We start from the raw sequence: 248,962 nt of genomic DNA, 5'->3' as shown, positions 1-248,962 counted from the left end.
ATTCTCATCTCGACTACTTTCATCTTTTGGACGTGAGAGACCTTAATTAGTCAATACTCCGCCCCATATAACATAGCCTATCTAACAACCACTTTGTAGAACTTGCCCTTAAGTTGTGGTGGCACCTTCTTATCATAGAGCACCCTGGAAGCGAGCCTCCATTTCATCCACCCTGCCCCAATATGATGTGTGACATCATCGTCAATCTCCCCGTTGCCTTGCATGATAGATCTAAGGTACTTGAAACTACCTTTCTTTTGGATGGCCTGGTCACCAAGCATAACTTCCGCGCCAACCTCATGGGGTGTCTCATTGAACTTGCACTCTAAGTACTCTGTCTTGGTCCTACTCAGCTTAAACCCTTTAGATTCTAGGGTATGTCTCCAATTCTCCAGCTTAGCGTTAACTCCGCTACGAGTCTCATCGATCAGGACTATGTCATCGGCAAAAAGCATACACTATGGCACCTCACCTTGAATTTGTCGCGTCAATCCATCCATCACCAAGGCAAATAAAAATGGACTAAGGGCTAATCCTTGATGTAACCCCATCACAACTGGGAAGTGCTCTGAGTCCCCTCCTACTGTCCTTATCCTGGTTTTGGCACCCTCATACATGTCATTGATTACTCTAATGTATGCCACCAGTACACCTTTAGCCTCCAAACATCTCCATAGTATTTCTCGTGGAACTTTATCGTAAGCCTTTTCTAGATCAATGAATACCATATGCAAGTCCCTCTTTCTCTCCCTATGCTGCTCCACCAGTCTTCTCATAAGATGGATAGCTTCAATAGTTGAGCGTCCCGGCATAAATCCAAACTAGTTCTCTGAAATAGACACGCCTTTCCTAACCCTCATCTCCACCACTCTTTCCCACACTTTCATAGTATGACTTAGAAGCTTGATACCCCTATAGTTGTTGCAACTCTGGATATCCCCCTTGTTTTTGTATAGAGGGATTAGTACGCTCGACCTCCATTCTTCGGGCATTATTGCTGTCCTAAAGATGACATTGAATAACCTAGTCAGCCACTCCAAACCTACCGGGCTCGTGCTCTTCCAAAATTCACTAGGGATCTCGTCAGGTCCGATCGCTCTTCCCCAGCGCATCCTACGCATAGCACCCTTAAGCTCTTCGACCGAAATACTCCTGCAACACTCACCAACGTGAAGCCTCCCTATATGTTCCAAATCTCCCAACATAATCTCTCTGTCTCCTTCTTCGTTCAAGAGTTTATGGAAGTATGACTGTCATCTCTGTTTAATGAGGGTCTCTTCTACCAATACTTTTTCATGTTCGTCCTTAATGTACTTCACTTGATCCACATCGCGTGCCCTTCGCTCCCGCATCCTAGCTAACTTGAACAATTTCCTATCCCCGACTTTTTCTTCTAGTTCAGCATAAAGGCGTTCAAAAGCTGTCATTTTTGCCATCAAAACCGCCGACTTCGCCTCCTTCCTTGCTATCTTATAAAGTTCCCTATTCGTCCACTTCTCCACCTCATCCTTGCTTTCTATTAGCTTCGCATACGCTATCTTCTTCGCTTCCACCTTCCCTTGCACTTCTCCATTCCACCATCAGTCCCCTCGGTGCCAGCCATGCCTACTTGTCGAGACTCCCAACACTTCCCTTGCTATAACCCTAATACAGCTAGCCGTCCTATCCCATATAGTGTTCGCATCCCCACTACTATCCCAGGCCCTCATATCCTTCAATTTCTCCCCAATCTCCAGGGCGCTAGTCGTGGTCAAACTTCCCCATCTAATCCTAGGTCGGTCATCCCCGATCTTCTTCTTCCTCGTCATCGTGATCCCTAAATCCATCACTAAGAGCTTATGTCGGGTCGTAAGGTTGTCGATCAGAATGACCTTACAGTCTTTACATAGACCTTTATCATCCTTCCTAAGGAGTAAAAAGTCTATCTGGGTCTTAGCCACCGCACTCTGGAAGGTTATCAAGTGATCTTCCTTTTTAGGAAAACTCGAATTGGCTATCACCAACCCAAAAGCTCTTGCAAAATCCAACAGTGAGACTCTTCCTCCATTTCTGACCCCGAAGCCGAAGCCTCCATGCACATCATCATACCTTCCCGAAGTAGACCCGATGTGCCCATTGAAATCCCCTCCCACGAAAAGCTTCTCAATAGACGGTATGCCTCCCACTAACTCGTCTAAATCCTCCCAAAAACACCTCTTATCCTCCTCGTTTAAGCCTGCTTGCGGCGCATAAGCGCTAATAATGTTCAACGTGGTCCCTTCAATGACCACCTTAATCGACATCATCCTATCATTGGATCTCCTAACCTCTACCACCTGATCCCTTAAGTTACTGTCTACTAAAATGCCTACCCCATTCCTATTCTTCGATCTACCAGAGAACCAAAGCTTATACCCGTCTACCTCCTTAGCTTTAGAACCTACCCATTTGGTTTCTTGTATACACGCTATATTAATCTTTCTCTTCTTTAAGATCTTAACTAGCTCTATGGATTTTCCCATCAACGTCCCAATGTTCCAAGAGCCTATTCTCATTCTAGACGCTTCTTTAACCCACTTACCCCTCTTAACCCTCGTTCCCATCCCCGTCCTCGTCCTTGAGTGAGAACATGACCTTAGTCTACCATCACTATCCAAAGCCACAAAAACGTGAATGAACTAATAAATTATTTGAAGGTTTAAAGTTAGCAAAATGTAACTACAATTGTATGAGTAATGAATAAATAGGGGAAGATATGGGAACCGGAGGTACCAACTCCAGTTGAAATGAACCTGATTTTCAAGGTGATGTTCACAATGACTTTTGAGTTGTGCGGGTAGCAGATCTTGGGTTGAACAAATTCTTGGGCCAAGCACCCAAAAATAATTGCATTTAATAAAGCAGTATTTCATTGAAGAATTTCGTCGAACACCTTCAAGGCACCAATAAGGCAACCCTGCAAAGAAGATAAGAAAATAAGAGAAAAGAGAAATACCTACAAAATATTTTTCTAATGAAACAATATATATGTAAAAGATAATTTTGCTAAACAATAGATAGGAACTAAACAGAAAAGATAAATACAGCAAGCATTTGAATATTTGTCTGATTAGAGAAAAACTCAGATATGGATGCACAATTAAGTCGATCTCGTGAGCTTCAGTTCTGAGTTCAGAGCTTCAACCATGAAATCGTCACTGAGCAGTGAGGCGTGAGGCATTGAGCAGTCTCGAACTCTCCAACAGTGAAGTTGAAGTCGTCGTCAGATGATTTATACTAAAATACGACTTATACCAACTTGGATGGCTGGAATCATACATATGAGTCAATACATAACGATATAAATTCTGAAAATTAAGAACATTCGCCATCCTAGTATATCTAAGAATAAGAGCTTCGTTGGAATTTTATACATTCGTCGTCCATTTATTTCATAAGATCATGCCAAAAGAAAGAAAGGTTAGCTTTACATACCTTTAGCGTTTATACGAATATGTTGCCCAATATTTTCTCAACCTATATTAAAACATTAAGCACTATGGTTAAGCTATGGACATGAATAAAACGTACTCTACCGTTAGTAAGTTATTTCTATAAAAAATTGGACAGCACCTCCCCAATACCTGTTATAACCCGTATTTTGCACATTAGGGCATTTCAGGATAACGGTAATAAGTCAAGGGCAAGGCTATGATTGATCTTGTTGGATACAAAATTCTTATGACTAAATTGGAATTTCAACTTGGAAATATTTGAAAAGGTAAGGGGCAAAAATTGGAATTTCTCATGGAGGATGTTATATCCCGTATTTTATACGGTTGGATGTTTTAAGGTAGTCATGGTAAAGTTAAGGAAATGAACATCTTCCAAAATTTATTTAATATACAAGTTGGATACGAATATTATTTATGATAATTAATAGTGTGGAAATATTGGAAAAGGCAAAGGGCAAAAAGGAAAAATTTGCAAAGTGGCCTATGGTAATATTGTGGAAGGCTAGGGGTAAAATGGGAATTTCACAAAGCTTAAAGAAGACTCATGTGGGTCCCACATGCCACATCGCAGCCCATGATTGAATAAAAGGGGTGTGTTGGACCAATGAAACCTTAACATGTGTCACCACTTAGATCTTGACATTTGTCACCACTTAGGGCTTGACACGTGTCACCACTTAGGGGATGACACGTGTCACCCCTAAAGTTGTATATATATATATGAGTCTTATGACTCATTAATTTCCACACTCATCTAGAGAATTCAATACAAGAAAAACGAAATGACAAGAGAAAGAAAGAAGAGAAGAGAAGAGAAACTTAAGGTAGAAAGAAGGAAAGAGCTACGGTTTTGGAAGGAGAAAAAGGCAAGTTCTCCAATTCCGTTCCAATAATTAATTATATGAGTTATACCATGATGTTATGAAGATATTAGTAATGAAATTCTGTGGTTTGAAGCAGCCCAAAACATTACCAAACAGCCAATAAGTTTTAGCTGCGCTAAAGCAAATTCTGAGGCAAGTTTTGGCGAGTTTTGGTGAATTTCGGGAAAGGTAAAGTTTTCTATTTTGAACTAGACTTTATGATGATTTTATGAAGTATATTACATGTCTTAAAATATGCTGGAAGTGGAAAAAAATGTATAAGGATGTTTGACGTTGGAAACAAACTAAATGGAAGTCGTAGTAGTTAAATCGAAGTCGCGTAGTGTGTTGTTGTTGTGGTGCTGCAGTTTGGTGGTGGTTTAATTGCATGTTTCAGGGCTGTAAAGTACTCAAAAATGGATGTGGGTGCTGCTGGTTGCAGCCACACAACCCTCCATTTGGTATGACTACATATTTTACGAAATAAAGGTTAAAAAACTCTATTTTGGTATCGTAGTTTGGAATGAGTTGTATAGAGCTTGTATTGTGTAAAGTTGAGGTGATTTACTTGTATACATACTTTTGGCTGTTGTTGTTGGTATGGTTGTTGACATGGTGGCCGAGTTGAAAACTCAGGGATGTTCAAGTTACAGGGGAGATGTTGCCCGATTTTCGGTAGATTCGGAGCTAGTAATAAACTAGGCGAGAGACATAGATAAGGAAATGATTCTTATGGTTACTTGGGTGTAGAGTTGGAAATTGGAAAGTGAAATTTTATTAACCTTAGTATTAATTTCATGATAAATAGGTTCAAGAGACGACGAGACGAGCATAGTTAAGAGTAATCCGTAAGAGGTACGTAAAGCGAACCTTTCTTTCTTTTGGCATGTCTTTGTCATAAGTACGTAAAGCTTATACTTTCTCTTCTTTTGGCATGTATTTGTTATAAGTATGTAAAACCTTTCTTTCTTTTGGCATGTTTTTGACATAAGTATGTAAAACATATTCTTTCGATTTTCATGTTTTGACATAAGTATGTAAAGCTAATCTTTGTTTTGGTATGGTATTTATGAAACAAAAATATGACTTTTATATAATTTCAAAGAGGTTCCTATTCCTAGAGCCATTAGGATGGCCAATTCCTTGATTTTCAAAAGGTATTTTATTATGCTTCGATACGTCTATATGATTCCAGAAGATTTATTCTGATATAATCCAGGGTAACTTTCGAAAGGTACTTGACATGAGTCTCATCTCGATTTTTAAATGATAGCTCATTCTGATTATTCCATTGAGTCTTAAATATGATTTAAATTGCATATAGTTTCTCACTACTCCACTCGTGGATGCCTCAATGCTTTCTTCACTGAGCCTGGGCCAGGATATGTTATCGTGCATACTTCTCTGCATTATTCGCCGTGTCCCGACGTGAGGGGGCAAGTATGACATGTACATGGGGTGGTAAATGTTATGCCACAGAGTTATGCTGTGCCATGTACATATATGTTTGTGATATGATATGATATGATATGATATGATTTGATATGGCCATCTGATATGATATGATTTATTACGGAGATATTCCCTACTCTGGTGTTATGCTGTGTCGTGGCGCCGATGATGGGAGGGTGACCACACTTTGTTCACCGAGTTCCATAATGGGGCCGGATATGGCATATGTTTTTCTGCATACGTTATCTGAGGTTTTGATCAGCATTTGATATCTCCGGACATTTTGCTCAGTTTTGTACATTCTATTGCGGTAATGACTTTACTTATTACAACCCATTATATGTGGTTTGATAAGCATTTGATATTTCTGGATATTTTGCTCTTTTTTGCACTTTCTGCTCTGGAAATAACTTTACTTATTACATTTCATGCTCTACATACTCGGTACATTTTTCGTACTGACCCCCTTTGTTCGGGGGCTGCGTTACATGCCCGCAGGTACATATAATTAGTTTGCTGATCCGCTCGCTTAGGACATCCACCATATTGGTCGACAGTGCTCCTTTGTTCGAAGTCCTATTTTGGTACTGACACTTTCTGTTGTATATATATATATATATGTTGTTCAGGGTACGGCGGGGCCCTGTCCCTTCATATGACTAGGATATCATTCTGTAGAGGTCTGTAGACATGAGATGTGGGTTTTGTATATATGTTTTGGGTTTTTTGTGTTTCGTGATGGCCTATCAACCCTCGTGCATTATATTTGTTTAGAGATCCCTTCTGATCATTACCTATGTTTATTCGATTAATGTACTAAGTGGGGCTAAGGGTAAGTATGGGTGCCCAACTCGGGCACCAGTTATGGCCTAAGGAGTTGGGTCGTGACAATACCGCTCACTTTTCCCACTTTCAAATCAGTCATATAATCATCAAGTAATATCAACAATCCAAAATATTGACATAAAACAAGATTTATTATTGACAATAAGCCTAGAATGTTGCCACCCGAATTATGTTACCCAAAACAGTAAGTTTGGAAAAAACTGAGTACCTCAAGTTGTATCCACATTTTGAAAATGAAAACGGCAAAACTAGACTTAATGACCTTCATTAAAATTTTAGAGATATGTCTTAAGTTTTCAACCCAAAAGAAATCAATTCAAACTCATTTTGTACAAAAAGATATCATCAAAACACTAATAGTTATACATGATGGATTTTTCAATCAAGAATCTGGACAGAACTTGTCTTATGATTCATCCTCTTTTTTGACATAATTACAGCAGATATAGGCTCCAACATAAACATAAGAGTTGTAGGTACGTGTATTAGCTTTCCAAAACATATTTATTTTCTAAAATCAAATGTCTACATAATGAGATATTCAAGAATTACTACAAGCTACGCAATTCCAAAAATGGATTTGAACACTTACAATCTCCACACACCTTATTCTTCCAAATTCAAGAACAACAAATCATCAAAACATCAAAATAATATCAACCATTATTATACATCATCACTAAGCTAATTTCATTCATTTAATCCACCTAAAGCAGTCCCTTAACCCATAAATCTCAACAAATCACCAAACGAGTTTATAACGGTATTTTCTCCATTCTAATCGGTTAAAACTCTAAATAAACTTGTTAATAATGAAAAATGGACTTTAATATTACCTCAAGTTTGCAGTAACCACATTAAAGTTTCTCCTTATTGGCTGATATTTAGCTCAAATTGAAGCCAACGCGATGTATAACAATTTTTTCTTCATGAGCTTCGGATTTCGAGACTCGAATTTTGGTCGAATTTGGTATTTTTCTCAAGATCTTCCTCTCTCTCTCTGGAAATTTCTGGATATTTTCTTATTTGAGGATGAAGATGGAAGTTTAAAATATTCCTTAATAATGTGGTTATTGGGCCTGACCCGAGTTGGAATTGGGTTGTGCCGAATACACTATCCAGGTTGACCCCTCTGTCTTAAAACACACATATCTTCTTATTCCGATGTCACCTCCAGGCCCACAACCTATGGTTGAAAAGTTATTTCAATTGTATACAACTTTTATTTTGAGGGTTTTCCCAAATTACCAAATTATAAAAGGGTTATGGCTTTCCGAAGTTAACTTACCTGAAAACGTGACTTTAAGAGAAAAAAAATTGATGGCTTCTATTTTGATTTGGCTTAAGGGTCCTTCTTGAGATGTTTTTTTTACTTCACATAAATTATCCATATAACTTGTCATTTACAACAAATCATGTCATTTGAAAATTCAAAATTAAAAGTCCTTGAATTTATATCTGTTAGCTTATGAATAGTCCAAGAAGTAAAAATACGGAATATAACATTATTATTTGTATCCATGTAATATTTTAAATCTACAAATTAAAGTATGTAAATTAACTCTCCCTATAACCTATCTCTAAAAAGATGAAATTGTGCACATTCAAAGTTTGAACACATCAGATTAAGCATTCTCATTTGAATACAAAACATCATGATTATTATGTGAATCTGAAACATAAATGACGTGTAAAAAGAGAAAATAATTAAAATATTATGTAAAATTTACAAAAACTACATAAAACACACTTATTTATTGTGCTAACTAAACTTCATTAACGGACCAGCCTAGACGATCGTTACGGTCCATAAATATCATGCATCACTCTAAACAAGTGCACTAGATGTAGATAATTTTAGGGCTCGGTCCTCCTGTTACGTGTCTATTCAACTGTAAAAATAGTAAGACACATAGGTAGCGTTTGGCCCCAAAGTAATTTTTGAAAAAAATTTGAAAAAAATTTGGGAACTTGTGTTTGTACATACAATTTGTCAATTACTTGGCAAATATTTTTGGCAAAATCCTCAAGTTCCCAAATTCTAAAAAGAAAGTAGAACTTGGGAACTTGGAAAGTTTTAAAAATTTAAAAATAACCCTAAACTTTATATTTTATAAAAACACCAATCATTTATTAATTTCAACTAAATATTTTTCTACCAATTTATTCCATTAATATGATCAATCAAGATTTTATAAAAGAATATTGGTATTACCTCCTCTGAAAAAGAATAGTTTGTGTGACAAGATTTGAAAAAAAAACAATTTGTTTTTAATTTGATTAATGTATTGCTCTTGCCTATAATATTTTTTTGTTGTTGTTGATTGTTATCAATTATGTTATAACCTTTTTTTAACTGAACATGTTCATTATAAAATGATAACACAAACTTATGGTATTTTTAATAATTTTTAGAACTTGGGCAGCCCGGTGCACTAAGGCTCCCGCTATGTGCACGTGTACAAAATAATATATTTTAAAATTTCACTAAAATTTGAAAAAACTTGGGTCAAACGCATAGTGCAATTTCATCAAAATTTCTCCCCAAAATAATTTATCAAAAATATTTGAAAATTTGGGGCCAAACGGAGCCATAGCTTATACATATCCACTTTAAATAGACTTAAATGACCAACATGCCATAAACTTATAAACTAAAAAGACATGTTGAAATTAGAGCTTTTTTTTAACCAAAAAAAAAAGAAATTAGAGCTTTTCTAATATAGTAATAATAATAAAAATAAAATAAAAAGCTCCTCCAATACTCTTTTCTTTTTTTAAAGTTTAGGTTTATAAACTCATGTTATTATTTTGTAAGTTAGGCTTAAATGTGTTATAGGAATTATTCGTCCATCATATTTTGTGTTGACTATGTGACTCAATAATTTTTGGCAGTGCTTTTATTATTTTTCTTTGTTTAATTATTATTTCATAATTATTTATTATTTTGTGATGGGGTTACATCAACGATCAGCTCTTAGTCCGTTTTTATTTGTCTTGATGATGGATGGATTGACGCGACAAATTCAAGGTGAGGTGCCATGGTGTATGCTTTTCGCGGATGACATAGTCTTGATCGATGAGACTCGCAGCGGAGTTAACACTAAGCTGGAGGAGTGGAGACAGACCTTGGAGTCTAAAGGGTTTAACCTGAGTAGGACCAAAACACATTACTTAGAGTGCAAGTTCAGTGAGACACCTCAGGAGGTTGATACGGAAGTTAGGCTTGGTGACCAAGCCATCCAAAAGAAGAGTAGTTTCAAGTACTTTGGGTCTATTATGCAAGGCTGCGGGAAGATTGACGATGATGTCACACATCATATTGGGACAGGGTGAATGAAATGGAGGCTCGCTTCCGATGTGCTATGTGACAAGAAGGTGTCACCACAACTTAAGGGCAAGTTCTACAAAGTGGTGGTTAGACCGGCTATGCTATACGGGGCAGAGTGTTGGTCAATTAAGGTATCTCACATTCAAAAGATGAAAGTCGCTGAAATGGGAATGTTGAGATGGATGTGTGGCCACACCAAGAGTGAAAGGATTATAAATGGGGCTATTCAGAATAAGGTAGGAGTGGCCTCGATGAAAGACAAGATGCGGAAAATGCGACTGAGATGATTTGGACATGTGAAGAGGAGAGACACAGATGCCCTAGTGCGGAGGTGTGAGAGGTTAGCCATGGATGGTTTCAGAAGAGGTAGGGGTAGGCCGAAGAAATATTGGGGAGAGGTGATTAGACAGGACATGACGCAATTACAACTTACCGAAGACATGACCTTAGATAGGAGGGTGTGGAAGAGCCATATTAGGGTAGAAGGCTAGTTCATAGTATCGTTATTCTTTCCTAGAAGTAAGCGTATTAGCGCACTATGATTTCCTGTGGTCTGATGTCTAGTATTATTTATTGCTTTCATTACTTTCCGTACTTTGATTTGTTCTATTTTTATCTGGGTTGCTTTTGCTTTCGTACTTGCTGCTTTCCATCAAGCTTTGAACTTCGTAGTCTTATTTGACTTCTTCTTTTTGGATTTTATTTTGATTTTTCTGAGTCGAGGGTCTTTCGGAAATAACTGTCCTACCTTGATAGGAGTCAAGTTTGTGTACACTTTACCCTCCCCAGACCCACGTTGTGGGATCCCACTGGGTCACTGTTGTTGTAATTACTTATTATTTTATAAATTAATGTTTTAAGTTTGATGTTCATTTTGTTGTTATTTCAGATCATGAAGTTACAAGACTTAAACCCTAATTTCATTAGTAAGTACATTTTCTCGATACCTAAATTGTAAAGTTCATTTTATTTTTATTTTAGGTCATGAAATTACAAGACCAAAATCCTAATTTTATTAGTACGTACATTTTTTAAGACATAAACCGTAATTTAATTGGTACGTATATTTTTTCAAGTTCACTTTTGTTTTTGTTATAGGTCGTGAAGTTACCAGACCTAAATTCTAAATTTATTAGTACACACAGTTTTTTCAATACATAAATCATAATTTATTAATACGTATTTTTTTTCAAGTTCATTTTATTGATATTTTAGGTCTAATTACAAGACCTAAACCCTAATTAATAGTATGTAGCATGTACATTCAACTAATAACAATTAATAAATTGATAACAATTAATAAGCTAATAATAATTGCTAAATTAATAGCATTTAACGATTAGCAAATTAATAAATAGCTAAACAACATATTAAAATTACTCCTTTTATCTTTATTCGAGATGGCAATTAATTGAGGGTGTAAGAACACTACTGAACTTAGGGTTGTTTAGTTTGAATAAAAGTTATGATGTGATTAGTTATTATGTATAAGTTATGTTGAAATTATTTATTATTGAGTGTTTGATTTGTTGTATTTAAAATAATATACATTGCATAAAGTTTAAGAATAGATTATTTGTTTACAAAAATACCCTTCACTTTATTTAGTTTTTTATATTTTCTTTACAAACTTTAGTTATTCAATATTCATTATTAAAATAAATATTTCATCTTCTTTAGCTTAAATATTTTTATGTGTACACTTTCATGATGTGCATATGCATTTAAAAATGAAAAAAGGCTCAAATGTGTCATCGAACTTTGAGAAAATGTTCATTTATGCATCAGTTAAAACTTTGACTCATTGTCGTTTGATAAAAGGTTCATCTATGCCATTATTTTTAACTCCAATTTTGCAAAACGACCTAAACAACTTTTAACACTTTTCAATTAGAGTTTTGAATTAAATGTACTATTTTTGCTCCTTCTTCTTCAATGAAAAAGTATCACTGAGAGTTCAAAATATAAGTGTGAATCGCAGCATTGCAAAAAAAATACAATAACCTTTTTAATAGAATTTGAAAAACATCATAACTCGTTCAAAACATATAAATATAATAGGTATAATAAAAATCAATACATATTCTACTCGTATATAGGATAACAACTTTCATTACTCAAGTACGGAAGCAAATGTTATAATTTTGAAAGGAGGATAAAAAACGTCAAGTATACTTCATCAAACAAGCAACAAGATATCAAGAACCTAAGAAAGTCAAATAGGGAAAGAGACGCTTTTAGTGATGTAAGAGCCCGTTTGGATTGGCTTTAAGTTGGTCAAAATCAACTTAAAGCCCCTTTTTAACTTTTGGACGTTTTGCCTAATGCTAACTTTAAGCCCATAAAGTTCTTAAAGTCAGTCAAAAATGAAAAGTTAGGATTTCTAACTTTTTTTTCTAAGTGTTTAAAGACATTTTGTTTGACCATGGAAATTACTTTTATATCCCTTATATTTTAACTAAATTCCCAAACTACCCTTTTTATTCTTTTAACCCTAAAATTCAAATACTTATTTTCAATATAAGCACTTTTATCCAAACACTCAACTGCTTATTTATAAAAATAACTTTCAGCACTTCAAAATTCTAAAAACACTTCATACATAAAAGTTATTTTTTTAAGCACATCCAAACGGGCTCTAAGAAAGATATATAATGCATTGTACATCTAGAAAATTGCTCGAATCAAACAAAAATAATGCCATAAATATTTGCTATAAATAGCAACACAATTAGGACAGTAGAATATGATATTTGATCCTGGGAAAGTACAAGGTAACTAAGAGTAGATGATTCTTAAAAAATTATACTTTATTTTTATCATTTTCCTTAGTTCTAATTATTGGCGATGATAATTCACTTGTGAATAGATTCATAGGTTGTTAGATTTCCTACTTATGATGGTAACAAAATTATTATTTTGTTATTAGTTTATAATAATTACCAATTATTTGTATAATCTCATCTTGAATCGTATCGATTAGTTATGAGTTATCAATAATTGATCTTATGATATTTCAATTTAAATCAAGAAAGAAAGAATATAATTTTTCAAGCTTATATTCGACGTTGCTTTCTGATTTCAAAATTATCATCTTAAACTTTGTATTACAATGTCCCCGTGCCTTTTAGTTAAGAAATTGTAATTATTGGTTGCTCTTTCGTTTGTTTTGGTATTGTCAAGTCTCGAACATTACTATAGATTCTTTATTTGCCTTCTTCATTCATTTTACCTTATTTGTCTTCATCATTCTTTCCTCTTGATTTTATGACATGCATTATATTTTCATTCGTTTAATCTCAATTCATATAAATTATAATTCAACTTTTAAAATTCCACATTATTTGTTATTACGATCTTGTTGAGTCGTATTATTCTTTTATTTATGATCTATCGAATACTTATCGATGCAACAAACAATACAAAATTTATCTCATGCTAAGAGGCCCCTCGATGTGAAGGGAATGATGGTGATATTCCATCTACTAAGCAATGGAAGATGTTTTTTTTTCATATATAAACAATATTGTAATAACATATTTAATGGCATGTGAAAAAAGCGATAATTTATGAACACTTGTAGATAGAATTAAAGGATAAAGTCTAGAATAAGAAGTTGTACATGCTAGTCAAGGCATGAGAAAGAAGAGCTCGAGACTTGGACCAATTGAAGTATATTAAGGATGAGAACGACAAAGTATTGATAGACGAGACACTCATTAGATGGAGTTGATAAACATACTTCCATAATTCTTAAACGAAAATGGGACTTAAACATTATGCTATGAGATTTGGAGCACTTTGAGCGGCATCGTAGTTTTAGGTATTATAGGTATATAAATGTGAAGGAAGTTGAGAGTGTTATTTGTAGGATACGCATGGGAGAGCAAATAGGTCGGATTAGATCCGGTGAAATTTTGAAAGAGTGCAAGCAAGGCAAGTTTGGAATGACTGTTTGGGTTGCTTAATGTCGTTTTTAAAACGGCCTAAATGCTGGAGAATAGAGGTAGAGCACAGTAGCTCAATTGAACAAATTCAAGGATGACATTCAGAATTGCAACAACTATAGGGGTGGGTATCAAGATGCTAAGCCACACTATGTAATTAAGTTTGGGAGAGAGTGGTGGAGACGAAGGTGAGGAGGGGCATGTCTATTTTCAAGAATCAATTTCGACTCATGTTGCATATTCAACTATAGAAGTCATTATTCTTGTAAGGATGTTGGTGGAGCGGTATAGAAAAAAAAAGAGGTTTATACATGATATTCATCGACCTAAAAAAGGCAACGACAAAGTTTTAATAGAGGTTCTATGGATATATTTGGACATTGGAGGTGTACATGTAGATAACATTAGGCAATTAAATACATGTATAATGGAGTCAGGATCCGAGTAAATACAGTGGAAGGAGACTTAGAGCACTTCCTAGTTGTGATGGATTGCATTGTGAAATAACTCTTAATCCATTTTTATTTGTCTTAGTGATGGATATTTTGACACAAGAGATTCAACGTAAGATAGCATAGTATATGTTATTTGTAGATGACATAGTTCCAAATGATGAGACTCACAATGTAGTCAACACTAAACTTGGGGTTTGGAGATAAACTTTAGAGTCTAAAGGATTCAAGTTAAACATGACCAAGATAAAATACTTAGAGTGCAATTTCAATGACAAAAAGCATGAGCCTAGCGTGGAAGTGAGGCTTGATACTGATATCATCCAAAAGAGAGAAAGTTTTGAGTATCTTAGGTCTATTATTCACGGTAATGGGTAGATTGATGATGATGCCACACATTGTATTGGTGTGGAGTGGATGGAATGAAAGCTCGCTTCCGGAGTATTATGTAATAAGAAGGTGCCACCAAAATTCAAAGGCAAGTTTTAGAGAGTGATAATTAGACCCACTATATTACATGCGATGGAGTGTTGGTCAGTCAAAAACTCTTATATTCAGAAGATAAAAGTTACGAAAATGAAAATGTTGAGGTAGATGTTTGAACTTACTATAAGAGATATGATTAAGAATTAAGATATTCGTAACAAGGTAGGAGTGGTATTAGTGAAGGACAAAATGTAAAAGACGATACAAAGATGCATTGGATATGTAAAAATGAGATGCACCGAAGCCTAGTGTAGAGGTGTGAGTTTGATGATGAATGATTCCATACGATATAGAGGTAAGGCGAAGATATATTGTGGAGAAGTGATTAGACATGATATTACACAATTTTAACTTATTGATGACATGACCTTAGACAAGAAGTTATGGATGACACATATTAGGGTGACATGCTAGGTTGTAATTGAGAGTTTTCTCACTTATCCTTCCATATTAGTAATCGTAGTATTACTCTTGTAGTTGTTTGTTCTTTATTTCTATGTGTTACTTCTTGTACTTCGATTATAGTGTTATTATGTTGTAATAATGTTCTCTCTTTTTTTTTCAAAATATTTTGTCATGCTATGTTAGTATTTTTTCGTGGTCTCTTTTCTTCTATTATTTCTTTTACCGAATTGTTTTGATATACTTATTATTGAGTTGAGGGTTTATTGAAAAGACAAAAATGACCTCTTTACTTCCCAAGGTAAGGGTAAGGTCTACGTCACTTTAGAGAGAGAGAGAGAGAGGATGGGGGGAGAGAGAGAGAAAGGGAGAGATATATGAATGATGAGTTACTAAAGTCGGACATATCCATATGATGAGTGTTGAGGATATGTAAAAGCTCAGATGTATATGCAATTACATAAGATTAGATAAAATAAAATATGACCATGATTTTCAGAAGTTGCAAATAGCACACATTGAAGATAAAATATATGAAGGTCGTTTGAGATGGATTGGACACGTCTTCCTTATACCTACATATGTGACAACCCATGTATGTGAAATTATTGTTAGTGAGTGTGTTAAAATACGACGGGGTATATCCAAACTCGCATGGAATGAAGTTATCTTTAAAAACCTACAATTCTTTGTATTACTGAAAACTTAGCTAAAGACAAAACACAATAAAGAAAAAGTCCATATAAGTAATATTTCCTAGTTGTAAGTAGGTTTTAGACTTATTAAAGAGCCTTTGTTACTATTATTGTAATTATAATTAGTATATATAAAATATTTTTTAGAAGTCTTATTTATTGATATCAATGATACAAGTTAAATAATCAAATTAAATATAAGATATAAAAAAGGTAGAACGTTCTAACATGATTTTTTTTAGTTCAGGCACGAGAACGGATTTGATACTCATTATAATTTACTTAGAAATCTTGAACATGATTGTTGCATTTTTGGCATGACTTAAAAATAATGACTTTATTTAGCTTAATTAATAGTCGGTTGTCAATTATTGTATAATATCATCTAATTAGTTTTGGAATACGACTAATTGATGTTATCGTTTTCCATTTAATTTGAGGAGGAAAGATTGACATTAAATTGTGATTTTGTAATTAATTTATAGTTGATTACTCATTATTTGTATAATCTCACCCTAAATTGTGTCGACTAGTTATGAATTATAAATACTTAATGTTATCGGACTACAATTTAATTCGAAAAGCATTGACATTAAAAAAGAGTCTAGACAACCCTAATATTTTTATGATCTTTTCAAATTTGAGTAAATTATTTGTTCCTTTCCTTATTTTACTAAATAGACAGCGGATAGTGTATTTTGTGTATGATATTGGATTATCTCATCTAGATTTGTGTCAATTAGTTACGGAACATAACTAATTAATGATATCATATTTTAATTTAGTTCGATAAAGAATACCTTACATTGAAAATAAGGTTAGTGAGGACGTCTGAATTCACCTCTTAAAGTGAAAAAATGTATACAATCATAACAATATAACTCAATTATAAATCAGAGTCGACTCCCATAAAAAACAATATCTAAGGCAATCAAACTAGCTAGGAATTTTCACCACTTAAGCTAAATTACATAATTATTAATAGTTGATTTTTGATTTAAAAATATAAAGATAAAACTTAGTAGAAAGAGGGTAAGGTGATCAATGACCTTCACATGCAAGGAAAATCAATGCTATGAAAAACAGAAAAAGGATTAACATCTAGAATGATCCATTACAAGTAATTATATACCACTAGTTAATTACAGATAGAGCAATTAGCTCCAAATTATAATTTTATATTAACTCCTCCTCGGAGAATAAGAAGACTATTTAATTTATTATTTACAATTCAATTAAAAGCATTAAAAAATAAGAACACGAGAATATGGCTACAAGTAGTTTTCTCTATTTCTCACTTGAATCTGTTAGATAAGGACAAACTCCTCAAATTATTATTAATTAATCTTCTCAATTTGCCCTTCTTAAGTTTAGATCAAAGTAAATTGGAGAGTCCTAAGGTTAGCTAACTCCTCAGAAAGCATTAAAAAACAAAAATAATTAAAAAAAATAACGAATCTATATACTCTATTAAAAAAAACATGAAGGTCCTTAATTATGTTGTTTGAACTTTTTGTCATTCATTAAACTACCTTCCTTTACACAAAATTGTCATTTACTATTTTTCCTAATATTTAGAAGTTTGAAATCATTAAAATTTTAACAACTAATTATTTTACTTTGGTAATAATATCACGTAGGAATCATATTAGGGGGACAGTCCTAATTTACTATGGGTTCTAAGTGATGAAACTATTAAAACTTTCATATTAAATTACTATATAGGAAGTCCTAATCATACATGAAACCAAATATAATAACTAATTATTCTACTTTGGTAATAAATGCACATAGGAATCACATTAGAAGGAGAATCCTAATTTACCATGAGTTCTAAGTGATAGAGTCTATATATATAGTCCTTATAAAAAGAAAAAGAAAAGGTTGAATAGGGTTCATTGTTTTTTGACTTGAATAGGGTTTATTGTTTTTGTATTTATTTATCTAGATCATTTATTTTCTAATCTCGATTCGTTAATTTTTTTGCATTTGGGTTTTATTTTTATCTATCTAGATCACTTATTTTTTAATAATGTGATTTTGATTTATGTTGGAATGTATTTATAGTATAATTCATGAATTTTATTTTTTCAGAATTTTTTGGAAAAGAGATAATTGTGACATCAATGATATAACAAAAGTTGCAATAAATCTCTAATATTTTACTGGTGAATATATCATTCATCTTTTTATATTTAATTTGGATAAGTCTTATTTATTATTGAAATATCCAGCTAACTATAAGTAATTTGATTTTTTAATAACTATGCTTGAATTTTTTCAATAATTAAATTCATGTATCTAATTCAAAGATCATAAGAAAGTAGCACACACAAAAAAAATAAAAAAAAATCATTAGGAGTAGCACTCAGGCTTGGAGAAAGTAAGCAACATCCCCTAAGAACCAATCTACGGTGCACAACAAAATTGTGGCATCCGACAATTCTTTGAAAATAAAATTTTATTCCTAATATTAGACTCTTAGAAATAACAATAAGTTGGTAATTATATGTAAGTGTATCATATATAACCTATTTATTCTTTTAAAATTTTGTATTTAATATTATAACATATACATAATAATTTGTTCTTTTATATATATTTATTATTAAATAAATAAGGCAATACATGTGCAAAATACGTACACTTAATTAATTAATCATCAATAATAAGCATTTAATTAATACAAAATACAAGATATTAATCTAAAACTCTGATGTTATTTCATTTCTAAATACAATATTCAAATAAAAACAAACCAAGAAATATTCAAAACAAAACAAAAAAATTAAGGATTTGAGTTAAAGAAATAAAAAATTCTTATTAAAGTGCTTACCCCCAAAGCTTGAAAATGAACCAAAGATGCACAAAAAATCGTCAAAAGATGTGTGTTTATACTTTTCCAAAACAAAATATTAACTCTATCTAGATTTTATGTCCAATCGTTCTTCCGATCGCATCTCAGACCCTCGACTCAGTAGGTCACATACAAAGCTTCACAATCAAGCAAGTTTTTGACCATGCCGACTTTCTTGATCGCATAGGCCCACATCACGATTGCAAAGATTATTTTCTCGCATCTAATTTTTCTCTTTTCATGTTTAGCTCTCTTATGCAATTTTGTAATTGGAAAAGGGTCAAATATAATATTCTTGTACTATTAGAAATAGTTTATATATATCCTTCGTTATATTTTCAGTTCAAATATATACCCTTTCTGTTATATATACTTTGGGTCTGAATATACCATTCTTATTATGTTTTAGCACAAATTGTTGGTGAAATTACAAGATTTACAAAATTACAAACTACAATTGAAAAATAAAATGAAGAAAATAAATTCACTTATTGGCTGAGGTGTAGATATCTCGCTCTCTTTAAGGAAATTTAAACCCACTGCAACAAATCTTTTCACCGGCCGGTAGTATTCCTTTTGACTTGTCCCCTCCAAGATACAACAACCTTATCACAAAGTGTAACTCAACAAATTCTGAACAAGAGTTGAGTTTAAAGCTCCACAAAAAAGAACACTTCCCTTCAACTAATAAGAATTCTCTTTTTTGACAAACTTAATGTACTCAATGTTTTCTTGCATTTCAAAATAAAGAAGATTTTTCTATTTATAGGAGATGAAAACATTCAAAAGCTGAAAAAATAATGAAATGACATCATTAACATTTAGTGCACCACTTACTAGTGATAATTATGTTAAAAAAAATTACCATTTAGTGCACCACTTAATAGAGATAATTATGTTTAAAAAAACACACAATGAATTGAGTAATATATGCACTAATGCAAAATAGAATAAAGATGACATTACATGTCATCAATGGACAATTGCTAATGCAATTACTTCCACTGGCAATGGCCAAAAACAAAAGAAAATGCAACAATATAAAATTATAATTTAATAAAATATTAAAATGCCACACTAACACAAATTTATTCTTAATTTCGACAAATGAACACATATCAAACTTGGAATCAAATAACTCACATTCAATATTAAATTTCCCATTTCATTATAAACTCACACATTTAGTTCAGACCCAACCCAAATTATTCCCACAGAAAAGGCCTTACTAACTAATAAAGTTAAGTTATACTCCACTAATGTTAAGGTTCAATCCTCATGGTAACCAATCAAAAGAACCAAAACCCAACTCAATGTTTTCAATTACGAACAAATCTAACATCTAAATATTAGCATATTGTTTCAACAAAGAGAATTGTAATGGCTTCAGCTAGCAAACACAAAGATTGTTGTCTTTGAAAGACCCATAAGTCAAATCTTTTTATACAATTTCTTAAGAATAGACAAAATCCTCCAATTTTATTAATATATATAAGCAAATAATCAATTAATAGAACAATCAATATCTAAAATCAACAATCACAAAGCGGAATCGGCCATACTTCAGCCGCTTAAGCGTTACTATTCAAAAAGAAAGAATAAGACGATGAAAAGAAAAGATTTCAAAGAGAAGGGAATGAATTAGATACGGGTTAAATGGATTTACGTTAAAATTAAGGGCACATTTGTTCTAAAATATAACGAAAGAGATATCTTTGGACTGAAAGCATAATGGAAGAATATATTTAGATAAAAAATATAACGCAGGATATATTTAGACTATTTCTTATACTAAAGCGGTACATTTGATCCTTTCCGTTTTGCAATTTGTGATGCTAAAAATAGAATATGATTAGACATGGATCCAATATTTAAAGTTTAATCCGAAATGGTTTATGCTAAACTTGGGTGAACCGAAATTAATTATGGAGGAACGTTAGTTGAGTTTCGATTAGTTAGACGATGATTACTGTGACTTATAAAATATAAAAAATTAGGGGAAAAAAATCAAAAAATGTTCTTAAACTATTTGAAATGAAGAAAAATGTATTCCATTTATAGTTTGGTCCAAAAATGCCCCTGAAGTCAATATTTAGGTCCAAAAATGCCCTTATTGTTATTTAATGGCTCAAAAATGTCCCTTTTTGAATAAATAAATATATATTTTTAAAAATAATCTAGTTCCTTATAAAAATATTACTTTTAATGAATTTTATTTTTGTTTTCTTTCTTTTTAAACCACTTTAACTAATAAAAATGTAGGAAATTATTTTATTCTTCGTAATCTCATTTTATCAATTAAAAAGGAATAATTTCATGTATTCTAAGTTTTAACGGATAATATATGTCATATATATAAGATTATAATAAATCCATCATTAATTTTTATTCAAAAAAGACAAAAAATAATTATAATAAAAGAAGAAATATTTTTAATTTTTTAATTTTTTTCTAATTGAAGTTGGATAAATATTTTCTAATAAAAGAATTATTATTAGAAAAAAAATGTGTTAAAATAATAATAATAATAATATATTTATTTTAAAAAGAGGTATTTTTGACACATTAAATAATAAAAGTATTTCTGGATCAAAATATTAACAAGCAAGATATTTTTAGATCAAATTATAGAGAAAAATTTTTTTATTTATAAAATTAAATTGGTCTGCAAACACCCCCACCCCCACTCAAAAAAAGTTCCTTTGCGTCAACTCCAACTAACGAAATCTTCTAAGGTTGGCGATACGGCATTGCATTTTCCAACTTTATTGTTACTAATTCTCACCTCAATCGCCGATCTCAAAAATTTCTTCATTCAATACGTTGCTGTTGTATATGAAGCCTAAAGAGTAATCATTTGAGGTAAATTACTCCTCTTTGTTGTGATTTATACAGAAACTCGGGGGATCTATATGGTATGGAGATGTTTAGACTATGCCGTCTATTACTACTTGTTATAATCGGAAGTTTCTCTCATTTGATTCGATTTTCCCATTCTGATCCGGGTTCGGGTTGTCCCAAAACCCGGAGTGCATCTCTCATGAACTTCACATACCAATTTTCTATGGCACAGCATCAATTACGAGGTGTGCTTAATGTAATAGATGATTGTTCGTTTAAGGTTAGTCAATTTGATATGCTGGAAGGGTCTGATGTGCGTTGGTGGGGTGCGGTTGGTGACAATTTGGAAAACCTCACAAAGGGTTTTGTAGTTTCTGAGCAGAAGTTGAATAAAACTTATAAAAGTGATGGATTTGTTGTGAAATTGATGAAGGATGTGACGTGGGATGATATAAATGTTTTAGCTGTTTGGGATCTTCCCATGGCTTCGGATTTTGGGCATGTTGTTTTGAGGAATTTGACGAATGGGACTGAGTTTTTAGAACCTTTGCCAAGTTCGGTTAATGGGACAGTAATTAAGGGAAATGGGATGCCTACAATGTTCAATAACTGTAAGGTGTTAGCAGATAATTATAGAGTTAGGTGGACGCTGAATGAGGAAGAGGATGTGATTGAAATTGGATTAGAGGCAGCTATAGGTTTTTTGAGTTACATGGCATTTGGATGGGCGAATCCGAATGCTTCGAGTAGTTTTATGATGGGTGGTGATGTTACCGTCACGGGGTTTAAGGAAGATTTATCTCCATTTGCTGATGATTATTTCATAACCAAGTATAGTGAGTGTATGATTAGCAAGGATGGGAGAGTAGAGGGTGTTTGTCCTGATACTATATATGAAGGATCTGATCCGGTTGGGTTAGTGAATAACACGAGGTTGGTTTATGGGCATAGGAAGGATGGTGTATCCTTTATTAGGTTTAGGAAGCCATTGAAGTCTATTGATACTAAGTATGATTTGCCATTGAATCAAAATACTACAATGAGAGTGATATGGGCTTTAGGTTTGATAAAACCTCCAGATAGTCTTCGCCCTTTTTATCTTCCACAAAACCATGGAGGTAGTTATGGGCACTTGACTCTTAATGTCTCAGAACATGTTGATGATTGCTTGGGGCCGCTGGATGCGGAAGATAAACAAGATCAAGACCTTGTCATTGCAGATAAAAAAGGACCACTTGTTGTTTCAACAGGTCCAGCTGTGTTTTACCCAAATCCTCCAAACCCTTCAAAAGTTCTTTACATCAACAAGAAAGAGGCACCTCTTCTCAGGGTAGAGAGGGGTGTTCAGGTAAAGTTTTCAATTCAGGCTGGGCATGATGTTGCCTTCTATATAACCTCAGATCCACTTGGTGGAAATGCTACATTGAGGAATATGTCAGAGACTATCTACTTTGGGGGCCCTGAAGCACAAGGAGTTCAAGCCACTCCCACAGAATTAGTTTGGGCTCCTGATCGGAACACGCCAGATTTAGTTTACTATCAGTCTCTGTATGCTCAGAAAATGGGGTGGAAAGTTCAAGTGGTTGATGCAGGCTTACCTGATATGTATAACAGCAGCGTAGTTCTGGATGATCAGCAGGTTACTTTCTTTTGGACGTTGGCTGAAAATTCAATCTCCATTGCAGCTCGAGGGGAGAAAAAGAGTGGTTATTTGGCAATTGGTTTTGGTCGTGGTATGGTGAATAGTTATGCATACGTGGGCTGGGTTGATGACACTGGTAAAGGGAAGGTAAGCACATACTGGATAGATGGAAGAGATGCTTCTAATATTCACCCAACTAATGAGAATCTGACACATGCAAGATGCAAGTCAGAGAATGGCATTATTACTATGGAATTCACCCGTCCACTACGTCCATCTTGTGATCTAGATGATAAGCCGGAGTGCAAAAATATTGTTGATCCTACGACACCACTCAAAGTCATCTGGGCCATGGGTGCTCAATGGTCAGATGACCATCTTAGTGTGAGAAATATGCACTCCGTCACAAGCAGCAGGCCTATCAGAGTGCTGCTCATGCGTGGTTCAGCAGAGGCAGAGGAGGATTTAAGGCCAGTGTTAGCTGTACATGGGTTTATGATGTTTCTGGCTTGGGGGATATTGCTTCCAGGTGGTATTTTAGCTGCTAGATATTTGAAACATATCAAGGGAGATGGGTGGTTTCAGATTCATGTTTATCTCCAGTATTCTGGATTATCAATTGTCTTCCTTGGCTTTCTCTTTGCTGTAGCCGAACTTCGCGGTTTGAGTTTCAGTTCTCTTCACGTTAAGTTTGGAATGCTGGCCATAGTTCTTGCTATTGCACAACCTATCAATGCATACCTACGACCTAAGAAACCTGGAGCAGAGGAGGAGGTTTCTTCAAAACGGCGTGTTTGGGAGTATATCCATGTCATTGTGGGCAGGGGTGCCATTGTTGTTGGGATTGCAGCTCTTATAACTGGAATGAAGCATTTAGGAGAGAGGTATGATGACGAAGATGTTCATAGGCTGATGTGGGCTTTAATTCTGTGGATTCTTGTCGGCGTCTTGACTGTGATATATCTGGAGTATCGTGAGAGGAAGAAAAGGCGAGATAGAATATCCGGCAGAAGCAATTGGGTTCTGGGTAGTGGTGAAGAGGAGGACATTGACCTCCTCAGTCCAAGCCAGGCAATGTCAGAGAAAGACTCAGGTTCCTCTGATCGCATGGAAGTTCAGCTAGAACCAATGAGCAGATAAAGATTCACATATAGGCATGTTCTGTAAATCTGTTATCACAAATTTTGGGGTTGTTTCTAGTCCAACAGTAGCCTGTTTTGATACAAGGATTATTGATGATAAAGATCTATATATTACTATATGCCAAGAGACGGGCTCTGTTCCCACTTTTGGGTCCTGCAGAGGAGATACTCAGCTGCCTGTATTAGAGACCAGCAACATTTATTGAGGTAGTCCTAACTAGGAGACAGGAAAATTGTTGCATTTGTGTACATTAGCGATGTACGGTTAAGTTCATAGGATGGATTTGAACCATGTTCCCCCTACTGTTCGTCTAAATCCGAAAAGGGGGAACATCGAGAAGAAAAAGATAAAAAGATTTATGCGGGAAGGTACAAAACAATTTTCTATTGCAGCTAAGTTTTTCTTCATGCATTATACTTGATTGTTCCGGCATTTTTTTAGCAATTTAAATGATCTTTGAATCCATGCGCACTTGACTAGAGCTTCCTCTCCTTTCATGCACGATTTCCCTATATCTGGATAAGTATTTCTGCATGAATTATTGTATGATTCATATTTTTGTTCAGTAAAATGTCAACTTTTCTGGAACATGAAACACATTAATGGCCCAAAAATCTCATGTCAACTCTCACTTTTAATACAAGAAGTGTGTATTTGCTGTGTTCTTGTTGTAAAGAAGTGTAGTAGTATTGATAAACTTTCCTTGAGTAGAAACTATTGTAGCAGATACACATATATAGGTCCGTCCTTTGCAGGTTGATTTTAGATATCTTTTATTTGTTTGAGAAAATTAAACTTTCTTTATATATAGTTTTAGCATTTGATGCATGCATTTAAATTTCACCTCTTTGAACTTTCATGTAGCAAGCTATAATATATTATTTTTAATGAATAACTGCAAAATTATGGCCGCTATTTTAATTAGTCTTATATAATAAAAAACTATATTCTCTATTTTAAATAATAATAATGAATCTAACTCTATCATCCTTCATTTAAGTTTATAAATAATATTTGACTCTTAAAAAGATTTTTTTAAAAAACAAAAGAATACACAGACAAATGTTGTAAATTATATATAAAAGACAGTTTAATATGGAATAGAGGATTATCCTTTTCAATTTTCTTTTTGAGGTCTCTCGGAAACAGCCGTCCTACCTTGGTAGGAGTCAGGTCTGCGTACACTTTACCCTCCCCAGACCTTATGTTGTGGGATTTCACTTGATTGTTGTTGTTGTTGTTGTTGTGAATACGATTTTGAAACTATCTGGATGAACAAATTAATGCATGCATTTATTGATAGAAAAATATTAAAGTAACATGAACTGTTTTTGTTGCATGAAATATAAGTAAACATAAAATTAAAATATAAGGGGCAAATTTGTCCACTTGATATTACGAAGTACTTTTTCCGTTTAATTTAAATGTCTTAATTTACTTAGATATGGAGTATATAAAAATAAGGATTTTTTTTTTGGAATTTTACAATAACAACAACATGTTCAATATTTTTTAAAATTTTATAATCTTAATGCACGGTTAAAAAGAGGTAATTTTTTTAAAATAACAATAGGAAAGTAACATTTAGATTAAGCATGTGATTGATAATAAGATTTGGGGTTCAAAATTTAAGTTCTAATTTGAAATCATTTTTTTGTTAATGAAATGTAAATAAAATTTGAGTCTCAATTTCCAATAAATTTAAGATGTATGATAGAAAGAGGTAATCTTTTCAAAATAACTAACAAGAAAAGTAACATTTAGATTAAGTAGATGTTTAATCCTAAAATTTGGGGCCAAAATTTAATTTCTAATTTGAAATCAATTTTTGTATATGAATTTAAAACAAAACTTCATCCTAGATTTCAAAATATGATGCAATCCCAAACTTTTTTCAAAAAGCATGATTTCAAATTTTAAGTGGTGATTTTATTTTTAAAAAATTATAAAAACTTGACTCACTAGTTTATTGCAAACAAATCCATCATTTAAAAATTTGCACAAAAAAAAGACTCATATCCAATATAAAAAGATTAGTAGATTTTTTAGGAATACCATTTTTCCTTATCCTTTTTAAATTTACAGAAATCCATTAAAAGCACGGTAATCCGAATACATTAATTCAGTAATTCGGATACATTAATTTAGTAATCCGGATATATTAATTAGAGGTTTTATGTATCAACAGGTAACATTTAAAGCATGATACATTGAACATAGAGATAATTTATGAATCAGAATTAATGTATCCGGATAACTGAATTAATGTATTCGGATGGAAAGAAGAGATTTTTAAATTTTTTTGAAATGGATAGGAATAATGGAAAATATGGTAAATAAAGGAGTGTAATTGGGTAATTTTCCCAAAAGATTATGCATATCATGTTAGAAGATTATATTAAAGAATAACTAGTTAATATTGGTGTTAATTTATCATGCTAATAAAATCTTTAAAAAATCATGTCTATTTGAAAGCTTGCAGTAACATATAATTGAAACATTAATTTATCAAATAAACATAAAAATATATATTTTATTAATGCGGTGCATGATATTCCATCACCTTGTTTATAAATTATGAACTATAACTTACTAATTTGGTAAGATTATAAAAGAGTTGAATTTTTGTTGATAATTTTAAAAAAATTATGGAACTTTTATATTAATGAAAAAAAATATAACTTTTGAAATTCAAATCTCATGTACAAATATAGTTGCAACTCAAATCAACATCTATCCAAATCAACCATTTCAAATTCATGGTCAAATGCTTAGTAAAATGGATGGTCAAATCTAAAAACAAAGGGTCAAAGTCAAAAGTTGGGGTGTTTCATACTAATTTTTAACTTGTAAGTCACTTAAAAAAGCGAATTCAAACACCCTTTAAGCCTATTTGGATTGGCTTATTGCTTTTGGTTTATTATATTTGTTACTTTTACTTAAAAATAAGTGTTTGTTATGTCGAAAAAAGACAGTTTAAAATTAATTTTAACTTTATAGAGAAAAAATTAAATTTAAAAAAGAAGAGTCGTCACTTAATATTTTTAAAAAATTAAGAAAATTCAATTTAAAATACCCTAACAAATTTAAGTCTTAAAAATTTAGAGAAAATGGTATGAGGTTCTTATTTCCACTTTAAGAAGGTGTTAAGCATTCAAAGTGACCCTAACGTGCCGTTATCCGGCGATTTGAAAAATTATTTGTCTAACTTTTGAAAATATTAATTTAAAAAGAAACAAAGACTTTAAAATTATTTTTTAGAAAAAATGATCAAACTTAAACATTGAAAATAAAATACATTTATATAAAAAAAAGTAAAAGTCTATCAAATGACTAAGTAAAGGTAGAAAATCATTTAAAGAGTAAATTAACATGAATTGGTTTATCTTTAGAGAAATTTAAATTAAGTTAAAACAAATTAAAATTAATATCTAAGCAAGCATAAATAACATAAGTAAATTAATTATTACAATCCGAATCAATATAAATAAACAATAAATAACACATGAGAATATGACCCGACATTTAATTTTTGTACACCTGGACTAAGTTGTTGTGTCATCTTCGTTTTGAGCCTTAAGCACAATTCCACTATATATTTCAATTGTATATACACTGTATATTGTACTCTATATACATTGTATACAATATTATTTATGTATCCACACTATATACCACCTATTTGTTCCCTGTAACAGACTGTATATCACTGTATATCGGAATGTATATACACTATATATTAGTGTATATAATATTATTTTCTTGCATATTAGATTGTATCGATATTGTATATCAGTGTATACGATACTGTTTTCCACCTGTATTCCATGTATATAATCCAATATCAATATTCAAACTATGAATATTACCTTCTTTTCCATTTATCAACTTTTCAGCAATTCGAGCAAGATGATGGGAGAATCAAAACTCAATGATATACAAGAATGGGTCCAAAGATGGACTCGAATTGATAGCATATGCACCAAAATAAAATTACATAAACATTACTCATTTTTAGCTAAACCAAGGAATATATCATGATATTTTAAGTTATTAAATTGATGAGCATCTTAGAAGTGACTAACAACATGCATATATGTAGATGAAGGAAAGAAAATAAGAAATATATTGAACGAAAGAAAATAAGAAATATATTGAAGGAAAGAAAATAAGAAATATATTAAATCAATTAGGCCATGAAAGTTCTAATTAAATAACAACTTTAAAGCTTATTTTTGTTATCTAAATCATGTTAAAAGAAGAAATTGAAAACATGAAAATCTATATTATCAAAGAAAACTACTTGAAAAAAATAATAAACAAAATTAAGAGCTTTCATGAAATAATTCTAATACATGATAACTAATTAATACTAACACATGCTAACTATAAGAAATCTATATCATTAATCTAATTATTCTTAATACATGCTAACTAAAAAAATAAGACTACGAATCAACTAAATATAAAACATGAAATAATTAAATAAAATAAAGCTGAGAAAAGATTTTACCTCTTTCCGGGCAGCCAGATTGAAGACGACGAGCGGAAGACAACTTCACCACCACTCAAAAGCTTGATGGAATTCCAATCCACAAAAAGAAAAATTAAAAATTTAGACTCGAGCCTTCATGTGTTCGATGTTATAAGAACATTGTTTTTAACTTAAATTTCCTATTTTTCTTGAAAAAAAATATAGATTGAAAGCTAGAAATTTTCACAACTTTTAGGCTGGGGACAAGAGTCCAAAATTCTAGTCAAGTTAAGAAAATTTCTAATTTTGGGGGGCTAAAAAACCTCCCACTTCATCTCTCTTCTTAATGAGAATACAACAACAACCCAGTAAAATCCACAACGTGGGGTCTGGCTCTTTTTAATGAGAATATTAGCCTTTATATAGGCTCCAAAAACTCCAAATTCTTCATTAATTTTCGATATGGAGAATGTTTTTTTTAGAAAAAACTAAAAAATTCAAAAATACAAACTATACTTAAACTAACCTAACTAACATTGTATTTAGTAAAAAATAAATTTTTTTGAGATGATTTTCGAATAACTATATAAATAGTAATCAAAGACATAGTTATATAAAAATATGTATATTATACTAAAATTTATAAAAAGATAAAAATAGTTAAAAATAATATGAAAATATTTTTATTTTTTATAAAAGCTAATTATTTCAAAAATGTTCGAAATTTAAAAAACTTGATAGCTAATTTGCGTTGTGGAGGGTCAAAATTTTGTATCAACAGTTGTCTCTTTCTTTGGATAGTATCGATAAAAGAGATCATGAACAAAGAAAATTGACAAATCTAATTTTGAGTGACTCCATCTTCATCTTTTTGAAAAGGGGTTGGTACAGATTTTAGAATTATGGCTGGACCCCGAAATAACCACACGCCTTCCAATAAGTATGTTGTTTACTATGGTGGAAGTCGTTCCTTAGCTCGTGTCCTATTAGTTTGATATTCCTCTTCGGATTGTGTCCCAGTTCGCTGCTAAGAAAAGGTTCCACGTTGTGCTGCATCCTCTTTGATGTAGTTCGCACTTTCTTTTATCCTTTTGGCATGTTAAAAATCTCCATGGATCCATTAGTAGGATAATGTTGCTCTATCGATATGATGGTAATCGATTGATAGGATACGTGACAAATTAAATGTATGTTCATCGGTAGAACGAATAAATATGTTCCATCTGTAGGATAATGTTGCTCTATCGGTAGGATAGTGATCCATTGATAGGATACTTGGCAAAATAACTATATATCCATCGGTAGGATGATGATCTATTGCTAGGATACTTGGCAAAATAATTGTATGTCTATCGGTATGATGGTGATCCATTGATAAAATACTTGACAAAATAATTGTATGTCCATCGATAGGACGAATGAAGATCTATTGGTAGGATATAAATGTTGCTTCATCGATAGAAGGGTGATCCATTAATAGGATACTCGACAAAATAACTGTACATCTATCGGTAGGACGAATGAAGATCATTTGGTAGGAAATAAATGCATGTTTATCGATAGGACGAATGAAGATCCATTGGTAGGATATGTTGGTCCATCGATAGGACGAATGATGATCCATTGGAAGGATGATGTTACATGTTCATCGATAGGATGAAGAAGGTGATCTATTGGCAAGATATGATACATGTCCATTGGTAGGACGAATGAATGTGATCCATCAGTAGGATATTTTGGCAAAATAACTGTTTGTCCATTGGTAGGACGAATGAAGATCCATTGGTAGGATATAAATGTGTGTCCATCGATAAGAAGAATGAAGATCCATTGGTAGGATATAAATGTGTGTCCATCGATAAGAAGAATGAAGATCCATTGGTAGGATATGTTGGTCCACCGATAGGACGAATGATGATCCATTGGTAGGATGATGTTGAATGCCCATAAATAGGACGAATGAAGGTGATCCATCAATAGGATATATGTTGCTCCATCGGTAGAATAATGATCCATTGGCAAGTTGCACTTCAAATCTTCTCTGATATTCGATGCGTCTTACGTATGCCTTTCAAGCATTTATAACACTTGAAAATGCTGATATTTCTCTTCAATGAGATCGATATACAATGGCCCTCCCGGCAAATAATTATGCAAATGTCATCCTCTTGGATGATTTGAATGATGCATGATTCTCTTGGCAATGCAATGGCCCCCTCAGCAAATAAATATGCAAATGTCATCCTCTTGGATGATTTGAATGATGCACGACCCTCTTGGCAATGTAATGTAATAAAATGACTCTCTCGACAAATAAATATGCAAATTCCATCTTTTTGGATGATTTGAATGATGCATGACTCTCTTGGTAATGCAATGTAATGAAATGGACCTCTCCGTGATGCAATGTAATGAAATGGCCCTCTCGATAATGATATGATAATGATGATGGCCCTTTCGATAATGCTATGATAATGGCCCTCTTGGAAATGATATAATAATGATGATGGCCCTCTCGACAATGATAAGATAATGATGATGACCCTTTCGGCAATGATATAATAATGGCCCTCTTGGCAATGATATGATAATGGTGATGGTTCTCTCGGCAATAATATGCAATGTCATCCTCTTGGATGATTTGAATGATGCATGACCTTCTTGGTAATGCAATGAAAATGAAATGGCCCTCTCGGCAATGCAATGTAGTGAAATGGCCCTCTCGACAATAAGTATGATAATCATCCTCTTGGATGATTTGAATGATGCATGACCATCTTGGTAATGCAATGAAAATAAAATGGCCCTCTTGACAATGATATGATAATGGATGACCCTCTCGTCAATAATATGCAATGTCATCTTCTTGGATGATTTGAATGATGCATGACTCTCTTGGTAATGCAATGAAAATAAAATGGGCCTCTCAGCAATGCAACATTGTGAAATGGCCCTCTCGGCAATAAGTATGATAATGTCATCCTCTTGGATGATTCGAATGATGCATGACCCTCTTGCAAATGCAATGAAAATGAAATGACCCACTTGGCAAATGAATATGCAATGCTATCCTCTTGGATGATTTGAATGATGCATGACCCCTTAGTAATGCAATGAAAATAAAATGACCCTTTCGGCAATGATATGATAATGGTCCTATTGGCAATGAATATGATAATAGCCCCCTTGGTAATGCAATGAAAACGAAATGGCCCTTTCGACAATGCAATGTAGTGAAATGGCCCTCTCGGCAATAAGTATGATAATGTCATCCTCTTGGATGATTCAAATGATGCATGAACCTCTTGGTAATGCAATGAAAATGAAATGGCCCTCTTGGCAATGATATGATAATAATGATGGCCCTCTCGAAAATAATATGCAATGTCATCCTCTTGAATGATTTGAATGATGCATGACCCTCTTGGTAATGTAATAAAATGAAATGACCCTCTCAGCAATGCAATGTAGTGAAATGGACCTCTTGGCAATAAGTATAATAATGTCATCCTCTTGGATGATTCGAATGATGCATGACCCGCTTGATAATACAATGAAAATGAAAGGCCCTCTGGGCAAATGAATATGCTAATGTCATCCTCTTGGATAAGTTGAATAATTGTCCAATATAATAAGGTATATGGCTCGATGTTTGTCCACTGTAACGATGTGGATGGATCGATGATTGTGAAAGTGTCGTCCTCTCGATGCTTTCACATCTTCATTTATTTTTTCTCTTGAATAATTTGTGTTCGTTGGAACTCATGTCTTTGATGAAAGTTTATACGAGACATCGGTGGCTCGCATGTTGAATCTGTGTATGCTCCATTCTAGCAATGTTGGAGATTATTTAAAGTTGACATCGAACTTCTAACAATTTTTGATGGAATTTTTGAGATCTTCCTAAAAAAATTGTCCCAGTTAGATCTCTCGACAAATCTTGAGCTACTCAAAAAAGAATTTTGATATTCTTGTGGAATTTTTGATATCTTCTCAAAAATTCTATCCAATTGCATATACTAACATGATCTTCAATCTTGACTTGATACAGATAGTACCTTCTTGTGAATTTTTGAGATCTTCTCAAAAAATTTATCCAGTTTTCATTGTAAGGGATAAATAAAAATCTTACGGAGAACATGACTAGCTATTGTGGCGCCTATATATCCTGTTGGTGCAGGAATCAGGTCAAATGTAGTTCCAATCATGTGGATGATGAATATTGCAAATTTTGAGACAAGACCATCAGTAGACACATGTGTAATATGAGCATAATGAATTGGAAAAATGTATTTCTTGTAATATTTGCAGCTTAAAAACACGAGATATGTCACCCTTTTGATATGGATAATCCAATGAAGTAAAATAGGTATCTCACGCTGATGGAATTAACCTAATTTCACATTATTTAGAGCAAATCATCCAATTTCAAAAAAAATGTAATTTTAAAAGGAAATGATTACGAACTTGCTTTATAATGTATTAAAAACATGGGTTCTTGTATGTTTTTTTAAATGTAAGGAGATAGTCAAATCTTGACTATAATTGGTATCCACAATTAGGATTGCATAGAAAATTTTCTCATTTCCTTTCTTATAATTGAGATTGACTTCGAGGTAATTCTTATAGCTTTAAGTAGTACCTCAAATATACTTAAGTGTCGACAAGATTTTTTCATCTTGCTTCAAATAAAGGTTTAGAATTATACCAATCCTCATGTTTCAAGTGCCCTCACAATAAAGAAAGTCTCAGTTCATACATATCTGAAGTATTTGATTTAATGACATTTTCCAAAGTGCACTCATACTCTCAAGAATGTTCAACGCATGTAACTATGATACCATATGTTTGGCCTGCACGTAAGTTTCTACTAATATGAGAATATTTAGAATGAGATAATGTAGGGCTTGTCATTGTCATTGACTTGTAATGTGGTTTTAGAGACAGGTAGGATATTTATTTAGGATAAAAGGGACTTAATTTCTCCTTAAGCGTTACACTGAATTTGTGCTTTATATGATTGATACGCCTTTTGGCGCCCGATCCTTTTTGTTATCTCCTTCTTAGATTGTCTTTTTTGACTCTTTATTTTTGGAGCATTTTCTCTTTTCACCCTTCCTTTTGAGGTTTCTCCTCTTTTATTGGAGTATTTTCCCTTTTGTCTTACATCGACCTTGTAGGAATATTTTTTTAATCTCTATCACCCCTTTTTTTGAAAGTTGTCTTTGCTTTCGTGGGTTCAATATTATAAAAACATTGTTCTTAGACTAAAATTTGACTTTAATCTCCTATTTTTCTTGAAGAAAAATATAAATTGAAAGCTAGAAATTTTCACAATTTTTAAGCCGGGGACAAGAGTCCAAAATTCTAGCCAAGTTAAGAAAATTTTTAATTTTGAGGTGCCTAAAAAATGTCTCACTTCTTCTCTCTTCTTAATGAGAATATGGGCTTTTATATAGTCTCCAAAAATCTCAAATTGTTCATGAATTTTCGTTGTGGAAGAATGATTTTTTTTTAGAAAAAACTAAAAATTTCAAAAATACAAACTATAATTAAACTAACCTAACTAACATTGTATTTAGTAAAAAATAAAATCTTTTGAGATGATTTTTGAATAACCACATAAACAGTAATCAAAGATATAATTTTATAAAAATATGTATATTATAGTAAAATTTATAAAAAGATAAAAATAGTTAAAAATAACATGAAAATATTTTTGTTTTTTTATAAAAGCTAATTATTTCAAAAATATTCAAAATTTAAAAAAACTTGATAGCTAATTTGCGCTGTGGAAGGTCAAAATTATATGTCAACAATGCTTAAAAATATTTTTCACAAAATCTATATTTGTACTACCTTAAAAGCATGAACTCTAAAACTAAAATATTGAATTATCAAAATACCCCCAACTAAAAAACACCTCCTTTAGTTAAAATTTAATCGTTGTTTCTTTTCCTGCTCTATAGCCTTGCGCTGCATACTTCTTCATGAAGAGTCGTTGCATCAAACTTGTTGACACCTAATTTTGAACATTCACAACGCAAATTAGTTATCGAGTTTCTTTGAATTTCGAACATTTTTTAAATAATCGGCTTTTATATAAACAAAGTTATTTTAATGTTATTCTTAATTATTTTTATCTTTTTATAAATTTTAGTATAATATACATATTTCTATATAATTATATCTTTCATTACTATTTATGTAGTTATTCGAAAATAATCTCAAAAAGATTTTATTTTTAACTAAATACAATGTTAGTTAGATTAGTTTATTATAGTTTGCAATTTTGAAATTTTTAGTTTTTTCTAAAAAAAATAAATTTTAAAAATAAATTTCTCAATCTCCCACATCGAAAATTGATAAAGAATTTGAGATTCTTTTAGCCTATATAAAGGCTCATATTCTCATTAAGAAGAAGAAGAAGTGGAGGTTTTTTAGCCACCCAAAGTTAGAAATTTTCTTAACTTGACTACGATTTTAAACTCTTGTCCCCAGCCTAAAAGTTGTGAAATTTTTTAGCTTTCAAACTATATTTTTCTTCAAGGAAAATAAGAAATTAAAGTTGAAATTTAGATTTAGTACAATGTTCTTATAACATCGAACTCATGAAGGTTCGAGTCTAAATTTTCAATTTTTCTTTTGTGGATTGGAGTCTAAATTTGGGTGGTGGTGAAGTTGTCTTCCGTTCGTCGTCTTCAGTCTTGCTGCCCGAAAAGAGGTAAAATCTTTTCTCAGTTTTATTTTATTTAATTACTTCATATTTTATATTTAGTTGATTCGTAGTCTTTTTTTTAATTAGCATGTATTAAGAATAATTAGATTAATGATAGAAATTTCCTATAGTTAGCATGTGTTAGGATTAATTAGCTATCATGTGTTAGAATTATTTCATGAAAGCTCTTAGTTTTGTTCATTATTTTTCCAAGTAGCTTTCTTTGACAATATAGATTTTCATGTTTTCAATTTCTTCTTTTAACATGATTTATACAACAAAAATATGTTTAAAGTTGTTATTTAATTAGAACTTTCATGGCCTAATTGATTTAATACTTTTTTTAAAATTCGAGATAGTATAACGTATATATTAAATCCATGTTTTTAGTTATTTGAATATATTTCTTCTTTTCTTTCCTTTGTCTACATATATGCATATTGCTGGTCACTTCTAGGATGTCCATCAATTTGATAATTTAAAATATCATGATATATTACTTGGCTTAGCTTAAAATGAGCAAATGGTTATGTATTTTTTTGGGGTGCACGTGATATCAATTAGAGTCCATCTTTGAACTTCATCGTTGCATATCATTGAGTTTTGAGTTTTCCATCATCTTCCTCGAATTGCTGAAAAGTTGATACATGGAAAGGAAGTTAATATAAATGGTTTGAATATTGATATTGGATTGTATACATGGAATAGAGGTGGAAAACAATATTGTATACACTGATATACAGTATCTATACGGTCTGATATGTAAGAAAATAATGTTGTATACACTCATATATAGTGTATATACAATCTGATATACAGTGATATACAGCAGATATAGGGAACAAATAGGTGGTATACTATGTGTATATAGTTCGATAAATAAAAAATAATATTGTATACACTGTATGCAGCGTATATACAGTTCGATACACAGTGTATATACAATTGCAATATATAGTGGAATTGTGTTTAAGACCCAAAACGCAGATGACCCAACAATTTAGTCCAGACATACAGAAACTAAGTGTCGGGCCATATTTTCATGTGTTATTTATTGTTTATTTATATTGATTCAGGTTGTAATAATTTATTTACTTATGTTATTTATGGTTACTTAGATATTAATTTTAATTTGTTTTAACTTAATTAGATTCCCCCTAAAGATAAATCAATTAATGTTAATTTACTCTTTAAATGATATTCTACTTTTACTTAGTCATTTGATAAACTTTTACTTTTTTTTATATACATGTATATTATTTTCAATGTTTAAGTTTCATCATTTTTTTAAAAAAAATAATTTTAAAGTCTTCATTTCCTCTTAAATTAATATTTTCCAAAGTTAGTCAAATAATTTTTAAATCATTGGACAACCGCATATTAGCAGCTAATTTAAGTGCTAAAACCTTCTTAAAATAGTAATATGAATCTCGTACCTTTTTATCTGAATTTTTAAGACTTAAATCTGTTAGGGTCTTTTAAATTAAGTTTTATTAATTTCTTTAAAAAAACAAGTGGTGACTCTTCTTTTACTAAAAATTAATTTTTTTCTCTATAAAATTTAAATTAATTTTTAAACCGTCTATTACCGAAATAACAAAACTCTCAAAACTCTGACTATACGCCAACATCCACTCTTTAAAATTATCCAATGAATATATCATTGTCACGTCCAACATTCAACTTATGCAAAAGAAGAACAAATAGGCCATATTGCATTAGATTTGCCAAATGTTACGCTTTGTCATCAAGAAGTCTGCCACCATTGATTAAGATGCCACCATTGATTAAGATTTTTCTTGCTAAAGCATTTATGTTCATCGTGTCAAGAAAAATGAGGAAGGAAAGGCTTCTGAATGGGGTGAAGCACACTTTGTTGCCTATTTGTTGCAATCATATATGGCTCGATCACTGCGTATGTATTTAACTTGGCAAGATATAAATAAAATGTTTTAGCTTACTACAATTTGACAACATACTGGAGTTACAAAACTTTTTGGATTTATTTTACCAATAACTGATGAGTTGATGCACGTCTAAATCAGTCATTGCTGCATATACTTTGTCTAACTGCGAAATTAAACCTCAACACCTTTATCAGAAGGTGTAAACACTTTGCTAACAACGCCAAATTGATCTCCATCTGGATGTGGCAAGCTTAGTTCAATCGCTATGTTTGTGTGCAAATTACTCACATTAACTTTGATCCTTCTGCAATAAAACACGCCTCAAGATTGTTTTAATCTTCATGAAATTGTTCATCATCATTATCGATTTATAAGTCCTTACCTAATTACTTCATGCTCCTGTTTACGCATAATTTATAATTGTTTTTTGTGTTGTATCTATGTTGCACTTGTAGTGAAATACAAGTATGTTATGAGATGCATGAACGAGTATAGTATATATAAGCACCATTTACATATTGCTTTGAAGGTAGTTTCAAAGTTAATGATTACTATATTTTCTTTTAAGATAAATTTGGTTACTTCATTTATTAAATAAATTTAGTTACTTGATTTATTACTTATCTCCACATTAGTTTGGAAAGATGAGCTAACAGTGCTCTCAGAAATGGAAGATGACTCGTTTTCTGTAACAAATGTTATGATCTTTTCTTTCTGCTCACACTTTGTCATTTCTCTCATGTTTCTAGGTGATCCCTTTGCATCATTATGCTCCAAATTGTTTCTCCTCGAACTAAGTTTGGACAATTGTATTGAAGAAATTCTTCTATTCTCACCTGGCTTTTTTGCTCTTCTACGACTATCAACATTTAGATTCTTAGGTTGACCACAAAATTAGGAAGCCTCACACTATTTTTTTTTTGAGTTAGTGAGCTAGAATCACTAGGTCTTAAAGGACAAGTGGAGGAATATGAGTGTGACGGCTAATGGTTGTGGTCCTAGAGAGAAATTAAGGTTGGCTCTCAACAAAATGAATCAGATTCGTAAATAGGATGAGAGGTCTTTTGTTCGAAAGACGACTATCTCTAAGTGTTGTTGCTTTACTACTATTATAGATTGCAAGATGTTGAGGTTTCAAGTCATTACGATCAAGAAAAATATTAAGAGTGTTAAGTCCTCACGTTCTCGCTGACCGACGATAAACAACACTTTCACGAGGAATATTAATGGCCACAACGAAAGTATTGATTATGACAGAACAATTAAATCAGAAAACAAGGACCTATACAAAAAATATAGTATATAAGGAAGTATTGGGTGAGAAACAATAAGAAACATACTTGAAAATAATTAAATTGGAAAAAATATATACATTACATGAAGCTAATGAAATTTTCATGGAATGTATCCATCGGTTCGAGTGAATAGGAGGTGATATGACCATCATCAAGTATCTTTCAAAGGAGGCGCTACTATTGTGTGGAATTAATTATTTAAAATTCAGGCTATGATTATTCTACTATATTAACAAATTTGCTAATACTTACACAATAATTTTTTTAAAACTGCTACAAGATATAATTATGTAGAATTATTTGATCGAAGGGTAAAATTGACACTTAACATTGGACACAAACACCTTTTATGAAAAATTTAAAACTGAAAAATTAAATGACACAAATTATTGAATATTAGTTGATGTAAATATTGTGTGTGTTAGTTGGATTAGTATCATGTATATGTAGTGTTTGTTAGATGTGGGGCCCACACTAATTAAAAGGTAGTTAGTTGAGATTAGAGAATATACTTAGCTGCTAAGTATATGTAGTTAGTGAAGGTAGATATTTTGTACATTCTGATAACTTCTCCATCTCTCTAAAACTTTACCTTTCTCTCAACCTTCTCTCTAAGTTTCTCCAAAGATGCATCATTCACGTTGGCTGCAATGGTGATTTCTACATGGTATCAGAGCAGGATTGAAGAACCATTCAACCACTCAACCTCGAATTGAAGAACTACGGTAAGGAATCGGAGCCAAAGAGAGCTGAAAGCATTGAGAGGTAAACTGAAATGGTGGAAGGTCAATAATGGTCAGTTCCACCACAATCGCACCCTTCGCGTGAAAGGATAGTCGTAGAACATGGCCACCCCTTGTATGTGCACCCATCGGACACATCGGGGTGCGTGCTTGCGCTAGTGAAACTCACCGGATCGGAAAACTATGGAGTTTGGAGCAGGGCTATGAGAATTGCACTTTTGGCCAATAAGAAGTTGGGCTTTGTAACTGGGACATGCATCAAAGACTCATTTAATGAATCTCTTCACGAACAGTGGGAGACGGTGAATGCAATCGTCCTCTCATGGATCATGAACACGGTGTCAGAGAATTTGCTTAGTGGTATCGTCTATGCATCAAATGCACACCTAGTTTGGGAAGACTTGAAGGAGAGTTTTGATAAGGTGAATCGTGTGAGGATTTTTCAAATACACACAGCAACCGCGAATCACAAGCAGGGAACTGATCCAGTGTCCATGTATTTCTCTAAGTTGAAGGAGCTGTGGAATGAATCTGATGTGATAGCCCCTTCCCCAAATTGTGGCTATCCAAAGTCAAAGAACTACATTGAGTACTTACAACAGCAAAGGCTGATGCAGTTTCTAAGCGGTTTGAACGAGTCATATGATCAGGCCAGGAGGCAAATTTTGATGAAATCCACCACACCAACTATGAATCAGGCATATGCCTTAATAGTGCAGGATGAAAGTCAGCAGGCAAGCACTGAGAGGTTTAATCCAATTGCGATGCAAGCTAAGAGAAGAGACAACTACAAGGGAAACTCCATGTACTGTGAGAACTGTCACATGAAAAACCACACAAAGAGTGACTGCTATAAAATCATTGGATATCCTACAGAAAGAGACAATAAGTTTAACAGAAGAATGAGAGGCAACTATGAAGGGCATAACAACCATCGAGAGGGTTGGAGGAAAGACACATACAAAGATAAGTACAAAAGAGATAATAATGAAGGATGGAGAAGAAACACACATACTGCAGTTGCCAACCGTGCAGGTATTTCTCAAGAAAAACACTCAGGCACAACTGACAGTCGAAGTCAATATACTGATAATAACAGGAGAGATGATGGCAAGAGTGTACATTATGCTTCAGATGGCACGGATTCTGCATAATATCAAGCTCATATGACAGGTACTATAACTTGTCTGTTGTCTAAGCTAGCAAAGTGTGAGTGGATAGTTGATTCTGGTGCCTCCCACCATGTCACTGCAAATGAGAAGCTGTTGAAAGGCATACATAGCACACACACTGGTGGAAATTTGAAAATGCATTTGCCAAATGGAGACACAGTACCAATCACACACACAGGGTATACTGAACTATTTGGAAGGGAGAAAATATCAAATGTGCTGTTTGTGCCAGATTTTAAATATAATCTTCTGTCAGTGTCAAAGTTAACTAAAGAGTTATGTTGTTTAGTCAATTTCTTCCGTGATCACTGTATTTTCCAGGATCTGTACAGTGGTAAGGTGAAGGGGATTGGTAGATTGCAAGGAGGTCTATACATCTTTCAAGGATCAGATGAAGATACAGACTAGAAAAAAAGTGTGAAGCAAGTCCACCTAGCAGCTGTCAATGAAAGATGCAACTTATGGCATATGAGACTGGGCCATCCTTCCATCTCTACTATGAAGAACATACCAGAATTCAGAAATAAGATTGATGTCAATACCTATAACCATTGTAAGATTTGCCCTATGGCAAAACAAACTAGATTGCAATTTCCTTTAAGTAATTCTAGAACTGGTAAGCCTTTTGAGTTAATTCATTTGAACCTATGGGGTCCCTATAGAACTCCTACATTTGACAGAAAGAACTATTTCCTCACCATTGTTGATGATCACACAAGGTACACTTGGGTTTATCTGTTGCAGTTGAAGACTGAAGTGATTGTTGTTCTAAGACAATTTGTTGCTTATGTTAATACTCAGTTCAATTGTAAAATCAAAGCTATTAGATCTGATAATGGGACTGAATTTTTTAAGTCACAATGCTCTGAGCTGCTGTATAGCTTAGGCATAGTTCATCAAAGCAGTTGTCCTTACACTCCTTACACTCCCCAGCAGAATGGGGTGGTTGAAAGGAAGCACGAACATATTTTGGAAATGGCGAGGGCAGTTAAATTCCAAGCTCATTTTCCTACTAAATACTGGGGCTTTTGTGTCAAGGCTGCAGTTTATCTGATGAACAGGTTGCCATCAACTACTCTGCAAGATAAAACTCCATATGAATTGTTGTTTCACAAGAGGGCTATTATTGATCATCTCAGAGTCATTGGCTGCCTATGTTATGTCATTACACTGCCCAGAGCTGACAAGTTTGCCTCCATAGCCACAACAACTGTCTTAATGGGATTTTCAGAAACACAAAAGGGCTACATTGTCCTTGATCTATCTACCAACAAGTTCCTTGTTAGCAGGGATGTGGTATTTAGAGAAACTGAATTCCCATTTCTTACCACCTCAGATTCAGATTCTGATTTTTTCTTTCCACCAGGCCCAAATATCACTTATTCTAATTCATCAGTCTAACCTAATCATCTCAAGTCCACACTAGTAGGAGCAAGGGGGCCACTACCACCACCTGACAATAGGGATAGCAACAGTAATCCTTCACATGTTCCTGCTGCTATGGATCCTGCTGCCACTCCTGTTGAACAAGGCGAACAAATTCTATTGCAGGTTAATACTTCTCCTGTTGTGAATGCAAGACCAACGAGGACTACTAGGAGGCCTGGATGGTTGAATGACTACATTTCCAACAATAGCCATGATGGAACTAACACTTATCCTATTAACAAATATGTGTCATATGCAGCAACATCAAGCAAGTACAAGAGTTATTTAGCAAAATTCTCAAGTCAGTTTGAACCCAAAACCTTCAAAGAAGCCTCAAGAGATAGTAAATGGGTGGAAGCCATGAAGCAAGAAGTCAAGGCTTTGGAAGAAAATCACACTTGGAATGTTGTTGACCTTCCAAATGGGAAGAATGCAGTAGGTTCAAAATGGATCTACAAGATCAAATATAAAGCTAATGGAGAAGTTGAAAGATTCAAGGCAAGATTAGTGGCAAAGGGGTACAACCAAAAAGAGGGCCTCGACTATCATGAAACCTTCTCTCTAGTGGCCAAAATGATCATTGTGAGGTCTGTAATTACATTAGCAGCATCAAATGGTTGGAATCTTTATCAGATGGATATGTACAATGCATTCTTGCAAGGAGACTTGTATGAAGAGTGTATATGGAGCTGCCAGAGGGCTTCAAGAAATAGGGGGAGACCAAGGTGTGCAAGCTACTGAAATCATTATATGGCCTGAAGCAGGCATCAAGGCAATGGAACATAAAGCTGACTGATGCCTTAGTAGCTGCAGGATTCAAATAAAGTGCACATGATTACTCCCTTTTCACAAGGAGATCAGGTACTGATATTGTAATAATTTTAGAATATGTTGATGACCTACTCATCACTGGAAACAACAACACTCTTATAGAAGAGGCAAAAAGGATTCTGCATCATGACTTCAAGGTCAAGGATCTGGGGGAGCTTAAATATTTCCTTGGAATTGAAGTCCTGAGATCACAGTCTGGCATTGTCCTCAATCAAAGGAAGTACATACTAGAACTCATATCAGAAATGGGCCTAGCAGGAACAAGATCAACTGCCACACCATTAGAAGCTGGAAGCAAGCTGACCACTGTGGAGTATGACAGAATTATTGGAGTGAAGGGTGATGAAGTCCTTGAGGATACTTCAAAATATCAAAGGTTGATAGGTAAACTCCTTTATGTCACTATCACAAGGCCTGATATCAGCTTTGCAGTTCAAACACTGAGCCAATTTATGCAAGTGCCAAAGGTGTCACATTGGGAGGCAACCATTAGAGTGGTCAAATACCTCAAGAATGCACCAGGATAGGGTCTCATCTTCAGATCACAACAGACACAGGAGTTGACATGCTGGTGTGATTCAGATTGGGCGGCATGTCCAAACACAAGGAGGTCCATCACAGGATATGCAGTGAAGTTTGGAGAATCCTTGATATCTTGAAAATCAAAGAAACAACAAACAGTGTCAAAAAGCTCAGCTGAAGCTGAGTATAGGAGCATGGCAGCAGTGGCAGCAGAGGTCACTTGGCTGCTGGGACTGTTCAAGGAGCTGGGAGTACAAATACATCAACCAGTGAAAGTTTGGAGTGATAGTAAGGCAGCCATCCAGTTGGCTGCAAATCCAGTGTACCACGAACGTACTAAACACATAGAAATTGATTGCCATTTCATAAGAGATAAAATAAAGGAAGGAACTATCCAAACTGAGTTCGTAGGCACAAGTGATCAACAAGCGGACCTATTGACGAAGGGGCTAACCAGGCAACAACATTCGTATTTGATGACCAAGTTGGGAGTGCTGGACATTATGCAGCCTCCAACTTGAGGGGGAGTATTGAATATTAGTTGATGTAAATATTATGTGTGTTAGTTGGATTAGTATCATGTATATGTAGTGTTTGTTAGATGTGGGGCCCACGCTAATTAAAAGGTAGTTAGTTGAGATTAGAGAATATACTTAGCTGCTAAGTATATGTAGTTAGTGAAGGTAGATATTTTGTACATTCTGATAACTTCTCCATCTCTCTAAAACTTTACCTTTCTCTCAACCTTCTTTCTAAGTTTCTCCAAAGATGCATCATTCACGTTGGCTGTAATGGTGATTTCTACACAAATTATATTGACGTTTACAATAATAACTGGGATGTCAAACTAATCAGAAACTTTGAATACAACATTTTTCAATTAATGCCCTACAATCACAAAACAAAGTAGTTGTAAAGTCGTCAATTAATCGGACATAATGAAGTATTATTTACAAATCTAGATTCAGTGATCCTTAATTATCCGTTGTAATTATTTATTCAGATTTTTAAGAATCAGTATTTAAATTATACATTTATTGCATATCATATAGTTTGATAAAATATAGTATAAATATTATTTCTTAGTAATATGAATTTTGAGATTAGGCGTACACGTGCAACAAATGTACGATAAGCCTAATTATTATAAAAGCATTAGAACGTGATAATCCATTTTTTTAGGGGGTGTTTGCATTAACTTATTTTAAGTGACTTTTGATTTTTAACCCTTTTTTTTAGTTTGGAAAGTATTTGGGTAACACAAACGTGCTTTTAAATTCTTTTTTAAAGTCGAAAAAAGTACCCAAAATCTAAAATTGGGTATTCGTGACTTTTAACTTTTTAACTTATAAGTCACTTAAAAAAGGTCAATCCAAACACTCTCATTTGAATTACTATTTTTAGTGCCTTTTGACTGTTAATTTTTTAAATTTTAAAAATGTTTGGATAACACAATTTTTTTTTTTTTTTTTTTTTTTTTGGGGGGGGGGGGGGGGGCTGAAAAAGGAAAAAAAAAGAGAGAGAAATAAAAAAAGAAGAAGCCGTAAGTCGAAACTTGTTGAGGGGGATGTTTAGTGAAATTATCCCCAAAAGAAACAACAGATAAAAGAAGAGAAACAAAACTCCGAAAGAAGGGGACACTCCTCTGTTGTTGAAAGAACAAGTCGGTAGTTGTCTGGTACAATACAAACCTCAAAACTTAACAAATTCCTTTCTCTATCGCTCCTACATCGATAAATTTCAGCAAATCTGAGTTCGCAAGCGATAATTTCTCTTGGGCAAATTGACGAACAGGTAGCAGTCGATTCAGTTCTTCTTACTCATTTCTAGTTTCATTTTTTCTAAATTTCTGTATTAGTAATTTTATGTTACTTGATTTTGAACTCGGAGTGGCGGATCCAAGGTCTTAAGTTTTTGATTATGAGTGTAGAATTAAAAGAAAATTGTGACAAAAATGTACTAGTTCAAGTGAAGGGTTTTGGGGTGTGGTTGTAGCTATTTCGAGATTAGAAAGTGATCAGCCATTTCTTTAGTAGGTTTTTGTCCATAAATTCCAAATAATTTTCACTATATTTAAAATTTATGGAGTTGGAGTTGAAGATGGAGTTGTTTTTGGTTATACTTTTAGCAAAGAATATTTGGAATAATGTTCATGCTTGAATGTACTTAAATACAATTTCAAAAGTTAAAAGTGAGTTGGAAAGCATGTTATAAGCTTATTTCCAAATTTGAAATACAACTTCAAGTTGGATTTTGAAATTCTTAATGACCAATCCTTGTTTTCAAATAAAGAAAAAAGTTATTCCAGAAAAAAAGTGATTTTTTTAATGTCCAAATGGGTCTTGGTAACTCGCTGTTTTCAGCTTTGAAACTGGGTGGACCTTCTCTGCTTATACAAAGATTTCTGACATGTGCTTATCATACATCTTGTACTGTACTAACTTCTGCAGGATTATGTTCACTCTGCTTCATCTCAAAAGTTAGGTTCTCCCCCCCCCCCCCCCCCTTTTTTTTTTGATTTCGTGGACTTGAACTTTAATGGTTTCAATTGGGTTCAACTGATTTTATGATGTTCTTAGTTTTTGGGTTTTGTGGAATATTTAACCTACATGCCTAGTTTTCTCCCTTTGTTTAATGCAGAAAATGTCTAGCCTAGTGGAGAGGCTTCGTGTGCGAACAGATCGAAGACCAATTTACAGTTTGTTTGATGACTCTGATGATGAAGTTGATAAGAAGTCTGAGCCTAGACAGGAAAACTTTGAGAAAATTTTCCGTCCTGATGCGGTAAATTCCCCTTGATATTACTTTTCTGCGCTAATTCTTTTGCCCATTCTTTGCTTGACTAGTCTGTAACAGGGTACGTTCTCCATACTTAGTTGCAACTTCAAGATATGACTTAGATCCTATAGATGAATTGGGCATAACATTGGTCATCACTGGGAAAGGCAGATTCTTATTTTGGTTTACTACATATACGAGTGTGCATTGTCTGTGTAAACTGAATTGCAGCTTTATGATATGACTTAGAACCTAGAGATGAATTCGGTTTTGGCTCGATCATCACGAGGAAAGACGATTATTTTTGGTTTACTTAGTTTTTCATTGAAAACTTAATCCAACAGAGAGTCAAGTTTAGAGGGGAGAACTTAGCCATTCAATTTACCTTGTAATGAGATCCTTGCTTACTTGAACATAATTTCTTCCCATGAAAGAAGAATATGGAAGATTGTTGCCTTTTTTGCGGTTTCTAATGTTCTTTTTTTGATAACCATGGTGTTTGGTCAGCTCGTGCACCTCGACTAATTCTACAGAGTATATGCTATCTCCCACCAACACAGGTTCAACACAAGTATTGGGTAACTCTATCCATTAAGGCTTGGACAAATGAAAACAAATTACCTAATATTTTTGCCTTCATTAGGATTTGAACCTAAGATCTCATGGTTATCAAATTATTGACCACTAAGCCACACCTTTGGGGTGCTCTATTGCAGACCTCAAAACTGCTACCAAGTGAAAATAAAATTTGCTAGAAGCTTTTATATTAATAATTGCGAAAAGTCAAATGAAAGTAATTCTAGAACAATGAAATATTCAATCTGAAAACGCAGGGTGTAGTTAAGACACTACCCCGAATATACTATCGAATGCAGCTGAACTTTTTAAGCAACTTTCTTTCATTCATATACAGGCTAAAAGAGTGAAGTCCTAAATGTTTTATTCAAAGACTCCAATAAGTTATACCGTCTTTCTACTTGTGTAGATGTTTCTGGATTTTGCAAAGCAGATATGAGCCTCACTTTTACAAGCTATCCTTCTGTATACTTGTTGACAGCCTCTTAACTTTATAATGGTGTTGTTCCCTTTTGATTGAAATTTGAATTCTCTCCCCTGTTGGATGAAACTGAAAGTTTGGTTTTCTCCATTCAGAAAATACCTTTCCGCTCTAGCTCATTGAGGTGACACATTATATTTCTTCTGAGCTTTAGCACCTTTGTCCCCATGGTATTCGTGAAGTGCATCATATTTTTACTATTTAACTATTTATCGTTCTCATTTGGTTGACCTGTCAAAAACAAGATGTCTCTGGTCTGGTATGGTAGATAGCAGGCTGCTGAAAAGTAGTAATGAGTGGTATGTACTAACTTCCTCATCTAGAGTCGAGCGTTCCTTTTGTCTTTGAATAAAATTACATTATCTCTATGCTACTTTATGGAATTCATTGATCTAAAGGGAAACAAAAATCAAGTTCACAGTTTGTAACTGCATTGCTATACTTTTTTTTTTTTTTTGCAACAACAATAACATACCAGTGTAATCCCACAAGTGAGGTCTGGGGAGGGTGATGTGTATGCAGCCTTACCCCTATCATATGAAGGTGGAGAGGTTTTGTTTTCTTTGCATGCACTTTTTTTGTTTCATGGTAATGATCTTCAATACTTTTACTTGCATCGGAGAGCTGATGAAAGTTCACTTATAGAAAGATGAATCCTGTCAAGCTTGTGGAGGAGCGGGCGATCTTTTGTACTGTGAATCGTGCACTTATGCTTACCATCCCAAGTGCTTACTTCCACCACTAAAAGCTCCCTTTCCTAGCAGTTGGAGGTGCCCTGAGTGTGTAGGTTCCCTTCCTCTTGAAAATTTGTCTGTACTGTCAGAGTTTTCTTTGTCACTATGATTAACCATGTTTTTGCAGGTAAGCCCCCTAAATGATATTGACAAGATATTGGATTGTGAAATGCGCCCAACTGTTGCTGATGATAGTGATGCTTCTAAGATGGGGTCGAAGCAAGTATTCGTTAAACAATATCTTGTTAAGTGGAAAGGATTATCATATCTTCATTGCATATGGTATCTCTTTGCAACAACTCTTTCTTTGCTGCTTCTTTATTTGCTCTGGGCTATGGTTTCACTTTTGACAACTTACTATCATATGAGAGTTGCTTTTAGTCGGCGTTATCAAACGCGAAAAGTGCAAAAAAGCTCTAAGGTCCGTTGGGGCTTTAATTGCAAATAAAGCATGGGGTTTAATGAAAAAGGGACGGAAAAAAAGAATACAAATATGTATGTGTAATCCAAGACTAATAAGTATAAGTATGAATAACTAATATACCGTCAATAATTTGAAAAAAAATAGGATAATGCGAAATATCAGTTGTTTAGCATCGATTCTTTAGGATTACGCTCACTGACAAGGTTTTATTTTATCATGCTTAATTGATTTTATTGCTCCTTGTTAGCAATTGTTTCTTGCGCGTAGTATGGTTTCCTCCCGTAAACCTCTTGAAAACTGCAGTTTTATGTTGGTGAAGTTATATTCTCCTATCAATTTGCAGGGTGCCTGAAAAAGAGTTTCTGAAAGCTTACAAGTTGCATCCACGTCTTAAGACGAAAGTGAACAATTTTCATCGTCAAATGTCGTCAATGACCAACTCCGAAGAGGACTATGTTGCTATTCGATCTGAGTGGACTACAGTTGACCGAATTCTTGCTTGCAGGTTATTGTTTTAGAGTAGATTAATAGATTTTAAGTGAGCTATGGATCAGTCTAAGCATTTTCTTTCAAAGCTTACATTATCTGCCTTGTCATGTCAATTTTTAGTCATTTCTAGGAGGGTAGGACTTTTTCCTTGTGCGAAAATTTTCTCTCAGCTAGTTTGCCAATTTTTTTTCCTCTCAGCTAGATATTTAATCTGTAAATGGAAAAATGAATGTGATCGTAGAGAGAAATTTTTTGGGAACACATAAAAATTCCATGAGCCTTGGATCATAAGAGTCCATAGATAAGACTTGAGCTTTGGTCCTGCTAGTGGAGTTGCTGAAGATGAGCAGTTTTACTTGAGACTTCATAGTGTCTGGTATATGTTTACCTTGATGTTGTTGTGGCCATAGGTTTGAGGGTTAAAATGATGCTTAGTCTATAGTTTTTTTGATACGGTAAATAATTGTATTAATATTGGGGAAATCCCGGTTTACAGCAAGAAGGATGCTTAGTGGAGATATATTTTTCTTATTCTGGATGTGATTCGTGGGACTGTTAACTATAACAGGAAAAAAATGTTTGTTCGATTAACTGAATATAATTCTTTTTTAGGAACATTACAATTTTTTTCGCAAAATAACAAACAAAGAAAAGGTTGCTTCTGCATCGACTTAACTAAAATGAAACCGAATTTACTATTACAATAGCTTATAAACTTATAAATGTCACACTGACCCTTCCCTTTTTAGTACGTTCCTATTAGTCTTATTCATCTTGCTTTAGGAATATTGTCATAATGTTTGCAAAATACAGGTGTAATTGTTAATCTATAGTTCTGATTGATAGTTTTGCAAAGTAGAAGTCGCTAATAGTTTTCTGGTTTTGCAAAAAAATCAAATGAAATTATAATTGTTTGTAAAAACTTGTATCCAAAAATAATTATCCAAACAGAATATTTTTATGAAGACTCTTTTTTTTTTGTGAAAGGTAACATTTACTTCTATATATCCACAGGTATACTACATCAATGTGTAGTCCCCCTCCGAAAAGTTTTACTTACATCATTCCTACGATCTCCTAGTTACAGCCAATCAATAACATTAAACATATCTTCAGTGTCTCCTATCACTACTTGCTTACACCAAAAATAGTAAAGCCCTAGGCAGTTTGTCTTTATCTTCTGAATGTTGTTCTGCTTTCCTTCAAAACATCTTTGATTCCTTTCCTTCCAAATTGTCCACCAAATGCAAGCTGGGACAATCCTCCATCTCTTCTCCTTTTTTCATGCATTTCCATCCCTGTTCCAGCATTGTAGGACTTTTATAATTCTCCCAGGTTTTGTCCACTTGATCTTCCACTTGTGGATGAACATCTGCCACAATTGATCTGTCCATTTGTAGTGTAGAAAGAGATGGTTGACTGTCTCCACCTGTTCTTCACATAGATAGCATCTAGAACATAGATTGGATTCCCTCTCGTTCAAGTTCTCATGTGTCAAGACTGCCTCCTTTGCCAAAAGCCATGTGAAATAATTCACCTTGTATGGAATTTCTGTTCTCCAGATCATCCTTCAGGGCCATCCTGCTTGCTGCACCTCAGTAAACCTGAGTTCTCTGTATGCTGATTTTACAGTGAATTTTCCCCTTCTCTCCCCCTTCCATACTAGTCTATCTTCCTCTCCTGTCAGATTGGTAGCCATGTTCATTGTGTCATGAAATCTTGCTATGGTTGTCATTTTCCAATCATTTAGGTTCCTTCTCAGAAACAGATTCCACCCTTGTCCTGCCCATAATTCTGCCACTGTTGCTTCTTGTGCTTGGCTCAGACTATGTAGTACAGGGAAAGCATGTTTGAGTGTCTCTTGTCCACACCAAATGTCATTCCAGAATGCTACTTTTTTTCCATTGCCCACCTTACAACTTGTTCTCTCTCAGACCAGTTGCCATAGGTTCCTGGTAGATCTCCATACACTACAATTATAAGGGTTGGTCACCTCCTCTGTCATCCATTTGTCCTCCATGCCATATTTTTCTATTATTACTTCTTTCCATAGAGATACTTCTGGTGAGACAAATTTCCACAGCCATTTCATCATCAAACTCTTATTTTGGGTACTCATCTCTCTGATATTGAGTCCACCCCCCCTCTTGCTTACCAGCAGTTCCTCCCATTTGACCAAATGGTAGTTTTTCTTCACTGCCCTGGCATAAAAAGTTCCTCCTAATTGCATCCAACCTCTTGGTAACCTTGGCTGGTATAGGAAACAATGACATCATATATGAGGGAAGGGCATCCAGGACACTATTAACTAGAGTTAGTCTGCCACCTGAAGATAAATATTGACACTTCCAGTTTGCAAGCTTCCTTTCACACTTTTCAATTACTCTACTCCATATTTCTTTTGACTTGCTCTTAGCTCCCATAAGCATTCCCAAGTAGATTGTTGGTAATTCACCCACTTTCCCTCCTAGTTTGTCAGCTAAGTCTTCAATATTTATCACTGTGTTGACTGGATAGATGAAACTCCTGCTCCAGTTTATGTGCAAACCTGAAACAGCCTCGAAAATATTGAAGATGAACTCAAAATCAGCATCTGCTCCTCTACTGCATCACAAAATCCTAGAGTGTCATCTGCATACCGTAGATGAGTAATCTCTAGGTTGTTTCTTGTATTATTCCCCACTTGGAAACCTCTGATCCAGCCTTTGGCTTTTGCAGTCTGAAATAGGGTGCTCAGACCTTCCATGGCCAAGATAAAGAGAAAAGGGGATAAAGGGTCCTCTTGTCTCAGATCTCTGTATGATGAGAAGAAGCCACATGGGCTTCTATTGATCAAAATAGAGAATTTCACTGAGCTTATGCACTGTCTAATCCAGTTTTGACCTTGTAATGCTATAAAGCTGATGTATCTCCCACTTTCATTGTATTTAAGAGTGCAATAAAACTCTGCAAAATGGTCCTTCATATTCCACCTCTTAACTGTCCTCCCTTGTACCTTTGAAGCTTTAATAAATACTTCAACTAACCATTTCAGGACTTTAATGCTAACTTTCACTCTTCTTATCAGGTTTCGGCTGCGCTCTACCCATTCAAACCAACTTCCGACCTCATCTTTGCATCTCGTAATGTCGTAGGATTTGAACCATGCGTTGTAAAAGATGATGTCCTCCCCTATTGGATGTATTCCGGCAGCCTTGCCGGATCCACCCATCTGAAATCTAGAATTTGGATAATTTAATCTAAAAGTTGACAGACCTCGATTAATGTGCCTGAGAACTTTCACTCTTCTTATCAGGTTTCGGCTGCGCTCTACCCATTCAAACCAACTTCCGACCTCATCTTTGCATCTCGTAATGTCGTAGGATTTGAACCATGCGTTGTAAAAGATGATGTCCTCCCCTATAATGCTAACTTTCACTCTTCTTATCAGGTTTCGGCTGCGCTCTACCCATTCAAGCCAACTTCCGACCTCATCTTTGCATCTCGTGATGTCGTAGGATTTGAACCATGCGTTGTAAAAGATGATGTCCTCCCCTATTGGATGTGTTCCGGCAGCCTTGCCGGATCCACCCATCTGAAATCTAGAATTTGGATAATTTAATCTAAAAGTTGACAGACCTCGATTAATGTGCCTGAGAACATTCTGATTTAACTCAACTTGTAACATGATGACTTTTTTGAAAGAACTCTTTTAGGAAATATGTCAAAAAGGAAAATAGACCGCATACCTAAATCAACCCAAAAGTTAGTTCTTTAGGCCATATTTTATTTACCCAAGACCATATAAGGAGGCAACAACCAATTTTCTCAACTAATGTGGGACATTCTAACACCATTGCATGGCAGGGTTGGATATTTGGAGCCTGAACTATATATCATGAGAGTCAAACATTGGGCTAACCTAGAGTGAGCATGGGTCTGACCATGCAAAGAATTAGGCCTAATTCAACCCCAAAAGATAGCTCATGGGATGAGGATTATCCAAAAACGTATAGGGAGACAACAGTTTATTTTCTCATCAAAAGTGAGACACAAAACAGTTCAAGGCCCCCAGTACTCCGGTTGTTGGACATATTGAATTTGGGAAACATAACACCTAGCCTAACAATGAGTAAGTCAAGAATGGACATGAGTCTGACTCTGATACCATGTAAAGTAAAATGGACGTTGAACGTGACTCAACCTAAAGACAATTTATGAGGTGAAGATTGTCTTTTTTTGGATCAAGTAAAAGATTCCATTGATAATAACAAGGCCAACATGACTGTATACAAGAGATATACCAAAAAGGAGAAACCTACAAAATTTGGTTTTCTCCAAAAGACACTCAATCCTCTATACAAACAAGAATTACATGGGTGTACCAAAAAGAAAACAAGGATCGAAAACTACTTCTCAATTGAGCAAAGCTCATCTCCACACCCTCAAATTCTCTCCTATTCCTCTCTTTCCAAATGACCCACATTAGCGCAAAAGGAGTAACATTCCTCGCCTTTTGCCTTCTTCTTCTAGCTCCACTCTTCCAGCGGATCATCAACTCCTTCACAGGTCTTGACATTACCCAAGAAATGCCAAACCATCTGAGTATATCTCCCCATAACCTCGTGGCTCCAAGATCATATAAGGAGACAATGTCCAGTTCTTCAACCCATGTGGGACATTTGAATAACTATGGCCAAAAATTGAAGTTTATAATTGTTTTAATAATGGTTGACACTTTCTTATTGGTCTTTTTTATGGTTATGCCGGCGTTGATAGGTGGATCTTGTGTTAGAGGTTGTGAAAGTCTGACATAATGCTTCCTTTCCATCGGTTCTTGAAAGTTATCAATCCACTTCTTCCTCTTGTCTCGGTTTGACCTTCAATGAAGAGCCCATGAAAAAACTCTCCTTTGTTAGAGCCGGATCGGTAGGCTGTTAGATTGAGTTGAATGAATCAGTGCCTATACCTTTTAAGGCTCCTAGTGCTAGCTGTATCCGTCGGAGGTGAGGGCTCTACCAAAGAGCATGTGGTGGCACAATCAACAGGTGAGCCGGTGCCCTCACTCTCTTTTTTGTGCTCTCTCTCTTCTGTCACTCTGTGCCCCGATTTCTTTTTCGCCAGTCCTATATGGCAATGATAATGTTTTAAGAAGTGAATGTTAAAGCTCTAAGTTTGTAAAAGTCATATTGTTAAATTGTTTTTTGATTAGTGGAAAGTTTTATTAAGAAACATCAAGTCAGTGCCAAAAAAATATCTACAGATTGTGTATATTACTTAACCCGAGTTATTCAAGCTTGTAGCTATCAACAGAACACAGTATTCTCTCCTACATGAAAAATACAAGTGAAATGAAAAGGATCTTTTAATGCTTTCTGTTGAGCTTAGACACTTTCTACCTGGTTCTTACTATTTATTTCTCTCATTCCATATACTCCAAAAGAGATGCCAATAAAATCTTTACCAGGTTGCCATTCTTTCATTTTCAATCCTTTGTAATCTCCTACAGTCGTACTCGTGTTTTTTTCTCGGCTGTCCTTGGTAACAATCATGATATGTTAAATATAACTAGAATAAAAGGATAAGCAGCTGCAAAGCCAACCTGCGATTCTAAGGAGAGGTCATATTGTTAAATTATGGTGATGTCCATAACGGAAATAGCAAACTACAAAGTAATCTCATTTGAGAAAGTTAGAGTTCTATGAACAATGTGCTCCTATGTGAATCACCTTCTTTTACATTGTCGGGTGGTTTCTTGTTTATGGTGGAAAATTCTGAGATGGTTCAGATTTGAGTGGGTGATCCCGAGCACTGTAAAAGAAACAATGTTTCGTTGGGCTTTTAAAAGAAGGAAGAGAAGATGTAGGGCATGTGATGTTGCTCCTCTGCATTTATGTGGATCATATGGGGAGAGAGGAATAAGAGAGCTTTTGAGGTAGTAGTAAAAGACTTTACACTTGAGGAATAGCCTATTTCCTTATTTCTTTTTGGTGCACCCCCAAGATTCCTACATGTATAGATGATTGTTGCTATTTGTAGAAAATCATTTCTTGTAAGGTTTTCTATTTTTTTGGTATATTTCTTGTATATGGGCACTCTTTTACCCTTTTCATAAAATTTATTTCTTCATCAAAGAAAAGATGACAGTGTGCTCCTATCAAGAAATAATGTAAGCCTTGAGAATGAAGATTCATCTTATTGAAATTTATTTTTGCAGATCTGTATATCATACCGAGTATGTTATTTGTGATAATTGTTCTTATTGCATTTTGCTATGTATTGAAAATCTTGGTGTATTGTCAATTCTAAGAATGATTTAGAGAGTTGTAGACTACTTCACTCATTGCATTAATGATTTTGGTGCTAATGGAATATTGTGATGAGTGATGACTTTTGTGGAAATATAAGATACCAAGTGGCCAAAATGTGCTAGAATCAGTTCTGGGAACAGAGATGGTGTAGTGATGTTTACCTATGTGAAGTTTTTCTGACCATATAACATATCTAGCCTAGGTTTCTTTTAGAAAGTTTATCTCTGTAAGTAAGTTAGATTATTTTTGATGCTCGTGGTTATTTTGTGCTAATACAAAAGTTTCTCCCATCTTTTGTGGTTCTGAAAGAACAAGTGAGCAATGTATAAATTTTAGCAGAAACTGTTTTGCTTATAACACCTATTTTCTTTAGTTTTTTTCTTCTTAAATAGTTCATTTGCGTATTATTTGGAATTTAGTCGAAGTTTCAGGTTAAATTGCACTAAGTAATTGCTATTGTACTTACAGGGGAGAAGGTGAAGAGAAAGAGTATCTTGTTAAGTGGAAGGAGCTCTCTTATGATGAGTGCTACTGGGAATTTGAATCGGACATTTCTTCTTTTCAGCAGGAAATTGAACGATATCATAGAGTTCAGTCTCGAGTTGACAAAGCTTCTTTAAGTAAACAAAAGAGTGTGCCTAGAGAGACTACTGAATCAAAACCGAAACCCAGAGAATTTCAACAATATGAAAGGAGTCCCGAATTTCTTTCTGGAGGTGTCCTCGATTTTCCTTTTTTAAAATCATTCTATTCATCTGAAAGAGTTCTATTAATCTTCATTTTTGGTTGAAATAAAGGCTCACTGCATCCATATCAGCTTGAAGGGCTGAATTTCCTACGTTTTGCTTGGTCTAAACAAACACATGTGATACTTGCAGATGAGATGGGGCTTGGTGAGTTTATTTTTTTTCTTTCCCCCTTTCTAGTCTTTTTTTCATATCATTTTCTTATATAATTACTTCTATGTGACTTCTAGGTGAATTAGTGTTACTACTCGTGTCGTTGCATATAGTTTCTTCTATAACTCTGCGGTGTGGTTCTTTTCTGATGCATTATAAGGTTTGCAGGCAAAACGATACAGAGTATTGCATTTCTAGCCTCTCTTTTTGAAGAGGATATCTCTCCACATTTAGTAGTTGCTCCTCTTTCTACATTGAGAAATTGGGAGCGGGAGTTTGCCACTTGGGCTCCTCAAATGAATGTGGTAAGTTGGGATTCTTTTTGATTTCTATCATGAATATTTGATATACTTTTTCTAAGGAGAAGTGATGCTGTAGGTTATGTACGTTGGTTCTGCACAAGCTCGTGCTGTTATTAGGGAATATGAATTTTTCTTTCCCAAAAATTCTAACAAGATCAAGAAAAAGAAATCTGGTCAGACAGTTGGTGAAAGTAAGAAAGATAGAACAAAATTTGATGTCCTTCTGACATCATACGAAATGATCAACATGGACTCGACCTCTTTGAAGCCTATAAAGTGGGAGTGCATGGTAATTGCTTTAATTCTGAAGTGTGTTGTTTCTTGTTTTATGTTTTTTTCTTAAGGATGCTGACATTCGTATTTAGATTGTTGATGAAGGTCACCGTCTCAAAAACAAGGATTCAAAGTTGTTTTCTTCATTGAAGCAGTACTCTAGTAGACATCGTGTCCTTTTGACTGGAACTCCTCTTCAGGTTTGTCTGTAATTTGTTCTTAGATATCTCGTTACTCGTACTATTTGAAGTCTTATATTGCATCAACCAAACAAAGCAAACTTTCTCTGCATTGTCACTCTTCAGCTGTCTTTCACATTTTTGACTTGTCATTCTATTGCTACGATCATATTCTCCTAGCACTTCTATAGAAGGAACACTAATGGTGAAGGGAGGGGGGGGGGTTAAGTTCACCAATGTTCGAATAGTGAAGTTTACTAGTTCTATAATAGGAAAGATGATCATATGTTAGTTGTTACATAGTTATGGAAATGGATCAAATCTTATTAATTCCAACTGTTCAGAAATTGCTTCCTTTTAAGTATTCTCTCAAGGAAAAATGCTCCTAGACGATTTCCAAGATGTTTCTCTCTCCTACTTCTTAGGACTGGGGATTACTCTTTTCCGGCTTGTTTTCACCGGATTTAGATCTTTTCTTTCTCAACCAACAGTTATCACCCACTGTGATTACTGAAAAATACGATTTTCCAAGGACCTTTTGTAACCTGACGGGGGAAAATAGAATTTACTTCACTGCTGGGTTCAAATCTTTTGATATCACCCGATGGACCTCTAGCAAGGAAGTTTGGTTCGACTGGGTAGAGAGAAGCAGAAACATGATGGCAAGAATAACACTTAGGGGTCGTTTGGTAGGGTGTATACGAATAATACTAAATAGAGTGTATTAGTAATGCTTGTATTAGTAATGCTTGTATCAGTTATGCTTGCATTAGTTATGCAAAGAGTATTTTTTATGCATTGTTTGGTTTGATGTATTAAAAATAGCATGCATTGCATAATTTATTTAAAATATATTTATTTACAAAGATATCCTCCACAAATATGGTGGAAAAGATGTAAAAAAGGTTTTGAGGAGCAATTAGGTCTTTATCCATGTTAATGCATTCATTAAATCCCCTTACAGTACTAATACCTAGAAATCCATGGCATTAAATACTCACCTTAATACACAATAGAGTGTATAAATAATGCAAGTATTAGTTATACATACCATGAAAAAGTATACCAAACAAGGTACTACTAATACACAAAGTAAATGCATACATTATTTTTGCTAATACATTCTACCAAACGACCCCTTAGTAAGAAAGGGATGGAGTGGATATGTTTTATCCTTATAAAGCTTCCAATGACAACAAGAACCTTGCGAGAAGATGGAGGACAAAGGACGAGGTGGCTGAATATTTTGGTACTAGGAAGTACAATGCCCATGGAAAGTACATTTCTTGTCTCTCAAGGGGAAGATAGGTCAGTTATCATTTTGCCAGAGTCAGCCTTCAATGCATGATGAAGAGACATTTAACTCACCTCCAGCACTTCTCATATTAATATTATTATAACAACAATAACAACAATACGATTAGAATTAAAGTAATAATAATATTAGTGTCAATGATAGTAATCGTAGTAGTACTGATAATGATAATACTAGTACTACAAGTAGAACTAATTGTTATATATTAATAATAATTGTTATTATCATGAGTATCGCCTATCGTCATCGTCATCTCATCTCATCTCATCACAATCATCTGTTATCTGCCACTAACAGTTGAAATGCAAAACTAACTTGTATTAGTTATGACACTCCTTTTCTCCTGTCTTTCAGAACAATCTGGATGAACTTTTCATGCTTATGCACTTCCTTGATGCTGGGAAGGTTAGTGCTACCATAGATTTTTAGAAGTATTTGTATCTAACAAATTTACGTGTTGATTTATTATGATGTGAAATTTATATGGACTTGATTGTAGTTTGGAAGCTTGGAGGAATTCCAACAGGAATTTGAGGATATTAGTCAGGAAGAACAGATTTCAAGACTTCATAAAATGCTGGCACCCCATCTGCTGAGAAGTATAAATCTCAAGCTTTTTTTTGTGATTTGTCATTAGATGTATACGTAGTTTATGGTTTACATTGATTTGTGGAAGTAGGCATTATCAGGGTGTTCCAACGTGCTACTCATAAATCTTTGCTTGATTCCTGAATTGTCAGTCTATGTAGTAAGCTGTCAAGCCTTCGCAAACTGCAATACAAATGCCATCGTTATATCATATTAAACTTATTTGTATTGTGTGTCTTTCCATTAAATATGCTGTATCTTATACACCTTTGAGGATGGGTGGTCAAACAACCAAGAATTAGATGCCAAGTTTTCCTAACTATCATTTGTCGTTGGAAATTCTTTCTTGTTGGCCTCCTCTCAAATCAACCACAACATATTAGATGACTGTAGTCTGCTGTTCTCCTGAAGCCCCATATGCATGCTTACTCCTGTGTAACTCATAGGTACAGAGTACAATGCTGTACTGGGTCAAGCGGATTAAGTTTCTGAAGATTATGTACATCTTTCTTATTACATGTACTTACAGTTGCAGAGTGAAGCTTATAGTTAAGTTCAAAAAGGTTCATGGGCTGGGACAGTGCTTCAAGAAACATGATTCTGTTCAACTTTATGCAGAACTTTTGAGCTATGGTGTAAGTGTGTTTGGTTGGCTGCAGGGGTCAAGAAAGATGTCATGAAGGAGCTGCCTCCAAAAAAGGAGCTCATTTTGCGAGTGGAATTGAGTAGCAAGCAGAAAGAATATTACAAAGCAATTCTGACACGTAACTTCCAGATACTGGCTCGCAAGGGAGGTGCTCAGGTGCTCCAGCTTCTTCTTGTTTGATATATCCTTATTTTTCTGTTAACAGGAGTTCTGACCTTGGTTGATACTTGTCTATCAGATTTCCCTCATAAATGTGGTTATGGAACTGCGCAAGCTCTGCTGTCATCCATTTATGTTAGAAGGTGTTGAACCAGAGGATACTAACGAGTTTACCAAGTACACTTCTTATCTTATAATCAATTTCATTGATTTCTCACCCGCAGAAAATCAAGTTTGTTACAATTTTATAGAGGATATTGTGGCCCCTCTGGTTATTAGCTAAACTGTAAGCGGCCCCATTATTCTGGTCATAGTTACAACCTTTGAAGTTCTCAGAAACCGCGCTTTATGGTCAGTTGTTAATGAAAATCTAGGAAAAATGTTACAAATCGGAACTCTATATTTACCTTATAAAAAGAATAAAATAAAAAATAATTAAGAAGGTAAGTTGGAAGTCTTTATCTTTTTTCTTTTTTTAACGGAGGAATATAGCATGCAGAGGGTGAGGGGGCAACCGTCTCTGGTAGGGGTAGAGTAGGAGATACGTGATTTATGAAGGGAATCTGGGGTTCAATTCGGGCGGGGGTTGTTGTTTCCTGTGATCGGTATGAGGTAGAGAAAGGTGGGTGGTTTCCCATCTTTTTACTAATAAAATCCGGAAACATTATCAGCAACTAGAGAAGGTAGAAAAACAGCATATTGTGGGTCAAAGAGATGTGGTAGTGAGGGCTATGACCAAGCCGATGGGAAGGGGAAAAGTTGTACAGGGGAAATGATTGGGGATGGCGGTTATGAGGAGATAATAAGGGCTGTGAGGCTAAGGCAAGGTGGTAGTGGTGGCTGGTCTGAGCAGGGACATTGATGTTGGATGGAGGGGCAATAGGTTAAGAGAGAGTGGTTCTCTTCTCCCTTTACTGATTGTGTCAGAGCGGTGTCTTGTTATATAAGTAGCGTTTTGCTATGTTGCTCGGATTCCCCGAATTGTTGCTCCAGTGTTGGATCCTGAAGAAATGCACTACTTTGGGAGGATCTGACACTCACTGAACAATATTTTTGAAGAGTCCACAATATCGGCATTTCGCTCCCTTTTCAACTTTTCTTCTAATGTCTCCATGTCAAATTTCCCTAGAAGAAAATGTTTAGCGCAATTCTTCTATTTTTTTAATGATACCATTTAATTTGGACAAAATCTATTGTGTAAATCTGGAAAATATTGTGTGGTCAAAGGAGTTTCATATGATCATTAGGGCCTAAAGTACGAAAGTTCTTCTTCCTGCCTGCAAAAGGGGTGTGCTTAGAGCTTTTTTTAGTAGAAAAATGTTCATTTTTGAGTTCTTTCAACCAATCTATCTTATCTGCACTGTGGATCGTTTTGATTTGGCAGACAACTGCTGGAATCTTCTGGCAAATTACAACTTCTTGACAAGATGATGGTTAAGCTTAATGACCAAGGTCACAGAGTTCTTATATATTCACAATTTCAGCATATGCTCGACTTGCTAGAAGACTACTGTACCTATAAGGTAAAGATACCAGTTCGTTGTATTATTTTACCCTGATTTGGCACTCATCTTTATTATCTCAAAATTTGATGCATTTACCTGTTAATGTTTGTAGAAATGGCACTACGAACGGATTGATGGAAAAGTTCCTGGGGCAGAAAGACAAATCCGAATTGACAGATTTAATGCAAAGAATTCTTCAAGATTCTGTTTCCTGCTATCCACTAGGGCTGGAGGTTTAGGAATTAATCTTGCAACTGCTGACACAGTAATTATTTATGACAGGTAATATTATATTCAAGAATACCTTATCAAAAAATAAATGATACTTATTATATTAGAGAATCCTCTCTTTCTCTCTCTCTCTCTCTCCACATGGCTTCTGGTCTCAACTTTCATAACACTTGGGGAGATTTCTGTAATTTTCGGATCAATATACTACCTTGCTGTTTCAAAATGGAAGCATGGCATTGATCAATCACCTCAGCCACAATGTTGTAAAGACTTCCATCAAAGCCTAATAATTCAAATCCACATTACTTGAGTCAATACCCTAATTGCCCTTTGAAAACATCGAGAATTTCCTCCTTGACTGAAAGCATTTTGTGTTATAGGTCATTGATCACCTTGGCAACATGTTTATAAAAGCATATATCAAAGCTAATAGGTCACACTCCTTGATATTTACAACTCTTCCATTTTCAGGACTAAAGCAATAAAAACTGCCTTTTGGCTTTTATCCTTGTCTCATAGACTTCCTCATCCGTATGATAACTTAATTTACACCTTTAATATTCTGGAATCTACTAAAACTGCACTGTTGAGAGTAGGTATCTGTATCATCCTCCACATGTACAATTTCTTGTTGCAAGTGAAAATACCTCATCGTTCAGCTTTTTGCTATCTATCATATTTCCATCAACTATAATTTTTTCAATTTCTTTTTTTATGGTATATTTTTTGTTTTGATAAAGTAAGAGAATCTCATAAATGGTATCAAATTCTCTTACTTCGTCAAAACAAAAAATAAATAAATTCATAAATGGTATCCAAAATTTCGTAGATGATATCAAGAAGATGCATCTACTTCCCAAGGTAGGGGGTAAGGTCCGCGTTTACTCTACCCTCCCCAGATGTCACTTGTGAGATTACACTGGGTATTTTGTTGTTGGTATCAAGAAGATGCAGTAATTTTTTTTATTTTTTTAAAATGGTAATATTCTATGAAGTAACAGGTATACTATACAAAACTGTATACTCCCCCAAAACAGACAATTACAAAAATATAACAGACTTCCTTCCTATGTTGCTTCTCACAAAAGTAGGAGGAGCACAAAAGGTTATCAGCCATAGCTACAAAAGCTAAGCTAATGCTGAAGAGCTGATAAAGTCCAAAAAATTAATGGGACAATTAACATGGGAGGGATTCTGCCAATTATACAGCCATAAAAGACATATAGCCTTGAGTGTATTAAGTGGGAGTTGAAATCCCATCAAAACATCTTCAATTCCTTTCTGTCCAGGCACATCAAAGATACAGGCAGGAATCATCTGCCAGATTTTCCTGATGGACTTATCAACTTTCCATGAGACCAGCATTCATATGCATCTTTTATACTTTGTAGCATGACCCATTGGAGACCAAAAATAGAGAGAAACATTCCCCAGATATCTGTAACAACTAGACAATAATTTTCTGTTGGAAAATACCTTCTTCATTCACCATCTTTTCAAAGTTATCCTCTACTTTTGTTTATTATCAAGACAAAGGTTACACACTAAACTAGGCATTTTCTTGGTCCTTTAAGCGTTGCTTGTTGCTGTGTGTTAACTTAATAGAGCAACAAAACCTTCTCAATTCGTTCTATGTTTGCTCTTTCACGATAGAGTTGTGATTTTAGATTATCTGAGCTATTTCAACAATATTTGTTAGTCTTAGGTGTATTTGGTAAGTTTCTAGCATTGAATACGTGATAATAAATGGACATTGGACCTAAATCAACCATAAAAACTATCTCATGAGGTGTGGATTGCTCAAGACCATATAAGGAGACCAAGTCCTCCATTCGCTACCGGTGTGGAATCTAACACTCTTTGCACGCTCAGGCTTGCCAATTAGAATGTGTACAATATATATGAGGGCCAACCTTGGTTACCCCAAGAACTAGGATGAGTATGTTTGTTAGATTCTTGCATCGGTAGTGGATGGGGGACTTGGTATCCTTATATGGTCGTCTCCTTATATGGTCTTGACAATCCTCACTTCATGAGCAAACTTTTGGTGTTGAGTTGTATTCAGTGTCCATTTTTATCATGGTATCAGAGCCAACAGAGGTCTTGAATTCGAGTCTCACCACCTCCAATTATCAAAATGAATTTCCACGTGCTTGATTATGAAAAAGAATTAGACCGACACGTGAGGATGTATCTGAAGACATAATTAAGTTAGCCTTGTCAAAGACGCTTAAGCGCAGAAGCTTAGAAAAGCTCAAGGGATGCCTTCGGCTTGCTTCAGTGTAATTCGGGACGGAGCTAGAGACCAAGGCATGGGTTCGGCCGAACCCAATAATAATGGTTCAAACACCATATTTATCTTAAAAAATTCATTTCATATGTACAAATTATTAGTTTTTAGAGCCCATTAACTTAAAAGGGCTATAATCCTGAACCCATAAGCTTCAAACGCTGGCTCCGCCTCTGTTAAGGTAAGGCATGAAGGTGTGCACAAGTTCTATCTTGAATAGAGCAGTACTAAACAACAAATATAATTGAAAAAAGTGTATTATCTGTTAAAAATAGTATTATGTATGAACTTGTTACTTTTTTCTTGAATTACATATGTACTTATATTTTTTCCCTTCATTGCCCTTTTTTTAGCTAAGACCATTGTTTAATTGTTTTTTGTGTTTAAAGCCCTAGTAGACTCCGAGGTTTTTTTTCCCGAGTTTTTTGCCTTTGACAACACTGTATAAGTAAATAAAAATGTGTTTTCTCAAATAGTGTAAGCTTTTAAATGAGATGGTCACACACTTCAACAATACGGGATGAAATGTAAAAATGCATTATCCAATTCTGATTCCCCTTTTAGGAGTTCCGTCCCAAATCTAGAGAAGAGGGAAGGAAAGAAACTTCTTTGCAATTTTCTTTTCTATGTGCTGCGGTTCCTCTTGCTTATCTTTTAAGTCTCTATCTTTCAGTGATTGGAATCCCCATGCTGACCTACAAGCAATGGCTAGAGCTCATCGGCTTGGACAAACAAACAAGGTTACAATTTCCTCCTTTCTGGTGTTGACCCTAAGGAGAAATATTGATACTCATTATCCTTGCTTCTATGGCAAAAGAAGAGGTGGTTTTGTTGACATTGATTTCTTTGCCTGTATCTAAGGTTTTGATAGTTTTTTTTTTATATTTGATATTGCAGGTAATGATTTTTCGACTCATATTAAGAGGAACCATCGAGGAAAGAATGATGCAAATGACTAAGAAGAAAATGGTTTTGGAGCATTTAGTTGTTGGAAGGCTTAAAGCACAAAATATCAACCAGGTAACTTGTTCACAATCTTTGAGCTAAGACTAAATGTGAGCTACTAGATTTTATACAGGTAAAAATAGCTAATAGCTAGAGAGATCTAAATTCTAAGGTCATTTTCCTTAAGCTAATGGTTAGATATCCATAACTTTGAGTTCACTTTTTTTTAATGTGTCGATGCATACTGAAATGTCTCGGGATGGGGGACAGTGAGACTTGATTAGGACCTGTTCTTGCTCTCATACTATGTTAAGTTCGGTTACTTCTTTGTCTAAAAGTTAGAAGATATACTTATTTTTGCACCAGTCTTTAATAAATTCTCCATGTGTGAGACTTTTATTTTCTGGGAGAAGTAGTTGCATTTTTTTTTTAGAAGTAGTGGTGCGACTCGAACTTAGGGTTCGTAGTTGCTTAATAGAGAACACTTTTGTTTACTCATATTAGTCTGCAGTACTTGTCACCTTTCCAACTTAACTATTGTGATTCTTTATGTTCTTTTTGTACTATACTGTGTTTTCTGCATCACCTGGTTGGCACAAGGCGACCACATTGTTCCGACTCTGAGGATACTGGGAATCCAATAGATAATGAACTGCTATACATTAAATGATTAAATTATTGTAGCATTGAGTGTGTACAAGTCATTGAAGACTTACTTCAAACAAAGATCAGCATTATTTACAGGGATTAGGTTACTCCAACCAAACGGATTAGTAGACATCTAGCCTTCAAGGAGTGGTTTTGGAGTTGAAATTTCGTCAGAACATCTGCGATTTCTTGATGTTTTTATCTGCTTTCCACAAAGTCCAACTCTCATAAGCTTCTTTAATATTCTGAGGCATGACCCACCCAACACCCAGTCATAATTATTGAAGTAACAACTGTAATTGTTATTCGGTTTGCAACCCCCCCCCCCCCCCCCCCCAAAAAAAAAAAAAAGGAAAAAGAAAATATTTTGGCCTTACAATTGATTAACACTGAAAGCATTCTGTGGACAGTCATCATTATTGACGTTGTACGATGAAAAGGTGGCTAATTACAATCTTAATTCAGGAAGAACTGGATGATATTATAAGGTATGGGTCAAAAGAGTTATTTGCTGATGAGAATGATGAGGCTGGAAAATTGCGACAAATACATTACGATGATGCTGCAATAGATAGGTGAGTTTTCTTTATGTCAGGGTCACTTTCTCCCCCTTTTCTTTAGTTCTCTTCAGTGTTGGTATCAGTTTATGTCACGTGAATGTAATGATCTTTCTGTTATTTTGTTTTCTCAGATTGCTCAATCGCGATCAAGTTGTAGATGAGGATGCTGTTGTGGACGATGAAGAAGAGGATTCATTTTTGAAGGCCTTCAAGGTTTATATATCCTGTATAACATTTTTATAATTGGAAGGTGATTTTGCAGTGCCAATGGCTTGTGTTACCTATCTTCCCCCAACATCTATCTATTAAGTAGTTGTGGATAATCGCTATAAACTTCCATTCCTTAGGATATACTTTGTCCCTCCAGACCTTCGGTTGGGGCAGATAGAGCTATTTATGGTGCAGGAGGATGCACGGCACCCACATGGCGCGGGCCCATCACGTGTGCTATCAGTTAGGCAAATCTCCCCTTCTCGTGGCGCAGGGCTTTCTTGCAGAACCCCTGGGGACTGGGGCTGGTCTCCTCGCAATGCGGGAGTAATGCTGGCACCTTTTACAGTTGGTTATGCATTGCTTAACAACATTTCACCACTTTTAAGCCTCAACACCAATTCGCTGCAACTTCCAACTCATGTCAAACTTCTAGATTCATGTCTTAAGCACCTCACCTATGTCATGTGCCCTTGTCGACACATTTAAGATCATTTAGACATGTCACTAGGCTCAAGCTTAACCATAATTAGGTTTTGAAATATACATGGCTTTACACTTTCTCTGTGCTTAAGTTGAATCTGTTCAAATATCAAGCTATACTTGCACTTGACGTAAAAATGGAGGAAAAGAATACATATATTTGGTTCTTCTGCAGTGTATACTTACTAAGTTTAATAAAATTCCCTTAAATTAGCAGAGGTACTGTTTGATGTGGAATACACTTGTACTGTAGTATGATTGCTCATCTCTTAAGTTAATGTACTTAATTCTACTCGTGACTTTGCCACATGCATTTGTGGAGTATTATTTATTCAATTTAAAGTTGCATACAAGAAATATCATATCCATTTATGTACTACGACATATTATGAACATGTCACCTTGCATATCCATTTAAAATTGCATACAAGTAATTTTATAATTTAATGAAATTTCTCTCACTTCATAAAAAAATAAATTGTAAAAGACTAATTTAATGATAAGGTTGAAGGAAGAGATGTTATATAAAAATTTATCGCAAGATACCAATACTAATAAGAGGAAGAACTTTATGAATACAATAGGAGTGGATGAGGTGGAATATGAAGGTCTTTTGTCAATAACCATATTAACCATGTGTACCTCTAAGTTGTTTGCACCTTCGATACTATTTTGTTTCCTTTTTATTTCCCCTGTAATCAGTACTAAATATATGAATGACCATAAAAAAATTATTCAACAATAACACCTGGACAGTGTGAGCTTGATATTTCTGTACTTAGAATCCAGAGCTTCATACTAGAAATGTTCTCAGGTGTAAATGTATCGCCAGTTATCTTGATATGCTTGATTCTTGCCATTACCCTGTATAATTGATTAAGTACCTCTTAAGCAAGAAATGCTTTGACTGGTCTTCTCGAAGGTTTTCCAGCAAGAATAAGAAAATCATATGCTGCATAGCCTTTTAGTTGCAACTTGCATTTGTTCTGCAGGCCTTGTATAGTCGAAGTTGTTTCCAAGTTTTTTTCCCAATGAAGAAAAGGGGATATGTGAAGAAAGCTTTTATGACAATATATTGGTTTGATTGTGAAAGTATTGTCCTCCTAAAGTTTATTCACATTTTAGCTTTTCTTTGGGTGCATTTGAGCTTTGTATTTGGTTAGCTGATCTAGGACAAGCTAAAAGCTTCTGAATTTTTCAGGTAGCTAATTTTGAGTATATAGAAGAAGCAGAAGCAACACCAGAAGAAGATATCCCAACTCCTCCCTTCGAGAACAAAGCAACAGTACTCAATTCTGAGAGAGCAACCTACTGGGAAGAATTGTTACGAGATAGATATGAAATGCATAAAGTCGAAGAATTCAATGGTATGGGCAAGGGAAAGAGAAGTCGTAAACAGGTTTGGAATGCCATTCACATGGGTCTTTCATGTATTCATTTTTCTTCTGTTGAATGAATTGACAGGGCATTAAACTCTACATTTTTTGTACATTTATCTAGCCGTTCTTTCAAATTGCCATCTATACTTATTGTCACGCCCCGGGAGGGTACCCTAGACGTGGCCGGCACTCGAAAACCATTTCTGGCCTTCAAGCGAACCACTTGGTTCAATCACACTTTCATTCAGTTACACTCTATTAGCGGAAGACTCAAATCATAAGAATACTATTCATAATAAAGCCAAAGGCCAACCACATCTCCATTCAACAACTAGAAAAAATAAAACTAGTCACAACGAAACAATTCAACATCATCCACACTCTAGTCTATGAAGCCTCTATCAACAATATAAGAGGTGCCAATGACAAATTCATGGCTACCACAAATCAAAATAAAGAAAAACTAACTCAAAGCTGAAAAGATAATTGCGGTATCCTCCGAAAACAAGGAGGACTCACCAACTAGCTGGAAGTGAATAGATCTTCAACGATGCGCCTGTTGATGATCTCTAGTACCTGTCTCCGCATCATGAAACGATGCAGGCCAAATGGCGTCAGTACGTGGAATGTACGAGTATGTAAAATGGCCGAATGAAACATACATCAAGGTGGGATCAAATCAACTCAGAATCTCAACTCAGAAGAAGGTACAACTCAATCAAGATGTTCTGAGTCTAAACAAAATATAATTTAGACAGGACCAATCACATACAATCCAGCCCAATCCATCCCAATCCGACTTAGAGTACTATCAAGACCTCTATGGGAGTTTCTCTTATCCGACAACCATCACTTATGAGCCAGTGATAGTACAACAAGCCGACGTTGTTGCCACGTCCGTTCATACCTTGCCAGGGTACGAACGAATCAACAAATCATAAATTCACAACCAATCAAGTCCTATTATATCAGGACAGTAATTTGGAAAACATCCGACTTTAACGGTCCAATTCCTTCCTACGTTTGGCGACGTAGTTATTAGATTCGAGTTATTACTTACTCTTACCCAATTCGGTGCTCGATACTCCTCCCAAGACTCAATGCTCATAAAACTCTATCCAATCAATTCAATTTAATCATATCGACCAGTCTCGTTTGGACCTCTGTCAATTCATCAATTCTATCCCAAATCAAGCCTCTTGACCAATCATATTATCCAATCAACCCCAATCTTATATATTTTTTTTTTAAAGGCATGTAAAAGACAATGGCCTAGTCTATATCTCTTTTTTTTAATTTTTAGGAAATCTCAAGAATATTGCTTACTTTACTTTCTGTCATCACCTTTGACTAGAAAGAATGTCTTTCCATAGTGTTCTTTTGCCAAACATTATTATTTAATAACTATCCAAGTTGTCCCAAACCAAACCAAACACTTCACGTGAAATTAGGAAATAAATGATAAAGTTTAGCTTTTTCTATATTATTAGAATATATCAAAGTGGAAGTATTATATGAATATACTAATAGGAATATAACTTTTTCTTAAATATAATTTAATTTCATGATACTAATGGAATTTCATTGAGGCATCAACTCACAGAAATTGGATTCATGCTAACTAAAAGGTTAATCAAATATTGTCCCCATCTTATTTCTAGCAATTTGGATCTGTGAAGGTGTTAAACTAATGAAAACATCCTAACCAACATTTTAGTATTCTTTCTATGTTCCATCATTTGGTAATTGAATTAAACTGTAACGTACCAACGGATTCCAAGTTACTGCAAGTTAATTATCTATTGCTAATATAACAAAAAATATGTTTAACAACTCATATCAATCAACTCTTAGACATAATAAAATATGTATAACAACTCATATCAATCAACTCTTAGACATAACAAAATATGTATAACAACTCATATCAATCAACTCTTAGACATAACAAAATATGTATAACAACTCATATCAATCAACTCTTAGACATAACAAAATATGTATAACAACTCATATCAATCAACTCTTAGACATAACAAAATATGTATAACAACTCATATCAATCAACTCATATCAAACATGAAACATTTATCAATTTCTCAACTTATCAATATCAACATAACAAAATCAAGTTAATAGATGTATGAACTCATTAGGACATAAATCTATCAAGAAAACCCAATTCTTATGAAAATTCAATCTCAAAGAAGATGTAGGACACATAGTGAATTTAATCCATGTTTTTAGTAGCCTTACATACCTTAGTGTAGATTTTGAAGAAACCTTGATGTTAGGTCTTCAAAGGGAAACTTGAATCCTTGAGTTTGAGAGGATTTTATTGGAGATAATTTGAGAGAGAAGGGGATGAAGATTAGGGTTGTTTGGAGAGGCAAAAGACTGAAATTATGATCCAAAACGCGTCCAGTTATGTATATAGATATTAGGTAATTTTACCAAAATATCCCTACAAAATCTGGAAAATCGGCCAAAATTCACTGCAGGTCCTCTCTGTTCGATCAAGCATAACTTTTGACTCCGAACTCGGAAAAATACAATCTTGGTGGCGTTGGAAAGAAGACTCAAAGACTTTTAATTTGATAGGTTATGGGACACCCAGTTCGTTATATTTTAGGAGATATAGTCGTTTGAAGTTGACCCTTATACTAACTCATTCGGAAACTTAGCCGAAAGGAATTCTTTGGACTTGGCTTGATTTTTTTGGGATTCCTTATGACCCTAAATCACATCTAATATATTTTAAATACTTATGAATCAATCACAGATCATATATACAATTTGAAGCCTTCGAGTTCGATCTTATACGTACATGAAGAATGGTCCGAATCTTAGTGAAAAAAAAGTTGGGGTGTTACACTTATCCCCTCCGTCCCAATTTATGTGACACCGTTTCGAATTTCAAGAGTCAATTTTCTTAATTTTGACTATGAATTTGGATATAGAATCTTTAAGTTTTTTTTTGTTTTAATTTACATATTTGGAAACTACATAAAAAGTACTATAAGTCATAATAATTAACAATTCAAAATATTTAAAAGGCATATAAAAATTTGGCGGTCAAAGAAAAACATGTTTAACTCTCGAAATCCGAAGGTGCCACATAATTTGGGATGGAGTACATTTTTAGTATTTACTTTATGTGGTCAACTCTCACAAGTAGTTACTGTTTTGACTATCTCTTCATTCTCCTCTCAGATGGTGTCTGTTGAAGATGATGATCTTGCTGGTTTGGAAGAGGTGACCTCTGATGGCGAGGATGATAACTATGAAGCGGATTTGACTGATGGTGAGACAGCTTTACCTGGAGCGCCAGTTGTGAGAAGGCCTTACAGAAAGAGAGCCCGTGGTAAAATATGTACTCTCGATTTAATTTCACATTTCAACTAGACTTACTAAAAATATATCAACAAGGATACTTGATAGTATCTAAGGAAAAGTTCTTTCCTCTGGCAGTGGACTCTTCTGTACCACTTCCTTTGATGGAAGGAGAAGGAAAATCATTCAGAGTAATGGGGTTTAATCAAAGCCAGAGGGCCGCATTTGTCAAAATTTTAATGAGGTATCATCTGTCTATCTGCCTTTCCATTCTGTCTTATTTCTCTGTGTTTTTTTCCTGTGTTATTTCTCTGTTGTGCACACTAAAGCATGAGAGTGTTGAAACAATGTATCTTCTTTACAGGTTTGGAGTTGGAGACTATGACTGGGCAGAATTCACACCACGACTGAAGCAGAAAACTTATGAAGAAATAAAAGAGTACGTAAAGTTATCTACTTTGAGCTCTGTATATTCCTTATTTCCCTTTCATAGACTGCTCCTGATGAAAGAAATGGACCACCTTAATGTGTTAACTAAATTGTTTCTGTATCTATCTCTCTATCTCTCCGGTAAAGGGATTCTTTAGTGAAGAATGCATTACATGCCTTACAACAACACAATAACAGCAAACCCAGTGTAATTCCACCAGGTGGGGCTTGGGGAGGTAGGGTAGGGTGTACGCAAACCTTACCCCTACCTCATGGAGGTAGATAGATTGTTTTCGAAAGACCCTCGACTAAAATAACTCATAGCAAAGCAATCTAAAAAATAACATACAGACACAAGGCATAGCAAATAATAACGAAATCATTACATAACATTCAGAAAAGAAACAGTAACAACAACAAAATAATGCGATAACCGAAGCAAAGTACAACTGGTATTAACAGAAATCGCAGGGAAAGAAACTACAGGATTAGTATATATATTACTGGAATGCAAGGAGACAACATTTGACCACCTACTAACCTTCTATCCCCCTCGACCTCCATAATCCCCTATCTAAGGTCATGTCCTCGATAAGATGAAGGTGCACAATGTCACATCTAATCAACTCATCCCAATACTTCTTTGGCCTACCTCTACATCTCCTTAAACCCGTCACTGCCAACCTCACATAACTCCTTATTAGGGCATTTGCGCATCTCCTCTTCACATGCCTGAACAATCTAAGTTTCGCTTCCTTCATCTTGTCCACCACAAAAGCCATTTTTACCTTGTTTCGGATATCTTCATTCCTAATCTTGTCTCTCTTTGTACACCAACACATCCTCTTCAACATCCTTATTTATGCAACTCTCATCTTCTGAACATGAGTGTTCTTAATTGACCAACACTCTACCCCATATAAAATAGTTGATTTAACCACTACTTTGTAGAACTTGCCTTTAAGTTTTGGTGACACCTTATTGAATGCATCACATGCCTTGTAATCATGATTGCAGTTTTTATATAAATGAAAGAGGAGATCTCTTGGTGTTCTTTAAAGTGGCTATTCATTGATCTTCCTGGCCTCTCTCTTGTATTGTCCGTGCCTACTGAATATCGAGGTGTTGTGCTCAGAACAACATGCCTACTGAATATCGAGGTGTTGTGCACATTAACAGCATGCCTACTGAATATTGAGGTGTTGTGCACAATAACAACTTTAATGTGGATAGTTGTTATATATTGTTTCATAATATATCGTATTTTATTGTATTGTGTTGTATTGTATTGTATCGTTTTGATGAATACAATGTTTGGATAGATTTTACCCTTTTTCTCGTTACATAATGTCACACTACAACAATTTGGAGGATAAACCTATCAGAGAAGTAGGGTACAGGGTAAAACTATAATAAAAAAGTAAGATAGGGGATTAAATAGGATTATTAGATAATAACCAAAGCCAAAATGAGAGGGAAAAAAAGGTAACCATGTGATCACATCAAATCGGTCGTTACATAAAATGAGACTTTTTCGTCGTTACATAACGATGAATTTAATGATACAATACAACAAAATTCAAGTAAAAGTCAAAACAAAGTTGTATTTAAAGTAACAACACAATTTAAATAGCTTGCTTTTGTCTTCTTACAAAAGAAGCTGTACTTAGCCGGGAAAACTTGATGAGAAAAGGGACCTCTCTTTGTCCCATATGTTATTTATGTGGTGAAAGAGCAGAGACAGCCGTCTTTTTCTTCATTGCAAGCTAACAGAACAATTGTGAAGGATTTTCATTAGTCTTATTAATTTTCTTAGAGGCATCTCTTGGATAATGCCATGCAAGATTTCTGAAACATTTTTGAGTTGGGAGGAAGCAGGATTTGGGCAAAGGATAGAGAAAGATGAAGAATTCTCCCAGCTAGCATTTGGTGGACAATCTTGAAAGAAAGAAATTCCAGATGTTTTGCGAATTTGGACAGTTCTGTGCAAAAGATCAAATTGAACTGTATTTTGCTCTTTTAACTTTGGGGTAAACAGTCCTACTCAGGAGAAACTGTAGAATTTCTTGATGTGCTAGATTCCATTTTGATGGTCAGAATAGCTTCAGTGTCCTAGAGTCACATTGTAAATATGGTTTCAGACAGTACAGTCTATGTACTGTTTTGCATATTTAAGAAAACACAAGAAGTTACCAGTTTCAAAAAAACAAACAAACCATCCCACAAGCTGTAATGCTACTTTGGTTATTGCAGAAGTTGGTGTCAAATGTACTTAAGTTTGATTTCTCTGTTCAGTTGTAGCTGACAACTTGATGGCTTCTCATATATTTTGATTTATCATATGGTATTATTTTGACAACCCCCCTCCTCCCCCTCTCCGCTTTGATTGTTTTAGTAGCTACATTTGATTTGTCTGAAAGGGAAAATAATTTTCTTACTTCTCATCTGTCATACAGTTATGGATTTCTGTTTTTGTCTCATATCGCTGAAGATATTACTGAATCACCAACATTTACAGGTGAAGGACTTATATTTATTCTTTATGTCTTTCTCGTGAAACTCTTATTTGTCCACTTTTTACTGCTTTAATTTCTCTCCCCTCCCCCTTCTCTCTGCGCATCAATTGGGTCAAAGCATTTAAAATTTTGGTTTGCAGATGGGGTTCCAAAAGAAGGATTAAGAATACCCGATGTGCTACTGCGGATTGCAGTCTTGCTTCTTATAAGAGACAAGGTAAGTTTTTAAATTAGATAACTTGCTGGACTCCAAGGTTGGTGGCTATTGTTCAATGGTGTTTTAGTTGTGAACAACTTTTATTGCAGTGGGACTTTGTAAACTGTCCCTACTTTCCTGGTTCTTCTTTTGATCTGTGATATGACTATGTAGCCTAATGTGGATATACGGGCTTACTTGTGCAGTCAATTTTTAAGATACGGCATACATTTGAGAGAAGGGGTTAATAGGTAAGCAAATCCTTTGCTACAACGAAGTGCAGTGCCACTGTAGCAACCCGTATACTAATGAGGTATGCGTAGATCGAACTAAAAATTGAAGGACCTCAGAAAGAACGCTTAACTCAGACTAATATACTAAGTATAAAAGAACATCAAAATCAGATTCGTAGCATATCCCTGTGACGTAGAATGGCAGATTTCTTTGGCTTTTATGCTTTTATTACTGAAGAATATAGGTAGATTTGTGGAAGTAGGAAAACAAAGTTATCAATGTTCAAGAGTAAGCATAGGTCTTTTTTTCATTGTTAACATGAAGTTACATAAAACACCTTATACAAAACATTTCTACTTGGTCTGAACTGAAGCTACTCTTCTGCACCAACCAAAATCACTTGAAAGGTTGACACAACTTCATTAAGTGAGATAAGATCTAGTGTCATTTGGAATGGGGCCAGATTTGGTTTTCCAAGTTATGAAGCTGTGTTTGTTTGATGGTTTTTTCATTTCAAAACTTTGAAATCTTTTCAAGTTTTAGGGTTTTTTCTTGAAGAAAACATTCTCAGTTCTGAAAAAAGTGTTCTTCACCTTGTTTACCTTCCAAACAGGAAGTAGCTTGAAGTACTCAATATATCAGCATATACTGTAGCTCTTTATAGATACTTCCAAACTGGTAAATGAGATGATGCACTATGTAAAGGAACATCAACTGACATATTGATTACTGGCAGTTTAAGATTAAGTTTTCTTCTGAATTGCTTCTTTTTTCTGTGCCCATCTCTTTAATTTATTAAGGGCTTTACCCTGGAAATGAATTTATTATTCCATTTTCAGAAAATATAAATTGGAAAATCTCAAATTACAAGGCTAATTAATTTGATTGTTAAGTTTACTAAACCATATCAAAGGTCTTCAATGTTTTGGACGACCAAATCAACTCATCACATGTTAGTGGATTATTGTTTTATAATAATGATGGTCTGGCCTCCTGAAGACACTATTCACGGGGACATATTGCACGTCTATCTTCATTTGTTATGTAAATAGGACATAGCTTAAGGACTTAATTGTACTTTTTCATTCTCTCGTTATCTTTAATACACAACTCTGGAGCTACTATATTAGATGTGGAGAAGCTAATGAGAATACATTTTTCTCACCATTCTCTCTTTATCTCAAGAGTTCAATTTTTAGATATAGTCAATGTTTGATCTCATACTTCTTTTTCTTCAATTCATTGAGATATCTAGTACCAAGTATGATCGTTTTGAGTCAAGGTGATTGTTATTTCATTACTTCCAATGAAGACTATTCCTGAATGAAACTCGTTCTAATTTATATTGTACCTTCGTTTCTTTTTGCACTGAGATTCAAACACAATTTGGTGTTTTATTTACATCATATAGAATGATAGTGCCCGGGTATATTTTTTCGCACCATTTTAGTCATTGACGTCTTCTCAGGATAAGTTACATCAGTCTTTTTGGATGCTTAAACGTACCTTCTTGGAAATGAAGTACCCAATCTAAGGCCTCAGTTGTTTCCATTAAGATTAAGACGCATGAATCTGAATAAGCATTTGAATATTAAGATGTGCATTAAGATTTAGATGTCTAGTCATGAATACACATCTGAGTATTAAGATGTGGTCTCTAGATCTGATTTATGAATGATTAAGAGGGTTTGTTTTCAATATTTGAATGTGCATATGAAATTATATATTATATCAATAAAATATTATAAAAAAATTATTTGAACAAAAAAGTTAAAAAATAATATTAATATTTTAAATGTTTACATTTGATTAAAAACATTAAATTGTATGATATGCAACTAAAAATTATATATAAATATAAAAATTATTGTAACATGATTTTTTCTTAAGAATTCAACATAAACATCTTTTCATAAGAAAATCTATCAAGAAAAAATAATATTTCATAGGCATAATATAATATCCAAAAGTCAAATAAGTATGATAGATACTAGTCGAAAAATAATAAAGAAGGTTTCACGTCATCAACGCCGAACATATATTTTAGCTAATCAGAAAAATTAAAGAATTTCTATTTTATTTTCGATTCTCTAACTTGTGAACCTCTAGTGTCATCCATGTTTTTTTGTAGCTGTCACTTTCCCATCCAAGTACATCTAATTTCTCCTTACATTCTTTAAAGTTAGGTCCACTATTTTTTTAATCAATAACTTAAAAGTAGTAGTCATCTTCTCATCAATTTCCAATTGAGACGAAGAGGATTTTCTTTTCTTCTCCAAAACTTTTCTTTCAGCCAAAATTGAAAATTGGGATGGAGAATTATTAGAAGCTCCATCATTTTTATCACCAACTAGATCTCTATTCCATCAGGTGTATTTATATCAATAGTAGTAGATACAGACGAGACACCAGGACGGGGATAGGTACAACTTGGATTCCAACCATGAACTCCTGTTGTAGAATCTTAAAAAAAGTCTTAAACACAGAGCTGAAAAAGGTAGAGGTGAAGTCTTCAATGTACTCGTTCTACTCAGTATTGATTTTGGATCATAAATTTTGCCAGTATTTTTAGTTATTAGCAATCAAGCTTGATATTTTTCTATTAGATAATCATAACGGTTCTTCATATGTTTTTGGATAACAATAAAGCCATGAGAGGTCTCCAAAGCTATTTTAACCTTATTCCATGAGTCTCAATAAAATTAACAACATTAAACAAAATTTTAATAAGAGACCTCATAGTTATTGTTTTTAATCATGGCTACCATTTTTTCACTCAGAAACTCTGAGTTCTTGATAAACATCAATACACCCAAAAATATTATTGGAACAAGAGTTCTTGAATAAATCAACACACCCATTTTTTTTTGTTAATATAAGAAAATACTTGTAAAGATTATGAAAACTTATTAGTTCAAGAGGAAAAAAATGGTGTTTGATTGAGAAAAGAGAGGAAGAAAGTTTGCATAGAGAGAGCAAGTCGTGCAACAAGAGAGAGAGGCGACGTGATTTTTTTATAGTGTCTGAATGTTGTTAAGACTTTCCTACAGATCTGATTCGTTCAGATCTTTTCAGATCCATTAAGAGGCTTTTTAAAAAAAGAAACAAATAGACTTAGTGAGCTGAATCTGAATGATTAAGATTTAGACCTAAAACCAAACACACTTAATGGGTTGAATCTGAATGATTAAGATTCAAACCTTCATTAAGTGTAAACAAATGAGGCCTAAATGAGACATCCTACATATCGTATCATGAAGAAAATATGTGATAGACATTTGGGACTGTAAGCCAGTAGGAACATCAATGGATCTTAATGTCAAGCTATAATAGGGAGATGGGAAACTCTTGCCAAATGTTGGAAGACATCGTTGATTGGCTGGCAAACTTAACTGCCTAATTGTTACTACCTCCATTTCAATGTAAGTGTCTTAGTTTGACTAAGCACGGAGTTTAAGAAAATGAGACTTTTCAATCTTGTGGTCTTAAACTAAAGATGTGTAATGTAGCAAAGTGCTCTTTAGATTTTGTTGTCTTAAACAAGCCATGTAGAACGTCGAAATTATAGAATTACCAAATATAGAAAGAGACATTTTTGAAATGGACTTAAAAAGAAAAGATTGAAGATTAGGGAGTGCTACATTTTTTTCTTTCTGGGGGAGTATTACATTGGTTGCATCTTTCCCAATAACTGTTCTAAGTCAGTTTTTGGACTCGCCATCAGTTTTTGGACTCGCTAACGGATATCCATTAGAATGTTTTAATTAGAATAGTGAGGTATCTTCAGAGAAGTCTGGGAGAGGACTACTATATTAGGATAGAAGTCATATATGGCCGATTCAACGTTATAAAAAAGGTTTACAATAGTTTATTGTGTATTTTTGGAGGAAGCATGATTTCCTGGAAGAGTAAGAAACATAATATTGTTGCCTGATTGAGCACTGAAGCAGAGTATAGAGCCATGATTTAGCCATGCATGAGTTGTTGTAACCTAAGCAATTACTTGAAGAGTTTGGAGTATGATAATGTCAGCCTATGAAGTTATATTGTTTTAATTGAACAGCCCTATATATTACATCAAATCCAGTGTTCCATTAGATATGAAATATATAGAAGTTGATTGTCATTTTGTTCAAAGTTGCAAAGTGAGGATATTGTGACTCTGTTTTAGTTGGGATAGTCAACTGGTTTGTATCTTAATTAAAGCTCTTAGAAATTCTAGAATACTGTATATCGCGACAAGTTGGGAATACACGATTTGTATACTTCAGTTTGAGTGGGAGAGTTAATTGTAAATAGGAGATAGCTTAGGAATTTGATTTTACTGTCATTTCTTTTAATTATTTTTTTGTAAGTAACTGTAAATATATTAGATGTTGTGAAGTTAGAACACCCACAATTCTGTATTTTGTTACAGTTTTGCTGCCTGCAGCTTGACTTCAGGTAAATACATAAAGAGTTACAAGATCATCAGACCCAGATTATAAGCTTTCATATGTTGGAGTTTGACAATTCATGTTTTTCATAATATATTTTCAATGATAGATAATTCAAACAAAGATGAGTTCATTTATACACCTGTGTTTGGAAATTATAATCCTAATTTATAAAGTTCAAGGGAGGGTGGTTTATAAATGCGTTCGGTTCATCATTTCCTAATGCAGTCACCTTTTGACCTTGAATGTTTCTCTGCTCTTTTTAATACTTGGGCATAGAAGTAAGTACAAGTTGCTCTTTTTGCACGAGTAGGGAATTATGATCTCACATTTGAGACGAAGGGGACATTCACTTTTTTCCCTTAAATTGCTACTTTCCAATGTATCCTTGTATAATCTGATGGAATGCAATGTTACTTCTTATTCCTATGTCGATAGTTTCTGGTATTAGCAAGACATTCATATATGCACGGCTTTTATGTAGAGTTTTTGCTGCTACTAAAGTTTTCAAGTGATCTCTGATATCCTCATCAACGACACGAGCATGTTAAGCTACAGTTCTTAATGTAGATTAATTATTAGAAGTTCACAAAGTGTTAGTTATTTCAGGTCAAGGCTTTCTCGGAAGAGACAACTAGTCCTCTTTTTGCCAAGGATATTGTGTCTTGGTTTCCTGGATTAAAAGGTGGACGTGTTTGGAAGGAAGATCATGATTTGCTGCTGCTACGAGCAGTACTAAAGTATGCAATCTTTTCTTTTCATTTCTTTTTCTTTTTTTTCCCTCTGATCTGTCAAGAAGTTAGGAAGTGATGAGCCATTTTGAGTTACTTCTTAGATGTGCACTTGTCCATGTTCTATATTTAGAGACAATTGCATGATAAATTTTTCATTTTACTCTTAATGAGGTGTTTTATAGCCAAAAAATATCCATGACTTATCTTATACCATAAGTTTCACTAGTCCTTTATTTCTTAAACTCTATGTCCAGTCAAACAACATCCCATGAGATGGGACAGAGGGAGTACTTAATATCTCCCTAGAGATTAGTAGTGTTTTACTAAGATGTGGTAGGATGCCCAACTAGTAGAGAAATAATACCCTGATTCCAATTTTTATAAACGAAGGAGATACTTAAAATTGTGCCCAACTATCATGACATTTAATTTATGAGCCGCACAATGGAACTCTGGGAATGTGTGATAGAAGATACACTTAAGGACATTAAAGAGACTCAATCTGGATTTATGTCCAGTACCTCTGCAACAGAGGCTATATTCTTTCTAAGTAAATTGATGAAGAAAGATCTACACATTGGTGTTCATTGACCCAGAGAAAGCATGTGATAGAGTACCAAGAAAGATCCTTCAGTGGGTATTGGAGAAGCAAAAAGTTCATATTTGAAAATATAAATTCCATGAAGGACATGTACGAAGGAATGTAACAGGAGAACACGAGTAAGAAGTACAAAAGAGTTTCTGTTATTGTGGGTTTACAAGATGAGATACATATGCTATTTGTTGATGATATTGTGCTAATTGATCAAATCAACAAGGATGTCAACCAACAACTTGACTATGGAGAAGCATTCTAGTTCTAGTGAATAAAGGTTTTAGGATAAGTAGAGGTTAGATTGAATATATGTATTGTAAGTTTAGACAGCATAAGAAGAATGAAGTTGATATCAATTAGACAGAATTTTTGTGCCTAAATGAACATATATTTAAGCTTTTTATTCCATGAGAATAGAATGATAGATAAAGATTAATCACATAGAATCAAAATAAAATGGTTAAAATGGAGAAGTACTTAGGTGTTGTTTGGTAAAAGGATAATGCCAATGAAGGTAAGTTCTTTTTGATAAAGATTTTTTTTTGATAAAGAAATGAAAGGTAAGTTCTAGAGAACAATTATATGACCATCAATACTACATGGGAGGGAATGTTGTCTTGCTAAAGTCCAAAACATCTACAAGATGACTGTCAAGCAAAAATTAGGTAAGATTACAAATGACCATATTCTCCAGAATGAGCAAGTAGTATACATTGATCATGTCTTATGTGGACCTCCTGATAAATTGTTCTGTAGATGTGAAACCTTGGGAAATGAAGGTGTCAAAAAGTGGATGATGTAGATCTAAAATTACACTGAAGGAAGTTATCTCAAAATAGTAATGATCTCTTGAAATCCACATAGGCATAATGAAAAATAGGACATAATTGACAAAATATATCTATTGGTCTAATATTAAAAGCACGAGACCTTTAGCAAAATATCATTTTCCTTTTTTATCATTTAAAAATTGATTTCACATCAAATAAAATTGTAATTTAATTATTTTCCTAATATTTAAGACTTTGAAATCAACTAAAATCTTGATTATTAAATATTTTCTTTTTTGAACTAGGTAGAAACTTCAAATATTTTAGGCTATATGAATATGTTCCTTATTTTAATTATGTAAATTAATATAGCTTCTTTCCAATATATATTAGGTAAGAGAACTCATTATTTTGAGTACATATACACTTCCATTAGATATTTACCAATGCAAATTTAGATATAATTTTAGGTCTTTAAAGTTTACTATACAATGTAAACCAAACTTATAAGCACATTAACACGAGTAAGAAAATATCTATAATAAGTTTACAAACGACATGCCTACGTTTAAAAATAATAATAATAATAATAATAATAATAATAATAATAATAATATAATAATAAATACTACAATATATTTTAAGTTTTATTAACATGTAATATATGCCAATATTAAATCACAAACACAATTATAATATTCCATAAGTGAAAGATTGATAAGATGATATTCAAATTGACATGTTGGAATAAATAGCAATAAATCATGCTGTAATTTATAATAAATTTAAGGTAGTTTCAAGTATAACTTCTTTCATATTTCTTTAAAATCTATCCTTATTTGAACAATATAGAAAGTCCTATTATATTGGATTTTAAGATCAAAGATCTTATTTTATATAAATTTGTTACTTATTTGAACTATGTAACACAATTATAATACCTTACATGTTATTTTTTAGGACATTGAAATCAATTCAAATTTTGTTTGTTAAACCTAACAATTAACTTTTAGCTCAAGCATAAACGAAATATTGCAGATAAACACACAAACTAAGCGGAAAAGTAAAAAATCATACCTAAAATTTAATAGAGCCTGTTTGCTTGTGGGCTGGTCAGTAATGAGCAATAAGTGTAACCTAAAAGTGAGAAATACATGTATTTAACCCAAGAAATGCAAGAAAAGTAGCAAATTATCATCACAAATGTTTAAGACTGAAATATTTAATTAAAGAATAGAAAAAGAAAGTTATAAAGGCTGAGGCATATCCAGGATTTTAGAAGCTTGGGTGCACTATTATGCTTGATTTTTAAAATTTTTTTATTCAATGTTCGATACCTGCTCGAAGCCTGACTATTTTGATTGGATTCGTCGTTTAATTTTTTTTAATGCCATGACAATAACTTGATGAATAAACTATGATCAATATTATTGTCATAATTAAACGTTATTCCGTTTGCAACCATTTTGAATAGTTTTCCACTTAAAAAATTATCAACAGTAGCATCATTGTTTATAATTATATTACTATTCTATGGAGAATAGTAAAACTAATTTATAATTTACTTTTTAAGGACTTTTGAAACTCCAGAATGAATCCTAAAAAGAAAAAAAGAAAAACAGAAAGAAAGAGGAGACAAGAAAATAGAAAACTTTAATGAAAGATAACTTAAAGAGTTAGAGTGAAAAGAAAAAACAGAATGGAAAAAAACAGAAAAGAAGAAAAAGAATGAATTGGGAAAAAGAATCATCAGAAAGGAAAGAAAGGAAATAGAAAACAACCATCATCCTCTCCTTCTTCCTGGAGCCTAATGTAGGGATGATCTATGTTTATTCATCTAGTTATGCCAGAGTTTTTTGTGGTCATTCAACTATGTCTCTACTTCTTCCTCTGAAATGCAGGTTGTCTGTGTACACAGTGTCGCTTCATTTTTTCATTGTGCCTTTCTTTTTGAATGCATCATTGGCCATTTCAACTGTGAAAATTCCAGGGCATTAGTCCAAATGTTTAGTTCAATTATTGTGCACAATATGCTAATTGTTCTATATTTTTTGCAGGCATGGTTATGGAAGATGGCAAGCTATTATCGATGACAAAGAGTTGAGAATCCAAGAAGTTGTCTGTAAAGAGCTGAATCTTCCTTCTATAAGTTTACCAGTGCCTGGAGCTTCTCAGCCACAAGTTCCTCCTGCTCCTGGAGCTTCCCAGGCGCTTCCCGCTTCAGGGGTTTCACAAGCACAAGTTTCTGCTCCAGGAGTCTGTGAAGCACCAAATGGTGTGAATCCAGCTAATGCTGGAACTACTGGAAATCAGGTGAAGGCTGCTGATGAGACTAACCATGAAGTCTCACATGGCACAAGTGATCCTTCAAATAGAACCCAACTTCATCAAGATTCTTCTTTGTTATATCATTTTAGAGAGATGCAGAGAAGGCAAGTTGAATTTATAAGGAAAAGGGTGATGCTTCTTGAGAATGCAATTAATGCTGAATATCAGAGAGAAGTTGTTGTAAGTCATCATAAATTTTCAAAAACATCTAATGTTGGAGTTCATTAGATTATACTTGGAAGTCTATCAGTTATTGCTCTGTACCCAAAGAGGGTAATCACAATCCTGGCTTCGTCTTCTTTCCTTCTTTTTTTCTCTCCTGATGCCAACGTCATCTGAGAAGAAAAACTAAGACTTGTAGATCTAGTGTTATGCTTGCTCCTTAAGAGCCATAGAACTACGAACCTGGTTTGATTGGGGTCCTGTAATCTCTAGGTATATTTCTGTTGCGATTCCATGTTAGCAGACTAGCCTTGTGTGGAACTTCATGTTCCTGCTAGTTCTTAATCATTGAATATGTACCCTTGTGGTGTCCCCAACTGTATAAAGGCTACATTTCTCTATGATTAATAGAGCCTGCAAATTTGATGCTCTCTCGAGAAAGAACCTTTGGGTGTGTTAGAAATTACATTCTACGGACTTTCTCAGTAAAGCTTAAAGGAATAGAATTTCATGTGTTCCTTGGTCTTTGTTTTCTCGTTGTCAAAGGACCAGTCTTTGTTCCTTCTACCTGTCTTGGTATATAACTTGTGTGGTCCTGCTAGTTCTTAATCATTGAATATGTACCCTTGTGGTGTCCCCAACTGTATAAAGGCTACATTTCTCTATGATTAATAGAGCCTGCAAAATTTGATGCTCTCTCGAGAAAGAACCTTTTGTGTAAGAAATTACATTCTACGGACTTTCTCAGTAAAGCTTAAAGGAATAGAATTTCATGTGTTCCTTGGTCTTTGTTTTCTCGTTGTCAAAGGACCAGTCTTTGTTCCTTCTACCTGTCTTGGTATATAACTTGTGTGGTCCTGCTAGTTCTTAATCATTGAATATGTACCCTTGTGGTGTCCCCAACTGTATAAAGGCTACATTTCTCTATGATTAATAGAGCCTGCAAAATTTGATGCTCTCTCGAGAAAGAACCTTTTGTGTTAGAAATTACATTCTACGGACTTTCTCAGTAAAGCGTAAAGGAATAGAATTTCATGTGTTACTTGGTCTTTGTTTTCTCGTTGTCAAAGGACCAGTCTTTGTTCCTTCTACCTGTCTTGGTATATAAATCATGACTTGTCCCAAATATATTGCTGTTCTATTTGTTGTTGAGAACCGCTTTTGACCTTTGTAATTTGACTTGCTCATTTTCATGTTTTGTGATTGTTGTTTCTCATTTTGTTCCTATATGATTTATGGTTTAATAGTTGGGATTTGCACCTGCATTGATTGATATGATCATTTGAGGACAGTTAAACCTGTATTCATGTGGTTTATTTGTATCCATGTGCTACCTTCAGGGTTACGGAAAACCGCATGAACTGCCTGGGAAAGAGATGGAGTACGACACCAAAATTGTAGACGAACTAAGTCGAAGTGTTGAGGCAGCTGGCACTGAAATGGTTAATAATTTCCCAAAACTTATTGCAATTTGTAAGTATAGTCATTCATTGCTTGAAGCTTCTCTAGTGCGTCAAGAAGCTACTGACTAGCATCCCATCATGTACTTTTGAATGCAGCCCCACAGGAAAAATCTGAAGTTGCTTGTGATGCTGAAGTGGATCGTTTGACTGTTGCTCAGCTTTACAATAAGGTGAATATTCTGTTCCCAGACATATTTCAGGATTTCAGCTTATGTGCATAACTAGTAAAGAATAGCCCGTGCAGTGCACTGCCCCATTCCCAATTAAAAGAATATTGAATGAAATTGAAGAAAGAGTAATTTTTCCTAAAATTGACAATGTTCCAACCAAAAGGTATTCTGTTTTTCCTCACAATAGAGAAACAAAATAAAGAAGAAGCTGACATTATGAAATTGCGAGCGATAGCCAACCTAAGGTCAAAGATTAAATGAACTTCCCATATCTGATTTCTAATTTAAGACAACATGTATATTAGTCATTTATTATAATTTATGATGTAAAAAACATCATTTTACCATTGCATCGACAGATTTATCTCTTTTGTGCAATAAATGAATTAGGGTTACGTAGCTAAAACCAGTGGAAGAAAGTGAAAGCATGTTGAGCTTATATAGACATCAAAGTAACAACAATCAATTTTAAAATTCAGTTGAAAGCAAGCCAAATTTACAGTGATATCAAAGATTGAATGTTTAGAAGACAATGAAAATGTGAGACTAAAATAGTTTAATAATTTGAAGTGCAATTTTCTTTTAACACTTGGAAATGAAATGTCTGGAATAATTGAATTTAAAAAAATTGGCAATATTTGAACACCTAATTTAATGATCTCATAAGCTAGAAAATTTTAAAACATTATATGAATAAATTACATGTACTTCTAATGAAACAGTGCTTTCTTGTGTATTATTTCCCTATGATATTTCATTCATATTTATTTAATCGGAACACTATTATGACTTCAAATACGTAAGTTTTATTATTACTCATGGCAAAACTAAAAATTGAGCGTCAAAATAATGCAGTAAATGATCAAAATCTATGGGCAAAAAGAAACCTGCAAAAAGTTTACCTAATAAAGCTAGCCTATAGACTGAAACACAGAAAAATTACATGGCAGTAGATATTCAAGGTATCACCACGTATAAAGTCTAAGACGCACAACACTAGGTGGAAGCATGTCCGTACATGTATTTTTAAATTGCACAAGGGACAAAATAGTCAATACATGTAGAACTGTAAGGTGCAGCTACAGTAACACATATCTTGCAACCAATTAGAGCAAATAGTTCTGTCCAAATCACCTAAATACCCCTATCATCAAGCAAGCATGTTGACGGAAAGGAGCCTGCTAATTCCCTCCTATAGAATAAAAAAAACAGAATTTGATGCATATTTGCCTGAATACGAAACAAAACATATTTTGACAGCAAGGGTTGTGAAGTAGGTGTTTTGTGCTATATTTTTTTTTGGTTTTGCAGATGTGCAAGGTACTTTCTGACTATGGTGAAGATTCATTTAATGCAGTAGCAAGTCAGCCAGCTAGTCTGGCGATAAAAAGGAACCTCCTTCCACTGGAGGCCTTTTTCCAAGAGATGAAACAAGTACTTTCTTCCGCGCATCAGAATCCTGGTAATGTTCCAAGGAGAGAACTTCAAGAAGATTGGAAGCCCCAAGGTGGAAAACCCTTTCCAGGGCCATCATTTCTAAGGGATGGTGGGCTTCATAGTGCTGAGGAAAAACATGACAATTTTCCAACAGGTACAGCATCTGGGTCCGCCAGTACTAGCAATTTAACAGCTCCGATGACAACAGAAAGCAATATGCCCCACAATATTAGACCTTCGGAGATTCCTGGAGTGGAGATGAAACGCTGCAGTTTAAATGGAGATACTGATATAGAGATGGTGGAAAAGCAAGATGATACTGATGTTAGCACCACCAATGTTGCGATGGATATAACAGAATGAAACCGGTTTTAAGGGCGTTCCATTTGTTGACTGAGTAAAATATGTAGAGAAATAGACAAATCTCCTAGGAAGCCATTATAGAATGACTACAAGAGAGCTACTGTTTTCCTTTTTCTTATTTTTGTTTCCCACTCGTCAAATACTCCCTTTGAAATGCGAAAACATACTTTACTTACCTGCATAAGCAGAAGAGATTAGTGTCTTGATCGATTGTTTGAATCAAAGCACAAGTCTGTAGGATAGATGCAGGGCAAGTGTGCATTTGTGCTGGAGTCTATTTTCCTTTCAACATCCCATCTATATATATAAAGGGACCATGCTGTAAAATTGTAACTTCAATATATTGACAGCATACTATATATAAATGGACAAGTTGTAAAATTATAACTCTAGTATTTTTCAATTGTGTAAACGAGTCACTTTCTAATTCCTTTCACATATTTTACTATATTTTTTATCACTATGAACTTTCGTACTTCTTGAAAAAAAAAAAACTCCACTTTGCATTTCTTGATTTTTAACATCATGAGTGAAGTCTACCGCATATTAATTTCAGCGTATCCTATCAAAAACTAATACAATTTAACCAATAATTTCCTTAGATAACCATCTCTTTTATTGAATTTTCCATCCTTTTTATAATAAAAATTTGGTGGGTGGAAATTACATGAAAGTATACTAATAGAGTATTTAGTTAAAATACTTTTAAATATGGTCCGCTTTGAGTTTTGTCAATGGGAGTAGGATCTATAAATATAAAATCTTGAGCATCTTTAGTCTCTTAAGTTTGCTAAAGTGGAGAACCTTTAGTCCAATTAACATAATTGACTTAAATACTAACGGTGATTATTAAAAAAATATTGCTAAAAACATGGTAAAAATGGATAAAAAGACAAATTGAACGGCTTGGTAAGTTTGTTTTGCTCCAAAAATCGAGATAATTAAAGAATGATAAATCAAATGACAGTCAAATTGATCCCCCTTTTTACTTACTATTATTTATTTTTAAAAATTAGAATCAAATCAATCAGGTCTGTCAAATTTTTCGATTATTTTTTTGGGAATTTACAAAACAAATCTCACTAGTCTAAGAGCTAATTACTTAGATACATTGTAGTTTACAATATTATGAATCTTATCAGATTTTGATGCACCCAGATATGTCCAGATACGTCTAAATACATTTATTTTGAAATAAAAAAGGTCAAAATTAAGTGTAATTTATTTTTGATACACAATATCTAAGTGAATGCGCATATATTTGAGATACATAAACAAATCCCATTCACCTCCTCGTCTTCTTTTATCTCGCTCGCCACTTTTCTATGTATCTAATATTTCGGATACATGTGAATCATACCAAATACATATAGATACATGTATCTAGTGTGTATCCAGTGCGATTCACATGTATCTGAGATACATGACTATTGTCACGACCTAGCCCCGTGACTAGTGTCCAAATTGGACCCTCGTATACACACATATTATCTATAGTCAATCGGCAATTAAGCATGATAAAGGATTTATATGGGTAGCACGTTGTCTCAAACTGTTACTTATATATATACTAAAATCACCTATTTCTTGGGGAGTCTTAATTGTCAAAAATAAGATAACATAATATGTAAGCCGACAAGGCTTCCATTCTGAATGTAAACGTCCAAAAACATAAGTCATACTAGTACACCGGACAACATCTATATACAACCCACTCATATGTCTACAGACCTCTAAGAGAATTAACAATAGCATATGACGGGACAGGGCCCCGTCGTACCCCTAAATACACAAATATATACATTATAAGGATTAGTACCCAAAGTTTGGGCTCCGAGACAATGGAGCACTTCAAACTCGTTGAGTAGAATCCTAAGTTGGCGGCTCTCCAAAATGAGTATTTGTACCTGCAGGCATGAAATGCAGCCCCCCGAACAAAAGGGGGTCAGTACGAACTATGTACTGAGTATATAAAGCATAAAATACCGTAAAGGAGATCACATCTGAAATAAAGATTCAGGAGTCAAGTATCATAATCAATAAATCACTGTACCTGTGTCTTATAAAATGAAGACATGCATATCATCATATATCGTACCTAGCCCGTTATGGGACTCGGTGTCACAATTATATCAATATATCGTCATATGTATATATATACCATACCCGGCCCTCTAGCAAGGGACTCGGTGAATAGAGTAGTGTACACTGATACCGTACCCGGCCTATTATGGGACTCGGTGCCATAATCATATCGTCATATCATCATAATATCATATTATCATATCACGTACCCGGCCCTCTAGGAAGGGACTCGGTGAATAATGTAGTGGAATCCATACATGATAACATACCCGGCCTATCGTAGGACTCGGTGAATAATACCATAACAATATGCACGAATAAGGTATCATTAGCAACCTTGCGAAATTTGATCATTATCGGAGACTTAATAGAATAAGCAAAATAGTCCATCATTTGAAAACCAAGACAATAGTCATTATGAATCACATCAATTATGGATTATACTAAAATATGAATTATACCACAACATGAGTTATACCAACTAGGATGGCTGGAATCATACACATGAGTCAAGACATAACAATATAAATTTTGAAAATCAAGAACGGTAGCCATCCGAGTATATCTACGAATACGAGTTTCTTTGGAATTTAAGCATACGTCATTCGTTCGTTTCATATGGATCATGCCAAAAGAAGAAGATGTTAACTTTACATACCTTTAGCGTTTATACGTATATGTTGTCCAATATTGTCTCAACCTATATTAAAACGTTAAGCACTATGATTAAGCTATGGACAAGAATAAAACGTAGTCTATCGTTAGTAGGTTATTTCTAAAAAAACTTGGACAGCACCTCCCCTATACCGCTCACTTTTCCCACTTTCAAACCAGCCATATAATCATCAACCAACATCAACAATCCAAAATATTGACACAAAATAAGATTTATTATTCATGTTACCAAAGCAGTAAATTCGGAAAGTCAAGTACCTCACGTTGTATCTAAATTTTGAAAATGAAAACGGCAAAACTGGACTTTATAACCTTCATGAAACATTTATATCTCTGTCTTAAGTTTCCAATGCAAAAGAAATCAACTCAAAATTCATTTTTTACAAAGAGTTATCATCAAAATACGAACAGCTATACATGAAGGAATTTTCAATCCAGAATCTGGACAGAATTTGTCTTATGATTCATGCTCAGTTTTCGACATAATAACAGCAGATATAGACTAAGACATAAACATAAGAGTTGTAGGTACGTGTATTAGCTTTCCAAAACATGTTTAATATCTAAAATCGAAGGTCTACACAATGAGATATTCCAGAATTACTACCAGCTACTCAATTCCAAAAACGGGTTTGAACATTCACAATCTTCATACACCTTTTTCCTCCAAATTCAAGAACAACAACTCATCAACAACATCAAAACAATATCAACCATTATTATACATCATCACTAAGATAATTCCATCTATTTAATCTACCTAAAACAACCCTTTAACCCATAACTCTCAACAAATCACCAAACTAGTTTATAACACTATTTTCTCCGTTCTAATCCGTTAAAACTCTAACTAAACTTGTTAACAATGAAAAGGAGACTTTAATATTACCTTAAATTTGCAGCACCACATAAAATCTTCTCCTTATTGGCTGATTTCTAGCTTAAATTGAAGCCAACGCGACGTACAACAATTTTCTCTTCATGAGCTTCGGATTTCGGGACTTGAATTTTGGTCGGATTTGGGATTTCTCTCAAGAACTCCCTTTCTCTCTCTCTCTGGAAATTTCCAGAATTATGTTGGTCTAAAGTTTGAAGGAATAGTTACAAAAAATCAGATCTAATTTCGTAGGTATTGGGCCTGACCCGAATTAGAATTGGGTTGGGCCGAATTCACTATTTAGTTTGGCCTGTCAGACTTAAAACGTCTATATCTTATTACTCCGATATCACATTTCGTCCCACGACCTATGGTTGGAAAGATATTTCAATTATCTACAACTTTCATGTTGAGAGTTTTCCCAAATTCTCAAATTATAAAGAGGTTATGGCCTCCCGAAGTCAGCTTACCCGAAACGTGGCTTTAAGAAAAACATATTTGATGGCTTCTATTTTGATTTGGCTTAAGGGTCCTTCTTGAGATGTATTTTACTACACATAAATTATTCATATAACTTGGCATCTACAACGAATCAAGTCATTTTAAAATTCAAAATTAAAAGTCCTTGAATTTATAATCGTTAGCTTACGAATAATCCAAAATGCAAAAATACGGAATGTAACATTCTTCCCCCCTTTAGAACATTCGTCCTCGAATGTTAAACCCGCCTCATAAAGTCTTATAAGAGATTTGGGGGAATAGTCTTTTTTTTTTCTTTTTTTTTTTGCAACAACAAATAGTTTCATATGTCAATCAATATAATTAATTGAGAGGTTTAGATTACCTGTAGGCGTAGAAAACAAGTGAGGATACTTATCCTTCATCTCTTCCTCGGCTTCCCAGGTCATCTCTTCTCTATTGTTATTTTGCCATAATACTTTGACGGAATCCACATCCTTAGTACGTAACCTTCTGACTTGGCGATCAAGTATAGCTATAGGGTTTTCCTCATAAGAAAGCTCCTCCGTCACCTGGATATCATCCATGGGGAATACTTTAGAAGGATCACCAATGCATTTGCGAAGCATCGACACATGAAAAAAAGGGTGCACTGCTTCCAAATCAGATGGTAGGTCCAACTCATATGCAACCTTGCCTATTCTACGAGTAACCTGATAAGGGCCAATGTAGCGCGGGCTAAGCTTTCCTTTCTTACCGAATCTCATTACCCCCTTCATGGGTGACACCTTCAAAAACACCCAATCACTAACCTGAAACTCTAAGGGTCGACGTCGATTATCTGCATATGATTTCTGTCGACTCTGGGCTGCTAATAACCTTTCCCGAATAAGCTTGACCTTATCAACAGCTTGTTGAATCATATCAGGTCCGATTAACTTAACCTTACCAACATCAAACCAACCAATAGGTGACCTGCACTTCCTGCCATATAAAGCCTCATACGGTGCCATCTGAATGCTAGAATGGTAGCTGTTATTATAGGCAAACTCAATAAGTGGCAAATGGTCATCCCAAGTACCTCTAAAGTCAATAATACAGGCCCGTAACATATTTTCTAGCGTCTGAATAGTGCGTTCAGCTTGCCCATTAGTCTGAGGGTGAAATGTTGTACTAAGATTTATTTGTGTTCCCAATCCCTTCTGAAATGATCTCCAGAAGCTAGCTATAAATTAAGCCCCTCTGTCTAAGATAATAGATATGGGAATCCCATGAAGTCTTACTATCTCTTTGATAAATAACCTCGCATAGTCCTCTATTGAATATATAGTTCTAACTGAAAGAAAGTGGGTTGATTTTGTCAGCCTATCTACAATCACCCATATGGAATCATACTTCTGTGGAGTGCTAGGTAAGCCTGTAAAAAAATCACATTAATTGCTTCCCAATATTTTCTCAAGTGTTCTCTTAGTTAATTATGCCGTTCATAGACCTCCTCCGTTTGTCGACTCGCTTTAGTTCATTATAACGCACTCCAAGTTCTACTAGTAAATCGAAATTTCACCAGGGTAATATTTTGGTACTCCAATATTCTTTCTTTACCCTACTATGACAATCCGTATTCTGGAATCCTCGGCATCATGTGTAACTTTCTGACTTTGACTTGAAGGTCTTTAACTATCATTTGTTTTTACCTCTTGATCTTGATCTTTTGGGTTGGTTATCAATTAGTGTTAAGGTTCCTTCATCTTATAACCTTACCGTCATCCAGTAACCAGTAACCCGCCTATTCTGATTGTCTCGGTTAAGTCATTTCATAATTTCCTTTACCCTAACTGGCAATATTTTAGGCATAATATCTTGAGTCATTTCTCTATTTTTGACTCAAACTTTTCTATTGCCCCTTTACTCTAATTTTCTCTTACTTCTCTTACCACACATACTATTGCAATCTTTATACGAATATGTGTAGGTGCTTAAATCAGCCCAGAAAATACCTAAATGTCTCCACGTTAGTCTTTATGCAGTCCCTATATTTTCTCTTACCTCTTTCAGTTGATATCAGGACTCACCTATGGCTTTTGCCCCCAATACTAATTATATCTCTATAGTTTTTCCTCAAACCATCTTATACTTTTCTTTGATGTATCCGGAATATTGCAATCGCATTGTGGTTACTAAATTCTTATTCTGCTTATCAAGTAATCACTTGATATCACCCTTAGCATACCAATATTCATAGGCTGCATAACCAATCTTGTAGAATTTGTACAACGTGTATTCAATTCTAATCATAGTCTTTCCTTCTCTTGGCTTATTCTGCTATAAATTTCTTATTGTACTAACACTCACTTGCTGTCTATTTTGTCATACTTGCATCCCTTCCTTTACTTACTATTAAGTTTTCTCATATTCTACCATATGAGAGATTTCTCTCCTTTGCTACTTGTATATCCCAATCTTATTAGCCGATAATTACGTTGCCAACATCTCAACCTCTAATCCAGTATAACCTTGCTATCATTTATAATATCTTCGAGCTACTTGTTACTATTCTCATGTTGTATTCGTCATTTTTATAAGCATCCATCTTTTGATGTCACACTATCCAAGATCTTTACCAATAATTCTGAGCACCGTCTCAAATATCATCTTGGTTTTATTTTTCCATTTATTGCTGACTTTCAAATTTTTCTAACTTGTTCCAGCATGGGATCTCATATGAAGTTTAGGTGTTCACCTTAACGTGTTGCAGTGTCAGTTAATTTCATCTTACAGTTATATTTTTCTCATCCACTTCCCCCCTTTAGGGTGTACTCATATCATTATCTATTTATATTCTACTCTATGTCCCCATTTCAAATTTTCAAATTCATGCGATTCTTTTCCAATACATTATCTCTGTCTTTCTTTATATCATCAATAACTTAGATTACCCATGTACGAAACATTAACACAATCACAAGGTGATGAGAATTCCCGATATATAGTACAAAATCTCGTCTGATAAATGGTACTCAAATGATATAATTAATGTAGCAATTCATTCAAAGCCACATTCCATTTATTCTAATCAGTAATTAGCTAGTGTTTATAATCTTTTTAAATTCTCTATTCGGTAGCACTTATATTCTAGTGATCAGTGTTCCAAGCTTTCTTATAACGCTATCTTTATCTCAATAGATATCACATGTTCCTCTAGTAAACTCACAATACATCCGTTATTTTTGCAAATCTACATTTCCTATCATTTAAGGATTTCACTATTTTTCGAGGTGAAGTCACATATACACAATACTCCTTTATGCCTTATACGCTTTCACCCTTGTCGTGTACCCAATACTAACTTTTAATCTTACTCAAAATCATATCCATTAGCCACTTTTCCGCTAGACTTTACTTATTTTCATAACGATTCTCATCATACTCACATTATATTCTGTTCTTACTCAATCCCATAGTGTAACACTTTTTAACCTTATTCACGATTCTTACTAAGGGTCAATTATACTCGGTGGAGTAAGCGTACTTAACCTTTTTGTAAATTATCCCTTAGTATCAAAACCCCTTTCGAATCATCCTAGCATTTCATGAACAACACATGAAATACATGATCCTGAATATTCCACAAGTTTATGTTTTCCATTCACCAGTTCCATCTCCAATTAATTGGTTAAGGACTAATAAAATGTTATCATAAGGCATTCTTCAACCACCACCAAAAGGAAGCTAGAATCCAACGAGCACCACCGGACCTCTTAGTGCTTGATGCACCTGGTTTACCTCCAAGGTTATTCTTAAATTTTGAATGAATTATTTAATTCACAAACTAATTGTTGAGTGCCTTGTACTTCTCAATGGAAGTAAAACTTAATTATGAGACGTATTTTTTTTTCCTTCAACAAAAGCTTCTTTTAAGGAAAACATGCGATTGGAAGTTATCTTGGTTCGTTTAAATCAATTCTAAATAGGCTTTTTCCGAAATAAAATTTCCCAAATAAAAATGGTGTCCCTTAATGATGACATTGGGGTATTTCTTAACTCTTTACTACAACACAATAAATTTACCTCATGGTTATCGACCTTCAAAATATATTATGAACTTATGTCCCACTTTCTCTTCTTTTTTTTTTTCTGAAAAAAAAAATGGGCAGAGTTTCCTCTGTATTTCTTACTATCTCAAAATCTGCATGCAGAAAATACCAACAATGCCTCACAGGTTCAACATATATATATTCATATCATATCGCAGCCACACAGGGCACCCAATATCAACAACAGTATGAAAATGATGGACTTACCTCTTATGTCCGACTCGAACTGCACCTGTTACACTTTCATGTCTACTTTTTCTTTCAATTTTCAACTTTACATTTCAATCATACTTCAATATGCTTACCTTATCCACCATACCTCTTTCGCATCATTACTTACCCGTATATTGTGTAGCTTCCAATATCATCAATCATTTTCTTCTATCGATGTCGTTCTTCAGCTGAAATCAAAAGATAGAAAAAAAGAATTTCATGTCCTACGGCTGGGCTCTATCGCACGATCTTAGATATGAAAGAAAGGCAACGTCCTAAATGTCCTGTAGCCTCCTGTTTATAGATGTGGTGCACAACACACCGATAAACAAGACTCTACTAGACACGGTCTGTAGACACTCCGAGGATGAACTGCTCTGATACCACTTTTGTCACGACCTAGCCCCGTGACTAGTATCCAAATTGGACCCTCGTATACACACATATTATCTATAGTCAATCGGCAATTAAGCATGATAAAGGATTTATATGGGTAGCACGTTGTCTCAAACTGTTACTTATATATATACTAAAATCACCTATTTCTTGGGGAGTCTTAATTGTCAAAAATAAGATAACATAATATGTAAGCCGACAAGGCTTCCATTCTGAATGTAAACGTCTAAAAACATAAGTCATACTAGTACACCGGACAACATCTATATACAACCCACTCATATGTCTACAGACCTCTAAGAGAATTAACAATAGCATATGACGGGACAGGGCCCCGTCGTACCCCTAAATACACAAATATATACATTATAAGGATTAGTACCCAAAGTTTGGGCTCCGAGACAATGGAGCACTTCAAACTCGTTGAGTAGAATCCTAAGTTGGCGGCTCTCCAAAATGAGTATTTGTACCTGCAGGCATGAAATGCAGCCCCCCGAACAAAAGGGGGTCAGTACGAACTATGTACTGAGTATATAAAGCATAAAATACCGTAAAGGAGATCACATCTGAAATAAAGATTCAGGAGTCAAGTATCATAATCAATAAATCACTGTACCTGTGTCTTATAAAATGAAGACATGCATATCATCATATATCGTACCTAGCCCGTTATGGGACTCGGTGTCACAATTATATCAATATATCGTCATATGTATATATATACCATACCCGGCCCTCTAGCAAGGGACTCGGTGAATAGAGTAGTGTACACTGATACCGTACCCGGCCTATTATGGGACTCGGTGCCATAATCATATCGTCATATCATCATAATATCATATTATCATATCACGTACCCGGCCCTCTAGGAAGGGACTCGGTGAATAATGTAGTGGAATCCATACATGATAACATACCCGGCCTATCGTAGGACTCGGTGAATAATACCATAACAATATGCACGAATAAGGTATCATTAGCAACCTTGCGAAATTTGATCATTATCGGAGACTTAATAGAATAAGCAAAATAGTCCATCATTTGAAAACCAAGACAATAGTCATTATGAATCACATCAATTATGGATTATACTAAAATATGAATTATACCACAACATGAGTTATACCAACTAGGATGGCTGGAATCATACACATGAGTCAAGACATAACAATATAAATTTTGAAAATCAAGAACGGTAGCCATCCGAGTATATCTACGAATACGAGTTTCTTTGGAATTTAAGCATACGTCATTCGTTCGTTTCATATGGATCATGCCAAAAGAAGAAGATGTTAACTTTACATACCTTTAGCGTTTATACGTATATGTTGTCCAATATTGTCTCAACCTATATTAAAACGTTAAGCACTATGATTAAGCTATGGACAAGAATAAAACGTAGTCTATCGTTAGTAGGTTATTTCTAAAAAAACTTGGACAGCACCTCCCCTATACCGCTCACTTTTCCCACTTTCAAACCAGCCATATAATCATCAACCAACATCAACAATCCAAAATATTGACACAAAATAAGATTTATTATTCATGTTACCAAAGCAGTAAATTCGGAAAGTCAAGTACCTCACGTTGTATCTAAATTTTGAAAATGAAAACGGCAAAACTGGACTTTATAACCTTCATGAAACATTTATATCTCTGTCTTAAGTTTCCAATGCAAAAGAAATCAACTCAAAATTCATTTTTTACAAAGAGTTATCATCAAAATACGAACAGCTATACATGAAGGAATTTTCAATCCAGAATCTGGACAGAATTTGTCTTATGATTCATGCTCAGTTTTCGACATAATAACAGCAGATATAGACTAAGACATAAACATAAGAGTTGTAGGTACGTGTATTAGCTTTCCAAAACATGTTTAATATCTAAAATCGAAGGTCTACACAATGAGATATTCCAGAATTACTACCAGCTACTCAATTCCAAAAACGGGTTTGAACATTCACAATCTTCATACACCTTTTTCCTCCAAATTCAAGAACAACAACTCATCAACAACATCAAAACAATATCAACCATTATTATACATCATCACTAAGATAATTCCATCTATTTAATCTACCTAAAACAACCCTTTAACCCATAACTCTCAACAAATCACCAAACTAGTTTATAACACTATTTTCTCCGTTCTAATCCGTTAAAACTCTAACTAAACTTGTTAACAATGAAAAGGAGACTTTAATATTACCTTAAATTTGCAGCACCACATAAAATCTTCTCCTTATTGGCTGATTTCTAGCTTAAATTGAAGCCAACGCGACGTACAACAATTTTCTCTTCATGAGCTTCGGATTTCGGGACTTGAATTTTGGTCGGATTTGGGATTTCTCTCAAGAACTCCCTTTCTCTCTCTCTCTGGAAATTTCCAGAATTATGTTGGTCTAAAGTTTGAAGGAATAGTTACAAAAAATCAGATCTAATTTCGTAGGTATTGGGCCTGACCCGAATTAGAATTGGGTTGGGCCGAATTCACTATTTAGTTTGGCCTGTCAGACTTAAAACGTCTATATCTTATTACTCCGATATCACATTTCGTCCCACGACCTATGGTTGGAAAGATATTTCAATTATCTACAACTTTCATGTTGAGAGTTTTCCCAAATTCTCAAATTATAAAGAGGTTATGGCCTCCCGAAGTCAGCTTACCCGAAACGTGGCTTTAAGAAAAACATATTTGATGGCTTCTATTTTGATTTGGCTTAAGGGTCCTTCTTGAGATGTATTTTACTACACATAAATTATTCATATAACTTGGCATCTACAACGAATCAAGTCATTTTAAAATTCAAAATTAAAAGTCCTTGAATTTATAATCGTTAGCTTACGAATAATCCAAAATGCAAAAATACGGAATGTAACAACTATCTCGCTCGTCTCCCTCCCCATCCCGCTTGCCTCTCTTCATATATATTTGGTGTAACTGATGGCAAAAATGTATGTATTTAGGTGTATCTTTTTCAATACGTAATTATTTGAAAGTATAGGTAGAATTAGTATATATGGTATGGATTAGGAGTGTACATGTACCGCATTGGTTCAGATTTTTCAAATACCAAACCAAAACATTTTTGTCAGATTTTAAATTTATAAACCAAACCAAATGAATAAAATTTGAATTTTTCAACCATTGTTTTTTTTTTTAGATTTTTCGCGTTTTTTTCGATTTTTCATATTTTCAAATTTTTTTGGGTAAAGTATTCATACAAACATATAATTAACTTGTGTTTCAAATATTTTTTTAGTCCTATCAAAATATAACTATCTAAGGTCTTTGTTAAGAAAATAACACAAAATACGAGATGTGTCATGACACAATATTTAACAAAAAATAAGAATAAAATCGCATAAAATAAATATTGTAAATTAATAAGCCTTAATGAAAATAATCATAATTTAAAAGTACTAAATCATACAATAATATGTCTAATAAGTACAATATTAATTACATTAATAAACATTAAAGAAAAACTAAAATTAGGTTATGTATTTTAATTATCTAAATCAATGTAAAACTAAAGAACAAATATTCAACTTTATTGTCATTTTTAGTGTTGAATGGACTTTTTTTGTTTTGTTAGCATTAATATTGATTTGATTTTGATTTGACATTTATTAGAGTTACTAATATATATGAATTATAACATTTATTGGAACACTCAAAATTCTATATCTCAAACTTGAAATAATATATTGAAAGATAAAAATTATAAAAAAGTATAAGAAATATTTATATATTATATCAAAGTAAATACTTTTAGGAATAAAATAAATTTTAAAAGTTATATATATAATGTTGGATTGACTTGGTTTTGGGTCGACTTTTTTTAGTGTAAACCAAAACAACCTAAGTATAATCGAGTTTTTTTTCCAATACTAAATTAAGTCAAACCAATTCACTAACCATTTTTTTTTCATTTTTTTTGATTCGATTTTGTACCCTCCTAATCTGAATGTATGTCTTAGTTTCTCCAATTTTTTAATAGTCATCCTTAAGGGCTGTTTAGTAGAGTGTGTTAGCAAAAATAATGCATGCATTAATTAGGTATGTTAGTAGTACCTTGTTTGGTATACTTTTTCATGGCATGTATAACTAATGTTTGCATTAGCGATATACTTTATTGTGTATTAAGGCTTGCATTACTAATACTATGAATTTCTAGGTATTAGTAATACAAGAAGATTTAATGCTTGCATTATTATGGTTAAAGACTCAATTACCCTTCAAAATCTCTTTTACATCATAATTATTGAAGATATTTTTGTAAATAAATATTTTATGCAATACATATTATTTTTTAATACATTAAATTAAACAATGCATAAAAAATATTTTATGTATAATTAATGCAAGCACAACTAATACTATAAATATTATTAATATATTTTATTTAATATTATTTTAATACGCTCTATCACGGCTTAATTTTTAAATCCATTAGGCATAGTCTGCACTCTCCACTAAAAGTGCTCCATTTAATATTTTATACATATACATAAAATATTTATAAAGGACAAATTGGGGACAATTTGGCTACAAACTCGGTTTGTTTTGACGGCTCCATCTCCACTCGCCCCCAAATTTCTTCTTCTTCTTCTTCTTTATCATCTCAATTTTGCAGAGAAAGGGATTCTAGAATCTTCCATTGGGCAAAGTCTTCTTCGATCCTCCTTGCTCTCTTTCTCATGGATCCTCCTACCTCTTGGGATTCCTTGCGAAAGCAGGTAACCACATTCATTCATCATTTCAGATCGAATTTCTATTTTTTTTATTTTATACGCAACCAATAATTTAGACGAGTTCGTTATTTCTGCTTATCGGCTATGTTAATTTTCTCTGTATCGCTCCAATTTGTTTTGTGGGTGTGCAATATTCCAAAATTTTGGATGCTGATTCATGAATTTGAGTGATGAAATTGAATAGATCTATGGGGATTGGGATATATTTTGTGATCCTGTAGTTACGGAGGGACATTTAAAGGTAGACCTGCTCAGAATTATTGATCTGGATCTGACTGTACCAGTACAATGACCCCAGCAACCAGAATTACCGTAAACATAGACCCTGAAACCATTCTACAAAGCAGCATTGATAGGATTAGATTTTAGTTTTAAGTTGTTGGATTTCATTGGATTGCTTTTTAGGATATGCCAATTAATTGTGCTGGTTAGCTGGATTGATTCTGTTATTGCTTATCATGACGTAATGCTGCCCTCTCTTATAGGGAAGCATGGGCTTATTGGTCCAGCTCGTGTATTAATTTCCCCATAGATAAAGTTTTTTTTTTATTGCATAAGTTTTGCAAGAGAAGCATAGGGAGGATAGTTTGGTGTGATGCAACTATTACAGATCATATTTCTTTTTACCCTTGAGGGTAAATCTTAGAAGATATCCATAATACACACAATGGTGTGCCTTCTTGCTTGCCATTCGAGTAGAACCGAAAAAGAGTGATGCAAATTGTTCTATTTTTTTGTTGACAATCTGGACTATAACTAATTGCATTGGCGCTTAGTGATATGATTGTACAGGACTGTATCAATTGTTATGTAACTTTTAAGTGGTTTTGACTAAAACTTGATTGATTTTCTTCAAATCCATGCTATTGAAGACATGAAAAATTGCATATGAAAAACGAATGAGAATGTTAGAACTCAAGTATTTGGATTCTAGACAAATTAGCTTTGTCAATGATCTACACAAGAAGTTGTCCCCCATGTTCTACTTTTAAGACCTTATCACAGAAAACATGATCATTTTTGCACGATCCCAAGTATACATTTTAATATATGCTTCCATGCCATAGCCTACAATGTTGTTACAGCCAAAATCAAATATTCAAATGTTGAGTCTCTCATTGTGAAGCTTCGTTGTATCATACTCTGACACTCATTGTTATTTTCAAACTTGAAACTAATAAAATCTGCACTGAGATATCCCTAGGCATAAGGAGTAGCATTTGATTTTAAAAAGAAATAGGGATAAGGAGTAATAAGCTCCAACAGATGAAATATTTGACAAAATTATACGCCAAAGGGAAAATAATCTATCAGGCAGCTACCATTCATTTCTTGAAAATGAATTCTTTAATCTTTTTATTCAGACATTTTATTTCTCTTTTCTCCTCTCCTCCCCTCCCTTTTTTTTAAAGCAGTCAATATCCCTTTTTGACCCACAGTGCATGTGGTCCTTTTTAGCATTGTATACTATACATATTTGATAGGACTACATGAAATAGGATGACTTACTTGAAGCCATGCAAAGTTGGATTCTTCTATCTGCTAAAATGGTTCCGGCTTAACCACAGGTTTATTTAGTTATGAGGGCCATGGTAAATTAAAGGACTTGTCAAGGGATAGGTTAACTTGTTTTTGGAGGTCCCGGGATGTCCTAACTTTGCCAACTTATATTAGCTATTAAGCCATTAGGAGACGATATCACTTAAAGGAAACTGAATATGAGCAGTTCTGATTGGGAACTTATAGCATGTGTAAAGATGAGTTTCTCACTTTTCATTTGGGGAGTTTGGAATTTAGATTGTGAGTTTCTTGGATGCAATTTGAAGAGAACATTTTATGAGTATTCAAAAGTTTGTGCTAGGTTGAAGCAATCTCACTTTAGAATTTAGTGCTGAATGTAGGAGCCCTGGAAAAAACATTTTACTCGCTTAGTCTAAGCATAGCATGAAGAGTTCTCTAATGGTGTGGAAATGGCTAGAATCATGACAAACAGTTTGCATGTGGTTGGGATAACTTTTAGTTGATCCTCTTTTCTTTTGCTTGATTCAGATTAGGTTCACATTGGAAAATTGATCTGGTTGGTCATGTGGTGAAGCTTTTGTTGAAATATCATGTTAATTGCTTCTTTTTTCCCCTCTATATATTAAAAAATTCTTATGCCGGTTTTACATATCCAACTAGGCAAGGAAGCTTGAAGCTCAGCTGGATGAGCAGATGCATTTGTATCGTAGATTTGTTTCAAACAAAAGTGGTAATGCTAATGATAACGATCTTGAATCCAGTATAGATCAGCTGCTCAAGCAACTTCAACAAGTAAATTCACAAATGCAAGCATGGGTTTCATCGGGAGGATCTGAGATCTTCTCTCATACACTGACACGCCATCAAGAAATTCTTCAAGATCTTTTTCAGGTACTTCAAATTCTTTTTTCCAGTGGATGTTGATGCAACTCTATTATACACAGATTCTGCAACGACAAGCCATGGATATTTTGTGGTAAAGGAATTACGTGCCAAGCAAAATGCTAATGCCTTGTTGCATAGGCCTTTGGTTCAAAGGCAATGGTAGTACAACATAAAATGTATGATAGAGTTACACATGAGTTTGAAACCTTGCTCTTGCATCAAGTCTGGTATTTAAGTGGAGAAGGGTTTAAGGGCTGGCCCACTATCCAGAGTTTCATAGCTGAAATACCTAATTTCTTAGTCATCACAAAAAAAAATGCCTTACTTAGAAGCTCAGCATTGGCTGTGAAGCTAGACTTTTTTTATGGTATGTTGGGAAGCTCGATATTCGGAGTTCCTTAGACAAACATGCCCTTAAAAATTAGTTTAATATATAACGGGGTCTATGACAGAGGTCCTTGTCACTTGTCAGTATTGTCATGTCTATCAGCATTGCTTACAACCATCTGACTAATAAAGAGTATGGGCTCTACGGTGTATTGCCATAAAGCAATCTGAAGGGCCAAATAAGTTCAAGATGAACTTTGATAAGTGGAAGAATTTGCTGAACATGGTAAGTTTGATGAGATCCAAAATTTAAAGGAAGGCCTACGTTGAGAAGCAGTTTTATCCACAGTGATAACTAAGGGGAAGTTATGCTTTTAGAATCGTCTTTTGACAATTTCTTGTTCTAGCAAATTGACTGAGTATGGAGTAAATTCTTTAGTTGTGTTGCTGAAGAACAGTTAAAGGGCAGCCCGGTGCACTAAAGCTCCCGCTATGCGCAGGGTTCGGGGAAGGGCCCGACCACAAGGGTCTATTGTACGCAGCCTTACCTTGCATTTCTGCCAGAGGCTGTTTCCAAGGCTTGAACCCGTGACCTCCTGGTCACATGGCAGCAACTTTACCAGTTACCAGTTGCTGAAGAACAGTTGAAACTAACAAACAAGTCTGTGGGTAAATGATGAGTTGGAATGGAGTAACTTCTTTAATTGAGTTGCTGAGAACAGTTGGAATTAACAGACATCAGTGATTTCATTGCCAAAGTAAGCCAGGGTAGCCTGAACAGTGAAAATTTTCAAGTATGATATGCAACTTTGGTAATGAGAATCAGTGAATATCTGATCATGGACAACTCCCAAATATTTAATAGCAGCTTGTTTGCATTTCCCAATGGACAATTTCTGATATCTAATAGCATGATTGGTAAAACATCCTCTTAACAAATAAGGTAATGATACTTAAAAAACTTTCTTGTTGAACTGTAGGAGTTTAATCGGATCCGTTCAAGTTACAGAGCTAAGAAAGAGCATGCTTCATTGCTTGAAGATTTTAGGGAGTTCGACCGGACCAGGTTAGATCTGGAAGATGGTAGTGGGTCTCATGACCAAGCACTCCTTAATGAACGTGCTACCCTCCATAGGAATACTGGACAGGTAAAATTACAAAGTTCCTTTGATATGTCGATGGTGGTTAACTTTCCTTCTCATGTGAAGAAAATTCCACCACTAATTATGATGTTGGATCCGTCTTTTCATATGTGAAATTATTTCTCAAACTCTTGGAGCTGCCTTAAAACCTTACTTTTGTTTCTTGCTTCTCTTTCAGTGTGGATCTCTTGCTTTCCTCATATTATAGTTGGGGTGATGCGCGAAACATGAGATATAGACATTCAAATAAAGTAAAAATTAAAGACTTAATCAGTGTAATATATGTTAATCTTAAAATGAATATGGAGGCCAAAATGGACTTTAAACCAAAACAATATGCAACTATATATATAGCTTCAAAACATTGCACCCAAATTATTACTCTTAATTTTTTTTGAATATCAGCTGTAAAGGAAGGAAAAACTAGAAGAGTACAAAGCCTGTCTAGATGGCTTCAGATTTTTCATGGACATTGTAATTTCTAAAAGTACTTATTTTGTTGTAGTAATCAGGTTCTGTTCTTTCTGTTAATTTTGTATCTGTGTGTATTGTTGTCAATTGCCGACTCTTGATAATATGTCAAAAGAAATTACTGACTTCTTGATATAGATAGATGGTGTGATTTCTCAAGCCCAAGAAACAATAAAGACACTTATGTTTCAAAGATCAACATTTGGTGGCATTAATTCAAAACTCAGCAATGTCAGCAGTCGTCTCCCAACGGTAAGTAAACTATGTTTTAAGCACCCTGTTTATGCTTTTATTGAATATCTAGAGCTGAGCTGAAGCAGGAGAGCTTAAATTTTCATTCTAAATAGTGATGGCATTTGCCACGAGCTGCTTCATTGATCTGATCAAGATGATTCATCTCTTTTGTGGTTGTCTGAGTATGTTATCCTTCTAAGTGTCCTCAAGGGATTGCTTGGTATTGAGGCTTAGGAGCACCAACCTGGAGATTCCAGTTTGGATCCCAGGCAGAATACCAAATACATTTTGGTGAACAGATTTACTAGATGGGCTGTAAGAGTAACAGGTCCCCCACTTATTAATTGGTGTACCTACAAGTTAATCCAGACATCACTGCCATAAAGAAAAAAGGGAAAAGGTTCAAAGTTGTCCCTGCACTACCCGTAATTTCTTAATTTTGCCCTTCGTTACACTTTTGTTCCATTTATACCCTTCTCGTTTAGCTTATCGTTTCTTATTTTCCCTCAACATTGATGTAGCTCCAACATGAATTTTATGCACTCTAATACGTGTTCTACATGTCTAAATTTGAGAAAAAGCATGTCCAAATTTTGCCCTCAACTTTTGACTATGGTTGAAAACTCACCCCTCAGGTTGGAGCTCCGGTAGAGGTCAAGAACAAAATAAGACTTTTTCCTCTGGGGGTAATATAAGACAGTTTAATAGAGGACACATTTGCTCAATTTTGGTTATTACATGGGCAAATTTGACCATTTTCCCAAGGTAAAATAAAATTAGATAATAAAAGAGGAATATGATCGTCAAAGTAAAGTACTTTTAGATCTTGTATTGTTAGTGCCATAGTGGTGTTTGTAGACTTCTGCAAGTTCTAGATTACTTGAGAGAAAAGTGATCCTGTAAGCGGGATAATTTTTTGCCTTTTCTTTTAGAAACACTTCTTTAGAGCTTTTTTTATTATTATTATTATTATTAGTATAGAAGTAGCTTCTTTTTTATCATAGAAGATCTAGTGAAGTACCAAAGCTGAATGGTGCCTGCTCCCAGGCCGGGACACCTGCCCCCCCCCCCCCCCCCCCCCGGCTCCTTAAAGAGTGCCAGTGAGATCATATTGTCAAATATCTGCGGAAACTTCTGTTACAGATGGGATTTGTATCCTTTTTTCTTATTTGCTCTCTCTCAATTTTGCAGGTTAACCATATTCTTTCAGCAATAAAGAAGAAAAAGTCTATGGATACTATCATTCTTTCATTAGTTGCCTCTGTATGCATGTTTCTCATTTTGGTTTACTGGATGACGAAATGAGATAGTAATTAATCGGACTCTTGATGGAGCTTTGAGCACCAACTTTGCTCATTTGTATCTTTTTGTATATTCTCTAGTGAATTTTGTGACACTTCATTTTTATACATGTAAGAAGGTATCTTGAATTGGTTTTGATGCACGTGGTTGCTCGTGTATGCTTTGCCAATTCCAAGTATCAACATGATTCAGAGTCTGTCGTTTTTGGGGCGTGAAAGTGAGAATAACAGAGTAATTCGTGTAAACTATTATGAAAACCAGTTTATTTGCAAATTTCTGTGTCATTTTATGAGGATCAAAATCACCAAATCACCGGAATTTCTGTGTCATAAGCCATGTGGCACACCATCCGCAAGCATTCCAAAGTCTTCATTACATAAACATTCACGTATCAAATTCCGTCATTTCTTACAAAAGCCATTCATTGGTTTGGCGATTACTACAAAAGACGATTTCTTTATGCCCATTAAAAGACTTAGAGATGCTTTGATTAATCCGAGTTACCTAGTCAGTAGAAAGTCTATCAACTTAACTCTTAAGGTTGCATAGTACCTAATGACTTGAGAAACAATATTATGATGTCGTTGTTTAACATCTACGCATCAACAGTTTTCTGATTGATGCGTAGGCAAACACTGAGGTAAGAAGAAGAGTAGAAATCTCATGCAAAAAATCACAGCAAAGCTAAGCATAAGTTACAATTGATCAATTTTACAGAGAAATTGATAGACCAGAGACGTGTCTCTAATTTTCGATAAAAGACTGGATTTTTCTCAATCATCCAATTGCTTCAATTCTATCCTTATTCATCATAAACTCATGAAGGAATGCAGAAAATTCATCATTTATCCTTCTTGCCTTTTGGAATTCATTTAGGTCATTCTGGAAACCATTGTTCAAATCCCTGAAAGTAACCACACAAAAGAAGTATCAAAAAGTTAGCAGCAGCAACAACAACAACAATATTTCTACAAATGGATTTTAAGAAGAGTAGAGTGTATGCAAACTTTATCCCTACCTTGGGAGGTCGAGAGGTTGTTTTCGATAGACCCTCGACTCAAGTAAAAGCATTTCAAAGCAGGTTGAAAAAGGAAACAACGGGAGGGAAGAAATCATGGCAAAATACTATAGAAAGTATTTCTAAGCATTCTGGAAAAAAAAATGTAACTATAACAAAATAATAAGATAATCAAAGTGCAAAAAAACAGATAGTTCCAGACATCAAATGACAAGAAACTACAACAGTAATATTACAACTACTAATATGGAACAACAAAAACAGCAATGAAATAATCAACAGAGGGACAATTTATCAGAATGTTCTACTATTAATTTCACTAGACTATAGATAGATGATATCCAGAGGAAAGTGTTAACATTATGATGTTCAGCATATTTTTCAAATGGAGCATATATTAGTAGTTTGATGTGTTGCAAGGTGATGATCCTACAGATTTTATAGGGGTGGCTTCTCAAGAGTTGATTGTCAATAATTAAACCCCCTTATCTCATAATAAATGATTGTCTTCATGACATTTAAGTATAATGATAACTTAAATCTCCCCTGAACAGTTTCAAAATTATAGATATGAGTTTCTCTCGATGTTTTGAATGTTTGATATATTATTCACTTGAAACGATTCACATTTGATTATGTCAAGTTTTAAAATCGAGCTTTGAAAACGCCTTAATGGATGAACATGGAGTTTTCCAATCCGACCAACTCAGAATTTCCTCTAAAATTTTAGATTCTGAAATATTAGATTTAAGCTCCTTTAGATATTTCAAGTCTTCCAATATATTATTCACTTGAAATATTCACGTTTGCGGCACATCAAATTGTGAAGAAGCTTAATGGCTAGCTAGACATGAAAGAAGAAGAAGAGCGAAGAAGATGAAGGAAGAGAAGAAGATCATCGAGTAAAGAGGAAGAAACTAATAATTTCAGGAAGAAGAAGGAAGAGGAGGAAAAAAAGGCAGCCAAAATTGTACTTGCTGGCAACAAATAGGGCCAAATGTCCATTTTGAGTTATATATGACAACTAGTATACATATTCGGGCGCGCAGATAATATTAAAATATTATTTTTAATTATTTTAAATTTAGATGTTTTTTTTGAGTTGTTAAATCATATTACATTATAAAAATTAAATTATTATATTGTTCCACAATGAAATGTACTCTCTAGCCCTCTCCCCCAAATAGTTTTATATGAATAGATACAACGAATATATGATTATCAAATAAATTTTAGATCTCATATATTTCTTTATTATATTGTTCAATGTTCATTATTTTAAATAATTAAATTATTAATATTGATTTTTATTATCTTATCACTTTATTATATTGTTCAATGTTCATTATTTTAAATAATCAGATTGCTAATATTGATTTTTATTAGCTTATCACTTGACTTATTATAATTATTAAATGCTTTTCATATTAATATAAAACCGATATATTTATTTTGTTTATTCTTGAGTTTTTAATTTTAATTTTTAATTTTATTGTTCACATTTCTTCAATTTATGGACAATTATATATATAGTATCTAACTACATTTTCAAAACAATCTCCCCCACCCCCTCCCCCCTTCTTTGTATTTATTGATATTTTGAGTTATGTGGTATACACAATTTAAGATTTTGCTCGTTATAATTAAAAAACACTTTCTCATGTAAAGAAAGTCGTTTTTTTAAATTTTTTTACACTATAATTTATAACTTATTTTCTAGTTTTATCTTGACGTAATAGTTGTTGCATTATTCATTAATTAGTAATTATGTATATATAATTTACTGTTTTAAAATTAGTAATTATGTATATATTATTGTCTTGACGTAATAGTTGTTGCATTATTCAATACTTAGCCAAAAAACTTTCAAAAAACAAGTTATGTTTCATGGGCAAGAGTTGACATTATTTTATTGTGTCTTGATTTGTGAGATGCTCCTCTATAACTTTTGCCTTAGAGGCAAGACTTAGATCAAGAACTTCACAAGTTACGTCCATAGGCAAGACTTGACACTACTAAATTGTGTCTTGATTTATCATATACGTTGTAACTCTTTTCTCTTAGCCCAAGGACTCTGAAACAACAAGTTAAGCCCCATGGGCAAGATTTAAACTAAGAACTTCACAAGTTAAGATCCAAATTAATCTATATTCTATAAATGAACACAAATTAATATATGAAATAATAAAGTGGTTGAGAATTCTGAGGTAGGTCTCAGGTTCAAAACTCAACGGAGACAAAAAATACTAGGTGATTATTTTCATCTGTTCTAGCCTTGGTGGACAAAGTTACCTGGTCCCTCTTGCTGGTGGGAGGTGGCAGGTATCCCTTGAAATTAGTCGAGGTGCGCAAAAGTTGGTCCGGACACTACGATCATAAAACAAATGGAAATTAAAGGGTTGTAGATTTTAGTACCTGATTAATTAATATTGATTCCGAAACATGTATTGTACCTGTACAAAGAGTATTTATTGCAGCACTGACAAAAATAGCTCCTTATTACTAAAAGCTTGAAACTGATACTACTAAAAGGCAAAAAATATACATGAAAAAGCTATCATATCCGGAAAAACACTAAAGATAATCCATACTGACGGTGACCATTAGAATTGAAAGCATAACAACTTAAATTATTTGTTTCACAGGGGATGAAAAATGAGGATCAAAACTGAAGTCCCTACATAAGCTTATTATCGAATTTGGTTGTAAATCATTGTTTCAAAAATGAAAGAATGTTTTGTAGCTACAATCCCTAGCGAAGTGTTTGTCATAATTATATTGAGCGAGTGACTCTTCACACTTTAAACAACCGCCTAGTGGTCGATGAAGTAGTTGAGAGTCATGAGGTCTCAGGTTCGAATTCCAGCGGAGACAAAAATACTAGGTGATTCTTTCCATCTGTCCTAGTTTTGATGGTCTGAGTTACCTGGTACCTGTTGTTTGTGGTAGGTAGCAAGTATCCCGTGAAATTAGTTGACGTGCGTGAAATCTCTCCTGGACACCACGGTCATAAAAATAAAAATAAAAATCACTGCCTCCGCTTGTGCTAATTACAGCCTCTTCCACCATAAATGATTAAAAAAGAGTGTTTCCATTTTCTTTTAAGTTCTTACATAAAAGAAATAACTTTTGCTTCTTCATTCCAGGATACGATTTTGTTTCTAAAATAAGGACATGAAAATGTTAGCTGACCACCGAGATATTACATTATACTATTTTATTTTAGAGTACCACTGCCTTTTTTTGTCCTTCTATATTTTTGTGGTAAAATTTTAAAGAAGCAACTAAAGAACAAGAAAATACTTCACCATATATGTAAGAAGCTAACATAGTAAAAATAAAAATGAGAACAAGATTATGCCGCCTTTCCTATTGCATAACAGATCTGATACGACCATTTACCTCCGGTATGGTCTTATCCCTTTCTTTTTATCCATTCAATTTTGATGCAATTTTTACTTCAACCTTCTCTTGTAAGCTTCAAGTTATGATAGATGCTTTTTGATCCAACAACTCCAGTCTCCATAGGCGATCGTTATTTATAGATTGGTTAAGTCATAAGAATTAGGAGGTATGCTATTTAAGTAGAGAACACAAATAGATGAAATATTTTTGTAACTCATGAGATATAATTAGATGCAATAAATATGGTAGTGTTATAAAATTTAAACAAATGAACAATTTGAGAAAGAGTAAATAAGGGAACAGGAGGAAGAACAGAATAGAAGGAAAAATAGGTGTGTATATTTCTTCTCCGTGTATGGCTATTTATAGCCTGAATGAATAGATGAGATAAGGATGAAGGAGTAAATTTTCTTATAGTGGGTCCCATAATGTGGACAGCCACTACTCCTAACACTCCCCCTTGGATGTCCATGCGTAAAAAAAAATCTACTGAAAAAAATATACAAAGTTATTCTGAACATCTATATCTGGTAATACGCTTTGATTGCTGCCTCATTAAAAACCTTACCAGGAAAACCCAGTGGGACAAAACCTTGGTTAAGGAAAAAAGAGTGCAACGCGTATTTTACTCCCCCTGATGAAAACTTCATTTGATATTTTGGAGACGGCGCATTCCAACCTTATGCCTTAGCTTCTCAAAAGTTGATATTGGTAATGTCTTTGTGAATAAATCTGCAAGATTATCACTTGAACGAACTTGTTGTACATCAATTTCACTGTTCTTCTGAAGATCATGTGTGAAGAATAATTTTGGTGAAATATATTTCGTTCTGTCTCCTTTTATGAAACCACATTTCAATTGAGCTATGCATGCGGCATTGTCTTCGAATATAATTGTGGGTACTTTAACATTATTTTCCAGACCACATCTTTCTTTGATGAACTGTATGATCGATCTCAACCACACACATTCTCTACTTGCTTCATGAATTGCTATTATTTCAGCATGATTTGAAGAAGTAGCAACAATGGACTGTTTTGTAGATCGCCATGATATAGCAGTCCCTCCGTGTGTAAACAGATAACCTGTCTGAGATCGAGCTTTATGTGGGTCTGATAAATAACCTGCATCTGCATAACCAATAAGGTCTGCGCAACCTTTGTTAGTATAAAACAAACCCATATCAATAATACCCTTCAGGTATCGCAAAATATGTTTGATACCGTTCCAATGCCTTCGCGTTGGGGATGAACTATACCTTGCTAGCAAATTGACATAAAATGTTATATCAGGCCTAGTTGCGTTAGCAAGGTACATAAGTGCGCCAATAGCACTGAGATATGGTACTTTAGGACCAAGAATTTCTTCATCCTCTTCTGGAGGTCGAAACTGATCCTTTTCCACTTCAAGTGATCGAACAAGCATTGGAGTACTTAATGGATGTGCTTTGTCCATGTAAAATCTTTTTAAGATTTTCTCAGTGTAGGCAGATTGATGGACAAAAACTCCGTCTGCTAAATGTTCAATTTGCAGACCTAGACAAAGTTGTCTTTCCAAGGTCTTTCATTTCAAATTCTTTCTTTAGATATTCAATTGCCTTTTGGACCTCTTCACGGGTTCCAATGAGATTTATGTCATCAACATAAACGGCGAGTATAACAAACTCTGATTCTGTTTTCTTAATAAAAACACATGGGCAAATAACATCATTAATATAGCCTTCATTTATTAAGTACTCACTTAGGCGATTATACCACATGCGCCCTGATTGTTTCAGACCATATAATGATCTTTGTAATTTTATTGAGTATACTTCCCGAGACTTTTTACATGCTTCAGGCAATTTTAATCCTTCTGGATTTTCATGTAAATTTCATTATCAAGTGAACCATAAAGGTAAGCTGTAACCACATCCATTAGGTGTATTTCAAGATTTTTATGTACAGCTAAACTGATGAGATATCGAAATGTTATTCCATCCATAACCGGTGAATATGTTTCTTCATAGTTGACTCCGGGTCTTTGAGAGAATCCTTGTGCAACAAGGCGTGCCTTATATCTTACAATTTCATTTCTCTCATTTCGTTTTCTAACAAAAACCCATTTATAGCCAACTGGTTTTACACCTTCAGGGGTTTGGACTACAGGTCCAAAAACCTCACGTTTAGCAAGTGAGTCTAATTCTGATTGAATTGCCTTTTGCCATTCTGGCCAATCACATCTACGTCGACAATCTTCGACGGATTTAGGTTCAAGACTTTCACTATCTTGCATGAGGTTAATTGCAACATTATATGCAAAAATATTATCCACCGTAATTTTTGATCGATCTAAATTTATCTCATCACCGGTAGAACTTATTGAAAGTTCTTCATTCACTTGAGTCTCGGGTTCACTGATTTCTTCAGGAATATCAGGATTACTCAAACCTTGATCTTCTTTAGGAAGTTCGTGTGTAGTATCATCTTTATTATTTCTTACGCTTCTTTTTCTAGGATTTTTATCCTTTGAACCCAACGGTCTACCACGCTTCTGGCGTGTTTGGGATTCAAAAGCTATGATACTTGTAGATGGTCCTTTTGGGACATCAATTCGGATAGGTACATTCACTGCAGGGATATGTGACTTAGTTATCCATTTCAAATCAGTAAATGCATCTGGCATTTGATTTGCTATTTTCTGTAAGTGGATGATCTTCTGGACCTCCTGCTCACATGTGCGGGTGCGTGGATCAAAATGTGATAGTGATGAAACTTTCCACGCAATTTTTTTTTCTTTTTCGGGTTCCTTTTTCTCTCCCCCTAATGGCGGGAAAATTGTTTCATCAAACCGACAATCTGCAAATCGAGCAGTGAATAAATCTCCGGTCAACGGTTCAAGGTATCGAATTATGGAGGGTGAGTCAAACCCAACATATATGCCCAACCTTCGTTGATGGCCCATTTTTGTACGTTGTGGTGGTGCTACAGGCACATATACCGCACAACCAAAAATTCTTAAATGGGCTTTATTTGGTTCATGACCAAATACTAATTGCGATGGAGAGTATTTATTATAATGTGTCGGTCTGAGACGGACAAGTGCTGCTGCATGTAAGATAGCATGACCCCAAACAGTAATTGGCAATTTTATTTTCATTAGTAGAGGTCTTGCTATCAATTGTAGGCGCTTAATAAATGACTCTGCAAGGCCATTTTGAGTATGAACATGAGCAACAGGATGTTCAATTTTTATCCCAATTGATAAGCAATAATCATTAAATGCTTGGGATGTAAATTCTCCAGCATTATCAAGGCGAATGGCCTTAATTGGATAATCTGGAAATTGCGTTCTCAATCTGATTATTTGTGCTAACAACTTCACAAACGCCAGGTTGCGAGATGATAACAGGCACACATGAGACCATCTAGATGATGCATCTATTAGGACCATAAAATATCTAAACAATCCACTAGGTGGATGAATAGGTCCACATATATCTCCATGTATACGCTCTAAAAAGCTAGGAGATTCGATGCCAACCTTCAGGGTCGATGGTCTGGCAATTAATTTGCCTTGATAACAAGCAACACATGAAAATTCATCATTTGTAAGAATCTTCTGGTTCTTTAAAGGATGTCCAGTTGAATTTTCAAGAATTCGTCTCATCATTATTGATCCAGGATGACCTATTCGATCATGCCATAACACAAATATATTTGGATCAGTAAAATTCTGGTTTACGATCATATTTGCTTCAATTGCACTAATATTTGCATAATATAGGCCAGATGACAGAGTTGGTAATTTTTCCAAAATATATTTCTGGCCTGAGATACTCTTGGTTATACCAAGATATTCAATATTCATTTCATTTAATGTCTCAACATGATATCCATTTCTGCGGATATCTTTAAAACTTAACAAGTTTCTTGGGGATTTAGAAGAAAATAGTGCATCTTCTATAATAATTTTTGTCCCCTTAGGTAGAATTATAGTAGCTCTTCCGGAGCCTTCTATCATTTTTGAATTACCAGAAATTGTAGTAACATTAGCTTTTCTTCTAAGTAAATTGGAAAAATATTTCTCGTCTTTAAATATAGCATGGGTTGTTCCACTATCAATTACACAAATATCCTCGTGATTTATCATTGATCCAAACAAGATTTGAGGCATTTCCATATTTTCTTCACAAAGAAAGAAAGTAAATATTATAATTAATACATAATTTATTATACAAAATTTTATTTTATTACATGGATCTAGAAAAATACAAACATAATATTTAATACATACAACAACAAAGAGAATTGTTTAAATATTATCGGGCTTATCAACATTCATATTTACTTCTGGAAAATTAAAGAAATTAGCTACATCCAAATGCATGGGCTCAATATTGTCCTCAGAGATAAAATTTGTCTCTGGATTATTTTCTGCCCTCTTTAACGATGCTTGATATAGCTGAACCAGACGTTTTGACGACCGGCAAATCCGCGACCAGTGCCCACACCTCCACATCTATGACATATTGTTTCTGAATTATTCTTCGGTAAAGCTTCTGGCTTTTTACCCTGCCTTTTATATTGCTGGTTATTTCTCGGTGCCAGCCGAGCATCATGATTAAAATTTCTATTTTGACTACGACCACGACCACGACTGGGGCCATGGCCTCTTTTTCGTTGGTTAGAATTTGTCTGATTCACTTCAGGGAGTGGCAAAGAACCAACTGGCCGACTATCATGATTTTTCATTAATAGTTCATTATGTCTTTCAGCAATAAGAAGGTGAGAAAGTAATTCAGAATATTTTTAAAGCCTTTTTCGCGATATTGCTGCTGCAGGAGCATATTCGCGGGTGGAAATGTGGAGTATGTTTTTTCAAGTTTATCTTGTTCCGTGATTTCATCTCCGCATAAAGTTAACTGAGCTATAATTCTAAATAAAGCAGAATTATATTCAGTTATATTTTTAAAGTCCATCAGTCTCAGATTTAATCAGTCATAACGTGCTTGTGGAAGCATGACCAACTTCAGGTGGTCATACCTTTCTTTTAAATTTTTCCACAATTTCAAGGGATCTTTTAATGTAAGATATTGTAATTTAAGACCCTCGTCAAGATGGTGACGGAGGAAAATCATAGCTTTTGCACGGTCTTGACTAGATGCCGTGTTATCATCTTTGATGGTGTCTGCCAGACCCATCGATTCAAGATGAATTTCGGCATCTAGTTCCCATGAGGAGTAATCTTTTCCAGAGATATCCAAAGCAACAAATTCAATTTTTGAAATATTTGCCATTTTATGAAAAGAAAATTAAATAAAATTCTTACCGCTTTTTGTTACCTTCAAAAATAAATAGCCGGAGCCTCGTGCTGATAACATGTTATAAAATTTAAACAAATGAACAATTTGAGAAAGAGTAAATAAGGGAACAGGAGGAAGAACAGAATAGAAGGAAAAATAGGTGTGTATATTTCTTCTCCGTGTATGGCTATTTATAGCTTGAATGAATAGATGAGATAAGGATGAAGGAGTAAATTTTCTTATAGTGGGTCCCATAATGTGGACAGCCACTACTCCTAACAGGCAGATTTTTTTAATTATTAAACAAATTGATTAATGAAAAGAATGAAGGAAAATATTCAAAAAAGGAAATAAAAGATAAATAATTTTCTAGGCCATAGAGAGGTGCCACATCACCTTGTCTATGCCTAGCTTTGCTATATATATAGATTTTCATCCATAGCTCCTACCTATGGTCATTTAATCTCTACAGTCATTTTCTTAGAAGGCATTCGTTGTGAATTCTGAGATCTTGTATCCCCAGTCCTCCTCCTTTTATAAACAAGAACACCATTGTTTCTAGTTAAACGTTTTAAATCATCAAAACACAAGGTGTCTTTTTCTTTGACTTTATAATATTATCTAGTATTCTCACAGGGACAAACACTTGCTTTATTTTCATTTTCACATTAAGATTGTCTTATTTCATTACTTTATTTTCATTTTCACATTTAGATTGTGTTATTTCTTTTTTAAGATAGGTATTATTGGCTAAGAAGTTCCCTGAAAAAATACAAACATCCTTATACTATACTTGTACAGAGCTCTATTGAAGATTTATGATATAATGTACTAGTTTCACTCCACACTTTGTCATCCATGCATGGATTCAGGAGAAATTCTACCATAGGCCAGCAAATCCAAATTGAATTCTCTTTAGTTGGAAAAGAAAAAAAGAGTCCAAGTTTAAAACTGTTATTTATTTTGATGGTGCTATTTACAGGTTCTCTCTTCAGTGAGCTTGATATACCTGAGTATAGTATATAATGCGTACACGATCACTTCTTGCTCAATGCTTGCCTGGTTTCATATCGCAAGACCGAGGGTGTCACATGTCAGTCATATCTGACAAAGATGTCCATCTTCCCTCACCGGCTGTGGAGATAGTTCCATCAAAGGTATACCTTCTTTAGCTGATTTCAAAAAGTTTCCTTTTAGTTTTTCAGTTTTCTCGAGTCTCACATGTGCATTAAATTGTGCAGGCTACTCATCCCTACAAATATGCTGGGGAGACTGTAGATTTGGATGTCTTCAAGGTACAAATAGTTCACTTATTTTGCTATTGATACAAATTATTTCAAGTGAAGTTGCTGGTCATATGTCTCAAGGATGGGTGGCTACTCATAACTCTTTCCTTATTTTAATTTTTGATACGGACTCATAACTCTTTCCTTATTTGAATTCCGGGAGCTGTACTTAGTCTTTGAGGAGGTGGCTGACACAGTGACATGTCAGGAAACAACCTAGGACCGATATTTCTAGTTCTAAAAATTATTTAGGACTGTTCACAGTTTTGGTTAAACACAAAACTAAACCGAAAATTTAACCAAACCGAATAAAAAAACCGACATTTGGTTTGGTTTGGGTTGGTTTGGTTTTAAATTTGAATAACCGATAATATTTGGTTTGGTTATGGTTATAGAAAAAAATAACCGAATAAATAACCGAACCAAACCGATAATTATATACATAAAATTTATAATAATTTATATGTATAATATTAGTTTTTCATAAATAATTAAAGATATTTTATACCTTTTAATTTTTAATTTAATATTAATCTACTTATTTTTAAGGCCTAACAATCCAAGCCCAACTGTCAAGCCCAATTATAAATTCTAATAAACACTAAACAGCAGTCCAAGTCCAACAATCCAAGCCTATTAGCCCAACTTTCAAGCCCAATTCTAAATCCTCAATTCTAAATCCTAAATTCCTAATAAGCACTTAAGCAGCAGACAGCAACATAAGGTAAAAGTTAAAATTTTAAAACCCTAGTATCTGCTTTTCTTTTACATTTCTGTTCCTCTCACGTTGGTTTCTCACAAAGTCACAGACTCACAGTCATAGACTAACAGCGAAGGCTCAAGAGCAACCTCAACTCCTCAACCCCAAGTACAAGATTGTCAAATTTTGAGAAGGTTTGTAAGAAGTTTTTCAAATTTTAAATTGATTTTAAGTTGTTTCCTTTTCTGTTTCGAACCTCTGTGGGCCGTGAGGAAAAAAGAGCTTTGTAAGAATTTGAAGAATGTAGAGAGAGAATATTTGAATTGTCTCGGTTAGTCATAAACCGAATAACCGAACCAAACCAAACCAAACCGACAATAACCAAACCCGTGGTTATTATTTTACTTGGTTTGGTTATGGTTTTAGACATTTAACAACTGATTAAATTGGTTTGGTTATACATGTATGTTTCCTAAATATATAAAAACAATTTATAAAAAAGATTTAACAATGTCCAAGAATCCCAAATGTAGTCAATTTGACCCGCATATTACAAAATGGGCCATGTCCCTTGAAATAGAGAGTATAGTTTTACAGTCGGATTTGTGTCTTTCACTTGAAAATCATGCATGCTCTATTGCACTATCCTGAGCTTAAATATATGTATGCACAATTTTTTCCAAGCGTTAAGCTGCTAAAAGATTTTAATATGTAACTTGAAATGCACTTGTTTCTATGTTATGCAGGGTAGAGTCAGTGTCACTGATATAATTGGATTCACTGTTTCAGAAACAATATCCTCAAAGTCAGATGGTAGGTACAGTTGCTGGTTTCTGCATAGGCCAAATGTTATAAATAATTCATAGCAGGTTTTGGTGTCAGAAATTGTAAAAGGGCATTGAATAATCAGTTTTAACACCGAAAGTTGATCTGTTGCACTTCAGGGCATCTTAAATCTTGGGACATCTCAATTGATCTTGTTAATGTTCTCAAGCATGAGATTCGGGATGGACAACTGAGCTTAAGAGGCAAAAGGGTGCTTGAGGTACTTCATCTGAAATCATTCGTGTGATTTATATGCAGTTTAACCATTTATTACCTCATCTTCACTATTGTTGGATAACAATGAATTAACATGCATATTTGGAAGAATCTAGATCAATCTATTATACAAATTTCTACAATGATCTGTTCAAACGCCAGGGAGCTTTGTTTCTAAGCAGAGAAGTATGTGATAAATGTAATACCTGTTTAGTAGCATGTTTTTGGACTTGGTATCAACAGATTCTACGAAACATGTGTTAGATGGTAGAAGCAAATTATCTTTATGGTTCCTTTTGAACACCACCAACTTAACTGTAGTGCAAAACTGGATCTTTTGGAACTTGGTATAAACATTTTAAATTACCTTAGAGGACCTTGATGATGGGATAGGCTGAGAGCAAGCAGAAGAAATAAAGCTTGGTTAAAGAGTAACCTTTTTGTGCCATTGGACCTTAGCATAAGTCTTTTTAGAAAGATAACTATTTGCCTCCAAGAGAATAGGGCTCCTAAGATGCATCATTAGTTGGTGCCTTTTGAATTGTAGTTTATTTCATCAAAAGATTTATGCACGTGTTATACTGCACATAACCACCCATAATGTGGCTTGCCAAACATAACATTTTTGAAACTTTTCCATTAAGCCCCAAAGCACGCTTAATTCACTTGTGATTATTGTTGGTTAATGGTGGTAATGCTGGCACTGAATAGAGTCTTAGTCCATCATATATTTTGGTACTGTTATTATTGTTGCTTGATATCTTTATCTTTGATCTTGTGATGCATTTCTTGGTGATTTGATGCTTAAATGGCATGTCTGTGCCTTTAGCATTTGCTTAGATTGCAGCTTTGCTTGTCATTCGGTCTATCATCTCTCCTCAAATCTATTGGAGATGAAGTAACCGTACCTAGTTGTATTCCCAATATTCCTCACTTTAAATAGTGGAAGTTAATTCTGTTTTCTGTTATGGACTTTTTCCTTTCAGCTTGGTTGCAGTTATGGGCTTCCTGGAATTTTCGCTTGTTTAAAGGTTACAGCTTTAATGTAGTCTGTGTGCAGAAATATATGACAAATATAATTTTAAATGTCATTGGTGTAAAGTGTTCAGGAAGTATTTTTAGAACTGAATCTAGGCACACAAAGGGTGTCAACTGCTGGAAATAAACTAGTTGATTCCTGAGAAGTCGTGCCTTGATTATCGTATTTGTCACTAATCATCACCGATCTATGTGCATTGCATATTTCATTGCTTCAAACCAGGATTTTCATAGCTCAATATAAGTCATTTAATCCCACATTTGTCAGTATCCAGCGATCCTTCTTATTATTCCTTTCTTGTTCCCTTTGTAACGGTCTTTTCTTGGGTGAAATTTGGCTATACATTCAAAAACTAGCTTATCATAATTCTCAATCTCAAGCTAATTGGAGTCTGCTATAAGAATCATCACTATCCATTATACTCTATTTGTGCCCCCGTTTCATTCTAATAATCATTAATTTAGGTTCTCTTGATACTACAACTTTTCCACTTTGTCTACTTAGACACGAATCTCTAACAAGATTAGAAGACTCATAGCAATTAATGGACCTAATTTAACCAAACCAAATGGCAACTCTCCTCTCTCCTCAGTCAGGAAATTTAAGAACTCACAAACAATAGAATGAATTAATTGTAACATTAAATCCAAGAAGATCTTTTTTTATTTCTCTTCCAGACCGCAATTCAACTGCCACGTGATTTGAGCGGCACGTGATTGAGCTGACGTGTCCAATTTCTGAACATAGCCGAAATTGGGGATGTGTTTAAGTTTGGCTGACGCACCGTATAAGACGCGGTTCGCTCACTCGTTGGACGGCATAAATAGAGGGAGCGACCTTCGTGAATAGGTATCGATCAACTCAGCACATTAGTCTTAGATTTTGTCTGGCTGCCTTATCCATTATTCTCTGTTCACATCTCTAGAGTAGTCCCGGATAACACCATGGATCTCACGACGCATCTTTCGTCAGGCGACCCAGCATCCCTTAAGAGCGCTGAGCTTATATTTCCTTCCGAAGCGGTTTACCGGAACCGCGTCTCACACGCCCAAGATGCGATGTAGAAGGGAGGATTCGATGTTGTTGTGCTACAGGGCCGCGCCAATCACCGTTTCTTTGCCGGACTGGATGGCCTCCCCGACGGCAGACCCGTCTTCTTCGTCTTGCTTCCAGACACCGAATCGGTTTTCGTGTCGCCCCGCATCGAAGCGCCAATCATAAGTAGAAAATGTCACGATAAGGTGGTCGTAGAATGGGGCGATTCAGAGAAGTCGTGGGACGTGCTAGCTGAGCACATCCGAAGGGTATCTCCTCATGCCAGCATGATCGGCGATGACTATGATGCGTTCACGACTCTCAATCTTGATCACCTCGTAAAAAGCTTTTGCCGTGCACGCATCTTGGACATCTCGGTCATTGTCGGCGATGTGCTTCGGGCCAACGATGAAGCAACGATCAATCTCCTGGCAGCCCGTGCCGATATCGCCACCCACAAATTTCTGGGTATCCGGAAAACGATCACTCCAGGTGTCCCTGAATGGCAAGCTACGCTTCAGGGCTACTTGGCTGTAACGGAACGCGCGGCGAAATACTTGAGGGGTGATGAGGATCACTCGCCACTTGGTTCTAGCTTCACCGTCATGGGTAGCGGCCCCATTCGCTCAACAAATGCCCATTCCGTAGCCGCGGGCCGCATAATAGAGAATGGATACCTCGTGCAGATCTGTTGCTGCACCCCTACTTTGCTTGGGCACGACATCTGTTTTGATAGGCCGGTCTTGGTGGGATCCGTGAAATTGCCGTCGGATTCCCAAATAATCGTGGAACTCGCTCGCACGGCCTCTGCGGCGGTGTGGGCAACGGTTCATCCGGGCGTAACGACCGTCGAGGTGCACGCTGCAGTGGTGGATGTCATCAAATATCACAGGTGTGAGGCGGGCATGCAGCATGGGACCTGTCGTTTTATCGGTTGTGGCAGCATCAGGTTTCAAATTATGGCCGACGATCCCACTGTTAGTAAACTGTATTGTAAATATTAAAACCAGTAACAACAAGTAAAGGTAATAAAACACAGAATTTGAAAAATTAATGCAGAAACAGAATCGAGCCCACTGAATGCACAGTGTGTCCTTAAGGAAATTATTCCCCTCAAAGTATCCGAGGTTTTGGAATCTTTCCTCCCAGGATAGAACGATTTACTCACCAAAGTAGAGGTACTGAAAATCTTTGATGACTGCGAACCACTTGAAGGATGTATATCATACGATTTTAGGAAGTGCAGAAAGAAAAAGAAGAAGATGGTATGTTCAGAATTTCGTATGGAACATTCTGAAGATTAATAGATATATATAGACTGTTTACACCTTTTCAGAAAAGGCACCTGTTGGGAAAAAGTTTGCCTGTTGAGAAGGTTTGCAACTTTTCGGACAAGGTTGCAACCTTTCAAAAATCCGTTGGAAAAAACGGAGGGAAATTTTAAATTAATCCGGGAAAGAAACGGGTCGCGGGTCAGGATTTTTTTTTTCCACTTAATTAATTAAATAAATAAATAATATTAATTAATTAAAAATTTAAAGAAAATTTGGTCCAAAAAGATTATCAATCAATTATATCAATTGACCAAATCCAAATCCAAAGCTGAATCCGAAGCCGAAGCCGAAGCCGTAGCCGAAGCCGAGCCGAGCCGAGCCGAGCCGAGCGAGCGACGACGACGACGGCGCGAGGGGAGACTCTCTTCTTGACCCTTTAGAAACATGAAGGAGTGCTTCTACTTTTAAGTAGGAGACTTTTCATTTCCACCACCTATGTGGGACCAAAGCTTATTTAATAAAGCAAGAGAGAACATATCATTTCCTCTCCACCTCTTTTTCCCTCAATTTCCCATTCAACCTATCAATTAAACTCAACAATCCCCCACATGAATGGGGAATGTCTACAAGATAAAGAAATGCACGGATAAGTTTGTGATATACAAGCGAAGATTAATTGCATCTGGATAAGTAGGTTTCCCTTTGAACTTTCCATAGTGAACTTATATAGGATATACTCGATCAATCGGTATATGCGATATCTTTGAACCGTCGAACTTTGTTGTATAACTAGACAACATAAGTCACACAATCAATCATCAACCATCTATGGTTCTCACGGTTGTGTTCGTTTCAGCCATGAACACCGCCTGGTTTCGTGAATGCATAGAGAATGAGCCTTTACTGTCATTCCCCTTGAAGCGGCTTATACTTCACATTCACATAGGTGATTTCTAAACGTGTAATCCTATAGACACACTATCTAGTTATTTTCCATCAGATTTAGATAATCATTAAAAAACCTTTAAAGCTTTATTAACTCATTAAAAGCCTTAAGGTTTTATCCTTTGTTTCTGAACATTGTCATCATCACGAGAATGGGTTGAGTTATTTGACAATGTTGAACCGTCAATCAGAACTTTGTTTGATCTCTTTGAACCTAGTTCTTGGGATCTCCAGTCTACTAGGTAGAGTTACCGTCATGTTAACTTGTCCTAGGCCTTAACCCCATTCCCTTCGATGATCTTTCAACAACCTCTCTAGATAAGCCTTTTGTTAGTGGATCCGATATATTATCTCTTGACTTTACGTAGTCAGTAGTGATAACACCACTAGAGAGTAGTTGTCTAACAGTATTGTGTCGCCGTCGAATGTGACGCGATTTTCCATTATACATAACATTTCCTGCCCTTCCTATTGCCGCTTGGCTATCACAATGTATACATATGGGTGCCAAAGGTTTGGGCCAAAATGGAATATCTTCCAAAAAATTTCGAAGCCATTCAGCTTCTTCACCAGCCTTGTCTAAAGCTATAAATTCAGACTCCATTGTAGAGCGGGCGATGCATGTCTGTTTTGATGATTTCCAAGACACTGCTCCTCCACCAACGGTGAAAACATATCCACTTGTGGATTTAACTTCAGATGATCCTGTTATATCCCGCATTTTGGCATTTTTAGATAATTCGAGAAAAATCGCGGAAAGTTTAAAACAAGGCCATATTTTATTTTGTTTAGCACACAAGTTGGTTATGAATATTATTTATGAACATTAATAGTTTGGAAATATTGGGAAAGGCAAAGGGCAAAAAGGAAAATTCGCTAAGTGGCCTATAATAATATTGTGGAAGGCTAGGGGTAAAATGGGAATTTAGCAAAGCGTTCAAGAATGTTCTTGAAGGAACCAAAGTGTACTTGGCAAGATAATTAAGTTATCTTTATTTTGAAAGAAAATTCCAGGAAAATGGAGAAAGGGGTCATAAGAATCCGAAAGGAATTGGAGGCCAAGTAGTGAGTCGTAGGACTCGCCTTACTTGCGTAAGTTATTACCTTGGATACGTCACATACGTAAGCTAACAACTTGGAAATCTCACATACTTAAACTACTTGAGTACGTACCAAGCTTACGTAGTAAGGATTACATAGGTTTGTAAAATAAGACGAGACTACGAACCCACGAGGGGGAAAAGGAAGTGACACGTGGCAGCATGGTAGAGTGCCACGTGGCAGCAGCTGGAGCAAGAGGTGGTGGGCCCCACATGCCACATGGCAGCCCGTGATTGGAGGAAGGGAGGTGTTGGACCAATGAAGGCTTGACATGTGTCACCACTTAGGGATTGACATGTGTCACCACTTAGGGATTGACACATGTCACCCCTAAAAGTAGCCTATATATATATGTGTTCCTTGACTCATCAAGTCCATACTATTCTAGAAATTTCAAGACAAGAAGAGAGAAAATTCTAGAGCAAGAAAAAGAAAAGAAACTCTAGGAAAGTAGAGAAACTAGTGGCGGCCAAGAGGAAAAAAATTGAGTTTTCCGATTTCGTTCCGTGAATTAATTATCTAGGGTGTACCATGATGTTATGAAGGTATTGGTAATGAAATTTTATGGTTTGGAGCACTTAGGGATTGACATGTGTCACCACTTAGGGATTGACACATGTCACCCCTAAAAGTAGCCTATATATATGTGTTCCTTGACTCATCAAGTCCATACTATTCTAGAAATTTCAAGACAAGAAGAGAGAAAATTCTAGAGCAAGAAAAAGAAAAGAAACTCTAGGAAAGTAGAGAAACTAGTGGCGGCCAAGAGGAAAAAAATTGAGTTTTTCGATTTCGTTCCGTGAATTAATTATCTAGGGTGTACCATGATGTTATGAAGGTATTGGTAATGAAATTTTATGGTTTGGAGCAGCCCAAAACGTCACCAAACAGCCCCAAAGTTTTAGCCGCGCTAGGAGAGCTTCCGAGGCAAGTTTTGGAGAGTTTCGGTAAAGGTAAGGTCTCTCCTTTAAAATTGGAGTTTATGATGTTGTTATGAGGTGTATTACGTGTCCTAAATATGGCTGGAAGCAGGGAAAATGTATAAGGAGGCATGATGTTGGAAACTACTAAATTAAAGTCGTAGTAGCTAAATCGAAGTCGCGTAGTGTATGGTCGTTGAGGCGCTGCGGGTGCAACTGGTTGGATTGTATGTTGCAGGGCTTTAAAGTATTTTAAAAAGGGTGTGGTTGCTGCTGGTTGCAGCCACCCCCCGTTTGGTATGGTTAAAGATTTTACGAAATAAAGGTTAAAAACTCTATTTTGGTATCGTAGTTTTATGCTAGTTGTTTGGAGCTTGTGTTGTGTAAAGTTGAGGTGATTTGATTGTATATATACTGCTGGTTGTTGTTGTTGATATGGTTGTTGACATGGTGGCCGAGTTGAAATCTCGGGGATGGTGTATTTATAAGGGAGATGCTGCCGAAATTTCGGCAGATTGGAAATTAATTTGTTTGAAGGATTGAGACAAGTATATGGTGATGAATCTAATGACTATGTCAACTCTCTTGAATGTAGAAAAACAAGTTGGACATAAGCGTAGCTAGTAAGGCGCGGTACAGGTATGTAAAGCGAACCTTTCTTTCTTTTGGCATGTCTTTGTCATAGGTATGTAAAGCTAACCGTTCCTTCTTTTGGCATGTCTTTGGCATAAGTATGTAAAGCTAACCGTTCCTTCTTTTGTCATGTCTTTGGTATAAGTATGTAAGGCTTACCCTTCTTTTTCAAGGCATGATTCCGATGTTATGGTTTCATAAGTGCTTCCATATTTTCCTTGTTTCCAAAAGTTAGGTGTCAATGGTCCCAAGGGAATGACTATTTGTTTTTTTATAACCCGTCAATGTTTTCCAAAATGTCTATAGTTTCCCAAAATAAAGGTTTACCCTTCTTTTTCTTGGCATGTTTTGACATAAATATAAAGAGCTACTCTTTCTTTTTGGCATGATTTTTATGAAACAAGTATATGGCATTTTATACAATTTCAAGGAAGTCTTATTCGTAGAGCCACTAGGATGGACAATTTTCTTGAGTTTCCAAAGGATATTTTCTTGTGCTTAGATACGCGTATATGATTTCAAAAGTTTTATTTTTATATAATCCATGGTAATTTTTGAAAGGTACTTGACATGACTCTTATCTTGATTTGTGAATCATAGCTCATTCCGATTATTCTACGAGTCTTGAAAATTGGTCCTATGTGCATATGTATATGATTTGGCGTCTTATGAGATTGTGACCTTATTCTACGTTCTCTTAATATTATCTTTCGTTGATAGTCTCATCCTATAATAATTGTTCCTTCAAGGTGAGACAAGGCGACCGTGATTAATTCATAATATAATCGGAGGTTACCGACCTTCCGTCACTCCGATAAATACACAACTTTCGTTGAGCTCTCCTGCATGCTGTCTATATGTATATGTATATGTATATGTATATGTATATGTATATGTGGGATATGGGGAGGTTTATATGTGGCGCTATAGACGCATTCCCATCTGATCAGTTGGAGTAATCTTTATCCTGGACGCGAGATGCCCGGACGCGGGACATATGTGGGCACGCCGACGTTGTTCGGTGATATGACTTCTATTTTCTATGAATATGAAAAAGAAATGTTTTTTATGATAAGACAAGCATGCATGGCTTCCGGCCTAAAAGGGCACTTATATGTACAGGTTACTCTTTTATCTCACTATATGTCTATGATTCTACGATATGGTTGTTCATACCTTATGTTCTTTATTATGCTGATTTTCATGCCTTACATACTCGGTACATTACTCGTACTGACCCCCTTTTCATTGGGGGCTGCGTTTCATGCCACGCAGGTACACCTAGACAAGTAGAAGCTATTATAGAAGATGTTCCAGCGGGGTTAGCAACTCCACTTGTTTCTGGGGTGCTGCCGAGTCAGATTATAAACGCTATGATGTTTCATTCTAAGTTAGAGACTTTGCAGACAGAGTCGTGGGTATAGAGTGTCAGCTTTGTAAGCGGCGTCACCAGCCGATATGTTATTATGTCGTATGTTATGAGTTTTATGGGATGATAGATTTTGGAAAAAAATAATTCACGAAGCTTAGTTATGTTTTTCATTTCTTGTTGATGTAAAAGTCTAAGAGATTAAGTATGTACTATGAAGCAGCGGGTTCGCTCGGCTCCAAGCATGGGGTCGGGTGCCCATCACACCCTGTTGAGATCGGGGTGTGACAGATTCGGTGATCCAGTTTGCATAACTATATCCCTCAATTACTGCGGGATATTTATTATAATGCAAAGCATAGTTTTGGGTGTGTTTCAAATACCCCAAGACTCGTTTCATTGCCATCCAATGAGTTTGATTAGGATTATTCGTGAATCGACTCAACTTGCTAATAGCACATGCTATATCTGGTCGTGTACAATTCATAATATACATCAAACTTCCCAAAACTCGTGCATAGTCCAATTGTGAGTCACTTTTACCTTCATTCTTTTGAAGTGCAAAACTTACATCAATTGGAGTTTTTGCAACATTGAAATTTAAATATTTAAACTTATCAAGTATATTTTCAATATAATGTGATTGTGATAATGCTAGACCTTGTGGAGTTTTATGGATCCTAATTCCTAAGATTAAGTCAGCAACCCCTAAGTCTTTCATGTCAAATTTGCTAACAAGCATACGCTTCGTAGCATTTATATTGGCAATGTCTTTACTCATTATCAACATGTCATCAACATATAAACAAACAATGACTTCATGATTTGGAGTATTTTTAATGTAAACACATTTGTCACACTCATTAATCTTAAATCCATTTGCCAACATTGTTTGGTCAAATTTTGCATGCCATTGTTTAGGTGATTGTTTAAGTCCATAAAGTGACTTAACGAGTTTGCACACTTTCCTTTCTTTACCTGGAACTATGAAACCCTCAGGTTGTTCCATGTAAATTTCTTCCTCCAATTCTCCATTTAAGAAAGCCGTCTTAACATCCATTTGATGAATTTCAAAACCATATACAGCTGCAAGTGCCACTAACACCCGAATAGATGTTATTCTTGTTATCGGTGAGTATGTGTCAAAGTAATCAAGACCTTTTTTTTGTCTATAACCTTTGACCACAAGTCTTGCCTTATATTTATCAATAGTGCCATCAGCTTTCATTTTCCTTTTAAATATCCATTTTGATCCTAAAGGTTTATTTTCAGGAGGAAGATCAACCAATTCCCATGTATGGTTATTCAAAATTGATTGAATCTCACTATTGATTGCCTCTTTCCAAAATGTTGAATCAGAAGAAGACATTGCAACTTTAAATGTTTGAGGCTCATTTTCAAGCAAGAATGTCACAAAATCTGGTCCAAAGGAAGTAGATATCTTTTGACGTTTGCTACGCCTTGGATCCTCTTCGGATGGTTTACTTTCCTTTTGAACTTCTCTTGGTCGTTTAGATCTTTCACTTGAGGATTCACTTTTCGTTTTATACGGATAAATATTTTCAAAAAATTCAGCATTATCTGATTCAATTATCGTATTAACATTAATTTCAGGATTGTCCGATTTGTGAACCAAAAATCGACAAGCTTTGTTGTTTGTAGCATAGCCAATAAAAACATAATCCACGGTCTTTGATTCGATTTTTACCCTTTTGAGCAAAGGAACTTGGACCTTTGTTAAACACCCCCACACTTTGAAGTATTTCAAGTTGGGTTTTCTTCTTTTCCATAATTCATATGGAATAGTTTGTGTTTTGTTGTGGGGTACTCTGTTGAGTATTTGATTAGCTGTAAGGATAGCTTCCCCCCACAAGTTCTGCGGTAAATCGGAACTTATTAATAAAGCATTCATCATTTCTTTTAATGTTCGGTTTTTCCTTTCCGCAACTCCATTTGATTGAGGTGTGTAGGGGGCAGTAGTTTGATGAATAATTCCATATTCTAAACATATCTTTACAAAAGGAGATTCGTATTCTCCACCCCTATCACTTCTAATCATTTTTATCTTTTTATTCAATTGATTTTCTACTTCGTTCTTGTATTGCTTAAATGCATCAATTGCTTCATCCTTACTATTAAGCAAATATACATAACAATATCGAGTGCAATCGTCAATAAAAGTTATAAAATACTTCTTTCCACCACGAGTTGGTGTAGACTTCATATCACAAATGTCTGTGTGAATCAATTCTAAGGGACTAGAATTCCGTTCAATAGATTTATAAGGATGCTTAGCATACTTAGATTCAACACATACTTGGCATTTTGATTTATTGCAATCAAAGTTAGGCAATATATTTAAATTAATCAGTTTTCGCAAGGTTTTATGATTGACATGTCCTAAACGTGAATGCCATAAATTATTTGACTCAAGTAAGTAAGAAGAAGCTTGAACTTTATTATCATCAACAACCATTACATTTAGTTTGAAAAGACCCTCAGTGAGGTAGCCTTTTCCTAGATACATTTCATTCTTACTGACAACTACTTTGTCTGAAACTAGAACACACTTGAATCCATTCCTGATAAGAAGGCCGGCAGACACCAAATTCTTTCGCATTTCTGGAACATGATACACTTTGTTCAGCGTCACCACCTTGCCGGATGTCATTTTCAGAAATACTCTCCCATATCCTTCAATCTTTGCAGTTGCAGAATTTCCCATATAGATCGTCGCATCAGGTGCTGCAGGGGAATAAGTAGAGAAGGCTTCTCGGACTGCACACACATGCGAAGTAGCTCCCGAATCAAGCCACCATTCTTTGGGATTACCTACTAGGTTGCATTCTGATAGCATTGCACACAGATCATCAATACCTTCTTTATTTTCCACTATATTGGCTTGTCCCTTTCTCTTGTCCTTTTTCGGAAGACGACAATCTGGAGCTTTGTGTCCAACTTTCCCACAATTATAACAATTGCCCTAGAACTTTTTCTTGTTCTGCTCCTGATTCTTTCCAAAAGGTTGTTTCCTTTTCTTATTCTTTGGAGCAGCATCTTCAACGATGTTCGCTCCCATAATTGCTGAATTTCCACGCAACTTCTTTTCTGCTGTTTTGTTATCTTCCTCAATCTTGAGACGAATCACAAGATCTTCCAACTTCATTTCCTTACGCTTGTGCTTTAGATAATTTTTGAAATCTCTCCACGAAGGAGGCAATTTTTCTATCATCGCAGCCACTTGAAATGCTTCATTAACTACCATGCCTTCAGCAATAAGGTCATGAAAAATAAGTTGTAGTTCTTGAACTTGGGTGCCAACAGTTCTGCTATCTATCATTTTATAGTCTAGGAACTTAGCAACTACAAATTTTTTCAAGCATGCGTATTCAGTCTTGTACTTCTTCTCAAGTGCATCCCATAATTCTTTAGAAGTTTTCACAGCACTATAGACATTATACAAATCATCATCCAAAGCACTTAGGATGTAGCCCTTGCATAGAAAATCTGCCTGTGTCCATGCCTCAGTAATCATAAATTTTTCATTGGCCGGCATATCAGTAGCGGGCACAGGAGGATCTTCGTTAGTGAACTTCTGCATACCAAGAGTCGTAAGCCAAAAGAACACCCTTTGCTGCCATCCTTTGAAGTTGGCTCCAGAAAATTTTCCTGGTTTTTCTGCCGGTGGCACAGAAGTGCGGCTTGTTGCAGCAACAGTCGCAGAAGTAGTAGCAGTATCACTTGTTATTTCTTTTCACTGTCAAAATAGACAAACTGTCTTAATATTTCAGAATATCAGACCTTTTACAAAAACAACGACGAAGTTTTTATACTCTTCAAATCGTTGTACAAGTATGAACTTTAATATTCCAATGAAGTTTTTATACTCTTCAAATCAGAATATTTATTTCATACGGAGTAGAAAACCACATAGGTTTTAGTCTCCAAATACAGAATACAGTTTGGTTAGAAAACAATAATAATAATAATTTCCTTAAGATTGTTAGTAAACTGTATTGTAAATATTAAAACCAGTAACAACAAGTAAAGGTAATAAAACACAGAATCTGAAAAATTAATGCAGAAACAGAATCGAGCCCATTGAATGCACAGTGTGTCCTTAAGGAAATTATTCCCCTTAAAGTACCCGAGGTTTTGGAATCTTTCCTCCCATGATAGAACGATTTACTCACCAAAGTAGAGGTACTGCAAATCTTTGATGACTGCGAACCACTTGAAGGATGTATATCACACGATTTTAGGAACTGCAGAAAGAAGAAGAAGAAGATGGTATGTTCAGAATTTCGTATGGAACATTCTGAAGATTAATAGATATATATAGACTGTTTACACCTTTTCAGAAAAGGCACCTGTTGGGAAAAGGTTTGCCTGTTGAGAAGGTTTGCAATTTTTCGGACAAGGTTGCAACTTTTCAAAAATCCGTTGGAAAAACGGAGGGAAATTTTAAATTAATCCAGGAAAGAAGCGGGTCGCGGGTCAGGATTTTTTTTTCCACTTAATTAATTAAATAAATAAATAATATTAATTAATTAAAAATTTAAAGAAAATTTGGTCCAAAAAGATTATCAATCATATCATCCGAAGCCGAAGCCGTAGCCGAGCCGAGCCGAGCGAGCGACGACGACGACGGCGCGAGGGGAGACCCTCTTCTTGACCCTTTAGCAACATGAAGGAGTGCTTCTACTTTTAAGTAGGAGACTTTTCATTTCCACCACCTATGTGGGACCAAAGCTTATTTAATAAAGCAAGAGAGAACATATCATTTCCTCTCCACCTCTTTTTCCCTCAATTTCCCATTCAACCTATCAATTAAACCCAACACCCACTTGGCTTAAATAAGACGATGTTATCGGCATCGAGCCAGGTGTTTACAAATATGGCATCGGAGGAGCCCGCTACGGTGACACGGGCCGTGTGGTCGCAATCGAATACGAGGTTCTCACGCCGTTCGAGTTGGCAGAGATCTTTCTGGTGAGATAAGTGACCCTTTTTGCAATATATCTGGAAAATGAGAGATGAGCCACCGGAGCTGTTTCGTCGTGTGCACAACGAGTGGCGAGCATTTTTGCAAGATGACTATCTTCATGATAGAGTCATGTTGGCGTTACCGTTAGCAATTGGTGACGCCTTGAAGTTAGGGCATCTACAGCAGGCACATGGCTTTTGGCAATGTTGGCTCACAAATTTCGAGCGAGAGTCTTTCTCTTCTGGCATCGAAAAAATATTCATGGGCAATCATCCTCCGGGCGGTGAACAATGGATTTTCCCAGATGACTTGGATCTTTTCAAAGCACTGGGTATTGGATTCGGCCCAGTATTTGAAAGTGGGTTTATCGAGATCCTTTGCTTAGTCCTCAACGGGTATGAGGACAACATAGGGTTGAGTTACGAAGGAATTTCTGAGCTCCCTCATAGGATTGCATCACAGGTAATTAATGGAAGATCTATTCGCGAGCGTACAATTCACCTTCAGGTCAAGAAGATTGATAAAGAGAAGAATAAAATAAAGATCGAGATCAAAGGTGGAAAGGTTGAGTTCTATGAACGAGTAATAGTTACATCCAAGTTTGCGAACATCCAAATCTGACATCTCCTGACGTCAAGCAACGCCTTTTTCCATGCAGATGTAAGTCATGCAATAGGAAACAATCATATGACTACTGCGTCAAAACTTTTCGTACAGACAAACGAAAAATTCTGGCTCAAACATCATTTGTCACCGTGCATACTCACCATCGGAGTTGCAAAGGCAGTTTATTGCATAGACTATGATCCGCGAGATCCAAACGGCAAAGGCTTAGTGCTGATAAGCTATACTTGGGAGGAGGATTCACATAAGCTCCTCGCCGTCCCCGATAAGAGAGAAAGGTTCGCATCTATAGCGCGATATAGGGAGAGCGTTCCGAGACTTTGCCAAGCACCTAACTCCTGCAGACGGGAACTATGATGATAATATCACTCAACATGATTGGCTGACTGATCCTCACGCTGACGGAGCGTTTAAACTGAACCGCAGAGGCAACGACGTATATTCAGAAAGGCTTTTCTTTCAGCCGTTCAACGTGATGCATCCATCGGGCGATAAAGGACTTTACTTAGCCGGCTGTAGGTGTTCCTTCACTAGAGGATGGGTTGACGGGGCTATTCAGACCGCATGCAATGCTGCTTGTGCGGTCATTTATAGTTCAGGAGGAACTCTCAAAGAGGGCAATCCACTGGCGTACGCTTGGAAACGATATAAGTAACAAGCGTGATAATGCAACAGCTAGAATAATTAGTTTGCCCTAGGGATGCTCCACTTGCACTATGTGCTGCACTCCCTTCGTTTGTAAGATGATTGTAGAAAGATTGATGTCTCTCCTTTCCCTTCTCAGATGGCCTATACAAGAATTTGAGCTTGATATATGAAATCAAAGCGATCCTACTTGTGGAATTAATAGCTTCCAGCATTTTGCCAAGGAAATTAAATGATTTACAATTGAAAGCAAGCCACTCAAATGTTAACTGAAAGGTGGCTGCATAGCTTACAGTTATATTCGAAAACAATGCCCCCTGCATAGCTCAATTGAAAGGTGGCTTCATAAAAGGAGACAGAACGAAACATATTTCACCAAAATTATTCTTCACACATGATCTTCAGAATAATAGTGATATTGATGTACAATAAGTTCATTCAAGTGATAATCTTGTAGATTTATTCACGAAGGCATTACTAACATCAACTTTTGAGAAACTAAGATATAAGATTGGAATGCGTCGTCTCCAAAATATCAAATGATGTTTTCATCGGTGGGAGTAAAATATGTGTTGTACTCTTTTTTCCTTAACCAAGGTTTTGTCCCACTGGATTTTTCTGATAAGGTTTTTAATGAGGCATCACTCAAAGCGTATTATCAGATGCGTGTACTCTTTTTCCTTCATTAGGTTTTTTCCTAGTAGGTTTTTCCTAATAAGGTTTTAACGAAACACATTATCTTTTGACGGACTCCAATCAAGAAGGCAACTTGCAAGTAACTCAAGTAGAGAGGATGGAATTATGGTCTTCATCATGAAAGTAATGAAAAAGCAAACAATGTGTATTACAAATAATTATGTACATATTTTTTCTTTTGTACATAGACATCCAAGGGGGAGTGTTGCAAGATAATATGGATGTCCCTTTCTTGATTTCCTTTTCACCTACCTCCATCTTATCCCCTAAACCCTTTAGTCAACATTTGCATACTTCAAATTGGCTATAAATAGCCAACTAATTTGCAAAGATCGACACACAGAAATATCTCAACTCTCTTTCTTTCTCTTACTATCTCTCCTTTTTATTAATTTGCTAAGTTATTTTATTTTATAACATTAAGCAAAAAATTTACTAATGTGCTTATGTTGCATGTCTAAATCAATTCAATAAATATGATATATATAAAATGTGGTGAGAATTATCTATAATTATATAAGAAGATGTAGAAAGACTCATAGGAGATAAATAAGTCACACCTCTATCGATGTGGAAACTTAACAATAATGATACTTAGAATTGAACATATAGAGTGTGGACAATATAATATGTGAGCTCAAAATTCGCTAAATTTTTTAATTGAGATGTTCTAACTTTGATACCACAATTAAAAAATAGATATTAGGCAAATTCGATCTCAAAAATTAACTTATAACTAGAATTATATATAAAAAAAATTGAAATTCCCCACGATATGAGAACTCTACATATTGTCACATCTAAGTGAAAATTGTTGATAATAAACTAATTATATACTTTTTAATAATTTCTCACTTTTAACCCACAAAAAGGATCATAATAGAGAAACTTAATAGCTCATTTAGTTGTCTACCTGAACTCTACATTATTAATGAATGTTCAATTCTCCACCTTGTAATCCCCTCCCCATTTCGCCTTCCCCTTCCCCTACCCCAAATAATATATTTGATTTAGATCACATGCTTCAAATAATACTTTTTTTTTCTTTGAATACCTTCCTATAAAATGATAGTACTTGAATCTTCTATATTTGTATGGCACAAGAACAAAAGTGTTCAACTGGAGTGAGACAACCGGGGAAAGCAATAAAACAACATAATTTTGACCCAAAAAAAAAAAAAACATAATACATTAATTAGCTTAATTAATAACTTAATCAACTACTTTCCCTAAAAGTAGGATTTCCTAATTCTCTCCTTCTTCCTTCCTCCTTTTCTTTCTCTCTAATTTGTTTTTTCCTTCACTGCATTAATTTTCCTATGATCTTTTGATCTTTCGTTCCCTTTGGGATGTTCAACCTAATAACCTAAATTCCAACAAACAAACAAAAAACATATAATCAAAAATTAACATCCCAAAAAAATGGGAACATGCATGTCTGCACAAAATGCAAGTTTCTTGAAAAGGACTAGGATGAGGCCTACTCCTATTGATCAAGAAACATGTTCCAAGAGCACAAGCCGGACATCCGTACCTAAATCCCAGAAATTTTCGAGACCAATAAATGTCGTGATGGATCCATCAGGCGATGACATTTACCAAAGGTACGTACGTACTATTCGATAGTTTGTAATATATATGAAGTTATTCCATTATTCTCTATCACGTAGAGAGGCTACGACTTTGAACGTGTTATATATAAATTCAAACGTATATTTTGAATTAATCCGTCCGACTCATGCATTTTTTTGTTAGAATTATTTCCTTTTATGTCGTTTTTCTAAATAATATACGAATAATATTTCTTTAAGGGAAAAAAAAGCATTCGCCTTAAAGCTTTAAATTTAAAGGAACTACACGAAATAAGATTAATATCCTAAATAGTCTTCTTTTTAGTTCTACTCTATATATAAGTTCATGCCATTTTTTAAAAGTGGCTAAGTTAATTTATCAATACATGACTATAAGTTTGCTTGTATTTTGAAGCAGTGTTAAAGCCATCTTTGTTTAAGGAGTGTAAATTGATACTCTTTCATTAGAAAACTATATTGTATAAATAAATGTAATTATTTGTATCTGTATACTATACGTTGAATTTCCGTAACTTTCATGTGTTTTCTTAACATTTTAACTTTTCCTAATAAAAACCTTGGCTCTGCCACTATTCGAAAGGAATTTGTTTGCATAAGTTTACTTATATTTTGAGGCAGTACATAGTGGAGTCACCCTTGTTCAAGAGGCGTCAATTGACAATCTTTAAACTTGCTCAAAAATTACATTGTATATTTTGTATATATACTATTATATAGAATCTCCTTGACTCCTTCATGTGTTTATTTCTTTACACTTTCACTTTCCTCAATGAAAAATCTTGACTCCGCCACTATTTTGTCAGCGATTTTCCTAACAGTATATGAACAATATCTCTTTAAGAAAAGTTATTTTTAGACTGCTTAATAACAGTTACACACTTTTATCCATTTCAGCACTTAAAGCTTATCAACTACTTACATCAGGTAATTCAAAGAGACTCATACTTTTGTTATTATTGTAATAGGTATGAGTTTGGGAAGGAGTTAGGAAGAGGGGAGTTTGGGATAACATACCAATGTGTAGACAAGATAAGTGGGGAGAATGTGGCATGTAAAACAATAACAAAGAGCAAGTTGAGGACCGAGATAGATGTGGAAGATGTGAGGAGGGAAGTGGTTATTATGAGGCATTTGCCTAAACACCCTAATATTGTTAGCTACAAAGAAGTTTATGAAGATAAAGAAGTTGTTTATCTTGTCATGGAACTTTGTGAAGGTGGAGAACTATTTGATAGTATTGTTGCAAGAGGACAGTATACTGAAAGAGTTGATGCTCTTGTTACAAAAACTATTCTTGAAGTTGTTCAGGTAAATTATTTAATAACTTCCTCTGTTTCAATTTTTTTGTCTGATTTTGACTTGACACAGAGTTTTAAAAAAATAAATAAGACTTTTGAATCTTCTAGTCTTAAACTAAAGATACGTAATTGGTGATAGGTATGCCACAAGCATGGGGTAATTCATCGAGACCTTAAACCCGAGAACTTTTTTTATGCCAATGCAAGTGAAAATGCTCAATTAAAGGCCATTGATTTTGGCCTTTCCATTTTCTTTGAACCTGGTAAGTACTCTCGTATGTTTGGTCAAACTTTCAAAAGTTATTTATTTTAAAAGTGCTTTTGTCAGAAATGTTTCTCGATTGGAGAGTAGCAGTTTGTGTTTGGGTTCCCGACTTCATTTTAACTACCCTAGGCTAGAGGACTTGATGGACCACCTCAAAAGTTGGAAGAAGATTAACGGAGATCACGTCAACAACCCTTTTGTTAATATGCAATTTGTGCTTGAGACCAAAGTTTCAAAAGTGTTTCATAGGAAAATTAATGTTTGCATCTTCTGAAAAACTGTTTCTGGCTTTAACTAAAAAAAAGGACTTATTTTTTCATGGTTAGGTCATAAATTTGGTGAAATAGTAGGAAGTCCGTATTACATGGCTCCGGAAGTTCTTAGAAGAAATTATGGACCAGAAGTTGATGGGTGGAGTGCTGATGTTATTCTTTACATTTTGTTATGTGGTGTTCCACCTTTTTGGGCAGGTAATTAGTTAAGTTACAACTAATTATTATTCTAATTTGTAGTTTAATTATTAATTGAGTTTTATGAATAGTGTAATTGTGTTTCCTTGATTAGCACAGAAACCGAAGAAGGAATTGCACACGCAATAGTGAAGGGTACAATAGACTTTAACAGAGATCCATGGCCAAGAGTATCTGATGAAGCTAAAGATCTTGTCAAAGGAATGCTTGATGCTAATCCTTATAACAGGTTTACTGTTGAAGAAGTCCTTGGTAAGCATGCATTACTCTCCATAAATGTTTATTCTATCACTGCTTGTTTGGTACGAGGGATAAAGGATAACTAATCACGGATTTGATTTTAGGATGAGTTTAATATGGCATAAGTAGAGATAATCTACCTTTTTTTACACTATCAGTGTTTAGTAATTAATTAAACATGTATCGTCGTAGATAGGGGGTTTGAAGATCGAGGATTAGAATAAAAGATTAGTAGATACAAGATAGTCGAGTGTTGTCTTTGTGCATCCATATAGCATTAGTACTAATCTCGTTGTTCTTTGCTTCAGTTACATATCGCATTATTTTGATGTTGGTACTGTCTGTTTTTCTGAATGTTATGTAATGATTTAGTTATTATTTACTTTGCATTTGTATGTTATTTTTAACATTGTTTTGTTGTGAGTTACTTGAGCCGAGGGTCTTTCATAAACAACCTCTCCACCTCCATGAGGTAGGGGTAAGGTCTGCGGCTCCACGTACACTCTATCCTCTCCAGACTCCACTTAGTAAGATATCACTGAGTATGTTGTTGTTCGTCTTAGTTATCTTATTATGTTTGATTCTGAAAGATTGGGATTTGGGACTTAATTGCAAAATAAACCTAATACATCAACTCTTGATGTTCAAATTAGAACATCACTGGATACAGAATGCAGACAAGGTCTCTAAGGTTTGTTTGGGAGAAGGAGTGAGGGCAAAATTAAGCAATTCACTTTGATGAATAAATTCAAGAAGAAAGTTCTAAGAGTGAGTACTAATTCCTAATAATAACAACATATTTACCAATGTGAAATTTTATTTCATGAGACACAATTGTACATACGTACTTACGATATTTACAAATTGTAGCAGATAACTTACCGCAAGATCAAGTACACCAAATAAAACAAATGTTTTATATGATGGACACTGACAAAAATGGAAACCTAAGTTTCCAAGAACTCAAAGATGGTTTACATATGATGGGCCAAACTGTTGCTGAACCTGAAGTCCAATTGTTAATGGATGCTGTAAAGCTGTAATTAATTCTCCTAATTATACATTAATTAATTTTACAAATTTTAATTAATTAAGATTTTTTTGTTAATTAGGCTGATGTTGATGGAAATGGAATGTTGAAATGTGAGGAATTTGTGACAATGGTTGTGCACTTGCAAAGGTTAAGCAATGATGATCATCTTCGACATGCACTCCTCCAATTTGACAAGAATAAAAGTGGATTTATTGAGTTTGAAGACTTGAAAATCTCTTTGTTTGATGATAATCTTGCCCCCCAGAATGATCAAGTTATTAATGACATCATATTTGATGCTGATTTGGATAAGGTAATTTCACTAATTAACCTTAATCATTTGGATAGTCTGTCTCTCCTTACTTATAACTTAAGTTCTTGTATATACAAAACCGGGAGAAGATTATGGATTCTGAATTCTAGAAGACAGCTTACCGACTTCTGAATAAATTATATAAACATATTAAGTTGATTTTTTCTAAACATAAATACAGAATTTTGACTAACATGGTCGACCCGAGGTATACAAATATTTATTTCCAATCCATGCAACAGTAAGTATGCTTGTCCACCACTTAAGGGTGTGAAGGTACAACATAGTTAAGAATGTGAAGAATTATTTCGCACACAACCCGAATCAGAAGCAATTCAAAAGATTTTACAAACACAATTTTGCATAAGAAGATATGTCTCACCGTGATTAGGGTTTCAAATCCTGCTCTGAGGTGCGGCTGCTTCCTTTACCGGCAAAGAGATGCAGAACTCCCAAAACTCTCACCCTGATCAGATTATATATAGGTGGAAAAGGGCAATATAGTAATTGTATTATAGTGAAACTATTTGGTGATTTACACTTGAAGTGCATATGTTTTGGAATAATGACTGTTGAGTCTCTCAAGTTTAAGGAATTTCACGTTTATGGCATTAAAATCCCTTTATTAAGATCAATAAAACTATGTTAATGCCACTTGAGCAACGATAGAGTAAGTTTCCTTTAAAAAACTAGAAAAACGTCAAACCTCAAAATCATAAGCATTGTGATGAGAAAAGTAATATTTTTGCATAACAACGATTGAATTTAAAGTTTAGTTTATTGAGAAAATATAATCATACAAAATAAAATGTTTCTTACTTTAAGGTTGTAAATTTACTTTGATTATCTATCTCGTCAACAATATATATTTTTTTCCTAATTAGCTCGCAAATATAGTTTCAAGTTCCATTATTTTTCCTCAAACGACACATCCATTCATTGAGCAACTCAAACTCGAAACGGATAAAAATACTAACCACTCCATTATAATTCTTAAAGATTTGCTTCTTGACATAGGCTTCTCTATAAATTTTCGTTCTGTTGGATGTCATGAAGGGACTTGTTGACATAGAATCATGGCCAATATTTACTTGAGTTGGGACCAATCTCATTTAGCAATCAGATTATCTCCCCAAAAGAAATACCATGGATTTAGCATCATTCACTAGCACAGATGCGACAAACATTACAATTAGCAGAATAGTAATACATAGGCAGTTGCATTGGTGCATCCAAAAACCAAAATTACTTCCAAGATCTGAAGGTAAGGCCTTCTTTAGCGACGGAAACATTAAATGAAAGCATCATAATTGAAGGTGAGAAAATCTCACCAGGAACCACATACATTTTAGAGCATTCAAACATTAAGTTCAAATAAAACCAAAATTTGCATGCAAAGTTCTTGGTGTTGAATGCAGCCTCAACTGTTTGGAGCCATCTTATTTTCATATCACCAACCCAAACAAAAGTCAAAACACGATTTTCATGTACTTAGTATCAAGATAATGGACCTTCATTATCCCATTCTCCCCATGTTTTGGAGAATTAAGGCAGTCAAGAAATGCAAAAGCAGAATGCTATGCATTATGTGCTTCCTTCTGCCATCTTCCTTGCTTCTTCCCGCATAACAGCTCTCACATATATCTCATAACAACATCCTGTAAATACAAATTAGGAAGATCAGAATGTCAGTTTCAAAAGTATTAGCAATCAACAGAAATGGTGAAACTTACAAACAGATCCATATCAATTGTTGCAAATTGCAGGCAAAACAAGCCATGTAGAGTAGCTTTTTCAGGATGAAGACAACAAATAGCAGCCCAATAACAGTAAAGAGACGCCACAAGGAACATAATTAATAGCCTCTGAATAAGACGGAGTTGGATACAAATCAACAGTGAAGAAGCTACTAATGTTCTTAATAATTTCAAATATAAATGAGACACCAATACTTATGAAGGCCAGAAACTGATCATTGCAAATTATATTAAGAGCAGCGTAGATCATGTCGCTCTAAGAGCACCAAAGGGTGGCTGATATCAGATGTTGCATAGAACATATAAGCCTCTGAACAAGATCTGGACATAACTCAACATAGCAGAAGGCTTTAGGTTTTCGTTTTTCCTTTGTTGGGGAATAATAGGTAATAGCAGAAGGTTCTAAAGCACTTTCAATGGCTTTGAACTTATATGACTGAGAAACGAATGACATGGATCTGATTATCATCGAAAACTAAAAACTCATGGAGGGTAGTAAGACTATTAGTGACATGGTGTTACTACACTCAGACCAACTTGTTTTGAGACTGACATCTATAACAAGCCACAAGTAATAAAAGTGCAGCCCGGTGCACAAAACATCCGTCGTTTGCAGGGTCCGGAAAAGGGCCACACCCCAAGTAATAAAAAGCAAAAAACCATAGTGTTATCCTGACTGTTATGATCATTCTTATTTCCATTTCTAGAAGTTGGAGAAAAGAGGGGCATAAGAAACCTTAGTTCATCAGAAATATACAGGGAGATTTCAATCATAAATACATTGTGCCCTTCAGAACACTTGCATATTCCTTTCCAAGTTTCCCTCCTTTCACCTCTTTACCCCAGAAAAAGATAAATAAACACTATATTTATATATCCAACCACCATATGCCCAAAAAAAGGAAAAAGAAAAAAAGAAGCAGCAACTCCTAGCTGGTAAGAGAAAGCTGCACTGCTTTTCAAAATCCTACAGCAGTTAATCCATGGGACTGAAATGGAATATTTTTTTTACTACCTTCTTGTTCTGCTTCTATAACCTACATTGAAAATTTCTTTACAATTCTTTTTATCTGTCTCGTTTCAGTGCCTAGAAATGTGCCCCAAGCCCCCAAGACATTGGCAAGTCTAAAGTTAAATTGGAGAAGACAGTTGACGTTCTAGTTTCTTTCTTTTGATAATTTATAGTCAGACAACTTAACGCACTTCCAAGTTATCATGCCCTGAACTTTTCTTATTTATGTCCCTATCAAGCACAAATTCATGTATAGGCCATCCGAGAAGGGAAAGGAGAGACATCAATCTTTCTACAATCATCTTACAAACGAAGGGAGTGCAGCAAATAGTGCAAGAGGAGCATCCCTAATATATGAAATAACTCTTACAACACATTTGGTTTGAGGGATTGGATGAAACAATCATGGTATAAAATTTGGGTTCCATATGACCAAAATTTGTCACAGGACAGCCCGGTGCACTAAGCCCCGCTATGCATGGGGTCCGGTGAAGGGCCGGACGACAATAGTCCATTGTACGCAGCCTTACCCTGCATTTCTGCAAGAGGTTGTTTCCATAGCTCGAACCCGCGACCTCCTAATCAGATGGCAGCAATTTTAACTGGTTAGCAGAAAGCTCCACTTAACCAAAATTTGTCACAGATGATAGATTACTGCATGTCTAATAGTTCTGTGACATTAGTACAGATACCATGCTCTCAACCCCAAGAGAAATGGAATCATGAACCAACGATGGGCTACATGTCTCAATTTGACGAATGTGCTCAGCCAAGGGGATGGCATGAAGAAAGTAACAACTCACAACTTCACTAGCTCTGCAGTACATACCCTTAGGGATCGTTTGGTATGGGGGATGGGATAAACAAAGTTATCCTATGAATTGGGATATTACATGGGATTAGTTATCCCATCATATATGTGGGATAACCTATCCCATCACTATGGTATAAATGGTGAGAAAATAATCCTTGGACTAACTATTACCTCTAACTATACGAAAGATTAAATAATCATGCATTTTATTCCGAGATTATTATTGCTTATCAGTTATCCCTCATACCAAACGACTCCTTAGTCACTTATAGCTACATTCACAAAAAAAAAAAAAAAGTAATATGTGGTGAAGAGCAAAACCTGCTACTACAACAATAGTTAGAACATCTCCCACCCTTTTGAGGATTCGCACACTCTGTTTATGTGATTTAAAGCGTTTCAAGAAGGGATCCGCTGCCAAGAGCTGCCAAAAATAAGAATTGACAAGGATAAATCAGATGGGAAAAAAATAGAGCAAAAAGAAAGAGCTACTGATGGAAACAATTAAACAAGTTCAAATCAAAGCGATCCTAATTGTGGAATTAATAGCTTACAGCATTTTGCCAAGGAAATTTAATGATTTACAATTGAAAGCAAGCCACTCAAATGTTAACTCAACTAAAGAATAAATCATGCACATGGAAATATCAAAGCTCATGCTCATTTTAACATGCGCGCACACACGCATACTATGCTCATTCAAGCACACCTATATTGGAGGCACTATGGAATTTGAGTTTTGACAAACAACCCCATCCCAAGCAACATACACACGAGTAGATAAAATATAAATTGTCTCAAGAAGAAGTCTAATTATGAGAAAAGCCTCCCAAAAATGTTGTACACCAAGCTACAGGAAATACATCTGATACTTCTTTAACATGCTGTAACATGCAAGACATTCTGGGTAATGTCATGCGGCACAACTATTATTTTTGCAGTTTAGCATATTACTATACTAAGAAAGAATGCAACTGTAATTTTCACATTGCTCCTATTGCAACACCACCTGTGCCCTCGATAAAATAGACAGTCTTTTATCTTAAAATGGCTCACAATGATATGTTATCCTCAAGTACTCTTTTTAGTGCAGAAACTACACCAAATTTTTTTAACAAATCAGCTGTGTTAGAACTTAGATGGTTATTGGCACAAAGATAACCAGGATACATTGTATCGATGCCCCCTATCAACCTTGAGGCTACAACAAAAGTATCAATCAATTAGCTAGATTCCTGGTTACACCCAGAACAATTATAAGACAGCTCCTAATATCTCTTTATCAATTCAAATTTTCTTCAGCTCTTCTATAAATATGTCCAGCTTCTTTCTTCAAAAAAACTCAGCTATCCCAAAGTTCCGTTTTTTATTAAAGGAAAGTTAGATTTGGTGGGGAAGACTTTGAATATAAGTGGTATAAACAAAAAATGAGAACCCCTCTACCTCGACGAGGTAGGAGTAAGGTCTGCGTACACTCTATCCTCTCCAAACCTCACATGTAGGATTACACTGGGTATGTTGTTTGTACACAAAAATGGAGAACCAACACAAAATACAGTACTCTTCAAAAAGCACTCAATCCCTAATAGAAACATCATGGGTTCACCAAAAGTTTACTAAAAACAGAAATTGCCCATCCCAATTAAAGCATCAAATCTAAATTTAACGCGAATTTGGATCTTTGAAGTGAAAAAAAAAACTTTGGAGAAACAAGGTCGATTGGTAAAAAGGGGAAAGTGCAAGTACTCACAGCCTTCTCGCGAGCCCCGGGTTCGATATGGATCCCACGTCGTGATAGCATCAAAGATTCATCGGTCTTCTACAATATGATTAAAAAGAGAGATTTAATTAGAACAAATCGTCAGACACACATCAAAAACCAATCAGGGATTTTGAATTGACGAGGATTTTCCACAACCACCATCAAGCTATCGAGTTCAGCAGCAGTGAGTTCACCAGCCCTAGAGAAAAGAGTAAAATATGAAATTTAGATAACTTTGCAACAACTAAAATATCAAAGCAGGAACACTTTGTGCAACACAAAAGATTTGAACAGTTGGTGCAGAACTTTCACATAGCAATAGGCAAAAAGGTTGGACACTACATTACTTGAAACTTCTGTAAATGTGAAAATCATTTTTTTCTACCACTCCCTACTTAAAAAACATGTTCCCTCCCCCCAGAAAATTATCATGGTTTTCCTTCCTCAATACTGCAAAGTTGCAGCAACCTAACATGGTCACATAGGCTAATTTTTAGTCAAGCTACTAGAATTACGTTGACAGCACTATTTGTGTCACGCTATAATCACAACTGAGTGAATGCATCCCCCAAATCGGGATGGGATAGTTTCATCATTCCTTTCTCTCCACCAGCAGGTGATCAATGGCTCTCTCCAGTCTCCACTAACCAAGTAACCGAAAGACAATCAGAATTTTCCTCATTAATCAATCTTAGTTTCTGAACCATAGGCTAGCCCAACTATTGGTTATTTATCAAAAAAAGTGACAAAGTCTTTACAATTTAAGAAATACATCCAATTATGGTTGCAGAAACTGAAGTAACTATTTTCATTTTATTTTGCCAGGGAGGATTCACTATAATTAAGTTTTCCAGGCAAATAACAATACATAGTAATTCAATACCATATAAACATCCCAAAAGGTTAAGAACTTAATATACACCAAAAACAACAATGAGATCAAAATTAGAGCTTTCTTTACATGATTAAATGGGAAGTATTTACCTTTAAGAATGATACCACATGATAAGGGATAAAAAGGATAAGTACAATCAGAATTACATAATTAGTATGGAGAAAAACAAGGAGGAAAAAGTAGTAACCTCTTGCTCATGTCGATATCGGCTTTCTTGCAGGCAATGTTAGCAAAACGACGACCGATACCTTTGATTGATGTCATAGCGAACATGATCTTCTGTTTCCCGTCGACATTCGTGTTTTGAACACGAAGAATGTGCTGAAAATCTTCATTAGCAACCCGCGACTGCACACAACCCGAATCAGAAGCAATTCAAAAGATTTTACAAACACAATTTTGCATAAGAAGATATGTGTCACCATGATTAGGGTTTCAAATCCTGCTCTAAGGTGCGGCTGCTTCATTTACTGGCGAAGAGATGCAGAACTCCCAAAACGTGAAACTATTTGGTGATTTACACTTGAAGTGCATATGTTTTGGAATAATGACTGTTGAGTCTTCAAGTTTAAGGAATTTCATGTTTGTGGCATTAAAATCCTTTATTAAGATCAATAAGACTATGTTAATGCCGTTTTTCCTTTAAAAACGAGAAAAACGTCAAACCTCAAAATCATAATCACAATGCATTGTGATGAGAAAAGTAATATTTTTGCATAACAACAATTGAATTTAAAGTTTAGTTTATTGAAAAAATATAATCATACAGAATAAAATGTTACTTACTTTAAGATTGTAAATTTACTTTAATTACCTATCTCATCTACAATATATTTTTTTTTCCTAATTAGCTCGCAAATATAGTTTCAAGTTCCATTATTTTTCCTCAAGCGACACATCCATTCATTGAGCAACTCAAACTCGAAACGGATAAAAATACTAACCACTCCATTATAATTCTTAAAGATTTGCTTCTTGACATAGGCTTCTCTATAAATTTTCGTTCTGTTGGATGTCATCAAGGGACTTGTTGACATAGAATCATGGCCAATATTTACTTGAGTTGGGACCAATCTCATTTAGCAATCAAATTATCTCCCAGAGGACTTCCAAACGATAAATTAAGCCCCATGGATAAGACTTAGACTAAGAACTTCACAAGTTACACCCCATGGTCAAAACTTAATACTACTACATTGTGTCTTGATTTATCATATGTTCTATATCTCTTGCCTCTTAGCCCAAGAACTTCCAAACAATAAGTTAAGCCCTATGGGCAAGACTTAGACCAAGAATTTCACAAGTTGCTTTTTATGGGCAAGACTTGACGCTATTACATTGTGTCTTGATTTATCATATTCTCTATAACTCTTGCCTCTTAGCCCAAGGACTTTCAAACAACAAGTTAAGTTTCATAGGCAAGACTTGACACTACCACATTAAATATTGATTTATTAGATGTTCTATAACTCTTGCCTTAGAGGCAAAACTTAGCCCAAGAACTTCAAAGAACTATTTGCGCCTCCTGAACAATATTTTGCAATATTTTTACTAAGTCTAACTTTTGGGGTTGCCTTAAAGGCGGAACATAGCTCAAGGGTTAAAAAAAACAGCATATGCATCATGGGAAATAGTTTACACTGTTTCACTATGTCTATCTTATGAAATGCTCTATAACTCTTATCTTAGAGGCAAGACTTACCCAAAGGACTTTTAAATAACAAGTTGCGCCTCATGGACAATAATTTTCATCATTTTCACTGAGTCAAATTTATGAGGAATACAATAACTTTTGTCTTAGAATCAATGAAAAAAGATTTTAAAAAAAATAGAAGTAGAGAAAAAAAGAAAAAGAAAATGAAAATGGAAAAAAAAATAAAAAGAGAAATAAATAATCAATAAAAGAAAAATAAAAAAAGGAGAAAAAAAATAGAACTTAAGAAAAGAAAAAAAAACGGAAAAAAATGAAAAGAAAAAAAAACGAAAAAAAGAAATAAAAGAGACGAGAAAAAATAATAAATAAAAAAATAAAGAAAGAGAAAAATTAAAAAAAAAAAAAAAAATTGAGAGGCAATTGAAAATGGAGAGGTTTAAAAAATATTTAAGGTGTAGAGGATAAAAATGTACTTTGACTCAATTTAAAATGGAAGAAATGACATTTTATTGTAAGACTTCTCCCATGGAGGGCAAAATATCAAGAACACTACATTTGAGGGATATTCTATATAATTTTCGATGAAAAACTTTGCTTTTAAAATCAAACTCCCCCCTTAACTTTGAACAACAATCAAACTCTCTCATTTATTCCATGCATTGTCCATTTTACCCTTGTTATATCGCATCTATTTAATATCTTTATGTTATATATAATTTACTTTTTAACATAAATATTTATAATTTTTTCTTTAAGTTCTTTAACATTATAAGTAGAATAATATTTTTAAGAATTTATCACAAAATTTAATTTATTCTTATGAATGTTATTTCAATATAATATGCATTAAGTGTGTGTATGCATATATACACATATTTTTTCTTTTCTCCACTATTTTACTCCATGCGTTTTATATTATTTGACTTTTTTTGATATATATGACACCCCTTAAAAAAAAATAGAGGTGTATTTTACTAAACTAACATTATTAATAATATTTTGAAACCTTTAATTTGATTATTACTACTTTATCCAGTTATTTAACTTTAAGGGTAAAAGATATTAAAATTTTCTTAATTTTCATAAATTGGACAAGTAAATTAAAATAACTATTTTTAGAATGAGAGTCAAGTAATATAAATGGCGGTGAATATTCTCTTCTATATAAATAAACAAGTTTTGATTGACATTGATGGAGTATTACATAAATTATAATCTAAAATAATTTAAAATCTAAATAATACAATCTTTAAAAAATTGTCCTTAATTAAATTAATTATTTGTATAGTTAGTATTCTCTGCTATTTTCACTTGTATAAATAAATATTAGAGTTTTGATTATTATTAATAAAATTAATTTTCTCATTATGCTAATTTACTTCATTATAGAACATCATTAACTTATATACTAATTAGAATTTTTCACCCTTTTGTCCAAAAAATATTGTTTATGATTTTATAAAAAAAATTGTTACATTAAATAAAAAAATGAAAATATCATGATTTCTAAAAAAGTAAAAAAAAAAATTGATAATGAAAAGGTATAATAGGCATTTTAAAATTTTAATTAGGGTAAAGAGAGGAATTTGATTATTGTTAAAAATTGAGAGGACAATTTGATTTTAAAAGGAAAGTTGGAGGTGAAAATGATTTTCACCCATTTTCCGAATGATATGTTTATTTGTTTGATCCATTTTGAACGTTTTTTTGTTTAGTTTTAATAAATAAGTGCTTTGGCCATATTTTAATTAAAAAAATTCTCAAAAAACGCGTGTTTTAATATAAATATAATATTTGAATAATTTTTTTTTATTTTTCTTTATCTATATCTCACCTCTACGAGGAAATGGGAAATATGGGTGAGGGCTTGGCGATGGTTTGTTTAGATATAAGATATATATTTATTTTTTTAATTTTAGAAACTTAATGTCAAAACTACACAAATTTTTAAATTGTTTATTTTGTTTATCACGTCAACTATTTATTTAAGGGAAAAAATGAAAAATGGATTGTTTTTAGTTTGATCTTTAGTTCTTTTTTGCAGGTTATTTTTAATCATCCATATTTGTTTTACAATATGAGAAGTTTTACAATTTATTTAGAATTTAAAGGGAATGAGAAGTTTTAAAACTATCTATTTAAATTGTAATTGTCAATAAAAAATACGTGAATTAAGGTGTAGTTGGATTGGTTTGCCTTCATTTTGTATTTTTTAAAAATTTTAAATGCTTTTTTTTTGTCTTTTATTGAATATGAAATTTTAAATATTTAATATTAATTTTTCCAATATTCAATGTTTTTTAATTGTTTAGAATAAACTTCAAAAAATTGAGTTGATAATTTAAGATTATCTAATTAGATGTTAATTTTAAATAAGAATTTTAAATTAATTTTTAAATTATCCAGGTTTTTAAAATAGTAATATTTTAAAATAATTTATAATTACTATTAGTTTCAAGAAAACATGTGTATACAGTGATGTTAACTGCACGTTTTGTTTATATTATATTGTTTTTAAAAATAATAATTATTTATATATAGAATATAGGTTCAAATTTTAAATTTTTTTATATAATATAAATTAATTTTTAGTCTACCCAAGTTTTTAAAATAGTATTGTTTTTAAATGATTTATAATTACTGTAGTTTCAAGAAAAAATGTGTAAACAGTGATGTTAACCGCATGTTTTGCTTATATTGTATTATTTTTAAAATAATAATTATTTCTATATAGAATTATATTTTATTATTTTTAAAAGTAATAACTATTTATATATAGAATATAGGTTCAAATTTTAAAAACTTTTTAAAATTTTAAAATAATAACTAATAATTGTGCTAACTAATTGTTTGTCCTAAAATGTCTTGTTAGAATGCCACTTGACTTAATGTGGTGGCTTTATCCTCCCCTATTAATAATATATATATAGATTGGTTTTTTTAGGTAAGCAATTTTAACCCAATAAACATTTTGTCTATTTTTTTTTCTTTTTGAAATCTATCTATTATTATTAATGGAAGAAATTATAATATAATTGATTTTTCCTTCCTAAAATTATGCTCTTTAATTTTGATTAATAACCCTTTTTTTAAAATGTATTTATTATTATTATTATTATTGGAAAGGAAATTAAAATCTACTGATTTTCCCTCCCTCTTTAGTTTGTATCACAAGAAAATATCTAGTAACTCTATGATTTATTTACTGTTGTATGTTGATGATATGCTCATTGTTGCTAACAACATCACAGAAATAAATATTTCGAAGAAACTATTGAGCAAGAAATTTGACATGAAGAATTTGGGAGCTGCAAAGAAAAATTTTGGAATGGAGATTTCAAGAGAAGATGGTGTTGTACATCTACATCGAAAAGGTTCTTGAAAGATTCAATATGCAGATGAGCAAGCCTATAAGTACACCATTAGCTTCTCATTTTAAGCTTTCAGAGTTACAAATGCTCCGTCTGGGTATGAGGTGGAGCATATGTCAAAAGTTCCTTATGCTAGCGCAGTTGGTAGCATTATGTATGCTATGGTGTGCACACGTCCAAATATTGCTCAATCTGTAAGTATGGTAAGCAGGTACATAGTCAATTCAGGAAAAAGGCATTAGGAAGCTGTCAAGTGGGTATTGAGATATCTCAAAGGAGCTTCTCATGTTGGCCTAACTTTTCGGAAAAGTGAAGATATTTTAATTCTCGGTTATGTGGATTCTGACTAAGCAGGGGATTTTGATCAAAGAAGGTCCACAATTGGATACATTTTTACTGTCGTTGGAAATCAACTTTACAGTCGATTGTCGCCTTGTCTACAACTAGGGTTGTACAGGACAAACCGATAAATCGCACCAAACCGACAAACCGAACCAAATCGGGAAAAAAACCCGATTAGTGGTTTGATTTGACTTGATTTGGTGTTTGGAAAAAAAACTCGACCATTATAGGGTTGGTTTGGTTTTAACTAAAAAAAGTCAAACCGAACCCAAATCGACCCGATTATAAATATACTACTTTTAAATTATGTTATACATAAGAATATTTATTAAAATATAATTTATAAATATTTTTTAAAATTTTTTCATAATTTTTATTTTCTTTCTTACATTTAGATTTGGAGTTGAAAAGCCCATCTAAATAATATACAAAAAAAAACCATCTTATAAAGTTATATTATAAAGTTAAAACTTCAAACAGTGTTCTGCCTCCATCTTATACGTTGATATTTTGTACTAGAACTCTTTTTAAGAAGCACTGCTCTGTGTTTTTTATTAGATACTATGACAAACCCGAGTAACCCGAAAAACCCGAAAAAAACCGAAAAACCCGAAAAAACCCGAAAAAAATTAATATCGAAAAACCCGACTTTATTGGTTTGGTTTGGTTTATAGATTTAATAACCCGACACAAATGGTTTGGTTTGATTTGTAAAAAATCCAAACCAACCCGGTCTATGTACACCCCTATCTACAACAAAGGAAAAATATATGACAGCAACAGAGGCAGTTAAAGAAGCTATCTAGTTGATAGGTTTGGTGTCAGAATTAAGTTTGGTTCAACTGAAATCAACTCTAACATGTGATAGTCAAAGTGCTATCCATTTGATTAAAAATCAAAGATTTCATGAGCACAATAAACATAGTGATGTCAGGTTCCATTTCATTCGAGATGTAGTTGAAGAGGGAGCTATCAAGATTGAGAAGGTTATCACAGTCAATAACGCTGCAGTAATGCTGACCAAAATAGTCCCGCTTGCCAAGTTTGCACACTGTAAGGACTTGGCGGGAGTATGCATCAAATGATGCAAACTCTAGGAGAACAACTGCTAGGTGGAACTAGTATGTTCAACAAAGGTTTGATTCTTCTTGTTTCTTACAATGGAATTGCCCAGTAAGCTTAGAAGTTTTGGCTGGAGTTGTTCATACGCATGCTCGGAACGCAAACCATGGTGGAGATTGAAAGAGTTGAGGTTGAAGACACAATCAAAAGTTACTGAAATAAAGTTGAAAATGGAGAACCTTGCTAAGGTAGAGATTTGTTAAAATTGACAAGATTCTAAATAGTCTTAATGTAGTAACTTGGTAGGTGAAAGTTTGGTAAACTTGATATGTGAAAGTTTTGTAAACTTTGACATCTTGACAAAATGTGATGTCATGGATGACATAAAGAGCAAGAATTTATTCCTATAAATAGATAGCTCTTGATTTATTTGAAACACACATCAAAAACATTTATTTCTTGTCTTCTCATATTCTAAGGCATTTTCAAAATAGATTAGAAGAGTAGAGAATTGATAGAGTAATTCTCTTAGTTGTATTTGGGATCTCTCATCTTTCTTTGTTAATATAAAAGCAGTTGTTCTCTGGTGGACGTAGAATCATTCTAATTCGAACCACGTTAAATATTGTTGTTCTTCCTTGTTCTTTATATTTTCACATTTCCGCTAACATAAAGATTTTTATTATTATACTTTTGAGTTTCTTCAGCTAACTAAACAAATGAATAAGGGGGAAACTAACTCCCTCATCCCCTCTCAATTTAGAATTGAGTGCCTTAAGCATTAAAGTAATATTATTTCATTTATACTTCACTATTTATTATTTTATTAATTGAATATTTTATAATAATAATAATAATAATAATTTAGTATAGGGGTAAAATGGTAATCCAACTTTGGAGTTTGAAACTTTCCACTTTTATTAATATATGATATATGATATGATATGATGATTGTTAGGTTAGAAATCTATGGTTTCCTTATTAATATGACTGATCTGTTGTTCTTTTCCACATTTGTGCCCTCTCTTTTGTCACCAATTTAGAAACAATGTTTTACCTGTCAAGTACTATTTGTTTTGGGGAATGTTACAAACGTTTACCTGGCTATTATACCGACGTTTCATCTGTATGACTGCTATTGATTCTAGTACTGTTATGAGAAAATTTGATGTTGAATTGACAATGTCATTCACTTTCCCATATATGTGCTCTTCCCTGGAAAAAAAATGGAAATTGATTGCCATAGACATGCATGTGTTGTTAGATTTTTCAAACGACAAGTGCAGTCCGCTGTTAGAAATAACTAACTTAGAATTGGAATGACTTTTATACAAAATACTGTCTGCATACAAATATACACAACATTCATATGTAAAACCACCACACTTCTTGGGTGCACACTTCAATCTTTTGTACTAATCAATATTGCAGATCTACACCATCAAAAGAAACCTATTTTAAGATAAACACATTAATCCGTAGAAAAGAGCTAGAGACAAAGTCGAGCTTATTTGCTCAATCCCTTGCAGCCAGCTACGCAGCATGTCACTATATAGGACCTACAAAGACATTATATAGACTCTCATGAATTCATCTGCAAAAATAACTTATACACCTTTGTAAATCTTCGCCATGATGAAAATCTACTTAGGTGATCAAGACGGGGAATGGTGCTTCGTGAGCTTTGCAAGGATACCAACGGCCAAAGAATTTGTATATGTTGTCGGCTCAGTCATGGATGAACTTGAACGACGATCTTCAAAGTTATCATTTCGATCAGGACCACCAACAATGGCACCTGTTAGCTCATTAGCATTGGGTTTTTCTGTGTTGTACCAGTAAACGAAACTCATGGAGCAGTCCACCAATTTGTTTGGAGACATTTTTGGGACAGAGGCACCTCTATGATGAGCTTGAGTTGGAGGTTTGTTCCCAAAACCAACCATGTATGATTTTCCTCTCGGGTTTTTCCCTAGTAAATAGTCCATCTGCATTTTTTTATTGAAACAGCTAAGTAAATTGTTAGATGCATCAGAAAAGTGCTACTAATATGAACAAATTCACTACCTGTTGCTTGGCAAAGGCCATGAGATCAGCAGAATCTAACTGTTTATTACCACAGCTGACCGTTTGCTTGTACTTGGCTAGATAATCACTATAAGCGCTAAGCAGAAAAGCTGTGCCAGTAACATATTGAGAATTGGCTCCATCTCTAAGGTGAATCAGACCCCCTGATCATAAATTAGACATTTGGCAGTTCATATACTTGTTGAACCAGATGAATAGATAATATACATGGATCGAGTTTATATGTAGAAACAAAGACTTACCTGGAGACATATGAACCTGGTGATAAGGGCTATGTGGATGGTTTGAGCAAACAAAACCATCAGCTTGTTGCTTAAAGTTGGCCAAGTCTTTCTCCCCTTCAAAATAGAACTGCATTTTGTGGACGAAACATTAACACTTTTTCGACCACAAAGTGTGCCACCGTGGTACCTGGCACTTCACATCTATTCAAAGAAAGGATTTTTAACTATTACCTCAGAGAGGAGTATTTGAGCTCCAGCATATTTAAGGTCCCAGCTAAATTCAGCTACAGTTGCAGTAGTAGCCTCTTCTGTGATGAATTCCAAGTATGCTGGCCTCCTGGTTGCTCTATACAACCATGTTGCAGCCCACAACAACTCATCCTACATTTTGCACATTTTTGAAGTTAACTTTCATATGCAACTAATTAACCATCTAAAATGAATATAATTAAGGGAGTTGATTTCTCATAGGGTCACTCGACTCATAGTTATTAGAAAGTCAACCTTGTTGATTCCAATTTTTTTTAACAAAGAAAGTGACTTTCTGGGATAATAACTATTAGTTGAATGACCATATGAGAAATCAACCCGTAATTAAGGGATAGGCATGTTACATGATAGCCAGAAAAGGAGCAATAGAAAGGACATTCCCCATCATAGGTTCCTTTATGGCTTTTGGCAAACTGAAAAAGCTGAGTCACAGACGAAGAGAACACTATGAGCATAAAATTAGGAGTTTGGCCAAATGAAATAAAGATACGACAATGAGGATGAGATTAGTACTAGTTTAGCTTTATTTAGAAGTCGACGGGAATAGTTACGATCAGTTCCACGAAATACAATAGAAGCAGCAGCCATTGCTGCAGAAGTCTCAGCAGCAATCTCTGTTCCAGGATTATTCTGGTCTATCATTAGCACAGTTCTCGGAGTTTTCATGTTCTCTGGCCTTGTCCAACATTCATGATCTTTCACTGGATCCCCAACCTTTAAAAACCAATGCACAATTTTAATCTTGAACATTCAATAACTACATATTTCTGGAGAAATTTACACCTACATGACCTATAAGCTTGTGTCAAGGTAGGCTGCCTACATCACACCCAAGGGATGTAGGCGTGCGTCTCTTCCCCTGAAATGTGTGAATGCGGGATGCTTTATACACTGGGTAGGGACTAATTTGATTACCTGGACGTAGAGGCGATTGCGTTTGGCACTGGCTTTCAAGAAATAATCAGTACCCCATTTGATGGCAGAGCGAACATTTTCCAATTCTCCAGCAGATTGGAGGTGTGAGTGATAAGCAATAGCAGCCCACGCTAAGGTTGTTACAGTGAAAGCCATTGGAAGCCCATATTTCACATTGTCTCCGGCATCATAGTATCCTCCTACAAGGTCCACCTATATATAAAAGCAAAAAATTATTACACAATTTCAGTGCAAAAATTTACATGTTTTTTCTTCATCTATAGCTAATTGGCAGAAATTATTACTTCCTCTCTCCAATTTCCTTTCTTCCTTTCTATTATATCCCTAACATAATGTCATATTTCTATATTTAGAAAAATTAAATTTTAACATTTCTCATTTTACTTAACCACACAAATATAATGTCTAAGAGCCCGTTTGGATGGGCTTTTTGACCAACTTTGGTCAAACCAACTTATAAGCTCCTTTTTAGATTTTGGACGTGTTTGCCTAATGCTAACTTTAAGCCATAAAATTTTTAAAGTCAGTCAAAAATGAAAAGTTAGAATTTCTAACTTTTTTTTCTAAGTGTTTAAAGCCATTTTGTTTGACCATGAAAATTATTTTTATATCCCTTATATTTTAACTAAATTCCCAAACTACCCTTTTTATTCTTTTAATCCTAAAATTCAAACACTTATTTTCAACATAAGCACTTTTATCCAAACACTCAACTACTTATTTATAAAAATAACTTTCAGCACTTCATTCATAAAAGTTGCTTTTTTTAAACTCATCCAAACGGCTCTAAGATTTTTTTTAAATCACAAGTTTTAAAAATTCCTTTTATTTCTTAAATTCTATGCCCCAATCCGCGTCTCCCAATTCGAAACACGTATAGGAAGCTACTTTATGCCTTAAAGTCAATGGGTTCTAAACGAACACTATGCTATATGTATACATTCTTTCTTTTTGGATATGTATGTATACATAGTTCGAATAAAAAATAGACCCCAGCCGTGATTCGCCTTTGCATAGGATCAAAAATATTTTTAAAAAGGGGTAATTAAGAGGTTGTTGAAAGAATTAGGTTCGAATAAATTTCCAGGGTTCCTCGTCCTTTTGAAATACAAACATGAAATCGTCGAACTAGCTCTTACATTTGCAGACTTTCCATCTTCAAGGGCAGAATCTCCTCTCCATGAAGGCCTGTGTTTAGGTGGAAGTTTTCCTGACCTCTGTGCCTCCAAAAAAATAATGGATTTGGTAAGGGCATCTTGGTAATTAAAATCTCCATGTACAACAACAATATGACCTTCAAATATAACGAACCATGCAAGAACAAAGGTTCTAAATGCCTTTAATATAGAAATGTTGTTCATGACTATTAAAAATGATTTAACAAAGTGAGGAATAAATGAATAATTAAGCACCAAGAAGGATGATTATGAAATTAAAGTATGTCATCATTAATTTGGATAAGTAAAAGAGAGGAAATTAGGAAACAATAGATACTACCCACTCACTCGGAAGTTAGATGGTAATGGTGTTTGTTTAAGATATTTTTTTTTGGGTCCTGAGGTGGTGGCTTTGTGAAATTAGAATGGCTGGAAATAATAGTATTAAGTTAGTTACGGGCGTTTGATGTAGAATGTGTTTTTTTTTAAAATAAAAAAATGTTATGTTTTACTTGAGTTGTTATCATAGAGAGGCCTGGCCCGTAAACTGGCCCCCTTAAAAATCTATTACTTAATCAAGAATAAAAACAGTCAATCTAGTTATAGGATTACTCTGAATATACTGTTATTGTTGTATATTTTTTTTAAAAAGAATCGAACTAAAAAAATGAAAAAACAAGGTCCGGCGATTCAGCGAGAATAAAATCTTTAATATGTGTTTTGCAAGGGAATAACACTTTGAATATCCCTGTAGTGTCACACATAAATAGGTCTTGCATTGTACGGTCCGAATTCAATCGCGGCTTCATGGGCTCCGGACATCGAATAAGAAAACAAAAACAAAAAAAATCACGTTGAATATCTTAATTTTGTTTTTCTTCTTTCAATTTACTTTATTAACTTGTACTAATAATAATATAAAAGTTTGTCAATGTGGAAAAAAAAAAAACATCGTCGCCTGAGAGATTCGAACTCTCGCGGGGAAACCCCATGTACTTAGCAGGCACACGCCTTAACCACTCGGCCAAAGCGACGGATGTTAAACAATCAATCAAGGTTTTATATCACAATTTACTATTTCATGATTAGTAAACCAAATGCAACTTTACAAATACAAATATATTTATACTTTATGCTATCATATTGTAGTATTTTTTTTTAAAATATATATATAAATAGACAAATCAACTGTTATAAAAAAAATGACATTGCCATAAATAGTTTTCTTGAATTATTATGCCTGCAATTGATACGATAGAAATTCAATAACACTATGTTCGTGAGATAACTTTATCCATTTTTAATCACTACTCTTATACATTTTATCCTTCTCCTTCTTTGAAATACTTTTTTTAAAAATCAATGTTAATATTAGTTGAGGGTCAGAAAGACTAATAGATGTGGAGATCGATAATAGAGTGAATCATGATTTCATTTTAAAGATTATCTCAACATATGATCATTTTTCATATTGCTGTCTTTCTCAAAAAATAATTTTAATAATTTTTCTATATTATTGTTGATTTATTTGAATTTCTTTGTATAATAATTGAAAATTTTGTTTCTATTTATTTTTTAATATTAAAAAATAAAAATTGAAGACATATGACACTTACGTCCGAAGACATTTTTTTCAAGTATTAAGTCACTCTCTAAGTTTTTCAAGTATTGAGTCATTTTCCTGCGGCTTGTTTGGATGGTGATTTTTTGTGGTATGGTATAGTATGTTTAGGTTGAGAACCACATTTATTTTGATTGTTTCTTTAATTAATGGTATGATATGGTTTGATTGCATAATTTTGTAACCATGAAAACTCTCACTTTTTGAAAATATCAATTTGGTGGTATCCCATTGTTTACCTTTTTTTCCCCAATTATACCCCTACTTAATTTTAAAAATCCTCAAAAAATTTGTCTTCCTGCTCTATGTTTTCCATTCTTCCTTTCTATTAATTCTTCTCGGTTCTCTTTGATTTATTTTTTCCTACGCTATTTGTGTGTTAGTTTCTTGCATTCTTTATTTTTCCTCTTTTTAAAAATACTCAAACGTCTCAAAAAATGAAATCATCAAATTTCTTGATCAAGTTTTTCATGGATAGTCTTTTTCTTGATCTTCCATGTGTTATTCTAATCGTATATCAAGCCATTTTGATGGAAAGAAATCATCTACCATGACGGTTGAATATCCATAGTGAAAAAATTGGAAAATTGGGACAAAATTTAAGCTAGAAAAATTTAATATTTATAATAGTAAAGGACATTTTCATAAATTTATCAGTTACGATACAGTATCATACAATTAAATCAAATAATAAAACTGTATAGTACAATACTACATCATATCATACACTATCCTACATTATAAAGCCATGAAAAATCACTATGGTAAGTCTAAATAACTTTACTCGAAGTAATCGATGCAACTTTCCGAGTTCTGTGTCCTAATCAAAAAACAAATTTAGAATTTTAAGTCAAAAGAGCTAGTAAAATAATTGTTACTAATTTCATTTGAGTGCCTGTCTTTTGGACTAGTGTACAGGCTTTAAAACATGCGCAGTCTTGTCATCGCGACACCAACATGTGTCTAGTGGCATTTTTTCAGGATAGCTTTAATTGATAAATTTGGATGTAAAATTTTACGCGATCTATTTTGATATCATTATTTATATTTATACAATTGGTCTGATTTTGTCTAGTTTAAGCATTTGTATTATTGATTGTTACCATTTGCATTGCAGAGAAAGAAGGGGGGAAAGAGGAGAGGGGAGAGCAAGAAAGTGCTAAGAAAAGAGAGCAAGAGTTTACAAAGAAATTTGCTATAAAATTTTAATTATATATATAAATCATAATTCTTTTAAATTATAAATATATATTATAAATACATATCACTTCTTCGACCTTTTTATTATTGATGTCGTGTTTCCAAAGGAAGGTTTCAATTTTAAAACCACGTGCAGTCAGAAACAGTTCCATTTCCTTTCCCCACGAAAATCTGAAAAGAATAATTCAGAGAAAATCAACCCTTACCCATTGTATCAAATGTAGCTACCAGAAACCAAAACCACCATTCAATTAATCCAGCAATAATCAAAGAGGATAAAACAAGAGTGGTATATTTTCACTTAAAAATAAATAAAACTAACAGCATGGTTATCCTTCAAAATTGAACAATAGTTTAAACTGATTACATCACCTTAAGCAACCAAAATCCCTTAATTCTATTAACCATTTAGTACTGATTTACTTAAAACTAATATCCCTTTCAAAATTACCAACTAATGCAAAAGGCATTCATTTTATCACTAAAATCCATTCAACTATCAATTACTGAAAAACAACTCTGAGATCGAACTAGACCTTGCCTTCTCACCGGACTTGATCTCGGCGAATCCAAACTCCTTAACATCAGCTGCTTCACCGCCGATATCAACTCGTCCGTCCGATTCGGTGGTGGCGTTAGAGCTCTGAACTTGCTGCAGAAATTCATGTGCCGATTCAGAGCCTCCTCTCTCCCAATTCGCCTCTCCGATGACCTCATGATTTCATCCTTTACTGCCTCTGCACACAGTCCGCAAATCCATCGCCCTTCGTTCCTCTCCCTAACCCTCCCTATATACGCCACCGTGCAATCCTCCGTCAATCCGCAGCACTCGCATTTCACTAACTCCACTTCATTCATTTTTGTCTTCACCGGCGCCGATTTTGCTTCGGTTCCGGTTATAACCTCCGCCGCTGCCTCTTTCCTCATCACCGTCTCTGCTTCCATTGCTCAAATTACTGGCCTGAAAACTATTATATATAATTTCCTTCAAAACATATACACAACCGCTTCAAAAATTTGAAATTCAAATCACAAAATCAGCATTTACGCGCAGATCCAGCATTAATGAAATAGGTGAAATTACACCAACTTCAATTCCTCTAGTTAAATACTGAAGATATTATACATCATAAATCTATTAATTTCAACTTCTAAAAATTCGCCTATAATTATGAAACACAGATACAGTACAGAAACTGAAAATCAGGCAGGAATTTTACCGTTTTGGCGAGAATTTTGCTGATGAATAAAGGATGAACGCTTCAGATACTCAAAAATTTTGAATACCACGTACATTTCATAGAGCCTTGTTTGGCTCCGGCTGGATGAATTTATCCTCTTTTGATTCTGAATATTGAATACAGCTGAAATTCACACCTAAAAATTATGGTCATGCCGTAAAACAACAAATTCTCTAGCCGAGAAAGATAAATAATCAAGACCGAAAAATTGGAGTAACAAAGTATAATATTTGATTTCAAAATGTAGTGCATGTTACAATCTCTATGATAATCATCTGATTCTTCAAATAATATGAAATATATTGAACTTGAATTTGATTTAGAGTCAAGGGCTTGAATAGCTTGATCTTGAATCTTCGTCTTCAAATTTAGATTTGAATTATTCGTCACGAACACTTGTACGGTTATGACGAGTAATAAATATGAACAAGTAACTTGATCTCGAACTTTTTGATATTTGTCTTCGTTCTTAATCTTGAACTTGAACTTGAATTTGATTACTTGAACTTTGTAGCTTTGTAGAGAATTTGTGGTCTTTGATCCACGAGCACTCTTCTTGCTTCTTGTTCTTCCAAAACTCCCCTTCTGAGAATAATGAGGACCCCTATTTATAGTTGTAGAGAGTGGTATGAGGGTGAGATTTGATTGATTGGTTTGAACTGACCAATCAGATTTTTTTGGTGAAGAGCTTTAATTTGATTGGTCAGAACATGTCACATATACATGTGACATTATTCTCGTGGCTCATTTAATTTGACTTAGTTTGCCACATAACTTTGACACGTGTCATGATTTTAGTGGTCTATTTAATTTGACTTAGATTGATACCTATCTTTGGCACATGACATAATTCTAGTGGCTTATTTAATTTGACTTAGATCGCCACATAACTTTGACACATGACATAATTTTAGCGGCTTATTTAATTTGACTTGGATTGCCACATAACTTTGACACGTGGCATGAAAATGGAACTCTAGAATGAGATGATATCAGGCTTAACAAAATGGGGTCATCTTTATAGCCCAAATCAATAAATTTGAATTTTTTAATTAAATCCACATTTATTAGACTTAAATAATTGACCCAATTTTATTAATCCAAACTATTTATTTGGACTAATATATTTTGAATTTAATATTAATTAAACCATTTTATAAATTTATATTTAATAAATTTTAAATGATTACACCTCCAAACACCACTTTTGTATATGTGAACAGAGGAGGAGATTCAGCCTCAGGGAGTTTGATTTTCCAGGTACTACCAATATTAATTTATATGAAATGATAAGCTACGTGATGGAAAGATTATGGTAAATTTATCATTAAAATATGATTTATATTTTTTTATAGATAAGTTGTCATTATAATTATTGGAAGTTTGTGTTTACACAATAAAAGTTGTTCACGTCAAAGTTTAGATGGCGGCCGAGTGGTAATATCCGTGTATACACGTAAAATTGGTTTTAAAATTTTTATCGGCCTTTAGTGTTTGCATCTACGAAATAAATGTCTTATATGTATTTGAATATATACGATTATCACTTAATTGTAATTAATTAATAGATATACTTCATTTTAGTAAATTCTTTAATTATAATACATTAAATTTATTTGATATAAATATGTATAATAGATCTTTATGATCGAATTTTTCTTCGGACCCTGTTCATAATGTAATTTTTAGTGCATCGGACTGTCCATCGAGCGTGAAAAAATATTGAACCATAAAATTAAGGTATAGTCATTTAGATAGCGCCTTGAGTTGTACATATCGTGTATATATAGACAAAAGAAAATTGATGATGCTTATCATTATAGTCAAATGGAGTAACATTTAGTCCAAGTTAAACAAGTTTACAAAACATATATGATCCATTCATCTGAGGTTTGACCGTTAAATGAGTTATACAATTAAATTAGAGATGTATTAACTTTTATAGCGGCTCTTTAATTTTTTAATATTTACATGAGAGCTAAGAAATTTCATTTCGTCCAGGTTTTTAGTTTTATGAATTTATGGTGAAATTTATTTTAAGATAATTTTTAATCAAATGGATAATTTTATTATATTCGTAATTTTTAGAGGATGAGAATTAACTATGTAGTATTTTTATTTGTTCCTATTAACTCAATTTCAACCCGATATGTTTATTTATGTATAAATGACAAGCTAAAATATGTTTAGGAGTTCGGATATTAAACATACACGCACTATATATTAAGTTATCTGAACTATTGACTGCCCAATAATTTATTAGTGTATGGTATGAATTTGATTTAGTTATACTTTCATTTCAAGTATAATAAATAGTTTAATAAACATTCTTATTCAAGAAATTTGGTAAATGATATACTATCAATTCTGGAATTGTTCTTTAGCAGAAATACTTGGTCAAATTATTAAAAGGTGCCTACTGAACTATTGCCTTTGGTGTTGTAGATTTTGTCTTTAAGAGCCCGTTTGAATTGGCTTATAAGTTACTTATAAGCTCTTTTCAGTTTTTTTGAGTGTTTGGCTGGCTAATTTAAAGTTATTTTGTGCTTAAAATAAACCACATTAAATAATTGAGTTTATTTTGATGGACTAATTTTAAGCAGTTTTCAACTTATAAGTTACTTAAAATAGTTACTTTTTTTTAAACTTATAAACAGTTTTCAACTTATAAGTTACTTAAAATAGATCCATCCAAACAGGCTTTAAATATGACGTCTTTAATATTTGTTCCTACTGTATATTTAATAAAAATTGTGGGTCAACATAACTGCATGTCCTTATCTATGACTTCTTTATCTTGTCCGATATAAGTTTTGTACGAGTGAAATTATCCAATCTAAATTGTGTAGTACTCTAGTATATAATTCGCTCGCTATGAGTTTAAAGAATTTTTGTCTTATTCGTTATTTAAGTTTTGCAGAAATAAGTTATGCCTCGAATTCTGAAACTGAACTTATATTTTTGTGAACATAAATCCAGTAGGAATTATTAAGTTATGTCTGGTAAGACATATAACTTGTAAGTTCTGAACTGTAGGAATTAAGTGGCATAATTTATTATGTCCTGTAAGACATATTTTGAGTTATACTATGATATGAAAATATAAGCTTATATCAATTTATTTTTTTCTAATGTCAGCGTATTTCAATCACTTTTTTATCACTTAAAATATTAAAAGGCAAAAATTAAAGACAACAAATTTAAGAGACAAAAATTAAAAATTACAAATTTAAAAGACAAAAAATTAAACACGACCCCAAAATTGAGACATTCGTGTGAATGACCCAAATTATGTCCGAAGAGCTATATCAAATTAAACTTGTTGTGTGATATAATACTCCATTTAAAATTAATTTGAAGTACAATAAGAAATTAATATGATCAGGAGGTCACGGGTTCAAGCTTTGGAAATAGCCTCTGGCAGAAATGTAAGGTAAGGTTGCGTACAATAAACCCTTGTGGTCGGGCCCTTTCCCGAACCCTGCGCATAACGGGAACTTTAGTGCACCGGACTGCCCTTTTTAATCAGAAATTAATATAACATTCAGTTCCTAACATTTTTTATAATAGTCAAAAAAATAAAAAAAATTGAAACAATCTTTCCTATGATATTATTTGTAGTAACATTTTGCTCTAATGTTTGAAATATATCCAAACAAACGATGTTATTATAAATAAATTTAACTATAACATTTTGCTCTAATACATTTGTAAATTGTTTAAACGAGTCCCATGCGCAACACGCCTTTATAGAATATAGTATCATCATCATCATTTATGGACAATATTAGTATATTGATTCTTCTCCTTGATTATTTACACGCTTGGGGACATGCAAGCTCTAAATATAATAATGAAAAAAAAACGTGTTTAATACTGTAATTGTGCATACGACTTAATAAATAAATAATGACTTCTTATAATTGCCTAACATTTTAAACAAATCGAATTCAAATGTTATAAATGACGCAGTAAAAGCAGGTAGACACTGCATACTACTTTTTCTATTTTAAAATAAACGAATATTTTAAAGTTCAAAAATGTATTGTTATTTTTTTTAAAAAAATACCCTCTCTTTAACGGATTTGTCATGATTATCTTAGCCTTTTTATTAAAAAAAATTGGAAAAAAGAAAAAATAATAATAAAATTACTTTCTAATTAATGTCTTTAGTTAACTTGTACGATTTTTCGAAAATTTGTTTATTTTGGAGAATGTCAATTTTTCATATGTGGCCACGAGCGATTATTAAGGATCGTGCAAGTGAACGCTACATGCGAGGGATGACCAAATCACATAAATTGTCAAACATGAGGAAAAATAATATACTTATAAAAAAAATGATGTGGAAAGGTCTAGGATAAAAGAAGAAGAGAGGGAAGAAAAAAAAAACTATTGAAAGTCAATTTTAGAATTTATAAAAATATAAGGTAACAATTCTATTAATGACCTATATGGATGACTGAGTTGGTATAACATGTGGTATCTTATAAGAAATGTCAGAGATTGATTTCCTTTGGCAACGCCTTCTCAGTTGTGTTTGTACTACTCAATTTGTCTAATTTAGACCAATAAATCATAAGAATAATTTTAGAATTTCCCCTCAAAATTTTGTTTCATAACATTCATACATCTCTGTTGATTTATGATACTACACTTATATCTCTTATTTTCATTTTATTTTGTAACAATTCTTTTAACTTATTTATCATTAATATTATAACATTATATCTTAACTAATTTATCCTTTTTAATATTAAACCCCTTTTAATTAATTCTTTTTTTTTAATCTCTCCTCTTACAAATATTTTAAAAAGTAAAAAGTAAATCCCTTTTACTCAGAAGCCCTGCCTAATTTTCTCTGTAAATATTAGTTCCACGTTCTTCATTGAAATTTGACAATGGCTTTATTTTTAGAGTTTCTGTGCAAAAGAATCAAAGCAAGTTCAAAAATTTAGAGACACTGATAAACCAATTACAATATAATATATACTAGTATAAATATATAAATAAGATAAAGTTTCAATTTTGAGGGAAAAAAGTTTGACGAACAAATTAAAATGTTCTATTTCGAACAAACTCAAGTATTAACAATATTTCGTATACAACCTCCCTACTATTTAATAATAACAAAAGTTAAACGTACAAGCTATCATAAAAAATCATTTATGTAGCAATTATAAATATTATTTTTTCACTTTAAATAGTTGATATTAAAACTTAATTTTTCCCCAACAACTTACTCTATTGACTAATTCAAATTACTTACAGTGTAAAGTATAATTTTCGAAAGAAGAGGGGGTACATTTGAAAGATAAAAGAAACAAACAGCCATAAAACGCTGTCGTTTAAGGAGCCTAACCCTTAAAAGCTCCCGGATATGACCCGGTAATGACCCGAGGGTTTATCTGCTACTGTGAGTATAATTTCCCCCAAATTATAAGGAACCTTTTTAAAGGGAAAGGAGGCTGCGAAATTAGGGTTTTCCTGAATAATAAGAAGAAGAAATCAGCAAAACAATGGAAGGAATCACAGAGGGAGTGAACAAGATGAGTGTCTCAGAACCACAAAAGAAGAACAGAATCCAAGTTTCTAACACAAAGAAATCACTATTCTTTTATGTTAACCTCTCAAAGGTTCGTTTTTTTTTTCTCTCCTCAAATATTTATTTATTTAGATTATATATATATTGAAATCATAAAGAGTTTATAGACTGTTACTGTATTTTATGCAATTAGTTATTTAAATTACATACATTTAAATTTGTTCACTTTTTTTTCCATGTTATTAAGCCATGCATTGTAATCTGTGTATCCGTTGGCTAAGTTTGGGGTATTTTGTTTTGCGTAATTGGACGGAGAGCGTTTGTTTTAATATGATTATATTTGCTTGTCCATAAATTGGTTATGGAGCATTCTTTTGTTAGATGTTTTTATGAGGACAGGTAGATTTGCAAAAATCTGGCTTCAGAAGTAATTGTTGCTATTTAATGGTTATGGGGTTTGTGGTTAAAGTTCTTATGCTTGTCAGCCGATGATGTGACTCTCTTGTTAGAGTCGTTTGCAATGTGAAATGAGATTTGCTTATGTTTGTTGAGTTATTTGCTTACGCGATAAGTGAGAGAAGGTAAAATGAAAGACTGGATTTTGCATACTGTTTCCTCAGTCATCTGATCTCAAATAGGCCTGCCATTTGCTTCTCTCTCCTTTTTTGTTTTTGCTTTTCGATAATTCTGAAAGATATTTTACCTTTGATGGAGCAGAAGCAATTACTTTACATTGTCAAAAATGATATTGCTCATAGTGGGAGTCCCGCAAAATGCTATCAGTTAATGCACAATAACCAGGGTCTTTGCTAATTCGATGTGTCGATTGCTGTGGCTGAGGTCTAGTTTCCTGGGATTTTATCAGTTTTTTCCTGGATTTAATTATAATAACAATTAGTTTGATTGAAGAAAAATTGCTCATCTTGTTTCAATAATTTATTGATGAGTTGTGGGTGTTTGAAATAAATTTCTATCTGTAATACGTGGAGTTAAAATGAATAAACATGTTTATTTGAGAAGCATAAGAAAGAACGTACAAGTTCTAGTTGTCTGCTGTAGCAGTTCAGTTCACAAAATGTAGAGCAATTGCAATGGAAAAGATGTGAGTCTGTAGGATCCGAATTAAATATTCAGACCTACAATTGAGGCACTTCGTAGGTATTACTTATCAAAAGGTACTTTATGTATATTTGAAGAATTTCACCCCATACAGTGACAATTAGAGGGTTAGCACAGGACTTATAATATATTGTTTGAAGCTTTTCCCGGATGCAAGTGGCTCGTAAGCTTGAAAAATGTTAGTCATATGACTATCTATATTTGATTTTTCCTGATTGTTGCTATTGGTCTGAGTTAGTATCCTGAGATATTTGGTATGTTTCTTGCAGAGGTACATGCAACAGTACAATGAAGTGGAACTCTCTGCTCTTGGGATGGGTAAATCTTCTTGACCCTCAATTTTGAGTACTAGTTTGTGGTTTCCCCTTGCTTATAATTAATGTCATATGGGTCTTCTTCTACATTAATGTGATTATGCTGTCTTTTCACATCAAGAAAACACCGTGTCACAACTTGGGATATGGAGGCATTATCACTTTCTTTTCCCAATTGACTTTTTCTTGATTGGTGAATTCCATTCTTGGCAATGTGTGATGTTGTTTGCCATCTCAAGAATGCATTGTTTACTACTTCAATAGCTTGTGTATAAGAAGAGTATAATACACAGTGTTGCTCACTTTACCAGGGATGTGATATCATAGTGAAACCATTTTCAACCAACTCCTGGCATTAAAAGGATCATGGATTTCAAACATAGATAGTAGTTGAGCGTATCTGGGATGAACTCTGATTCACAACCTTATCCCTGTGGCTTCTGAGGGATCTTTTACTTAAAAATCAGAATGTGCTTGAGAATATGTTTGAAGTGGCTCCTTGTGCTTGCCGGTAAACCTTATTAAGTAAAAAGAAATACATGGTGGCGGTACAGTTCAGTTTGATGTTCTTTTCATTTTTTTTTGTGTACTCATCCTTTTGTAACATGTTGAAAACTTGCTAATAATTGAATTGGCTTGCCATATAGTTCTCTAAAGGATTAACAATCTTTTCCACATGTATACAGCTATTTCCACAGTGGTTACCATTGCTGAAATTCTCAAGAACAATGGATTTGCTGTTGAGAAGAGTGAGGCTTCTCCTACTCCACTCCCATCGTTTTTATAATCTTTCTTGACATCTAACTTTGAGGGTACACTTGCTGCAGAGATCAGGACACTCACTGTGGACATGAGGGACGAACCAGGAGCTCGACCAATACCAAAAGCAAAGGTAAATTCCAAAAGCATGATGAATCGTTCAATTGATGAATTAGTCTGCTTCATTTTTGGTGGTTTTGGAGTAATGGAACTCATTCTATAGAGGTTATATGGTAAATGTTAGCTTGGGACTCAAGATTGTTTCCGAAGAATAGTAGCATAGACCTTTGTTAAGTAAAGTGTTCAAGCTGTTTGAGTTGGGATTTGTGCAGAACTTTACAAAAGCTGTAGAATAGATGGTAGGGTTAGTGATGGTTTACATCCTTGCTCACCAAAATGTGTCTAGTCCCACTTGGTTATTTTAGACTTGATTGGAAGTTAGTTTTACACCCTCATGCCTGTTGAAGGTACATAATCAATGCATTATTTTTGGTTTTGCCCATTGTTGTTGTTCCTGTTTTTAAAAGCCGTAGAATGAAATAAATCACTTTCCTTTGGCAAAGGCAGAGATGGAAAAATGAACCTGGCCAGTATTACATTATGGCTATATAGATGCTGCTTTTACAGCTTTCATGTTCTTCTTCCACTTTATACTCTTTAAAACAAAGTTGAATTCATGTGAGCTAGCGGGTGTTAAATGTGGTCCGTAATCCATCTTTAAAAAAAATTTCCTTCTCTGAACAGTCATCCTCCTCTAATCTGTGGTATCCTCTTGTGATCAAACTAAGGGTTTTTATTTTATTTATCATCTTCGCTTGGTGCAGATTGAAATAGTACTGGGCAAGACTGAGAAGTTTGATGAGTTAATTGCTGCAGAAGCAGAGCAAAACGGGGACAATGAGGAGCAGCAGAACTGATTATTTCCACATCTGCTCTCTTTCCTGATGATTGAAGTATCCCAAGCTATACTGCATTCAGCTGTTGGGTTCTCAATGGTCTTTGATTACATCTGTAGGAAAGCAAAAAAGAAAAAGAAAAAATGAAACATGATTTACTTTAAAATTCATTATTTGTTGGATGTAGTTGCTTTTTGTTTACTTGCTTATCTAAGGTGTTGTTGGATGTAACCATCTTGCTGCGATCTTCCCTGTTAGTGATGTGGTATTAATTACGTCTGGTAGTTTATCGTTGAACAATTGTACTAAAATTCTCTTATGAAAAGCATCATGTTCATCAACTTTTGCACGTAAAATCTTACATCTCTAAGAATTGGGCCAATATATGTTGAGACAATTGAGTCACAAATTTTATCAAACCACCCCTAGTGTTACAAAAACTTGAAGTTGCAGGGTGTGAGGATGATTGAAGGGAAACAGTAGGCCATGAGAGAGAAGATTTAAAGGTGTCAAATGGACAAGTTGTGCTAAATTTATACACATACGGCCATACTTAAAAGGGATTGATCATGATCAAGGCATATATCCAGTTTGATTCAAACATTGAAGTTGGCCATATTCATGTTCAGGGATGTCTTCACTAAAATCTCCAGTGCTTTCTTTTCATTGAGGTGAAATTTCCAGTTTTCCTTATTCTGAAAGCAACATAAGAATATGTACTGCAACATTCTACCTTCCCTTTTTCTATCCTTAAACCTGAAGGTCATCTTTTCTCTTTATTCATTTATATCCTTTGTCCTTTGTCGTCTTTTTTTTTTTTTTGGGGGGGGGGGGGGGGGTGGATTTGAAGTTTTCCGGATTTGACAAAAATGAAAGTAGAGTTCATGATTATGTTAGGTTTGCCCTCAAAAATATGCCAAGATGCATAGAGACACTTTCCATTCAGCATCTCGACTTCTTGTAGTAGTTGAAAAGAGATAAACACACAGAGCTATATGTGAGTTTTCTTGACCAAGTCTTTATCTAGTTCATCCCAAAGAAAACAAATAGGCCACACAGGTGTACACACACACATGAGAATAAGAAGACAGAAGTGTACAATGTCTCAAATCTTAACTGACAACAGACAAGTACCTTGATAGATTACAACTACTACTACGCCTCAGTCCCAAACAAGTTGGGGCCGGCTATATGAATCCTCACTGCATCATTTAAGCTCATGTCATCATCATACCAAATAAGTACCTTGATAGATTACCTTCATGTTTTGGAATTTCTGCAAACTGAAAGCACTAATCTCTGTAGGCCTCTCAGGTTTCTAATTTTCGTTAGTTCCCTTTCTTTTCACACTGCAAGGGGAGGAGGAACTGGAATGGATGGCTAATTACCGAAACACCAAAACCATTTCCTTTCTTGTTGATATAGCTAACCAAAATTCAATTTTGCAATCTGAAACAAGATTGTTGTGACATTTGGTCTAATACATCCCCTTTTAAGCATGAGAAATCTCAAAGGACTACCCTATGTTTGTGCCACCACTCACTTCCTTTTATTTTCTATTCAACATGTCTTGTCCCAAAAGAGAACTAAAAGCAAGACAATTGGAAGGGTGGAAAAGAATTGTCAACAAAGATCTTATACATAAACCTAATTACATAGGCCATAGTTCTTAATTGGCACTAAATTTTTCGAACTCATTGTGCAAAGAATCAAAATAGGGATGGAGATGCTGAACTGCTTCAAGGTACAAAGGTGTCTGCATCTCAATCAAGCGCGAGACCTGCATTAAAAGGATCTTCCATTCAACACAATGTCTCCGTCGTGTATGAAGAAAAGCATTAGCAATTAACAGATGTACCATACATGACAAAAGTCAGAAACTGTCAATGAATAGTAAAGTTGTCTAAAGGTCTGACTTTGGTGTTTTACTTAGATTTTTGTGCTACTTCAGTTTGAATATTCCTGTTTTATGTTTGTAAACATGCAAACCAAACCGAACTGTAATCAGTTCAATTTCTTTTTTTTCTCTTTCAGTTTGGTTCAGCATTTTTTCACTTTGGATCTATCATTGGCTTTTACTAACTTTTTGGACTATATTTAGGCCTATCTATTCGGTATGGTAGCTTTTCTTTCAAACTGTTGAAATGTAAAGGATGAAGAGGAATAGTAAACTAAGAAAAAGATAAAAAGAGATGCCAAATGGAGTTATTTGCAACTTGGAAATGCCAATAAACTTCCACCATCTAAAGATGATAAAACAGAAAAAAACTATTACGCATAAGTTGTAACCACAAGTAAAATATTATCTTGCTTAAAATATACTATTTGTAAGTTGTAACTTAAATTTATTCTTACGTGAACAAAAGTTGAACAAAGATTTATATATTGATAACCCCTTATAAACAGAGGACTACTGGGTTATTTAGAAATGGAAAACATAAACAGAAAGTAAATGGTGATAGTAATAGTAATAGTCAACATGGCATTAATACACATGTGGATATGCAATGGTACATAAAAATAAAAGAAAAAATAGACTAAAAGAAGTACACATTCTTCCAAGAAAGGCCTTCAAGGCGAATAACAAGGACTTTAAATGTCCACTTCTAATGATGAAGAATTATGCTACAAAGATCATTCCAGTAGTCACATTTTGAAGGAAAGAGCACAGAGTATTCAAGTTCAAAGAAAAATAGAAATCAATGGTAGCAAAACATGAGAGTAGCGTTGTAATTGGCTTATTCAATAATTCACTCTCTACTAATTTAGATTCTCTAAAATAAAACAGTTAAGGTCACAGGACATTGTGATCAAGAAATGGTTATCTAACACTTCTTATACCAAAACAGTTAAGTGATCCCGAAAAACTGTAACTGAACTGGAAAAGCCAAGAATGGAACAAAAATAATTGAAAATTTCAGTTCGTCAGTTTTTTTAGTCAACACAAATAATGCACACATCCTACAGTTCTCTCATTGTTGTTCACTTGGGTGGTGGAAGCAAGCATCAAGTAGAGCCTTTCGAGGACCGACAAGTGTCATAGGTTGCTGGTTTTTAAACTGAGTCAAAGTTTATATTGTTCATGCTACTGTTCTTTTCGTGATTATGCGAAGAGATCCGCTAATCCTCACCCTTCTAAATGTCATTAAGGTTGTTTGTGGCTCGAAAACAAACAGGAGACGCCACCAACTTGAGGGTCACAATAATAGTCACGGGGTTCAATTGCTAGTGGCAGTATCACAATTTTCCTTTCTCTTGTTTGGATTTCCCTTAGGGAGTAAACCTTTTCCTATAACTTTTGGGACCATGCGGTGAAGAGGACTTCCAAGAGGCTTGCTAGTTAGATTCTCCTTGGGGGTTTAAATTACTCTTAAATCCAAGAGGCTTGGTAAATGGACTCTCCCAAAGGGCTCTCAAGACTCTCACTAAATCTTGTCTTTAAAGCACTAACCTTTATTATTAATCTGTTTGAAATCCATAGGGAATAGCAGAGAAGATTGAACTGGCAATGAGTGCTCCTCTCAGACTGAGAGGTGTTAACAGAGTTTGGAGGAGTATTTGAAGATTTGGGAGCTAGTTTGTTGTTCAAAGGGGCCTGGGTTATCTTAAAGTTTAAATATCTTCCTTCACTTGTGAAGTGGTGGAGGAAATTTTTCAAGAGTCCAGATATCCTTTGTTAGGTGCACTTTCACAACCTCCACATTTCCTTTCCAACTTTCCTCTTCCCTTCTTTTGCTACTAAAATATTAATATTTTTTTCAATATGACAAGATAAAGCAATTACCAGGCATTGATATTAGCACCTTTATAGATAATAGCTTGAATCCCCTACAGATAATGAAGAGATGCAATAATAGTACCACAGATCTCAGTTTTAATGCTTTCAGCATCGATAAGAAAGACAAAGTAGTAAACGAAAAAAAAGGTACTCTAATCAATTGCCAATAAGCAACCAACACTATCGAGTGATAGTTATCAATTTATTTATTTTTTCTTTTGACCAAGTAAAATGATGATGCACCCAAGGCTGAAAATCCAACTAACATGAAATTCATAAGGAGAAATCCAGGAGGTTTCAGAAGGGTTAAGATATTTTCAATAATTGTTAAACCCGAGAGCTTTTCCAATATCAAACATTTTTCGAGATCTATTTCCTCAACATCAGGCGTTCATCCCTATCCCCTTACCCCGAGGTGAGCCCACAGCTAAAGAAACTGAGACGAAGAAAACAGAGGCATAACAATGAAAATCACTTACAGCTCGTCGAAATGCAAACATCTCCTCTTGACCAGATAGCATAGTAGTAATGCCAGATGGAGCACCTCCAGAACTAACATTGCCTTCGGCTAAAACATCTCGCCGGAGCTTTGTACCTTCTATCTCTGTCTCAAATTGGAAGCTGTACAAATAGCACACTGATATCAATTGACCTCAATCCTTTACTAAATCTCGAAGTTTATTCCTTATATGGAACTAGATGGAAATACCCTAGGTAACTTCTTTTTAGTGTTTAGTGTTGGTACATCCACACTTCTGTGTCGTGTAACGCCACAGCCTAGATTGTTACTAGAAAATCAACTCATGGAAGGAGAGATACTAAACAGTAGCTTCCATGCAATCTAAAGCATGTTATAAAAATCTTAACTTTCAGAGAGATTTTTCTCAATTTGATGAACATTATCTAGGAAATATTAGTTCTCACTGCAACAGAAGGACCATTCAATCTAGTGATGCAAAAGCACACATAACAAAGGTATACAAAATAAAAAATGTGGACACCATCTTAGTAGACCAGAAGACCCAGGAGAGTAAAACAATATCACACTTACCTTTCCAAATCAAAAAGTGTTCCTTCTTCTGCTCCTTGAAATAGATCCTCTACTGAAGAGTCAGCAGAACAATATAGGCAACAATGATGATTGTATAATTCATCAATGAGGGTGATAAACCTTCGAGCCTGAAAAGTAGAAAGATTGTTACCAGCAGTAACATAAAAAATAACTCAACAACATAAGAAGCATGAAAGCAGGATTAAGATCTTAAAAAAAATAGTGCATATGAATATAATCTAAAATATGTTTAACAGGGCGTAAAACATAGTTCTCAAATTCTGAGAACAGAACAGACAAAGAAAGAAGAGAAGTAAAATGCATTACATATTCCCATAGCTACCAGGCATTAAACTAATCCCATATCCATCTACATCATCCACACTTACCTACCACCACTCTCCATCCTTTTAAACAGGGAGATTTCAAGAAAATACAGGGAACCAAAGTATCACACTAGGAAACTCAAGCAAAATCAGCCCCCCTACAACTACCCATTTTCACGCTAGACTTGTAATGTCTAAAAATAAACATGATGTTCACCCAACCTAGACCATATTCCTCTTTTTTGTGTTCCTGCCTTGATGTTTGTTAGGTGTGGTGGCCGTCCAAGCTATAGCATGGGTTGGGAATCAGAACTCTTGAACATGAGTATTAGATTACCTCTATTACTTGGTCCGCCAAAAATTTGACTAACTATTTGAACCTTAAGAGGCCAAAGAAGTGTGAGGGGGACCAAGAAGGTGTTAGCAAGACAGGGTTGAGTAAGCAGTTTAGAATTATTAAATCCTAGTTCCAAGCTGGATTCTGAGACACAGAGTGTACAATGTTATAATTTTAAGCATCTTTCAACAATGAAAACAAAATGGAGGGATAAGTGGGAAGAGATGGATCCAATTTACAGAAGGCTGAATAAGACTGTTTAAACAGCACGGAAACCATGCCTCGAAAAGTCAAGGAAATTGATTGAATCTGAAAAAACAAGAAAAAAATCTCAGACATGTCAAGGCCAAAAGCAATTATTTTCCCTTCAATATGAACCCTGAAAGCAAGAAATCCACATATCCAGTAAATACGGAGGTAAGTTCTTACGGTTTAGTTTAAAGACACAGTGGAACTACTTAGTGATAGCAGTCTTTTATGCTAGTATAAGTAGTACTAGCAGGATATCAGTATACAAGCAGCAGAATCTGTAAATCAAAGCTTAATATGTTAGTTAGCATATGTAGTATGGAATGTTGAAGATGGTACCTTGTCACGGATACGCATGCTCATAGTAGGAATATCAGAAATGAAAACAGTGTGATAGTGTTTAGACACTGCAATGTAGTCTGCTGCTCCAAGCTGAAATGTCCACAATTAGATTATATCAGAGAGCATTCTATTACGAGGTCAGAGTTAAAGATACTGCCTTGTTCTTGTTCCTATTAGATTGATGATCAGGTGAAAAACTGTGAACACCGCAAAAAGAGATACAAATTCAAGTTCAAGCTGAGTTCTCTCATACTTCATTTTAATCTAAATGACCTTTGAGCTAAGACATCACTGAACTTTTCATGGCACGTCATTTTGCCTCCTCTATAGTTCTATCTTTGGTGAAGTTCAGTTTGAATGGAACTACATGAAGACGATCAGAGCATATAAAACCAAACTTTCGGAGTTCCAACCAGCCAAATAGACATAACCAGTGGTTGGCAGCCCAGTGCACAAAGTATCCCGTATTAGCAGGGTCTGGGGAAGGACCACACCCCAAGGGGTGTGATGTGGACGGCCTACCTTAGTGAAAGCATTGGTGGTTGCTTCCACAGCTTGAACCCGTGACCTATAGGTTACACGGAAACAACTTTACCGTTGCTCCAAGGCTCCCCCTTCATGTTCAGAGGTTAAACAAGTTCTATTGAAACCAGAAACAACAACCAGGTTATCAACCTAATACCTGAAAAAAAGAAGAAGAGGCAAAGGTCTCGAGAATGAAATGACAAGTTCTATAGTCAGCAACATCAAGTACAGCAGTACAGATAGTTCATCTCATCCTCTATTTTTTCGTAACAGAATCTTATTTGATTAAAATTCGGCTTCTTCTGCACCTATTCTCTTAAGTTTATCAGGTCATGGTATTTATTTTTGACATATGCGTCAAACCGTTCTCACAGTAGGGTGCTTGCTTATCTATGGGTACAGGCATCACACCGAGCTGAGTGAAGCCTGATCTGGCTCTTGTGTGTTTTCAGTTCATCTGTCAATTACCAACTGAATTAAGATTAATTTCTAATGCAGTTAAAGAAAAAGGGAGTAGAAAAATTTCTATAGTACCTTTAATCGTATGATTATAATAGTTAATGGCATTTCATGTCACAACAAGCTAGGCTTAAGTTACAATATAATTAGAAGTTCATTACATTATATAAGTAGAGATTATAAGAACATTTTGATTCATAAATAATTTTTTTAAAATGGGATACCATGACCACTCCTACTTACATGACAGACTGTCATAGCAAGTAGCAAACCAAAATGTGACTGATACAAATAAGCATGTACTGCCCATGATGACAAGTGGCAAAAGCACAAACAATTCGATAAGAATAAGTCTCTCATTAACAGATCTTTTTTCTCTAGTATAAGTAAGTCATACAGAGAAAAGAAAAGGAAAATTCTGACTGACAAGAGCATAGTACCGGCCGACCACACAGATATTCAAAGGTGAACCGTGCCACCCCATTGCAGCTCTCAGGAACTTCCAATGTTCTGATAGAAAGCAAAGGACTATCATATGACAGATCCAAGGGCTCTTTCTGATTTAAAAAATATCAAGGATTAATTAAAAATACCTTCCAAACATCACAGGAATAGTATGTGAAACGATGCTTCCTCCAGCCTGTTTACTAATTTTATTCCAGATATCCTCAAATTCTTGTTTAATCTTGCTATTTAAAGGCCAAATGTAGTGGACCTGCAATTGCATAATGGGAACAAACAATCAAAATAAAATGTATCTTAAGATCCTCAAGCATAAATAACATGAATCTGATATTTTTTTAAGAACTACAATAGAGTTTAAAATCACATTAGAAATTAGACTAACATTCAAGCAATGGATATTAGCTATGACCTCTTGTACCAATTACTACATAGTTCATTTCCATTAGCATAACAATGCTCAAGAAAATGATGAAAGTAGGCAAAGCAAAATCACCTTGAGAAACAGGACAAAGAGATATAAGGTGAATTGTGAAAGTAGATAATGAACCAGTAGAATCGAGAATATCTCAGAATAAGCCTGGTATTTTGTGTAAAATTGACATTGAGAATGCATATGACTTCTCAATGTCAATTGGGAGTTTCTTCTCAGAATCTTAAGGCAGATGGGTTTTGGGGAGAAGTGGAGCAAGTGGGTAAAATTATGTATCTCTACTGTGAAATTTTCTGCTCTTATTAATGGAGCACCTGAAGGGTTTTTTAATGCTCATAGATGGATCAGAGAAAGAGACCCTCTGTGCCCTTTCCTCTTTATTAGCTAGTTGGAGGCAATTTAATATCCTGGAAGCACAAGAAACAGTATGTGGTTGTGAAGCTGAATATTGAGCCATGACAATTGCAACTTGTGAACTTACATGGATTAAACAACTATTGAAAGAAATGATGTTTTGAGATACCACTCAGATGGAACTTGTTAGAATAGGAAAGGTATATACAATCCTACTTAGAGTAGGAATAGAAATAGGAATATTAATAAGAATAGAAATAGTAAATAGTATCCTACTTGGTAAAAGATTGTATTGTAGTGTCTATAAATAAGGTCTCTGTATAATAATGTAGATACACAATTCAATAATATTTTTTTCGCTAATATTTCTCACATGGTATCAGAGCTTCTACGATCTTGGTAGAGAATCAAAGAGCTCCCGCTGCCGGCGGGCAGCTATTATCCATATATGCCGCCCGTCTGGCCAATGATTATGTTAGCAAAAGTCAGGGTCACCGTATATCTTTCCGATGACTATTTTCTCATTTCTAATTTGCGTAGCACCGTGCATCTTTCTGGCGACTACTTTTTCATATTTAATTTGCGTAGTACCATGCATTTTTCCAGAGTACTTTCCCATATCTAATTTATGTAGCACCGTGCATCATTCCGGTGACTACTTCCTCATATCCTATTTGTATAGCACTGTGCCATCTTTTCGGTGACTACTTTTTCATATCTGATTTGTGTAGCATCGTGCCATCGTTTCGGTGACTACTTTCTTATTTGTGTAGGATCGTGCCATCATTCCGACCCTACCCATATAATTTCTATTTTTCAATAGGGTCGCGCCATCATTCCGACCCTACCCATATCATTCTCTTTCTCAGTAGGGTCATTCCGTCCCTACCCATATAATTTTATTTCTCAGATTGTGACTACTTTCAGCCATCAAATCTAATAATCCGGCGCATGAGCATGTTCCGATCAGTTTTATGATTACTTTTGCCAAAAGAAAAAGGAGATATACTCAGATATTTGGGCTGGATTACAGTGATGTTTTCTCTCCCGTGGCTAAACTAACATATGTTCCTTTTTCTATCTATGGTTGTCGTGATTGGCCTTTTAATCAGCTAAACATTCAGAATATTTTTCTCCATGATTGTCTCGAGGAAGAAGTCTATATGGAGCAACCACCTGATTTTGTTGCTTAGGGGGAGTTTGGTAGTCTTGTATGTCGATTGTGTAAGTCACTCTATGATTTGAAAACAGTCTTCTCAAGCTTGGTTTGGAAAGTTCAACATTGCAATTCAGGAATTTATCACTCTGTGTTTTATCGACATTATGCCCCAAATCTAGTATTTCATGAGAAGGCCAAGAATATTGAGATTGACTGGCATTATGCATCAAATACAGTATTTTAAGAAAAGACAAAGCACATTGAGATTGACTGTCAATTTTGTGAAGTCGAGTGATCAACTTGCAGATATCTCGCCAAGCCCCTCATCGGTCTTCGTATTAATTACATTTGCAACAAACTAGGGACATATGACTTGTATGCACTAGGCTTGAGGGGGAGTGTTAGAATAGGAAAGGTATATACAATCCTACTTAGAGTAGGAATAGAAATAGGAATATTAATAAGAATAGAAATAGTAAAGGATTGTATTGTAGTGTCTATAAATAAGGTCTCTGTATAATAATGTAGATACACAATTCAATAATATTTTTTTCTCTAATATTTCTCACAGAACTCATTTGTGATAATCAGGTTGCACTTTATGTTGTTTCAAATTCAGTGTTCAGTGAGAGGACCAAGCACATAATCAGTAACATATTAGTCTCTCTAAGTAATTCATAACATACAAAGTTATATTAGATCTATCAAAATCGTTCGGCCTTCTTCTGCTAGATTTGGCATTGATTACACTAGGCTTGTCCATGTTTCTTCTCAAAAGTCCTATGTCCCCCCACCTTTGGAGAGATGTGGCTTCTTAACCACAAGAGAGAGGCCTGCTTTTACTGCTTCCAATTGGATTTAAATATCAGATTATACAGCAGACAAGATGTGTGTATATATGAGCATATATTTGAGTCAGTTTATCAGGGAATAGAAACAAGTAAAATTTCCTTAAAGTCTTGCCTGGTCAATAGATCTCTGAGCAATAAGGCGGCGATAATCAACTTCACTGCCAATTAGAACAGTTTCACAGTGCTCCTCAAGTTTTTTTAGTAGCTTTTGAAAGATCTCCTTTTGCATGCCATCCTGAATAACAAAGAAATGTCATAATAAATACTTGATCAGAAAAAAGAAATGTCACAGATAAATGTAATAATGTTTTGTTTTGTTTTGAAAATGGTAATGATGATGATAAATGTAACAATGTTTCAAGTACATTGAATCAGAGACTTCCATTTTATTCATCTTCCAAGTCTAAACTTGCAACAAAAATCAAGTGAGTTGAGTATGAAAATGCAAATGGAATACTCTTTAAGAATGAAAAAGAATAATGCATTGCTTTTCCAGAAGTAAATGCACCTGGTTTAAGTCCGTTGGTGCACGATTACTGGTCGCCACGAGAACAGCTCCGGTACTCAACAATCTGCTGAGAATTCCAGATAATGCCACAATTGCAAAAACATCAACTGTCTGTCACCAGAAAAAAAGAGGCAATCTTCAGTCAGATTCATTTCACAACATATAACCCCAGCATAAATAGGTTGCTACAGCTTTTTGAGAGTTGTAATTCCACAACACAAATAGAGAGAAGATGGGACAACTCTAGCATATAATGGCAGACTTCCACATATACTGGATGGTGTATTTATAACAATAACATTAAACAGATTGAATGAGGCTATATATATCACTGAAGCTGAGTTAACTGTAGCTAATTTCTTACTCCCTCCGTTTCAAAAAGAATGACCTCCTTTGATTTTTATTTTGTTTAAAAAAGAATGACCCCTTTCTTTTTTTTGGTAACACCTTTCCACATGGCATGTTTCAGGCCACAAGATTAAAGGGGCATTTTTGTACATTTGACATAACTTTAATTTAGGACCACAAGATTGAAAAGTCTTCTTTATTTTCTTAAACTCCGTGCCAAGTCAAACCAGGTCATTCTTTTTGAAACGGAGGGAGTATCATTTTGTTTGGATCCACTGTGTCTGATAAATTCATAAAGCCAGCTCCTGAAGATGTGAAGTTGGCAAAACCTAGTCCATTTCTCGTACAGTTCAGTAACAATATAGAGCCCGTTTGGATGGGATTTAAGTTGGTCAAAACCAACTTAAAGCCCCTTTTTAGCTTTTGGACGTGTTTGCCTAATGTTAACTTTAAGCCATAAAGTTCTTAAAGTCAGTCAAAAATGAAAAGTTAGGATTCCTAACTTTTTTTTTCTAAGTGCTTAAAGTCATTTTCTTTGACCATAGAAATTACTTTTATATCCCTTATATTTTAACTAAATTCCCAAACTACCCTTTTTATTCTTTTAACCCTAAAATTCACATCATTTTCCTCATTTAAGCACTTTTATCCAAACACTCAACTGCTTATTTATAAAAATAACTTTCAGCACTTCAAAGTTCTAAAAGCACTTCATACATAAAAGTTACTTTTTTAAGCCCATCCAAACGGGCTCATACTGTATGGTGGTATGGTTAGAAAAGTTCCTGTAAACAAAATCTAACTGTATTTACCTGTATTTCATCAAAGCAAAGGATGCTAGCACCTCTCCTACGATCTGCCTGGTTAACAAGAAACTTGTCAGCTACGTCCAGAAGAATGTTTTTCATCTGCACCTCTTGCTTATATCTTTCTTCAGCAGCTATCCATTCTTTAACTTTTGAATCGAAAGGAAGATTCATGACCCAACCAGAAATACTTGACTGCAGAGATTTTTGTTCCATCTGACTCTTCCAAATTTTATGCATATGTTCATTAATTTTAAGCATAGCCTGCCAATTGTATCATCTGGAAAAAATCAGAAGTGCAGCAGACGACAAATATTGTGATCACAGAGCAGATTGATAGGATTAGTTGACCATTTCAAGTATTGAAATACATGACATGGGCAGATTAACATTACAATATAGAAAAACCTACAGATAATGCTTTGGTCATTTAATAAGCATGCTTCAAACATGTTATTCAGGTTTCAATCCTTATGTTTCTTGAAAAATAAGAGAATTCACCAAACTACTCGAGGGTAATCAGCTATTAGACCAGACAATTCTTTTGCTTCAGGAACCCATACTAGCATGGCAAATTTGTTAGTATGCCAGACCGACTTCATGCCAGCAACAATGACTGACAAAAGCAATATTTTTCATGACTATTAAGATAATTTCACCACAGAAGCAAAATGGTGGAATAGGAACAGAAGATATAAGCAAATCTAGTATCCCATTCACGTGCCAAGAGGGTTTTAACATTTTGTGCATCAACTCCAATATGCTTTGCCTCATATTACATGGAACTCTTACTCATTCATCCTTCACGACAAATGTATTTTGTTTTCTGATTATTATTGCACCATCTCATAAAAAGATCTAGGAGATTTTCCTATTAAGCAACTACCTGTTATCAGCTTCAGACAACTACCAGTTATTTTCTTTCCGTATCAAAATAATGTCGGTCTACCAGTTATTTCTCTACATACTAAAATAATATCAGATACTAAATGTCATCTATTTGTGCCTTTGGGGCAGACAATCTTGCATTGCAAATTGTCAAGTTTGACCTGTGACATTTTGCTTATAAGCACAATTGTGAGGAAGTGCAATTCAGGATAAGACAGACTAAATTGTTTCAGGAATTGGAGATGAGTTTTTGTCATGCATATGTAGAACCTGACTCGTACTGGAATGAAATGGGTCCTAAGAGCGTGGAATGGATATATAGGGCTTATAGCTGACCCCAACTAGTTTGATCAATTGATTGATTGATGTGTAAAATGTGACAAATTAAGTCAAAATATAAGGCCCAAACAAGCACTCACCTCGTGAAAGTGAAACCTTCTTCGATGTTTAACAATTCCTTCACTGGCCTTATAAAACATATCCATAAGCATTGTCTTCCCTACATGAAGTACAATATATAGTTTTTGTTTATGTCTATGAGTAAAGCATGGCTGATACTGATCGTTAATAGAAGCTAATGAAACAAAAAATTTATCATTATAGAAAACGAGGATGAGATGAATTTGTACAGCATGTATGAACTACCATGCAACATAAATAGACAAGAAGCAGTTGTACCACTCCCAACATTGCCATATAGATATAGTCCTTTTGGGGCTGGAGGAGCAGCAGGACGTCGACCGACTTGTGAGTCTAACTTCTTCTCGCGATTAAAATATGAAACCCATTTCCCAACTCCTTCTTCCACATCTTCAGGTTTCCTGAGCCAAAAAGAAAATGACAATTAAATCACTGGAGGTGAAGAAGAAGCAACTGAATTTATACTTTATACTAATGGCAGTGATATACTTTCTTGAGAAAAGAGAATGTGATAAACCAAAACAATCAACGCATTCAAAGTATCAAGAAGGTAAGACCACCCTATCCCTTTAATTCCTTAATGGATCTCATTGAGAACCAAAACAATGTCTCTCACTTTGTTTATAAAAAAACAAACTTATTTATTTAAAGTAAAGAAACTATGACCAACAAAAACTGTGCACGGAAAGCATTTTCATAAGAATGTCGAAAAATGTACACTCACCGAGCCATCCATCTTTGGAAAATATTGCGAGATTTGTTTATTGGTTTAAATGCACCTTGTTGTTTGGCCTCAGCTTCCTCCATAAGAAGCTTACGCCTCCGATTTTCCCTATTATCCTCCCATTGTGCAAGTTTTGCCTAAAAGCATGAAAAATAAAAATAAAGCCTTCTGAACAACACTGGATAGAAAACTTCAATAAAAGTTCATTATCACAATATAAAACTCTCACATGATATTCCTCCATATCCTTTTCATATTGCTCCAACCTTCCAAGCAGATTTTCTAGTTCAGAAGCAATTTTTTCCTGGTAAGGATCATGCTGCAGCTTCCCCTGTTCAACAAGACTCCTGTAATGTCCAAGAAGTCCTGAAGAAAGACCAGCATCACTTTGCAACAAGCTTATAAAACAAGAAAGATTGACGAGAAGATTGGTGTAACCTGCCAAATGGGCACACAGTTTTTTCTATTTATTTGTGTATTCGTTAATTATCCATGGCACATAGTTGATAGTTCAGACTCAAATTTTTCACTCTTTCTCATTATGTGTACATGTAATTACTAATTAGATGATTCATGCTTCGAAAATCGAGCATAATAGTTGCTATGAGTAAAACTCAAGAAAAAGAACCAGTTGATAGACTTGACTGAAATTTTTCAACAGGAAAATATAGGATGAAAATCTCTTATCAGCAAGAACATAATTGTTCTAGATTTTTCTTATCATTTATTTGGCAATATAAATAATCTAAGCACAAAATATTTATAGACATTTCACTTGCCAAATAAAAGCTACAACAACTACATAGAAGTCCCAAACAAGCTGGGGTTGGCTATATAAATCCTTGCCATGTTTCTCCAATTAAAATTCATCTCAGGCAAGCATTATACAAAATAAAAATGAAAAGTACTAGACTCTATATATCTTTTACTGGCATAAAAATATGTACTAGGCTAAAAGACTCCTAGAAAGCACAGAATCTTAAGTAAACACACTTACAGGACAAAAACACATTCACGTCTATCACCGGGATTAGTCACACTTTGGAGAATATACATAGTGACACTGGATTAGCCTAATCTCGATGAAATGAAAATGGGCAATTGGCTACGAAATAAGCAAGTGAATTTCCCCCTTACACCCTAAATTTTACCGATTCTATTTAGCAAAGTAAAAACACAAAGAGATAATAATGAAAAGGGAAGCTAACCAGGATTATTGGAGGGAGAAGGGCAATTGCTGTAAAAACAAAGAGCATTATGATTATTGCTGCAGCTGCGGAATTTGGAGGATCTATGAGCGAATCCAATAGAAAGAAAAACAGAAAGTTTTCTCATTTCGCAGACCCTTTTCCCGATAGTTCCTTGTGAGAAGAAGAATGGGGTTCGTTACAAATTTGAAAGAAAAGGACAGACAGACAGACGTGGACATACAAGGGTCCAATCGTTTTTTGTCTTCGTATTCTGTTTTCTTGTCCAGACCAAACCTTTCCACTTTCGCTAGTTTGTTACGCAAACTAATCTTATTACTGGTATCTCTTTTTAGTTCAAAAGTGTGTATGGCACCAATTCAAATTTACTTAAATTTTATTTTAAATTTAATGGAGTTTCAATATAAAGCAAATATTCACAAGTAGCTATATATTGGATTATAACTACAAATACTTAATTATAATTCCATTCAAGCAAGATGAAGGATAGAGGCGAGAACTGTATCTCAAATGCTATATGTATATTTGTTGAAACTGAGATACACATATAATGATATACATAATTTCCTCGCTCTCAAATCTTGCTCCTCTCTCTCAAAATCACACATACACATAAATACACAAATATAGTTTTTTTTTCTGATACGTTAACATGGCTAATGAATCAATGAAAGTAATAGATTAGCGTTGGTCGCCATTGATGGCATGAACGAGATGCAGCATTTACCCTTAAAATCAAAGTTATTCCGTTCACTTCACAGATCACTATCACTACCCACCAGCAATAACCGAGCAGCAGAGCAGAACTGCATATCTCTCCTCCAACTCTGCGATTCTCTTCCCAAACTACTTCAACTCCAATCCCATATCTTCAAATTTGGCCTACAAAGCAACCCACTTGTCCTCACAAAATTCACCTCCATTTCCTCTCAACTTAACGCCATCACCCACGCTTCATCATTCATCTTTTCCTCATATGTTGAAACCCATTACTTTGATACCTTTCTTTTCAACACCATTATCAGAAGTTACGCTGTAACGAATGACTTTAAGCATAATGCTTTGTGTTTGTACTGTAAAATGTTGAGTTATGGTATTTGGCCTAATAAGTTCACCTACCCTTTTGTGCTTAAGGCTTGTGCTGGGATTGGTGAGTTGAAATTAGGCCAGACGGTTCATGGGTCAGTGGTGAAACTTGGGTTTGATGAGGATTCTCATGTTTTGAATACTATGGTTCATATGTACTGTTGTTGTGATGATGGGATTGAGAATGCGCGGAAGGTGTTTGATGAAATGCCTAACTGGGATTCGGTAGGGTGGAGTGTGATGATAGGTGGTTATGTGAGATGGGGTTTGTCTAGTGAGGCTGTAGGGTTGTTTAGAGAAATGCAGGTTGTTGGGGTAGAACCTGATGAAGTTACAATGGTTTGCTTGTTGTCTGCATGTATAGATTTGGGTGCGCTAGAGCTAGGGAAGTGGCTCGAGGCATATATCGAGAGGGAGAATGTTCCAAAGAGTGTTGTTCTTTGGAATGCTTTAATTGACATGTTTGCAAAATGTGGTGATGTTGATAAAGCTCTGAGTTTGTTCAGGAGCATGAATCAGAAGAATATTGTTTCTTGGACTTCAGTTATAGATGGCATGGCGATGCATGGCCGGGGAACTGAGGCTGTTTCGTTATTTGAGGAGATGAAGAAAAATGGTGTTGTACCTGATGATGTTTCCTTTATTGGGCTACTTACTGCTTGTAGCCATTCGGCTTTAGTTGACCAAGGTAAGGGATACTTTTATTCAATGACAAAGGAATTTGGGATTTCACCTAAGATAGAACACTACGGATGCATGGTTGATCTATTATGCAGAGCAGGACATGTGCAAGAAGCATTGGATTTTGTTCAGAGAATGCCCGTTAAGCCAAATCCAGTAATTTGGAGGACACTTATTACTGCTTGCCGTGCTCATGGTGAGCTGACGCTTGGTGAAAAAATAACAAAAGAGCTGATAAAACATGAGCCTACGCATGATTCTAATTATGTACTACTTTCTAACATTTATGCAAAAATGTTTTCTTGGGAGAAGAAGACCATGATTAGGGAAGTTATGGCGAAGAAGGGAATGAGGAAGGTTCCAGGGAGCACTATGATTGAGCTATACAACGAAATCTATGAATTTGTGTCGGGAGATAAAAGTCATAGTGAGTACAAAATTATTCATCAGATGGTGGATGATATTGGAAAGGAGATTAGAAGAGCCGGATTTGTTGCTTCAACATCAGAAGTGCTACTTGATATCGATGAAGAAGATAAAGAGGGTGCTGTAAATAGGCATAGTGAAAAGCTTGCTATCGCATTTGCCCTTATAAAGACACCTCCTGGTACTCTTATCCGAATTGTGAAAAACTTGCGAGTCTGTGAAGATTGCCACTCTGCAACTAAATTCATCTCGAAGACTTACAAGCGAGAAATATTGGTCAGGGACAGGAACCGATTTCACCGTTTCATAGATGGTGTTTGCTCATGCAAAGACTTCTGGTAGTTTAATGTGCATGACGTTGTAATCAATATCAGTCATCTCAAGGCAGGAGTTTCTTTTCATTAGCATTGATAGCTGAGCGGCTTATCCAATGTGCATGATCTTATTGCATAAATGAGGGAACTTATAGTATGATGCTACAAAAGAAGTTATATTTTTGGACGGTTTAAATCCAGACCCCGTGGGACATCATTTTGGTTGTTGTAGGCTGTGCTTCACCTCTGAGTGTCTGTTGTATCTTTGTCTCTCTGTGGAGGCATTGTTTCGGTGGAGATGTTGTTATTCACGGCATGCTTGGCTTCCTTAAACATCGTCATGAAGGCAGGTATACTCAATTGATTGTCTTTGACTTGCTGATGACATTAATCCTGAACAAAGATGATGGATGCATGAGGCTTCTACAATTGACAAAACAAAACTAGTGCTCATAATAATAGTTGGAGAATATGTGTAAAGATGTTTTGAGAAGGGAAGCCTTGGAGCAACTGTAGGAGTTGTTACCATGTGACCACGATGTCATGAGTTCAAGTCATGAAAACAATCTCTTGTAGAAATATAAGTTTACATATAATGGATCAAATATGGTTGTGCCCTTCATCGGAGACTGCACATAGCAAGAGCTTTGTGCAAGTGGGCGAATTTTCCATCTCCAAGGAAAACTCTGGTGAGATTTATGTTGTATTTGTAAATGCCTTTGATTCGTAAAATCTCATCTTCTCTTTGAAATTAAAAGAAGGATGCAGAGACATATTTTGCTTTTTAAAAAAAAACATATTGTTCGTTACTGATTATTCACTCTGCCAACAAGAAGGAGTTGCTCGAATGATAAGCAATATTCCTCAACTCCAATCCTAAATTTATGTGTTCGATGCCATTTCTCATTAGATTCGTCCATGTATGGAAACAAATAGTAATGAGCAAGAAGACAAATGGCTTAAAGTGTAACAGTTTTCGTGCAGTTGCTGCACTCCAGCTTTTTTACCTTATCGCACCTAGTAAAATGATCTTTCATGCACCTTTTATATTTGGGGGAAAGCTGGCATGCAAGGCTTGCTTAATCGGATACACGAAAACAGGACATAGAGTTAACAATCCATCAATGTCAAAATCATGTTCCAAACACCACACGAGTCATGAAATGAACTAGAATCCAAAAATGCATAAATAGTTCTCACAAATATTAAGTGACAAAGGTAGTAAATATTGGAATAAAAGTTGTAAGTTCGTCTAAAAGTTGGCAACATTTTGGCTTAAAAACTATACAACTTTATTGCAAGAATCATCACTTCAATTGCATTAAAGTGTGTTATCAGTCAGTAGAAAGAGGAAAAGGACAAAAGTATCCCATTAAAAATGAGATTCTCATGAACTTATGGTGGATTTGCTCAGAATTTTAACGTAGCAGGAGAGAATTATTTATGAATTTTGAAATGTAAATACAGAAATATACATTATGATATCTAGTGTAATTTCACAAGTAGAAAGTACATTATGATATCCAGTGTAATTCTACAAGTAGAAAGCATTCATTAATCACTTTAGGACTTCAGAATAGGGTGTACAAATCAAATTAAAAATCGCATCAAATCAATAACAAAAAAACCATTAGGCTTAATTTAGTTTAATTTAGTATTGAGTAAAAAACCGCAGATATAATCAACATATAAACATATTATAATTTTTAAATTTTTTTATAAAAAAATTATACAGGATTTTCTTTTTAAAAAATGCCAAAAAATATATATTTGTGATTCTATTCTTGGATATTTGATAGAACTATATAGTTCATTCATTTTTTATATTCTTTATATAACGCTTAATTTATTAGCTAACTACTATTGAATTGTGTCAATTAATTTGTTCTTTTATGTCCATATTTCAAGATATATTAAACTCTTATATTTTCTTCAAATTTGAATATAAAGATATATGAATGCTTTCTTTGGATAATAATAATCCCAAAAATATAAACTTTAATTTGCAACTCTAATATATAAAGTTTAATTAGTTCATCATATCCTTTTATCAATATTCCTATTTTTCTTCAAAAAAATTAGTCCTGTGAATCACCCTTCTTCCCTGTTGCATTCTGTTGTCCACCTTCCTCATCATCCTGCTGCTGCTGAGACTTTTTTTCTGCTTCTTTTGCCTTTAATGTCTGCAATTTCTGGTGATTATAATAAGCAACTCCCAAGAATGCTAATCCATACCCAATCAAATTCAATGGAGTCACACTATCCTTAATCACAGACCAAGAAAATGCTATAAGAAGCCAATCTTTAACAACCCCACCAATATTCATAGTCAAAGCTGAAGTCTTTCCAACAACCAAGAAAACAGCTAAGTTCAATGCAAATGCACAAAAACAATTACTACCAAAAATCACATAATCAAAACCAAAACCCCTTTCCTTCAATACTGGAAGTTCAAGAAATACCCATGGAATTGACAAGAAAACAAAGCAACTTGGAGCAACATAGTATAAAGTAGCAATTGGGTTTAACTTAATTCCCTTTGAATTCAACAAGATCTGAATCATAACCAATCTAGTTGCTTCAACTAAAACAGAGAGTAATTGAAGTGAAACCCCAAAAGAATCAAACTTTGATTCACCATAAGCAGCAATAGCAACCCCAATTGAAATTGCCAACATATTACACATACTGGATTTCTTGAAACTGTCTTTTTTAAACAAAACCCCAATTGTGTAAACAGCAACTGGCATTAGTGCTTTAAGCATTTGAATGAAGGAAACAGAGAGGTAAATATAAGCAGAATTTGATAGCCAGAGTGAAAGAGAGTAAAGGGCACCAATGGGTAAAACACAAGTGAAATACACTCTGCGGGATAAGGTGAAAAGTTCGACTAATTTGAGGATACGTACGAGGAAGAAAGCTAAAGAAGAACAAAAACCCATGTGAATCATTGTAAGAGAAATTGGGAAAGGCCAATTGTAGAGCTTTTTATCAAGAATGTATTTGTTGTATACAATGACTGTGCCGGAGAGGACGATCCAGATGGCTAAGTAAGTGTAGGAAAGAATTATTTTTTTCAGTACTCCGCCGGAAAGGGTGGCGCTTTTTGCCATCATGGCGGCGGTTCACGGCGGAGGAAGAGCGGAGGATTTGGGTTGGGTAGAATTTGATGAGGAGATGGGAAAGAGTGAAAGAAAAGACTTGGATTATATGTAGGAAATTTAATTAACCAATTTTAGTATAAGTCTAATTATAGTAAATGTTATTTAATACAACAAGGATCCTTCAAAAAATTAGAAACTAGTCATTTCGTCTCAAAAGTAAATATTATTTTAGCAAATGTGCATTATATAAGAAAAAAATATCACCTTAAAAATTCAAAACAAACATTAATCCATGCAATTTTTTCAACGAAACTCTTATGCTCCATTTTTTTAATAGCGTTCAGTTTTAAAAAAATATTTATTAAATAAAAATAATTTAATAAATTACATATTCTGTTTATTAATTTCTTAATAAACGTAATTTTTGCTTAATGATACTTATTTGGAATAGAGGGAGTAATTATGAAGTATATAACATGGAAAATATAATATAGGTGTGTGCTCGAACAGTATTACATTTGAGTATCCAGGGGTAAAATAGGACTGATAATTTATCTTTTCAATAGACATTTTCTTACGTTCTATTTATAAAATTTACACGTGTTTTTATTTAGGGAAAAAGGTCAAATATGTTTCTGAACTTTGAGAAAATGTTTAGATACCCTTCGTTTGTAGTTTAGCTCACTCATTCCCTCGTTGTCTACATTTTCGCATATATATACCCCTTTCAACGTTAGTTGCTTTGTTGGAAAATAACTAGTTTTTTTTCTTTTTTTATATTACACTTGAAATTGTCAAATCTTCATTTAATTAATACATGATATTTATATTAAATAATAAATTCAGTCATTTTAATATAATTAAAATATCCGACCCAAAAAATTCCTTTTAATTCATTATCATCAAAAACCTTAAATTGGGTCATTTCTTCTTCAAAGCTGATGGTGATTGTAAGGCCTGACTAGAATCCATTTTCTTTGTTAAATAGCATAGCCAGATATGACGAAATTGAACACTTGCATACGAATAATAGGCTTTCACGATCCATTAGGTTAGTTCAATTGATGCAGACTTGTTCGTTTATACACATTTTTACAAATTGCTGGTTGATCTAGTCTCTTTGGGGAAATTGACTCGACGGATAAATTGGAGAACTCATTCTCAAATATGGATACCCCTTTTGTTTCTGTAGCTATCATTGAATGTGATGGCAAAAGACGACGAGCTTGCTCCTATTTTAGACCGAGTAGCTGTAGCACGCAAAGATGCGTAGGAGCTCTTCATCTATCGTTGTCGTTTGAAAACAAGGAGAAGAAGTTAATGCAATTTCCATTCCTTTTATCGGACCTTCCAGGATCAGTGAAGCCAAGGTTTATCCCACTGAAAACTTTCCTACTCAAGTACAAATGAATATTTAGGAAATGACCTAATTTAGGGATTGTGATGATAATGGGTTAAAAGAAATTTTTTGGATAGTATATAAGGACATGAGTTGGATATTCTAATTATATTAAAATGGCTGAATTTATTATTTAATATAAATGTCATGTGTCAATTAAATGAGAATTTGACAATTTCAAGTGTAATATAAAAAAAACGCTAGTTATTTTCCAACAAAGTAACTACCGTTGAAAGGAGTATATATATACAAAAATGTAGACAACAAGGGTATGAATGAGCTAAATTACAAACAGAGGATATATCTAGACATTTTCACAAAGTTCAGGAACATATTTGACCGTACCTTATTTGAAGCCTTGCATGCCCCCCAAAAAGTTTGCAAACAAAAAGTCTTGAGCAATTCAATAATCAATTATCAAGAACATGAATCCTACAAAATACGAGTAAAGAGTCCTAAGCACAAGAAGGAAACATATAATCCATTGATAACCTGAGAATTATGTTCCGGATTCAATCGATCAAAACACCACCTTATCATCTAAATAGGTTTAAGACCAGTTAAAACAGACCCAAAGATAGTGCCAACCATCTGAGAAGTATATGGTAACAAGTGCGCATGCAAAAATATGCCAATCAAAACAGTGAGTACAAGGTACAAAAAACATACAACATGAGGATTTAGGTAACACTGGTTTCGAGATGGTCCTTGCAGTTGTGTCCACTTGTTTTCCTATTCAAGTTGTATTGGAAGATGGGAAATGTGCTTCCAATCACTTTGTGGAGTAGTCTTATATATGGGCATCAACAATCACTTTTATGAGCAAGAGATAGTGCCAATATTCATTCTTAGCTTTATAAACAGCGGCGCTGTCAGCTAAGGACGACAGAGAGGGTTACTAATCAGCAGACTACTGTCCACCAGTAGCAACAAGATATCAATCGTGATCATTTCTGATGGGTACCACTGTGTATCATCAATTACATCCAAGGAGAGAGAAGCATTGAATGTCAGAGGCTGGACATAATTCATCATGCCAAAATGAGAAATCCCACTCCCCGTAATGATATTAACAAAATTCTTCTCTTTAGTACTAACCACCAATGAATCTAGAAACTTAAATTAAACAGATATTATGTTTTAAGTAACACCAGCTAACAAGAATATGATTCAACAACTAGACATAATAAATTCATTGGGAAGTATAAATTATAAAGCTTAACATGATAACACTCAAAAGACATTTGTCATGCTCCTCTTAACTGACAAGAAACAGCATGGTTCAATTAGGGTACAGCAGTCCAACAGTGTCAAAGCATATAGTAGGAGGCCACCATTCCTTCAAATTAGAAGGTCCAAAAAGCCAAGATAAGCGATAAGCAAAAGCAAACATCTGTCAGTTCCCCTCCATCTTCAGGCAAAATGACTTCAATATCCGCAAGGACACTCTCATCTCACTAAGATGGCACTGCATAAACAAAAAAAAATTAATATTGCTAGTTCCAGATCAACTGATTAAAAGCATTAAGATATTGCAGAATTCCTTTACATTGGATCAACTTATTACAGATAACATAGCTGAAAATATCCACAAAGCTGTGATGATTAAAGATAAGACTAGACAGTGACATTTAGCACCACTAGTGTTAAGAAACAAATGTTAAGCTTCAAAGTTTTAGGGGTCCATGTATCAAATTGAGCTGGCATTTCAAGATAAGTCAGTAAAAAGGAGCCAACCTACCCTTCGCATTTCGAGAAGCATATTTCAGTTCACAAGAGCTTAAGTCAATAATAAACTAGCAGATACATGTTTCTTCTATTCCAGTTCAGTTTTACTTGAAACTTCCCTAGATTCAGTCAATCTGCAAACTGAATCATGGGAGGAAAGGACTAGTATTCACGTCTAGACTCTAGAACACAACATTTTGTTTCTTTTATAAAAGTCAAACTGCAAGTTTAAGTAAATCATATACCGGCCCAAAATCTACATGAAGCTACATAATCACTGCAGACAAATACTACTCAAGGCTTCTATATAAATCATGGGATGTTCTAACCGTGCTTCCATGAGTTAAATAGTCAAACAGAAAAGCACCAAGACACCAATAAAAAATTAAAGCAAGCAAAAAAGTAAACACCAAGAACAAGGACATACTGTATGTAGAAGTATCAATCTGCTCAGGAAGCTCTTTTATGTCTACTTCAAACCTTTCCTGAACCTGAAATGGTGAAGCACAAGCAACTTAGAAAATTATGGACAAGACTTCCAATAACAAGATAAAATATTCAGCAGTCTCCAAACCTGATTAAGAACTTCAGAATCTGATGCAGATGACACAAATGTAATGGCAAGGCCTTTAGTTCCAAACCTACCAGCTCTACCCACCTATCAATGTTTTCAAACATAAAAGAATTAACACTAAAAGAATAAGTAGAAATCAAAAGTTGAAACTATGAATCCAAATAAACAAGGACTTACTCTGTGAAGGTACGTGTCTGCAGAATCTGGCATGTCATAGTTAATAACAATGTTGACCCTTTCAATGTCAATGCCCCTACCAACCAAATCAGTTGCCACAAGAATTCTCTTATGACCCTCCTTGAAAGCTTTGTAGCGAGTCAATCTACAAGTCAAAGATTCATATACAGTTCAACATACATCAAGAGTAGCATCATAAAAATTTCACACCCTACTTATTCCACTCAATTGACATGCAATAAGGTCCTCAAGTAATTCCAGGGAAGATGCCTCCACCAAGCTTTAACCATTTCAACAGGGAAGAAAAGGACGACGACAACAACATACCCGGTGTAATCCCACAAGTGGGGTTTGGAGAGGGTAGTGTGTACCCCAACCTTGGGAGATAGAGAGGTGGTTTCCGATGGACCCTCTCGGCTCAAGTAAAAGGAATTCGTAAAAAAAAGGAACCAACGTGCTAAATAAAGCATGACAAAGCATACTAAAGAAAGGACATTCACTACAACAAAATAATATGATAGTCGATGTGCAAGAAACACTAAATAGAAACAAAAATGGAATAACAAGAAACTCTCAAAGTAATACTACAACTACTAATATAAAGGAAAACGAGACTTAATTACCTAACTCATTCTCTGCCCTAATTTGTGTCCTCCATAATCTAAGTTGCGCCATGTCCTGTCTAAATTACCTCTCCCCAATACTTTTTCAATCTACCACTACCTCACCTATAACCATCCATAACCAACCTCTCACACTTTCGCACTGGGGCATCCAAGGGACATTTTGCACTAGCAACTTTAAAAATGATTTTGGGTCTATTTTGGCTCCAGTTCCTTCCTTGACAATAATTATGCGATTTGTTGAGCTCTCTTGAGCCATTTTTTAGCCTTTCGAATGAGGTCAACAGCTAGAGTTTGCAATTTCTTTTCAATTGCCATTCTGTTTAGGCTTTCTAATTTAGTGTCCATTGGAATTTTCATTTTCATTAGTAGCTAATCTCTTCATCTAAGCTCGTAAATCAACCCTAGTGTACCGTACTTTATGGGTGATAAATATGAAGCTTGTTTCAGATTGGGTGATTGTTATTAAGCCATTTTTATGCTTGAATGTGGAAGTAATGGTTGCAAACATTATTTTATGCCCTATTGACTTAGTTCTTGCTTGAGAAAGAAGAATTGGGTTTAGGTAATTTGGATAACAAGGTATTAGGCTAATTGAGAGGTCAATTAAGCTTAATTACGAAGGTTTGAACTAGAGTATGAATAATCTCTCTGGGATTCATAAGCAATTGCATGTAGTGTTGCCTTATTTGACTTGAGAAAGCTAATTTTGGGCCAAGTTCCTCATTAATCAAGAGTTATTTAGTATTGAAAGTAATAACCAATCTCCAATCGCAATAGCAAGCTAATTAGGTATTACCCATTGAGTTAGCAGCTAGGTAGGAACAACAACTCTAGGACTTTATCCATTAAGTACATTCGTAGCATATTACTTCGTTTTCTAATTGTCTAGTTAATTGTTGCTTTAGTTACTTGTTACTTTCAATTTGTAGTATAAAAGGCCAAAATATTTTATCATTCGGGTAATATCGGGAAGGGGGGGGGGGGGCAAGTGGCTGTTACTACCTTAACTTATCCACCCAAAAAATATCATATTGTAACATATTTCATGTTAAACTAGAATATATGCAAGTGCAAAAGGAGAACTGCATTCAACAACAGTCACATACCTTTCTTCCTGAGTCATGCCAGAGTGGATGCAAATAGATGGAAAATTACACTCCGCTAGTAATTTATTCAGCTCTGCTGCCCTATTCACACTCTTGACAAATATAACTACTTGGTTGAAGTCCAAGGCATCCAGCAGATCATTTAGCTTCCGGTTTTTCTCCGTTTCACTCAGTTTGATGTAATGCTGTTATAACAAAAGAAACAAGATGAGAAAGCTAATTCAGATGTAAAGAATTCATGGCATCATATATATGCACCCAAGATGTACCTGTACAAGTCCATGAAGGGTCAACTTTGCCTCATCGTCAACATAAATTTCCATTGGCTGAAAAGAACGTCACCGTAAAGCATATTAGGAGCTTCATGAAGCTAATGGTATCCAGAACGAAACGAATGAGGGATGAAGAAGAATCCACAGTCCATCTGTGCATTTTCTCCCAGGAGATAGTAAAATCAGACCAACTATTTCTCATTGTCGCTCAACATGTTTAGAACAACACTAACAAGAATATTTCCCTTAATAGTGCAAGTATCGATGACCTAGATAATTCCATTCCACACAATACCTTCCCCCTACCCCCAACAAAAAAAAATTAAAAATAATTATCCAGGAACTTCTGACACAAGCACAAATGGAAGAAAACAAAGGAACTACAAGCTCAGTACACAACAACCCATTTTTCTCTGTACACATCCTCTCTAGCTTTGACCAAATAGACTACACTACTTAGTGCCAGCAGGAATCTGAAATTATGGAAATCGGAAGACTTCTACTTTCAAGTAGAACTGGCAGAGGACATTACATCTTGCATGAATTTTTTGCAGACTGGACGGATCTCCTTGCTGAGTGTTGCTGAAAACATCATTACTTGCTTGTCGTGGGGAGTCATCTTGAAAATTGCCTGCACATCTCTCCTCATGTCTGCAAACAGAGTACAGGTAATGAGTTGCTAAAAGATAGTGTCGCGGATATAGGCAACTAGAATCATGAAAGCAGAATAGTAAGCAAGACATACCAAGAGAATCAAGCATCTTGTCACATTCATCCAGAATAAAATGCCTCACATTCCTCAGAGATAGGTCCTTATCTCTTGCCAATGCAAGTACTCTTCCAGGAGTTCCAACAACAATATGAGGACATTCATTCTTCAGAAGCTCCTTGTGAAGTTTGATATTGACACCACCATAGAAGACAGCAACCTTGATATCGGGCAAATATGTGCTGAACCTCTCAAATTCATGACAGATCTGCAGACAACAAACGAATCCATTACGAGGGTTACTTGATATATTTGGAGAGAAAAAAGATGATTAGTGAAGTAGAACAGCAGATTTCATTGCAAACCTGATAAGCTAACTCCCTTGTATGGCATAGGACCAAAGCAGCAACCTGACCAGCAACAGGTTCAATCTGCTGCAGAGTCGAAAGAACAAAAACAGCAGTTTTGCCCATTCCAGATTTGGCTTGACAAATAACATCCATACCCAGAATAGCTTGTGGAATACACTCGTGTTGCACTGATGAAGAACCAAATAGAGTGGAGCCAAAAAGGCCTCAGTTTCAGTTTTAAAAAGTTTACCACAGTACACTTCTCCAAAATAGTAGTGATAGTAATAATTTACCTGAAAACAGATAGAGAAATAGTTAGTCAAGAACCCACCAAATAGGCAAACAGAGTGAGGTTTTACCAAAAACAATGAATGAATAATCAAAATAGAAAAAATGAATTGAAGTCAGCATACGTTTCTGAAAATATAATAGTAAGAGAAACCCCTTGACCGCGTTTCAGAAGCCTATAGAATAGATAATTTGTTGCACATCCCAATGCTATATATAATGCCATGAGCTTATGACTTCAAAACATCAAAGAAAGGTTTTTGACCCATAGAACTCTTGACCTACAACTAGTCAACCACTACTAGTGCATAGACTTGAAAGTAAGCCCGAATATAAATTTAACTTATTGGAGAAGATGAACTCACTTGAGGTTTCAATCAATCAAACAACTGGGTCAGTTGGGATTTGTGTTATGAATCCTCTATTTATTCCTCTCTATACCAACAACAGACATATACAGCAGTGCATATCAGCACATCAATTACTAACATGAGTAACGCAATTGAAAGGCAGTTTTCACAAAGTTGAAGTTGTTTTCTATAATATTGGGAGTCTGGACCAGTTTCCGCAACACCCCAAGTAATTCTACGGGGTACCTGCTAGCTCCCATCAGCCTAGGTACCAAGTAACTTTGCCCACCAAGGCTTGGATAGATAGAAAAAAACACCTAGTGATTTTCACCTCTACATAAATTTGAGCCTGAGACCACCCCCTAGAGTGCTAAAGTTGAAGTTCTATTTCATGCTCGTTTTTTCATAACCTAAGTTTATTTCATGCTTTGTTTTTAGTTATCTGCTTCATCACCAAAACCTCATGAACAACTTTATGCACCAGGCTGCCCTATTTTAGAGAGAAATACACTCCGAACCAAAACAAAAGGCTTCTCTTTTTAATGAGAAACTAAGTGGAAAATAGGTAAGGAAATAGATACATCTGATAGAAAGAACTCATTTATGTTTAGGGAGAGTGAAAAAAATTAAGCACCCTTTCACCTGGAAGCCAGGTATGGCAAGCTGAGTGTTCCAGTTTTTTATGCACTTGTCTAGTTGTCTTCAATAAAATACATGCTTGCTTCATTTTTCGCTTAGAACTCTTAGGGAAAACAAGATCCTCTGAAAGTGCAGAGAGAAATATACTCCCCCTCACCCCTCCTTCCCCAAGGGGAAAACTTCTTTTTTATATTGAGATAAAGTAGGTGAATTATAGACAGATATACACATACACCAAAGAAAGTAACAAATAAGAATATTCTGTTTCTTTAAAGGGAGAGATTGTGTGAGTGCAGGAGGAGAAATAGATGTAATAACCCAAATCCAGCAAAAACAGTTCTTATTTTTTAAGTTCTTTTTTGATAGCACATAATAGTATACATTCATTGTTTCTGGCTTCTTTTTTCAGTTTTATCAATTTAAGCCATCTTAGGTAGCCCAAATTGACCTAGGCTATTTGATAGGTTAAGTTCAGCTGTATCCACACTGACCATCTATGAGTATATTCCTTGTTTACTGGCGCAAGTTAGGCATGTTGGGTTGGATTACAATTTTAAGGGCTAAATTTGACATCTCTAAAGAGTAATATTCACAACCACTAGCATCCTGAATGTTGCCCTATTTCAATAAGAAAACTCATAAATTAATGAGTGAAGAAACCAGACCACAGAGATCAAAATGCCTTCAAAGATAATCAAATTTAGCCCATGCAAGTGTAACTCGGTTAACCCATCTAAACTTGGACGAGTTGAGATAGGAATATACACACTGATGAGCCAACTCGGATACAGCCAAAATTGCCCATCTTCCTCACATGTTTGACCATTACTAATTGAACGGGATGGTGAAAAACTTGACACCACACAGAAAAATATTCTTATTGGCAGTTAAAATATCAAAATAAAAAAAAAGAAATAAACATTACTAATTGAACAGGATGGTGGACAACTTGACACCGCACATAAAATTATTTCTTATTAGCGGTTAAAAAATCAAATGAAGGAAAAAAGAACCCATAGAAAATAGTTTTGCAGAATCAATGCACAGATAAGAGATGACTTGCCTTCAGATGGATGCTCAAACCCTGAATCCACAATAGCCCGCAGTAGCTCTGGCTTTAAAAGAAAGTCTCTGAATCCGGAACTGTGAATTCCAACATAACCCCTATATTGACAAATCATGACAAAAACATTTAGACTTTATGAGATTCAAAAATCTCAGGCTTAAAAAGTAGAAAAGAAGAATATTAATCAGATATGGTGGCATATTAAAACCATTTATTCAGTAAAGTGTGCAGCTATATTTACTGTTAGAAATGGAAATAGAAGAGATTCTCACTTCTCACTATATGTACATGACTACAGGAGAGAAGACACTCATTTTTCCAACTCAAACTGTATAAAAAGAACACGAATGTTTTTTATACAAAGCACTTCTCATTTTCAATCTCAGTTTATAACGTTGAGGCACACAGAAAAAAGAAATTCACTTCAATCATAATAGATAGCCTGTTTGGATTGACTTATTTTTAAGTAGCTTATAAGTTGAAAACTGTTTATAAGTTAAAAAAAATTAGATGCAGGATAACTTTTTTTTGACTTAGAAGCTGTTTTCAACTTATAAACTGCTTAAGTTGACCGGCCAAACACTCAAAAAAAAAACACATCTTATAAGCCAATCCAAACGGCCTCCACAACAATCAAATTGATTATCTCCATGAACAAGTACACTAGAACACCACAAACACGCATAGGCTGAGGCACACCACTTGCTTTACACACGCATTGACTCAAACTTCATGATCAACCCTTTATATAAGCATCACAACACCACACATGTTCACACAGATTTCAGAAAAAGAAACGAAAAATATAAATTGAAGTAAAGCTCACTTCTTAGCAGACTCGCCGTTAACTTTTCCATTGACGGAATCTGGGGCCTTCTCATCATCTTCTTCGTAGTCGAGAAGTTCTTCCTCGTAAGCTTCGTTCTCCTTTGTATCTCCCATCTTGCTACTTTACTGTACATGTAAATCGAAGATCTCATTAAGCAAATTGTATCAAAATTCAAAATATAATCAACTAATTCAGATCAGTAAACATGAATACTTAGTTTTCTCAACTAAAGATCAAATCTTTCAAAGTTCAAACTATATCTATTGCAGGAAGTAGAGAACAAAAAAAAAGTTTCTCACTGGGGCGGTACTTACCAGTTGGAGAATGCCGGAAAAAGCTGAGTGCTTGCGGCGAATTAGGGTTAGGGTTCGGAGCGTCTGCAGAAAAAAATGTTAGAACTAAATAGAGTGCGATGACGGTGTTTGAATTGAAGGGGGATAGGTTAATAACGAGGGATACTGAATTTTGTTTACCATTTTTGTCCTTGTGTTATATCAAAAATACGGTTTTGTACAAGTTGAGAGTGGTAGTCTAGTAGATTTGAAATTTGGGGTGGGCTTAGATATTTTTAAATTGTGTCTTTTAATGATTATTGCGACTGGATCAGTTTTCACGCAGTTTGATTGATTTTACTAGATATTTATCACTCCCCATAAGCAATGGAGTGGACAACTAAAAATAATTAAGTAGTATTTTTATTTCCGTTAAAATTTTAACCTAAAATATCATGATTTTCAATCACTCAATTAAATACTAGCCCAATACTACGGTCATAAAAAAAACTAATTTCAAATTGTCATTTTTTTTTTGTGTTCTTTCAATTGCATGACAACTCTATAATCCGCACAATTGTAGCCAAAAAAAAAATTGACTACGAGAAGCTTCACAAAACACAACTCATAATTCAGAGGGATTCTTAATATGATAGTACTAAAATGGGATTAATAATCCAATAAAGGATGTAAAAACGAAAGCAAAGATTTCAAATTTTAATTTTTCGGTGAAGATGCAATATTCCAGCTTTGCTTTTAAAACTTGGATTTAAATTTACAAAGAAATAGATCTAAATATTGTTTTGAACAATATTTTTGATGGAGAATGATGTACATCTCAATTGAAAAAATTGAATTTTTTCGACTACACCTTATTTGACGAAAGAAAGATGAATGACTCAATCACTCAGCAAGACACTTACTCATCACTGTGGCTAAGTACATATAATTATTTATTGCTAAGCATTTTATTCAATATCATTTTTTTTACATCCCATATCTCACCAGAATGGATCTAAACGGATTGCGCGGTACTCCGGACCAAAGAAATTTTCAAATGAATTGAATAGAATATCATGATCAGTCATATTTTTATTTACCTTATAGCTGATCAATCGTATTCTTATTTACCTTGTAGCTTGACTCGAATCATTAACTTATCGATTTATAATCGAAATGTTCAATTACTTGAACAAGTCTCGCTTATCTATTATGTAGACATTGACTACACAAACTTGAGAAAACTAATTTTATCATAAAAAAAGATTGGAGAATAATAAGAAGTGGTTCATAAGAATTTTCTATCATATGATATACGTATATCAATGAAAGAAAAAAGTGAAATAACATTTAGAAAATAAAAGTGACTATTCTACTACACCATCTTAATCGAAAAAATGGTGATTCTATAAATAGTCATTTGAATGACGATAAATTATAAATAAATTAGAGCTAATACACCATCTTAATCGAAAAAATGGTGATTCTATAAGTAGTAATTTGAATGACGATAAATTATAAATAAATTAGAGCTAATTTCTTGCATTATGCTAATGTTTCCTACAAAAGCAGGAGAAAAAAATCTATCTAGATGATTAAAAAATATGGACTACTTATAACTTATAAGTCAACAATAAATGGAGAAAGTGATTTGCCACAATTCAATTTTTTTTAAAATTGTGATGACATGTACATCTAGCTCAGTAGATGAACAGTTTCATATTTTAAAATTATCTCATTATTATTGTGCCAATGTACATAAATAGTGATGAGTTGTCTTTAAATAGCATAAGCGAGAAAATACAATAAAATTACCTCATATCCGATGATATAAGTAAAACACACCTAATTGAACAATAAAAATAATAAATCTAACATCACACAGTCTAAAAAGTAAAAAGGTAATTATATAAAGAAATAGCATCGGAGTTTGATATTGTGGATTAACCAGTAGATTAAACCATAACTAGTAATCAAAGAAAGACATGCATGTAAAAATGCAGTATGAGTACGAAAAACACAAGTAACCTAAGATTCACATTTTCTTTTGTCTTTTCTCAAAAAAGTCGAATAATCGTTCAAGACTTATTATGAAAAAAAAAAAAATCCCCAATACTAAAAATGTTGATTCTCCCTTATACTCACGAAACAATTTGTATATAAAAGTATATCAAGTGTAATATGAGTTGTAATGTTTCACACAAGGACTTGCATATAAAATGCAGCATGTGCAATATGATACTTGCAAATAAAATTACAACAAATACAATATATGTATGAAATGTTTTAAGGTGGAGAAAATAGTCAAATGATCTCCTAATTTATTATCGAAGAAAGACATGCATGTAAAAATGTAGTATGAATACGAAAAACACAAGTAACTTTAGATTCACATTTTCTTTTGTCTTTTCTCAAAAAAGTCGAATAATCGTTCAGGACTTATTATGGAAAAAAAAATCCCCAATACTAAAAATGTTGATTCTCCCTTATACTCACAAAACAATTTGTATATAAAAATATATCAAGTGTAATATGAGTTATAATGGTTCACACAAGGACTTGCATATAAAATGCAGCATGTACAATATGATACTTGCATATAAAATTACAACAAATACAATATATGTATGAAATGTTTTCAGGTGGAGAAAATAGTCAAATGATCTCCTAATTTATTATTGAATTTTTAACTACACACTAATACTTTACGGGGGTCTTATCACTCTCATGAATCTCTTAAATGTGAAATATGTATCCCCTTACAAAGTCATACCCAGATTTTTATCAGGTAATGGTGTGCACGCGCCATACCACGTAATAATGCCTTTTTTATATATAAAAAAATTAATTATTTTTATTTATTCAACTTTACCTTTATATTTCCATTTTTACCTTTTCTCTTTCCTTTTCTATTCCTCTTTTTCTTTGGCTTTGATGAATTGCTTTTCCAGATTGACGAGGAGAATACCATCTATGACTCCACTTCCTCTCCGACCTTCACCGGAGTTGTAAATACTAGGAAAATCTCGATATTCTCTATTAAAGCTAAACGAGAATGGAAAACTCCCTCCCTGAAATTGGTTCTGCTTCCACTGCTATAGTATTATAACTAGAGAACGAAACTTCACTGAATCAATAGTAAATAACATCAGCTTGTCCTGATGAAGGTATCGGGTTAACGAATAGACTAGTGTTGATTTTGATTTAACAATGTTGAGATGAGAAATTCGATCTACGCTTGAAACAACTTCAATAAATGGGTCTTCTCTATTAGTGGGTCTGTTACTCAATGATTTCGTCGATGAATTTTTCTCCATTGATAATTTTGCTACCTAATGTATTCTTCATCATTAATTAAAAAAACGTTAGATTATCTTCACTTGCAATTTTAATTTTGATTTTGATTTTGAGTTATTGACAAATTTTTAAACCAATGAGAAATGAACCTACAATGAGAAGTGGGTGATTTAAAGACGAGAGTTAGGTAAGTGGTGAAAAGTCGATAATGGCGGGGACCTGATTGCGAAGATAAGGGTGAGCTGCAGCGATATTGCTAATCAGTTAAAGAGAAAAGGGGTGAGAAAAAATAAAAAATAAATAAGAATAAAAGAAAACATATTTTTCTAATTAAAAGAAACAAAAAATTAATATAAAATAAAATAAATTTATATAAAGTTAAAGTTTTAATCATTGTTCTAGCCTCTCACAAGTGAACCACACTTCTTCGTCACCTCAGCATTTAAGGAGGAAATAACTTTGCTTTAAAATAGTCTAAGGGGATGATAAAACTCCCGTAAAGTATAAGTGTGTAATTGAAAATTCAGTAATAAATTGGAGGATCATTTGATTATTTTCTCTTTCCAGGTGAATTGATGATATAGGAACAAAAATATTGATTCTCCCTTATACTCACAGAACAATTTGCATATGAAAATATAGCAAATGTAACATGGGTCGTAATGTTTCACATAAGGACTTACATACGAAAATACAAAAAGTACAATATAAGTCTTGCATAAAAAAAATGCAACAAATGCAATATTGTTATAAAAAAAATTAAACTTAACAAATTAAGGCAGAGAGAAGGAAATATCAAAACGGAGAAAGCCAACAAATTAAGTCAGAGAGAAAAAAATATCATAAGGGAGAAAGCCAAAGGCGTGTAAGTATATCTTTTTTTTACCATTCATTGTTCAAGATTTTGCCCATTATATAGGCACAGATGATGACCAAGTTGAGTGTAACACCGAGTGGGCAATTTGTTACTTGAAAAAGTAAAATGAAAATGACATTCATTATTATAATATTATAATACTCTTCTTTAGATGTCCAACAAAAAAATATTCTAGTTAAAGAATAAATATATATGGTTATTTTGAACACCCATAAATGTTGTGTCTCGTTAAAACCTTACTAGGAAAAAAACAGTGGGAAAAAGCCTAGTGAAGAAAAAAGAGTACACACATCTGGTAATATGCTTTGAGTGTTGCCTCATTAAAAATCTTACTAGAAAAATCCAATGAGATAAAACTTTGATTAAGGAAAAAATAGTACAGCGTGTATTTTACTCCCCCTAATGAAAACATTACTTAATATCTCGAAGACAACGCATTCTAATTTTGTATCTCATTTTCTCAAAGGTTGAAGTCGGCAATGCCTTGGTAAACATTTCTGCTAAATTGTCACTTGAACGAACTTGTTGAACATCTATTTCATCCTTCTTTTGAAGATCATGAGTAAAAAAGAATTTTGGTAAAATATGTTTTGTTTTGTCTCCTTTTGATGAATCCTCCCTTCAGTTGAACTATACGTGAAGCATTGTCTTCATACAATATTGTTGAAATGTCCATTTTCAAGGAAAGATCACACGTTTCTTGAATGTGTTGAGTTATTGATCTTAACCAAACGCACTATCGACTTGCTTCATGGATGACTATTATCTTTGCATGATTTGAGAAAGTTGCAACTATAGTTTGTTTTGTTGAATGCCATGATATAGCTGTACCACCACATGTAAATAAATAGTCTCTCTGCGATCGACCTTTATGGGGATCAGACAAATATCATGAATGTGCCTAATCAATCAATTCTGACGTTGATTCATTTGAGTAAAACAATCTCATGTCTATGGTCTCTCAGAGGTATCTAAATATATGCTTAATTCCATTCCAGTGTCTTCGCATTGGGAAAGAACTAAATCTTGCTAACAAGTTTACTGAGAAAGCTATATCTGATCTAGAATTATTGACAAGATACATTAATGCACCAATTTCACTAAGGTATGGCATTTCAGCACCAACAAGCTTTTCATCATTCTCATCAGGTCGAAATGGATCTTTATTAATATCAAGAGATCTCACAACCATTGGGGTACTCAGTGAATGTGCTTTATTCATGTAAAATCTCCTTAAAATATTTTCTATATATGTTGATTGATAGACAAATATCTCATTTGCAAAATGTTTAATTTGTAGACCAAGACAAAATTTTATCTTTTCGAGGTCTTTAATTTCAAATTCCTTTTTTAGACATTTAACTACTTTTGAAAGTTCTTGTCACAACCCACTTTTCATCAGGTCATGATGGCACCTACTATAACCCATCAGTAGGTAAGCCAACTCTTCAACCCGAAACTTCAAGTAATGGGTTTGAGGGAAGAAACCAAATAAGAGTAGCGAATTATAAAAGCAAATAGAATGAATAAGCGGAAGTAAACCAAATCATAATTTAAACAACTAAAGATCCCTCCCAGAACCTAAAAGTCACAAGTACAGAGCTGCTATAAAATAAAAGACGAGTACAAGTCCCAAAAGTGGACCGGACATATATATACAACAACTGGCTAGTCTCAAAAGACAAAAGACGGGCCATCCATTCTGAAGGAGACAGAAGTGATCCAAAAACGCCAAGTTATCACCTGGTCTCCGAATCTGACTACAACAAGCTCGATCTATTCGTGACAGTAGCTGGTGCTCGGTCTTGCATCATAAAAGTAGATGCAGAGTGTAGTATGAGTACCAAGACACCAGGTACCCAGTAGGCATCATAGGCCGACTGAGCAGAAAAGGTGAAAACAATATGAAAAAGAGGAATAAGCCTGTAATGACCTTGAGGGTGATTTTCGTAAATTTGTATAAAACACGAGTGAACAGTAACACGCGTGAACAGTAACTTTTTGGGCAGAAAATGCCCCTTTCTTCTCATTTCAATATTTTTCAACATTTGTTTGAGTTCTTGAACTCCTTGAGGTGATTTGAGAAGAGATTTTCGAGGCAAAGTGTTGGGTAAGTGATTTTTGACCTAAAACCTTCCTTTTTCATTAAGTTTTTGACGATTTTAACTCTTAAATTTTAGTTTCAAACCCCAAAAATCCTTGTTTCTTCCCTAATCCGAATTTAAGGAAAATTGTGATTTCCAACTCGTTTTGAGCTCTATTTTTATGGGTTTTTCAACCATGAGTTCCTTATTACCAATAGAATGGGATTGTTCAATAAATTTACAGATTTGACCCTTTTCGAAAATAGTTAATTTTTGGACCATTTTATCCTCGGTTCCGAAACCTATCAATATGGGTGTCATTGGACTGCTTGTGACGTGTATGTTTCATTGTTGATAGTGGATTGTCATTCCGGGCGCTGAATTTGAGATTTGCTTGTCCGGTGGAGGTATTTGAGTGCGGTTTCGGCAATTGAGGTAGGTTTGGCTATCTTTCTTTGAGATTGAGATGGGGTAATTAGTCATTCATATGTTATAGACTTTGGGATGGGGTTGTAGTATGAGTTGAGAATGTTATATATATTGTGATGTCCGTGTGGAGGCTTATTTATTAATGTGTTATCGTGACGGGGTTTATTTGTATTACATAGCCCGTGTGGGGGCCTTATTTGTTATCTTATTTGCTTTGAGAGCATGTGAATTATGATTTGCCTAAGAGAGAGGCTTGAGTATATTATTTGACTTGTGATGCCGCCTGAGAGATTGAGTTGGGGTTTTTGAGCATACTTGGGTATTGAAATATTATTGAGAAAGGGGTGAATATTTAAATGAAAGTGTGTTCTTCCCGTTACTATTTATTGAGGGTGAATATCATGTGTAGGTTAAGTTTTGAGAACTTTGAACCTTATACCACATGTGAGTTGATTATTACTTCCATGCATATGTGTTTTGATGCATTCATCCTCATTCATCATATCATGAAACATGGGAAGTTGAGAAATATGGAAATTCTTTTTGAGAAAGAAAATGAAACACCTTTAAACCTTTGTATCTTGAGTCCTTGACCGAGGCAGTTTTCCGGCAGGGTAGTGGATGCATTGTGATCCCAACCTTTGTATCTTGAGTCCCTGACCGAGGCAGTTTTCCGGCAGGGTAGTGGATGCATTGTGATCCTAACCTTTGTATCTTGAATCCCTGACCAAGGCAGTTTTCCGGCAGGGTAGTGGATGCATTGTGATCCCTTGACCACGAGGAGGTGGCAAGGATAATGAGATTGAGGTATATGGTCTGCGAGACCCCCATGGGTCCTGCTTGGTAGCACAGCTCGGCAGGTGTATACGACAGGCTGTGTGACAGTCTTGATTCCACCGTACCACTACATCATTGCATCATCATATTGCATTGCATTGCATTGACATTTGTGCTGCTTGAATTATTTGATTAATTGTGATTATGAGTTGTTATTATACTTTATTCGTGCCACTATATATATAAACAGGCGGCACCGATGCCGAAGTGGGACTTTTCTATATGCAGGTGGAAGCGTTCCTTAGTTTATTTCATAGGTTTGATTAATTCCTTATACTCAGTCAGCTAAAACCTACTGAGTACATGTGAATTATACTCACCCCTACTTCTGTGTCCCTTTTTGATGCAGATACTAGTTGGGGTACCCCACGTGGCAGTTAATATTCTAGCGGATTGTGTAATTCTCAGATTAGTGGTGAGGTCCCAGAATTCGGATCGTCACTAGTCTATCTTTATTTTTCAGTCTTTTGTATCATTCAGAGACTTATGTTGTATCTTCAAATTCGAACCTTGTATTAGATGCTCTTTATACTTATGACACCAGGTTTTGGGATAATTTCTTCATTGTTTTTTTTTCTTTTTATTTAAATCGTGGAATCACTTTCCCCTTTGGGAGTCTTGTATGAATTTTATTTTTAGGGTTACACATCAGATTGAGTTTTGAGATGTGTGCCATCATGACCTCAGTTTTTGGGTCGTGATAATTGGTATCAGAGCACTAGGTTCACCGGTCTTATAAGTTAAAGAGCAGGGTGTCTAGTAGAGTCTTGCGGATCGGTACGTAGACGTCCGTACTTATCTTCTAGAGGCTACAAGATACTTAATAGGAGAATTTCTTTCTTTTTACTCCCTTCGTGCGATTTATTCATATCAAGTGTTGTATACCTCTGATCTAATTCTTCTGCGCAGATGGTGAGGACTAGAGCCACAATTACTGAGGGTGAGGATGCACCTGCTGCTCGAGCCACACTACGCGGGCGAGGTAGAGGACGTGGTGGAGTCAAGGGATGAGGCCGAGCAAGGGGAGCGGCACCTGCTCGTGGACGAGCTAGAGAGCTATCACCTGAGCCCATGTATGAGCATGAGGATGACTTAGAGCAGAAGACTGAGGAGCAGAGGCCATCCCAGCCTCCTGTGGTTCCCGATAGTACTCCGATGCTTCAGGAGCTATTGGTTCAATTATTGGCTAGACTAGATGGTGCTCCTACCTCTGGTATTATTTCAGGTACTATAGGTTCTCCTATCACAGTTGGTGCTACACCGCCAGTTCAGGGGCCTAGTGTAGGATTTCAGACTCCTGGTTCATCTTCAATGCCTTCTATTGCACCTCCGAGATTTGCAGCTCCGCCAGTTTCTGCTAATGCTGCCATGTCGGTAGCTGAGCAGAAGAGTTTCGAGAGGTTCGTTCGATTGGCACCTCCAAGGTTTGATGGTAAAGCCGGAGAAAAAGCCTATGACTTTTTGACTGAGTGTCAAGATAGGTTGTTCAACCTAGGCAATTTAGAGGCACATGGAGTTGCTTACACTTCATATCAATTTGCGGGAGTGGCCAAAGAATGGTGGAGGTCAGTTCTGGCTCGTAGACCTATTGGTTCTCCTATGATGAGTTGGGAACAGTTTACTGAGGTGTTCCTTGAGAGATTTGTGCCTTATAGCCTTCGTGATCAGCGTAGGGATGAGTTTGACAGACTGGAGCAGGGCTCCCTATCTGTATCTGAGTACGAGACTCGCTTCCATGAGTTATCTCGTTATGCTATGTCGAGTATTCCCACCGAGTTCGAGCGGATTCGCAAACTAGTGAAGGGATTCGGCGGTTATCTCCGGGAGGCTACAACCTCTCTTGTACTGTCTGGGGTACGTTTCAGAGTATTATTGATCATGCCAGGATGATAGAGAGTATCCGACGTGCTAGATAGGGCGGGGCCAAGAGGTTCCATCGGCAGGGTCAGTTCAGCAATCATTCCTCCTAGGGTAGAGAATATTCGAGTTCAGGAACCCATGGTTATCAGGGCAGACCAGTCCAGGCAGCTATTCAGGGTTCTTCGAGCTCCGGAGGTCGTTTTAACACTTCTAGTTATTCCCCACGAAGCTCAGGTCCTCGAGGTTGTTATGTGTGTGATGAGTTTGGGCATAAGGCCCAAGATTGCCCCAAACGTGCTCCTTCTAATGGATGGCCTGGGGCACCAGTTGTTCGTTCTATAGATGCTCCAACTGTTCGAGGTTCTTCGCAGAATACTAGAGGTGGCACCTATGGTGCTAGGGGTAGAGTACGAGGTGGTGCTCGTGGTGGTTCGCAGGCTAAGGGTGACCGTCAGTTATGCTATGCTATACCGGGTAGATATGAGGCAGAAGCCTCTGATGCAGTTATTACAGGTATTGTTCCAGTTTGCCATCGTTCTGCTTCAGTATTATTTGACCCAGGGTCTACCTATTCTTATGTGTCGACTTATTTTGATGTGGGTATTGATTATGTGAGTGAGTCCCTTATTGTGCCTATTACTATTTCTACCCCAATAGGTGAATCTTTAGTAGTGGATCGGGTATACAAGGGATGTTTGGTGATATTTTCGGGTAGAGAGACCCGTGCAGACTTGATTTTATTAGACATGCTTGATTTTGATATGATATTGGGTATGGACTGGTTATCTCCTTATCATGCTATATTAGATTGTTATGCAAAGACCGTGACCTTAGCTTATCCCGGTTTACCTAGCTTAGTATGGAAGGGTAATCCGAGTTCATATCCTAAGGGGGTGATATCTTATATTCGTGCTCGTCGCTTGATGGATAAGGGTTGTTTGTCTTATTTGGCTCATGTACGTGATCTCACCACGGAGTCATCTCATATAGAGACTACGAGGGTGGTGAGAGAGTTTATGGATGTATTTCCTACAGACTTGCCGGGAGTTCCTCCTGATCGTGATATCGATTTTGTGATTGATTTGGAGCATGACACTAAACCCATCTCTATTTCTCCTTATCGGATGGCTCCGGCAGAATTGAAAGAGTTGAAAGAATAATTGGAAGATTTATTAAAGAAGGGGTTTATTAGACCTAGTGTATCACCGTGGGGTGCACCGGTTTTATTTGTGAAGAAGAAAGATGGTACTATGAGGATGTGTATTGACTATCGACAGTTGAACAAAGTCACTATCAAGAACAAGTATCCTCTCCCTCGCATTGATGATTTATTTGACCAGCTTGAAGGTGCATCGGTGTTCTCAAAGATTGATTTGAGGTCGGGTTACCATCAGTTGAGAGTTCGAGAATCTGACATCCCGAAGACTGCATTCAGGACTCGTTATGGGCATTATGAGTTTGTGGTTATGTCCTTCGGGTTGACTAATGCCCCGGCTGCTTTTATGGAGTTGATGAACCGGGTATTTCGACCTTATTTGGACTCGTTTGTGATCGTGTTTATTGATGACATCTTGGTTTATTCCAAGAATGAGGCGGATCATGTTAGGCACCTGAGGACAGTCCTTTAGAGATTGAGAGAGGAGAAGTTGTATGCAAAATTCTCCAAATGTGAGTTTTGGCTTGAGTCCGTGACATTCTTGGGTCATATAGTAACCAAGGATGGTATTATGGTTGATCCAACCAAAGTTGCAGCGGTTCGTGATTGGGTTAGGCCTACTTCGGTTATCGAGATTCGGAGTTTTATTGGGTTGGCAGGCTACTATCGTCGGTTTGTTCAAGGATTCTCTTCTATTGCAGCCCCATTGACTAGGCTAACTCAAAAGACCGTGGCATTTCAGTGGACTGATGAGTGTGAGGCGAGTTTTCAAAAGCTCAAGGAATTATTGACTTCAGCACCTATACTAGCCTTACCCGAGGAGGGCGTGGCATTTATTGTGTTTTGTGATGCTTCGGGAGTCGGCTTGGGTGGTGTATTGATGCAAAAAGGTAGAGTTATAGCTTATGCTTCTCGACAGTTGAAGGTACATGAGAAGAACTATCCTACCCACGACTTAGAGTTAGCAGCGGTGGTGTTTGTTCTGAAGTTGTGGAGGCATTATCTCTATGGAGTGCATTGCGAGGTCTATACTAACCACCGTAGCCTTAAGTATATCTTTTCTCAGCCGAATCTGAACATGCGGCAGCGTAGTTGGTTAGAGTTATTGAAAGACTATGACATTACCATACTTTATCATCCGGGCAAAGCTAATGTGGTAGCGGATGCCCTGAGTCGCAAAGCATCTAGCATGGGTAGTTTGGCCTTTCTTAAGGCTGTGGAGAGGCCTTTGGCGTTGGAGGTTCAGTCATTGGCTAGTCAGTTGGTCCGACTGGATATTTCTACACATCATGGTATTTTGGCATTTGTGGAGGCTAGGTCTACTTTGATGGACCAGATTCGTACACACCAATTTGAAGATGAAAAGTTGAGGGCCATTCGAGACAAAGTGTTGAGTGGTGAAGCAAAATCAACCTCTCTTGATTAGGAAGGAGTTTTGAGGATTAATGGTCGCATTTGTGTGCCCAAGGTTAGTGAATGGGTACGTATGATATTAGAGGAGGCTCATTGTTCCAAGTATTCGATTCACCCGGGAGTGGCAAAGATGTTTCATGACTTGAAACAACACTATTGGTGGTGTGGCATGAAGAGAGACATTATTGATTTTGTGGCTAAGTGTCTAAATTGTCAACAAGTGAAGTATGAGCATCAGAAATCGGGTGGTCCTATGCAAAGGATGCCCATTCCTGAGTGGAAATGGGAGCGTATCACTATGGACTTCGTGTCTGGATTACCCATGGCATTGGGTAAGTATGACTCTGTCTGGGTGATTGTGGATCGATTGACCAAATCAGCCCATTTCCTTCCGGTGAAGACTAGCTACAATGCAGATCAGTTAGCTAGGATCTATCTTCGTGAGATTGTTAGGCTGCATGGGGTGCCTATCTCTATTGTATCGGATCGGGGTTCAGTGTTCACCTCTCACTTTTGGAAGGCATTACAGCGTGGTTTGGGTACGCGACTAGAGATTAGTTCAGCATTTCATCCCCAAACCGATGGTCAGTCTGAACGGACTATTCAGGTGTTGGAGGATATGCTTAGGGCCTGTGTGATTGATTTTGGTGCCCGATGGGACCAACACTTGCCCTTAGCAGAGTTTGCCTATAATAACAGTTATCACTCCAACATTCAAATGGCACCATTTGAGGCATTGTATGGTCGTAGGAGTCGATCACCCATTGGATGGTTTGATTCTGTTGCGGTTGATGCATTGGATACTGACTTACTTAGGGATGCTGTGGAGCGGGTACGTTTGATTCAGGGTCGACTATTGACAGCTCAGAGTCGTCAGAAGAGTTATGCTGATAGGAGGGTTCGTCCCTTAGAGTTCATGGTGGGTGATTGCGTGTGGCTTAAAATATCGCCCATGAAGGGTGTGATGAGGTTCGGAAAGAAGGGCAAGCTTAGCCCAAGGTTTGTTGGCCCGTTTGAAATCTTGAGGAGAGTAGGTGGAATGGCGTATAAGTTGGCCTTACCCCCTAAATTGTCAGTTGTCCATCCGGTGTTTCATGTTTCCATGCTTCGCAAGTACATACCGGATGAGTCTCATGTGATTTCTTATGATGCGGTAGAGTTGAGTCCAGATTTGACTTATGAGGAGGAGCCGACAGTTATTCTAGATAGGCGGCTTCGTAGACTCATGACTAAGGAGGTCACTTCGGTCAAGGTGCAGTGGCAGCATCGGCCTGCTGAGGAGGCGACTTGGGAGTTAGAGTCTGATATGCAGGCTCGATACCCTCAGCTTTTTGAGACCCCAGGTACTTTATTTTATCTTATGTTAGAGGACGAACATCCTTTTTAGTGGTGGATATTGTAATGACCTTGAGGGTGATTTTCGTAAATTTGTACAAAACACGCGTGAACAGTAACACGCGTGAACAGTAACTTTTTGGGCAGAAAATGCCCCTTTCTTCTCATTTCAATATTTTTCAACATTTGTTTGAGTTCTTGAACTCCTTGAGGTGATTTGAGAAGAGATTTTCGAGGCAAAGTGTTGGGTAAGTGATTTTTGACCTAAAACCTTCCTTTTTCATTAAGTTTTTGACGATTTTAACTCTTAAATTTTAGTTTCAAACCCCAAAAATCCTTGTTTCTTCCCTAATCCGAATTTAAGGAAAATTGTGATTTCCAACTCGTTTTGAGCTCTATTTTTATGGGTTTTTCAACCATGAGTTCCTTATTACCAATAGAATGGGATTGTTCAATAAATTTACAGATTTGACCCTTTTTGAAAATAGTTAATTTTTGGACCATTTTACCCCCGGTTCCGAAACCTATCAATATGGGTGTCATTGGACTCCTTGTGACGTGTATGTTTCATTGTTGATAGTGGATTGTCATTCCGGGCGCTGAATTTGAGATTTGCTTGTCCGGTGGAGGTATTTGAGTGCGGTTTCGGCAATTGAGGTAGGTTTGGCTATCTTTCTTTGAGATTGAGATGGGGTAATTAGTCATTCATATGTTATAGACTTTGGGATGGGGTTGTAGTATGAGTTGAGAATGTTATATATATTGTGATGTCCGTGTGGAGGCTTATTTATTAATGTGTTATCGTGACGGGGTTTATTTGTATTACATAGCCCGTGTGGGGGCCTTATTTGTTATCTTATTTGCTTTGAGAGCATGTGAATTATGATTTGCCTAAGAGAGAGGCTTGAGTATATTATTTGACTTGTGATGCCGCCTGAGAGATTGAGTTGGGGTTTTTGAGCATACTTGGGTATTGAAATATTATTGAGAAAGGGGTGAATATTTAAATGAAAGTGTGTTCTTCCCGTTACTATTTATTGAGGGTGAATATCATGTGTAGGTTAAGTTTTGAGAACTTTGAACCTTATACCACATGTGAGTTGATTATTACTTCCATGCATATGTGTTTTGATGCATTCATCCTCATTCATCATATCATGAAACATGGGAAGTTGAGAAATATGGAAAATCTTTTTGAGAAAGAAAATGAAACACCTTTAAACCTTTGTATCTTGAGTCCCTGACCGAGGCAGTTTTCCGGCAGGGTAGTGGATGCATTGTGATCCCAACCTTTGTATCTTGAGTCCCTGACCGAGGCAGTTTTCCGGCAGGGTAGTGGATGCATTGTGATCCTAACCTTTGTATCTTGAGTCCCTGACCGAGGCAGTTTTCCGGCAGGGTAGTGGATGCATTGTGATCCCTTGACCACGAGGAGGTGGCAAGGATAATGAGATTGAGGTATATGGTCTGCGAGACCCCCATGGGTCCTGCTTGGTAGCACAGCTCGGCAGGTGTATACGACAGGCTGTGTGACAGTCTTGATTCCACCGTACCACTACATCATTGCATCATCATATTGCATTGCATTGCATTGACATTTGTGCTGCTTGAATTATTTGATTAATTGTGATTATGAGTTGTTATTATACTTTATTCGTGCCACTATATATATAAACTGGCGACACCGATACCGAAGTGGGACTTTTCTATATGCAGGTGGAAGCGTTCCTTAGTTTATTTCATAGGTTTGATTAATTCCTTATACTTAGTCAGCTAAAACCTACTGAGTACATGTGAATTGTACTCACCCCTACTTCTGTGTCCCTTTTTGATGCAGATACTAGTCGGGGTACCCCACGTGACAGTTAATATTCTAGCGGATTGTGTAATTCTCAGATTAGTGGTGAGGTCCCAGAATTCGGATCGTCACTAGTCTATCTTTATTTTTCAGTCTTTTGTATCATTCAGAGACTTATGTTGTATCTTCAGATTCGAACCTTGTATTAGATGCTCTTTATACTTATGACACCAGGTTTTGGGATAATTTCTTCATTGTTTTTTTTTTCTTTTTATTTAAATCGTGGAATCACTTTCCCCTTTGGGAGTCTTGTATGAATTTTATTTTTAGGGTTACACATCAGATTGAGTTTTGAGATGTGTGCCATCATGACCTCAGTTTTTGGGTCGTGACAAAGCCTAAATAGGAATCAACATAAGCATCTAAAGTGAAAAGAGTACTATCTACGAGAGCTACAGCTAACTATACCCAACTGGGCCCCCGTAAGCCCAGCCGGGACACTCGTACGCAAGTTAAATAAAAAACCAAACGAACCCCCATAAGTTCGCCGAGTACACAGAATAGCTACAACTACCAAGGCTAGGAACCAAGAATATGCGATGTCAAGAACCGAAGTACTGTATCATTTCCAAAACCCAGAATCTCCAAGAGTCAATCGATCTAGGGGTGACTTAGGGGTCGAGGTCGGGAATGGGACCCAGATGCTCGCCCGAATATTCAAAGTGGCCAAGGCCGGGACTAGGTACCCGGATGCTTACCATAATACATAAGTGCGGGACTGGATACCCGGATGCTCGCCGTAATACATCGATGCGGTCGAGGCCGGGACTGTGTACCCGGATGCTCGACGTAATACATCGGTATGATCGAGGCCAGGACTGGATACCCGGATGCTCGTCATACTAGCAAGTTGACGGAGGCCGGGGTTGGGTACCCGGATGCTCCTCGATAATTCAGAATGGATGCCGGGACTGGGTACCCAGATACTCACAGATATTTTATCCTATGGTGCCGAATATTATCCTTTCCAACTAAACAATAATAGTACCGAGAATCTCCTTTCCAATGAGTCAACCAATATGCCGCCAAAACTAAAATCGGAGCCAAAGTCAACGATCACGAAATCTAGTGCTGCCGATGCCTCACAAAAGTCATGATTATATCGAGTTATGGATGATGGTATTTTTAAGAGCAAGAGTAACGCCTAGCTAAGGCCAAACTACCAGGCACTAGCCCGCTACGCCATTCTACAAGGATCTAAGTCTACCGGAGCGACGCCGGGACATCTAAAGCAAGTTTACATCCTATACTAAGGCCAATATACCACACCGTATCAACAACATGCTCATTCAACTCTACTTATAATACTTAACAAATAACGACAAGATACACATGCTTCTAAATATCCGAAAAACCGATAATAAGCCTAAAGCATGATTTCTAACACCTAAGATATACAATCAAACTACCCAACCCAAATTCCAACTATTTCAACATGCTTTCACACATTTCGGCTTAATCTAAAGAAAGGTAAACCGTAGCCTACCTGTAGGCCAAACACGCGGGCTCCAAATTACTGTGTTATAGCTTTTCCCTTTCGAACGGCCTCGGAACGCTGCCAAGCTATCAAAAATAGAACCACAACGTCGATACGGTCGTTTAGACACTAATTTCATAATTTTTAGAGATGGACCAATTTTTGGGTCGAAAACGGGAATTGTGGGACCCACATACGAAATTCCGGATTTGACCCCCAAAACAGGTTCTAAGCGTCACCCCAAGCTCAAAAATCAGATTTATAATACAATTCGGGGTGGAAAATTACGCAAGACGATCAAACAACCAAAACTCATAAATTCGAACTAAAGGACCAAAAATGGCAGCATCGAAATCAGTAGATTTTGGAAATATGAGACTCTTTCAACCCAAAAAAATTGTACTATGATGATACTTGCGAAAAACCCCACAATCTAGCCTCAAGAATCACTCAAAACGGAGTTATATTGACCAAGATACACTTTTTCAAAATTCCACAAAATTTCATTCCGAAAATGACTAAATCAGTAACTAAAAACGCATTTTTACCTCAAGCAAAGCTTCTCCTAGTGTTTCTGAGATTACCACGAGATTCCTCATGAAATTCTATTGAATTTAGACCCTTGAATCACCAAAATCGGATTTATATTGGTCAAGATATAACTTGTCAAAGTTCTTCAAAAATCCATTCCGCAAATGGATACTGCTGCAAATAAAATCACGATTTTTACCTGAATCGAATGCTCCAAATCATTTTTCAATCTCTCCAATGCGTTCTCCATGAAAAACCTCACAATTTTGCCTTTTGAATCACCCAATTTGGAGCTCTAAAACTCAAGAAATGAGGGTTCAAAGTTGAGGAGAAAACCCAGAAATGTTTATTTTGTTTCTGCATCAGCTTTTTGCTGCAATAGGTGATTTTGGAAAATTCCAAAATTTTCGATGGGGTGCTCGGGATTCGTTCGGAATCCGATAAAAATAAACCAAATATGCTACCCCACTAAATTCGACATTCCGGACTTAATGGCGTATTCAGAATTTCCATACGAGATCATTTTAATAAAAAATAGGCCCCACACTCGAATTGATTGCCTCGATAGTCATTCCAACAGTGCTACTAGACTAATTTGGTCATTCCGGAGTTGATGGAACCATCAGAATTTAAATCCGAGATATCTTTGACCCAAAACTCGAAAAGTCGCAATTAAACCAACTTAGGCCTTCAAAATACCAAAATGGACTCGGGACCTCTAAAAATTCAACCAACACTTCTTCTAGACCAAAAATCATCTCCCGAATCCAACAGAGTCGTTGGAATTCCATTCCGAGCATCGAAACTCTAAAAGTTGACCAAAGTCAAACCTTGGCTTAAAGTTCCTCAAATTCTCAACTCAAGGCCTCAAATCTTTGTTACAACTCCAAAACTGATTCCGTAAAGTCTCCTAGCCCAATTTCGACATTTCGGAGCTGCTGGAATCAACGGAATTCCGTTCCGAGATCTGTAGCTCCGATTGACCCCAAATACCACTTTTTAATACTTAAAACTTATGAAAACTCAAAATTTCCAAAGACTTAACTTTTCATAGGATTTTCTAAAAATCAACACTCGGTAACAATCATAAACGACTCGGGGCATCTAAAGGGAGGGGTAAAATGGTCATTTTACCAAATTCCAAAAATGACCTTGAGGGTCATTACAGTTCTTGAGGAGTTTTGATGATATTCAAATCATCAACATATACGGCTATTATGATAAATTTAGATCCAGACATTTTCATAAAGATACAAGTTCTAATTAGATCATTTTATATCCTTCTTTTAGCAAAATTTACTAAGACGATTGTACCACATTCGCCATGATTGTTTCAGCCCGTATAAAAAATTTTGAAGTTTTATTGAACAAATTTTCTGGGAATCTTTATATATTTCAGGCATTTTAAATCCTTCAGGATTTTCATAAAAATGTCGTTATCCAAAGAATCATATAAATAGGTTATAATTACATTCATCAGATGTATGCCAAGTTTTTTCATGAACTGTCAGATTTATAAGATATCTGAAAGTGATTGCATCCACCACAGGAGAATATGTTTCCATGTAATCAATGCTGAGTCTTTGCGAAAATCCTTGTGCCACAAGTCGTGCTTTATATTTTACGACTTCATTTTTCTCATTTTTTTCCTCACAAAGACTCATTTGTACCCCACTGATTTTATACCTTCAGGTGTTCGGATTATCAGTCCGAAAACTTCACGTTTTTCAAGCAAAACTAATTCAACTTGAATTGCATCTTTTCATTTTGGCCAATCATTCTTCTGTCTACATTTATCGACATATTTTGGTTCAAGAACCTTATTTTATTGCATTATTTGCACAACAACATTATAAGCAAAACTATTATCGATAACTACATTATTTCGGTTCCATATTTTCCCTAAAGAGACATAATTTATTGAAATCTCTTTATCATTTTGAGGCGCCTTAACCTCTTTCAAGGTCTTATCAATTGTTATGTCTACTTACTCTTCTTGAGCAGGTTCTTTCATATAATAGTCATCTTGATTGTTTGCTTATTTTCTTTTTTGAGAATTTTTATCTTTGGAATCGATCGGTCTACCACATTTTAAATATAGTTTAGACTCATTTGCATTAATTAATTGTTCTATTGCAACATCAACTCGAATTGGAGCATTAGCATCTTTAATATGAAATTTAGTAACTCTTGATAGGTCAGTGAATGCATCTGACAGTTGATTTGCAATATTTTGCAAATGAATTATCCTTTGAACTTCTAGTTCACTTTTATTTGTAAGAGTATCTAAATGGAATCGTGATAATGCATTCTAATCTATTTCTCTTTTAGCTGCTTATTTTCTCCCCCTAATGATGGATATGCTGATTCATCAAAATGACAATCAACAAATCTTGCGGTGGATAAATTTCCAGTCATAGATTCCAAATATTTTTTGATAGAAGAAGATTCATACCCAACATATATCCCCAATCTTCTTTGGGGTCCCATCTTTGTGCGTTGTGGTGGAGCAATTGAAACATATACTGCACATCCAAATATATTAAGATGAAAAATGATCGGCTTTTGACCAAAAGCCAATTGTAATAGGGAGACTTGACGAAAACTTGTGGGTCTAATCCGCACAATACTTGCTGCATGCAAAATAACACGACCCCATAATAAAATGAAAAGTTTTGTTCTCATAAGCATTGGTCTAGGAATTAATTAGAGACGTTTAATTAATGATTCCGTTAGACCATTTTGAGTATGAACATGAGCAAGCAGATGCTCAACTGTTATCCTAATGGACAGACAATAATCATTAAATGCCTGAAATGTGAACTCACCAACATTATAAAGACGAATTGTCTTTATTGCATAATCTAAAAATTGTGCTCTTAACTTAACTATTTGAGCAAGTAATCTCACAAATGTCATATTACGAGTTGATAATAAGCACACATGTGACCATCTTGTAGATGCATCTATTAAAACCATATAATCTTTAAATGATCCACATGATGGGTGAATGAGCCCACATATATCAACCTGTATAAGTTCCAAAAATATTGGGGATTGAATGTCCACTTTGATTACTGATGGTCTAATAATCAATTTACTTTGAGAACATGTAACACAAAAAAATTCTTTAAATTGAAGAATCTTTTGGCTTTTCAAAGAGTGTCCATGTGAACTCTCAATTATTTTGTGCATCATATTAGAACTGGGATGGCCCAACTGATCATGCTAAATAATAAAATCATTTGAGTTAGTAAACCAGATTTACTATGGCATGTGTGTTCAACTGTGCTTATACTTGTGAAGTATAAGCCGGATGAAAGAGTGGTAACTTTTTAAGTATAAACTTTTTGCTCGACATCATTGTAGTAATGTAAAAATATTCATTCTTTTCATCATTTATAGTCTCAATATGATAACCATTTTGACGAATGTCTTTGAAACTTAATAAGTTTCAAAGAGACTTACTACAATATAATGCTTCATTAATTGTTAAATTTGTTCCTTCGACAAGTACAACTTTAACTTTTCCAGATCCTTCAATTTATCGTGTTCTACCAGATATTATATTAACATTATTTTCTTTCATAATCAAACAAGAAAAATATTTCTTATCTCTTAAAATAGTGTGTGTTGTGGCACTATCAATAAGACACATATTATCATAATTGATGTTGGATCCAACTGATGACTGAGGAATTTCAATATTCTTCATACACAAAAGATACATTATAAGAACGTGAAAAACTAACAACATAAGAAACTTTTAAGAAATTGCACTGCCTTAAGAAATATTTTATGAAGAACAACATAATATTAAATATAAAAAAATAATAACTATTTTTATCACAGTTAGATGATCAAAATTCTTCAGTCAATATTCATAAATCTTCAGCTTTCAAATGAGTAATATTTGGTAGATTTTCGAAAACATTATCTTTATAAGCAAGATTCGCCTCAATATCTTCATATTTATTTGATGGAGTTACTTCATTATCATCATTCCAAAAATTCAAATGTGTCTCTACATTATTATCTCTTCTTTTGAGAGAGCCTTGATAAAGTTTCACAAAATGATCAGGCGTACGACATTCACGTGTCCAATGAGCCTTCATACCACACCGATGACAAATATTGAATTTACCTATGGAAAGATTATTTTGAGGAACTTTATTGTTCTCATGTTTATTTCCATCATGACGACGATAATTGTTTCTTCCTCTACTACGTCCTTGCCCACATTCACTATCACGGCCACAGCCGCGACCACGATAATTATTTTGTCTTGATTCAGACTGAATATGTGTTGCTACAACTAGGGTTGTTCACAGTTTTGGTTAAAACCAAAACCAAACCGAAAATTTAACCAAATCGAATAAAAAAACCGACATTCAGTTTGGTTTGGTTTGGTTTTAAATTTGAATAACCGATAATATTTGGTTTGGTTATGGTTATAGAAAAAAATAACCGAATAAATAACCGAACCAAACCGATAATTATATACTTAAAATTTATAATTATTTATATGTATAATATTAGTTTTTCATAAATAATTAAAGATATTTTATACCTTTTAATTATTAATTTAATATTAATATACTTATTTTTAAGGCCTAACAATCCAAACCCAACTCTCAAGCCCAATTATAAATTCTAATAAACACTAAACAGCGGTCGAAGTCCAACAATCCAAGCCCATTAGCCCAACTTTCAAGCCCAATTCTAAATCCTAAATTCTAAATCCTAAATTTCTAATAAGTACTAAGCACTTGAGTAGCAGTCATAGACTAACAGTGAAGGCCCTAGTATCTATTTTTCTTTTATATTTTTGTTTCTCTCACGTTGGTTTCTCACAAAGTCACAGACTCACAGTCATAGACTAACAGTGAAGGCTCAAAAGCAACCTCAACTCCTCAACCCCAAGTATAAGATTGTCAAATTTTGAGAAGGTTTGTAGGGAGTTTTTCAAATTTTAAATTGATTTTAAGTTGTTTTTTTTTTCCGAATGTTTAAGTTGTTTCCTTTTCTATTTTGAACCTCTGTGGGTCGTGAGAAAAAAGAGGTTCATAAGAATTTGAAGAATGTAGAGAGAGAATATTTGAATTATCTCGGCCAGTCATAAACCGAATAACCGAATCAAACCGAACCAAACAGACAATAACCAAACCCGTGGTTATTATTTTACTTGGTTTGGTTATGGTTTTAGATATTTAATAACCGATTAAATTGGTTTGGTTATGGTTTTAATCAATAACCGTCCCAAACCGAATCATGAACACCCCTAGCTACAACATTCGCTTCAGGGAATGGAGCATACCCAGTGGGACGGGCTTCATGATTTTTCATTAGCAAAGTATTATTTTCTTCAGCCACAAATAGACATGTAATTAATTCAGAATACTTCTTAAATCTCTTTTCACGATATTATTATTGTAGCAATACATTTGAAGCGTGAAAAGTAGAAAGAGTTTTCTCAAGTAAGTCATCACCAGTGATAGTATCTCCACATAATTTTAACATGGAACTTACCTTGTGGATAACAGAATTATACTCTGTCATAGTTTTAAAATTTTGAAATCGAAGGTGTATCCAATCATATCGGGCTTTTGGTATCATCGTAAGTTTTAGGTGGTGATATCGATCCTTCAAATTAGTTCATAATTCAAGAGGGTCTGTCACAATTAAATATTCAGTTTTCAATCCTTCATAAATATGATGACGGAGAAAAATCATGGCCTTTGCTTTATCTTGACTTGATGCTTTATTATCTTGTTTAATAGTATCATCAAGACCTTTAGCGTCAAGGTGAATTTCAGCATCAAAGATTCGTGATAAATAATTTTTTTCAAAAATGTCAAGTGCAACAAACTCAAATCTTGATAAATTTGACATGATAAAACTGAGATAGAAATTAATTTAGAAAGAATAAAGACAACTAAAATTAAAATTTTTTAGTAGATATACCTGATATAGGAATTAATATATCTGGAGAAAATTAAACTTTATACTGATAACGTGTTATAAAATAAATTAAACTTAACTAATTAAGGCGGAGAGAATGAAATATCAAAAAGGAGAAAGTCAAAGCCGTATATGTATATCTTTTTTTTTTACTATTCATTATTCAATTTGTCCACTTGAAAAAGTAGAATGAAAATGACATCCATTATTATAATAAATATGAATATATACGAAATGTTTCGAAGTGAAGTGATGATATTATGGAACGAAAGGAAAAGTTCCTACAAAAATTGAAAACGCGCCAGGTAGGGGTCGAACCTACGACTTTCTGCTTAGGAAACAGACGCTCTATCCACTGAGCTACAGGCGCTTTATATTCATTTTGTCTTCTCATTTAGAATATATATATATATATATCAAATAATATTTCCAAAGACAGCCGAGGTCCACTACCGCACCATTGGCCACACCAGCAGCTGAGCACGACAACTTTCCCATCTCCATTTTTGACTGATATCTGCAAATCTAGGAAACAAGGCAAACAGCAAGAGAAAGAGAAGAGAAAACCCACCAGGAATTTCTCTTTTCTTTCGATTTTCAGCTCTTATTTGCTGACCCAAAGATCAAGAACTGCATAAAGGGCAAGAAAATCACATCCCGCAAACCTGGCTTGCATTTTCACAGGTTTCAATTCCAAACCCCCTTTCCTTCTTTCTTTCTAAGAAATTGTCTAGACGGAGTAATTAAAAGGAAAAAAAAGACAACTTTTTGTTGCTTTTCTGCATACCCATTTTGTCGGTTATTTATAGGATGTCTAGAATAAAATTGATCTGAATAGAGCAGAATTAACACGATGGATTCATATAGTCGACCCGAGCCGATTTAATTGAGACAATTATTGATTGGTGGATAGATATTCTGTCAATAACAGAAGAGTAAAAAGTTTTGATTTTGCACTAATTTTGGGCTTCTACTGCAGGTGGGGGATGTGTTTTCTTTCTGTATTGGAGGTCCAAAGGTTGAATCTGTGCTCTGACGAAAACCCATTTGCTTTATTTCCCGGATTATTGCTTGTAAATGCAACTTTGTAGATCAATTGCCTCTTGGCTATCCCGCATCTTGGCTTGCATGGGGTGAGTAACTCGATTCTTCCCTTATATGTGTTAAGCACTCCGTTTTTTTTTTTTTTTTTTTGTATTTTTATTGTATTTTTGTTTGTGTATAGTATTGGTCTGAGATAAGCTTAAATGGAGCGAAGGCCGACCACAACTTGAGTTTGGTATTGAGGCGTTGTTGTTGTAGTAATTTTTATTCCCGAGGTGAGGCAGCGGTGGATGTAGTATAATACATGTGGTTATACTCATGCCTATTGCCCTCAACTTGAACCATATATATGTGTTTGTGTGTGTGGAAATGTATGTATATATTATGCTAAGATTGTAACCATGCTCATAAGGTAGAGGTGGGTATATTTTGTTCTTGTTGAATTGAAATTCTAGATCCACCTCTAGGCACACGTGATTTGTATTTTTGGGAAAGAAAAAGTGGAAGTTTTGTTATAATTGAAATTAAAAGAAAATGGGGCCAGGAGTGATGAATTACAATTAAATTTAGTACGAACACTTCAGGAATGCTTTTCTTAGTTAACTGGGAAAGCTATGTAGTTTCAGCAGTTTTTTTTTTTGGTGATTTGGAATCTAGGTACTTACTTACAGGCTAAGCAAGTAATAACGGTGCATAAAGCTGGAATGAGCTGGTTCCTTTATCTGTTTCCTTTTTTTTTTATGCTTTGCTTGATATGTTGAGGAGTTTCTTGCTTAAATGCCACATTCCTCGTGTACCTTTCTTGTTTAGCTACTTATGAAAAAACATTCTCTTGTTCAGCTACAGTGTGAAAAGTTTTTCATCTAGCCATGTGTAATAGGCATTGTTTATGGATTGAAATGAATGCTTATTGTGAAAGGAAGTCTTTTTGTTCAGTTTTGGTGTATTTTGGAAAATATCTTCGAGCCCTTATTGATATGATGATGGAAAAGTTGAAGGAAAAATGCAGATCCCTTTGTAATGTAAGAGGTTACTTTTGTCCTGTCTTATAATTTGGTGCAGAATAGATTTGAGGATTCATTTTCTAGACCTGGATAAATTTGAGGATACCGTTCTCTTTTTAGCTTTAAGATGCTCATGCTACTCTTAAGTCTTTTTCTAGGGTGAAGAAAGATAAGGTTGCCAATGGCCATAGAGCCCATCTTATATAAAGAGGTCGTTCTGACCAGTCAAAGTATTGTTACCATTGATTTGGTGGCAAAATCTTTTTTTCTTTTCCTACAAAGATGACTCATTTGGGATGATCATTTCAAAGTCATTGGGATATTAAGATTCATAATGATAATGATACAAGGCACATTACTTCCCCTTTATTTTGGGGATTTGAGAAATGAGGTGTTCTTCTAATGAATCTCTCAAAGTTTTACCTTTTAATTAAACAAAAAAACTTCTAGTGAACACTGGTTTAATATCCATTTAGCTAATAGTTGGAATTTTGTTGGGGCTATCTTATTGTAACTTTTTGCTCCACTAATCAATTTCAATGGTTATAAACCTGGTTGCAACAGAGCAGAAGTTGTCTTGGATGCTGTATGAATTCTCCCCATGTTGTTTCAGTGGATAAGCCATCTAAAGGACTGAAAGTTCCGAGCAAACGATTGAGGAGAACTAGTTTAAGAGACGACTTTTGGAGCAGTAGTGCATGCGAGATGGAGAATAGCACATTTCCCTCCCAGAGAAGCATCTCATCAATTAGCACATCCAATCCGGCCCTTGATCCTCACAGTAACTCTGGCACCACGAACAGCACTTCGGAATTTGTAAATCATGGCAAGTGCATACTTTTCTCTTCTTTTATTTTGATGTGAATGGTCCTAATTTTTTACTTGTAGCAAGTAAACCTGCATGGGAATCAGCAACGTCTTAGTATTTGTACACAAATACAGAGGCAGGATTGACGAATGGGTTAGGTAGATAAACCTTACTTTCTTGGGAGCACTACCTAAAAGGTTAAATAATTATCTGATAGTACATTTCTCGACTTCAATTACTTGCTTTCTAGGGTCACACTTGAACTTTGACCCGTCCAGAGGCCCCAAACTGCCTCATTTTTTTTGGATCATGCCACTGCTTCATTTGGATGGCCAAAAAAAGGCCCTTGTATTAGGATTTTATTGCAAACATTCAAGCTTCATTAATATTTGTGATTTCTTTTATTTTTTCAAGGTGTGTGTGTGTGTGGAGGGGGGGGGGGATCTTGATTAGTTTTCATTTTTCTAGAATTGTCTTATGGCTTTACTTATCCAATAAATGGCTTATGGGCTTTGCAGAAATCTCATGCACAATTTGTGGCATAGACTGGAGAGAGCATATACAAACTTGAAAGCATGATCTTGTGCTGTTCTTTTCTTTTTACCTCTGTTTAAAACTCCTTTCTGTATTTTTCTTTATCGTATCATTGAATTGAACATTGCTGGAACAGGTCTACTTCTTTGGAATCAAACGAGGCAACAATGGTGTGGAAATAAAACACCGCAGAAGCGTGCTTCAGTTCGAGAACCCAAATTAACGTAAGTTTCTCACATTTTTTGAAGTGTAAGCATGAATAGTTCTTTGAGAAAAGGGAAAAATTAACTGAGGAAAGAAAGAAAAAGGAAGAGGCCTGCAGGTCATAGTTTTGATACTTTGTGTCTCTTGACTTGGTGATTTTTGCTGGCAACTGTTTTTAGGGGTTGTCTTATTCCTTCAACACAATCCTGAAACAATTTGGTTTTGAATTAGTAATATCGTGTTACTGCTTTCAGCTATCGTGCACTATACTGTCTTACTTAACTGAACATATACATTTTTAACAAGTCTATTCTACCGTCATAAATTGCAGCTTAGATACAAGTTATGAAACTTTGCTAGGGACCAATAAGCTTTTCCCTCAACCAATCCCTCTACCGGTGAGTTATCAAATCAGCTAAAATAGTTTTTTCTGATCATATTGCTTGTAGCTAGTTGCTGACTGTTGTGCATTTTATTTATCAGGAAATGGTAGACTTTCTTGTTGATGTATGGGAGCAGGAGGGGCTTTATGATTAAGCAGACACATAAGTCATCTTTCTCAGCCACTGCAAATTGTGTTCTGCAAGTTCTACATAAGAAGTTCAAAACAGCATTGTATTTGTATGTTGAGATGAAAAAGAAACTTTGGTTACAAAAAACACCATGTTCTCAAGAAAGTAATTTATACATGTTAGGCTGTCCAAAACTCAAATACAATGAGCCTTGGCTAGTTTGTAGATATATTTAAGGGGACAGAATTGAATCTACTCGTAAATATAAATTGTGTTTAGGTGCTTCTAATTCATTTGTTCTTACATCCAATCATGTTTCTCAGTACATTTCAGTTCATTTCAATTTATGTAGCACCATTTGACTTGACATAAAATTTAAGAATGAAAGAACGATTTTTGAATTTTGTGGTCTAAAACAAACTTAGATATTTGTGTGGTTATAAATCACTTCAATAAAGTGACATTGGTACTTTGGTAGGATGTATTAGAGAAAATAATACATGTATTAGTCATTGTATTATTTAATCATTTGTATTAGTTAATACACTTTATCAGTATTATAGGTGTGCCTAACTAATACAAAGCAAATCATGGTATTAATAATATAAAAATTATTAATACATGGGAAAATATGGTTAAAAATAGTATTGTCTCTAATACATCAAATCAAATAGTGGATAAGAAATAATTTCAGCATTACTAATGCATTCTATTCATTATTGTTCTAATACTCTCTATCAAACGGTTGTAACATATAAGGAAAATTTTAAAGTTATTTTTTTCTAATTATAGAAAGGTGATTTTTTTTTGGGTGATGGACTAAAAAGGAAAGTGTGTTACACAAATTGAGACGGAAACTGAGGGAGCTGAAATTAGAGAGAAAATTGAGAGAGTAGATTTTCTAAGTAATGAATAAAAAAAGAATTAGAGAAAATGTACAGGCAATATAACTTATAAGAGATTTCATTCTCTTGAATAATCTATGTGGATACCAACAGAAGGAAACTTCAATCCTAATCCTCCTCCTACCTTGATATCAAAATAACAAATAACATTTTTAACTAAATATAAATTTATATTTTTGTATCATAATATCTCACAAGTTATCTGTTAGCCTAACTATACTAAACTTAGCAACATAGAGATGTCCAAAAAAAAAAAGAAAGAAGAAGACATAAATTATGTAGTATTTCAGAATTTATTATAATGTTCATAAACCGAAATTATGTTTTTTTAGGACATATGCATTTTTTGTTTCTTTTAGAAAAAAAATGCATGAATAAACATGGAATTGAAGAAATTTTTCTTAAAAAAATATAGATCTTTTAAGTTTTTCCATTTTAGCAACTAAGTTTTTATGCCTAATAAAACATAAACTTTTAGAAACCAAATCATGTGGGGAATAACAGGTGAGTACTTATGCCCCAACATATTTTCATTCATAATTTTTGATTAAATAAACTACAAAAACAAAAATTAAACACTTGAAATTAAAAAAAGAAGAAGTTAAATATCAAACTGTTGAAAAGATAATTCATGCAGAAACTTGTTTAGAAGGATGCACTACGATTGACAGAGGGAATTCAAACACCCCAATATATGTGAAGGATAATGCAATTGGTGCTTACTATTAGATATGTAAATGTTGTCAAGGATATACAAATATTATTTTCAATTCTAAAAAAATAATGTATAAGTGAAACTTTTAAATGTGTGTCTAGTTCAGAAATTGAATTGAATCATGTTAATTATAGGAAAGATTAAGTAGTAAGGCAAACATGTTATATGTATTTATTATACACCATTATAGTTTGAAAGAATTATAATTTGTAGCTATAGTTAGAATTTTATAGCAAGTTTTTCTCTCCTCTCACTCTCTCTCTCCCTCGCCTCTCTGCTCTCTCTCTCTCTTCAGTCTCCCTGCCCTTTTTCTCTCCCGCCTCCTTCTTTCTCTCTCAATACAAATACAAATATTGATAATCAGTGATACAAATACAAATGATAAATGTCAACTATACATATCCTTTTTAGGGATACAAAATACAAATACATATAGCAATAGACGAATACAAATACACACAAGACAACCTATCTAAATACAAAATACAAAAGGCAACAAATACAATACAAATATAAATACACATGGCAACAGATGAATGCACTCTTTCAGTGATATAAAATACAAACGCACATGGCAACATATACATATAAATACACATGAATACAAATGCAATTTGTTACGAAATACAACATTGATATAATTGTATTCGTTGATTTGTATTTCGTTAATACACTTGAACTTGATACAATTGTATTCGTTGATACGAATTGTATTTGTTATAATACAATTGTATTCATTGATACATATACATATTAGTTACATATATATAAGTAACCAATAGGTATACAAATACAATTCGCCTCTCTCCTCTCTCCGTCCCTCTCTCGCTCACATCTTTCCTCCTTCTAACATGTAGCTATGAATCATAATTAAACAAACTATAACTAAAGAGCCTGATTATGTTTCTAGTCTTAATTATTTTTGAATTTTCTTTTAATTATATTTGTTTTATTTGGTCCATGCTAAGTCTAGGCCCAAATCAATAATAAAAAATAAATTTATAGATATTCTTTTAAAAAAAAGAATTCTGTTTTTTATAACATCAATTTGACATTTTGTAAGGATTTCTAAAATATTAAAATACAAAATGGTATCCAAAAGTTAAAGAAAAATATTTTTATTAGTTCGTATATATTAAATTTTAAAAAGAAATCAAATAAATACGCATAAAAACTTTTTAAATTATCTTTTACTAATAAATTGAGATTATAATATGGAATAACAAAATAAATATTTGTCAAGATCCTATAGGCATGGTTTCTATATAAAAATATACATATATATATATATATATATATATATATATATATATATATATAACGTCACACTAATTAAGCTTTATCATAAGTTTTTTTGAGACCCAATCGTATTTTCTCTAATTACAATATTTTGTTCAAGCCTTTTCAGAATATATATAAAAATAATATTGTATACTTCCTCTTTTAATATAATTATTTATGAGATAATTATCTATACTATATTAAAAGCACAAAGACTCTTAAAATGTTGATTGAACTTTTTGTCCTTTATTAAATAAAATCATCTTTTCACTATTTTCATTTGTGAATTAGAATATTAAGGAGTTCTAAAATATATGATAAGAAAAAAATAAATGGAGAATTAATGTTGTTAGATTTTCTTTTTCTTTTGTACTTAAAAAAGGAGTCCTAATATATGGCAAGAAAAAAAGTTCTAAAATATATGATAATTTTTGCCCCAATGTTGAAATTCCATCGGAAAACTAAATCACCCTTCATGATTTATCCCTACCCATTCTTTGGGTTCAATTATAAAATCTTAGACTATGCCCTGTTTAAACTCAATAATAGGTTACAATGAAGCTATGGAGATGAATACGCTGACAATATATATATATATATATTTCTTTGATTTGTCTTTATAGACATAATAATTTAAAAGCGTAATATATAAACAAACATTTAAAATATTATGTATTAACTTGCAAGTCTGAATTATTATATTCTCTGCCTCGATTTACATGACACGATTTGAATTTCAAGAATCAAATGGTTTAAGTTAGATCAAGAATTCGAACGAATATTCAAATTTTTGAAATAAAATTTACATATTTGAAACTACATAAAAAACACTATAGGTCACAATATTTGACATTAAAATATTTAAAAGATATATAAAAAAATTACGGTAAAAAATAGACTTGTTTGAATCTTGAAATTCAAAAGATGCCACATTAATTTGAATGGATGGAGTATTTAATTTTAAAAAAGGTCTTGAATTTCATTTTTCATTGTTTAAAGAAAAGAAAAGATATTTATATTTTGTTTAAAGTCTATCTACCTTTCAATATAATTTATTCTTCTTTTATACATTTTATATTAATCGACGATTTGACGTGATTCACATGTGCAAAACATGTACATTAAAATAGTATTTTCACCCTTTTCCTTCAATTAATACACCATTATTTTATTGATATTAAATATTGACTATAATAAATATAATAAAAAATTAAATAAAAAAGATTTTCTTATCATAATTAAATTCCTACACGAAGAATCCTTGTCGAACTAAATATAGACCTGATCTCAAAAAATAGTCAAAAATCTTTCAAAATAATAGACAAAAAAAGATTTTTACAAGAAGTTGCAACAAAGGGCCCAAAATAAAATAGGCTAGCAAAAAAGGTTTTAAAAAAAAAAGGAACGTCAAAACAAATATAGCCAAAAAAATATATTAAAAAATGGCAAAAATTTTCTACTCCAATATTTAGGACTTAAAAATTGACTAAAATTATACTTCTTAAATCTTTTTAAACTATATTAAGAGTCCTAACATTTAAATGTTTCTTTTTTATTTAGAAAATGTAAGAATTTATATATATATATCGTCTTGGATTGTCATTTAGTTTAGAATTCTTCAACTTCTTCTTTGTTTAGGAATATTAAATGGGTTAGGGTAGTAAAACTGAGGTATATTTAGTTTCAGCTCATATCAAACTTACTTAGGTGTCGTTTGGCCCCAAGTTTTCAAACATCCTTGGCAAATTATTTTTGGGAGAAATTTTGATAAAGTTTCACCACGCATTTGGCCACAGATTTTTTCAAGTTTTGGTGAAATTTCAAAAAAAATATTTTTTACCTGTAAATTCTAAATATTATTAAAAATATCCATAATTTGTGTTATCATTTTATAATGAATATGTTCCGTTAAAAAAAACTTATAACATAATTGATAACAACCAACAACAACAAAATAACATTATAGGCAAGAGAATTACACTAATCGAATTAAAAACAAATTATTCTTTTTTCCAAATCTTGTTACTCAAACTATTCTTTTTCGGAAGAGGTAATACTAAACTATTCTTTTATAAAATCTTAATTTGATCATATTAATGGAGAAAGTTGGTAGATAAATATTTTGTTGGATTTAATAAATGATTGGTGTTTTTATAAAATATAAAAGTTTGAGATTATTTTAAATTTTTAAAACTTTCCAATTTCCCAGTTCTGGTCTTTTTTAGAACTTGGGGATTTGCTAAATATATTTGCCAAGTAATGACAAACTGTATGAACAAACACAAGTTCCCAACTATTTTTTAAATTTTTTCCAAAAACTTCTTGAGGTCAAACGCTCACTTATAAAATCCCATGTAAATCTCTGGAATCGCAATTGTAAAATTATTATTTTTCTCTCTAATTTCATGGTTTAATAATCAAGGATTTCTATTTTTGTGTAGACCAAATCTAATTTATTGCTTTTGTTTTTGCAATATATGGTTAGCTCAAACAAGTATGGATTTTGGGAAGTTTTTTTTTAGGTTATCCTTTTATTTGATTATTATCTATCGAAAACAACCTCTTATTCCACAAAAATACTAATAGTAAATTAGGGATAAGTATGCATATACGTATGTTATTGTTGTTGTTGATGTGCTTCTAAGCTGTTATATTGGCTACTATTTTGCTTAGATGTCGACCTGCTCATTCATCAACATTGAAAAGATTGGCATCTCATGTTTTCTGGATGGAAATGTTCATAACAAATGCCTATAAAATTTTGTATTTAATAATATAATATAGACATAATAATTTATTATTAATTAACGCAATAAACACATGCAAAACACGTACACTTGACTAGTTATGTTAGAGTGTGGGCATATAAAATTAGATTAATTAACTATCTTATTTTGAAACTCATTTTTCGATTAAGATGGAAGAACTAAATTTACATTTGAACACTTTTTAAAAGTACTAGTTTTGATGCACGTGCGTCGCACGTGAATACCAAGTTATTTCATAAGCTATCTTTTAAAAAAAAATTAATATCAATATTATTAAATTAAAAATTTAAATAAACGATTATAAATGGAATAATAAGGTATAAGTTCCAATGAATAATGGATGTAGACTTTCTTATTATTTTAACTGTAAAGTTGTTAAATAAGTATTGTCACGACCCAAAATGAGTCATGAGTGACACCCACACTTAACCTCATGAAGGGGAGAACCAACGATACAAACTCCAATTTATAAAATATGACAATAACGCGAAAACTCAATTAATGAGAGTAAGAGATAATAAAACCACTAAAGTCTATTAGATACGTCTTTCCAAAACCTAAAAGTCATCACTTCAAGGACATCTAATTCTAAAATACGAGTCTGAAAATATCATACATCAGAATAAATAAATAACTTAATAAGTCCGAAAACTAAGGACATCATGCCATGTCTGAGAGAATACAATAAGAGCTAGAATGAATAGCTCACCCTGGAACCGGATGTGCTGGACACTGGCTAGGGATGTGATCGAGTCGAAGTCGATGGAATACTTGTTGTACTCCACAAAATAAAACACAGAAAAATACAAGTAGGGGTCAGTACGGGACAACATGTACTGATAGGTATCATCGGCCGACTCAAAATAGAAATTAATATGCATAAAGTAATAGCGGGAAATCAACCATAACACTTAACATGTGACAACCAACAAGATCAAGATCAAGCGACAACATAATGAACAATTATATAACCAATCAACAATATTAAGATCACACATGAGGACTCAGACCTCCACATCACGCTATTTTAAGAATTGAGTTATTGGAGATTGGGTAGCATTAAGTCATTTCAGTTTGTTTTCCTTTAATATTATCGTGATGAAATATGACACCCGATCCAAATATGCCATGCCGGAACGTAACACCCGATCCAAACATACCATGTCAGAATGAAACACCTGATCCAAATATACCGTGCCGGAATATGACAACCGATTCAAACATACCATGTCGGCTCGTGACACCCGTTCCAAATATAATTAATTTATCATTCTTTATTTTTACATTCCACTTCATTAACAATATTTCATCAAGCCTTCTTTATTCAAGGCACCATTTTTGATAGGCAAGTTCAAGATTATGGATTTCACGGTCTTGAAAATTCAGATCAATCACAACAACATACCAACCATGCAAACCACAACAATTAAATGCATAGTAAACTTCACACATTATTCAATGACTATCAATCGCTATTAATAGTCTATCTATGATATAGAATAAACTATAACCTACCTCAATTGAAGAACCAAAAGTCAAGCAAGCTACTTCACCAATGCCTTTTCATTCTTCAATGTCTCACGTTTTCAATCTATTAGTATACAATATTCGTAAGCAAACGAATCCGTAGACATCAATAATATATGTATTTTTAACCTAGACCCAACAACACACTCAAACCTATAATTAGTTTCCTCAATCTTAAGCCTATTTAAGGATAGTGATAATAAAGATTAATTCTCTACGCACTTATGAAATGAGGCAATGTTCATGGTTGAAACGAATACAATCGTGAGAATCATAGACGGTTAAGGGCTAGTTGTGTGACTTGTATAGTCTAGATGTACAATAAAGTTTGACGGTTTAAATATATTGCATCTACCGATTAATCAAGTGCATTCAATATGACTTCACTATGGAAAATTCAAGGGAAAATCTACTTATCCATATGCAATTAATCTATGCCTGTAAATCACACACTTATCCGTATGATTTTTTCTTATAGTCATTCCCCATTCATGTGGGGGATTGTTGAGTTTGAAAATGTGTGAATGAAAAATGAAGTTTGTTTTCCGAAGGATTGTGACTTTTATATAGATAAGTCACAATAGGCAATATAATTGTTCATACTACTTTTTGTTTATAAAAAAGAGGATTTTCTCTCATTTTTCAACTACAATTTTTCCAATTTTCTAGTCTTCTTCTTCATAAAAACTCAAGTGTGATTTACATTCGTTGAGTGAGTTCAAAGTTCAGCAGAATTTGAGGTACCACTATTTTGCTTGAGTAAATCATTCTATCCTACAGGATATATATATTACATAACCTCGGATGCTTGAGGGAAACAATTTTTTTACGAACATTGTGAATTCATTGTTTTATTATTATTATTTCTTTATTAGTATTTACTGTTGATATTTTATTGAATACAGATTCAAGCCAAATAACAGGGAGAAGAAGAAAGAGAAAAAAATGGGGATAAAAATGAGAAAGAAATGATACAAGGTATTTTCAACGCTCTCTCTCACTTGATGTTGCGTATATATAACCATTTGCTGAAGTGGTGTAATCTCAGTCCTCACGCTCTTCATTAATCAGCATTGTTGCCTTTCGTTTCATAATTATGTTATTTTCATGTGTTTCAGTTCACAGAATATATATTTTTTCATATTCATAATTCATACATAGAATGAAATGAATATTGTGAAATGTTGAACACTAGGCTAACCAGTATTTTAAAAGGTGGGGGTGTGAGGCTTGACATTTTACTTAGTATAGGGTGAGGCGTAAACCTCGAGACGTGGGGCGTAAGCTTTATGGATCTTTAAATTTTTAATTTATAAAATGGTATGATAATATAATAACACAAAATTATAAAAATACATCAATAGTTTGAAATAATTACAAACATGATTAGCGAAACTCAGAGAAAATAAAACTTCTAACATGATTATACAAGTATAAATAATCTAATATCTTAACTTTCTAATAATAAAAGAATCATTATTTCTAAAAAATTTTATCATATTATACATTTTACCCCCCTAAAAGAAAATAATCAATAAAACTTACTAGTATTATAATAACAATATCACTCCATCATGAATAAAAATAAAATTACTTTTAAATTGCTAAATAAAATATGATAATTTTGAGACATATGACAAAACCATGAAGACCAATGCTAAGTGAAAAAAAGTAAAATTTCACTATATATTTTTAAAAGAAATGTTACGTAATATATAATCACCTTCATAGTGTGACCAAATAGTAAAGATGTGATACTACAACTTGTTATTTGAGTTACTCTTAATCTTCTTATCTCTATAGATTAAAAATTATTAAATATCATTCATTTATTCAAGAATTATGAGGGTCAACAATGTTAACAAAAGATTTGAACACATAATTTGTGTAAGATCTATTAGACGAGCTTCGAGCGTTGGGCGTGCTTAAGGCATACTGTTGGGTGCTTAGGGCGTAAGTCTTACAGAACTAAGTCCCACACTTTAGTCTTGAGGCATTTTGCTAGAACCCCGCCCCAAGACGAGCTCCGAGGCAAGTCCCGATAGAATCTTTTAAAACACTAAGGCTAGCGGAAGAAACATTGGACATAACTTTGATCAATTGAGTAGGTGTCCCTTTGATGGCATTCGATAAAATTGGAACGATACAGAGAAGATTAGTATGGTCTCTACGCAAGGATGACACGCACAAATCCGAGAAATGATCCAAAAAAAAATTTAAAACAAAGTTTGAGTAGGTGATGAAAAATTGTATCATTTCTTAGATAGAGGTTTAGGTTCCGCATTGTGTCTTCTTTGTCCATGATATAATTAAGCAAACCTTTCTAGTTTGGCTAGTTTGTTACCCAAATATTCTTATTTTCGAAACCGTTCGTGGTGGCATGGTTGTAATTTAAATTCAGTGAAATTCTAATTTTAATTTAGTTGAGTTTCAACAACACTATTGAAACTAGATAAAAATCTAAAAAGAAAAGAGAAATTTCATAAATAGCTATAGTTTGAATCATAATTATGAATAGTAATTATAGGTCGGCTAATTACAATTCATAGCAATAGTTTTAGAGGGAAGAGAACCGAGCGAGATAGTATAGAGAGGCGTGCGAACTATATATCAGATACAACTTGTATCTCAATTGAAACTAAGATACACAAATACACATATACATGATCACCCATATCTCGCTCGCCTCTCTCCTCTCTCTCCCAATTTCGCACACAAAACATATTAGCTTTGAAACTGAAACAAAAGATACAAAGTTACACATTATATCACCCTAAACTAGTCCTTAATTTTTTCTAGTTGATATAATAAATTGTCCCCGTATTGTTTCAGTGGATAATCCATCTAAAGTTGGAAGCAAAGTATTGAGGAAAAGTAGTTTAAGAGAGGACTACTTTTGGAGCAATGGTACTAGTGCATGCAAGATGGGAGAGCAGCACATTAATGCAATGGAACAGGTCTACTTCTTTGGAATCAAACTAGGCAACAATGGTGTGGAAATAAAACACCCAACAAGTGTCCTTCAGTTCGAACACCCAAAATGTATTATTCCTTCGAAACAATTTCGTTTTTTAATTAGTAATATTGCTTTCAACTATACATTTTTAACAAGTCTATTCTACCGCGTCACAAATTACAGTTTAGATACTGAAACGTTGCTAGGGACCAACGAGCTTTTCCCTCAACCAATCCCTCTACCGGTAAGTTTATCAAATTAGCTAAAATATATAAAAAAAATTCTCATCATATTGCTTGTAGCTAGTTGTTGACTGTTCTGCATTTTATTTATTAGGAAATGGTAGACTTTCTTGTTAAGGTATGGGAGGAGGAACTTTATGATTAAGAAGACACACAACTCATCATTCTCAGCCACTGCAAGTTGCGTTCTGCAAGTTCTACATAAAAAGTTCAAGACAATATTGTATTTGTGTGTTGAGATGAAAAAGAATCTTTCGTTACAAAAAAAAACACTATGTTCTCAAGAAAGTAATTTGTATATGTTAGGCTGTCCAAACCTCAAATACAATGAGCCTATTTGCTAGTTTGTAGATACATTTAAGGGGACAGAATTGAATCTACTCATAAATATAAATTGTTTTTAGGTGCTTCTATACCTCATTTGTTCTTGCATCCAATCAGGTTTAATTTGTCGGTACATCTTAGTTCGTCTCAATTTATGTCTCAATTTATGTAGCATTATTTAACTTGATATCCTTTACCAGGTAGGTTGTATCTTAGTGTTCTGCTTGTGTTGGTTTGGTCACGTCGAGACTTGAATCATTGGTAAAGTTGCTTTGAGCAATTATTTTGTTCATTACAACCTTTTGGGTTGTTCTCTTCAACCTATGCATTTGTGTCTTTTTATTATAATAAATAATATCAGTGGATTTAATGTCAAAATTTCTGATTATAATTTCTGGCAATGTCCAACCTTTGCAATTGGATATTAAAAAATTTACCAAACAAAAAAGAATGCTTGATTGATTATAAATCTTTTAATACAAATTAGTAGTATCTTATAATGATAACTTATTAGTTTGCCTTGTACGAGACAGAGTGAAAGTTGGATCAGGGACAGAGGTGATTTACAATAAATTAGACGATCAACATAAACTTTATCAATTCATGAAAATACTTAATAATACATTGAACTTAAATAAGATAATGAGAATTCGTATAAGTGATTTCAACTTATATAAGAATTGGATTTTGTGTAGAATATGTTGAGTTGAGTTTTAAAAAAATTAATTTTGTAAATATTTTTTTACAGCTATCACGTCATTAAATAGGTATCGAAAATTATATTTCCGATGAAAAAGGATTCAATATGTCCCTCATCCCATTTATAGCTAGGTCGGTCTTGTTCACATCATTTTTCTGGTGTTTAAAGTCTTTTTTTTTTGCAGTTAAAGTTATTTTATTTTGAAAATAAGATATAAATCGAGTGATTTTTATTTATATAAAATAAGATAAATAACTTTATTATTTAATTTATCCTGATAAATTGCTGTCGTTATTGACTATTTATCATAAATTGTCATCTTCCTTTATATGGACAACACAATTGATGCCATCTTGAAAAGAAAATCATTTTCACGTTGACTAAAATTTTTGAGAAATATTTTGTAAAAAAACATTTTCCATGAAACACTACGGAGGCGGAAAGGGAAGGGAAGTGGGGGGTTGGAGGAATTGGGTGAGTAGAGAGGAGACAATAAACTTAGAATATCACTTATCCAACTTGTTTTTCCTAGTTTCATTAGGAAAATCATTTTCCTTATAAGAAATTTGTTTTTGCGGAGAAAATATTTTTCCAAACATATTAATCAATCAAATATAGAAAAATTTAAAAATATTTTCCTCAATACCAAACATACCCTTAAATCTTACTTATTTTTATGAAAAAAACATTTTCTAATATTTTTTCCCTCCTACCAAACACACTCATTGTCATCTTATATTCTTATCACAGAACGTTGATAAGGGTACAACACCAATTTAGATTATGACACTTCCTGCAGGATATTAAAATATCTCCCACAAGAACCAACTTGCTATTAACTACTCAATATGGCCCAATCATTTTAAATCTGTCAATCAATCCCATTAATCGATAATTTATTTTGATTTAAAGGGACAGCCTACCAATTCTTTACGAAGAGAGCCATAATTGTGGTTCCTATTGAAAGGAATAATTGTCTTTTTAGCAAGTGTGATGTCCGATTCAACTTGTAACCACCTAAATAGTATATCAGAACTTGCTACATCTCACTAAGTGTGGTGTCCGATTCAACTTGTAATCACCTAAATAGTATACCAGAACTTGCTACGTCTCACTAGCATAATCAAGTAGGCAGCAAATTACTCAATCAATCAAATGCTTTACTCAAATAGAAAGAAATCACCTAGTTATTTATTTTGTATTACATTATCCAAAGTTTTCACTTATAGCATTGTTCTTTAGGTCACACGCTTGGGTGCTTATTGAAAGGAAAAACTCTATGGTTCCACTAGCCCTCGACGATATAGAATGATAAAACGATTAAAAGCATACCCTCATTACTATTCATGGCAGTGGTGGTTGGCTCTGATATCATAGTTTCAACCTAAGGAGAATCACACCCCAAAAACACTATTGAGGTGGGAGAGCTCAATACTATATAAACCCCACATCAACACATTGTAGTATTGATGGGACTTGCAATGGACCATAACACAACTTCATACTAGAAAACTGCTTCAATAAAGTACACAATCTTCTTTTTTCTATAACCGAGAAATCATGGAAGGCCAGTGGCGCACGATTCAGAACTAAGGGGTCGTTTGGTGGAAGAATTAAACATAAATAGTCCTAGGATAAAATTTTGGTGTCTTGTTTGGTTGGCAAGTTTAAGATAACTTATCCCACCATTTATACCATAGTGATGGGATAAGTTATCTCATATACATAGTGGGATAAGTTATCCCACCTTATCCCAGGATAACTAATCCTAGGATAACTCGTTCCCAACCAATCGACCCCTAAGAGAATAATGACTGCCCCTCAATGAAGTACATGATGCACCAGATGACTACATCACTGACTGCAAGGGAGGAAAAAAATTCATAATACCTAAACAAAGGTAGAGCATCATGTAATGTATATGTAATTTATAATAAACAAGCAACGACCATTTGGTTCAACAGGACAGTTTCAGCAGCCAGTACATGCCCAAACAGTCTCCCAAGTTGTCTGCGACTGCAAAGTACTCGACTAGTAGAAAAGACAAAAATTCTTAAGGATTTCTGGCTACTCAACATTTAGATAACAGAGGCGAGTAGCCTGTATATTTCTGATGATCACACTCAGCAATCTTGAAAGAAGACAGACCACTAGAAATTCAACCTTGCTGTTGCTGACTATAGACAAAATGGCAGTGCTTGCCTAGTACAATATCAAGTGCATTCATTTCTCAACTTATTCATACCTTTGCAATACTTTAGGCAAAGAGCGAATGAAGATTGCTCCATGAGTATATATTCGAATTCAGTGGTTGCTTCTAATGCTCGATTGTAACATGTTCCTGATTAGTCTCTATTTGAGCTTCAACACCAGCCTCGGTCTGGCGCGGTTCAACAGCTGATACAACCTCACGCTCTTGACCATCTGCATCAAATTCAGTAGCTTGAGTGTTTGGTTGAGAAGAAACTTCACTGGTTTCCTTGGGTAAAGCATTCGGCAGAGATGCAGCCTCAATTGATTCCTTGGATAAGCTAGACTTGCGAATGGAAGGTTTTCTTGTTTCATTGGATAAGTTGATTTTCTCAGATGGCAGCTTTGGAAGTGACTTCCTTTGAGGCTTCTTAACATTGAGAGGAGAATGCCCTTTGACAGGGTTATTTTGGGATGCATTTTCATCCAAGCTTAACCTACTTGGGCGCATGATACTCTCATTGCTTCTTTCTTTGGTGGGAGAGCTCTTTCTCCTCCCAAGTTTGGGGGATTTAGCTCTTGTTGGTGGAATCTAACATCATAAGATAGTGACGGAAGGTGTTAATTAAACACCGGGATAACTAGTAGATTTCAAAATAAACAGGAAGAATAAATTACTTTAGGAGGGGCTTCAGCTGTACATATACAATAGTAGTAAGTAAGAAATCAAATATTAGAAAATTTGTTAAGATAAAACTCGAAAGAGCATGAATGTCTATGTTGTCGTAAGCCATGAACAACCAGCAAAGGTAAGGCAGCAAATTCAGGTTAAGATAGATATATTTTACATATGTATAGGGTAGCCTGATGCACTAAGCTCCCACTATGCGGGTGTTCCGGGAAACGCCGGACCACAAGGGTCTATTCTACGCAGCCTTACCCTGCATTTCTGCAAAAGGTTGTTTCCACAGCTCAAACCCGTGACCTCCTAGTCACATGACAACAACTTTACCAGTTACGCCAAGGCTCCCATTCTTTTTAAATATGTATATATACAAAATATACATGCACACGATAAATAGGGGCAGGTGTAGACATATATACCTGAAGTTCCCTTCAGAACAGATAACTGTTGCCTAACACTTTGGAGAGAAAATCTTCGACACCAAACAATAGCATTTCCGCATATTATCTAGTTTCTCAACTCCATTTCTTTGCCAACTGAATAGTGAAGGCCTGAAGGGAGCTCCTAAATCTTCTCATACCACCTACTTATAAAAACAATAGCATTGACCGTAGCTTGCCTACTTGACCGTTTAACATTTCCTGATCTTAATTAGAGTAGATGGCAGGAACTACAATTTATGGTTGTTATGGTGATTAAGGACGTCACATAGTGTTTATGGCACAAAAGAGAGTGCTTTTAAGAAAAAATAAGTAATGATCCATAGCTAAGAGAAGTTTTACCTAGCCTAAGATTTACTGAATTAGGAATATATCTAGCCTGCGATGAACAGTCAAGAACCACATGTGTACTCTTCACATTTCTATCATTCTTAACCACTGGACAAACATTTGCCTCTCACTGAATTTGCTTACAATAAGAGTCACTAGTCCAGTATTCAGATGGCATCTTATGAGGCTCTGTCAAGAGAGAGAAGGCTCTTTGGTCCAGATTTGGTCCATGACTCCTTGGACAAGGTTCAGTTCATTAGGAAAAGACTAAAAACAGACCAAAGCGGGTAAAAGTCATACGCTGACAAAAGAAATAGATAGTTTGATTTCATGCTTGGTACAACGAGTGATTTTGAAGGTATCATCCATGAAGGGTATCACGATGTCTGAAAAGAAAGGAGACATATGCCTGAGATTCATGGATCCTAAGCATCATTGAGTGTGTAGGTGCAATAGTGTACATTTTGACACTACTGCTAGAATTTGCAACTTTACACCCAGTCTTTCATACATTGATTTTAAGTGGCTATATGATCCCTTGCACATCATATTAGCTGGCCTTTGGCCCAACTAAATCAGCAAAGTCACACTTAATATGTGTATCTCCCTCTTACCAAACCAGACCTTAAGAGCCTTCGACCTGTCTGCAAACTAGCACTTAAAATAATGGTTCCATCTGTGTCAGCAAAAGGCAGCCCTTTTAGTGCTAAAGATCTATCAGGTCCAACTGTCCAACAGTTTCACTAACAAATAAGAGCCATAACAATTTTACAATGTTGAGATGGCACACTAACAAGAGAAAAATAATCCCAAACAAACTTTTCTACGATTTAACTTGCATATACGTCCCTTTTGAAGAGAACAGATAATAAAGTTGACCTTGTCTGATACTTTACCAGGAAAAAAGAAAAAGGTTGACCTGACTTCCAGTATCATGAATTTCTACACCAGAATCATATCCTTTTCTATTGTTACTTAAGCACCAGAATCATACCTTACACACCTATTTTATCAATTCTGGTACTGTATCTTCAGAATTTATACTTTGTGAATTTTTCCTCAGATCAGCCACATCAATTATGCATCAAAAAGTAGAGACAAATTTATTATGCACTTCTTTTCCCCGATCATGCCAAGCACTTACGATATCACAAGAAATGGGGATGAAATTCCACTAGCTTTACCCAATAAAGTCAATCTTCATATAAATGTATCAAGGGCAATGCTCCATTTGTGGTCTAAAATTCAAGAAAACGAACACCCAACTCTATCAAGCTATATACAATTTAAGAAATTGAACACCCAACTCTACCAAGCTATATCCAATTTAACCATTGATAGCTACGGCTTCTTTTAGGAGCTCAGTACTACAATTTCACATAAATATATCAAGGGAGATGCACCACTTGTGGTCTAAAGTCAAGACACTGAACCTCCAATTCTACCAAGCTATATCCAGTTTAACAATTGATAGATAAGGGTTTCTTTTCAGAGCTCACTAGACTGCAATTCCTTTCTTCATAGTTCATCACATTCAGTTTAAATGTCAAGTTGAAAGCATATTTAACGATCAGATAAAGGATGAACTTGAACCTAACTCATTACTGTATTTTACTAGAGTTTCAAAAAAAAAATCGAGTGCTCCACATTACCTGACACCAAATATTAAAATTTTTAATATATGTATCAATAACACGTATTCAGGATAAGGCAAATGAAATTTATCAAAAAGTTTACTACAAAAATCCAATATATCAACTATTTGGTGCTTAAAGGAACAGTAACAAAATCATTTTGAGCCAAAAAACCACAAAACATTCAACATACTATGTCTAAGAACATCAAAAGGCATTTTATACTATACAAGATAGTATTTCTCGGCATCGTAACATTCAACACAGCAAAAAGTTACCTTCTTCAACTCCATCTTTGGAGGTGCAGGTTCCTGATAAAAGCTTGGCATGGGTGTTGCTTTAAATTTTAAGCTCTTCCTTAACATTTTGATCTCAGCTTCCTGAGTTTCCTGTTAGAGAAATGAAGGAAAATAAACCGGAATGCTACAAGATAACCCTACAACAAGAAATGTTCTACACCAAAAGATCCAGAAGCAGAAGAGTACAATACCTTAGTCTTGGCTTGCATATTACTCTTCTCAACTTCCTTTGCATGGGTTTTTTCTTCAAGCTTGGAGTAAAACTGTCAAATGCCACAAGACAAATGTTCTTAGGTTGACATCACGGTGCAAGACAATCAAGCATATATTATAAGCTTCAGTGTGGCAAGCAGAGGGATTACCTCTTTCCTTTTCTCGGCTCTTTCATCGCACTTGAAACTGATATTGTAGGTTGGAAGAGTACCTACTTTGCGAGGTTTGGCATCTGATGCAGCAGTAGGACTGCTATGAAGTGATCAAGGATAAACTGAAAGATGTTTATTATGCTAATAAAAATAAGACCTCCAAATTTAAGAGGTGAAGGAAAAAAGAATGATTAACGCATTTAGGATACGAAGATGATTCTGCGCTTCCATCAGCTTTATTAGGAGGCACTTTCTTCAAAGGCATCAGTTTTGCTTTATCCCTGCAGTAACGAAATTATAGTTCACAAGCCGCCGGGGAAAAGTTATCATTGATTGTGTGGCACGTTTTGAAAGCATTGTCAGTACAATTATCAAAGGACTCCTCCAAGCAACAGGTAAGAAACTACAAGAGAAAGCCGAACATACTTAAGGCCTTCAGCCTGTGCACCACTCGGAGAAGCTGATGCTACTTCAGCATGACCAGGTTGCTGCTAGAAGACAACAGAAAAGGAATATGATATTGATGACAATTAACAGAAGCATATGAAGCTGCAATATTGAAATTCAGATTGCTGTTACTCTGGACTGCAGCCTGCAGGTCATAAATTACACCTAAGACATTACCTTAGCACGATCAACATTTAGATGAGCCAATGCAGGTTTTGAATAGTACTCAGCAGTTTTCTTGTCACTGAATGATTTACCCTTTGCATCAAGGGATGATGGCTGTTTAGGACGCGGTTTGGAGGCAAGGGTACCCTTTGATGCCTCTTTTCCATCTTTACTTTTGTTGGCTGCGCCATTTTTGGGGCTTGAATTCTTAGTATTCCTTGCCCTTGGTGGGGACTTTTGCTCTTTACTGTTCGTTGCATCATCAGATTCTTTTGCTTCATGCTCCTGTAAGTAAATGAGCAATTACCTAACTGTGGTGTTCAAAATGTCCTTAGTAAGTAAAAAACCCGAAAAAACTTCCCTCACCTCGGAACTCACACCAGCATTGCTTTCTACAGTTATCGTAGTTTCATTACTGACCTCTTGGACAGAAGATCCAACTGTTTCACTATCAGTCAATACAACAGTGCTCTGGAAACTCCTCTCTAGTTCTTCATTACTGGAACTTGCATGAGGCATCCCATTGGGTATGCCAGCAACAGCTTCTGGAAGTTGGTGAACTCCATTTCCAAAGCCCAACCCATTTCCAGAAACAGCTATGTTATTGACAACATCCATCATGCTCTATAATGTTTCAAAATTTGGAACCACAATTCTACATGTCAAAACCACAAACAGAAAATGCCTCATGAGTCATGATAAAAAAGGGTGTTTTAAAAGTATAATCAAACCCCCAATAGTAGGCTCTAAAGGAATACAGTCTCGTATTCGAGAAAACAACCAATCCAGCAGAAAACAGATTGTATATAAAGGATTACGAAAGCAATGCTACAACCACATAAAACTCAACTTTCAAAAATTCAAACTTTAGAACACTACAAATTCTCATCTAATACTTCAATCACTTTGTTCTACCAACAAACCAATCACACACAACTCAAACACTTGGGCTTTGCTTTATATATGCTTTACCGGCTCTCTCGGTGAACAAGTCAGTACCATTTCTACTGAGCTCAGAAACAAGGTAAAAGCACCATAAAAATCAAACCTATACATCAATTACAAGTCAATTCCAATTATAATGTGGATCTTGGGTATCTATTCCAATTATCATCTATGTGAAGTCTCAGCCAATGACCACAAACAAAGAACTCAAAACCCCAAATCCAAATACAGTACCAGAAGACGACAAAATCAATAGACCGACACTTTACTCTACTTAGATCTCCAAACCCAGAAAAAAGATCCAATCTTTTTCTAAATCCAAGATTCACCATAGCAAATCCAAAACCCCCAAAATAGCAGAACCCCATTTTCACAGAGCTAATACACATAATGTACCAACATTTATAAACACAAACCACAACAAATGCAGTTGCTAGCTGCTAAATGCAATATACTTACCTAAACAACCATAAAAAGATCACAAACCCATGTAATCCACAATGGATCTGAGAGAATCTAGACAAAGAAAGTGACACAGAAAGGCAAACACTTGCAAAACAAACAAGATTCTTGAAATCTTTGAAACAATTTATGAAAATGCTCTTAAGATGGTGTTTTCTTGAACTTGGAAGTGAAAAGTTGAGAACTTTGAAGATGGGATTTCTCTATTTCTCAAAATTCTCAACTCAAACTTAGAGGGGTGGTTGGTTTTGCTCATGTGTGTGTCTGTGTTGGGGATGGTTTTTTTCAATTTATTTTAGTAGTTCTATGTGACAGAACTATTCAAATCTAGTCCAGGTCACTGTCTGGTAAGAGAGAAATCACCTTAAATTTAAGGATAGGGAGGAATAGACATGTACCAGCCCCATGATCATGCTTACCTGGTCATATCAGTGGCTCACAATTGAAGATTATTCCTCCTCCTTTTTTTTTATGTTGGATTTAATTAATTAATCTTACCTTTTTCGTGGAATTCATATTCATTTTATTATCCAAAAAGACAGCTTTGGTAGAGACCAAAGTCACAATTTTAAGGACAGCAGTAAACTGAAGTCACACAAATTTGAAAAATTGAAGAAATAATTATTATTTTTTATTTAAAATTATTTTTTGAAGTTTTTTTTTTAATTTGAGTTTCAAGTTTGAAAAGTTGCTTTTTGACTGACTTTTCAAGTGATTTTTTTCTAACTTTCTTTTAAGTTAAATGTAGATCCAGAATAACTTGATTTTTAAGTATTTTTCATTCAAATGTACTGCCTTTTCTTTCTTTTTTTTCAAATATCATATTTTTTTATATTCAAAGATCTATTAGATAAATCGGATTACACGTGATTTTCTACCATCACAATTTTCATGCCAATTTAATCAATCAAAAATAATCCGTCATAATCTTCATTAAGAGATGAGTTTGGACTCTTCTATGTAGTAATATTTATTTTGTTAACTCTTAGAATATGATTGTACATGTAATATGAAATTATGATTGCAAATCAATATTTGAACATGAGATATGATAGTTGTAGGAGACATTTTTGAATTTCTATTTACCGCAACAACTTATCATGTCTGACTAGAGAGAAATCAGAAAATACTAATAGTAACAAAGGTTTTTTCCACCATAAATCAGTGAGAAATTTGTGCTATAAAATATGATTTTCTATTCATTTTTCATCGAAGTAGTTCACTAAGAAAATAAATATTAGAAAACAGATTCTCGCTGAAATAGTGAGAAATATCCAATTTTTTCATACGAAAACATTACTATTTTTTCCATTCTCACCGATTCAATCAAAATATTTGTGAAAACAGACACAAAATACACCGATTCTACGAA

At 34.5% G+C, this 248,962-nt stretch overlaps 13 protein-coding genes, 4 long non-coding RNA genes, 3 other non-coding genes and 2 pseudogenes across 28 annotated transcripts; 10 read left to right on the top strand and 12 right to left on the bottom strand.

The window, feature by feature from the left end:
- Positions 1-21,491: 21,491 nt before the first annotated feature.
- Positions 21,492-24,893, top strand: LOC129899755 (cytochrome b561, DM13 and DOMON domain-containing protein At5g54830). Its single transcript, XM_055974780.1, has one exon. It carries the CDS (start codon positions 21,722-21,724, stop codon positions 24,425-24,427), a length of 2,706 nt encoding a protein of 901 aa, XP_055830755.1. The 5' UTR covers positions 21,492-21,721; the 3' UTR covers positions 24,428-24,893.
- Positions 24,894-45,091: 20,198 nt separating this feature from the next.
- LOC129899203 (CHD3-type chromatin-remodeling factor PICKLE-like) lies at positions 45,092-87,462 on the top strand. 2 transcript variants are annotated; one of them, XM_055974068.1, is made up of 31 exons: positions 45,092-45,314; positions 46,161-46,304; positions 48,001-48,138; positions 48,217-48,371; positions 48,857-49,018; positions 55,761-56,008; positions 56,090-56,185; positions 56,360-56,496; positions 56,570-56,782; positions 56,859-56,966; positions 58,615-58,665; positions 58,760-58,859; positions 59,508-59,650; positions 59,733-59,830; positions 61,038-61,176; positions 61,271-61,440; positions 64,353-64,419; positions 64,577-64,699; positions 65,738-65,847; positions 65,964-66,045; positions 67,727-67,924; positions 71,118-71,268; positions 71,376-71,481; positions 71,602-71,676; positions 74,123-74,184; positions 74,323-74,399; positions 79,658-79,788; positions 83,205-83,655; positions 84,978-85,110; positions 85,197-85,270; positions 86,628-87,462. In XM_055974068.1, the coding sequence occupies exons 2-31, from the start codon at positions 46,164-46,166 to the stop codon at positions 86,628-86,630; spliced, it is 3,942 nt and encodes a 1,313-aa protein (XP_055830043.1). In that variant the 5' UTR covers positions 45,092-45,314; positions 46,161-46,163; the 3' UTR covers positions 86,631-87,462. The 2 variants fall into 2 exon arrangements, with proteins under 2 accessions (XP_055830043.1, XP_055830042.1); XM_055974067.1 differs by having other exon boundaries at positions 86,582-87,462.
- A 1,045-nt stretch (positions 87,463-88,507) lies between these two features.
- On the bottom strand, positions 88,508-91,145 carry LOC129900816 (uncharacterized). The gene is made up of 3 exons (XR_008769702.1): positions 90,720-91,145; positions 89,814-89,855; positions 88,508-88,977 (listed from the first exon to the last, which is right to left on the bottom strand). It is a non-coding gene; the product is annotated as an uncharacterized LOC129900816 (long non-coding RNA).
- Positions 91,146-96,112: 4,967 nt separating this feature from the next.
- Positions 96,113-98,507, bottom strand: LOC129900984 (uncharacterized). The gene is made up of 3 exons (XR_008769734.1): positions 98,082-98,507; positions 97,176-97,217; positions 96,113-96,339 (listed from the first exon to the last, which is right to left on the bottom strand). It is a non-coding gene; the product is annotated as an uncharacterized LOC129900984 (long non-coding RNA).
- Positions 98,508-100,412: 1,905 nt separating this feature from the next.
- Positions 100,413-106,699, top strand: LOC129898674 (Golgi SNAP receptor complex member 1-1). The gene is made up of 5 exons (XM_055973303.1): positions 100,413-100,615; positions 102,812-103,042; positions 104,344-104,511; positions 105,115-105,228; positions 106,402-106,699. Exons 1-5 carry the CDS (start codon positions 100,577-100,579, stop codon positions 106,513-106,515), a joined length of 666 nt encoding a protein of 221 aa, XP_055829278.1. The 5' UTR covers positions 100,413-100,576; the 3' UTR covers positions 106,516-106,699.
- A 474-nt stretch (positions 106,700-107,173) lies between these two features.
- Positions 107,174-140,170, bottom strand: LOC129898676 (uncharacterized). The gene is made up of 3 exons (XR_008769428.1): positions 140,109-140,170; positions 109,823-109,897; positions 107,174-107,416 (listed from the first exon to the last, which is right to left on the bottom strand). It is a non-coding gene; the product is annotated as an uncharacterized LOC129898676 (long non-coding RNA).
- Positions 118,951-120,279, top strand: LOC129898677 (uncharacterized). The gene is made up of 3 exons (XR_008769429.1): positions 118,951-119,019; positions 119,151-119,251; positions 120,234-120,279. It is a non-coding gene; the product is annotated as an uncharacterized LOC129898677 (long non-coding RNA).
- LOC129898675 (calcium-dependent protein kinase 24-like) lies at positions 135,897-140,044 on the top strand (annotated as a pseudogene).
- Positions 140,171-140,877: 707 nt separating the features above from the next.
- On the bottom strand, positions 140,878-146,542 carry LOC129900333 (succinate dehydrogenase subunit 7B, mitochondrial-like). 3 transcript variants are annotated; one of them, XM_055975284.1, is made up of 6 exons: positions 146,389-146,542; positions 146,154-146,314; positions 145,228-145,270; positions 145,060-145,128; positions 143,631-143,733; positions 140,878-141,384 (listed from the first exon to the last, which is right to left on the bottom strand). In XM_055975284.1, exons 1-6 carry the CDS (start codon positions 146,431-146,433, stop codon positions 141,311-141,313), a joined length of 495 nt encoding a protein of 164 aa, XP_055831259.1. In that variant the 5' UTR covers positions 146,434-146,542; the 3' UTR covers positions 140,878-141,310. The 3 variants fall into 3 exon arrangements, with proteins under 3 accessions (XP_055831259.1, XP_055831262.1, XP_055831260.1); XM_055975287.1 differs by having other exon boundaries at positions 145,060-145,125; XM_055975285.1 differs by having other exon boundaries at positions 145,231-145,270.
- Positions 146,543-153,705: 7,163 nt separating this feature from the next.
- LOC129900666 (endoglucanase 16) lies at positions 153,706-157,274 on the bottom strand. Its single transcript, XM_055975681.1, has 8 exons — positions 157,053-157,274; positions 155,893-156,105; positions 155,491-155,691; positions 155,322-155,399; positions 154,939-155,088; positions 154,726-154,834; positions 154,463-154,626; positions 153,706-154,383 (listed from the first exon to the last, which is right to left on the bottom strand). The coding sequence occupies exons 1-8, from the start codon at positions 157,272-157,274 to the stop codon at positions 154,051-154,053; spliced, it is 1,470 nt and encodes a 489-aa protein (XP_055831656.1). The 3' UTR covers positions 153,706-154,050.
- A 748-nt stretch (positions 157,275-158,022) lies between these two features.
- Positions 158,023-158,104, bottom strand: TRNAS-GCU (transfer RNA serine (anticodon GCU)). The gene has a single exon. It is a non-coding gene; the product is annotated as a tRNA-Ser (tRNA).
- Positions 158,105-160,160: 2,056 nt separating this feature from the next.
- Positions 160,161-161,317, bottom strand: LOC129900421 (uncharacterized). 2 transcript variants are annotated; one of them, XM_055975396.1, is made up of 2 exons: positions 161,112-161,317; positions 160,161-160,852 (listed from the first exon to the last, which is right to left on the bottom strand). In XM_055975396.1, the coding sequence occupies exon 2, from the start codon at positions 160,834-160,836 to the stop codon at positions 160,384-160,386; it is 453 nt and encodes a 150-aa protein (XP_055831371.1). In that variant the 5' UTR covers positions 160,837-160,852; positions 161,112-161,317; the 3' UTR covers positions 160,161-160,383. The 2 variants fall into 2 exon arrangements, with proteins under 2 accessions (XP_055831371.1, XP_055831370.1); XM_055975395.1 differs by having other exon boundaries at positions 160,161-160,859; positions 161,112-161,296.
- Positions 161,318-166,554: 5,237 nt separating this feature from the next.
- Positions 166,555-170,059, top strand: LOC129901269 (uncharacterized protein At2g34160-like). Its single transcript, XM_055976402.1, has 5 exons — positions 166,555-166,768; positions 168,066-168,114; positions 168,797-168,859; positions 168,938-169,002; positions 169,694-170,059. Exons 1-5 carry the CDS (start codon positions 166,652-166,654, stop codon positions 169,784-169,786), a joined length of 387 nt encoding a protein of 128 aa, XP_055832377.1. The 5' UTR covers positions 166,555-166,651; the 3' UTR covers positions 169,787-170,059.
- Positions 170,060-171,161: 1,102 nt separating this feature from the next.
- On the bottom strand, positions 171,162-185,313 carry LOC129899430 (uncharacterized). The gene is made up of 14 exons (XM_055974398.1): positions 184,994-185,313; positions 184,015-184,151; positions 183,786-183,922; positions 183,320-183,462; positions 183,061-183,140; positions 181,760-182,017; positions 180,600-180,710; positions 180,204-180,326; positions 177,426-177,547; positions 177,273-177,342; positions 175,846-175,938; positions 174,595-174,722; positions 174,023-174,164; positions 171,162-171,545 (listed from the first exon to the last, which is right to left on the bottom strand). The coding sequence occupies exons 1-14, from the start codon at positions 185,118-185,120 to the stop codon at positions 171,435-171,437; spliced, it is 1,782 nt and encodes a 593-aa protein (XP_055830373.1). The 5' UTR covers positions 185,121-185,313; the 3' UTR covers positions 171,162-171,434.
- Positions 185,314-185,473: 160 nt separating this feature from the next.
- Positions 185,474-188,392, top strand: LOC129901662 (pentatricopeptide repeat-containing protein At4g21065-like). The gene has a single exon (XM_055976908.1). It carries the CDS (start codon positions 185,699-185,701, stop codon positions 187,526-187,528), a length of 1,830 nt encoding a protein of 609 aa, XP_055832883.1. The 5' UTR covers positions 185,474-185,698; the 3' UTR covers positions 187,529-188,392.
- A 1,093-nt stretch (positions 188,393-189,485) lies between these two features.
- LOC129900384 (probable sugar phosphate/phosphate translocator At4g32390) lies at positions 189,486-190,715 on the bottom strand. The gene has a single exon (XM_055975344.1). The coding sequence runs from the start codon at positions 190,614-190,616 to the stop codon at positions 189,579-189,581; it is 1,038 nt and encodes a 345-aa protein (XP_055831319.1). The 5' UTR covers positions 190,617-190,715; the 3' UTR covers positions 189,486-189,578.
- Positions 190,716-193,120: 2,405 nt separating this feature from the next.
- On the bottom strand, positions 193,121-201,147 carry LOC129899126 (DEAD-box ATP-dependent RNA helicase 15). Its single transcript, XM_055973948.1, has 12 exons — positions 201,032-201,147; positions 200,715-200,842; positions 199,886-199,986; positions 197,561-197,733; positions 197,232-197,463; positions 197,019-197,137; positions 196,484-196,540; positions 196,215-196,399; positions 194,483-194,627; positions 194,306-194,389; positions 194,159-194,222; positions 193,121-193,471 (listed from the first exon to the last, which is right to left on the bottom strand). Exons 2-12 carry the CDS (start codon positions 200,828-200,830, stop codon positions 193,461-193,463), a joined length of 1,287 nt encoding a protein of 428 aa, XP_055829923.1. The 5' UTR covers positions 200,831-200,842; positions 201,032-201,147; the 3' UTR covers positions 193,121-193,460.
- A 23,229-nt stretch (positions 201,148-224,376) lies between these two features.
- LOC129901116 (uncharacterized) lies at positions 224,377-228,499 on the top strand. 3 transcript variants are annotated; one of them, XM_055976233.1, is made up of 6 exons: positions 224,377-224,788; positions 225,084-225,237; positions 226,722-226,978; positions 227,631-227,718; positions 228,030-228,096; positions 228,182-228,499. In XM_055976233.1, the coding sequence occupies exons 2-6, from the start codon at positions 225,182-225,184 to the stop codon at positions 228,233-228,235; spliced, it is 522 nt and encodes a 173-aa protein (XP_055832208.1). In that variant the 5' UTR covers positions 224,377-224,788; positions 225,084-225,181; the 3' UTR covers positions 228,236-228,499. The 3 variants fall into 3 exon arrangements, with proteins under 3 accessions (XP_055832208.1, XP_055832209.1, XP_055832210.1); XM_055976234.1 differs by lacking the exon at positions 224,377-224,788 and having other exon boundaries at positions 225,085-225,237; positions 226,717-226,978; XM_055976235.1 differs by lacking the exons at positions 224,377-224,788; positions 225,084-225,237 and adding an exon at positions 225,961-226,170 and having other exon boundaries at positions 226,717-226,978.
- On the bottom strand, positions 224,402-224,474 carry TRNAR-CCU (transfer RNA arginine (anticodon CCU)). Its single transcript has one exon. It is a non-coding gene; the product is annotated as a tRNA-Arg (tRNA).
- Positions 228,500-236,374: 7,875 nt separating the features above from the next.
- On the top strand, positions 236,375-238,749 carry LOC129900089 (uncharacterized; annotated as a pseudogene).
- LOC129901940 (U6 spliceosomal RNA) lies at positions 237,517-237,620 on the top strand. The gene has a single exon (XR_008770016.1). It is a non-coding gene; the product is annotated as a U6 spliceosomal RNA (small nuclear RNA).
- A 2,787-nt stretch (positions 238,750-241,536) lies between the features above and the next one.
- LOC129898760 (protein WVD2-like 5) lies at positions 241,537-247,899 on the bottom strand. Of its 3 annotated transcripts, none has more exons than XM_055973423.1 (9): positions 247,588-247,899; positions 246,604-246,838; positions 246,196-246,468; positions 245,998-246,059; positions 245,781-245,852; positions 245,569-245,671; positions 245,398-245,469; positions 245,186-245,296; positions 241,537-242,410 (listed from the first exon to the last, which is right to left on the bottom strand). In XM_055973423.1, exons 2-9 carry the CDS (start codon positions 246,802-246,804, stop codon positions 241,946-241,948), a joined length of 1,359 nt encoding a protein of 452 aa, XP_055829398.1. In that variant the 5' UTR covers positions 246,805-246,838; positions 247,588-247,899; the 3' UTR covers positions 241,537-241,945. The 3 variants fall into 3 exon arrangements, with proteins under 3 accessions (XP_055829398.1, XP_055829397.1, XP_055829396.1); XM_055973422.1 differs by having other exon boundaries at positions 245,569-245,668; positions 246,550-246,838; positions 247,588-247,896; XM_055973421.1 differs by having other exon boundaries at positions 246,550-246,838; positions 247,588-247,893.
- Positions 247,900-248,962: the final 1,063 nt, after the last annotated feature.

Source organism: Solanum dulcamara, chromosome 8, assembly GCF_947179165.1.
Source record: "Solanum dulcamara chromosome 8, daSolDulc1.2, whole genome shotgun sequence".
Taxonomy (NCBI): domain Eukaryota; kingdom Viridiplantae; phylum Streptophyta; class Magnoliopsida; order Solanales; family Solanaceae; genus Solanum; species Solanum dulcamara.
Note: the sequence above shows the minus strand (reverse complement) of the source record. Positions and strands in the feature narration are given on the sequence as shown.

Coding starts and splice junctions, on each gene's coding strand:
- LOC129899755 (XM_055974780.1), top strand. CDS start 21,722: ATGGAGATGTTTAGACTATGCCGTCTATTACTACTTGTTATAATCGGA.
- LOC129899203 (XM_055974067.1), top strand. CDS start 46,164: ATGTCTAGCCTAGTGGAGAGGCTTCGTGTGCGAACAGATCGAAGACCA. Junction 59,831..61,037: donor GATACTAACGAGTTTACCAA/GTACACTTCTTA, acceptor TTGATTTGGCAG/ACAACTGCTGGAATCTTCTG. Junction 71,677..74,122: donor ACTTATGAAGAAATAAAAGA/GTACGTAAAGTT, acceptor TCTGTCATACAG/TTATGGATTTCTGTTTTTGT.
- LOC129898674 (XM_055973303.1), top strand. CDS start 100,577: ATGGATCCTCCTACCTCTTGGGATTCCTTGCGAAAGCAG. Junction 100,616..102,811: donor GGGATTCCTTGCGAAAGCAG/GTAACCACATTC, acceptor ATATCCAACTAG/GCAAGGAAGCTTGAAGCTCA. Junction 105,229..106,401: donor TCAGCAGTCGTCTCCCAACG/GTAAGTAAACTA, acceptor TCAATTTTGCAG/GTTAACCATATTCTTTCAGC.
- LOC129900333 (XM_055975284.1), bottom strand. CDS start 146,433: ATGAAGCAGCCGCACCTTAGAGCAGGATTTGAAACCCTAATCATG. Junction 146,315..146,388: donor GATTTGAAACCCTAATCATG/GTGACACATATC, acceptor GGTTGTGTGCAG/TCGCGGGTTGCTAATGAAGA. Junction 141,385..143,630: donor AACTATTGTTGTAGTAGCAG/GTTTTGCTCTTC, acceptor TTGTATTTACAG/GATGTTGTTATGAGATATAT.
- LOC129900666 (XM_055975681.1), bottom strand. CDS start 157,274: ATGAACAACATTTCTATATTAAAGGCATTTAGAACCTTTGTTCTTGCA. Junction 155,089..155,321: donor GCTCCTTTTCTGGCTATCAT/GTAACATGCCTA, acceptor TGCAAAATGTAG/GATGAGTTGTTGTGGGCTGC. Junction 154,627..154,725: donor CCAGGTTCATATGTCTCCAG/GTAAGTCTTTGT, acceptor ATTTATGATCAG/GGGGTCTGATTCACCTTAGA.
- LOC129900421 (XM_055975396.1), bottom strand. CDS start 160,836: ATGGAAGCAGAGACGGTGATGAGGAAAGAGGCAGCGGCGGAGGTTATA.
- LOC129901269 (XM_055976402.1), top strand. CDS start 166,652: ATGGAAGGAATCACAGAGGGAGTGAACAAGATGAGTGTCTCAGAACCA. Junction 168,115..168,796: donor ACTCTCTGCTCTTGGGATGG/GTAAATCTTCTT, acceptor ACATGTATACAG/CTATTTCCACAGTGGTTACC. Junction 168,860..168,937: donor TGGATTTGCTGTTGAGAAGA/GTGAGGCTTCTC, acceptor CACTTGCTGCAG/AGATCAGGACACTCACTGTG.
- LOC129899430 (XM_055974398.1), bottom strand. CDS start 185,120: ATGAGAAAACTTTCTGTTTTTCTTTCTATTGGATTCGCTCATAGATCC. Junction 180,327..180,599: donor CACCAACGGACTTAAACCAG/GTGCATTTACTT, acceptor TTTGTTATTCAG/GATGGCATGCAAAAGGAGAT. Junction 177,548..180,203: donor CTCAGAGATCTATTGACCAG/GCAAGACTTTAA, acceptor ATGCAATTGCAG/GTCCACTACATTTGGCCTTT.
- LOC129901662 (XM_055976908.1), top strand. CDS start 185,699: ATGAACGAGATGCAGCATTTACCCTTAAAATCAAAGTTATTCCGTTCA.
- LOC129900384 (XM_055975344.1), bottom strand. CDS start 190,616: ATGATGGCAAAAAGCGCCACCCTTTCCGGCGGAGTACTGAAAAAAATA.
- LOC129899126 (XM_055973948.1), bottom strand. CDS start 200,830: ATGGGAGATACAAAGGAGAACGAAGCTTACGAGGAAGAACTTCTCGAC. Junction 199,987..200,714: donor AACGGCGAGTCTGCTAAGAA/GTGAGCTTTACT, acceptor TTGTCAATATAG/GGGTTATGTTGGAATTCACA. Junction 194,628..196,214: donor GGCATGACTCAGGAAGAAAG/GTATGTGACTGT, acceptor TTTGACTTGTAG/ATTGACTCGCTACAAAGCTT.
- LOC129901116 (XM_055976235.1), top strand. CDS start 226,018: ATGTGTAATAGGCATTGTTTATGGATTGAAATGAATGCTTATTGTGAA. Junction 226,979..227,630: donor TTCGGAATTTGTAAATCATG/GCAAGTGCATAC, acceptor TTGCTGGAACAG/GTCTACTTCTTTGGAATCAA. Junction 227,719..228,029: donor GTTCGAGAACCCAAATTAAC/GTAAGTTTCTCA, acceptor CATAAATTGCAG/CTTAGATACAAGTTATGAAA.
- LOC129898760 (XM_055973421.1), bottom strand. CDS start 246,804: ATGATGGATGTTGTCAATAACATAGCTGTTTCTGGAAATGGGTTGGGC. Junction 245,853..245,997: donor GCACAGGCTGAAGGCCTTAA/GTATGTTCGGCT, acceptor TCGTTACTGCAG/GGATAAAGCAAAACTGATGC. Junction 245,297..245,397: donor ATATGCAAGCCAAGACTAAG/GTATTGTACTCT, acceptor TTTCTCTAACAG/GAAACTCAGGAAGCTGAGAT.